Source organism: Chrysemys picta, chromosome 2 (genome assembly GCF_011386835.1).
Source record: "Chrysemys picta bellii isolate R12L10 chromosome 2, ASM1138683v2, whole genome shotgun sequence".
Lineage (NCBI taxonomy): Eukaryota > Metazoa > Chordata > Testudines > Emydidae > Chrysemys > Chrysemys picta.
The window spans coordinates 80,671,772-80,960,129 of record NC_088792.1 but is presented as its reverse complement, the minus strand read 5'-3'; the positions used below and the strand labels follow the sequence as shown (position 1 = coordinate 80,960,129).

Below are 288,358 nucleotides of genomic sequence, written 5' to 3'. Positions count from 1 at the left end.
AGGGGACATGGGTTCCAAAGCCTCGTGAGTAGAGAGAGGATCGGGATATATACTTGTACCTGGTGGTTTGCCTTTCCCAAGGGCCCCACCCTGTCTCTCTCCACTGTGTAATAGAGCTAATTTGGACTCATTGAGAGTCTTCTTACATGCTGCAGAGCAGAAATCACTGATACCTATGTCTAAGTATCAGACCTGCTTTGGTACAATGTCTCTGTTGTAAGAGACTGCTCAGTGTGCACCAGTAGTGAGGCTCCCCCACTAACAGCTGAAATCACTGAGAGCTATGTTAAGTGGGGAGCCCTGAAGACATCTTGGTGCAGCCATCAGGGCAGCTGGTGGAAAGACCTGGCTGGTGGAGAGGCGTGACCAGCAGCCAGCAGGGCAGCTGGCAGAGAAGCGCAGCCAACAGGGCAGCTGGTAGAGAGGTGCGGCAAGCAGCCAATAGGGCGGCTGGTAGAGAGGTATGGTGAGTGGCCAGCAGGGAAGCTGGCCAAGAGTGCAGGAGCAAAGCCCCACAGAGAGCGGTGGCAAATAAATAACACAGCAGGATGAGTAAGGTGTCTCCTTACTCCCCCTCCACCCAGGGTGGGAGGTGAACTCTGCAGATGCACCTCTGAACTCTGGGTCTGCACTGTGCAAAGACAGCAACTGTGAGTGGGGTGCAGAACAGGGCCGGCTCTAACTTTTTTGCTGCCCCAAGCAGCAAAAAAAAGCACCGCCCCACCGTAACACCCCCCCACCGAGTGCCACCAAGCTGAAACACCCCCCCCACCGAGCGCCGAGCTGTTGAACCCCCCCTCACGGAGCGCCACCGAACACCTCCCCACCGAGCGCCGCGCTGCCGAAAACCGCCCCCCGCTCCGCCGAACACCCTACACCGAGCGCTGTGCTGCTGAAAATCCCCCCCCCGCGCGGAGCGCCGCCGAACACCCCCCACACAGACGCGCGGAGCGCCACACCGCCAAAACCCCTGCCTCCCTGCCACGCTACCAAACACCCCCCACCGAGTGCTGCGCTGCCGAACACCCCCGCCCCCCGCCGAGCGCCGCACTGCTGAAACCCCCGCTGAGCACAGCGCCGCCGAACACCTCTGCCCCTCGCGGAGCGCCACACTGCTGAAGCCCCCCCCCCCAAGTGGAGCACCGCCAAACACCCCCCGCCGAGCACCACGCCGCCGAATATCCCCCGTCCCCCGCCGAGTGCCGCACCACCAAACACCCCCCGCGGAGTGCCGCACCACCAAAACTCCCCCCACATACGGAGCACCATCAAACACCCCCCGCCAAGCGCCGCGCTGCTGAACACCCTCCCCGCGGAGCGCCGCGCCGCGCCGCCGAACACCCTCCACTGAGCGCTGTGCCGCCGGACCCTCCCCCCGGCCAAGCGCCAAAATAAGGGACTTAGTCAGATAGGCATGTCAGGTCCCTCCTTCCCTAAGGAGTTGCAACTCCAACACAGAAAAACCCGATCAGGAGATGCAGAGCATATCAATGAGAGAATTCAAGGCTGAGGAGGACACCATCTGTCCAGTTCTGGTGATCAAGTCCCTGGGGAGACCTGGACCAAAAAGAAAAAACCCTTAAGGGGCACCATGTCCTCTCTGTCCCCCAAGAAACTGAAGTGGGTCCTCAATTCCCTTCAGAAAGAAACAAAGCTCCTACACAGCTTCCCCTTCTTCTCAGCACAAATTCAGGGACTCTGGCAATAAGACCACATTCCCCCAGGCTGGACGTAGGGAACCATGATGGGGAGGACATGTAGGGAGATATATCCAGAGGAACTCAAGGTATGAGATAGAGCCTCAAGAGCAACCATCCAGGCACAGCCTGCAAAAATAGATGAAAAGATTCCCTCCTACCCAATTGAAAAAGAATAATAAAGGGGAAATATAAGCAATCTGAGGAGTATTCCTCTTCATGCAGAGTCTGTGGATTCCTTGGCAGAGCATCCTCACGTATCTAGATTTCTCAGAGCACTCAGACTGGCTAGACCTGTGGTCAGACCAATCTTTTCTCAATGGGACCTACTCCTACCACTGGGGCTGAAAGCCTGAACCATCCTCCCCCATTGAATCACTGATATTGGTCATCCCATTCTACATATCATCAATACCTGTTTCTTGACAGCTATCACGTCTGCTAGATGAGTCTGAGGGTTGGCAGCTTTATCCATGCAAGAACTTCATTGTGTGTTTCATGATGACAAAACAGTGTTACCAACTCCAGAATCTTTCTTGTCAAAGGCCAACTCATGTCTCCATTCCTCACAGGAGGTCATCATCCTGTCATTATGTCCAAAGCCACAACATCCTACAGAAAAGAGGTGTCATCATCTGGATGTTCATAGAGCACTAAATATAATGTATATCTAACTCTATATACATCGCTACTCTGATTTAACGCGACCCGATATAACACGAATTTGGATACAACGCGGTAAAGCAGTGCTCTGGGGGGGCAGGGCTGCGCACTCCGGCAGATCAAAGCAAGTTGCCTAGGGAGGTTGTGGAATCTCCATCTCTGGAGATATTTAAGAGTAGGTTAGATAAATGTCTATCAGGGATGGTCTAGATAGTATTTGGTCTTGCCATGCGGGCAGGGGACTGGACTCAATGACCTCTCGAGGTCCCTTCCAGTCCTAGAATCTATGAATCTATGAATCTATAACGCAGTTTCACCTATAACGCGGTAAGATTTTTTGGCTCCCGAGGACAGCGTTGTATCGAGGTGGGGTGTATATATGAAGCACAACGAATCAACAAGAAGATAGAGCTCCTTGTTTGTCTCTTTTCCACTTAAGAGATCTGTAGGGTAGCAACAGGGTCCTCTATTAACACTTTTATTAAATACTGTCTGGGGGATTACAGAGGCCTCTGTTGGGAGGAAGGTGCAGTATGTAGCAAACCAGAAATAGCTTGCCATTTTGGCAGTTAGTTTCAGGATGGGAAATTTTCCTTAACTCATTCTGCTTCTTTAGCCCTCCCTACTTCTGTTGATGGCTCGCTACTTCATATACACATCAGCGTTGTGGGAGACACTGGGCTACAAATTGAGAAATTTCTTACCCAATAACTTCTTTTCTGCTAGCAGCAACTCCCACACTTCTACTGTCCCTGGGCGGCTTCCTAGCTAAGGGACAAGATTTAATTTTTATATCTACTGTTTGTGGGCCTATTGAGCTACTGTACATCTGAACATCTCTGAACTTTGAAGGGGAGGTCAGGGGGCAGGTTCAGAACTGAACCCCAGATAGCGATCCACATTTTACAGCTGGTCTCTATCTCTGCTCTCGACTAACCCCAGCTTCTGGTCTGAATTTTGTAGCTCAAATCCTCCATTCATTTATTTGAATGTTGACCCAGCATTGTAATTACTTTTAGAGCTAGTTGGACATTTTCCATCAAAATGATTTTTTTTATTTGCATTGCTAAAAAATTGAAAAAGTCAGCAAAGAATTCTCCTGGCTAGATTTTGGCATTTACATGCCAGAAAAATCTATGAATTACAGAATACTGAGTGGAATGTTGTATTACACTAATTCTGGCAAAACTGCTGTTGTATGACAAACATCTGTTTACTTGATTAAGACACCCAGATTTAGACTGGAATTTGATTCACCCACTTGAATGTAAAGTGGCAACAGAATCAAATACAGAAAATAAAGTGGCAACAGAATCAAATACAGAAAATCAAATACAGAAAAAAAAAACTTGTGATATTTTTTATTATAATTACCAATCACAGTTTTTCTATTGATTGATTCTGGTTTTAAATATTTTCCTGCTAAAACTTGATGTTAACAGACTATTGTGGTTGCAGAGTTAAGCACTCGGTCAGATTTCTGTTTCCTGACTTCCAAAAATCTGAATATTTTGGACTTTTTATATGATAAATTCTCTAAATTCTCTCTAAAGGTCTATATTATAACAATACAAGGCTAGATTATGCCCCTGGTTTAACATGGCCACACCATGTTAATGCTGCCTGGACTGTGGCTCAAGGTACTGGGCTGTGAGGGGGAGCAGAGGCTACACACCCCATGCTCCCTCCTGTAAGCAAATTGGTTAGAAGACTGGTAAGTGGGAGAAGCCATCGCTCCGCCCACCTATGCGCCAGCCATCAGGATATAGGGGAAAGAGTAAAACAAACTGCCTGGTGTTGATGATGATGATAATAGTGTTTACATGGCCAATGTGGACTTTGAAGTTCAAAACTCCCTTACGTTACTGGATAAGGGGCAAGGTCATTAAGGTGAGTATGTTGGTGGAGATGTTGGGTTTAACAATTAATGGATAGTCCCCCACAGATAATTTCAATATGGTATCCCATGGCTTGTCCCCCATTCTATGTCCTCCTCTTCCCCCAGCAGCCATCACCACACGATTCCCTCTGGCAAACCATGTACCACTTCTAGTCCTTCTGTCCCTAGTGTTGGAGGGCAGGATGGGGGAAGGCAAGGATGCCAGCTCCCTTTAGAATGACAGGCAATAAGTGCATCATGCTCAAAAGCTTCCCCTTTTGCTCTGCTAACATGGATGAACAAAGAAGGATGATTCCTATTTTTACAATATCTCTTTGTATTCTTCTCATACAATATAAGGAAGTGGTCTGTCATCCAAAATCTGCCCTTGAAATTTGTTTCCATCTTTAAAGAGCTATTGAACCAGATTTACACTAGGGGTAAACTAGTATAATTTTGTTAACTGCAGTTACATGAGCATGTAACAGAGTAGGATACATAAGACAATTCATTTGAAAGTAACAACACTAATGTGAAGTCAGATCTCCCTCCTCTTCTTGTCCCTGTAATTTACAGAAGAACAGACACAGTTGTCAAATGTCTTTCTGGTGTTTCTCTTCAGGTTATTGACCCTATTTATCTTTGGTTTTTCTGAATCACAGAACCCAATAAAAACAGTGCATCTGCCAATGTGCTGGGAGCAACAGGGGACTGACTCTAGCACATGGAAATATTAAAAGCATGTTCTGAATAAGTGTAACTATTCTATCAGCTTCAATGAGACAGAAAAGTATTTTCCTCTTTCCAATGGGGATTTGTAAACACTGACGGGCAGTCAGGCATAGCAGGCCTTTTTTTACTTAATATCAAAGTGTATATAAAAATTGTTGTAGCAATTTCCTCCACCCTTCACACATAGTTTGGCTTCTTAGAGTGGATGCTTTTAAGGACAGGGACAGTCCGTTCTTGAGTGTGTGCTCACAGTGCCTAGCACATGGTGGATGCTAGTGAAATAAACAGCAATACTTACCAATGTCTTACATCTTACTCTTAGCAAAAGGGTTTATTTGTATTATTTATACAATGCCATATGTATGCCTGGTGCTTCACAAACAAGTAAAATGACAGGCCCCTGCTCCAGGAGCGTACAGTCTAAGGCCCCAGTCCTGCAGTGAGAACTACATGGACAGACCCTGAACCAATGCCAAACCCCACTGACTTCATGTGGGGTCAGGGTCTGCACACAGAGCAGATTTCAGGATTGGGGCCTGAATTAGGTTGAGTGAGGGAAGATGATAAAAGACAGGAGGATGTGGGGGTTCTTTAGAATTAAGGCTAAATATCTAGGACACCTTGTTTACTATTTTTTCAGCTTTCACTTTTTCTGTAAAAAAAAATCTAAAATAGGTAAAGAAGTTAGTTTTCACTGATGGTTCCTTTTTCCTGTTTACCTCTGCTCCTTTATTTCCTGGTCCACCATATCCAGCAGCGCCAGCTTCTCCCTATGAATAGATCGTTTTAGTTAAATCACCTGCCTTTTCTGAGTGTGTTGTCCTTTATTATTGTTTCTATTTTATGTTAGTTGCCAGTGCAGCAACCCAAGAGCACAGGAGGGCAGAAATTACAGACAACCTAATGTAGGGGTGCAAGGAACTCTCCTCAACATACACACCTGGTGCTCCTCAGCAGGACCTGTCCAAAGTTCTGATGGGGAATATAATGCCGGCCATCTGTGGGAACTGGGACCTTGAAAGAGGTCACAGAGGGGTAGGGTGAGTGCTAGACCCTGGCTTTGACACCACCTCTGCATCAACCAGCAGAGCTGTCTAGGTGTGGAAAGAGGAATATATCCTGCACCGTCTCCAAGGCTTACAGTCCAGCATAGCAGAGCATACTACCTGGGCATTCCAAGAAGGAAATCTGAGTTAGCCAAAATCCCTCCTGGGGATTCTGACTGCCCTGCAGGGCTCTGCACCATCACGCCTCACAGCACACACAGGAAAAATCTAGCCCTAAATAATAACTACTATTCAAGATAGGACAAAACCTCTATCTAATCCCACCCCTCAAATGGGATAAATGAGACCTTGATCCAAGGCACTTGGGCTTTGGTTTTATCAAAATCAAAACCTGATCTACCTGACCATCCTCCATTGACTATCTTGGATTGCGTTCAGCCCAAGGACTAGTATCAGCAAGGGTATTCTTACAACAGGTCTCACCAGAGGACCTAGGCCCCTCTTTGTTCTCATTCACACCTGTGTGTATTCAGAAAAATTCCACGCATATGTTAATGAGCTATTCCAAATTTACCCTAAGTGTAAATGAGAGCAGAATTTGTCTGTGTGTTGGTAAGGAATACCCCAGAAACAAGTTGGTTTAAAGTCTTCCTTCTCTGGGAATCAAGTGCAACAAATGTATTTTATATCTGGTCTCAACTGACCCAGATGTCCAAACTTGTCTGGAGTCACACTTATTCCTCCCTAGATGAGTTTCCCTACATTAAAAAGCATTATCTTCTGTAACCAAAATATGAAACATAAAAAAGGAAAATAAAAACCCAAACCTGCACTCCTCGTTGCCCAGGTAGCCTTCTCTGCCCTCTCCAGGATCACCAGGTTCTCCCTGTAAAAGGAAATTAAACAGTCTCTGATTTGTGAAAAATAACGTCAAACACACTTGGCCTGATTCTTATATCACTTACTCAGGTGTAAATCCAGAATTCCAACAAGGAATACACCAGTATAAAATTGCTGCAAGTGAGAACTGGGCCCAGTAGTAGGAATCTGAAACACGGGCACAATATCCATGCACAGGCAAATATATTATCCAAACACAGACTGAAACTAGGATTTGTAGCAATCAATAAATACATCAATAACTCAGTGCTCTGCAGGTTGAAATTATGGCCAATAAAAGTTGTTGTTGTTTTTCAAACCAAGGAGCAAAACTTTTCCACTGTCAGGTCAAATGCGTAAAACTTTTCCACTATCAGGTAAACATTTGATATATTCAAGGGATACTCTTCAGTTAAAAATCATGGGGCAGATCCTGGGCCAAATAAATCCAACTTGAAGGGGTACTTGAAGATTTCCCTTTTATAGGGGAATCTCCAGGCAGCTGTAGCAATTCCCATATTACCCACCTCCTGCCCAGAAACAACAAACATGGCCAAAGGAAAGAACACATAGCTGAAGTATAACTTTCAGGGTACCTGGCATGATCTTATGGGACCAGCCAGGTGCCCCAGAACTTTAGGAGAGCAAAAGTGGCTTAAAGCCACCCATCCTGAGCTGCATCAGGTGCACAAAGGCTGAACTCAAGGATCTGACCCATATAATTTTGTTGTATCTACAAAAAGACATGCACATCTATGCCTCTGTATAAATATTAATAATAATTACATTATTCATTTTAAAAATGTCCTTACCATCCTATAATATTAAAAGGCAAGAATTTAAACACCTTATTTACTTTCATCACAGATGCTATTTCTCTTAGCTTTGACTACTCAGTTCATCTTTTGTTTATAGTTGGGTTTATAGACAATTTCACTTCCTAGGTCTGATGCCCCAGCACTAATATAACGCTTCAACATTTAGGTTACAAAAATTGCAACAGGGTGTTTAAATCTTCATTTAAAATATTTTCACTGTTTCTTCTGGACTCGGATTTTGTAAACACTTTTTTAAAATGTCTACATTTTGACCCAAATTTGATGCAGCAGTGTGCTTGCAACTCTTTTAGGAATGGTAATTTAGCTTTATTTGAACCATGAGTTCCCCTTTAAAGAAGCCTGGGTCACATACCAAGGCTCAGCATGGAAATGAGGCTCAACTCCACAAGACTCAAATCAGCATCCTATTGTAAGAAACAAAATATTCACAGCGTAAGAGTAATGTCTCTTGATTAGGGTAGGTCATTGTTAGTGCAAGGTTTATTTTCAACTCTGCCCATGACTTGCTGTGAACCCTAGGTAAGTCATTTAACTCCTCTGTGCCTTCCAATATATAAAGTGAGATAACAGTATTTTCCTCAATTTTGTAAAGTGTATTATAAACCTTGGATGAAATCTGCTGCAAAGGTGCAAACCGCTAGCCCCATTCTTATCTGCAAAGAAAATAAAATTATTTTAACTGTTCTAGAGTAAAGCTAAATAGAAAGATGACATCAGAGAGTTAATAGTTTTCAGACTAACAACTACAGGTCCTGTCATGCTGCCTGGTATGTGGCTGTAACTGAGAGAGCGAAACTCAGGGCAGACTGTCAGAAAATAGGGCAGACATCCAAAACAGGTGGTATATTCTATAATTAGATTTCACCCAGTCATTAACAAAAGTGCACTCTTGGATTACTATACTAGCCTCACCATAGAGTCACAGTACCCTTAGCTCTCCAGCCTCTTTTTACCATCCAAACTGGACTTTATGATGAAAGGTTATTAAAACCAAAAACCATCACATTAGGTTACTTTTAGTCCCAAAGGGCCAGGTCAGATACCCCAAGTAAAAATATACTCCAGATCTCACCAAAGACAACACTGATGGCCAATTTAGTAAACTAACTAAAGACTTATCATAGGCCCGTCAATTAACCGCAGTTAATGCATGCAATTAACACAAAACAAATTAACTCAATTACAAATATAGTCACGATTAATCAGTTTCAATCGCACTGTTAAACAATAATAGAATACCAATTTAAATGTATTATAAATATATTTGGATGTTTTTCTATATTTTCAAATATATTAATTTCAATTACAACACAGAATACAAAGTGTACAGTGTTCACTTTATATTATTTTTGATTACACTGATGTGCACTGTAAAAAACAAAAGAAATCGTGTTTTTCAATTCATTTCATACAAGTACTGTAATTCAATCTCTTTATCATGAAAGTGCAATTTACAAATGCAGATTTTTTTTTTTACAAAACAATGTAAAACTTTAGAGCTTATAAGTCCACTCAGTCCTACTTCTTGTTGAGTCAATCACTAAGACAAACAAGTTTGCTTACCTTTGCAGGAGATAATGTTGCCCACTTCTTATTTACAATGTCACCTGAAAGTGGGAACAGGCATTCGCATGGCAATTTTGTAGCTGGCGTTGCATGGTGTACACATGCTAGATATGCGAAATATTCATATGCCCCTTCATGCTTCAACAGCCTTAAAAAAATAATCAAAACTTTTCATTCCCAAAATGCTGAAGTGGGATGTATTGACATTTTTGAAAGTTTTTTCCATTTTTTTTTTTCAAAAGAAAATTGCATCAAAATAAAATTTTTGAGAAAAAATTCAGTTTGTTAAAACAGCATTTTTCACCAGAAAACTGTTTCAATGGAAATTTCCCAACCTGCTCTAAAAATAAACTTCTTCCCACAGGGATGGCGGGGGGGAAGTAAAATGGAGGTTCTAGTGAGTCAATGGATTGCACATCAAAACCAGAGCTGCTACAGCAAAAGGTCCAGAAAGAAAACAGAAAGAGAGTGGGAATCCACAGGAGCAGTGAGAAAAAAAGCTGCCTCAAAAGTATTGGAGCAAAAGGAAAGAGTTTGTAAAGGATCAGAAGTTTCCTTAAGGGCAATGGAGTTTCATATCATGTCCCTATAAAGTTTTCATTTTGTGATATATCAGTGTGGGGGGCAAGTCAGAAAGATCATTTAAAGAAGTTTTGTGTTGCATAAGGATTCGTCAATGAGAGTGGAGAATACCAAATAATGTCCTTATATGTGCTATGAGAGATGATTCCGCTGCATAATGGGTCAGAAGAATGCGTACAAAATAGTGAAGTAACTGTTAGAGACACATTTGAGAAACCTAAGCAACTCCATAGTATGTTGGAGAGGACCTGAGGATGTAATGAGATTCAATAAAAAAGCTAAATGAGAAAACAGTTGCGGAGAGATGACAAAGAATGGGAAAGAAGTGGTAAAACCTCTTGACAGTCCTGGGAAATATTTATAATCCACCTGAGATGCTGAATGCCATAAAGGAACAATATACAGCATTATACAGATCAGAAAAAAGGGGAGAGAAGAAACTTGGAAGACAAGAACAGGAGAGAGCAGATAACGTTCCTTGACAAAGTGCCTACAAAAGACAGAAAAGCTATCGATGTCTGATTGTTGCAGTGCTGAGAAGTTTTATTTCCTCTATAGCTTCGTGTGGGACTCTATATAGTGGATTTAGCAACCAACATCACACATCAGCACAAACTTTGGATCTTTAACATCATCCTGGCTCAGTTAATCTGAAAGGGCTAAACTTCTCAGATAATTTATTTGCAACAAATAATTCAAACACCTGTACAGACAACCAGGACAGAAAGTGCACCTAAAAGTACAGGTTTTCTGTGTGAAGCAGGAATGTGCTTTAAGGAATGTAAGGAATATGATTCTGATTCTCCACTATCTTGTGCTTTACATAGTCATTTACACCTATGTAGTGCGTGCCAAGTGGGTGTAACAGAATATTTTTACACACTTACACAAGTGGAAGCATTTTATAATCACTTTGCACAGGTACCAATGACTACCCAAGGTGCAAGGCAACAGAGACACAGGTCTATAAACTTTCCAGTGGTCTGTGGCACATGAGACAGACAGGACCATGGACAAGGAACTGGAGATGCTGCTGGCTAACTAGTTAATCAACCATGTCAAGAGAAAATGTGTGTGTTTATGCAAGCACAGGACTGGAAGTATGGGCCCCTATGCAGATCATGTTGCTGCTCTACATTTCCTCAGAACTCTGCCACTGCATCTCAGTCACCACTTGCAACACCCCTGACATGTCTGTGCTTAGCTAGTTCCTGAGCAGCAATCATCCATTAGGCCAAATCATGTGGTGCTTATTTATGTGACTGAATTGGACGACCCCAACGTGCACTTTTTCTGTGCCAGTATCGGATTTGTTCAACAGTTCTCTCATGACATTTTTCATTTTCACAAAGTTATCTGGTCCTATGCTCCCAGAACTGGCCACTAGAAACATTAAGTCAACTTTGATTTCTCTGCAGGCTACAGAAGGAAGAAATTGGTATAAAACAACGCAGGCTGCACATTTTAAAAGTAAAAATAAATGGACATAACTGAGGCAGAAATATGTCTCTCAGTTCATCAGAAAGGAGACAAACAACAAATGTAAATTTTAAGGTGTGAGCTAAATTCCCCAAACCAAATAAATACTGATTTTTTTACCACTTCTACTTACTCACTCCATCAATCCGTATGCTAAAAAGTTATAATGAAATTTTCTTCATGAAAATTTTCTGTGAATGTTCAATAAAGCTTCATTACTGACCAAGCACTGGAGTTCTCCAAATCTATTACTTCCACAGATCCAAACTCTAGGATTTATGGGACACTATTAATGTCTTCAGTGGGAATTTGATCGGGAAATGTTATGAAGGGAAACTCTACTATACAGATATTTTACCTGCAGTTTAAAAACAAACAACAACAATGACAACAGTAAAGAACTGTTTGAAAAGTAATGTGGTACTTTGAAAAAAGAAATTAAAAACCCACACAGCTGATCAGAATTTGGCTGTTTTCTACCTTGACAGTTTCCCTTTAATTGTAGAGAGATATTGAAGGACACTTTTGCACAGCCTGTATGGACACATGCACAGGAAGGATGTGTCCTGTTTGTTTCCCCAGTTTACCAAAAAGATTCAGGAGTTTACAGGGCAAACAAGCAATATGACTATAGTACTCTTAATATGTGCCTGTTGATCACAAACTCCTGCTTCACGCTGCATATTGCTGCAGGGGTTAGCTTGATCTTCACTGCATTCATTTTCTTCCCACCTTATGGGGTTGTTGGCAACTTGCAATCTTACACAAATAATAATGTTAATAGCCAGATCACCAGATTGCCACCTGAGACTAGAGCTAGTGCACTGTGGGCATTTGTACAATCCTTAATTAAGGAACATGGCAGTACAAAATGATTAGTTGGGAGAAAACTTACTCCGTTCTGGACAGTTGCCTTTAGATGTAAAGTCATATTCTTTGGTACATGACTGAGAAGAAAGAAGGTAGCAAAACTAATACTTTTATGCCTAGTTTTAATCTATGTCAAAAAGAGCTTTTTAAAAAACGATATACTGTGGCTATACATGGCAAAATTGCTTTGTTTTCTTGCAATAAAGAAAACTTCATTCTTTATAACTGGCTTTCAGAATTTTACCTCATTCAAGATACGTCAAAAAAATATATCCACTGGCCCAGATTTTCAAAAGCAACTAGTGATCTGGGGAGTCTCAGTTTTTGGATGACCAATTTGAGACACCACAGAGAAGCCTGATTTTCAGAGGATGGGTGCTGAATGCTGTCTGAAAATCATCCCTTTTTATGGTGTCTGGCAACAGGCAAGACACCAAAAATCACTAGTCACCTTTGAAATTCAGACTGTTGTTCACTTTAATTATTCAAACTAGAATATTAGCCTCATCATATTATATACTTGTCATAATTGGTTTGCTAAATCAACAGGAGACAAAGTTTTCTGAGTTCCAAAGGTAAAATCAAAATTTCTCTCACCTTCTTCAGATCTTTCAAACAACCTCATTTTTTATGTCTTTCGGGAAGTCAAAGTTGTCTAAAAAGCATCCCTGTTTGAACCCCCTGAAATTTCAAGTAGCTGTGTTTTATTAGCATATCTTACTCCAATAGCATAAATATTGGCCTTCTCATTACTCAGTCTCTCCGCAGGTTCCTTCACATTGTCCTATGACTCCCCATCTGTTAGGACAATGAGGTGACAAGGTGCCCTGCCAGCTCGCTGCTTCCTTGCCTTTTTTAATACTGTCTGCATGAAAATTAGAGCTGCCCCATTACAGGTATTTTCACCTATTTGCCTGATATTTTCAATGGCCTTCACTAAATCATTGGTCTTATTGTATTTATCAAGTTCAAACCCCAATTCACTGAAGTGCGAGTACTGCACAGCTCCAAATTGAACTTTACTCAGTCCTATGTTAAACATCTTAATCGCGTCCTTCAAAAAATTCTTATCAACAAAGTCGAAATAGTCAAGACTTGATGAGCCATCAATGAGCAAATAAATATCAGTTTCCTCTGTCTCCACTCATCCTGGATGGAAAGAGAAATTGTCTGTGGCATAAGGGCTGGTATGCACAAGACACCTCTTCCACCTTATCTAGGCTGAGCTCTTTCTAAGCTGTATGCTGGATTTAGACACAAACTTTCCATTAGTTTTAAATAGATTTAAATGCTCTAGAATGTTCTGAAAATTTCAGCCATAGATGGGGGAGCAGATTCAACCAGGGATTACCATGGCATAAGCCATGGTGAAGTTCCACAGTGGCAGAAAGTCTGCCACAGAATGTGCTATTGCAAATCCCTCATACTCTGGGGGTTTGGGAGAAATTAGGATGAGTTGACTGAAATGTTAGCACAACTAGGGCAGCCATGGAGTGAGCTGATTCAAGTAGCTTTCCACGAGCAGCATTCCAATGGCGCCCAGTGGGATATAAAAGTTGTCCCCCAACAGGAATCCTGAGGAAGAGTGGCAGTGGAGACCCCAGCTGCCTTCAGTGGGGGTTATCCCCCATAAAGTACAATTGGTTTTGCTGACACAGGGAGGTGTGCATAATCTCTCTTTGCTCTGAGTTTTTTGCCTGTGACATACTGACAGTATTTAAGGCCCCAATCTTGTAAGGATCTCAGTGCAGGTGGACCCCAATGCTCACATGGACCCCAGCAGAAATCAACTGGGCTTTGTGCAGGCACAGGGGTCTGCCTGCATGGAGCTCATTGCAGGATTGAGACAAATTACAAATTTTTGGAGTAGCAGCCGTGTTAGTCTGTATCCGCAAAAAGAACAGGAGTACTTGTGGCACCTTAGAGACTAACAGATTTATTAGCGCATAAGCTTTCGTGGACTACAGCCCACTTGCATCCGAAGAAGTGGGCTGTAGTCCACGAAAGCTTATGCTCTAATAAATCTGTTAGTCTCTAAGGTGCCACAAGTACTCCTGTTCTTTTTACAAATTTTTGATTCTCCCACTCAAATTCCACATCTCAAGATGAGGATTGAACCAGAAAAAAAACATAATTTTTAAAAAAATCCTTCTTATGCTATCCCTCATCTTACCCAAGCCATCTGCCGATCTTTCCTGCTCATCAATCAGATGATGGCCAATGGCTCAGATTTTCAGTGCTGACTTGCAAACAAAAGGCCTTCAACTCCACATTGAGGATCTGATGCCACTGCCGCCACAGTAATCAAGGAGATGCTTTGACACTCATCAGCATTGAGTTAACAATGGACCCACTCACATTGGTTTTTAAAGAAAGTGTACATTCTAAATGAAACAAGATTTAAAGCCTAACTCCTCTCACATCCCAAAACTGCTGTTGTATTGTTTCACCCAGTTTTATAATCCAGATTCCCATCTCACTATACATTTAGTCAGTGGAACTGCCCAGGTGTTTGAAGTTAAGCACGTCCATAGTTGTTTGCAGGATTGGGGCTTGTCCCAGTAAAATGGATGATTTGGTTTTGGAAGTTGGCACTGTAGAATGTTTCAGTAATGTAAAAACAAATTGAAGTGCTCCCAGATAGATTCTGTACATCCACTGCCCATTTATGGGGATATACAAATAATTATACATAAGAAAAGGTAAAAAACAACAACAACAACTCAAAACCACCTACTAAGCCAACTAAATCAAATAATGTAGGCACTCATCCTGTATTGGTATCTCCTAGCTTGGACTCTTACATCCACATAGGGTCCCACTGAAGTCAGCGAGATGCCACCAAGGACCTGCGCTAACAGATCCCAGTGCAGAGTGGGGATATACATTTTTGTGTCATCTCAGTTAAATAATATGAAATGGGCAATATGTTAAAAATAAAGTCTGGGTCCAGGTCTCATGCCAAAGCTGAACTGCCCCAATGTCCATTGTAGAGAAAATGGCCAAGTGTGAAGTGTGGATCTGGGTACGGATTCAAAGTTCACCAGATCTGGGATAGCGAGTTCTGATTCAGACTATTGCTAATTAAAACCCTTCCCCTAAAGGAGAATAGAAGTGCAGTTACCGTGGAAAGTTTGCCTGTTTTGAGAAGTTCTCTACTTCCAATGCGGACAAAGAGTTTGCTCTGTATTTGATTCAAGAGTTTCTTTTGAAAAATCTTGCTTTGATTTAGCAGGTCAGAAAATGCCTGTAGATTAGTAACATACTGTTAAAAGCAACAGAGAGTCCTGTGGCACCTTTAAGACTAACAGATGTATTGGAGCATAAGCATTCGTGGGTGAATACCCACTTCGTCAGACGCATGTCGTACTTAACATACTGTTGTTGAGGATAGGATGCTACCTATGTTAACTGATTGTTATCACCTTCAATCCTTATGGTGAACACAGTCACACCGGGTCTCCTAAGGAGACTAGCTATGCCATGCAGGTTGTCTTCAAAGGGCCTGTGGGTGATCAGAATGACTATTTGTTCTACCCTTTGGGTCTTTCTATTTCCAGTGCATTCAGAGAAGACTCTTTTCCTTGTAGCATTAGTGGTAGCACGGTGTTGGCCTTTCTGGCCCCGGGAGAAAGGCTCTCTATTTTCTCTAGAATATCAGTTTTATTTGTTTCTGTGTTCAGGAAAGATATCACTTTTGGCTGACTGCTATACATCACCAGGCCAGTCCTTATGCAGTTACCTTCACAGCAAGAGAGGAGACTGTATCTTGCAGGAATGTTTAAATGTTGTCAAAGTTTGCTTTTGAAACACTCTCATCCACTTCAAACACAATTTCAGCAACTAAATCACGCTCACACACTGCAGTAGGAATGAAGGGAAGATGAATGCGATATTAATTGTCTTCTCTTTGGCCATATCTGTGATGAATTAGCAAATCAGTTTTAAGAACAGATTTTTTGTTTTTAAACTAAAAGATGTGTCACAACTGGCTTTCAATCAATGTTGGCAACTTATAAAGGACAAGCTGAATAATACACATTAAAATACATAACTAAACTGTCAGAGAATGTGTACAAGATACTTAAAATAATGGTGGTGGAAACTCTATATTTAGATATTTTTTTTTTGTGATACCATATTGGTTATTTTAGCAGGCCAGATAATGTGATAAAATTGATCTAAGAAATGAATAAATATTGGTGAAGGAGGATTATGTGCATGTGTGAGAGAGAGTTTCCTTGGAGTGTATTTCTTTTCTTAACAACTGTATCTAGAGATAATAAATACAATAACATTTTTTATATAATGAGCCCGATCCTCAGCTTGTGCAAGCTAGATTGTTAGCCACCACTAAATATGAGTAACTTTCATTGAAGCCAATAGTGGTTTATTGTTTCCTCAAAATAGAGGCCCTCATTTATTCCCACTTACACCAGTGTAACCTCATTGATTGATATGACTGTTTGGGGAAATCTGTCTATGTACAACTTAGAGACAAGGCGACTGAGGTAATATCTTTTACTGGACCAACTTCTGTTGGTGAAAGAGACAAGCTTTTGAGCTTACAGAAGAGCTCAAAAGTTGTCTCTTTCGTCAACAGAAGTTGGTCCAATAAAAGATACTACCTCACCCACCTTGTTCTCAAATATCCGGGGACAAACATGTCTACAACAATTTATGAATTCATGAATTCTGATTGATTTTATGAACTTTGTTTATAGCTCTAACCTTCAGTGTGTATTAAATCAGCCATTGTTTGGAAGCAGCTACAGTAGAGGTTCTCAAACTGTGGTCTGTGGACCACCAGTGGTCTGCGAGCTCCATTCAGGTGGTCCACAGATAGTTCCCTCTAAGGTGCGCACCTGGGCAACCGCACACGAGAGAATGAAGGGCCACCCACCTAATTAATGGAGTCGCGCAGAGGTGGTTTCACTAATTAGGTGCCTGGACCCTGGAGAAGACACACATGTAAGGTGAGGTGGCGGCCTTGTGGGGAATAGGGGATAGGTGGGAGGAGGCAGTGGGGTGAGAAGAGGGGGTGCGGGCAATTTGGAATGTGCAGGTGGCCTGTGGTGGCCTGAGAAAGAGGCAACTTTCCCCAGCTTGGGGGCTGGAGTGGCGGGGGAGAGACACCCCTCCTTCCCAAACCCAGCTCGGCGGCTGGCACAGTGGGGGGGAGAGGACACATCCATCACATTAGAAAGGTAAGTCTACTGATATTAAAATATGAGCTGTGTGCTTTTATTTGTAGAACAAAAACCATTAATGATTATTAAGGGTTTTTTTATATAGCGCTTTTATCCAAAGTGCTTTACAATAGTTAGCTAACAATACAAACAACATTTGGAAAGATCATTAAGTGGTCCGCCGAGACCCTCAGCAATTTTCAAGTGACCCACAAAAAAAAAGCTCGAGGACCACTGAGCTACAAGACAATCAAGAAGGTGTTAACATGGAATAACTTTGCCCTAGAAATACAATACATGCTAAAGAGACTGGCCAAATGAGAGTGGCTGTCGAAGGGCTGTGAGGGAGCTGAGGAAAACTAGGCTGGAGCTGGATTGGAGCTGTGGGGGAGCTGGTGAGAGGGTGGTCTGAGGCCACTCTAGATACAAGGAAGCTAGGCAGATGCCTATGGAAGCAGATTTCTGGCCAGCAGATTTGACCTGGCCATCCACCAGTCCTGAGAGAGGAGCAGCCAGGCCATATTTGAGTGGTGTGGGTATGGCACACTAAAGCGTTGCCTAGGGCCACAGATTGCTTTCAGTGTCCTCTGGGAGTGTGAGGGGGGCTGGATTTAAGAATCAGGAAGTGTCCCCTATCCTGTTCTTTCACTAGGACCGGGGCAGCTCTATGTTTTTTGCTGCCCTAAGCATGGCAGTCAGGCCGCCTTTGGCGGCATGCTTGCAGACAGTCCACTGGTCACGCGGATTTGGTGGCATTTCTGTGGGTGATCTCCTGGTCCCGCGCCCTTGGCGTACCCGCCGCCGAATTGCCACTGAAGCCACCCTCACAGCGACCAGCAGGCTACCCCCCGCCTTGCCTCCCCAGGGACACGCTTGCTGCGCTGGTGCCTGGAGCTGCCCCCGACTATGACCCTCTGGCACTTTGTTATGTCACTGGGCTGGAAATAAAATTCAGATCGCCTAATTCCCTGTGATTTAGCCACTCCAGGATTATCCTTTATCCCCACAAACAGAAATCACAGGGAGATTTCAGTTGTGGTTTGGGAGCCAGCACAAAATAGTTGCCTGAGAGAGCACTTATGGAATGTCCAACCTACAGAAAGCACTTGGAAGTCTATAGACCTACACAAAGAACTATAAATGATCATATTGATTGTGCGTATGAATTAGTGTGCTCATCCAATAAGAAATAGGGTGTGCATGTAACAACTGTACTCCACCAGAACCTCCATCAGTATAGACAAAATACACAGGCAAAATAATTGAGGGATTTCAGTTTATATTCTGGAAACCAGTCAACTAGTCCTTGGATTGTGTGCACATGTACGCACAGATTGAAGAGCAGAAGCTTTCTCTGTCCTGTCACAAACACCATCCAGCTTTAACATAAATGGAGTCCATCAAAGCCTCCTATGCTTATTCATCGATATATGTTATCCGGCTGTGGAGGTGCGTATATATATTTACACAAACACACACTTCTCAATCTTGCCAAGGTCAGGGAGGATTTTGGCTTCTAAAAGCCTACGTCAGTTTTGAAACTGAGACTTAGGAGCCTAAATCAATTAGGTGTTGCAACTCTGAGCAGAACAGTGCCTAAAAACCTTTGAAAATCTGGGTCTCAGATGCTGTGGTGTCTCAGATGCTGTGTAGGCAATATAAAACCCTACAACAGATATACAACTGAATTCCCCTGGGCCCATGTGTGTGACCGTTTTTAGGGTCCCTTTGCATGGTATTAATTTTGATTTGGTGGCTTTTTTGCACTCACCTTTCCTAGGTGTATGTGATTAGGCTGTGAGCCAAGCAGTGGAGTTCCAGATCCCTCCCAGTCTTCACTGGGACTACACATGAGAGGAAGGGCTGCAGGGCTGTTACTTTTTTCACCACTAAATCCCAGTTTGGAACTGCACCCTTGACAATGACTAACTTGCATCTCCACTTCTGAACTTGGCCCCACATCTTAGGGTTTGCTATAGAGCCCACTACTGTAGTATCTAGTGTCTATAGCCATTGTCCAAACTCAACTTCAGCCTACAGCACATAGAGGCATGAATGCATACGAGTTCCAAGTCTAGATTCTCAAGCGTCTGATGAATTTTTAAAGGGGAAAATTGGTGATAACAAAATCTCTGTTCATAATATAACAGTGTGTAAAAAAGATACTGAATTACCTGGGTTCTGAGTCACCGAAGTGTGGATCCCAGTAATGATGACAGACAACGTCAGCAGCAAAGTTCCAAGCTTCAGTTCTGGGGGAGGGAAAAATTCCACATATCAAGTATAAGAAGGACATTGGAACATGCTTTAGAATAAATGCAGGAAATCTACAAAGGGTACTTTGCCTTCTTCAGCCATGATTCAGGCATTAATTTACCGAGTCATTACTTATCAAGCTTTCTTCAGTGGGCAAGGACAATTTAATACCTCCAGCATTCCTTCTGACTGCATATTGCTCATACCCGCTTTAACATAATGAGGTCAAATCCTCATTTGGTGTAAACTGGCAACACTGATTTATACCATTTGAGGATCTGGCCTACAGGTGCTGGCTCCTTAAAGATTTTATTCTGTGGGCATTTGTGTGTGTGTGTGTGTGTGTGTGTCCATTCTGTAAGGACATTATTGAAGTTTAAACATTAAAACATAATGTAAACATTACTTTCACAGGCATGGATTGTGGTGCCCCGTTAGGTGATTCGTTCTGTGTAATTCACAGGTGCCAATTAATTTCTCTTCTATGAGAATACTCTTGTCTGCACAGAGGCCCAAATCCTAGACATAGTGCAAAGTCTAGTAAGTGGAGTATATGCTGTGGAAGGCCCGTCAGGGTAGATGGAGAAGGACTGGACTACACAAACTGGAACCCATTTCCAGCCACAGATTGAAAGCTACACTGGCCCCTGCACCTGCTGCATCCATGCTTATCCACTATGTCAAGTGTACCCACTTCATTTAGGGCCAGCCCTTCTCTACCCCCTCCTAGCCCCTAAAATCTCTCCATGCTACGATGCAGGAAGCTTCTGTGTGCATCATATGGTATGCAGTTGGTCCAGATCCCATTTACGGGGTATCTGCATCTTCCCTCCCCTCTCCACACACACTAGAATCACACTGGTTCCACTGCCTTCAAAACCTTCCACACCAGAAGAGGAGGCAGGATGTGCTCTGAATGGCCAATCAGAGTGATACATAAACTTGCATCACCTTTAAGAGCAGGACTGAGTCTGCTGGAGAGAGTGTACTTCTATTTGCAGCTAAATTGATATACAGAGGGCATAAACACTATTAATTTAATGTTAACTTCAATTTAGATATATTTAGCTATATATATTACAATTTTAATAGCAGTTACTGAATGTTACTTAAATACCAGTGATTACTAAGACAATCATTTATCATGGTATCTTTTGCACTGTTATTAAACCTCAATAAATGGAGGCTGCTATGATATCAGAAAGGTCAGACATGCTATAGTGAAATCTTATTAGCTCCTAGGAAGGTATTTTAAATTAATTAATTCATGGGAATTCATGTGAGTGGGAGCGGGGAGTAGTTATTGATGTGAATGGCAAAAGTCTCATTCCCTTCCGTAGACATAAGTCTGGGCTCTTAGTTTATTTAAGCACACATTTGATATGCTATTCATACCAAAAGGGAAAACGAGTCTCTTTTGAACAATAGACTATGCAACTGAAAGCATCACTGCCAAAGGAAATGCTGGGCCCTATACCTGCCGGAAAGTGGGAATGTTTAGGGTCTGGAAAACAACCTCATTTTCAGGACATTCTAATAGGGATGGCTCATGGAAATGAACTAGTGCTCTCCAGGTCATTGCTAATGCCCTTGGTGAACAGGATTGTTTCAACTGTATGACGTGAAAGGGTGGAAAAAGGGAATGGAGCACTGTTCCTCTGATTTTCACATAAGTAGATGTAGCTATATATACAATTTTTTAATTTTTAACCCTAGTAGAATTTGTATGTGTGTGCACACAGTAGGTGGTGGGAAGTGGTGGGACATGGAATGCAGCATGTCCCCTTCTCTGCTCACTAGGAGGTAAAGTGGGATGGGGTTTAGGCCCAGTTGGTTCAGTTTTCTCACATTCTGGGGCTGCCAGCAACCCTCCCTGTGAACCACATTGGAGTCTTGCCAGCTATCTTTCTATTAACCTGTGTACCCCTCCACTGCAAATCTTTTTAGGACTACCATTTCTCCTACTGGAAGCAGTATCTTCAGGCAACCTCTACTGCTCTCTCCTGCTGTTGCAGCTGGTCTCATTCCTGCCCATGACACAGCTTTGTAAGTTGCTGAGTGTCTCTTGCACAGTGCTGAGCACACACAGCTCTCAACGAGATCAGTAGAAATTGAGGGATTAAGCAACTCAGCAAGGAGTGTGTCTTCTCCATAGAAAAGTGGAGGGGATTAGAGTATCCTCTGTGACAGAGTGGGAATTTTTTATAATATTTTGGATGAAAATTGTGTGTGTGTGTCAGTTTCCCTGATGTGGTGCATAGTTAAGTAAGTGGGGGGAAAAGGTTGTTTACTCTTTGCAGAGACCCAGAGATCCAGGGGTGACTGATGCCTAGCTGTCTAGGGCCTGGGGCCCATGTCCATGGAGATTCCCAGAAGATAAAGTTCATGCCAATTACCCAGACATTTCGTACCTAGCAACTAACAACCATGGATGGCCCACCCTCTACAGGAAGCAAGCCAGGTGCGACCAGCTGGAGTACAAAGAGCTAAAGAGAATGGCCAGGTGACCAGGTTTCCCGGGAACAAAAACAAAGGACTAAGGAGGGGCCCCTGAGGGTTGTGAAGTGTGGGCTGTTGGAGGGAGGAGAAGTTTCTGGACGGGGCCTACAGAGGGTCAGAGAGAGCTCTGGACCGACCCAGATGGATTTTGCTGTAACTTTTCATTCTCTATGTTAACTAAGGACTTTCTACGCTATGTTCCAGACATCTAATAAACCCTCCTGCTTTTACAACGCTGGCTGAGAGTCACTCCAGACTCAGGGGTGCATTGTTCCCTTTGGGTGTGTAAGTCTCTCTCAGGTGTCCAGTTCAAGCGGATGTGCTGAAGGGAACTCATGGCATGAAGCACGGATGCTGAAGGCTCCAAAGTTTGGTCCCAGGAGGTGGTGAAGCCAAGGGGCTTAACCCAGTGAGATAGTGTGACCCTAAGGGGGTTGACACACTGAAAGGGTCCTCCCAGGGGACAATTCCAGAGCTGTGCAAGAGCACCGGACCTGTGGATCTGTTACACCCCCAAAGCACATCAGTTTAATTTTTCCTTTTTTAAATAGACCACAATTGGTCTGTTCCTAAACCTGACTTCCTCTTTTCTAAAATATGGGCGGTTAGTAGTGCCAACTGGCCTTCAAAGGGACCGAATTTATTCAAGCCGAAAACATATTTTCAAAACAATTTTTCTAGCCCCATTATCAAATGCATCCGCCATACAGCACAAGAATGTTGGTAAAATGTGGAAGTGAAAATCATCCTTCAAAAGCAAAAGAGATCATATCTATTTCTACAAGCAGTCAGCCAGCTGTTAAGCACACCCCTTGTACAAAATCATGGCAACTTCATCCAGCCCCTTAGAGACAGTCATTTCCAGCCTTGTAATGATCAGTATCAAATTCCTTTGCCTTTTATCTTCTCTTGAAGGAAGAGCCCATTTTTTCCAGACTCATACATTTCAGTGCTGCTGCTGAGTTATGATTAATTAGCCTCACTGTAATGTCTGGCACTTGTCAGATCCTCAGCCCTGGTACAATCCCTTTTAACTATTCTGGTGGTAGAAAGGGATAATAAAGTGGTAAAGACTAACCCAATTTGGCAGCTGTGAATTTCCCCTGACATGGGGAAATCATCATGTTGCTTAGGGGCAGCTTGGCTTCCCTTTCCTGGCCACTGTTTAACACACCCCACCAACCATCAGGGGATAGGCTAGGGATGTCGTCAGAGGAGGCAGTGTTTCCAGAGCACTACTGCAGCCTTACAGTCCTCAATTGGTGCAGCAGACCTCAAGGCTACCCTTGCTAGCAAGGGAACAAATTGGCCCCAGGCAGGCCAGAGGATTGGGTTGGGATGAAAAGTGGCATTGATCCACTTTTGCCCCCTCCCTGCATCACTGAGTGCAACTCATCCAAATCAGGGCCACTGCTATTCTACCAGCTGTGCTATGCCTATTCATGTGATCTTCCAAAGCTCTGTTTGTTAATGCAATACAAGCCACATCAGGAGGCTCTGATAACACCTCAACTACAGAAATAGCATTGTGTTTAAATGTATTAGGTCTTTAATCTTGAAGTCCTTCTCCAATAGTGGGTGTTTAAATGTCTTTGAACCATTTCTATTTGTGCATTATTCAGATATATTATGCTAGCAGCATCTGATCCATGGGAAGGATAACAACGAAGACCCTAATGATGGCTCTCTTTCAAAAGACTCTATGTTGTTGTTTTTTTGCACCAGATAGAGATTCACAAGTGTTAGTGAATAACAATATTTCTAGTCACATTACTTTGAATTCCAAGACCCGTTACTATGTCAGGTAGAGGACATTACAGTTTCCATAATCTGTGAAGTATGAGTCAAGCTGGTACTATGGGCTTTTTTGTTTTAATTGTTTTCTTTTTTCAGGGGTGGGGAAATCGGGTGGGTAAGAGGACGTGGGGATCCTTTTTACCTCCAAGGATCTGTTTTGAATCCAGCCAAGATGAGTGACATTCAAATGATGACTTTTTAGTAGCTTATATGAAATAAATTGGCAGTCTCAATCCCCTTCCTACTAGACAAATGTCTGTGATGGAATACATGCCTATATTCACACCCTGCGCTCTACTGTAATAATCTTTGTACATGGTATGACGTGTAAGGTATCGTTTGAAAACTCATTTTCTGGTCAGTATTGTCCTGATAAAATATGTGTAGCAACATTGTATGTGAAGTTATCATACAGGGGAATCTTATGATATCCACTTGTTCCAAACCCCACAGACCTGCCCAGGTAGAAGTCAGCAAACAGGTCTGTCCTAAACAAAGGAATGTGCGCTTGCTTTAATTTGCATTTAAGCCCAAAGTGGACTCATCGTGCAGGAAGGGAAAACAAGAGAAGATAAAACAGGTGGAAAAAACCAGCAGGGAATATCCTTTCACATAGACTCTTTGTCTTCTGGTTCTCAGCTGGAAAAGGTTTTTCAAGATGGGGACTGTAACTATTAAAAGGATGGGCAAACACAGCAAGGGACCTTTCTCTCTCCCTGCCCATTGCATTCTCTGCACCTGAGATGACAAAGGAAACAGCTGGGGGAGGGGTTCTGACCTCAAGAGTTTTGTCAGCAATCTTGCTGGAAGCATGTGGTGAGAACTTTTGCTTGAATCTTATATAGTTTGTTGTTGGGCACTAGAAAGGCTTTTATCTTTATAGTTCTTGTAACCGTTTCTGACTTTTATGCCTCATTACTTGTACTCACTTAAAATCTCTCTCTTTGTAGTTAATTGTTTTATCTAATCCAGTGTATTTAAAGTGGCTGCATAACTCCAATTAATGTAATAAGTTGGTATATTATTCCATTAAAGGAATAACAGACTTAGTATATTCGGACAGTTCAGGAGAGGGATGGGCAGTATAAAACATACATTTCTGGTGGAAAGTCCAGGACTGGGAGTACATTGGGGTCACCCTGTAATATACCTAAGGCTGGTGAGAGCCAGGGAGTAACTGGCAGGTTAGAGCTCCAGGGTGACACAGTCCCCCACTGGTCTGGACTGTACCCCAGTATGTTACAGTTCCCAAAAAATCACCAGCACAAGTGGCACTAACAGGACAATCCTTCTATCAGAGAGGCATGGAGACTGAACGATCCTTCTCAACCCTTCCGACAAGCTTTCCAGAACAAGGAGGAGGTATCTCAGGGAGATAGTATAGGGAAATCATCTTTTCTGTACCTGTTCTATGGAAAAGAAGTTTTCTATCTTCAGAAAACCTTGTACAAGCACTACATTCATGCTAAATAATGTGACAGACGTTTTTCCTATTCTAATATTTGGTTCTTCTGTTGGAATGCGTGTGTGCATCTTTTTTGTTTTTATGGCATGGCTCGTACGTATCTACAGAACAAATTGAAATAGCATAACACGAATGCACATATCATTGCCCAAGTAGACGTGAGAACTATAATCCCTTTTGCAATATGGAGAAGTCTGTTTCACCTAAGAAAATCTGGAAAGTGTTTCACAGTTAAGGAGGTAATGAAAATGGATTGGTACACAAATCCGCTGATCTGATTAACATTAGCAGATGTTGGATAAGGTCGACACAAACAGTAGAAAAATGTGAATCTAGGAGGCCAGTTCTATTCAGAAAGGTATTGTGTAGCTGCCAAAAGTCCCGTATGTTGGGATACTCGACACTTCTTGGTTTCCACTTACAATTATTAACCAACAGCAAATAATGAGTACATGCTTCCAGTATGAATTTTCAGACTAATTGTCTTTTGTGCTAAAATTCATTAAACTTTTGAAAATGTTTGTGAATCAGGAGTTTGAGTTTCATGAATTTAAGCACAAATAGCTATTTGCCTGAAAATTCTGATGGGACAATGTTAATCAGTCACTGTTTGTTAATGGTTATTCTCCTACTCCAAGTGTTAAATGTAAACTGCCTAGCCATGACAATAAATCCATCCCACAATGCTTACAATCACTACAACAGAGGAATTTTTTTAAATTTGGATCCTTCTAAACTGTGTCATCCCAGAAAGCTAAATGTATTTAGTTGATAATATTTTCAACTGCAAACTTACTGGAAGCCAGGATCATTAGCACTAGAGAAGACAGAGGCATAGACAGCAATTTGAGATTGCACACACATACTGGACAGTCCGTTGCCTCTTGCCCACAATAAATCTCCAGGTTAGGCATGTCATTACTGGCAATGTGATCACTACAGATGGGTCCAAACCAAAACTCTGGATTCACTGATCTTTAGACAGTGGAAAAGTTTAGATCTTAATTTGATCAAATGCACATTGCAGCTGATAAAATTTGTGGGTGACACAAACATTGGTGGGATGGTAAATAATGATGAGGAGAGGGCAGTCATACAGAGCAATCTGGATCACTTGGTAAACTGGACCCAGTCAAATAAAATGTATTTATACAGTCAAATGCAAAGTTACATATCAAGGAATAAAGAATACAGACCATACAGAATGCGGGGGGACGGACTGTATCCTGGAAAGCAGTGATGCTGAAAGGGAGTTGGGGGTCAGAGTGGACAAACAAGTGAACACAAGCGGCCAGTGTAATGCGGTGGCAAAAAGAGCTAATGTGATCCTTGAACATATAAACAGCAGAGTAGTGAGTAAGACTTCTATAGATGGCATTGGTGAGACAGATACTAAAATACTGAATACAGTTCTGGTGTCCACATTTTAAAAAGCATGTTGAAAAATTGGAGAGGGTGCAAAAAAGCCATTAAAAGATTTTTGCGGCACTTCACTTGAAATAATAATCTTGACTAATTTATTTTAAAATACTAACTTTATAGGAAGCTTCAATGTCAGAGATCAATTTACTTTCTATTTAGAGCCAGACACATTTCACTGTTTCCTAATCAGTGTGAATGTCAGGTTTCTGTCTGAATTATAGACTACAGGTAACACAGGAGGATTGGACTATCAATCATTTTTTTACTCAAATAACATCAACAGGTCTTCAGTGAAATAGAATAAGGAGAAAATTAATGCAAAGAATGGATGAATTAGGTAATCAAAACTGAAAAGCAAGACCTTTTTGTTGCAATGGCCCATAGTCTGGCGAGGTCAAAGGCTACTCTGTGATTTAAGTGGTCTGTATTTTGGTTCTGATCCTACAAACACATAAGCACCTATGTAATTTCATTCACATAAATAAAACTCCATGCATACTGAAGTGTGTGCAGGATCAGGGCTTGTATGTGCAGCTAGCCAAGGGACCCAGATTAAATATACAGTATCACTGCTTAAACAAATGCCAAACAAGTAAACAAATACTGAGAACATGTTTGAAAAGCTCATGTAATAGACCCATTTATAATAGTGCTCTATAAAACAGCTAAAATAACCTGGACTGAAGTGATGCACACAGTCTTATTCTGTATTACTTTGTCTGTGTGATGCACTTTTTAATATTTGTCAAAACAATACAAATATAAATGTTAAAACCAAGAATGTAGACAGCAAAGTAAACTATCCTTAAATCAAATAATTTTACTGCCAAAAGAAAGGAAGAACTTCACAATACCTAGATCATCCTTTCAGATGAAAGAAAACATTGTGGTCATTTAAATGTTCACCAGGGTAATTGCAGACATATGGCTTCATGCACTATATTTCATAGCTATTCAATCATTTACAGTGTTTATACAAAAGTCTTTGAAGAAAGTTCAGTCATACAGTCATGATCCACTTTCACCATCTGTTCACTGAATATCATTTACAGCAGGAATATAATTAATAAGGTTTTAAGCCATGGATGTGATCATTACATAGGCAAATTATACTTTATACAATTTCTAACAGAGAGAGATTAGTTTTCTGTTCCCCAAATGACTACCTAGGATAAAACTTACTGGAAGTTACTGAAATGTCAAATTATTACATGGTTATTAAACATACCACCATTCATCACTGAAGAAGCAAGGTCAAATTTGAAACCGTTCACAAAGAAAACAAGTATGATGTTCTCAACCTATCCCTTTGGCCATATAATTATTTAGATGTCGTGATGATATGGATAAGATGCCCATAGGAATGAGGTGTGTTCATAGCGTCATCATGTATCATCTGATATGTTCAAAGCTCTCCACTTTTATATAAAATTATTTAAAACAATGCTGCTGTATCAATATAGTCCATTTACTCTCATAACCCTCTCTACCTCTTTGCCTTGAATTTGTATCGACTGCTACCTCAGCAGTTGATGGAAAGTGAGCTGAAACTGAGATTGTTCACAGAGTAGTTGGCATCCATGAGATTTGTTTTGTTGGCTTTGTTTTCCCATCTCTGCTATTTTTCTTCTTGCCAAAAGCTAAGAAAATTAGAAAGATCCATCAATTTGTTGAACACCAGGATAACTCTACTAAAACAAGTCAAGCAGCAAGTTGAACGATCAGACAAACCACCATGCAGAATCTACATTTTAAAAAGTGTATCAATATTCAGAGTGCTCTAATAAGACCTGGGGCTTTGAAAAAACAACATATATATATAAACTTCTGTGTCATGCTCAGCTGCCAGAGATGGGTACCATCTTTCTTTATTCTTGAGAGACTTCCTGAGACTAGCTTAGGAGCAGCATCAGTGGCTCTGGAGGGAGTACAGTTCATCCTTCCTTAGCTGGAAGGTTTGTTTGTTCCACCTGATCAGGAATTTTCATTTTGGAAGAGATGAGGCATAGGAGACAAATAATTGAAGGCCAGATACCCTCTGCTCTCTAAAAAGCTATACAAGTTTGTTTGTTTTTCTTTTTCATAAGGATTCTCTGTTTTTCAAAAGTGCTTGGATATCACTAAAGAAATCTTGTGACAACAGTGTATAAAAATAGCAAAAGCTTAGAAAACTGAGCAAAAGACTATTTTTATTCAGGTCAATCAAATGACACTATCCTGTCTATTTTAAAACCTTGCCTTTGTTTTCTGATTATGTTTTCTCCCCCTTTAAATAATCACCATTTGAAAATAAATGTAGCCCAATTAGACACTGTCAACAACCTGCAAGCTATGTTCAGCTGTAGAAAAATTATTATGTGAAATGATTATGAAGCTTTTGGAAGGCAGGCTGAGTCCATTGCTCACATGCTTTTATATTACTTTTTCTTGGCTTGCTGAGTGGGTTCTGCTAGGTGCATGTATTTCATTATTAACTTCCCCATTGTTCTATGAATGTAGCTGTGATATAGAGTGGGAAAAGTACAATTCACTGCACACAGACACAAAAAACAAGTTTTTAGTAGCTAAATGTAGCTACCCCTTAAAAGTAATTTTAAATTCCCGAACCCAAATGACCAAGTAATCCAAAACCCAATCATTACATCTCCCTTTTTTTTTTTAGCAGTTGAGGTGCTGTCTCCCCCTTTTATTATGCAGCTCTGCTTTCCTTCTGGCTCCAACAGTCACCACTGAAATCAACTTTTCTGTAAGCCACCCATTGTGTTAAGCAGAGGGGCAAGGTGATTAAATAGCTAAATATCTACTCAGTAATACATACAGGCACCAAGCCCCAAATTATGGCTTTGAGAGCAAGTGGAATGCATGGAAGGAAATTCCTTCAATGCCCGTGCAGTGTGGAGAAAAGCATTGTACCTGTGCAAGGCATAGTGTCTCCTGGGACCAGGGAGAAGCATGCACAGCATCAGGAATTTTATACACTTACACACTTGTATACAAGGTATATGGTGCAATCTCCACAGCCCCACACAGGGCTGTGGCTCAGGAAGGAAGCACACTGCAGCAGCTTTATGGCCATCTTCTCTGAGAATACACTGTTGGGGGAAAGGCGCACCCTCTCCCACACCCAACACACTCACTTAAATCAAGCTGTCTTGTAGCTTCGCTTCTAGTGCAATATTGCCACAACTGCTGTCAGCAGAGGTGCTCAGGCTGGAGGCCTGTCAGTAGAAAGGATAGGGGGCTGCCTTAGGGTGTTCTGCACGATAGCCCTTTGGCTTTGCCTTTTCCTACCTCCTTTGGTTTGCACTACCTAAATCTTATTTAGTCTCCTAACTTCCACTGAAAACAAGGCAGTTTATAGTTTGAAATTAGTTAAATCAAGGTAAATGCTAGGTTCTCCCATAGGCTTCACCTCAGCCTGCTAACTTAAGTGAAAGGTAGGCACTATCTCAGCTTCACTAAGTTTTCACCACCTGTTAGTTACCATGTCTTAGATAACACATAATAAGAACATATACTTTGTTCTCATGAGGACAAGGCCCAAGTGACACAAAGGCACATGTAAGAGATGTCATATAACAGTGACATTCACACCCCAGCACAGAGGCCTGGGGCAAGGCCTATGCATCCCTTAAGTCCCACTTAGGCCCACTGTCTGTATGAAACTGGGTCCATCCTAGACTAGTGCCGCACACTAATAGCCAATGTCCTCACAGGGGAGGCCTGAAACACTTCAGCGTTTCAAACAGCAGTACATCAAAGCACACTTGGGGACTTTTAGCGCTTAGCAACAGGGTCCACACAGACAGCAAGCATGCAGCAGGTGGGAGCACTATAGTCCCCCTTCTGACAGCAGCAATGCCTCCCACCTACAGGGAGCCCTCTCCCCCTGCCAATGGGTTCTGCCAACAGGCCCAAGCAGTGACATTGGGGGCAGGGGGACAGGGACCTCAAAATGTCCTGAGCTTGGCGGGTGCATGAAGTGTCCCTCCTTCCCTGAGGTTTACACATGGTCTCCCCCAGCATTGTCAGCGAGGGCATCTCTATCAGTCACTGTCTCCTCTGGGAGGTCTTCCAGTGTCCCCTCAGGGGATGGCAGAGGTATGCTGTGGCTGGGGAGGGGGAGGAGGAGCAGCAGAGCCTGGCTAAACTGTTTTTTATTGTATACCTCTTTCCAATCAGAAAAGTTAGTTCACCCCCAAAAAATCAAAATTGGTGCAACTGGATACGGCACTGAGGCACAATTATTGTTTTGTTGGTGTAGGTATAACCCTCTCATTTTCTATGTGACATACTATGTCTCATGCCCATGACAGGACAATAGGTATATTTATGGCCTTTCCTGACAAACATCTCTTAAACCGGTACTAAAAAAACGCTTCATAAAAATTTGCCCCGTTACAAATTCACTGAATGGGTGCAGGTCATATGTAATAGAAAGAGCTTGGCTCAGAGGGTCTATTCTGATGTTGCTAGCACTGCTTTCCTGCTAGTGAACCAACACTGACTTCAGTGGAGCTGTTTCTGATTTACACTTGGCTCAAAGATTTTGCTGTGAGGGCAGCACATTTGACTGGATGCCCTGTAGATTTGTAAACCACGGCTGTCCCAAGTATGCATTCCACTTTGAGGGTAATATTTACATCATCAAATAAACTAAGCAGGGTGCAATCAACACCAATGAACTGGAAAGAAAAAGGTTATTATTTTTAACAAGTGCTGAAGAAAAAGTCTGAATAGAACTGGTAGTGTGAATCTTTTTCCTCTAACTTATTTCCGCTGTTCTCCTGTCAATCTTCTTCAACTGATTCTTAATCCCAAACAAATAGTGCTGGTTTTCTTGTCATATTTACAGGATAAAACATAGTACACTGGATAACAGTTTTACTGTGAGCAGCTCTCTCCCTAACACCCCCCCCCCCCCAAATTCAGTGGGGCTGAAATCCAGTAAGAAAAATATTTTTGTTTTGGAGCCCTTGTTTATTGCCCCCCCCCCTTTTTGGTACTATTTTAACCCTGAACAATGATGATGCTAATACTACTCTTGTACAAGGGATCATCTCCGGCTTTAGATAGATCGCTTTCCGAATCACTTTCTTCATAAATTCAGTGGGGTTGATGCCTTCACTCTCAGCTGGGATTCCGCATACTCTTATTGCTTTTTAGACTTTTTGAGATTTTAAATATCTGTTCCTCTTGTCCCTGTTTAATTTCTTTTGCTACACTGAGCCCACACTTTGTCTATTATATGTTCTTCTGATGTTCGTCTCTCATTTAGAGTTAGCTGATTCTACCTGATTGATCAATACTCACGCCAAACTGGCTCACCCAGGGACTCTCCTCCCCAGAGACTGAAAAACTAGAACTCGCTGCATAGCCTGGACCATAGAAAGGTACAGATTAAAGAAGCTGGTTTTATTTTGATTCTTTTGGGGGTACAGGACTGTACCTCAGTACCAGGGTTCCAGCTTTCTGTAGAATGCTGCTAATTAGTTTACAGCAAATGCCCTGGATTGAAATATGCATTCCACCCTCACAGAGTGTTTTCAAGGTTTCATAAAACACTTTGGAAGTTCAATAACGTATTGCAAATATAATAGCCTGAAAAAAAATTCAAATTGTATCTCATCTGAGAGGATAAGTGATTGCTCTCACATTTTTGTTTAAAATTCAACAGTTCTCCCACGATGTTACCTGTGAGAGTAAGAACAGGAAATAAGTTTGGTATCTCATACATTACTGTGTGGTAACTGTGGATTTTTTAAATGAAAATCCTCTTTTCATTTTTCTTGTCATCTGTAGTACTTTAGCATTCTTCTTCTCCCTTATAACCAATCAAATGCTGCTGTGTTTCACTGGGGTAAATTCATTCACACCGCTAGCTTCAAGAATAGGATTTGGATCACAGAGGTTATATCAACAGCCCATGCAAATACTTCCCCATTGGATGTAAAAGAAGAGAAAAGCTTTAAGAGACAAAGCAAGTCATAGAAGGTTTTCTCAGTCTTATTATTTGTGAACTGTTTTTTAATTTCAGAATGGTTTTCACTGAACTAAATTCTATTTTCCTGAATGTGCTGTGAAGTGCTCACTTCATAGCTTATCATTTTCTTGTTTTAGAAATCATGAAGTAACAGCTGGATCACTCTCAGACCCAGTTTTTATGTGTTACAAAACTTCTACAATATCTTGATTTCTTATACAGCTGGTCTTAATTCCAGATGTCACTGTAATATGATCAGTATAACACAGTGGCAGATGGAGAGAATGATTGAATTCAAGTTCGCGTGCCAAGCAGATTTATTTGAAAAGAAAATAAATTACTAAAGCCAATTTCCAGAAAACAAATTTTGAATACTTTTCTTTTAAATGTCCTTTCCCACCACCACCACCACCCCAAACCTCAAAACCCTAAGATTCATGCTGTATGTTCCTGGAAATGCACTGTACATCCTCTCATCCTGTTAATAATTTAACAAGGCTGAAGTCTTCCAACCAGATGTGAAATGTGGGCTTCTGCAGATATTCTATGCCCAACAGAACTGTCAAAGGACCATGTTTACTGCTCAAGAAAGAAATATTTTAATTCCTTGCATCTCCACTTACAGTTAAAAAGAAATGTCAGGAAATTAAGGCCAGGTTGAAGGGATATTCTACCCCTTCAGGTGAGTAACTGATGTACAACAGTAACCTTATAAATAGACCACCGAACTCTGCTCATTGGGGCAAATCCTCTCCACAGCATATCTCAGCTGGGTGCTGGGGACTCCACAGTGACCGAGGGAGGAAATGAGATCCACAGGCAATATGGAGACTCTGATTTTGCCACAAGAACAGTACTTTGCTTGTACATGTAATATCAGAATAGCCACATTCAGAAGGTCAAGCTGTACCCTTCCCCCAAAACACCCCTGTGAAACTGCAATAGAGCAGTCAATCACAGACAGCATGGAGTCTAAGGGGGCTGGTTAAATGAAAATGAAAAACTTAAACGGGTAGCTAGTTATTTGCTTTAAAATTCTCTGCTGAGTCCAAAGAAGTGGCAAAGTAGAAACCAACAGCAGGATGTGTACTTGCAAGAAAGGTTTCTTCTTTCCTCTTCCCATCTATCGTTCTTTTGAAACCACAAATATTTAAATATTTTTATCTTGGGGAAATATGTCGGTAGGGTGTTCTTAGAGCTGGGACAGGCTGTTGGCTACAAAACTCCATTTTGAGTCACTGGAGGGGGCTGATTGGCCACTAACTATTAAGGGGTGGGGATAAGGAACTATAAAGCCTCTGGGTAGGGGGACCCTCTTCTTTTGCTGGGGGGGGGGGAGATTTTAGCGAGGAATCACTAACACAGAGATCTCTCACAGCACCTTTAGTGCCATGTGCAGAACGCCAGCATCATGGCAAAGTATAGTCAATGGGAGTTTGACATAAATTCCAAATGCCTAAAAGAAACTCTACCCCCATTGGTCACAAACAGCGTTTTGGGAAGTGACTGGTTCTTACATGTGTTGCAGGGTCATTGGGATTGTACACTCTGGCTGCTCCCTGGGCCTAACCCACAGACCTGAACTTAAGTTCCATTTGGGCTGGCTGGAGAGTAGGCAGCAGGATCAGGTTTTCCTCCTCTGGCCAACCAAGTCTCAGGGGAAAGAGGAGGCAGGAGAAACCAGCTTCTCCTGCCTGCCCATCCCCAGCCAATCAGGGCTCTGGGCGCAGGGCCAGCCTTCACTGCTGCTGATTTGAGGAGTGAGGTCTTCACAGCTGACTCAGTCTAGGCAGAGGTCTGGCTCAGCTTAGGGGGGTTTCCTCCATTTTGGGAGCTCAGGCTTGCTTCAGCCCTGATGAACTTGTTCCATGTCGGGAGTTTAACATCGCTCAGGAGGCCAATGTAACCTGGGAGCATGGTGTAGCTCAGATGCCCACTCCAGCCTGGAAGCCTTGTTCTAGGAAAAGCGCTTACTCCGGTCTTGAGTGGGTAAATAATCAGGATAGCAGTCAGAAGCCTTCCTGCCATTAATGGGGGGATTATAATTCTGCAGTTTAAACTACCATGCTTCCTATGGGACCTTAAAGTTTTTCTATCTATGAATGGACTTCTTACTTTCTGCTCTTTCCTTCACTGGACTTATGCGTCTGTGATCCACAGCTACTCTTGAATTCTGACAAACAGGATAGAGGAGCAGTAAACTTTACACACTTCTCCTCTGGGGTTTATGTTCAAATTGTCCCCTACTACTTCCTCCTGGGGGGGGGGATTAGAAAGGCTCTGGTGGAGGCAGGGGTGCTACCTACCTATTTACAGATCCTGGTGACTCACATGGAAAGGGGAACCCATCATCTTACAAATGCTAATCCTGCCATGCTGTTTCTCTGCTTCCCACCCAGGCAGGAGTCAGGCAGCAATTGGTCAGGCACCATGCCTATAAAATGACCAGGGAGCATAAATAGCTGCAATAAATTAGTTATTTAATATTTTTATCAGTGATCTAGATAATATGCATTCTTTGCTGGCACAGTCTGCAGATGACACCAAGATTAGTGGGGCAGTAAGTACAAAGGAGGACAGGTTACTGTTATAGAATTATTTGAATCACCTGTTTAAATGGTCACACTGCAATAAAATACAATTTAATACAGCCACATGCAAGGTAGTACATGTGGGCACAATGCAGGCTAGACTCTACAGGATGGGAACCTCTGTCTTGGAAAATAATGACTCAGGAAAGGACTTAGGAGTCGTCATGGAGAACCACCTCAACATGAGCTCTCAGTGCAATGCAGTGGCAAGAAGGGCTAATGCGCTCCCTGGATATATAAAAGGGGAGTATCAACCAAATGTAAGGAAATGATCTTATCTTTGGTAAGATTGCTACTAGAATACTGTGTCCAGCTCTGTGCACACCTACCAAATCAAGCCCTACAGGCAAGAGAGGCAGGCAAACACCTATCTTCACCTGGTTCATGGATCTCAAGCACAGATACATGCCTAGCTCTGCAAAGGGAGCAGGACTTATAACACAGCCCTTTTATCAGCATCTTCCATTGACTACTTTATGCAGGAAGTCACCTAGCATGCTGGCTTTTGTGGATTGTATTCTGTGGACTGACTAGAGACACTGGATTTATGGCTTATTTCAACAATCTATATCCCACTAACTACCCTACCCCCCAGCTATCCTTTCCTCCCTGTGACTGGAGGGGTGTTAACAGGCCACTTCAGCTCGAATGGTCCCTTGAAATATACGTGTTAACTACTTATGCTAAACAATCGATTCCACCTTATATTTAGCTGTGACACTCTTAGTACCTTTCCCAGACCTGAAGCAGAGCTCTGTGTAGCTCAAAAGCGTGTCTCTCTCACCAACAGAAGTTGGTCCAATAAAAGATCTCACCCAACTTGGCACAGTAAACACATTCTTTTGCCTGCATCTTACAGTAAATGCATTTCACTGCATTGGTTGATCTAAATTAATTCTTTCCAGCAACATTTTTTATTTTTAGGCTCACAATATGTATTTACTTAGGGCTACTCCAAGCATCTTGAAAACTGAAGCACTTGTCACTGCCTATCAGGTCCTACTGCAGTTGAGAAGCCAAGTAATCCCTGGTTTTCACAGTCACAGAGCTAAAACATATCTGTTTGTCACAGGAGGTTGAAATAACCTTCTATTACATATCGCATGATCAGCCCTTTGGATTTGATAGGAAGTTGGGGGCAACTTTCAGTGAGAATTCAGCTTTTGTATTTTTTCAAAGAATAAAATGAAGAAAAAAAATCAGTCTACGTGGGGAGCATTTGTTGTAATTATTTCTTACAGTTTCTCATATAGGTTTACTACAACAAAATCACCAATCTGTGACAGGAAACTTTTAAAACTAAACAATCTGCATCTGTGCAGACACAGTACCAAATAAAACATAATTTTCAAACTCATAAAAGAACAAAGTTCAGACCACACAGGAAACAGAATAAAATATTACTGATCCCACATGTCCTGGGGCGTTCCACTCACAGCTGGGCTGGCACCTCCTCCTGGTCACTCTCTCTCTCTCTCTCTGGTCTACAGCTCCTCTTGCTCCAGGACCCGCAGCATTCTCTTCATAACTTAGCACACTGGCTAAGTCACTCACTGTTCCCCCTTCTGGGGTTCAGTCCATCAGCAGCCATAGGCAGTTTGCCATTCACTGCCCCAGTGCCACTCCCCCATTGGCCAGCCGGGAAACCCAGGCCTGTCCTCTACTCCAGGTTCCAGTCCAGGTAGGGTGACCAGATGTCCTGATTTTACAGGGACAGTCCCAATTTTTGGGACTTTTTCTTATAGAGGCTCCTATTACCCCCCACCCCCGTTCCAATTTTTCACATTTGCTGTCTGGTCACCCTAAGTCCAGGGACCTTGATCTCAGCAGTTCTGGGTTTCCTCTTTCTTACTTCACTGCTCCTTACCTGGACTGCTTCCTAATCTTTGCTTCCCCTTCTTTCTCTGGTTATACCAGCTCCTAACCAACTCCTTTCTCCCAGGGAGTAACTATCTCCCTGCAGCCCCAAACACTCCTCCCTCTTCCCAAAGAGTGACTACTGCTACTTCCTGCAGCCTTTCCTAGTAGCCCCAGTCTATAGCCAGCTTGCCCCACCTGTTCCTGCACAGCTGAGCCTTTCTGTAAGTAGCTGCCTCCAACCAAAAGCTCCTCTAATTGCAGCCTAATTAACTGAGTGGGCCCACCTGGCCCAATTCCCCTCTTGCAAGGCTAGTCGTGTTGGGATCTTACCTCCTCACACCACAGTGTTGATGTATCGGTGTTTTAGCCTTTCCATAAGTAGCAGTGCAGTCTTACAGGATGATACATAGCTACTATTTTTTGTAGAGAAAAATCAAATAATTTACTTTAAAAAAATAAAATCTACTTACCACCGTATATGTAATTCCCAATTATCAGGCCTGAAGGACATTCACTGCAGTCTGTGGTGTGATCCCTAAAAAAAATTCCAGATGATTTCATGGCTTTCCTCATTCCAATTTAAAACATTAATTATGTACAGCACAGTATCAACCTACAGTATCTTCTAATGTGGTCCCATTACATTGTTTATAAATGAAAGTTTTAGTAGCTAATTAATCATGTTGCAAATTGTTGAGAGGAGAATGAAACAACTCATTTATCTCTGGCATAAGATTAAGGTGGAAGTGCTGGGAAGCAGAGGTATATTTTATATGTTGGAGCTGGAGCATTTTTCCATAGGAGACAAGTAAGTTGCAATACTGGAGTTACGTAGGGATAAATCAGGCCCAACATTTAGAAAGCATTCCAGTACGTAGGTGGTACTGTAATGTATTCCCCACAATAGAACCCTCTTTCAAATGGCCATTTCCTGAGTGCTTTGGTGGGAAACTCGTTTCTTTTCTCTGACAATTGGTAGCAAATGCAGTAAGCTTGGCCGTTGGTTTGCAAGAAATTAGATTTGCGTAAGGGAAAGGAATGAAAGAGCGGTCCAAGAATGATGGGCATAGGGCTAGAAAAAAATCACATAGTTAATAATGCAATCTGAGCCCCTGCATCTCTGCACCATCAAACAAGCAGCCCATTTACGTCCCCAAATCACCTTCACAGAGTCCTTGCCATTGGGCCAGCTAATCGATCTGTCACTCAGAACAGCACTGAAAAAACTGCTGACTAGAAGCATGCGAAGGAATTAATACAGAGAAGAGAGAAAAACATCAGCACCCTTCCTAAAAGCCACTGAGAGCAAAACCTTGCCAGGGGTTGCTACCCGGCTATAAGCTGCAGAGTTTGTGTGATACTAATTTTTCTCTAAAGTCTATTGGACTGATTTGGTTTTTATCCTTCTCTCTCTGTATTATGCAATGCATACATGTACACAAGTGTAATTGAGAACACCCACACACAAATACATGTATACACAGACATATACACTATCCATTCAGAATATCAAGAGGTGATGGTCTGCAAATGAAGGTAATATATAGACACATACACAAAGACTTGATCTGCATATTTCACAAGCTCCGGCATTTAGAATTTATTTTTTTTAACAAATTCACTTAACATAGGAGATGAAAAATATCCATTAAGTTTATTTTTTATATTCTATGCTTTTTAATATTTATGCTTACTACTTGAGACCTGGTGGTAATGAAAACCTGGGCAATTATTTCACTAAAAAATAGAAATATGTAAAACAAATGTAATGGAAGGTTATTTCAACCTCTTGTGATAAACAGATATGTTTTAGCTTTGTGACTGTGAAAAACAGGGATTACTTGGCTTCGCAACTGCAGTAGGACCTGATAGGCAGTGACAAGTGCTTCAGTTTTCAAGATGCTTGGAGTAGCCCTAAGTAAATAAATATTGTGAGCCTAAAAATAAAAAATGTTGCTGGAAAGCAATTAATTTAGATCAACCACATGCAGTGGAATATAGGTGAAGATAGGAGGGCACCTCTTTCATTACAAATTAAGCACTAGTCACCTGCAACTGAACTGCGCTCCCTAAGCAGGAGGTTTGGATGCCATATCCTAGTGAAAAGAGAGAAAGAGGGTGGGGCACAGGTATTTTGCTTGGTGGTGTGGGCTCTGCCTATGAGACCTGCCCCTCTCTCTTGTTTAGAGATAGAGCTGATTAGGCTCCATAGAGAGCCTTTTTTTTTTTTAAATGACCACTAGAGCTGAAATCACTGATAATCAGACCTAAGTGCTTAGACCTGCTGTGGGACAGTGTTTCTGTGGAAGAGACAGCCCAGTCTGCACTAGCACTGAGGTTCCCCCATTGAGAACTGAAATCACTGAGAGCTGGGTGGAACCTCGAGAGACCAACTCGCAGGTCACAGTGGCAGGTGGCAGCAGAAGGTGACAGTGCAGGGCCATTGGGGACGGAGCGGTAGAGTGAACGGTGGCATGACAAACAAGAGCGGTCAGAGCATTGGACTATGTTTTAGTGACTTCGCTACAGAATGCTAGATTTGTGACTGGGAAATTATATAAATATATGTTTCCTAGTAGGCCAAGATTTTTAAAATGCATTATTTGCCAAGGTCATTATCTCACATTATCACTATCTCAAGAGGTCATTAACTTGGGGAGTTTCTTTACTAAATTTTTTTTATTATAATTATTTTAATGTAAGAACGGCCATATTGGATCAGACCAATGGTACATCTATCCCAGTTACCTGTCTTCCGACAGTGACTATTCCAAGTGCTCCAGAGGGAATGAGCAGAACAGGGAATCATTGAGTGATCCATCCCCTGTCGTTCATTCCCAGCTACTGTTGAAACCACTTGGGTCATTAAACAATGTCATCCAGGCATCTGCTGCAACAGTAGTAGATCTTTGTCCAGCAATAGAAGCTACCCTTGAATCAATCAGAGATATCCATTGAAAATGTACTGGAAGAAGCAAAGACTTCAGTCCAGAAGTTGACTACTGAAAGCACTTATATTGACTCTTTAAGTGAGGAGGACAAGAAGTGTTTGTTAATCCAGCTAAAAAAATAGAGACTTGATTCTTACAAATCTACAATAGCTATTTCTGGATTCTGCTCAACCTCCATGTAGCTTTCACAGATGCCTGTCTTATAAAACACCTATAGTTGAGTGGAGTGAGGCATTATCAGCAACAGGGCTGCTATGTGATCAGGACAGAGTAGAGAATTTTGAACACAGAGTGGAATATCAGACGACGAACGAATGAAGATTTAACTTCAACTTCTTAATCATCACTAGTGGTTCAACCCAATCTTTTTGCTATGTTTCCCAGGATGAAAGAAGTAGGAATTCATCTCTTGCTACTCCCAGTCACAACAGATACAGTTGAGCGTTCTTTTTCCTCATTGCATAGAATTTTGTGATCTGAAAGAAGTTGCCTTCTGCCTGATCATGAGCATATCATGAAGGACTGGAAGTAATGGACACACAAGAAAACACCAAAGAGTGTAAAATTACAAGAAACCAAGAAGGATGTAGATGTGGTGCTTCATAGTAGGCTTGAGTAGCCAACTTTAATTTTTGTGATGATTTTAAAACATGAGTTAAATCTAATAAAATGGTCATGAAACATTTTTCAATTTTTACTATGGTGCCATACAGCCCACCTTTGCCCTCACAGTCTCAATTCTCATCGGCCCTCACCATCCCCTGGATATTCCAACAATTCCTCCCCCCCACCCCACCCCACTCCTCAATTTCAATTCCTGGGGAAAACACTGATCCCACTTCTAATAGTGGAATTATATTGGTCTAACCAAGAGCATAATTTGCCCTGGGAAGGATAAACTTTAAGGAACAGGCAAAACCTGTTGAAAAGTGAGGTTTGAGACTTTGTTGTGCTAAATAAGGCAAATAGCAGGAAGTTTATAGTCATTCTGAAAAAACAACTCCACCCAAGTGCTCAATGTGCTTTAGGAGTCTAAACAGTATGTTCTATTCTGGATGACACTTCTTCATTCAACTTGTTCAAGCACATTTCATATAGCTTTATGTCTTTCATCTTGGACTCTCATACGAATGCAGCCCTATTTAAAGGGCTTAGATAGTAGGCCTTATATTGGCCCCCTGTACAGGAGATAAAGGATCACATTCTAAAATCAATGCAAATTGGATAGGGAGAATTTACCCTGTAAGTCTATGATGTTCCTTCTCTCTCTCAAACTTTGGATTGTAGATTATAAACTAATTTTGACTACCTCTAAGTTTCTAGTGACTTGATACACAAACAAGGCAAAATATTAGAGAAAAGGTTCTGAAGGGAATGAACTCTCTGCACCCTGACAAGTTATAAAAACAAAAATTAAACAGCATCTTACCCCAATGGAACTGAATCTCCTTCAAAACCCAAACCAAGATATTCTCCTCCCCCATACAGATTGAACCCACTTAAATAGATACACCTGGCCTTGCAGCAAGCCCGGAAGGCCAACAGCTCAGGGCTATTTGGAGCCAAGTGGTGAAGCTTGTTTCAGGGCACAGGGCTCTGAAAGGTGATTGCTCTATCACCAGCCATCTTGCCTTTAAAGTGCTTGGGATACAGCTGAAGTGTCGCCTCTGTGTGCAACTGTGACCGTGTGGCATAACGAGAGGCTGTCTTCTAAATAGGAAGGTCTCAAGCCCTTGAGTGCTTTATAGGCCAACATTAACACCTTAAATTCAATCCTGAAAACAGATAACCAGTGCCAGTCTTGAAGTACAGTTTTGGTTCATTTCTTGATCTGAGGCTCTCCTCTGATTTATTGATTAAGTGTAACACCCTTTAAGGCTATCAAAGTGGCAGCAGGAAAAGAATCAACAGGGGACAGAGAAGGGATGTGTGACAAGGGAAATAATCACGAGCCATCAGGTTGAAGGAAAATGTGTTTCCTGAATGTCAGGCACAGGCTCTCTGTTCATTAAACTAAGGCTATGTCTACATTGCCCTGCAGTTTGAAGAGGACTAAGTTAACATGAACTAGGAACCCTTTAGTTCATGCCCTCAGGTTTCCTCACGGGGGAGTTCCAGTGCAGCACTCTGGTGTGCATTGCTACTCACACGTCCATATTCCAAACTGCAGACAGTATAGACAAGCCATGACCGCTGCCAGTCCACTTGTTTCTGACCACAGCATCTGTTTGATCTCCATAGCAAAATATTTAGTAATGATGATATTTTTTCTAGTAAGACCTAACCTCCCCTATTCAAATGTGAACTCTCCTTGGCTATTTTTCATCTTCAGCCAGCCCAATATATCGGCAATTCACTCCAGTGCAGAGAAAGAGCATGAGATCTATGCGCCACTCAAAACAGGGTTTAAATGATGCCTAGGCCTTGTGCATGGGTTGAATTTCACCCTCGGAGTAACATTTTGATGAGCAGGGTTCCTTTGTCATTAAAACTTTTGTCAAACTTGGGTTATGGAGCCATATACTGAAACAAAGTCCGGAAAACACACATGGGTCAGTCAGCCTGACATGTTCTACCCCGCAACTGTGCAATGCTATTCCCTCCATTCTGGCCTCATTAAAATTAATGGGATACGTATAATTTACTTTAATGACCCCATTATTTAGGGCTTGTCTACACTTACATTTTATAGCGCTCTAACTTGCTGGCTCAGGGGTGTGAAAAATCACCCCCTTTAGCGCAGCAAGTCTGAGCACTTTAAAGTGCTAGTGTAAACAGGCTCCGAGTGCTGGGAGCTAATCCCCTCATGGAGGTGGATTACTGGGAGCACTGGGAGAGCTCTCTCCCAGCGCTCGCGCATGACCACACTTGCACTTCAAAGTGCTGCCGCGGAGCGTTCCCGCGGGAGAACTTTGAAGTTTCCAGTGTGCCATGCCCTTAGTGACATGCCTCTTAATCCAGGAATATGTGACTTGTTTATGTTTCCACGTTTCTTTTTAATCCAGAACATTTAACTTGTTCTCTTTTGGTCAGCAGCGCCTGGTTACAGTGCTTTGATTCTAGCTGTAATTGTTCACTTCCAGAGAAAGATGCTTCACAAGTTCACTGGTCCTAATCATAGATGAATATCGAAATTTGGGTTTACATGACCACATTGGCATAGGCCTGCTCTACACACACTTTTGCATGGATTAAATTAAAGGTAAACTTTTGTGGGGCTAAACCTCAGAGTATTTACACAGGGGTGGGATTGGGTTACCTAAAGTGGCTTTTAAATCGTTTTTTTTTTAAACTGGCGTAACTTCTGCATTTAGACAGGCCCACATATATGTCCCCAAACGTAATTAACCAAGGTTTCATATTTCAAATATGCTTCTTATTCCAGCATGAATTTTTAAGTTTACTTTATAAATCTTCCTCAGATGAGGCTAATATGCTTTTGCCCACAATACCACTAGGGTCCTTGCAGAAGGAGCATTGCCTCCTTCATAAATATTTTCCAGATGCCTAACATGCCAACTGGTACAGGATTTTAATATCTTGCCTACAACAACTTTAAAGACATAAGGCCCTGGCATTTCTCATAGCAAGAGATGAACAGGGTACAACTGATGTGTGTACACCATCAGCGTGAGATATATCTTTAGAGCAGTGGTTCTTAACCTGTTTAAGATTTCCAAAAGGATCCATACCTCCGTTTCAAATTTTAAGGGTCCACAAATGAAAAAGGGTTGAGAACCACTGCTTTAGAGTATTAGGAATGCCTGTTTATGCCACAACCATCCAAAGGAGTGCTAAGGATTTCTGGACCTAAAAGGATAACTTTTTCCTCCCAAGCAGAGCAGTATGGTTCATATATATGAAGTACCGCTGTGTGTGTGCATATATATATATATATATTAGCGGTACTAATTACAAAACCTGTCTTTCAGAGATAATGGTAGTTAGAAAAGTCAGTCATAGGAATGTCTAATATGGCCCTTCTTATGAATTGACACCTGATAATACTCAGATGGGGAGACCAGGGTGCCTGCGTAGGGAACAATGGTAAGGCTGGTTGTAGAACCCCAAACAATCATCCAGGAGAAATTCTAGCACAGCTGAGGTTGCCAGAACTCTGCATTATGGCAGCATCTAGAGGCCAAGCCCCCATTGTGCTAGGCTTTATACAAACATAAAGGCAGTGCCTGCTCAGAAGAGCTTGCTGTTTCCCCTCATACCAGAAATTAACCTTTTGACCGGATCGAAGAATGAAGTTTTCCAGCTGAGTTCTCGGTACCAAAATGCCTCACATAGGCCAGCAGAGGACTCCTGCCGAACTACACTTCTTTTTTGGATATCCAGGCTGTTAACTATAGGCGGTTCAGAATCTGCTTTGGGTCAGGATTCAAACTTGGGTCTCCCCCCAGGAGAGGTGTGTGTGTGTGCCTTAACCACTGGGCTAAGGGTGATAATCAGAATGGTGGTGCTAGAGGGGGAAGTGGTGGTGATGCTCCTGCTCACCGTTTTGTAAATATCCAAAACTACTAGTGTTCAATTTGTATAGTTGAGTCAACTGAAACTGCTCTTCAACAAACTATTCAAAAAAATTCACCTGCCTCTACTCAAACAAGTGTTGTTGTTGCTTTTTAACACCACCTGCTCCTGAATGGTATGAATTACTCCCTTGAGACGGGACTGCCTGCTTTTAGCTGTTTGGGACCCAGAGCCTCTGGAGTTCACAAGTCTTATCCCTGAACAGGCAGGCTGTGAAGCGTTCTCATCTCCTTGGGAATCCTCATGCTCTTGATTGTGTGTGTGTGTTCCCCGCCCCCGCCCCCCAGTGGAATTGCAGCTTCAAGGAGGCAGAAGAGTGTAACGCTATGTGCCTGTCCAACTCAAAGCCCAAGGCCCCGGCACAGCAAGGGTTAGTGGCTTATGGCAGCATATTACAGCTTGCCTTTGAGGCTCCTGAAAAGCTGCTTGCAGGACATTGCTGCTGCTGTGGTGGAAGGCAGAGGGAGCGCCTTGAGAGGCCATGGACCAGAAGGTTAGTGTCTCAACGCTCCCTCAGATGAGGAAAGGGAGAGTGGAGCTAGAAGTTGATATGAAGTTGCAACTGCACAAAAAACATGGGTATACAAAATTGGAGAGGTGGGGGGGTGCCCTTAGGGCCTCACCCCCAAAAATATTAAGGGTTGCCTTAATCAAGGAAACACTGATTTTGGAACAGAAGCTTGTTTCTCACTTTATTAAAGGTGTACACATTCAGTCATGGTACAAAACTACTCATTAGAGCATCACTTTTTAAACCTGAGTAAACAGAATGACTTACAAATCTTGAAAAGGTTCCGTACAACGATCTTCACCCTGGTTTTCTTGAACTGAATTCTCCTGCTACATCTGTAAGTGATCAGTTTTGTCCTTGTGTACATGTGAAATCATACACCAGTTGAGCTGTGACCATCCCATTATGGATCAAAGCCATGTTCTAATACCATGTAGAGCACTTAAACTGCACTCAGTTACAGCATTAGTTTCTGGTACTACCAAAATCATCTGTTTCACCACTTTGGCAAACAGCTGATGTTTTGTTTGGCTGTGCAAACTGTGACACATTTCTGAACTGACTTCAACATACGCTTCAGGTGCATGGTTCCAATTTCAGTCATGATTGACTGATTATTCAGCTTCATCTGTTACAAGTCAATGTTCAATGGTCTTTCAGTAAACTGACCTCACACTTGTTTCATAACTCCAAATGTAAGTTTCAAGATTTTGAATTGTGTAACTGCTCTGGTCAAATCTTAGTTGAATATTGACACTGTAAAAATCAATTACTTCCAAGAAGATGTACTTAAAAAAATTACCTTGCTAAATTTTGGTAGCTAGGTACATGTCACTATTTGCATTTTCTTGGGAACCTCGCTTGCTTGGACGCTAAGGCATTCAGACTATCTTCAGTTTGAAATTTAATTCAGTGTACAAATCAAACAAGAAAATTGTAGCTTTTATCTGACCAGATGGGCTGAAGTGAACTCAACCAAAACTAGGTGTTTGCTCATTTGTGTCAAGTTTGCGGAATAGCTTTGACTGAACTGAAAAAATCAAAATGTTTCAAAAATGTTGAAATGAACCAGTGCAGCTGCTATGCTTATAAAGCTTCTGGCCCGATGGCGAGGGCACTCAACTGGGATGTGGGAGACCCAGATTCATTTCCTCCTAATGTGGAGAGAGGATTTCAACTTGAGGTTCCCACATTGCAAAATGAGTACACTGGACTATGCTGATCTGGGACTCCCCTCTTGAAGCTTTTCTACTTTGCTATTTAACGTGCTAAGGAAATAACAGAATAACAAAAGAACCTGAGTATAATAGTAAGCCATGTTGTAAATCAGTTTAAAACCAGGCAGAACCAAGGTCAGCTGCTACCAGCTGCAAGGGTTGATTCTCACAGACTAAGGTAACATATATTCCTTCCTGTTATGCACTGATTAACAGATGTTAATTAATAATTGTTTAATAAATCCACTCAAGCTGACTTATCTGAGGTCTGTGTTTAATAAATTTGAACCAATCAAACATCACTAATTAGATAAGACCGACATATAAATATCCGTCATTAAATCCATTGTGTGCAGTGTAGTTGTAGCCATGTCAGTCCCAAGATATTAGAGAGACAAAGCGGGTGATATATCTTTTATTGGACCAACTTCTGTTGGTGAGAGAGACTTCTGAAGGCCTTTCTCTTTCACCAACAAAAGTTGGTCCAATAAAAGATATTCTCTCCCCCATCTTGTCTTTATCATTAAATCATTGATTACTGATGTTAAGTTATTGACTGTTACTGCAGACCCTGGTGAACAATGCCTTAATCACCAGGATATAGTCCCTCTCTTCCCTCTGCCCCCCCTATTCATGGTGACAATTCGTAATGACGGTGAACAGTTGTTAGGACCCAGAAAATGCCTTATGATTTCAGTCTACCTGCTAAAACAGCCCCAGGTGGCGGGATGATTGCTGTGGTGTTCCTGAGCCAGGCATAACCCATAAGTCAGTATTGTCAGAGATACATATAGCCAGATCTGAAAGAATGACACTTTAATAAAACCTGCTCGGAGGTCCCAAATGTGTAGTTAGAGTCTCAAGCCTGTGTGGATCACGCTGAAGGATCGGGACCCAAATGATATCAGCACTAAAATTGAACAGAGAAAATGACCTCCCTGCCGCCCCCCCCCGACTCTTTTGCTCAAACATGTTTTGATTACTAACAGACCTTAAAATGTCTTTATTATTTTTAAAATAGCTTTGTAGAGAAATCTGTCCAATTTGTATAATTGCCCCTAATGTTAACTAAGATGAGAGAAAATATAAGGGGAAAAAAATAAGGACCCTCTTCCCCCGCCAAGCACAGTCTCTCTTTCTCATACTCTCTACCGGGAATATATTTCGTTTCCTATTTTACTGTATGTATCTAGAAAATGAGCATATTTTAGTGAGAAATCTGGCTCAAATTCCAATCCATTGTACAAATCTCAAGCTACTTACTTAATCCTAAGAGAAAAATTCTTATGGAAATATCCTGTAGAATTTTGGGGATAGAAAAGGGTGCAAAGTAATTTTATTCCAAACATTACTAAGGGTATGTCTACACTACAAAATTAGGTCGATTTAATAGAAGTCGGGTTTTTTAGAAATCAATTTGATACGGTCGATTGTGTGTGTCCCCACTAAGCGCATTAAGTCAGCGGTGTGCGTCCACAGTACCGAGGTTAGCGTCGACTTTCGGAGCGTTGCACTGTGGTAGCTATCCCACAGTTCCCACAGTCTCCGCCGCCCATTGGAATTCTGGGTTGAGCTCCCAATGCCTGATGGTGAAAAAACATTGTAGCAAATAGTGCTGGGTACATGTCGTCGGACCCCCTTCCCTCCGTGAGAGCAATGGCAAAAAATCATTTCTCGCCTTTTTTCCTGGGTTACCCATGCAGACAACATACCACGGCAAGTATGGAGCCTGCTCAGCTCACTGTCACTGTATGTCTCCTGGGCGCTGCTGGCAGACGTGGTACTGCAGTGCTACACTGCAGCATCCCCTTGCCTTGCCTTGCGGACGGCAGACAGTACAATACGACTGCTAGCCATTGTCGTCGTCCCATAAGTGCTCCTGGCCGGCCTCGGTGAGGTCGGTCGGGGGTGCCTGGGCAAAAATGGGCATGACTCCAGGTCATTCTCTTCTTTAAGTTTCGTCTAATGGAGATTCAGTCCTGCCTGGAATATCATGCCAGCTGGAGGCTTCTGCCTCAGGCTGCTCTCCCAGTCGACAGCACCGCACGGTCGCACCTACCCCAGCCTACCCCTTGTCCCATGGCTCGTGAAGCCGGGACAGTAGTAAGGAGCAGTTCAACTATAGGCTGAGTAAGTACATAATGGTGGTAAAATGTGCCTTTGGACGTTTAAAAGCTCGCTGGCACAGTTTACTGACTCGGTTAGACCTCAGCTAAACCAATATTCCCATTGTTATTACTACTTACTGTGTGCTCCACAATATCTGTGAGAGTAAGGGGGAGACATTTATGGTGGGGTGGGAGATTGAAGCAAATCGCCTGGCTGCTGATTACGCGCAGCCAGACACCAGGGCAGTTAGAAGAGCACAGCAGGGCACGCTGTGCATCAGAGAAGCTTTGAAAACCAGTTTCAGACTGGCCAGGCTACGGTGTGATAGTTGTGTTTGTTTCTCCTTGATGAAAACCCGCCCCCTTGGTTCACTCTACTTCCCTGTAAGCCAACCACCCTCCCCTCCCCCCTTTGAGCTCTGCTTGCAGAGGCAATAAAGTCATTGTTGTTTCAAATTAATGCATTCTTTATTAATTCATCACACAAATTGGGGGATAACTGCCAAGGTAGCCCAGGAGGGGTGGGGGAGGAGGGAAGCACAGGAGTGGGGTAGTTGTAGGGGTACCCCCTAGAATGACATGCAGCTCATCATAGAAGCAACATGTCTGGGGCTCTGACCTGGAGCGGCCGTTTGCCTCTCTGGTTCTTTGGTAGGCTTCATGCGGCACTGCTGCAGGTCCCTGTTATAACCTCAACATTTTCAAATATTCCGACATTTCGTCTTTTGGAACGAAGTTCGGATAGCACAGATTCGTCTCCCCATACAGCGATCAGATGCAGTACCTCCCATTTGGTCCATGCTGGAGCTCTTTTGCGATTCTGGGACTCCCTGGTCACCTGTGCTGATCAGCTCGCTACACTGGCCAAACAGGAAATGAAATTCAAAAGTTCACGGGGCTTTTTCTGTCTACCTGGCCAGTGCATCTGAGTTGAGAGTGGTGGCCAGAGTGGTCACAATGGAGCACTCTGGGATAGCTCCCGGAGGCCAATACCATCGAATTGCATCTTCACTACCCCAAATTCGACCCAGTAGGGTCGATTTCAGTGCTAATCCCCTCATCAAGGAGGAGTACAGAAATCAATTTAAGTTGACAAAAATGGCTTCGTTGTGTGGACGGGGGCAGAGTTAAATCGATTTAACGCTGCTAAATTCGACCTAAACTCGTAGTGTAGACCAGAGCTAAAACTTGTAGTCTAGAGAAATAAGTAATAGCCAATTCTTAATAATTGTTGTTCTTAATGCTAATTTTGAGATGGGATGCCCACTTTTTATCCCTTATAGGACACCAAAATTAAGACAAACAAAATTATTAACAAAAACAATTAAAAACAAAACAAAAACAATGAATGACAGCTATGTCTGTTGCATTTTTTCTGCATGCCTCACTGTAGAGATCTTTTAACTGAGATTATACTTGGTGGGGGTACCATTTTTTCCTTTTAGATATATTAAAGCCAAATTACATAATTTCTGAAACTAACTGAATCTTTTTTAATGTATCACCACTAAAACAGTTTGCATAAGGATAGGTGAATCCTATTTGGTACATCATGGATAACCTAAACACTCCATAAACAGGCAAAAGTGTGTGATTTTAACTAAGTCTTATGAAACCAAGGAATATTTTATGTTCAGTTACTTATAAGAAGGCATTCAAGGAGCTGTCTGAGACAGGCAAACTAATGAATATTCAGAATCTTAAATTCAAATTCAATGGGCTTTTTTGTTTCTTGGTTTACCAATGTTAGATTGTTTACGTTATTCCTGGAAAGAAAACAATCTGGTGTTTAACAAGAGATGCTATTACTATCTTAAATTATAATAGCAGGTCAATATCCCATTAAAATCATTACAGGAATAATTTAAATCGAATTCTTTGGCAGATTTCCTCTCCCCATGGGGCTGAACAGTGCTGAACAGGAAAATTGCTTCTTGATGCTGTTTCAAGGCTTCTTTCTTCTTAGCTGTGCTGTTGTTGGATGCTTGCACAGGTGTCTTAAAAGGCTGAGCTGAGAGTGCTGCATGGATTAAGCTACTGATAAGTGTTGCCTGCCAAAGCGGAGATGTGAGCAGGGGGTTTGCTTATTGCTCTCTTAATTCAGAGAGTTTTATACCCCTTCCTTCCTACAGCTCGGGGTGGCCAAACTTACTGACCCTCTGAGCCACATTGGACAATCTTAAAAGTTCAAGAGTGGGGGTGCACCTGCTGGGGTTTGGGGCTTCAGCCCTGAGCTCTAGCAGGCACACCCCCTGGGGCTGAAGCCCTGAGACCCACACACACACTGCCAGAGGCGATGCCTGAGGGAGGCACATGGGGTCACATGTCCCCCCAGATTTTTGCCAGGGTTTGCTGGCCCCACTCAGTCACATGGTGCTGCTGGGCCCAGCCAGCTGGGAGCTGTGGCGGTGAGGCGAGGCAGCAGCAAACAGCTGGGAGCTGCAGGGAGGAGCCACTGAAGGTAAGGTGGGGCTGAACCTTTAAATTGTGCCCCCCTGCTCTCAGGCACCAGTTGTCTCTGGCAGAAGCCCCTTTCCCCACCACCCCGCTGCAGGGCAGAAGCCCCAAGCTCCCCCCACCCCTCCCACCTCCAAGTCTGGTAGGTAGAGAATGGGGAGATGTGGGTGGCTCTGTAAGCCACACTTCAACTGTAAAAGTTTGGCCTGCAGTTTGGCCACCCCTGCTTTTGAAGGCGGAAGGCACACCTATTTCAGGACCTGGCTAGATTAAAAATTGACTGCTGTCATTGTTTTATTGGCTCAGTGCCTTCAAAGGTTGACCCAAGGGCATGTCTACATAGGAAATAGTCTGGAATAGCAAATTCCACAGTAGCTCCCCATGGACACTTTTAATCTGCACTGAGAATGCCTTTTTGTGGTTTACCTTAATCCACATCCCAACCTGTGCTTTAAATTCACAATTTCTTCCCCATGTAGACAAGACCTTAGTAACACCTTCGTTCATGAATATGTAATTTACTACTTGACAGACAGTAATGTTCTAATTCTTTGTTCACGTGGTTTGAATTTCTCAGAGCATCTTTAAAGTTAGTTTTAACTTTTTTCTGAAATAGCCTTTTGGTTCCATTAGGCTTTAAGAGGAGCTGAAATTCTGTTTTTAAACACTCTTACCTTCTTTACAGGTCTTTTAGCTTTAAAATGGTCTTTTAAAAAAGAATCTCTTTAAATCATGTAAATTTTTTAACTTAATTAGTCCTCAGTAAGGAGACAATGCCTTCTTTAACAACTCTTGGAGAGCTGGTTCTTGTCTGTTTTTTGAATTTATCAATGAAATTGCGTAAGCACTGCCAGAACCCTAGTCAATTCCCCAGTTCATATAAACATTCTGTATTTACAATGGCTTTTTATACTAGTAACCAGTTACAATAGCAAATGACCTTGCTATAGGCGAACATTACATTGTCGTGGCTAGTAAAATGTGTATCAGGAAGTTTATATGAAGACTTGTATTTAGATATAAAACATTTGCACATAAACATTTCAAAAGAAGCTTTAAGACATTTTAAGCATCTAAGGGATAAAAGGTTTTCTACAAAACTTTTCCCAATTATACATGTTTTCCTTAAAGTTAAATCAAGGCTTTAGAATGTTTTTATAAAGAAACAAACTTCATTGGTGATAATTGTGGAATTCCTTATGTGGTTTTAAATGAATGTTTTACATTCTTGTGGTGGATTGAGGGGTGATAGGAGGCGCCTGGCCTAGCTTTTGTGGCCTTGATAACCCAAGTGCTACACATTGCTTCTTTTTGTAATCCTAGAAAAATATTTTTGTATTTCTTATCAGGGGACAAGTGTCTTGTTCTTTAAGAAGCCACTCCTGTTGGGTGTTTGCCTTGTAACCAGTTCCCAAGCTTACAACCTACAGTAGCTTCACCCCAAATTCGCAATTAAAAACTTCAGTCAAATACTCGATTAAAAAAATCACAATAACTATTCAATAACTCTTAACATCACATAAAATAACCTATATAGAATATAACAAAATAGAAGTTATAAAAGTCTATTCCAGATTCTGCAATTAGAGCTGGACGTAATTGGTAAAGATTTATGGATAGATAGAAATCTCTGTCACTTATTGGGAGAAAGCAGAAATCTCTTGGAAGTTTTTTATTGGCTTGAATATTTCATTTAATAAAATAAATAACCAAAAAATTAGCAAAGGAGCTATTATTCTCCAAGTCCCACATGTATGACAGTAATTCTTATAAAATTCAGTGAAAGCAAAGGTTTTTATAATCTAAAATTACCACAATATATCATTTATTAATCATTTTTGCATCAATATTGTGACTTAGCCCCCCCCCCCCCCGCCCCCCACACACACACTTAATAGAGAATACTAACCTTTCTATTGCAGATACTTAACAATTAAATTCAATAAGATAATGCCAGGGTCGGCAACCTTTCAGAAGTGGTGTGCCAAGTCATTATTTATTCACTCTAATTTAAGGTTTCGTGTGCCAATAATACATGTTTTATGTTTTTAGAAGGTCTCTCTCTATGTTTTATATTAAAGAACTAAACTATTGTTGTATGTAAAGTAAACAAGGTTTTAAAAATGTTTAAGAAGCTTCATTTAAAATTAAATTAAAATGCAGATCTTATCAGTTTAGTGCAAGTGGTTCTTAACCTGGGGTGCATGAACTCCCTGGGGGTGAGAGGTGCCCTTTCTGGGAGTGTAAGACATGCCACATTTTTTTAGAAGGTAAATCATCGAAGACACAAATTAAGCAACATAAATACAACTATTTTGTTTCATCAAACCTATGTATTTATTAACATTATACATGTTTTAACGATTACTCTAATATACGAAGTTTTAAAGTTTTAAAGATAATTGTAGTGTAATTTTTATAAGGGCTGCAGAGCACTGGGACCAGGCCAGGAGCAGACCCTGGGCTGGCTGCCAATACCCCAGGCTGGCAGGAGGGCTGAGCAGGGCCAGAGGCCCAGACCCCAGATGGCAGGGGGCCGGGTGGCTGGAACCCCAGACCAGCAGCGAGTTGAGTGGGGCCGGAGGCTGGTATCCCAGACCAGCAGCAGGCTGAGTGGGGCCGATGGCCAGGAGCCCAGCTGGCAAGGGGCCGGCGGCCGGAACCCCAGACCAGCAGCAGGCTAAGTGGCTCAGCCCACTGCCGGTCTGGGGTTCCGTCCGCCGGCTCCTGCCAGCCAGGGTGCTGGCCGCCGGCCCCGCTCAGTCCACTGCCGGTCTGGGGTTCCGGCTGCCGGCTTCTGCCAGCCAGGGTCCCGGCTCCCTGCCCGGCTCAGCCTGCTGCCGGCCAGGGGTTCCATTCACCCAAGTCGGCAGCGGGCTGAGCAGGACCGGCAGCCGGGATCCCAGCTGGCAGCAGCATGCCAGTAAAAATCGGTTTGCGTGCCACCTTTGGCACGCGTGCCGCAGGTTGCCGACCCCTAGGATAGTGTGAGGTCCCTAGAATAGATGTTTTAGAAGTAGCTTCATATTCTTTCTATTTAGTAATAATTTTGAAGAGTGGTTTGTTATTGTATATATTTGTTAATGGTGATATACATTATAATAGAAATGGACCTGCCCCTTTAAGAATAAGGTGGGGGCACACTGAGTGAGGTACTGCAGGGGCTAGAGCAGTGGTTCCCAACCTTTTCTCTGCCACAGCACACCTTGATACCTTGAATTATTTTGAGGCATGCCACAATATTGTCTCCAAATGTACTCATGAATATTCATGAGCCAATCCAGAATGAGGCTAGTAGGGTTAAAATCAAAACAACCGTGGAGGCTAACATTAGGTTGTGATCTGTCTTGTGCCAGAATTAACATTTTCAACAGTGGAAACTAACATTAAAGCTAAATATAAGAATTCTGGACAAAAGCATGCTCAGTGGAGAAAGTGACGCACCTGAGAAGAAGAAGAAAAAGAAATAATTTCTTCTCATTGACAAAATAGTCTTCCCAAATGTGGGTAACTTTTTTTTAAAATGCAATATAATTGTCCCACTCAGAGTCTTGCCAACCTCAAAAGATCAACAAATGAGTCCGACCCAAGGGATCAGGAGCTTAGGTCCCAAAATATGTGGTTATTTACACAGATGGTTGGTGAAGTGCCTCTGCCCAGAGAGAGAGTGTTAGTGCTGCCCAAGTGCCCAAAGTACTGGGTATGAGGATTTTGACCCTCTGCTGCAGGAGTTCTCAGCCTCACATCTGCCCATCCCCTGCACAGCAATGAATTCTGCCCCAAGCTCCAAATCATAGAATCATAGAATATCAGGGTTGGAAGGGACCTCAGGAGGTCACCTAGTCCAACCCCCTGCTCAAAGCAGGACCAATTCCCAACTAAATCATCCCAGCCAGGGCTTTGTCAAGCCGGGCCTTAAAAACTTCTAGGGAAGGAGATTCCACCACATCCCTAGGTAACCCATTCCAGTGCTTCACCACCCTCCTAGTGAAAAAGTTTTTCCTAATATCCAACCTAAACCTCCCCCACTGCAACTTGAGACCATTACTCCTTGTTCTGTTGTTGAGTCTGAACTTTTGATGAGCTTAAACTTAACCCAGACTTGATGTCTCTGTCTGAACTTTTAATCAAAGCTCTGACCTGCGAACTACTCATGACACCCCCCCTTCCCTTAAGTAGCCATCTCCCCTTATCTCTTTCTGAATGTACATTTTAACCTGTTTTATCCTGTAGAATCTTGTTTGATTATGCATGACCATTATGATCTGTTAATCACTTTGTTTACTTCTGTGTATAAATATTGATGCTCACCCCTAATAAACTTGCCACACTTACTCTGAAGCCTTTCAAGCTAAGGATAGTGTGAGCCCGTTGATCAACGAATTGGTGTCTGGTCTCTGACAGATTGTGAGCCCATACCAACTCCGCACGAACTCGGGTGCTGGAGAGGTGAGTGAGGACTTGCTTTTTTACCTAACAATTTGGGGGCTCGTCCGGGATATCCTTCTGGTGCGGTGCCTCTGTCCAGTGGTCAGACCACTCATATACGAATTGGCAGGCGCCACGGGAGATTTCTCCCAGCCAATTCAATATTGAGGGGTCGTGTACTGGACAGCAGGGTAAACGCCAGTTGGAGGGCTCCTGTCAGACACCATGGGTCAAGGGACTAGCGTGCCTCTTGAGAGTCCGTTGGGGATTGTAAATAAGTTATGGAACGAAGGGAAACTCCCAGTACAGACAGGAATGTCTAGGAGAAAGTTGTACACACTGTGTGTAAGGAATTGGACTGGGTATACCGCGGTATTGGCCAACCCGGAGATGAGGTGGCCTTCGTATGGCTCTTTCGAACAGGCTGCCTTAAGAGGAGTAAGGAGCCAGATCGAAAAAGACCATCCGGGATAGTTATGTTACTGGTTTTGTTGGGACACAGCAGCAGAGCTGTGGAAATCTTTAAAAATTATGGCAGTCAGGTATTCTCCCGAGAGTGAACCCCCTCCATGTTATTTCGATGAAGGGTGTAAACCACGGCGTGTTTTGACTCGTCAGTTGGTCCCCACTGCCCCTGCCCCTATTCCTCCGCAGGGGGACTCTCTCCAGGGCGCAGAGGGGAATCTGCAGGACTCCAGGTCGGAATCTCTGCAGAGGGATAAGGGGGAAATGGAAGGGCACACCTCGGGAGGAATAATTACTAGGCAAATGATCAAGCAGATGCAGCAGGTTGCATACCCTTCCCCTGGGGACGCCCAGAGGGTCTGGTTGCATCCGCAGATACTTACACCAGGGACGAATACACCCCTGCACCACCAGCTCAGCCCGTTCCCCAGGCCTGGATCAACTACGGGCAACAGCAGCAGCTGCAGCAAACTCAGCCTCCTCAATGACGGTACCCCGGGGGCGAAGGCAAACAATGTGATGGTCTTATTTCCTTAATGTCTTTAGCCGGCTCCTTCCTCACTTTCTCCCCTCCCAGCAAAGAGCCTCGTCTAACCCTTTCAGTCCAGGGACTGCCTGTCTCCTTCCTCATTGATACTGGAGCTACTTTCTCTCTTTTAAATCATGCCCCCTCTCCCTGGCTATCCTCTGAGGTTAAAACTGCAACTGGGGTGGAGGGCAACCCACAGTCTCTGGGACTCACTTTGCCTCTAAATGTTATTTATGCTGATAAATGTTTTTCTCACCGTTTTCTTTTTCCCCCAGCTTGTCCGATCCCTTTGATGGGCCGGGATTTACTCTGTAAGCTTGAGGCTACTTTAACCTGCACTCCTGAAGGGGTAGGATTATTGATGACAGTGTTAGGAGATTCGGCCCCAACTCAGGGTAATTGGGAAACCCCCCCCCCCCTCTCCCCTGACCTCACTGACTTGCCTTTAACCCTCTGGGGAATTTCTGACACTGATGTTGGCCTGCTCCTTTCAGCAGAGCCAGTAAGGATTCAAGTGAAGCCCTCCTTAACCCCCCCCGTCAGTCCCTCAATACCCCCTGTCGCTGGAAGCCCGGGAGGGCATCCGCCCCATTATCGAGGGATTCATTGCACAAAAGCTAGTCCGCCCTCAGCGCACTCCCTGTAACACCCCTATACTGCCTGTCAAAAAAGCCTCCTAAAAAGGACGGAGACCCTATTCGTTGGCGCTTTGTACAGGATCTACGGGTTGTTAATCAGTATGTGGTCCCTCTTCATGCAGTAGTTCCTGATCCAGCTACTATCATCAGTCAAATCCCCTGGGATGCTGAGTGGTTCACTGTTATTGACTTAAAATCAGCTTTTTTCAGCATTCCTGTGCACCCAGACTCTCAGTATCTCTTTGGTTTCACCTGGGAGGGACAAAGTTATGTCTGGCAACGACTTCCTCAAGGCTACAGAGACAGCCCCACGATTTTCAGCCAATGCCTCCGCCACGACTTGGAAGGCTTCACCAGTCCGCAGGGATCCACGTTAGTCCTATATGTAGATGACATCCTATTAGGTAATCGCGAAGAAGCTGCCCTCCGCATCGATGGTAAGGCACTTTTATTATACCTACACACCAGAGGCCACAAGGTAGACCCTAACAAGATTCAGTGGGTCTCACAGAAGGTCCAATATCTGGGCTTCCTATTAACCCCAGAGGGAAGACAAATGGACCCAGTCCGCATAAAGACTATCCAGAACTGCCCTCTGCCAAACACCAAGAAACAACTTCGAGGTTTCTTAGGATTAATTGGCTTCTGTCGCCCCTGGTTACCGTCCTGCGGGGAGTTAAGCAAGCCGCTCCACCGACTCACTGCTAACCTTGCTCCTGACCCTTTGCAGTGGTCCCCGGACACAATCCAAGCCTTTCAGTTACTCAAGGACAGTGTGGCCTCCTCCATGTCTCTCCGCCCCCCCAATTACAGCAAACCCTTTCACCTTTTTGTCCACGAGAGGGACGGAATTGCTAGTGGCGTCCTTACCCAGCTGAGCGGGCCCCACCATTTCCCGCTTGCTTTTTACTCTCAGCAGATCGACCCTGTCGCTCAGGGAACCCCATCCTGCACCCGGACTCTGGCAGCAGCTGCCCTGCTGATCACAAAGGCAAAGAGCCTGACCCTGGGTCATTTTACCACGGTTTGGACTTCTCATGACTTGTCAGCCCTTCTGCGTAGGGGCACAACCCAAGTCTTTTCGGCCCATCGTCAGCAACAGCTAGAGGCCGAACTCTTAGAAGACACTAACCTAATTTTTGAAAGGTGTGGGCCCCTTAATCCAGCTACCTTGCTTCCTGACCTGCCAGTCCTCCAGGATCAGCACGACTGTGTGGAAGTAGTTTATAGCATCTTACAGATAAGGGACAACCTGTTTGACATGCCACTGGACAACCCTGATTGCATCCTCTTCTCGGACGGAAGCTCCTTCTATGTTGATGGCAAGCGTTTCACCGGTTATGCAGTCACCTCTGAAAGGGACATTCAAGAGGCCGCCTCACTGCCAGGCAACTGAGGAGCCCAAGCCGCCGAACTCTATGCCCTGGCCCGAGCTTGCCAGTTGGCCGCTGGTAAGACCGTTACCATTTTTACTGATAGCAAGTATGCTTTTGGAGTTGTGCATTGTCACATCCACCTCTGGAAGTTTCGAGGTTTCCAGACAGCTGCCGGTAAACCCATTCAGCACCTCCCCCTCATCCACAAGCTTTTGGACGCCCTCCAAGAACCCTCGGTCCTGGCTGTAGTTCACTGCCGGGCCCATACTAAAGATGATAGCCCCGTCACCCGTGGGAATGCCCTGGCTGATGCCTCCGCCAAGACGGCTGCCGTCTTACCCTTAGCCATGCCCACGTTGGCTATTGCAGCCTCCTCCTTTACTCCACCGCACCCCGTACCAGTACCCGCTGCTGAACTACAGTCGTGGGAGAGCCTCGGAGCCACTCTGGTCAAAGGGACCTGGCTTATGCCGGATGGCCGAGCCTGCCTCCCTCGCTCCACATACCCTGTGGCAGTTCGCTGGCACCATGATAAGGGGGGTCACTACGGCACGCACGCCCTTGTGGACACCATCGCTCGCTTTTGGTATGCTCCAGGCATTCAACCCTACTGCCTGTCAATTGTGAAAGCATGCAGCACATGTCAGCGTAATGGACCTGCTCCGCCTCTTAAAAAAATTAAGGGTGGAAGACCTCCGCCTGCTGCTCCATTTCAACATCTTCAAATTGATTTTGCAGATATGCCAAAGGCTTTTGGGAAAAAGCACCTCCTTGTTTTGGTTTGCCCTCTGACTTCCTGGGTCGAAGCTTTTCCTACTGCTAATTGTACTGCTGCCACAGTGGCGAAGATTCTCCTTAGAGACATTGTATCCCGTTTTGGCATCCCTCTCGTGCTTGACTCAGATCGCGGACCTCACTTTACTGGTCATGTCCTTGGCCGTTTAGAACAAGGACTGGGCATTTCACACTCCTTTCATACACCCTACCACCCTCAGTCTAGCGGGAAAGTTGAGCGTATGAATAGGGAGCTTAAGTTTACATTGGCTAAATACTGTCAGGAAACAGGATTAAAGTGGCCTCAGGTACTTCCCTTGGTCCTGTTTCACCTTCCTACTCGCCCAACCCATGTATTGGGATTATCCCCCTTTGAACTGCTCTATGGACACCCCCCTTTCAAAGGCGGGGCGCTACCACGTGCTGATGTTTCACTATTGGGAGGGGATCATATGACCGTGTGCCAGTTTCTCTCCCTACAGGCTCGCCTCCGTACCCTTTGGAAAGCCTCGCAGTTTTCCCAGACCGTGCCGCTGGAAGAACAGATCCACCCGTTCCAACCAGGGGACTTCGTCTGGGCCAAAAAGTTCATTCGTGGCGACACCCTCCAGCCGAGGTTTACTGGACCCCACCAGGTTCTTTTAACAACCCAGACTGCAGTGTTCCTGGAAGGACGCAAATCCTGGATCCACCACTCCCACGTCAAGCCAGCCGTAGTGGACCACAGTGACGGACCAGCAGCTCTTGCCACCACTGAGGACACTGCCTCCGACCAGTGGACCAGCTTACCTCTTTCAGACATCAGACTTAAATTGACTCAGAAAAAATGAGAGGACCTTTTATTCTGACAACTGTATGTTTTTTATTATGCCTTTTTAGTTTATTTTCTGCTTATGAAGATAATGCTTTTATTAGATATTCCCACGAGGTTAAAACTCGTATTTTAGGAAATAGAAGTAATTGCTGGGTATGTACTCAATTTCCAGTAAATGCAGAACAGGGACTCCCCTTCACACCCATTCCCCTGACCACTGCTAATATGACTTGGATGCCACTGGCTAGAGTAAAAGATCCAGTCCAACACAATCTTACATGGGACAAAACAGGAGTGCCAATTAACAGATATCTCAGGGTAACCAATCAGACAGGATCACTGTGTTTTGTTAAAGAAAAGGGGTCAACTTTTGTGGGAACAAGTAAATGCAACATGTATTTTAATGGCACCGCCTTTAGTAAAAATCTTGGCTTCAAGCCTTGCACATCCCACTTATCCCATATGTGGATCCCTCACCCCGATCCAACTTTTTCATGGGTGGGCAGGCCTTCAGAGTCAGCTTTTAAGAAGCCCTGCTCAGATCAAAAGGGTGTCCAACTAATTGCTAAGGGACATATGATTGCCTTCTACAACTGCTCAAGCAGTACTCTACTACACTGCCCTTTGAAAACACCACTACCAAATTGTGCCTCTGCAGTTCGCACAACGACCCCTCTGCGTTACCAGGGGAACAGTGGTCCAACGGGTGGTGGGTTACCTACTACTTTGAGAAATGGAATACCCGAAACGCATTGTATGGAACATACTGCGTGTGCGGGCCCAAAGCTTATTACTTTCTCTCCCCTGATTGGGCAGGGTCATGTTATTTGGCATGGCTAACACCGCCTTCTCGCATCTCCCTCACTCCCCCTCATTTTCCCCACGTTCGTAACATCCGTGAAACCTTCAGAGATATTAATATCCGTGATGGTTTGTCGTGGCAGCGGTGGGCTGGTCTCATTAGCTTGAGGGGTGGTGTCATCCGTCTACAGGGACTACTAGAATCTTTAACCAATGAAACTGCGACCCTATTTGAGAATCAGGCCGGGGAAATGTCCCAGCTGCGCCAGTTAGCTTTGCAAAACCGAATGGCTTTAGACATAATGTTAGCAGCCCAGGGAGGAACTTGCGCCCTCATAAATGAAGAATGCTGTGTTTTTGTAAATGACACCTACTCTGACACTTTTCAACGTACCAAACATCTAAGGGAAATAGCTAAGAACTACTCCTCTGGCCAGCCACCTTATGATTGGTGGGGAGCCTTATGGAATTGGCTGCCTGGATCTGGGTGGGTTAAAAACCTCTTGGTGGGTATTGTTGGGGCCATAGTAATCCTTATAATACTGTGTTGCTGTATTCAGTGTGTCCCCTCCCTCATAGACTCATGTGGGTCAGTTTATTCTTTTCCTACTTCAGCCAAGGGTCTTACTCTCTTCGAGTTGGCCCAGGCTGAAATTGCCAAGCGGCCCTTGGCTCCTTAAAATGGGGTGTAGCTTTTGGTAAATAGTTATCCCAAAGCTACAAATGGAGGAATGTTGAGTCTGAACTTTTGATGAGCTTAAACTTAACCCAGACTTGATGTCTCTGTCTGAACTTTTAATCAAAGCTCTGACCTGCGAACTACTCATGACACCCCCCCTCCCCTTAAGTAGCCATCTCCCCTTATCTCTTTCTGAATGTACATTTTAACCTGTTTTATCCTGTAGAATCTTGTTTGATTATGCATGACCATTATGATCTGTTAATCACTTTGTTTACTTCTGTGTATAAATATTGATGCTCACCCCTAATAAACTTGCCACACTTACTCTGAAGCCTTTCAAGCTAAGGATAGTGTGAGCCCGTTGATCAACGAATTGGTGTCTGGTCTCTGACAGATTGTGAGCCCATACCAACTCCGCACGAACTCGGGTGCTGGAGAGGTGAGTGAGGACTTGCTTTTTTACCTAACACTGTCACCTGGTTTCACTGAGAACAGTCCAGATCCATCCTCTTTGGAACCGATCTGCTGGCAATGCCCCTACTTATACAGCCCAAAATGCCGTTAGCCTTTTTGGCAACAAGGGCACACTGTTGACTCATATCCAGCTTCTCGTCCACTGTAACCCCTAGGTCCTAGCAATTCGGTCCCTAGTCTGTAACAGTGAATGGGATTCTTTCACCCTAAGTGCAGGACTCTGCACTTGTCCTTGTTGAACCTCATCAGGTTTCTTTTGGCCCAATCCTCTAATTTGTCTAGGTCCCTCTGTATCCTATCCCTACCCTCCAGTGTATCTACCACTCCTCCCAGTTTCGTGTCATCCGCAAACTTGCTGAGAGTGCAGTCCACGCCATCCTCCAGATCATTAATGAAGATATTGAACAAAACCAGCCCCAGGACCGACCCTTGGGGCACTCCGCTTGATACCGGCTGCCAACTAGACATGGAGCCATTGATCACTACCCGTTGAGTCTGATGATCTAGCCAGCTTTATATCCACCTTATAGTCTATTCATCCAGCCCATACTTCTTTAACTTACTGGCAAGAATACTGTGGGAGACCGTATCAAAAGCTTTGCTAAAGTCAAGGAATAACACATCCACTGCTTTCCCCTCATCCACAGACCCAGTTATCTCCTCATAGAAGGCAATTAGGTTAGTCAGGCATGACTTGCCCTTTTTGAATCCATGCTGACTGTTCCTGATCACTTTCCTCTCCTCTAAGTGCTTCAGAATTGATTCCTTGAGGACCTTCTCCATGATTTTTCCAGGGACTGAGGTGAGGCTGACTGGCCTGTAGTTCTCCAGATCAATTCTGTGCTCCTAGTCTCCAAATCAGTTCTGCTCCCAGCTCCAATCAGTTCTGTCCTCACCATCCACCAGTCCAGTCTCTCACCAATTCTACTCCCCCAACTCCCCTCCCCCCACCTCACCTCTGCTTCTTCTAGGGTTTCCCCCCCCCCCAACTCTGGGAGTACTGCAGCAGGGTCCCTGTTCCCTTCCAGGCTGGTGGGGAACCTCCCCACATGCTCTTCCCCCTGCCTCTGGCCAGTGGCTACAGATGAGGTGTGTGGCACAGCAGCCAACTTGTTGCTCACAGAAGGGGAGGAGGAGAAGGAGATTGAGCTCTAATTGGTTGCTCTGCCCTGGAGTGTTGGACCATATCAGGGAATTTCTGTATTAGAACTATAAAGTATATAACTAAAGTGTATAACAAGTCCGAGGCCAACAGAGACAAGGGGTAAGATTGAATTCCCTACAGCTTAAACTTCAAGATATTGGTAACAGAACAGGCCTCTTTTTCATTTCTGTCTCTCTCCCTCTCTGTAAGAAACATGCAAATAGAAACTGCTAATTGTGTTAACACATCCTAAGACAGAAAGTCTTTACAAAGAGTGATAAGGCTTTGTAAAAACAACTCTGCTCTGGAATTGGTCTTGCAGAAATCCCTTACCCCCTTCGTTATTTATCCTGATTGTTTTCTACTATTGTATCAAAGAAGCTAAATAGATCGAAGAAAATCTGTCACATCTGGAGAACAGAATTGTAAAGTAAGGATGTCAGGAAGAGGAGGTAGTAAAACATAAGTGCAAGATGTGACTTAAAGATAAAGAATGAATGTGAATTAATGCGTGTGATGCAAATAAATAATTAGCAAATCAAAGGTGCCAGCCTCAGAGTCATAACTGTGATCGCCTATGGCCGAAGAATGTGGAGCACGGAGATAACCGGATAATCCCGCAGGGCAAGTCGGAATCCACCCAAGTGCCCCTCCCCCGCCAATGGAGGGCTGAAGACTCCGAAGAACAAGATAACACTCAGCCATCAGGGATGTGCCACCTGCTTGATTGATAATCACTTCAAACAAACATCAGCATGATGAAGTGATTCCCATAGACTTGTATAAGGATAAAATCCTATAAGAACAGAACCAAAAACTCAGGGACTTTGAGTCTGGTTCTGCAACCACCCTCCAGGAGCATCGGATGCGCATCTGACAAGGACTCGGCTCCACCCTCGTGTGCAGGCTACCTGGCCAGTACTCTGCCACGAGCAACCTCTAGGCTGGTAACTATAACAACTCTGCAGAACTTGTATGAATGAGTGTGTGAATGAATAAGGAGTGGTAGTGAAATAATATTGAACTGCATATCCTGATTTCTCTCTTTCTCTGTATTTACAATAAACCTGGCATTTTGCCTCATCCCTCTTATAAGATCCTTTGGTATTATTTTATTAGTGTAACAGGAGGAGGCGGAACAGTGAGCCAGATGACCAATCAGAATGCAGCTTCCTCCTCCCCTGTCCCCATTCTGCAGGACTCAAATTTGCTCTCTGAACCTCGCTTTAGGGAATGGAATGTGACACATGTATAATATTTGAAAGGGGCCTCGTCCAGGGGAGCAAAAAGTACAGACTGCAATCCGGCTCTGATACTAATTAAAAACAAAGGAAGGGTTTTTGTGCTCACATGGAGTTTTTCCAAAAAATTCTGCAGCAACCTGTTCGGGCCGATGGCACACGGGTTGGAAAACACTGGGCTAGAGCGTCCTCAGAACCCCTGCCATTGCTGCAAGAGAAGGCTAGCCTGTAGCGGGATGGTGAGGAAGTCTCTCCTTTAGGAGCCTCTTGCAGACATAAGGTTTGAATTTCCAGAACAATGTTCTCTCTGAAAGATGAGTCTTTTGATTAAGAATGTTAATATCATAAAAATATTGTGGAAAGGTTATTTCACTATAGGTCTAAGAGTAGCTTATATAGAATCCTAGTGGTTGCGTATAGAATCTTAGTGGTTGCATATAAAATAGGTAGAATAGCTACAGAACATTTCTTTAAGTGTTCCATTGATGTCAATGGGTGTTTAAACCAAGGACTTAGAATATGGTCTTGTGATTACAGGACAACAGCCACACAGCGTGGAACTTCTTGGGTTACTTTTTACAGAGTCAGAGTAGGTTATTATGCTGTTTTCTAATTGAATGATACTCTAGGGTTTGCAGTGGGATACCCTGCTGATGGTGCTGATGTCACTTGAATTTGGTATTATGCCTAGCTATGCAACTAGGGTGAGATCTTTCATGTGTCTTAAAGTTTGGTGCCCAACCGCCTTAGGCACTTTTGAAAACTTTGCCTCTTCTGGCTTGTATGTACCTCACAACAGTCACATATTGTATTGTGTGGTGTTCTATCCATATGTTGCATATGAGCACCTCTATCCCATCAGTCAGTATACATAGAATTGTTTCCAATGAATTTGGAAACTAGAACAAAGTGTCTTTAGCTATCAGAGGTAATAACATGGCAAACTGTGAGCGTGCATTTTGTAAACTCTGTTAGAACCTGTGTCAGGACCAAATCTGGAGAAATCAGTGGGGAAAACTTCCAGGATCAAACTCACAGTAAATATAGTAGACTGCTGTTCAGTAACAATAGAGGAGAATAATATAAGGGTTTTTTTTAATTCTTTATTTTTAGGAAGGTGTTGGTATATTTTCCTGGTTGTTACACTTCAAGACATTTTCTGCTATCAGTTATATCAATACAATTCTACTGTTTCTTTTATATTCAAGTTCCTATGCCATATCAGTTGCTGTATTATCTGAGCCCATCTGTTTCAGTGCAGTTGCACTTAAGTAACTGATATCAGAGTTTGGCTCGGTGTGTTAACCAGATTTAGTCAAATCTAAGCACAAAAGGATAATAGCCAACTTAAAGAGAATGCTGACACCCTGATATTAACTGAGGAACTGCACATAACACTGCCAGAATCTTCTAAGAGAACTTGCACCAAAGTTTTCCAGTTTAAATATATCTGTAGACATTGCATGTATATATATAACCTGGAGGAAACTGTCTGATTTGTCTCCTTCTCTCATCACCTACATTTCAAGCTTTCAAGTGGCAGTGTTTTTATACTGAAACTGAGGGTCCTGTGGCACCTTTAAGACGAACAGAAGTATTGGGAGCATAAGCTTTCGTGGGTAAGAATCTCACTTCTTCAGATGCAAGCCACCCATGAAAGCTTGTGCTCTCAATACTTCTGTTAGTCTTAAAGGTGCCACAGGACCCTCTGTTGCTTTTTACAGATTCAGACTAACACGGCTACCCCTCTGATACTATACTGAAACTGTTATTGCTGATTTTAAGATGGGGGAAAGAGCCAGCAAACCGAATACTTCTGAGGATTGTTAAGCAGAGAGACACACATGGCCAATTTATTTGCCAGCATAAGCAAACAACTATTTTGAGTTCAGTGGACATGACAGCAATCTCTGGAATTAAACTCTACTGAAACCAACCCATGAACCCAATTTGAATCAACTGAGTTGTGTTCTTTTATGCTAGTGTCTAATTTAGCTCCTAAACTAGATCATTGTTTCTGACACTGTTTGGTCCCGTCAGCCAATTTATGCTAAAAAAATGTATAAATCTATGTATGTGAGATGTTAGTCATAGGTTGATAATGCCTATGTAACCCCTACCACCACCAAACTGACAGTCTCAGAAAGGCCCAGGGGTGAGTTAACTGCCTTTTTACCTCACCAGGTAACTCCAGAAACTGATTCTTAGCATAACAGGGAGTACCACGTATGACTGTTTACACTGGCATTTCTTGTAATGGATAGAGAACTTAATTTCCCAATCTGTCAGTTTGGTACATATCACAAGTATTACATTAATTAAATAAAAAGGATTGTTAAAATATGTACTTCAGTTCTCACAGTCAAAGGAAACAGAAAGATTGTGTGGTTTCTTTGTGCTTGGACAGCTTGGTAACACATGCACATTTATTTTTATTCTACAAACTAAATTCCAGTTCTGCAAATGAACATTTGTAGTGGTTTCAGGCTCCCATCTGTACTATTAACGTTTAATAGTAAGTAACGTTTAATAGTAAAATCTTTCACTGAGGGTTTGATGCTGATCCCACTTTTATAAGGGTAGTCTTGGCAGAATTCAGTCTGTATTGTTCTGTAATATGATGGATCTGTCTAAGCATTTTTTCCCAATTTTTTATTTAAATGTTCATAATAAATGGGGTGGGGTCAGGCAATTATTTAATGAGACATTGAGATTCAAAAAGTCAAAACTGCACATCTGTTAAAACATGGTCAACACCACCTGTCAAGATATACAAAGTAAATATCCTTAAATCAAACTCTAGTTCTCAAGTAGCATTTTTCTTGCTTATCTGTAAACTTTGATTATTACCAGTGGAAATATTTTTTTCATCTGTTTGTGTGCATGTTGAAATTGACATTTACTAATTTAAAATCAAATCTTTCCAAGACTACATGGGGTAACTCCTTTGACATCAATGAACATACATCTGACTCACACCGTTTTCAGGGGGGAAATCAGGCTCTTTAGACCCCAATCCTTGCTTGGGGTTTGCTACCATGGATTTCTGGTTGCCTTACTGGAAGGTCTGCTTTAACCAAACAAGATAGGGATTCAGTTATACACAATTACTGGGCTTAATACAGGGTAGTCTGGGTGAAAGTGAATGGCCTGTGATATACAGACGGTCAGACTAGATGATCTACTGTTCCCTTCTCGCCTTGAACTCTATGAATATCCTGCTCCAACCCTGACCCATTTCAGTGGCCTTACTGACTTTCACCATAGGAGATCAGGAGGCCTTGAGGTTTAAGATAGGCCTGAATCTTTCAGCGGGGTAGGCTTTAGAACATGTTTGCATCAGGTTTTTAAATAGAGAAATAGTTTGTTGATTTCTTAATCAACACAGAGTATCAGGCCCCCTCCCCCCACACAGAGTATCAGGCCCCCTCCCCCCACACACAATCCAATCCCACAATCCAATACTCTCCAGCTGCAGACAAATGGATACCATTTGGTGGGTGATATCACTCTGCCACCTCCTCCAGGAGGGAGACTAGATTGCATAGTAAGTGCTATATGGCCACCACTGACGTGGGGCAAGCTGCATACTGTCTCAAATAGGATGCTATGGGCAAGAGCCACAAAAAGTGGATTTAGGCTTTGTGTTGCCTCACTTTCTTGCAGGTGCCTTGCTGCCTAATGAAAGTCAGCCTCAAGCTGAGCGCCCAGGCTCCCAATACACTGCAAGGGGAGAGTTAGGCACCGAAGAATAGGATGCATGCTGAGTGGGGAGTCACCTAAGCTAGCCAAGAGGAAATGCTGAGCAGAGGAGTGTGGCCTACGCCCAGCCCCTCAAAGTCCTGATTCCGCTCCTAGAGTTGGGCGCCTAAGCCCTTTCTTGCAAAAAATGGAGGTGGTATTGCCACTGCCTCTCCCCACCCCTTAACCTTTAGCCCGGTGGCTAGAGCACTCACTGAGGATATGGGAAATCAAGGTGCAGATCCCCTTCTGCCTGATATGGAGCAAGGATTGGAACCCACCTCTCCAGAGAGTGCCAATACCACTAGGATATAGGGTATTCTGGGTCAGGTCTCTCTCTGTCTGTCCCATTGAAGCTGTTCCACTTTGTGTAAGTAATTAAATATCCATTGGGCCAGAAAAAGAGTGCGAGTGACTCTATAGCCCAATGGCTAGGGTGCTCGCCTGGGATGTCAGAGACTCAAATCCCTGTTCCAATGACCATTTATTTAATTATTTACACAACATGGCACCACTTGAGCAGGAGGGATTGGAAGAGCCCCTCCTCAGAATTTTCCATAGCCCAGTGGGTAGGGCACACTCCTGCCAGGTGGGAGCTAGGGATTCCAATCCCTGCACCAAATCAGGCAAAGGGATGATTTGAACCTGGGGCTCCCACATTCTGGGGAGTGCTCTACCCCCTACATTAAAGGTCATAAGGGAACCATATCTTCCTCTGATATTTTGTGCATGGCCTGATCTGTTAAGTGTCCTCTGAGAACACCGACCTGATTAGGCCCCACAGGTGAGCCTGACGGGGAATACCCAGTCTGAGCATCCTGCTGGGCCTTAGGTATGAGCTGGGTGGCCAGGTGTCTGGACAGTGGCACTGTGTGCATGCTGAATGGCAACATTTAAGGTGCCTAAGGACTTTGTCATCTGTCCTTGAAGGTGTCTAATGAGTTAGGGTTTTGAGGACCTAAATTTTGGATTTAGGAGGCTAAAATGGCAGTTAGGCACATAAATCCCTTTGTGCATCTAGCACCTATAGCTACAAAGCCACATGGTTCCACTGGGCAATAAAACTCAGTGCCAGGTAACATCATGAACAGGCTCTAAAAGTCATAGCATGTGCACTTAAAAACCAAAAACAAACCCAACCTGAAATTCTTTGTACTTTAAAGAAAAATACATGGCTTTCACAGCAGTACCAAACACTAATGACCTAACTCTTCTGTACTTGTCCTACACAATCATTGGCATTTCATCTGTGTATTGATCCCTCAGTGAAAGGAATTTGAGCTATGCTGATTTATATGCACTGAGAAGCCAATCTACAAGGCTGTCAAAATCAATTTTAACAAACACAGTGGCACACACCTTAATATTTTAGGCAGAATGAATTTATTCATATTGGGTTCTTTAAAAAAAGGCTAAGAATGAGGCTACATTAGACACAGACCAGAGGGACCTGTCATAGTTCTACATCTTTTGAGAGCTAAACTGTTGTTTTGGTCCATTCTTTAAGCAAGATAAATTCATACCAATGAACCAAAACACTTTGACATCAACATCTCACCTCCAATATTATTTTATAAAAATGTCTGAAGTATTGATTTATTTTCTTCAGTACATTTAAAAAGTGCACATTTTGATGATATGGAGCAATATCAAGTGTTAGTATTAATTTTTACCTAACCCTTTTAAATAATGCACTGTTGGCTAAGAAAATAATATTTCCTAGATCAGTTCTTCCTAAATCAGGCCAACTGAAAAATTTTTGTCACTCCATTTTCATTATTCAGTTAGCAGGTAAGAAACAAGTAAAAATGCCCTCTTGCCACATGGATTTTAATAAGGATGTATTTGTTTTACCTGAAATTTAGAAGCAGTATTGTTAACTTAGAACTTTTTCTTTTAATGTCTTTTCCCCCATTGTCCTTACAGCATAGTTGAAGTGAAGTGGTTTGACTGTCTCCACTCTAGGAAGATGCTATACACAAGGCTTCACATTCCTCTTGAGTTTCAAATCTGTTTTTGTTGCCTCCACAGCCGCCATACCAGAATGGACTGCAGACTTTCTGCTCTTTGTCATAATACCACTTCAGATCGTAATCTTGACACTCTCCTCCATCATGATCCACTGCACAAGCATCTAAAAAAGGCAAATAAAGGTTATGGTTAAAGTTTGTGAGGGAGAGAACCAAAATCATCAGAGCTGGTATTTCAGAGGCAAAGAATATTCTATTCAAGCTGGCAGACAAAAGAATTAGTAAGCTTTCTCGGGTCTTACTAGAGAACACGTTGTCTCTCTCGAACATGGTTGGTTGGAGGGGACACGATTCTACTCTCACTTCAACTAATGAGGTTTTGAAATGAGCGGAGCTAGGAAAACAGAAGTGAAGGGAGAAAAGTAAGGCCATATGGTTTTAGTGTCTAGGTGATCAGGCAAATCATGTTAGCATGAACTGTCTTAACTATAAACAGGTGGGAGTTGTCTTACCAACTCTGAGAGGCCAATTAATAAAGAGAAAAAAAACTTTTGAAGTGATAATCAAGCTAGCCCAGTACAGACAGTTTGATAATAAGTGTGAGAGTACTTACAAGGGGAGATAGATACTCTGAAACCTGTCATTATGCAAGGCACTGCATTTAGCCGTATGGAATGGAAATCCATCAACCTCATGAAAAAACTCGTACAGATACAGACAGACATCATCTTCCTTTCCAAATGCAAGCAGATGGACATCATACCAAAAGGACTAAAGGTAAAAAATCCATTACAATCTACATATCACACAGACTATGCTGAGAGACTGTGTCACACACTCTCAAAGAAACTGCGAAACCACCTGATCAGCATCCTATACAGCAAACAGGGAAAGATTAAGAATGAGCTCTCAGAACTGGATACTCTCATAAGAAACCAACCTTCCACACAAACTTCCTCATGGATAGACTTTACAAAAACTAGACAAGCCATTTACAAGACAAACTTTGCCTCTCTACAAAGGAAAAAGGACACTAAACTATCTAAACTGCTACATGCCACAAGCAGCCACAACAGTAGTTCCCTTAACCCACCCAGCAATATTGTTAATCTTTCCAGCTATACTCTTAGCCCAGCAGAAGAGTCTGTCCTATCTCGGGGCCTCTCCTTTTGTCCCTCCAGACCCATGAATATGATACAGTTCTGCGGTGACCTAGAATCCTACTTTCGACGTCTCCGACTCAAAGAATATTTCCAACATACCTCTGAACAGCATACTAACCCACAGAATCCTCCCTACCAGCACTACAAAAAAAAGGATTCTGCATGGACTCCTCCGGACGGTCGAAACAACAGACTGGATTTCTACATAGATTGCTTCCGTCGACGTGCAAAGGCTGAAATTGTGGAAAAGCAACATCACTTGCCACATAACCTCAGCCATGCTGAACACAACGCCATCTACAGCCTCAGAAACAACCCTGACATCATAATCAAAAAGGCTGACAAAGGAGGTGCTGTCGTCATCATGAATAAATTGGAATATGACCAGGAGGCTGCTAGACAGCTCTCTAACACCACATTATACAGGCCATTATCCTCTGATCCCACTGAGGATTACCTAAAGAAACTACACCATCTGCTAAAAAAACTCCCTGACAAAGCACAGGAACAAATCCGTACAGACACATGCCTAGAACCCCGACCAGGGGTATTCTATTTGCTACCCAAGATCCATAAACCTGGATATCCTGGACGCCCCATCATCTCAGGCATTGGCACCCTAACATCAGGCTTGTCTGGTTATGTAGACTCTGTCCTCAGACCCTACGCTACCAGCACTCCCAGCTATCTTCGAGATACCACTGACTTCCTGAGGAAACTAGAATCCATCGGTGATCTTCCAGAAAACACCATCCTGGCCACTATGGACGTAGAAACCCTCTACACCAATATTCCACACAAAGATGGACTACAAGCTATCAGGAACAGTATCCCTGATAATGTCACAGCTAACCTGGTGGCTGAACTTTGTGATTTTGTCCTCACCCACAACTATTTCACATTTGGGGACAATATATACCTTCAAGTCAGCGGCACTGCTATGGGTACCCGCATGGCCCCACAATATGCCAACATTTTTATGGCTGACTTAGAACAATGCTTCCTTAGCTCTCGTCCCCTAATGCCCCTACTCTACTTGCGCTACATTGATGACATCTTCATCATCTGGACCCATGGAAAAGAAGCCCTTGAGGAATTTCACCATGATTTCAATAATTTCCATCCCACCATCAACCTCAGCCTAGATCAATCCACACAAGCGGTCCATTTCCTGGACACTACTGTGCTAATAAGCGATGGTCACATCAATACCACCCTATACCGGAAACCTACTGACCGCTACACTTACCTACATGCCTCCAGCTTCCATCCAGGACACACCACACGATCCATTGTCTACAGCCAAGCTCTAAGATATAACCGCATTTGCTCCAATCCCTCGGATAGAGACAAGCACCTACAAGATCTCTATCAAGCATTCTTAAAACTACAATACCCACCTGCTGAAGTGAAAAAACAGATTGACAGAGCCAGACGAGTACCCAGAAGTCACCTCCTACAAGACAGGCCCAATAAAGAAAATAACAGAACACCGCTAGCTGTCACCTTCAGCCCCCAACTAAAACCTCTCCAGCGCATCATCAGAGATCTACAACCTATCCTGAAAGATGATCCTTTACTCTCACAGATCTTGGGAGACAGACCTGTCCTCGCTTACAGACAACCCTGCAACCTAAAGCAAATACTCACCAGCAACCACACATCACTGAACAAAACCACTAACCCAGGAACCTATCCTTGTAACAAACACCGATGCCAACTCTGTCCACATATCTATTCAAGTGACATCATCATAGGACCTAATCACATCAGCCATACCATCAGGGGCTCGTTCACCTGCACATCTACCAATGTGATATATGCCATCATGTGCCAGCAATGCCCCTCTGCCATGTACATTGGCCAAACCGGACAGTCTCTACGCAAAAGAATTAATGGACACAAATCTGACATCAGGAATCAAAATACTCAAAAACCAGTGGCAGAACACTTTAACCTGTCTGGTCATTCAGTGACAGACCTGCGGGTGGCTATATTACAACAGAAAAACTTCAAAAACAGACTCCAAAGAGAGACTGCTGAGCTAGAATTGATATGCAAACTAGACACAATCAACTCCGGTTTGAATAAGGACTGGGAATGGCTGAGCCATTACAAACATTGACTCTATCTCCCCTTGTAAGTACTCTCACACTTATTATCAAACTGTCTGTACTGGGCTAGCTTGATTATCACTTCAAAAGTTTTTTTTCTCTTAAATAATTGGCCTCTCAGAGTTGGTAAGACAACTCCCACCTGTTTATGCTCTCTGTATGTGTGTATATATATCTCCTCAATATATGTTCCATTCTATATGCATCCGAAGAAGTGGGCTGTAGTCCACGAAAGCTTATGCTCTAATAAATTTGTTAGTCTCTAAGGTGCCACAAGTACTCCTGTTCTTCTTTTTGCGGATACAGACTAACACGGCTGTTACTCTGAAACCTGTCTTAACTATGTAAAAACTGTTCTTATTTTATCCTATTGTAGATGTGTTCATAAAGAGGTGTTACCAACACATCTTCCTTCCAGAAAATGACACTAAAGGCCATGCTTAACAGGAGAAATCCATGAAAGTCTCTGATCCAAGTTCAGTGGTGATAAGTTAGATTGGATATACGCTGTTCAGAAAATAGGTATAAGTAGTGTAACCTGCAGCAATTTGGTATGCAGCAGGCCAGATTTTGATCACATTTACACCAGTGTAAATTCAGACTCACTCAGCTGAAGTCAAAGGAGTGACTCCCAATTTTCACAAGTGTATGAAATCAGAATCTGGCACAGCAGGAAAGCCAGGTATGAGGAAAGCAAACAGGAGGATGTAAAATAGTGTGGGACAATAACTTTGGGTAGGTCCACACTACCCGCCCGATTCGGCAGGTAGAGATCGATCTTCTGGGATCAATTTATCGCGTCTCATCTGGATGCGATAAATCGATCCCAGAAGCACTCCCCCATCGACTGCAGAACTCCTGCTCTCCGAGAGGAGGAAGCGCTGTCGATGGGGGAGCTTGCCTGCGCCACGTGGACCCGCAATAAGTAAACTGAGTTAGATCTAGGAAACGTCGACTTCAGCTACGCTATTCTCATAGCTGAAGTTGTGTTTCCTAGATCGATCCCCCGCCCCAGAGTGGACCAGCCCTTTATCTCATACTCTCCATCTTACCTTTCTTCCTCATCAGCATGGACATGCTGAATTGCAAATCAGTGCCAGGTACAGCTCCTTACAGCAGGGAATCCCAAACTGTGGTAAGTGTATGCAGTGAATTGATGAAACATTTTTTTTTAAGTAGGTGGTAAGTGAACCAATGAAGTTTGGGAACTGCTAGATTATACAAGTCTTTTGAGAAGTTTATATCACTATCAATGAATTAACTGGAGAACCATAAGCTGCAGCATGTAAATTATATTCTATTTGCATTGCAGCACTCGAGCAACATACAAACACTCCCCACACCCATGCATCTGCCCTTTGTCAACAGGAATTCTATTGGGTTGTAGATTTTCAAATAGGTGAGGGAGAGCCACTAAATTAAATGTGGGTAACTCTTGTGGAATTTTTGTGACAACATATCTAGTAATCAGATCTTTAACTTCCAGCCTATTGCATAATATAAAGAAAATCTGCAATGAAATACACACAGCTAGATGGAAAGTGAAAGGTTATCATTGGCAGGGTATGATGAGCCTCTGTTTGGATGGGGACATACCTGATGGATGACTCAGTCCCTTGTGCAAGAATGGGTGATAGTGGAATCACAGATGTACTGTCCCCCGTGTTAAGGCCCGTCGTCCCAGGAAAGGTTAGTGTTCAGCAGAAGCGGCCCTGTTAGCTCACTAATAATAGAGCAATTTGCTGAGAGTGTCAATATCCTAGCAGGCTTTGAGGATTCAGTTTAATCTGGACTGACAACAATTAGCTGCCAGTTTATTTTGTTTAACTAGAACTGCAGCTTTATTTCTCTAATAAAACATTCTAGATCCAAGTTAAAGACTAAACAACAGCAGCAGTTTTGCCCTCTGTTACACACATGGAAATTGCACAAAGCAAATTAGGCTGTATTTCATTAGTTTGGCCAACAAAAAGCTTAAGAAGCCAGGGAACTGACTAAATACTATGAGTCTGAGCCAAAGCCCATTGCAAGCAACAGCAGTCTTTCCACTGACTTCAAAGGGCTTTGCCTCAGGACCTAGAAACCATACCATAGTTGGCATACGCAGCTCCAGTTTCTATTGTCTCCTCTAAGTTTTCTTCATTCTTTTCTGGGGCTTCTCCATATTCCTCTAGCTTGGCCTCTTCAGCATTGTCCTCTGTGAAATACTCCTCCTCAAAATCATATTTTTCTTCTTGTCTGACATCCACTGGTTCCTGAGTGGCTTCTGTAATTTCTTCTATCACTCTGCTTTTCATTAGCTCTTCCAAATTCCCACCACCGTCAATTCCACCAAATTCAGGGAAAGGCATCCTGCGGGGGAAATACCGCACTTTAGCAATAGTTTGTATGTGAAGAAGGTGCAAAAGGCTCATTCACTCAAGTTATTGCTAATGGAGAACTTTGGGCCTGAACCTGTTTCCATGAAAGCTAATGGGAATTTTGCCATTGCCTTCAAGGGGACAGGTCCTTTATTAGGAGAACAGGCTGTACATATGCAATTGTACTCCCCAAACCACTGCAACAATTCAGAAGGAGTTACCCTACCTCTCCAGAACAGCTACTTGCTGTTGTGCATCTCCTCGATTTAAGGTTTCACACTCTCCTTTCAGTTCTGGAGAAGGATAACTGTTCAGTCCCCCTGTAGGAAGAGCAGAGGTAGCAAAATCTAAGGAAACGCATGAAATTATTCTTGTGAATTCAAGTAAGCACCTTCCAATAAATAAGCATAGCACACCTAGAGAGACTGCAACCAAGAAACAGGACAAAGAGGAAAAAAGTCCACAGAAAATAGCACTGGAGATCACCCATATAGTCTGTCCAATAACAGAGGCTCAGGAGACTCCAGATTCACCTTGTGTAGATGCATCTGATTCTCTAATATACTGAATATCTTTTTATAGAAGCTGGAGCTTCTATTAAATGTATTCCTGGTGTGGCTTGAAATCAATGACAGGTTCAAAAATTATATTTGGTGCTTCTATATTGCTTATCTCAAAATGCTTATGAACATTAATAAATTATTCCTCATATCTGTGAAAATCGGGAAGTATTATCCCCACTTCACAGAGGTGGGGAGGAAATGAGATAGAGAGTAAGTGATTTGCCAATAGTCACAGAGGAAGTCTGTGGTAAAACCAGGAATAGAACTTAGTTCTTCCTTGACTGCACACCTGATCCTCTTCTTTAGGGAAGAGGGAAGTCAAGGGGATTGCATGTGTAAAAATGTACCTCAGAATTTGACCCAAGACATCATTAGAATGTAATGTTTTGTATTATAGGTATTTCTATGGTGCTCATCACTATAGTATCAGAATGGAGTTTACCTTCTTTTGTATACTAAGTGTAGTGCCCCTTCTCCATCCAGTTACCTTCTTTAATGCCAATCTGTTTACAGGTTTTGATGGACAGGTCTGGGTTCTTTTTGATCTCGCCACCCACTCAGCAGAGTGTATCTTCTTTATTTTTTCCTATGAATTTATTTGGCGGTACCTCCACACCTCTTGTTCCTTCCTGGCAGGTCACCAGGGCAGCTTTGGAGGAAAATTCTAACCACAGGGTAATTCCCACTTACTTGCCAGATAGCTGGAGACTTCCAAGAAATAACACAAAAAGAACAGGAGTACTTGTGGCACCTTAGAGACTAACAAATTTATTAGAGCATAAGTGGGCTGTAGTCCACGAAAGCTTATGCTCTAATAAATTTGTTAGTCTCTAAGGTGCCACAAGTACTCCTGTTCTTTTTGCGGATACAGACTAACACGGCTGCTACTCTGAAACAAGAAATAACACAAACACATAGAATATATTCAACACAATAATTAAACAGGAGACAAATATAACATAACAGGGTAAAACATTATTGTTAGGTTCACCGGTGCCCACTCTGCTAATACCTGGGACTTTCCGCAGTCACATGACTTGATGTAGCAAATATAAGCTCAGTGTCTTATTGGTACGCGTACTTTGTTGGGGACCTTGATGACCTATGACCACAAAATTCTTCTCTGCAGTGGTTTAGCGGTGTGGCTGACTGGGTTCAGTACAGCCCAAAAGACTCACAAAGGGGAGAAGGTGGTAAATCCATCCACAGGTTTAATATGCAGCAGGTTATAAAATCCCCAAACCCTCACTCCCTGGCTTGAGGACACAGTTCAGGGAGTAGGGAGTTCCCAAAACAAATTCCCTGACTGACTAACTCAAAGATGGTACACTCACAAACTCCATTAATAATCCTCAGGTTCAGAGATGACTCTGGACTCCTCAGTCACTGCAGAGAGGCTGATCTCTGCTGGCAGGATCCTCTTCAGGCAGGAATCAGGCTGCTTTGATCCCAGGATTTCCCCTCACCACAAAAAGGTGCAGGGCTCAAGGTGCAGATTACACAACCGTACTAAAATCCAAACTGTAGTCTCCTAGCCCAGTATCCAGACATACACAGAGCAAGCAACAGTCCTGAACTAGCAGACAGAGCAGAGCTGACCATGTGGTGACTGGTCTCACCTAGGGAGCTGGAGGGCTAAGTCAGCCTGGCTGGGGAAGTTTCCCAGTAAAACTCTACAAACTGGGAAACATCAGTGGAGAAGGAAAAGCCGGGATCTTGCTTTCAGGTCCCTAGAGGCCAGTTCTCAGGGGGAACCCTGCATGTAGGTCTTGGACTTACTTAGGGTGACCAGACGCCCCGATAAAATCGGGACTGTCCCAATTTTGAGGTGTTTGTCCCACGTCCCGACCGAAGTATGGTAGGGACGCCATTTGTCCCGATATTTTGTTTCGGGGTTGTTGTTGTTTTTTTTTTTACACTCACCCGTCCGGCGGCAATTCGGTGGAGGGTCCTTCAGTCACTGACGGTCTTCAGCAGCATTTCGGCGGCGGGGGCTTCTGTCTTTGGTGGCTTATTACTCGCCGCCGAAATGCCACCCAAGACCGTCAGCGACTGAAGGACCCTCTGCCGAATTACCGCCAAAGACCCGGACAGGTGAGTGTAACAATTAAAAAGGTGCCCCCCGGCCCCACAGAGGTCCCGATATTTTCCACTTAGCATCTGGTCACCCTAGACTTACTAGTTCCCCACACAGTCAGTCCTGCCCTTGCTTTGGCTGGCTGCAGACTGACTCAAAAATGGCTTCTTCCCTTTCCTGAACTCCCTGGGAGGGACATCTCACTCCCTATTGGTTGCTGGGCAGACTCTGAGTTTGCCTTGGCTTCCCCTCCCTACCAGGGACAGAGTGCCTTTCCCTGAGCTGCCAGCAGACAGAGCCCCAGGAATCTAGGTAATCTCCTTGGGGGTTACATAAGTGTAGTAAGATGAGGCATAAACCCTTGTATCAGAGGCCTGCGGCTTGAACTAAAGTAATGGTCAAGACTTTGCTAATGTAAAGCAAAGTTAAACTGTGAGCCAGAGGCAGGCCCTGCTCACATAAGTTGGCAATAGGAAGGCTGCTAATTGCACGTATACACATATCTAAAAGGTATCAAGTACTAGTAGGATGAACATGTGCCAGGATGGCACCAGAACATTCTGGTACGAACACATTCCACAGAGATAATGAGGAACAGGCTGACTCATCCTAAAGACAGGGTCCAAAGGATAATATGATGGACAGAGTTGTTTGTTCGAACCAACGTGTACCAGGAGAGAGGCAGCACCCCAACATGCAGAGGGGTTGTACCTCGATGCATCAGGAGTGATGTATAACTTGTTTGTACCTGTGTATAAGAATGCATCCCTGAGTGGATATCTTTGTCTGGCCTAGGGGGCAGTGGAGAGTCCCGCCACTGACTGAGCCGGTCCATTGTCAGGGGCACATATTCGTAGTGTGTCCTGTAGAGTCTGCGGGAAACTATTACTGTGCTTCATTTGACAATAAACCTGGCTGGGTGCCTTCGTACCTTATCAGAGTCTGTGGTCATTGGGGGTTCTCTCAGGTCTGCTGTGTCAGCTATCTGCGCAGAGCCAGGACAGCACACAGAGGGAACACACACACAAAGCCGACTGATATCAACATTGAACAGAGCAGAACACCACACCGGTGACATCTGACGACATTGGTGACCCCGACCGCTGATCTGGTGAGTAAGCGAGTTGTCCGCTGTGGGAATCGTGATCTAACCACAAGCTAGGGAGCCCCCTTAATCCCTCCCTGCAAATCCCCGCAGAGTTTAAAAAATATAATGGGGAAGAAACATGTCATGTAAGTTGTAAGGCTAGGGCAGAGACTGTAGCCTCAAAATATAAAATATTGCAAACTATAACCATGGCTGTTAAATGGTTAAAGCAGCACGCCACAAAATTGGTGGGGCAAGTAACAGTAACAAAGGAAGAGTTACAAGAATCAAAAGAAGCAACAAAGCCCTGGAATGCTCCCACCCCCCTTGCAGGGAGGCAAGCAGCCCAGAGACAACCAGCACAGAAACGGAATAAAACATTGGAAACAGCTGCAAGGAACCTACAAAAAATACATGGTAAACAGCAGGCTTCAGATAGCTACTCTGTGCCTGAAGAATGGGGAAAGAAGTGGAAAAAGGTGGCCCTAGTAAAATTAAAAGATGAAACAGGGTCCACTGCAGTACAACCACTACCTTATGATAAAAGCCAGGTTCTGGTAAAACATAAACCGGGACCTAGACTCGTGCACAAATGGAAAAAGTAGCACACAATACTTTCACTGAATTGGTAAATCAAATGAAGGAAAAAATGGAACAGTTCACAGAGCACATTACAAGACAGGAGCTGCGACTCACTCGCAGGGGAGTGAATAAAAAGGAATTTCAAAGTCAAAAACTAAAATTGAGCAGGTTAACACCTAAAATTATGCATTAACATATGGAGTTGCCCAACAACAGTTAACTGCAGGAAAAAAAGGGCATTCCTTCAATCTGTTTGGCATGCAGACAAAAGCAACAGCCACTGGGGGAACAAATTCAGGTTTTACAAGAGCAGATAATTACCCTCACTCTCATCTCAGAGCCAGGATAAAAAGCCAAAGTGCAGTTTCCCAACTGCTTTCACACACGGCACCACACTCTGCACTCAGCTAAAAATATAACCTCCTTTCTCAAATATTTTTACATATCAGTATGTTTTCTTTTATATCCTTTATCAGTTTGCTACACTTGCTGCTGCTGCCTGTACCTTAAGAGTTAATCTCTCTTGGCTCAAGTCTCACTACCTTCCTAGGTAGCTCTTCACCCTCCCACCCCCTCTTTTCCCTGCCTCTCCTTACTTTGACTCTTTGTGTTAAAAGTTATAGTTTTTACAGAAACCTTGAAAAGAAAAAGCAATTGAAAACAGAAGAAAACAGGAAATACAAAGAAAACAAGATAAAAACTTTACTTTAAATAAATCCAGTAAATTAATTATTTTAACCCTTCAGGAATGCAACAGCTGGAATTATTCCTAACTTTCTTGAAGATATGGTTGCCAAGCAACAGAAATGGACATTGCTTCTAATCCTAGCCACCCACTAATATTTGAAACATGGGCTTTTCTTATTTCCATATAGCAGAGTTTTAAAATAATGTTAAATATAAAGTAATGCAAAATTCCTTGTTACCAAATTAATACAATACATTTGGCAAATATTAATATATTTTATCAGTTTTTGTTAAAAGTTTTAAATTAAGTAATAACTTGTTTATTCAAATGTTTAACCATTTTTATTTTTGTTTGCCTTATTTTGTATAGTTATTAATAGAATTCTGGTGCCATTTGTTTTTAATTGTAAGTTTTTCCTGTATATCAGGTGTGTTCTCCTGTGTTGTATGTTGTGTGTGTCACGTGATTTTTTTTATTTTTATTTTGTTGCAACAAAAGTCAATTTTATTCCATTTTAAAAATATATGTATATGCAGTACTACACTATTTTAAGATCATGGTTGGGGTATAATCATAGTATTGTTAACACCAATTGTTTTTTGCAAATTTCAAAAAGGTTTCAGTTACAAATATATGTACATATATTTCTGCCTCAACAAATAATGCAATTACAAACAAAAATAATTATTTTATTAATCACATTTTTGTTTTGTTTTTAAAGTTTTTTTTATTTGTTATTCAAAGAAAAAATGAAGGGGAAACCTCAACATTAGGGTAAAGATAATATTAACAAAATGTCAATTTCTTGTTTGGGTTTTTATAAACTTGTTTGCACTTTTAAATATAGTTATAAGAATGTGATAGCAAAAATGTTTAAAAATAACAATTTATGCATAAAGCTAACCAAACAATTTCAACAGGTTTCCACATTTTCAAGAGGTTTCCACCTTTGGCTTCTACACACAACAAGCATCATGAAAGTTTAATATCCTCAAAGTATTTGCATGGTCCTGTTTGGGTTTTTATAAACTAGTTTATAAACTAGTCCCTATTACATAGTTTGTTTACAATGTAATATGGACAAAGTTAAACTTTGTTTTAAGTTTGGGTTACTGAAAACAAAAACAAAAAACTTTACTATGTTAACTAACAAAAGTTGTTGCATCCCATAGACCAAAGACACCAGAAAATATCACACCCTGAAGACACCAGAAGATATCTGTATACAGTGAAGAAACCCCCAAGCATCAAGAAAAGAAAAATGAAGTGCGGCATAAGTAAGAGACTGGTCAAATACACCTCTGTCTACCATATATGAACAATTAAGTTAACAATCAGCTAAAAACCACTTGCTGGACCAGGATAAACTGTCATTTAATTTCAACTTGCTTACTGGGTAAAAACAACTATAATATCGTTGTACTGTTGTATTATTGCTGTACAACATTTACAATGTGCATAACCTTGCTAAACTGTTGAACCAACCCACAGGTAAAACTCAACAAAGGAATGGCAGCAAACAACATGAAGGCCAGGAGAAACAAATTGGTTAAAAAAAATTGTTACACAGTAACTACAAATGAAGTATATAAAATTCCCTGTTAGTACTGGTCACAATTTGGGATCAGTAACACTGCATCCTAACTGAGGCACATGTTATTCAAAACAATTTTGTTCAGTGTCTGGGTACCAATACTACATCCTGACACAGCAATATTTGAGAAATTGGTTATTGCCCACTCAGTAGGTTTTCTGAAAAACAAAAATAACTGGATCTACGTCAACTACTGGTGTACCACAGGGCAATGCAATCCGTGGAACAGAGAAGCTAGCCATTCCTGTTTCCTGCCCAGCAAAGCTTACCAGAGGGTGACAACCAGCAGTAAGTTAAACCCATAATATGAATGCACAGTACTGGCTAGAAACTAATTACAGGACATCTATATATAAAGGCCTCATTTGTAGTGTCACTACTCCAAATTTCTGTTTTACTTCTCATATACATAATACTGTGGAAAACACTATAACAATGCCTATTTCAAAAACACTCAGCCTACTATAGGGTGACCAGATATCCTGATTTTATAGGGACAGTCCTGATTTTTGGGTCTTTTTCTTGTATAGGCTCCTATTACCACCCACCCCCATCCTGATTTTTCACATTTACTGTTTGGTTACCCTAGCCTACTACTAATGATGATACAGGTGATAACTGCAATTACCCTAATAGGAGTGTGTTTCTATCTGTGTCACCAAAGTAAAAGGGATAAAGTACTACACCAGACTGGAAAAATATGGTTATGCTTGGATATAAGGTGGTGTCATATGTACACATACATACTATACATATATACCCATATATGCTACAAATATATATGCCATATCCATATTATTCATATATATTAATTATTTGGAATTGCCTCTAAGGCTCAGTCATAATACTACATTCCTCAGTCATGGTCTCGGGCCTAACATTCCCATGCCCACTATAAGGGACTACAATCAATTGGAAAATAAAATCTGTCCATCAGTCGTATGAGGGAATGTGCAGTCTAAAGACAGGTGGGGCATGAGTGTATGGATGGTAAAATAAGGTAACCACATAACAGTGTTTAGCCCACTGGGTTATCCTGAGTCCATGCATTATGCTTTTCTGGGACGATGGGTAAACATCCTCCCCATAAAAAGACAAAAAGTGGGGGAATGTAGTAAGATGAGGCCCTGAAACATATACCCTTGTATCAGAGGCCTGGTATGAGGCCTGAGGCCTGAACTAAAGTAATGGTCAAGACTTTGCTAATGTAAAGCAAAGTTAAGCTGTGAGCCAGAGGCAGGCCCTGCTCACAGAAGTTGGCAAGAAGAAGGCTGCTAATTGCATATATACACATATCTAAAAGGTATCAAGTACTAGTAGGATGAACATGTGCCAGGATGACACCAGAACATTCTGGTACGAACACATTCCACAGAGATAATGAGGAACAGGCTGACCCATCCTAAAGACAGGGTCAAAAGGATAATATGATGGATAGAGTTGTTTGTTCGAACCAACATGTACCAGGAGAGAGGCAGCACCCCAACACGCAAAGGGGTTGTACCTCGATGCATCAGGAGTGATGTATAACTTGTTTGTACCTGTGTATAAGAATGCATCTCTGAGTGGATATCTTTGTCTGGCCTAGGGGGCAGTGGAGAGTCCCGCCACTGATTGAGCCGGTCCATTGTCGGGGGCACATATTCGTAGTATGTCCTGTAGAATCTGCGGGAAACTATTACTGTGCTTCATTTGACAATAAACCTGGCTGGGTGCCTTCGTACCTTATCAGAGTCTGTGGTCATTGGGGTTCTCTCATGTCTGCTGTGTCAGCTATCTGCGCAGAGCCAGGACAGCACACAGAGGGAACACACATACGCAGCCGACTGTTATCATCATTGAACAGAGCAGAGCACCACTGTGATGTCTGATGACACTAAGCATGACATTATAAAAGCTCAAAAACTTCTTTTACTAGAAATTCTTGCACTTCTCATGACTGATGGTGAATGTGCATGACTAATGGTGAAGCATTTCTCACTGCTTCAGTAACAGAAGTAAGTTGAATTGTGTGCTACTTACGTTTTAGGAGGTTTAGGAAGACACGACTAAACTTCTGAGCGTATGCCATTTCAAGTTTCAGAACCCTGCCCAGCTGCACTAGATGTTGTTCTGCTGGGAAGCTCGAAAGCTCTGTCAGCTCGCTGCTGGTAATATCGTTTCCAAGTGCTAGGGTGAACATGATGAATCCTTGGCACTTGGCTTGCAGTGAGACCTCTCTCAGTTTCTGTCTGTCCCACGAACTCGTCTTACTTCCAAGTATTGTAAATATGACCCTGTGTTGTCTCGGATTGGGGGCTTTGAAAAATATATTGTCAATTGTCCATTGCAGAGCATGACCAATGGCAGATGACCCTTCCAGCTGGTGAGCAGACTCTTGGATATGTCTCTTCATCAAATTTTTACCACTGTACGTGATCAGATCAAACTCTTTGTTCACTGGGCTTGTGTTTCTGTTGGAGATAAAGCTTCGAGGAGCCTGCTGCACCAGTGCCACCCTCGCCCCTTCATTCGATCCCCTCGGCTGTGAGGTGATAACAAAGTGATCGAGCATGGTACTCACAAAGTCTTTGGCTCTCTCAAACTCATCACTGTCAATGCTGTCAGAGCTGTCCATGACATAAGTGATGTCCATGTTCACCATGACTGGTGGGGGAATGGTCACTTCACAGTTTGTATCTGGTTTGCATTTATCTAGGCAGGAAGCATTGAACTGTAAGCTATTTTACAGTGAAACAAAAGCAATCACTTTAAAACTGAAGTGAGACTATTTTTTTTTCATTTAAAAAGTTTGTCTTAAAAATTACTTTGAAAGCTCTTATAAGTTGGTCTGATAAACTATATTGATGGACTCCCTCTAAATTATGTTCTGAGATCTCATGGGACATAACACAGCAGTGGTAAAAGAAAATAGCCAACATGTGTTGAAGAGCTCATCTGTTTTTTCTTTCCTTGAAGCCTAACAAAATAAACAATACTGGAACAAACTCTATTTTTTAATCTGACTGTTGGCTGTCATTCCTAAATATATCTGTCCATCAACTCCCTCTTCCTTCTCCCTGCTGGAAATGTGGAAGTTATAGTAAACGAGCCTCCTTTCCCAGAAGCATGACTCTATTTTGAGTAACTTCCACTAGAAGGAAAATGCCAAATTTAATCATTTCTTTCACCATGTAGAGGACAACTAAACAGCATTTTTCTTCTTATCTCTAATTTTTACTGTCTATCTTGGCTAGAAAATTATTGCACTAATATCCGGAGGATTTGTTGCTGTGAACATCAGCGCATGGATACAACAACAGGCACAATTAGCACTGATTTTGGTTAAGTGAAATGAGCAGCCTTACCATAGCAGAGTGTGCAATATGTGATGCTTTCCAAGCGCTCATCCTGCTGCCTTTCCCAAATAAGCAGTTGAAATCTTCTAGTGTCATCCATCTGTTTTAAAGCAAACATGTAAGTAGCTTAAACAAGAAGAACTGCACTCAAAGACTAGATCGCTTTTCTGAACTAAGGGTATTTCTTTGCTGCAACAAACACCATCCATAACTGAACGGGTTAATGGTTATAACACTGAACAGGCCCAAGCGAGAAATTGCATAACTTCTTGGGTGCTGTGCCAGTTGCCCATAAGCCCCTGCAGTTGCTGTCCATAATTAGGACAATTAACATCTGGAGGAGACAAAACACTCAGAATGGAAGGAAAAGTTAGCAAAAAATAACAAAAATCAACCCCCACTCTGATAAAGTACATCTGAAATAAAACTTTATATAAATACTGGATCCACATAGGAAGGTCTTGTAGGTAAAGTGTTGTACTAAGATTCAAGATAAGCTTTCAGTTCTGGCTCTGCCACAGTCATTCTATGTGACTTTAGGCAAGTTGCTAAACCTCTCTGTGCTAAGTTCCTGTCTGCAAAATGGAGATAATAATGCTTCATTTCTCCAACATTTTGTCTGCCTTGTCTAGATCTTTAGGGCAGGTACTGACTTCTCACTCTGCATTTGCAGAGCACTAGGCAAAACAGGCTTCAGATCCTGGTTGGGACTGTTAGGTGCTACTGCAAACAAATAACATAGTTAAACACCACAGAACTAAACACCATGCTAACTTGTGGAGAACTAAAAGAATTCTTCCACTGTCTCCACCTCAAAGAATTCTTTCACAAGAATGATGACACCACTCACAATTGCCATGTCCTCACCGACAATTTAAGAAAAAAGAATCTTCTGACTGGATAGCTCAGAGTGCAGAAACCCACACTCTTGATCATTACAGTGATTGCTTCAGGAAAAAAAATTAACTGCAAAATCCTTGACAAACATCACATCCACCATAATCTCTCCACCCACCAAAAGAACAGCCATATAGTACCCAAAATCTGAGCACCAGATAGTGATCAAACTGGCAAACAAAAAGTGTGCCATTGTAGTCCTCAAAGATGAGGTCAACTGACACCTCTCCTACACCACCTACTATAAAGACCCCACACCACAATTTACTCAGGAATTTAAGGATACCATCAAATTCTTCTCCATACAACTCCAAGAGAAACTCCACAATCTCACCCAACCACTCAAGCAACCTTCTACATGCTTCCAAGATACACAAACAAGGGAACCCAGGAAGACCCATCATATCTGGCCACAGCACCCTTAGTGAAGGAATATCGGGACTCATAAAACCCATCCTCAAATCATTCATCACACAAAGGGCCAGCTTCATCCAGGACACAACTGATTTCCTCCACAAAGTCCGCAACATTAACAGCCTCCCTCAGAACACCAGCCTCGCCACCATGGATGTCAATTCCTTATACACCAACATCCCTCACAATGATGGCATAGTTGCCTACCTGAAATATTTACAAGACAATGGACAATCCTCAGATATCCACTCCAAACACATCATCAAACTCATCCATTTCATCCTCACTCATAACAATTTTGCATTCAATAACAAACATTTTGTTCAAACCATGGGAACAGCCATGGGTACTATGATGGCTCCCCAATATGCCAATCTCTTCATGGGCCACCTTTGAAGAAGAATTGCTGGACCAATGCACTATGAAACCAATAATACATCAATGACATTTTTCATCCTCTGGACAGACAGCTTAAACTCCCTAATAGATTTTCACCAAAACTTCAACAGCCACCACCCATCCATTAAACTCTCTCTGGAACACTCCCGTGCTAGCATCAACTTCCTGGACACCACAATCCGTTTCAACAATGGAATCTTACAGACAACCATGTACAAGAAACTCCCAGATCACCACACCTACTCTTCATAGATCCAGTAACCACCCCAAACACCCAATAAATCTGTTATCTACAGCCAGGCACTCAAATACCACAGAATACGCTCCAAGGAGAAAGTTCAGGATATATCGTTTAATACACTTAAAATTGCCTTCGCCAAACAAGGACACTGCACCAGAGAAGTAGATTGTGTCATGAAACCTGCCGCCCAAATGTCCCCAAGAGAACCTGCTTCAATACAGAAATAAACCCTCCTCTGACTGCATGCCCATAGCTGTCACCTACCACCCCACACTGGAACTCATACAGGATATCAAATTACCACCCAACTCAATTGGGACACCATCCTTAAAACAATCTTTCCTGAGCCTCCCAATCCTGACCTTCCAACAAGTCCCCCCCAACATCACAAGCTCATCATCAGGAGCAAGCTCCCCACAGACCAGGACACACCAACTCAAAGTGGCACCAGACCCAGCCAGAACAACAGATGCAAAACCTGCAGACATATCTCCACTGCTACAATGAGCAACACCCCCCCACAACACACCTTTCAAGATCCATGGATCATACGCAGGCCTATCACAACATGTGGTATGTCTGATCCAGTGCACTAAATGCCCCAATAACAAATATGTGGGTGAAACCAGACCCTCGCTATGCTCTCAAATGAACTCACACAGGAAAATGATAGATTAAAAACAACCTATTACCTATGGGTGAACACTTTTCAGAAAGCAATCACTCTATATCTGACCTATCTGTCCTCATCCTCAAAGGAACCTGCACAACACTTTCAAAAGATGAGCCGGAGTGCTTAAATTCATAACTTTCCTAGACACTAAAAATCTGGACATAAGAACGGCCATACTGGGTCAGACCAATGGTCCATCTAGCCCAGTATCCTGTCTTCCAACGCTGGCCAATGCCAGGTGCTTCCTAGGGACAGGCAATCATCGAGTGATCCATCCCCTGTTGTCCACTCCCAGCTTCTGGCAATCAGAGGCTATGGATACTCAGAACATAGGGTTGCATCCCTGATCATCCTTCATCTTGGCCAATGACCATTGATGGACCTAACCTCCATTAGTTCTTTTTTTAACCCTGTTACAGTTTTGGCCTTCACAACATCCCGACAATGAGTTCCATTGTATTGTGTGTTTTTACACCTGCTGCGTATTAATTTTATTGGGTGACCCCTGGTTCTTGTGTTTATCTGAAGGAGTAAATAACACTTTCCATATTCACTTTCTCTACACCAGTCACGATTTTATGTACTTCTATGATATCTCTCTGAGTCGTCTTGTTTCCAAGCTGAAAAGTTCCAGTCTTTTTCATGTCTCCTCATACAAAGGCTGTTCCATGCCCCAATATTCCTCCCCCACCACCACCCGCCTTCTCAGTAGCTGTTCCAGTTCTAATAGATCTTTTTTTGTGATGGGGCGATTTTGTTCTCCAGTCACCCAGTTCTGTGAGCTCCCGTTGTAACTCTTTGCAGTCAGCTTTGGAGGAGGCAGCATGGACCGGGGAGCTGAAGGTTGTGGGGAGATGGGTGGAATACAAGAGCAGTTCCCCTGAAACTGTGACAATAATATTTTATTTCATTTTTTCCAGCGGCCCTACTCTAGCATAGTACTTAAACATGCTTAAATTCAAGCACTTGAGCAGTTGCACTGATTTCAGTGGGACTACTCAGATGCTTATAAGTGAGCATATGATTAAGAGTTTGCTGGATTGGGGCCTCAATGACAGAATATATTTAATCAGAACTGGAAAGTCACACTATTAAACTTTATAATGTTAATAGCAAAAGTGGGACAGTTGTGAGGCTTCCATCCAAATTCAAGTTTCTAAACTTCAGATCCAAACCCAAGCCACATCACAAGAGTATTGGGATTTGGAATTCTGAACTGGCCATTCATAAAAATAAACTTGAGCTGTGAAGGTGAAATCTGGACCTAGATCTGATCTTCCTCATGTTTCTGAGTTGTTTGGATTCTGTGTCCTAGTTTTGGGTCCATCTCTAGTTAAAAGTGAACTGTAAAGAGAAAAGGGAATGGCAGGCAAGCTGAGAAATGTGACTTGACCATCCCTGCTAACTGGGCTGGGCACAGGAGATTGAGCACAGAAATCCGTTTTAATTTACTTTCCAAAAATTCTTTCAAATCACTACCCTCCTGCCATGAAATCTGTTTTTACAGGTTTGCTAATGATGCCCCATATTCATCATTCTGTGATACTACAGATACCAGAAGAGTCAGATGTCAGATGAGACCTTATAGCCACCAGGAGGGTTAGCATGAGATTTCTGGTACTTGTGGTGCCCAAGAGAGCCAATGTGTCTCCTTGTAAACCCAGAAGAGAGAGCAGATTTAAATGGCGAGGAAAAATAATTGTATATGGTTACACTAGAACTGATTCCTGACTTAATTATTGGGTGCTGATATTATCACAAGAGCTTTAAAAGATCACATCAAAGGATTGGTTTACAAATATCTCTGTTCTTCATATCAGTGGTTCTCAACCTTTCCAGACTACTTTACCCCTTTCAGGAGTTTGATTTCAGCCCCAAGTGGCAGGGCCCAGTCTTTGACTTCAGCATGCATATCTTAGCTTCGCAAGGACCCTGCTTGCCACCCCCTAATGCTGGCCCTGCACTTGCAACTTTCCCACTCAAACCCATCCCACAATCCCATGGGGGTCACCAACACCCAGATTGAGAAATACCAATCTAGTATATAGAGCAGTATAAACACATCAATGTCTGTATGAAATTACAGTTTGTACTGATTTTGCTAGTGCTTTTTAAGTAGCCTGTTGTAAAACTAGGCAAATATCTAGATGGTCTATCCCATGGAAGACCTCTACGTACATCCAGGGGTACGTGTATCCCTGGTTGAGAACCACTGCTTCCAATTGATAAAATACATTGTAGTAAGAAGAGGCCCTGAGACATAAACCCTTGGTATCAGAGGCCCGGTATGAGGCCTGAACTGAAGTAATAGTCAAGGCGTTGCTAACATAAAGCAAAGTTAGGCTGTGAGCCAGAGGCAGGCCCTGCTCACAGAAGTTGGCAAGAGGAAGGCTGCTAAAAGCACATATACACATATAAGCAATAATAAGATGAACGTATGCCAGGATGGCATCAGAACAGCCTGGTACGAACACTTCCCACACAGATAACAAGGAATAGGCAGACCCAGCCTAAAGACAGTATGAAAGGATAATATGATGGATAGGCAATAAGAAAGGACAATATGATGGATAGACAATATGAAAGGACGATACAATGGATAGACAGCATGATGAATAGACTTATTTGGTCAAACCAACCTGTACCAGGAGAAAGACAACACTCTAATGCATAGAAGGGCTGAACCTCAGTGCCTTCAATGATGCATAACCTGTTTGTACCTGGATATAAGAATGCATCCCTGAGTGGACGTCTTTGTCTGGCCTAGGAGGCAGTGGCAAATCCTGCGACTGACTGAGCCAGTACATTGTCAGGGCGCACATATGTACTAGCAGAACTGTAGACATCTGATCTGGGGAGCTAGAGACTGCGTTTCGTTTGACAGTAAACCTGGCCGGGTGCCTTTGTACCTTATCAGAGTCTGTGGTCATTGGGGATTCTCTCGGGGTCTGCTGTGTCAGCAATCTGCAGAGCCAGGGCAGCACACAGAGGGAACACACGCACGCAGCCGACTGATATCAACATTGAACAGAGCAGAGCACCACACCGGTGACGTCTGACGACATTGGTGACCCCGACCGCTGATCTGGTGAGTAAGCGAGTTGTCCGCTGTGGGAATCGTGATCTAACATGACAGAAAACCACGAGCTAGGGAACACCCTTAACCCCTTCCTGCAAATCCCCACAGAGTTTAAAAAATATAATGGGGAAGAAACATGTAATGTAATTTGTAAGGCCAGGGCAGAGACTGTAGCCTTAAAATGTAAAATATTGCAAACTATAACCATGGCTGTTAAATGGTTCATACAGCATGCTACAAAATTGGCGGGGCCAGTAACAGTAACAAAGAAAGAGTTACAAGAATCAAAAGAAGCAACAAAGCCCTGGAATGCTCCCACCCCCCTTGCAGGGAGGCAAGCAGCCCAGAGACAACCAGCACAGGAACAGAATAAAACATTGGAAACAGCTGCAAGGAACCTACAAAAAATACATGTGCCGTCCCCTGTTATAAATATTTGTGGTCAACAACAGGCTTCAGGTAGCTACATGAAGAATGGGGACAGAAGAATGTGCCAGAAGAATGGGGACAGAAGTGGAAAAAGGTGGCCCTAGTAAAATTAAAAGATGAAACGGGGTCCACTGCAGTGCAACCACTACCTTATGATAAAAGCCAGGTTCTGGTACAACCTAGACTGGTGCCTGTCAGAATGGGACAAGTAAGTGCACAGATGGAAAAAGTAGCACACAATACTTTCACTGAATTGGTAAATCAAATGAAGGGAAATATGGAACAGTTCACAGAGCACATTAGGAGACAGGAGCTGTGACTCGATCACAGGGGTGTGAATAAAAAGGAATTTCAAAGAAAAAAAAACAAAATTAAGCAGGTTAACACCTAGAATTGATGTATTAACACATGGAGTTGCCCAAAAACAGTTAACTGCAGCAAAAAAAGGGCATTCCTTCAATCTGTTTGGCATGCAGACAAAAGCAACAGGCACTGGAGGAACAAATTCAGGTCTTACAAGAGCAGGTAACTACCCCCACTCTCCTCTCAAAGCCAGGATAAAAACTAGGAGCGCAGTAGTGCAGGTTCCCAACTGCTTTGACCCACGGAACCACACTCCGCACTCTTATCTAAAAATATAACCTGCTTTCTCAAATATTTTTCCATGCTGGTTAAGTTTTTTCCTTTATATGCTTTCTCGGTTTGCTAAACTCGCCGCCGCTGCTGCCCGTACTTTCAAATACTTTGATAGAGTTAATCTGTCTTGGCTCAGGTCTCACTACCTTCCTAGTTGTTCTTCACCCCCAACTTTTCCCCCCGCCTCTCCTCACTTTGGCTCTCTCTCTTTGTTTAAAAGTTAAACGTTATAGATTTTATAGAAACCTCCAAAAGATAAAGTAATTGAAAACAGAACAAAACAAACTAAAAGAAAACAAGATAAAAACTTTAAATAAATCCAGGAAATTAATTATTTTAACCTTTAGGAATGCAACAGCTGGGGTTATTCCTAACTTTCTTGAAGATATGGTTGCCAAGCAACAGAAATGCACACTCTGCTTCTAATTCTAACCACTAACTAATATTTGAAACATGGGCTTTTCTTTTTTCTATATAGCAGAGTTTTAAAATAATGTTAAATATAAAATAATGCAAAATTCCTTGTTACCAAATTAATACAATAAATTTGGCAAATATTAATATATTCTTATCAATTTTTGTTAAAAGTTTTAAATAAGGTAATAATTTGTTTAGTCAAATGTTTAACCCTTTTAATTTTTTGTTTTTGTTTGTCTTATTTTGTATAGTTATGAATAGAATTCTGGCGCCATTTGTTTTTAATTGTATGTCATGTGTGTTGTCCTGTGTTGTATGTTGTGTGTGTCACATGACTATTATTTTTATTTTGTTGCAACAAAAGTCAATTTTATACCCTTTTAAAATATATGTATATGTGGTACCACACTATTTTAATATTATGGTTAGTGTATAACCATCATATTATTATTAATACCATTTTTCCCCCAACGTTCAACAAGGTCTCAGTTATAAATATATGTACATATATTTCTGCCTCAACAAATAATGAAATTGCAAACAAAAATAATTCTCTTTTATTAATCACAGTTTTGTTTTGTTTTTTAAAGTTTTTTTTTATTTTTTATTCAAAGAAAAAATGTAAGGGAAAACCTCAACATTAAGGTAAAGATAATATTAACAAAATGTCAATTTCTTGTTTGGGTTTTTTTAAAAAACTTGTTTGCACTTTTAAATATAGTTATAAGAATGTGATAGCAAAAATGTTTAAAAATAACAATTTATGCATAAAGCTAACCAAACAATTTCAACAGGTTTCCATGTTTTCAACCGGTTTTCACCTTCGGCTCCCAAACATAACAAAGCATCATGAAAGTTTAATACCCTCAAAGTATTTTCATGGACCTGTATTTAAAATTTATTTTGGTTTAATTTTATAGTTGGTTTAATTTTATACACTTTTCTTCTATTATGTTATGTTAATGGGAAACAGTGGTTGTTAAAGTTTGTGCTTCTAAACAGTTAACAAGAGTGAAGTTGGTATCACAAGCAAAGTAACTCTAAAAAGCTTGTTAAAATTATGTTACTAACTCTATTGCTGAAACAAAGTGTTCAGCAAGGGAAAGCAATACACTTTCTCATGGAAGATTGTGAGCATCTATTTTAGCCATTAAGCATTACATTTAGTATAAAATATTAGTAATGCACCTCAAGTGAAAATGAATGTCTGTACAACAATTGCAAAAGTATAGCTTGTGTATAAAAGACTTGGTGTGTATTACATTGTAAACACTAAATTAATCTGTGTATTACATTTGGGTTACTAAAAACAAGAAAAATGTAAAAACAAACAAAAACTTTATTATATTAACTAACTTAAGAACAAAGACACCAGAAGATATCTGTATACAGTGAAGAAATCCTGAAGCATCAAGAAAAGAAAAATGAAGTGTTGCATAAATAAGAGACTGGTCAAATACACTTCTATCTACCCTATATGGACAATTAATTTAACATTCAGCTAAAAACCACTAGACCAGCTGGACCAGGATAAACTGTCATTTAATTTCAACTTGGTTACTATGTAAAAACAACTGCATTATTGCTGCGCTACTATATTATCATTGTACTATTGCTGTATTGTATTATTGCTATACAACATTTACAATGTGCATAACTTTGCTAAACTGTTTAACCAACACACAGGTAAAAATCAACAAATGAATGGCGGCAAACAACATGAAGGCCAGGAAAAAAACAAATTGGTAAAGAAATTAAGTTGCACAGTAACTACAATTGGGTAAACAAAGGGAACACACGCAATCAGACTGTTATCAACATTGAACAGAGCAGAGAACCACACCGGTGGCATCTGACGACATACATCAGTGCAATCGAGAGCTTTTTCATGTGTAGCTCTCTTTTAGAACAATCTCTATGTGCTATTACATAGTATCATAAAATATGACATCAAAAGCAGCTCTAGAAATCATAATTCCTTTGTCTCTTGAGTACTTGCCCTAAATGCTGCTGCATACCATCAGCACCTTTAAATTGTGCCCTCCCCGCCCCCCGCTATCAGCAGTTACCAGTCACCTCTTGTTTGAACTTTCAAGAAATGTCAAGAACCCTCCAGGCAAGAAAATGAATTTGCAACCCGGGGAATAAACAACAAGACTGAAATGTAGACAATAAATTAAAGTAAATCTGAGGCTTAACAATAATCTTATTTTGTTTGGATTACAGTTCTGTATGGTCTTGCCCTTTGGAAAGCATTTGTTAGAGCAAGAATAAAATATATGGTCCTGAAATGTGTTGCTTTAGTTTGCCAGTGTGACCTTCCTCTGTGGTGGCCAGACATATGGCTTTTATTCATCCCGTTGATTTTAATATATTGCTACATAGCAGGCTGATTAGCTGTGTTTAACAATGGAAAACAGAATCTGACGCTTAATTTCCTAAAGGCAAAATTCCTTGTGGCTGGTGGTAATAAGGACTGCCTCTTAAAATGTACTGTGAATACATGTAACATGGTGTTCATTATGAGATTTTTGTTACTGCAGTTATCTGGTGTTGTTAACTTCACTTAGGGTATGTCTACACTACAAAATTAGGTCGAATTTATAGAAGCCGGTTTTATAGAAATCGGTTGTATACAGCCAATTGTGTGTGTCCCCACATAAAATGCCCTAAGTGCATTAAGTCGGCGGACTGCGTCCACAGTACTGAGGCTAGCGTCGACTTCCGGAGCGTTGCACTATGGGTAGCTATCCCACAGTTCCCGCAGTCTCCGCCGCCCATTGGAATTCTGGGTTGAGATCCCAATGCCTGAATGATGCAAAACAGTGTCGCGAGGGGTTCTGGGTACATGTCGTCAGGCACCTCCCCCTCCATCAGAGCAACGGCAGACAGTCAATTCGCGCCTTTTTACCTGGGTTATCTGTGCAGACAACATACCACGCCAAGCATGGAGCCGCTCTGCTCAGCTCAGCTCACCGTCACCATATGTCATCTGGGTGCCGGCAGACATGGTACTGCATTGCTACACAGCAGCAGCTAATTGCCTTTTGGCAGTAAACAGTGCAGTATGACTGGTAGTCTTCATCGGCGATCTGGGGGCTGGCAGACGTGGGGCTGGCAGACGTGGGGCTGCATTGCACACAGCAGCAGCCCCTTACCTTTTGGTAGAAGATGGTGTATTACGACTGGTATCCGTCGTCGTACTGCAGTGGCTGAAACTCCGTATGTCCCCCAGTCACTGCCTTCCCAATGACGATGATGGCTATCAGTTGTAGTATGCTATTTTCTGCCAAGCACCCAGAAGATGCCGAGGGCTATCAGTAATGCTGCACCTTCGTCTGCCAGCTTAAGATGTAAAAAATAGATTTGTTCTGTATTCATTTGCTTCCCCCTCTCTCCGTGAAATCAACGACCTGCTAAACCCAGGGTTTTGAGTTCAATCTTTGGGGGGGCCATTCTGTGTGACAGTTGTTTGTGTTTCTCCCTGATGCACAGCCACCTTTGTTGATTTTAATTCCCTGTACCTGTACGCCATGTCGTCACTCGCACCTCCCTCCCTCCCTCCGTCCGTCAGATACTAGTTTTGTGCCTTTTTTTAGACCAGACACCATAGCACTGGGATCATGGAGCCCGCTCAAATCACTGCGGCAATTATGAGCACTATGAACACCACTCGCATTGTCCTGGAGTATATGCAGAGCCAGGACATGCCAAAGCAAAACCAGGACCAGCCGAGGAGGCGATTGCAGCGCGCCGACGAGAGTGATGAGGAAATTGACATGGACATAGACCTCTCACAAGGCACAGGCCCCAGCAATGTGCAAATCATGGGGTTACTGAGGCAGGTTCATGCTGTGGAACGTCGATTCTGGGCCTGGGAAACAAGCACAGACTGGTGGAACCGCATCGTGTTGCAGGTGTGGGACGATTCCCAGTGGCTGCAAAACTTTCGCATGCGTAAGGGCACTTTCATGGAACTTTGTGACTTGCTTTCCCCTGCCCTGAAGCGCCAGAATACCAGAATGAGAGCAGCCCTCACAGTTGAGAAGTGAGTGGCGATAGCCCTGTGGAAGCTTGCAACGCCAGACAGCTACCGGTCAGTCGGGAATCAATTTGGAGTGGGCAAATCTACTGTGGGGGCTGCTGTGATCTAAGTTGCCAGGGCAATCAAAGACCTGCTGATATCAAGGGTAGTGACTCTGGGAAACATGCAGGCCATAGTGGATGGCTTTGCTGCAATGGGATTCCCAAACTGTGGCGGGGCGATAGACGGAACCCATATCCCTATCTTGTCACTGGAGCACCAAGCCACAGAGTACATAAACCGCCAGGGGTACTTTTCAATGCTGCTGCAAGCCCTGGTGGATCACAAGGGACGTTTCACCAACATCAACATGGGATGGCCGGGAAAGGTACATGATGCTCGCGTCTTCAGGCACTCTGGTCTGTTTCAAAAGCTGGAGGAAGGGACTTTCTTCCCGGACCAGAAAATAACTGTTGGGGATGTTGAAATGCCTATCGTGATCCTTGGGGACCCAGCCTACTCCATAATGCCATGGCTCATGAAGCCGTACACAGGCAGCCTGGACAGGAGTCAGGACCTGTTCAACTACAGGCTGAGCAAGTGCCGAATGGTGGTGGAATGTGCATTTGGACGTTTAAAAGCGCGCTGGCGCAGCTTACTGACTTGCTCAGACTTCAGCGAAAAGAATATCCCCATTGTTATTGTTGCTTGCTGTGCGCTCCACAATACCTGTGAGAGTAAGGGGGAGACATTTATGGCGGGGTGGGAGGTTGAGGCAAATCGCCTGGCCGCTGATTACGTGCAGCCAGACACCAAGGCGGTTAGAAGAGCACAGCAGGGCGCAGTGCACATCAGAGAAGCTTTGAAAACGAGTTTTGTGACTGGCCAGGCTACGGTGTGAAAGTTCTGTTTGTTTCTCCTTGATGAACCCTCCGCCCCCCCCCCCCCGGTTCACTCTACTTCCCTGTAAACCAACCACCCCACGCTCCCCTCCCCCGCTCGAGCACCACTTGCAGAGGCAATAAAGTCATTGTTACTTCACATTCATGCATTCTTTATTAATTCATCACACAACTAGGGGGATAATTGCCAAGGTAGCCTGGGATGGGTGGGGGAGGAGGGAAGGAAAAGGACACACTGCAGTTTAAAACTTTAACTCTTATTGAAGGCCAGCCTTCTGATGCTCGTGCAATCATCTGGGGTGGAGTGACTGGGTGGCCGGAGGCCCCCGCACCGTGTTCTTGGGCGTCTGGGTGAGGAGGCTATGGAACTTGGGGAGGAGGGCTGTTGGTTACACAGGGGCTGTAGCGGCAGTCTCTGCTCCTGCTGCCTTTCCTGCAGCTCAACCATACGCTGGAGTATATCAGTTTGATGCTCCAGCAGCCGGAGCATTGACTCTTGCCTTCTATCTGCAAGCTGACGCCACCTATCATCTTCAGCCCGCCACTTGCTCTGTTCATTCCACTATTCAGCCCGCCACCTCTCCTCTCATTCATATTGTGCTTTTCTGTAGTCTGACATTGACTGCATCCACGCATTCTGCTGTGCTCTGTCAGCATGGGAGGACATCTGGAGCTCCGTGAACATGTCATCCCGAGTCTGCCGTTTTCTCCTTCTAATCTTCACTAGCCTCTGTGAGGGAGAAACATTTGCAGCTGGTGGAGGAGAAGGGAGAGGTGGTTAAAAAAGACACATTTTAGAGATCAATGGGTACACTCTTTCACGTTAAATTTTGCTGATCACATTACACAGTACATGTGCTTTCGTTACAAGATCGCATTTTTCCTCTCATATTGAGGGCCTGCCGGTTTGGTGTGAGAGATCACTCACGCAGTGCCAGGCAACAGATTTTGGCTTGCAGGCAGCCATGGTAAGCCACAGTCTTTTGGCTTTTTTAACCTTCTTAACATGTGGGAATGGTTTCAAACAGTAGCGCCCTCATTTCCCATACCAAGCACCCGTTGGGTTGACCATTTAAAATGGGTTTGCAATGTAAAAGGAGGGGCTGCAGTTTCCGGGTTAACATGCAGCACAAACCCAACTAATCCCCCTCCCCCCACACACCCAATTCTCAGGGATGATCACTTCATCCCTCCCCCCCACCGCATGGCTAACAGCGGGGAACATTTCTGTTCAGCAGAGCATGAACAGGCACCTCTGAATGTCCCCTTAATAAAATCACCCCATTTCAACCAGGTGACCGTGAATGATATCACTCTCCTGAGGATAACAAAGAGCGATAAGGAATGGATGTTGTCTGCATGCCAGCAAACACCGGGACCATACGCTGCCAAGCTTTGTTATGCAATGATTCCAGACTACGTGCTACTGGCCTGGCATGGTAAAGTGTCCTACCATGCCAGACGGGATAAGGCAGCCCTCCCCAGAAACCTTTTAAAAAGGCTTTGGGAGTACATGAAGGAGAGCTTTCTGGCGATGTCCCTGGAGGATTTCCGTTCCATCCCCATACACATTAACAGACTTTTCCAGTAGCTGTACTGGCCGCGATTGCCAGGGCAAATTAATCATTAATCATTAAACATGCTTGCTTTTAAACCATGTGTAATATTTACAAAGGTACACTCACCAGAGGTCCCCTGTGTGCCCTCAGGGTCTGGGAGCACGCCTTGGGTGAGTTTGGGGGTTACTGGTTCCAGGTCCAGGGTGATAAACATATCCTGGCTGTTGGGGAAACCGGTTTCTCCGCTTCCTTGCTGCTGTAAGCTATCTACATTATCTTCATTCTCATCTTCCTCATACCCCGAACCCGCTTCCCTGTGTGTTTCTCCATTGAAGGAGTCAAAGCACATGGTTGGGATAGTGGTGGCTGCACCCCCTAGCATGGCATGCAGCTCCACGTAGAAGCGGCATGTTTGCGGCTCTGCCCCGGACCTTCCGTTTGCCTGTCTGGCTTTGTGGTAGGCTCGCCTTAGCTCCTTAATTTTCACACGGCACTGCTGTTCGTCCCTGTTATGGCCTCTGTCCTTCATGGCCTTGGAGACCTTTTCTAATATTTTGCCATTTCGTTTACTGCTACGGAGTTCAGCTAGCACTGATTCATCTCCTCATATGGCGAACAGATCCCGTACCTCCCGTTCGGTCCATGATGGAGCTCTTTTGCAATCCTGGGACTCCATCACGGTTACCTGTGCTGATGAGCTCTGCGTGGTCACCTGTGCTCTCCACACTGGGCAAACAGGAAATGAAATTCAAACATTCGTGGGGCTTTTCCTGTCTACCTGGTCAGTGCATCTGAGTTGAGAGTGTGTCCAGAGCGGTCACAATGAAGCACTGTGGGAAGCTCCCGGAGGCCAATAACATCAAATTCCGTTCACACTACCCCAATTCCGACCTGCTAAGGCCGATCTTATCGCTAATCCCCTCGTCGGAGGTGGAGTAAAGAAACCGGTTTAAAGGGCCCTTTAAGTCGAAAAAAGGAACTTAGCCGTGTGAACGTGTCCAGGCTTAATTCGATTTAACGCTGCTAATTTCGACCTAAACTCGTAGTGTAGACCAGGCCTTACAGTGCTAGGGTACACAAGCTGCTTATGCCAGAAGGTAGATATCTGTGCTTCTGGTTTTTTTTTTCCCCTTGCATAAATTGAGGCAACAGTGGGATAAACCCTACAGTCTTATTTTGAATCTATATTTTATTTATCAATTTTATTTTGAATCTGTGTTTATGACACCAGTAGGACTTTTGCTTGAGTAAAGAATGCAAGATTTGGCCCTATACATTCTAGTTGAGAGGAAAGAGGATGAGGAGCTCTGGTTAACATTATTTTCTAATTACTGCAAATAGATGATTTATTCTATTCAGGTTCTTATACTACATGTATTACTCTGGTACCTGAGCACTAATTGGTTGTTTCACTTTGCACCTCTCCCAGTTGGGGCCAGAGTGATTTCAGAGTCACAGTACTTGAGCCAGTTCTGGGAATTTATAGACTAGAAACAAATCTCAGGTTGTCCTGTTTATTTTTTTTTATATCCATGTAATATAAAAGAAAACTGATAAAGACACAAGACCTAATTCTCCTCTCAGGGGTTGCATAGGTGCAATTGGAGAATTTGGTCCATTTTCTTTTGCCATAAAAATAAGAAGAAAACAAGGAGAGAAGAAGTGGAACCACTAAGAATTGAGGTTGAGGTGGAGATTAAAGATAATCTAGGTATGGACTAACACCTCAATGAATACTTTGCCTCAGCTTTCAACGAGGAGGTTGGGGGCAGTAGCAGGGTGGCTAATGGGAACAAGGATATGGAAGTAGAAACTGCCACATCCAAGGTGGAAGCCAGACTCAAACATTTTGATGTGATAAATCAAGGGTCCTGGCTAATCTTTATCCAAGAATATTAAAGGAACTGGCACATGAAATTGCAAGCCCAATAGTGAGTGATTTTCATTAATCTGTGGACTCAGGGGTTGTAACCTAGGAAAGGAGAATTGCGCATATCGAGTACCTATATTTAAGAAAGAAATAAAAGAGATCTGGGAAACTGCAGACCCGTTAGTTTGACCACAAGTGAATCAAAGGTCTTAAAACAAATTTTGAAAGAGAGAGTAGTTAAGGATATCAAGATAAATGGTAATTGGGATAAAATACAACATGGTTTTACAAAAAGTTGATCATGCCAGACCAACCTGATCTTTCTTTGAGAAGATAACCAATTTTTTAAACAAAGGAAATGCATTAGATCTAACATACCTGGATTTCAGTAAAGCATTTGATACAGTTCCACATGGGAAATTATTAGTTAAATTGGAGAAGAGGGGGATGAATAAGAGAATTGAAAGGTTGGTATGGAACTGGTTAAAGGGGAGACTACAGAGGGTCATACTGAAAGGTGAACTGGCAAGCTGGAGGGAGGTTACTAATGCAGCTCCTCAAAGACCAGTCTTATTTAATGACCTTCGCACAAAAAGTGGGAGTGTGCTAATAAAATCTGCAGATGACACAAAGTTGGAAGATATTCCCAATATGGAGGAGGACCGGAATACCATACAAGAAGATTTGGACAACCTTGAAAACTGGAGTAATGGAAATGGGATGAAATTTAATAGTGCTAAGTGTAGTGTCATAGATTTAAGGACTAACAAGAAGAATTTTGCAATAAATTATGGATGTATCAGCTGGAAGCAACAGAGGAGGAGACAGATCTGGGCGTATAGGTCGATCACACGATAACTATGAACCGCCAACATGATGAGGCCATCAAAAAAACTAATGCAAATCTAGGATGCATGAGGCAAGAAATTTCCAGTAGAGATAGGGAAGTATTATTACCATTATACTAGGCACTGGTAAGATCTCATCTGGAACACTGTATGCAATTCTGGTCTCCCTTGTTTAAGAAAGATTAATCTAAATTGGAACAGGTGCAGAGAAGGGCTACTAGGATGATCAGATAAATGGCAAACCTACCTTACAAGACTTACAGAGCTTGGCTTGCTTAGCCTAACAAATACAAAGGCTGAAGGGAGATATGATTGCTCTTTATAAATACATCAGAAGGATAAACACCTGGAAGGAAGAGGAGTTATTTAAGTTAAGGGCCAATTTTGGCACAAGAACAAATGAATATAAATTGGCCATCAATAAGTTTAAGCTTGAAATTAGATGAAGGTTTCTAACCATCCGAGGTGTGAAGTTCTGGAACAGCCTTCCAAGGGGAGTAGTGGTGGCAAAAAGACCTAACTTGTTTAAAGACTGAGCTTGATGATTTATGGAGGAGGATGGCATGATGAGATTGCCTAGAATGGTATCTGGCCTATCCGCGACTGCTATTAGCAAATATCTCTAACAACTGGTGATGGGACATTAGATGGGGAGGACTCTGAGTTACTACAGAGAATTCTTTTCCAGGTGTCTGGCTGGTGGGTCTTCCTGAGCTGCTCCGGGTCTAACTGATTGCCATGTTTGGGATCGGGATGGAATTTTTCCCCAGGTCAGAAACTCTAGGTTGTTGTTTTGCCTTCCTCTGCAAGGTGGTGCACAGGGTCATTTACTGGTCTGAACAAGAATAAATAAATAGTGGAGTCTCTGTAACTTTAAATCAAGTCTTGAAAGCATGATTTGAGGACTTCAGTAACTCAGTTTAGAGGTTATGGGTCCTCTACTACCAGAGTGGGTGGATGGAGTTCTGTGGCCTGCAGTGTGCAGGAGGTCAGACTAGATGATCATGATGGTCCCCTTCTGGCCTTTGAGTTTGAGACTTTGGCCTACTAGAGCCCCATAATACTGGTGGGTGACTGCTGGTATGGTTAGTTGTGTTTAAATCTGTTTAATTTGTTTTTAATATGTTTTCGGAATGCTTTGAGCTTAAGAATAAATATGCCTGTCTAGAAATTGCTGTGTGGTAATTTGTAACTCCTGGCAATGCACTGTTCATAGCCCTCGAAGAGAAAGCAACACACAGGCAGGCACAGGCCACTAGGCAGATTGGCTTGCTGGGGATATCACAGTATGTGGCAGGGAGCTGTGCAGCTTTAAAAACCCCTGGTCAGAACTTCAAAAGGGTCAAGTGATGGCTGGAGAGCTGGGACCCAACTGGGCATTTCTGGAGTCGACCACAGAGGGGCGGATAGAGGTGCAGTTACCCTGAAACTGTGACAGTAGCTAAGGCAGCATTTAGCCTCAAAGCCTGCTATTGCTGATGATACAGAAGGAGGAGAGAACTCAGCTTGCATCTTAGGTTGAATTTGAAGGGCTGGCAACAAGAAAAAACTTTTTTGTTTAACTTAAAACTGAGCACAGTTGATATAGAAATTATTCACAGATAAGGAATATGGAACCCCTGGTCCCATTTGTGGAGGGTTTCTTTGCAGAGCAGAACCAAAAACTTTAAACAACCCCTGAAATGTTTCCTTTAAGGTTTGGTAACATATGGTATGCAATATTTATTTTTCTATTTACTGTCCTTCAGTCTAAAATCATCTTTTAAGATAAAAGCTTTCTTCTCTGTTGTAGCTAATGGCAATGCATTTATTAAAATGTTTCACTGAATTCAGTTTTCTTTGGGGAAAATAGAGTGTTTTTTCCGAAGTCTTCTACATTTGAATTCTCCGGAAAATATGGCCCCAGGTTTGTACATAAACCAAGCTGTATGTGTTCCCTGACAAATGCTTAGCAAATATCAGTGTTAGAATGGAACATTCTATGAAACAGCAAGTGGAAGGAGCATGGTGTAATCTGTATTTACACCATGACAGACAATAAAAGAAGTGAGTCAGTTGTTTGTTATTCATGGTCATGAAATAAATCAGGATTAATTTTAATTCAGCTGTCACTAAAATATTCCCTTTTTAAACGCTGTTATGATCTAAACCAGCGGTTCTCAAACTGTGGGTCGGGACCCCAAAGTGGGTCGGGACCTCATTTTAATGGGGTCGCCACGACTGGCTTAGACTTGCTGGGCCCAGGGACCAAAGCCCGAAGGCTTCAGCCCTGGGCAGTGGGACTCAGGTTATAGGCCTACTGCCTGGGGCTGAGGCCCTTGGGCTTCAACTTTGCCCCCTCCACATCCACTAGGAGCTCAGGCTGGCTCAGGATTTTGTCCACCCTCCTGGGGTCGCGTAGTAATTTTTATTGCCCAAAGGGAGTCACAGTGCAATGAAGTTTGAGAACCCCTGATCTAAACCTTCCTTTTATAAGTTATTAACTTGAGTGCATAAATATTCTCATGAATTAGCAAAGCAACTGTTAATCAAAAGGATGATCACTTCTCACTGAGATTTCCCATTTGCTGTAGGCAGCCAGCTTACCGAGAAGGCACGTCTGACATTAGGGACTTCACTGAAGGCAATCACCACAGGAGTGATATCCAAGGCACCGAACTCCAGCACTGCTGTGTTGATGGAGGTAGCATCTTGTGATGGGCCACTGGTGAAAAATATGGCAACTTTTCTTACGAGAACACCCTGACGAACCCGCTTGAACACATTCCTTGCAATGAATCTCATGGCCGCTCCAATATTGCGTCTGCCTGAGGACCTCTCCAGCGGTATTCTCTGGACTGCTTCCAGCAGCAAGTTGTGCCTCTGGAATTCCGAAAATCGGATGAGGTACCTTGTGTTGGTATTGTATGAAACTATGGAGATGCGGGCACCAGTCGGACAGTTGCTTTCGCTGAGCTTGATGACCCGCAGCAAAGATATCACAATATCCCTCATTCTTTCAAATGCTGCTAGGGTAACATCTTCAGACATATCGAGGGCAAACACCAATTCAGTGGGATATACTGGACATTTGGCTGTACCTTGAAATAAACGTACTGTGTGAAAGGGTATCCATAAACCAATGTTGTCATAGTTTCTACAGTCTAAGGAAGAAACTGAATATAAAGCTATTTACCTGATGAGCAAGCTAGAAGGGAGCGATGGGAGAGGGAAAAAAAAGAGAATTATTTTATTTTACAATTACCTTGATTCGATTGTATCCATTCATACAGTGGCATGAAATTACTATAAGGTGGGTGCACAACTGGTTGAAGAATAGTTATCAATGATTTGCTGTCACATTGGGAGGACATATCTAGGCATCCTGCAAGGGTCAGTCCAGAGCTATTTAATATTTTCATTAATGACTTGGATAATGGAGTAGAGTGTATGCTTATAAAATTTGTATATGATACCAGGCTGGGAGGGGTTGCAAGCACTTTGGAGGGCAGATTTAAAATTCAAAATGACCTTGACAAATTGGAGAATTGATATGAAATCAACAAGATGAAATTCAATAAAGACAAGTGCAAAGTACTACAGTTAGGGGGGAAAATCAAATGCACAACTACAAAATGGGGAATAATTATCTAGGTGGTAGTACTGCTGAAGAGGAACCTGGGGGTTATAGTGGACTACAGACTGAATGTGTCGTCAATGTGATACAGCTGCAAAAAAAGACTCATATGATTCTGGAGTGTATTAACAGGAGTGTTGTATGTAAGACACAGGAGGTAATTGTCCCGCTCTATTTGGCACTGCTGAGGCCCCAGCTGGAGTACTGTGTCCAATTCTGGGTGCCACAATTTATCTTAGAAAGATGTGGACAAATTGGAAAGAGTCCAGAGAAGAGCAACAAAAATGATAAAAAGCTTAGAAAACCTGCCCTATGAGGAAAAGTTTAAAAAACTGGGCATGTTTAGTCTTGAGAAAAGAAGACTGAGGGGGGACCTGAGAACAGTCTTCCAATATGGTAAGGGCTGTTATAAAGAGGACAGTGATCAATTGTTATCCATGGCCAGTGAATGTAGGACAAGTAACGGGCTCAATCTGCAGCAAGGGAGATTTAGGTTAGATATTAGGAAAAACTTTCAACCTATAAGAGTAGTTAAGCTCTGGAATAGCTTCCAAGTGAGGTCATAGAGTCCCCATCATTGGAAGCTTTTAAAAACAAACTGGACAAGCTGGTCAGGGATGCTCTAGGTTTACTTGGTCCTGCTGCAGCACAGCAGACTGGACTGGATGACTTCTTGAGGTCCCTTCCAGCCCTATATTTCTATGATTCTATGTGCTACTCTTGCTTTGAATAAAGCGCCTGATTCAAAGCTGCTTGAACCTTTGGATGAGCCCCAGAATCTATATTATTTGCTTCTGTCATCAAAGGGGAAATTCTCCTGTCCACTGGTGCAGAGGACCCTACAGCAGTCAAATGGGTGCAGTTCTGCTGAGTAGAATTTAAGGAGGCCATGCTTAGGGTATTTACCTCCTACGTGGCCCGGAGCCCAGAGGTGTGGAGGTTGTGTGTGTTCTATTGCACAGGAGGGTGGGGGCTCCGTGGCTGAGGGGCAGGTGATAGGAAGGTACTTTCCCCTCTCCAGCACAGAGTTCCTCAGTACCCAGTTGAGTTACTTGGGCAAGGTACTTTGGAGAGCAGGTTAGCCCAAATGATAGACACACAAAGAGGAAGGAAATATTAATGAGAGCCAGTTAAGGGACAGCTTGTGCTTTCAAGCCAGTACGGCTTGCAAAGTCAAAAGTTCAGCCACTGTAGAGGGGTGATCACCTGCCACTAGCACTAACATAAGCGTAGCGGTGACCGCTAGTGAGAGTGGGGGTTTGGGTTTTATACAAAGGAAATGAATGTTGGGCTTGCAGGTAAAATTGAACATAAGAACAGCCATACTGGGTCAGACCAAAGGTCTATCTAGCCCAGTATCCTGTCTTCCAACAGTGGCAAAGGCCAGGTGCCCCAGAGGGAATGAACAGAGAACTATCCCATGTTGCCAATTCCCAGTTTCAAAAGTATATATTTTTTCAAAGGCGTAATTGAAATGATACATTTCTATAGCTTTACTTTTTCCCTGATGATTTGACAGTGTTATCAAATGTAAAACGGATGGGCTGAAATCTATATTGACACTGTGTGTATCTCATTTATATTTTTAAAATGAGTATAGTACATGCAAGTGCAAGGTAGCCCTGGAGACTAACACATTGTATTTATCCATGGAATGGGTACAGCACAGGCAGTGGCAGTGCAAGATTCCCTGAACTGTCCATCAAGGCGACCCAGCCTGTACCTGGGAGGGTCAACTCTCTGGGGGAGATGGTAGCTCAGTTTCCACAGAGTATTCAGTCCATGGCCTCTGTGCTGAGGTTACCAACAAGGTTGCTCCTTAACGAGGACTGTGACCATGGTTAATGATTCAGACACAGAAAAAATAAACAGGGAGTACAAACTTGTTTCTCATACATCGCTGAATAGCCACCAGAGGTAACAACTTTGAGTCACTACCAGCTTGTGCCAGACTGATACCCAGCCACCTAGAGACGTCAAAGCCTTAGATCCATCCCGAGCCATTGAGTTGCCCAATATATTTCCATTTAAAAAATATGGCTACGCAAATTCCAACGGGGAAAAGAAATAAGCCCAGTACTTACGGCAGTTTTCTCGTGTGAAATTAACAAGTCTACAAGGCTGCGGAGGGAAAAAATGAAAAGATAGTTAAGGGCCATTAGCCAGAGCCAGCTCCCACTGGAAAATCCATGGGACTCTTTCCATTGACTCCCGTGGGAACTGGATCAGGCCCCAAGTCCTGAGCTAACTTAATCCTGCATAAATCCAAAGTAACAGTCTTATAGTCCGTCCAGTTACTCAGGGTGTACACCGGTGTACTTGACAGCAGGATCTTACCCTAACACTATAGTAGAAGTTGCCTATGTTTCATTGGACACTTAACCTTTCTCAAATGTCTGAAATAGATACATTCTGAACTGTTCATTTTGTATAATGTATCTGTGCAGTAAGATCTATAAGATCATGGGACAGTCATTGGCCTGGCCGGTGCTGCTGGAGGAATGGAGAGGGTGCCAAGGGGGAAACCTGATAGTCTCGGCAGGATTCTACAAGATGAGGAGAGCACTATTCTGTGAGGGGCATATTTCTGCACCTTGGAAAAGGAGCAGCAGATGCCTCTAGTTAGGTCATGCTATTGACTACTGAGTGACCTTGCCTGAGTTGGACATGTGAATGTGTCACAGACTTGTGACAGATCTACAATAATTCCATAAGCTTTGTCCAGGTTAAGATAAACATTATTGATTTAAGTTTAATAATTTGAGGGTCCATTGTATTAAAAAGGTAATTGTGTATGTGTTGTTGTGAAATTGTATGTAACTGCTCCAGGAGACTGACTAGTGCAATCTCTGGAAAGTATTAGGAATGTCAAAGGGCTTTGGGGGAATAATATGTGTGAGGTCAATTTTCTAGCCAGTACTTGGGAGGAAGGAAATGCAAAGGGAGGGGAGAATTTGCATTTCTCTCCTCCCAAGTTACTTTGCTGTTTACCCTGGAAAAGTGTGTGTTTGGGTCAAGGCCCCTTTTACCCTCTTTCCTCACTCTAGCACACCCATATAAGAGGGCAGGGTCTAGCCCTGAGTCCCTTTTGAGGTTCTGTAAATAGTCCAAATCACATAACTGAGAAAAGAGTTTTAATGTTTAAATTGTTTGCAAAACTTTTGCCTGGTTTTTAAAAAATGTTTCTAAGTCCTTTGTTATGTAATTGTTATACTGCAACAAATACATGAAGGAAGCGTTCCTTCTATGGCTATTAGAAAACTCTGTACAGTCAATGCTTCTTAAATGGAAAAAAATGAAACTGTTAATGACATGTAGCATGCACTTAGTTTTAGAAATGAGATGATTACATACCGCCATGGCTATGGTGCCCATTGGTCCTTTGGTGCCCTGGAACAAATTTAACAGCGAGTTAGAAAATCACTGTCATGTTAAGAGCAGGAACATATTTAATATATATTTAATGATGACAAAAGCCATAGGAAAAAAATCAGGCATTTCTGCGTTAGTGCACACGTGTTGTTTTCTTGACAACTATTGATGACTTTCCAATGTGATTGTCCAGACTATTTCCCGAAATGGATGTCTGTAGACTGTTGCATAGTTGAGATGAAGACTGACACTTTGACGTACTTTCTCCAAAGAGTTTTTCCTGCATGTTACCTAAATTCAGCATTTGCTGCTGCTGTGAAGTGGCATCACTCAGGATTATATTAATTTCCAAAGTTCTTGCTAAAAGAGGGTGTCACAGTTTAGATATATCTGCACATTCGACCCCTCTTGGTATCCGAGTGCAACCCCGCCAGATGACAGACCTCTTGCCTTCGCCTCTCTGGGGTGGAATCCCATGATTCTCCCCTTCTCAGACCGGGTGCTAGGGTACAGCACCTTGTGTACCAATCCTGATTGTTCAGCAGGCCCAACTGTATTTTGCTGCCCTGCAAGACTCCCCTTGGGGAACTCTGACTAGTGTGTGAAATAGGGACCCAAACAGCCTTTTCAAAACAAAGTATTGTTTAATCTTATCTGTAGGAACGCAGCATAATAAGAAAAAGGATTTAACAGAACAGTCTGCATGCTTCTGTCTTACCTAAAGTGTAGGCAGGCCTACATATCCAAACATTCCTATCTCTGGGACTGGGTGGACAGTCTGTACCCCTGCAGTCTCTGCCTCTCTTTCTCCTCATTTTCAGGGGCTCATGTTTTTCTCCATTCTGAAGTTCTTTGTTTCAACATCTGAATGGAATTCCCCCTCCTCTGTGTCAAGCCAAGAGTGTTGAACCCAGCATGTCAGAAATAATCTTTAAAGGGATCAACACCTGTATTGTCTCTAGGTATCAGCGAATGTGTAGCTATCAGCAATGTTTGCCCACTTTCCTGTCTACATGCAAACTAACCCATGCCTCAATTTACCCATAAGTAATTATATAGCAAACACCATAGGACAGTGTTTCTCAAACTGGGGTCGCCGCTTGTGTAGGAAAAGCCCCTGGTGGGCCGGGCCGGTTTGTTTACCTGCTGTGTCGGCAGGTCCGGCCGATGGCAGCTCCCACTGGCCGTGGTTCGCTGCTCTAGGCCAATGGGGGCTGCTGGAAGCGGCGCAGACCGAGGGACATATTGGCTGCTGCTTCCAGCAGCTCCCATTGGCCTACAGCGGCGAACCGCGGCCAGTGGGAGCTGAGATCGGCCGGACCTGCAGATGCAGCAGGTAAACAAACCGGCCAGGCCCACCAGGGACTTTCCCTACACGAGCGGTGACTGCAGTTTGAGAAACACTGCATAGGAACTATAAAACTAGCAGATGGAACATATAATATTCAGAAAATATTTCAGGCAGCTCCCTTCCTTCATAGAGGGACCCCCCTGTCCTGGGTCCCCACAAGGATCCTGCTCCAGTGTGAGGCAGCAGACTCCCTTAAGGACAAAGCAGGGAGGACTGATTGAAATGAAAGTGATTTAAGTCACCAATTTTAATCATTATCTGAAATCATATTGGAGGAAACCTTAACTTAAATAACTGATTTAAAGCAAACTGGATTTGCAACTGTATTTAAAGAAAGGTTCATTTAGTTGGTTGGTAACCATTACAACATGTTGCTTTGCAACTCAGGATAGCCTTTACACTACATTTGGTACCTCCCTTTGCTCACCAGGAGGATACACAATTGCTACACACATTTTTAAGCAATTATACTGATTAACATACATTTATTCAGATCTTTAATTTTTGCATTTCTCATTATTTTTTAAAATGGTGAATGATAGAATTCTTAGTTCCTAAAGTAAGTTAATTCTTTCTTTAGGGAGGCAGTGTGGGGTAGTGACGAGAGCACTAGACTAGGACTCAAGAAACCTTTTTCTATTCCTAGCTCAGAAACTCTTCTTGCTGGGTGACCTCCAGGTCTCAGTCCCCTCTGTGATGTTGCACTTCATATGTTTTATGGAAATATGCTTATGAGTATGAATAGGATGTAACTGGAATATGCTTTATGCAAAAGGCCTCTTGTAAGGTATCATTACAAAGCTTATAATCTACTGAATGTGTTCATCCTCTTTGTATGAATGTATCATTCTTGTATCTAAAACAAAAAATATGAAATATTACTCTGAGGTCCTATTGTAATTATGCAACGTGTGGGCCATTAATGGTGGCTTAGGATCTTGATGGCTCCCATTAACTAGAACAATTGGTTGTAAATGGCTCTGTTTACTTGTAAGCCTTCCTGTGTCCCTGTAAGCCAGGCTGGAAAGAATGGAGGCTTAAGGTCTCACAGGACATGTGACCATGTCACCTGGTACTGGAATCCATCTTAAACCTGGTGCTTTTCCATTTAGAAGGAGGGGTGGGGACCCAGAGAGACAAAAGATTCCTGCCGTGTGCCAAAGCTATAAAAGGGGGAGGAACAGAACAAAGGGGGCTGTCAGTCATGAGAAATCCACTAGGTACTACCTGAGCTGGAACTAATAAGAACTGTACCAGGGGAAAGGATTCGGCCCAGACTAAGAAGGAGTCTAGTCTGTGAAAGACGCTTATTGGAACATCTCTGAGGGTGAGATTTACCTGTATTCAGTTTCTTTAATGTATTAGACTTAAACTTGCATGTTTTCTTTTATTTTGCTTGGTAACTTACTTTGTTCTGTCTGTTATTACTTTAAACCACTCAAATCCTACTTTTTATACTTATTAAAATATTTTACATGTAAACTAATAGAGTTATTACACAAAGGTTGTATTAATTTAGTCAGTAAATTCACAGATTGTTTTGGGTTATCACAGACCAGATTTTCAAAGGTATTTAGGTGCTTAAAGATGCAGTCACTTTTGAAAATCCCACTAGACATCTAAGCAGATTATAATATTCATAAAATATTACAGACGGTAAAGTGCTAATTAAGTACCTAACTCCCATTGAAATAAATGATATTCCCCCCAATTGTGTAGATAATTTAAAAAGCAGCACTCTAATATTTGAGGTGGCCTCATTGATGCCACATTGTATGTATTTATTTAAACAATTTCAATAGACTATAGTAAATTTTGGCCTTAACACAAGTTGTCATAATTTCAAATTTAATTTTAAACAGGTTTGTTTTTAAAAAGAAAAATGTATTTAAATTAAATAAAAATCCAATTTTTTAATTTTTTAAATCAATTTTTATCTTCCCTGGGAGAGAAAAGAATGGGGAAGGTACAATTCTCTCCTCAGTTAAACCCATGCCATTCCAGGTTTTCTTTGGCATAGCTGAGGGCAGGATACATCTGTCTATGCATGCCTGATTAGTGAACTACATTTTATTGTAAGCAGCATTGTCAAATGCATGATTAATCCCAAATCCCAAGGTTAATATTCAGTTTTTAAATGTGGTACCTGTGGTCCTGGTGGCCCTCGGTCCCCTGGATTTCCCTTTGAACCTGGAAAGCCAGCATTGCCCTAAAAATAGAAACTCAAGAATGGTTACCAAGTTAAATTTTCAGTTTTTTGATTCAGTGTTTATAAGGACAGACATGGAAGCAGATCCATCACTGACGAAAATCTCCATAGCTTCATTGAACTCCAGTTGAGGAGCTGGCTACTGCAATTTAAATAAAGATAGAGTAATATACAATATAGAACAGCCCTCATAAGTCATAGAAATCATTGAAGAACATTAATGACTGAGATCATCATACCTCTGAGACCTTGAAGCAATAAAGTAATGAGACTGATTTTCATTCCCTTTCTGACTAGGGACTAAACTCTAGAAACTTTATTCAAGGCCCCCTTCACATGTACTTATCAGAAAGAGTAAGAGTGTTTATTATTCTTACCCTTTGTCCTCTAATTCCTTTGGACCCTCTATCTCCTTGACTACCTGGATCACCATCTTCTCCCTACAAGTTAATCAAAACCAGAATCTCTGTAGTGAAGGACACGCACACAAAAAATATAGACACACACAGTGCAAAGCAATATATACCAAAAGCAGAAAATATCCATTTTATTGTACCTGTGGACCAGGGTATCCTGGTAATCCAGATTCTCCCTGGTATTGGGGAAAAAGAGAAATAGACCTTAAAATTTTATTAATCTTTTCACTGCTCCTTATTCGAAAAAGATATTTTGTTTTTAATCAGAAAAAATGTAAGGATTTCTTAGTTACGGTCAATTTAAGTTACAGCAGCCATTTCTCAGCCTCAAATGGCACCATTCCATTCTGCCCATTTAAAGCTACAGCAATTTAAATATTTCCAACAGTTTTTATTTCTCTTCTAATTACTATTTTATTAAATTTGTTTCCTTTTTAGTGAAATAAAGTGGAATTCTATTTTAGTGATCATGTGACCATAGTATATGGTTCAAAGCTCACTTTCCAGGAGTTGTTTCCTAATGGTACCAATGTGTTGGCCCCTCCCTTATATCAATCAATGGGGCATTCAGGTTCAAGTGTTAGATCGGAAGTAGGGTTGTGTTGTTGTCGTGTTTATGTTTTTTCAAAGGAAGGAAATTATTTCACAATCTTTTGTGTGCTATTTGGCTGCAGGTAAGAAATGTTAAGAGCTTCCATGGGTACCAGTCAGAGCTAAAGTACATCCTTTCCCGACAAAGAAACTAGCAGAATTCGCTCTGTATCTTTGTAAGATTGTCCCATGCATGTATCTGATTTAGGAAGCTCACTCTTCTGAATCTGAACATAGTGATTGTTCTCACACAACCATCAAAATGAGATTGTGTGAGAACAAGAGATCTTTCAAACATGATTCTACCATAATGATTTATTCCCATGTGCATGGTAGGCTTGTTTTCCTAGGACATTGCATTTAATGAAGTGTAAGTTAGCTAGTGAACCTATACAATTTATAGTAACCTTTGTAGAGGACTATATTTAAGGTTGTTCCCTTTGTTGTTAGGAGGATCCCAACTGTTTTTTGGATTAGATTCTGCCTCAGCTTTGGCCAGGCACATTGTGAGGGAGAAGGGAAATAAGGAACCTTGTATGGCTCACATAAGGCTTAGAACTGGCCAAGCTCACCTTACAATTAGGCAGATTGCTATCCATTTACTCTCCCAAAGGGTGGGAAAGGGTAGGGAGTGGATGGAGCCCTGGCTCCCCCTTCTGCTGTGGAACTCATGGCCACAGGAAGTTGTTGAGGGCAAGAACTGTTCAAAAAGGGACTGGATATTTACACTGGATAACAAGAATATCCGGAGTTAACATATTTAATAACATTTTTGCAAGGGATATTAAACCTCATGCTTCAGAACTAATCTCTAGTGCTTAGAGAAAAGGATATGATGTATGGGCAGATTACCTCACTTCTGCCTACTGCAGGGCTTAAACCAGTGGTTCTCAAACTTTTTTACTGGTGACCCATTTCACATAGCAAACCTCTGAATGCGACCCCCCCCCTTATAAATTACATTTTTATATATTTAACACCATTATAAATGCTGGAGGCAAAGCGGGGTTTGGAGTAGATGCTGACAGGTTGCAACCCCCCCATTTAATACCCTCGTGACCCCCTGAGGGGTCCTTACCCCCAGTTTGAGAGCCCCTGGCTTAAACTTTCCTATGGAGCATTTGGTGCTGGTCACAGTCAGGGATAGGACATTGGACTAGATGGACCTTGGGTCTGATCCAGTCTGGCAATTCCTCTATTCCTTGTTTCATGTACAGCATGCTGGGTCATAACATGAAAGGATTCCATGCTTGTAAAAACTACACTGGCTCTTTATTAAGAGAACTGTTTACAGTGATATTGCAACTGCAGCTAGAATTCTAGCCATGAGCACAGCAACTGACTTCCAGTGCCTCCTCCAAACTTTCCCTCCCGCAAACTGTGCTCCTCCCTCCAAGCAGGTTGCTATATTACTGACTGAAGCTAAATTGCAATAAGCATGTCCACATAAGGTTTTGAACCAGTTTAAATCTTTTTAAAACAGATTTAAGTTCAATAAGAGAGATTCTCATATAGACAAGGCCCAAGGTAGCTATCAAGGGGTTAAGTGATTTAACCAATAGAAATGTATTCAGAACATCCAGGGAGCAATTTCTATTGAAGCTGCCATTATCACCCTTAAGAGAGCTCAGGCTAACTGCAGCAGTCTGGTAAAAACAGGTAAATATCAATATTAACAGCTAACGTGGGTATGCTTGCAGGTTCTTTCTATATTTTTGAAAAACTTCCTTCCATTTGTCCTTCCTTTTGTCTCTTTTTTGCTTATGACCTTTAAATAGAACAGTTGTTGGGGATTAACTAGAGAAAATTTTTACACAGAAGACAGCAGATGCAGTGGAGCAAGTTCTGAGATTGACACTCATCTATTCCCCTCAGGTTTATTTTTGGAAAAGATTTTTATAGTATTGTCTCTTGATAGACTCTCTTATTTCTTAAATCCAGTTTTCAGTGGATGGTGTCCAGAAATCTTTTATGATCATTTGTTGTATGCAGGGTTTTCTCTTTATTCCGAGTGATAAATATTCAAAATGATTGGGATGAATATTATGGGATTTTTGAATTATTATTGTTATAAAATGTTATGGTTGGTTTATTTTTCAAGTGGTTCCTTGCAATGTGTTACACATTTTTTGTTAGCAAATAAATGCTATCTCTCTGTTTACTCAGGAAAGGGAATTGAGCGAGAGCGTCACAAACTGTTTTTGCTCAAATTTCCCCCTTCCTGTGTCCACACCCAAAACAAAACAAAAAAACAACAACTAAATACAAATATCTGGGGAAAAGTTCACAGATTAGAGGGCCAGATCCTCAACTAGTGCAGAGGATTCAGAGTAGCAGCCGTGTTAGTCTGTATCCGCAAAAAGAACAGGAGTACTTGTGGCATATATGCATCCGAAGAAGTGGGCTGTAGCCCACGAAAGCTTATGCTCTAATAAATTTGTTAGTTTGTAAGGTGCCACAAGTACTCCTGTTCTTAGCGCAGATGAGTTATCCATTGATTCCAATGGAGCTGCACAGAATTATACCAACTTTGGACCTGGCCTTTACTTTGGATCTTTTATTGTAACTGGTTTCTATATTTTTAGAAGAGATTATTTAATTATTTTTGTAAATAAATATTAACTTAGGGCTAGATGGTCCCTACTCTTCCTTGCTGAGCATAAGCGCATGGGGATGCAAGTTCCTACTCCCTCTCTGCTCGGATACCCTTGCTCAACCAAGTAATGGCTCCTCAGATAGCTACTGCTCTCCAGCCACCACAGACAGGGAAGCAGCTTGACCAGTACTTCCCTCAATGAACAAATCGGTTGGATGGGGCAGGAAATGGGAAGACCCTTGGCTCTGCCCTTCACATATCAGCTAGAGTAGCTGGTTGGGTGCACTCGGGGGAGGGGAAATAAGCTGTATCCCCAAAGTCAGTACAATAAACTGAATCCCCCACTTTACCTCCACAACAAGGAAGGAATGGTACCTCTTTGAGCAACAGTTCCCTCCCAGGACTCCTCCTGCAGGGACACAGATACATGCCACCACTTACTTGGGGCTGAGAGACAGCTCTCCTTCCAACCCTTACTGACTGCTGGAGTCTGTGAATGGTGTCTGCACCCGGGCAATGTCCCAGGAGCCACTGAGCCAGAACTGGAGGTCACTACCACTACTGCAGCTCCAAATTCAGAAAGCCTGATACACAGGTACACACAACCAGGGATGGGATTAGCCTCTCACATTCTGGGGAGGGACTCGGACAGTGTCTGAAATTTCCTTGGTCACGACAAACAAATCTGACTGGTATCTTATTAGGCGTGACATTCCATGACTGAGACCTCTGCTTGATCTCACCTTTGCTCCTTTGCGTCCTGCAGGACCATAGCCATCATTGCCATCTGGGCCCTGCATGGGTTGGAAAAGATACTGTCAGTTAGTTTCAAATGTAGAATTAGCTGTACATTCAATACCCCACTGGCCTAAAGGAGCGCTCATGATTTTGGCCCCTTAGCAGCTATGGCTGATTATGTAGCAGAGGGTGTCACAGACACAGTCTAGCAGCTATGGCAAAAGCCATCAAGAGAGGATACAGCCTAAAGCCAATATCCTCTTCTACAGGGCACCTCACTTATATTTTCTCTCTTCCTCCAGGGGTCCGAGGGCAAAATTCTTCTCTCCAATCCATGACGAAAGAAATTTCCCCTGGAGCTCTTGAAAGGAGAAGAGGATGGGTCCTGTATGGAGACGGCATCCTGACTGGTATATTCATTTGCCTGGACTCCATAACAAATAAATATGATTGTAAGATAGTGACTTGAAGGTGAGAATAAGTTGTTCTGCTCTTCTGTCTGATGGGTGGCTGAAAAAGCACAAGTGTCTTCCTTGCAACAAACTAAAGATATATAGACACTAAGACCAGAACACACCACTGATGATCATCTAGTCCGACCTCCAGCATAACACAGCCAAGAGGGCGGTGATGTTAGTGTGAAGACTGAAAACTGAGCAAAAAGATTTTAAAATATCCCAAATGGACAAAAATAGAATGAAAAAGAAAATGAGATGAACTGCAAGGCCTCACAACTCCCAGCAGTTAACACAGAGAACCCGAATCGGAAGAGCAAAACTTACAGGCGTGCCTCTTGGGCCAGTGGGTCCCAGCAGACCCGTCTCACCAGGATCTCCAGGTTCACCCTATTATAATTTAAATACAAAAGATATTACACTTTTTATATTTGGCTTACCAGGGAGCATTTTGTTTTTAGTACAAGGGGTTCGGTCACTGAGGTAAGAGTTGTGCTTGCATTTTCTGCAGATTAAAAGATGCAAGTCATAAAAGTTCAATTGCAGACCAGACTCAAAGCTTTTACAGGGGCTTTGTCTCATAGTAACTGGAAGGCAATGCTGTGTGCACACGTGCAGCCAAATCCCACAGGCCTTACTCTGGCAAAATTCCCATTGTTACCAAACTGAGGAGACTGAGTGTGGCACAGCACTTCTTAGATGGTGACTTATTCCAGTAGGAAGCAGCATTATCTGGTGGCTACAGGCTGGAGACAGGGAGTTAAAATTTCTAGGTTTTATTCCCAGCTTTGGTCTTCTCACTTCCACTATCTTTACCTTAGTCTACCTCTGTACACATTGAGTTTAACAGTACCTACTTCAGAGAAGTTGAGAGGCTGAGTTAAGTAATACTGGTAAAGCACTTTGAAATCCTTGGATGAAACACCATGTATAAATGATACAGTTGCTTTTCTTTAATAGATTTAGACTACATATCAAAGATACTACCACAGGTAATTCAATGAAAGAAAAGGAGGGGCTAAAAAGTCTTACAAAGAAACAAATCATAAATCAAAACCTCCTAATGTGATATCAGATCAAAAATGTGGATTTCAACCCATTTGGTCTAATATCCGCTTGACCTAATCATCCCCACAGTACGCATGCTTGGTGGATTCCAATGTGATGGCCACTGTCTTGCTTGATTGGGCACAGAGGGGGAACTGTAACACACTCATCTATGGGTTACACCTGCACCCCAGCACGCAGGAGCTTTTTGTGAGTGACCCAGGCCAGGATGGGAACCAAGGTATCTAGTAATTAGAACAAGAAATGGGAAGTCAGGTTCCACATGTATCATCCTACTGTAGCTCTGCCACTGATTGGGGAACCTAGAATAAGTCACTTAGGCCCTGATCCTCAAAGACATTTAGGTACCTAACTCCCATTGAAATCAGAGAGTTAAGTGCCTAAATACACTAGGCCTAAGCTTCGCTGCCCATATTTATCCATATGTAAACTATAATAATACTTACCTTTATCAGAGGGGTTTTGTGTTTGTAAGTTCAATGAGATCACTGAATGAAAGGTGCTGCAGAAGTGCAATGTACTTCTTAAAATGCTTACCTTTGGTCCTCTAGGCCCTGGATTCCCAGGAGAGCCTGCTGCACCTGGTGCTCCTGGATTAACCTACAATCAGAAACACAAATTAAAGGGTGCATTAGAGAAAAGCTAATGTTCACCAGAGCTTCGAATGGCTCTAGAAGTATTCATTACATTTGGCCCATCTAGTGGCATTTTTCAAAGCTTTCAGGAACCACAGTAATAGTGATGTGCAAAAGACAACCATGCAAATTCTTTTCTCTTTTCCATGTAAACACTTTGAGATTTCCAATACTCCTAAGATGTTATTTGTTAAAGCATCATAGAGGCTATACATCCACAAAGTAACTGGAACTGAAAGCACGAGTCTCATCACACAATTGAAGTTTATGCCTAAATCTTGATATATTGCTCCAGATCCTGACTGAGTTTCACTGGTGTAACTCCACAGTAACACTGTTGAAGTCAACGGTGTTACACCAGTGTAAGCGAGAACAGAATTCAGCCCACGGCATCTAATATCCCCTAGTCTTTCATCAGATTTCAGGCTTGAATCTCATGGGCAAGTCCCTATAGCCACTCCCAAATGAAAACTCTTACTAACTAAGGGTCAGATTCTGCCTTTAGTTACACTGGTGTATGCCCAGAGCAAGCAATGGAGTTACTCCAGTATACACCAGTATAACGGAGAGCAGAATCTGGACGTAAGTGTTTTCACTGTAACCATGAAAGAGCTCAGTAACACAAAGTTTCTCTTCTTTCCTGATTTACAAACCAACATTTGCTTTTCAAGTCCATTATTTTGGCACCATGGTCTAAAATGACTAGTGTAACGCTCTCATTTGGATGTTCATTACTAGGTGTTATAGCAAAAAAATCCTCCACTTACATAGACCTTATTTACAAAGGTCCAAATATAATTTTGAAAAACCACACTGTCGAGAAGTTGACAAGCAAAAGGTGCAAAATAAGGATATATTCTTTAAAACTAACCTGAGGGCCTGGTATTCCTTGTGGTCCTGGAGGGCCTCTGACCCCTTGTGGTCCTCTTAGACCCTGGTAGATAAAGGACATTTTAAAAAAATGTATAATGTTGCTAATGTGCCAGGGCAGAATTTCACCCAGGATATTTGAAATTGGTGTGAACAAAATATTCCAAAAGGAAAATAGAAAATTGAACCTAACGGCATGCTTTCTCCATACATGTCATGTAAAATAACTCAGCCTTTCTTTCTGCTACCTGTGATCCTTGTAGGCCAGGATCTCCTGGATAACCGGGTTCACCACGATCTCCTTGCCCACCCTGCCAGAAAGTGAGAGGAAAAAAAATCACTTTACTTCATGACACGTTTACATCTACAAATAAACTGATCAAGCAATATTACTGACGTTTCCAGAAGGCTACAGTGATTTGCAAGCATCAACCACCACTGAAGAAACATCAGCTGTTTGGGGGTCTGAGATGGATGGAGGAAAGGGAGTGGGAAAGGCTAGTTGTATTTGCTTCACGTGGTGATGAATTCATTTCAACAGTGTCAATGTCAGCACTAATCTAGTGCAGCCCACTCAGTCAGTGCAAGAATTATAACTAGCCACAGTATAGAGGCGACAAGGGTGGTGGGAGTGGAGAGTTTCTTGAGCCTTCTTCCCTCTCCACATGCACACCTATATCAGACTGCTCATAATCTAGCCCAGCACTGAGAGTTTTCCCAGAGGTGGACACCGATATATGCCTCCCATTTTAATTCCAGCTGCTCAGAAAACTGCACCCCAAATCTTTGTGGAAAAATTAAGTTGTTAGTTTTTAAGATCAGCAGCGGAGTATCACTCACACAAAGCTGTCATCTGCACATGAGTCAGTTCAACTGACATCCGTGAGAAAGATCTCTTCATATTGTCTCTGTTGGACTGAGTCAAATGTATGAATTAGCTCTAAGCAGTTCTGGGGAACACTGGGGGTGTTCTTTCATTGGGGAAATTATAAACATATGTCCAAGGATTCTTTGGAACTCAGGCAATTCCAAAAAACAAAGCCATGGGGAAAATTGGATTTAAAACACTATATTCCGCAGTTCTGAAGAATTCTGCCCTCTTCGTACTATGATTGAACTGGGACAGAAATCAAATGAAATGAAAAGAAAAAGAAAAAACACACATGGATTTGAACAAACCTAGTGGTAGCCAAAGTTAAGATACTGCAACATTGGACATCTGTTACAATGCCAGCTGTAGAAAAATGTATGTCCCTCTATATTTTGCAGTATATGTGATTTTCTCATACAAGGCTGCCTTGTATGAGAAAAGGCACATTGGAGTTGGACCCAAAGCCCATTGAAATCAATGGGAGGCTTTCTCTGACTTCAATGGGCTTTGGATCAGGCCCAGAGATAATTCTCTCTTTCTCTTATGTGTTTCCCTTTTTTCTTTATTTCTCTTTTCTTCCTTACCACTTTCTCTTTTCCTTTGCAACCTTACCTAAAACTAGTAGTGTTGTTCATGTGTACAATACACACTTCTTCTCCTAGGCTCTAGCAGTCTTTCTGCCCAGTGGTTACCCCTGTCTCAGAATGGCTGCCTTTTGTACTTCTTGTAATCAAAAAGTCATTGTCACACAGTATTTAAAGTCTGCCTTTTTTGTTTTCTGCCTTCTGTGTTTTGTTTGAACACAGAAGCTGATTGGAGGTGAAACTCCAAAACATTTTCCTTTTCAGAAAATAGAAAAAAAAAGTGCCATGTAGCTGCTGGATGGCAAAGTACTTTATTTTTTTGTACCACTTTAACTCTAGTGTTGTCAGGTTAGCACCTTCTATAAGCCATTAAAAATAGTAAAACTGCATGGACATTAGTGAGTTTTGGCCCTCTCTGTGCAATTAAAAGACATCAGAAGTTCTTTGTCAGCCCTGATCACAAAACACTAATATCTGTCTTCATTTGAACGGCATTGGTTTTTTGTTTGTTTGTTTTAAACACAAAATCCTCCAGGCTGCCTGATCTAGTAGGAGCCAAATCCTGTGGTCTAAAGAAGGGCTGCTGAAGACACTAGATGCAGAGGAGGCCAGGCGGTTCTGCTTGCTGTGTAGGGGGGACAGCATGTGAGTCCCCCAGCACTAGTGTGCAGTGGAGCTGTGTGTTCTGCATCCCGGCACACAGATGGTGTCTGGGGTGAGACGAGGCCAGTGGATCTATGACTACATAGAACCAGCAGCCAAACCTGCTGCAGAGGAGAGCAGCAGTCAGAGGGCTGCTGCTACCCTACAGTTGCAATGACGAGCAAGGAGCATCTCCACTGTTGCTGGAAGCTGAGTCCGGGCAGAGGCCTTAGCCCTGAATGCCCATTAATTCACGCAGATGGCTATTCTATTTTGAAAAGCTGGGATGTAAATAATTAAGAGGAATTTATGCCATTGTAATTCGTGTGGAAAGTTCTCAGTTGTGAGCCCAGCTTTGCCCCCTGACTTTCTGAAGGGATGGCCGTGCATTAGGGACCACTGCCCTAAAAGGACTTGTCCGTTTCTGCACCCAATGATTTTATGAAGGAAGGTCAACATTTTCTCTGACAACCACCTCAGAACTCCATTGCTTACTAGCACCACATACCACATAGTACAGCTAGACAAATGACAACTCCCCTGACTCCCCGCCCCAACATTCTCCAGAGCTGTGATGTGTAATGGTCTTAAAACTGTCCTGTTAATCTCACAGATCATCAATTACTACTTTTTGGCTGAAGCCCTAGAGCAAGATGCAGTCCTAAATCGCTTCGATTTCCTGCAGTGACACCACCCCCACCCTACAAGTAGACATACCTGCCCTAGCTTGAACAATAGCAGTGAAGCCGCAGTGGCATGGGCTAGCCACTCAAGTACATCCCAGGATCCTGAGTGGGTTTGTACAGCCTGTACTGCTGCCCATCTTATTCAGATCAAAGCTAGCTCAGGTATATCTGCCCATGCGGCAATCAGTGTAGACGTAGCCTTAGCGGGTAGGCAGACAAGATGGATGGAAATAGAAAATGCAAATGAACGAACTCAGATGAGGGGTGGTGGCAGGAGCAGTAGCAAAGACCAGTGACAGCAATGAAAGGTAGAACTGATTAAGTGAGCAGCCTCAGGATGCATTGTAGGTAGGTAAGTGACCATATCAGTAGGTACGGTGGAAAGGTCATGAAAGACAGAGAGAGAGGAGCCTTAAACACAACAAGGGAAAAGGGCTTAGAAGCCGGAAAAGATAGGGGACCCCAGAATCCAGGAGGAAAAAAAAAGAGTAATGTAGAGCAAAAAATTGACCCTGAAAATGAAAAAAAGGGAATACTGTGGCACAAAGACCCCTTGGCAAAGAGTCCCCTGTTCTTAGCAAACAACTCTCACCTCAGAGCTGACAAACTCACTACACCAAGCACATCTTACAGGATATTTATCCATAAAGCATAACATATAAGGTATCTACAGAAGGGTTTCACTACATGCGTCTGACGAAGTGGGTATTCACCCATGAAAGCTTATGCTCCAATACGTCTGTTAAGTCTATAAGGTGCTTTTTACAGATCCAGACTAACACGGCTACCCCTCTGATACAGATGGTTTGTAACTTTTAAAGATTTATAATCATTGCAAGATGTGTGTACGGGTAATATTTAAGGAATACTGTATTTATATTGAAAATATGCTTTAGAGACTTGGAGTAAAAGTTGGTCACCAGGGGATAATGTGGCTGAGTGATGGCCCCATTGGGGCTGTCATCCCATCCTGTTTAGCTGGTGATGTAATGCAAAGCTCTATTGTTTAGCCTTTCGCAATACTAAGACTTGCAATGTGAAATCATCAGAGGCAAAGCATCAAAACCACTTAGTGGTAAAAAAAAAACCATTATAACAAGACATGGCTTTGCCCTGTCTGTGAATAGAATCAAAAGGCTGTTTTCAGTGTAACACGGGAGGGAGAAGCAGTCTTTATCCATTCACTGAGGACAACCCCATGTGGAGCTGGGATGTTTTCGTGAATGTTTGGGACCTGCTTTTTGTGGAACCAGCCAGCTCTGCAACAGATTGAACTTTGGGAGACGGGGCAGGGGATAGGAAAGGTAACAATTAATAAGGGAAGAGTCAGGTTTGCGTTTTATGATTTTGTTTTGTATTGTAGCCATTTCCGTCACTGTCTCTCATTTCTAGTTAAGTCTTTACCTTTCTTAAATAGACCTATTTTTGTTTCATTATAAGTGCTCAAAAGTGCTGTGTAGTTTACAGGAGCTGTAATTTAAGGTAACACTGGTAAACTGGGGACACTGCCTTTGGGAGCAGAAGATCTGGGATTTCTGTGAGTGTCAGAGGCTGGATATCCAGGGGAACGATTCAAAGGGACTTAAGGACTGGGGTGCACTAACTTTTAACCTACAAAGTGAAGACAGAGCTGGCATAGCCCAGAGGAAAGTTCTCAAGTAGCTGAAGGGCTGGTGGTGTTACAGAGCTGACATCCAGCCAGGCACAAGAAAGACTCCCTCATGCCGGAGGCGAGGGCTATCAAGGTGTCTCACCGTTCTGGGTGCCCCAAGAACTGTCAAACACATAGGATCAGATTCAGCCCTGGTAGTAAAAAAGGGCTGCACAGTGGCTGGATCTGGAATTGGATCCCTGGCATACATAGCTCCCATAATCCGCTCCTGTGCCACTCCCTCCAACCTACCCTGTAGGGGGTACAGGCTGAGGGTGAGCAGGGCCAGTGCAAGGATGTTTCGTGCCCTAGCCGTGTGGCAGCTCCCCACCCCAGCTCATCTCTGCTCCGCCCCCTCCCCGAGCACGCCATCTCTGCTCCACTTCTCCCGCCTCCCAGGCTTGTGGCGCCAATCAGCTGTTTGGCGCTGCAAGCCTGGGAGGGAGAGAAGCAGAGCGGGATGGCATGCTCGGCAAGGAGGCGGAGCAGAGGTGAGCTGGGGTGGGGAGCGGGTCCCCTGTGTGCTGCCCCCCCCCTTACTTGCTGCAGGCAGCCCTCCCCGCGCCCCTCTGCCCCAGCTCACCTCCACTCCACCGCCGCCCCGGAGCGCGCTTTTCTCCATCCCCAACCACTTGGCGCCCTAGGTAGCTGCCTAGTTTGCCTAGTGGTTGCACCGGCCCTGAGGGTGAGGGATGCTGCACTCTGGCTACCCTCAGTTGGCATACAGTCTCTTGGGGACCATTGCCACACAGCATAAAAGGTCAAAATGCTTATAACGGATTCCAGCTCTGAGGTCCCTGGCCAGGAAGCCAATGAGGCAGAGGTTTCGTATTTAGATATAAACTCACACTGCATGTTGTGAATGTGACAAAGGCACTATCTGAGGGCTTCACTGGAGACCAGACTGTAGCTGTCATTTTCCATTGGATACTGAATTTGAATCAGACAGCCCCGGATGTCACAAACTCGTGATGCCTCACAATAGCTCATAGCAAGCCAAAGATCAATGCAGAGCGCGAGATCCATCTCCACCAACAAAGAGACCCCATAAGCTACTGGGAAGTGCAGAAGGACAAAAACTCAATAGGACTGTATATCTATTCAAAGACTGGTTGGCTGAAGAAAGTGATATGCCATTGAAGAGACTCTTCTGTAGCCTACATTTTCTTTGCATAAATTAATGTTTTATTCAATTTTGGATGCTATTGTTATTTATTAAGTTTCTCTTTGTGCTTGGCAGTCAATTTACATTTATTCATAGCATTCTTTTCCTTGTGTTGGAGAAACCCTGCAGCCGTTAGTCCTTTATCATGCTCCCTAATGGAATTGCTGCCAGAATAAGAAGCAAGTAAGCATTTCAGTGCATATCATGTGCACATGGGGGAAAATGTGAAACTCATATACAACTCAGCAGCTATTTCCAGGTGAACTGCAATGGATTTTTGAGGGGCTAACTACACACACACACTCACACACAACCTGAAGAAAAGCTACAGTGCTGTGGAACAGCTGTACCACAATTGCTATTTGAGCCCAGCGGCTGGAAGTGTGCTAACTGCTAACTGCCCCCCCATACCAAACCCACCCCCAGGCAGTTCCCAATCACTGGAACCACAGCTGCATGAATTGGAATGAAGGGGATTGCCCAGAGAGTAAATCAGGAAAGAACCTGGCTCTTACCATTTTGTAAGAGATAGCAGCCATGTATAGCATCATGTATTCAATAAGGTGGTGGAGCTCTGCTCTCTCCCGCAGTGTAGGGCAGGGCCCTAAAGGCACAATCTTAGCCTGAAGATAGTACCATAGAGCCAGAGGCAAAAGCGCAAAGCTTCTCTACATTTAATTTTTGTTAAGACAAACAAGCGAACAGCTCTGGGAAATTGCTTGATGAGTTCTAGAGAAAGATGCAGACTAGTAAAAGGAGAAATGAAAAATCAGAAAAATTATTATCCAAAACATGAAGAATCAGAACACATCAAGACATGCTTATTGAGGCACTATATTTTTCCAAGTGGTCATACATCACCAACATCATTATTTGTACTGACGGAGCACCTAAAGGTCAACCAAGAACGGGACCTTATTGTGCTAGGTGCTCTACAGACTAATATGATGTCTGCCCTTAAGAGCATAAAACCTAAGCAGACAAGACAGAAGACGGGTAGGGTAAAGAAATATAACACGCAAGCAGAATAAGCAAAGTCCTGGTTTATAAACATCATCACAGGCCCGCCATATTTTCTTAAGGTACAAGGGAGAGGGTTTGTTTCCCTGCTTTTAAAAATCACAGAACCTTCTCTGCTCTGGTTAGGCCTCAGCTGGAGTATTGTGTCCAGTTCTGGGCGCCGCATTTTAAAAAAGATGTGGAGAAATTGGAAAGGGTCCAAAGAAGAGCAACAAGAATGATTAAAGGTCTTGAGAACATGACCTATGAAGGAAGGCTGAAAGAACTGGGTTTGTTTACTTTGGAGAAGAGAAGACTGAGAGGGGACATGATAGCAGTTTACAGGTATCTAAAAGGGTGTCATGAGGAGGAGGGAGAGAACTTGTTCACCTTAGCCTCTAAGGATAGAACCAGAAACAATGGGTTTAAACTGCAGCAAGGGAGGTCTAGGTTGGACATTAGGAAAAAGTTCCTAACTGTCAGGGTGGTTAAACACTGGAATAAATTGCCTAGGGAGGTTGTGGAATCTCCATCTCTGGAGATATTTAAGAGTAGGTTAGATAAATGTCTATCAGGGATGGTCTAGACAGTATTTGGTCCTGCCATGCGGGCAGGGGACTGGACTCGATGACCTCTCGAGGTCCCTTCCAGTCCTATAATCTATGATTCTATGATTCTTGAATTTCTTCAATGTTATTTTACTTTTGCCAGCTCATTATTGGATCCATCTGCTTTCAGATTTTCTTTGGTAACTGCATTGTTGAAGTGACTCCTGAGACAAACAATTATTTTTCCGGTACACTACCTAAAACTTAACCAGCGATAAAATGGAGACAGAAACATCTTCATCAGTTAAACCTCTCTACAGTGTTTCTCTTCTGTGTTGCATCGCAGGGGTTAAACAGTGCAGTTCTTTCCCGGCACCTCCAATCAGTAGTAATTACTGTGGTACAATTGTGTTCAATCTATTCCTGTAACATGTCTGGGCCAAATAGTTTGGAAGTTAATTTTTCCCATAAATCCCACTAGTTCTGGAATTCTCTGTCTGTTGTAATTCACAGAATTCTATATTTAATATCTTGGAGCTGATTTGCTAGTTCTGTTTGCAATCAGAACACAGCTGTTGATTTTGGGGGCAGGGGATATTTTTGTTTGTTTGTTAGTTTTAAACGAAGCTGCCTTAAAAACTAACAACCAGTTTGAAGAACAAATTATTATAAACTTGCCCTGAATCAATTTAGGCTGGAAATCAGAAAAAGGTTTCTAACCATCAGAGGAATGAGGTTCTGGAACAACCTTCCAATAGAAGTAGTGGGGTCAAACAACCTACCTAGCTTTAAGATGAAGCTTGATAAATTTACAAATGGGATTGTATGATGGGTCACCTGTGATAGCAGTGGACAGGACTCAGTGACCCAGGTGGTCCATTCCTATCCTATATTTCTGTGTCTCAGATGCATATCTACTAACCCTAATCAAGACCATCAGCGTTCCAGCACTTGGAATTTCTTTTCCTGGGCCGACTACAATCCTGTGTGTTTTTTTTGTGAGCACCAGAAGCAGTTCCTGTGTTGCTGGTGCTAGAGCTGGATGAAATTTGGAATTCTCAGTTCATGGGGATATTCTGCCATTCCTGCAAACTGGAGAGTCCAAACTTTTCCATTCTGGAAACCCAGTCTTTCCAAAATCAAATGTGCTCCCCAGATTCCACTGTCCCCCAGCTCCAGGGCAGACCACAGGGCCCAGCGGGCTTCCAAACTCCCAGGCCAGCTGTCTGCCCAACTTCCGCAGCTTGGGCAGCAAGCTGACCCGAGAGTCAGGCAGCCTGGGGAACCAGCTGGCCCAGGTGTCTTGCTCTGTGGCTGGGAGTCTGGAACCCTGAGATCCACAACTCGAGTCAGGCCTCTTACTGCTTCCAGGCTCCCTGATGTAATGCCAGGCACCTAGACCCTGAGAGCCAGGGCTTGAGCTGGGGCTCACAAGGCTCCCTGGGCTGCTACACTCCTGGTTCCAGTGGCAGGAACCTGGAACCCACACTAAGCTTGGAGCCAGGGCTCCCAGGGCTTTCAGGCTCCCAGCTCAGCAGGAGAGAGCCTGGATGTCCTGAGAGCTGAGACCTCTCTGGCTTTAAGATTAAGCTAGATAAGTTTATGGAGGGAATGGTTTGATGGGATAACGTGATTTTAGTCAATTAATCAACAGTGTGCCATCGCTGGTAAATAGTATCAATGGTCAATGAGGGTCTGGCTGGAGAATTTTGCCTGCATGCTCGCCATATTTGGGGTCGGGAAGGAATTTTCCTCCAGGGTAGATTGGCAGAGGCCCTGGAGGTTTTTTGCGGGAGGTCAGACTAGATGATCATAATGGTCCCTTCTGACCTTAAAGTCTATGAGTCTATTTTCAGGACTTCCAGGCCACAGAGCTAGAAGACAAGCCACAGTCAGAACCAAGGCTCCCAGGGTTTCCAGGCTCCACATTCTGATACTGGGAGCCGGGAAGCCTTGGGGTCCCTGGCCCGGGGCAGACTGTCCCCAACAGCCCACTAGGTGAGCTGGCAAGGAAATAACAGGGTTCTGTTGGAACTCTGCTTGTGACTCAATGAAACTTCATTTAACCTAAAGTGTTGTCACAAAACTTCTCAGGTTTGACTCATTGCCATTTTGCAACAAAACTCTGTTCTGTTGGAAAATTTCCAATCAGGTCTCATTGTTGGTATCCCTGTAGTGGAAGAAGAGGGAGCTCTGGTTGTGTGTGTGTGTGTCTTGCCTTGTCAACTGTAGTGCAGATATTTACAAATCTTCAGCCGAGTTTTGTGTTGGTTTTAAGGAGGTTTAATATAGTGGACCTGCACCAGCCTGCCTCCCTCCTTCTCAGTGGTCAGCTCTTGCCCTTCACTAACTTTTTAATTTTTAAATGGTTGAAAAATATGTGTAAGCCTTAGAGGCTAGACAATTCTCACATTCTTATCTAGCAGTGATTATAGCCCCATTATCTGATAGCAATGGCAGGAGTCCCTTGGCTTAGCACCAGAGGCAAAATTCTGACTTTGGCTATCCATATGCAAATTTCATCAGTTCAAATGGAAGTTCCACTTGCATATCCCAGTGGGAAATTTGGACATCTACTTTCTGGTTTGATTCTGAAACCTTTGTTAAGCAAGCCTGCAAGATGGCATTTTGTTGCTTTACACCAAACATGACCAATCCCAGTTCTCTGTTATCACATTGCTATACACAGGGCTGGCGTAAGGATTCTTTGGACATACCCCACATTTAATGAGGTCATTTTACGTAGAAGTCTGTGTTTTCAGGTGAGGACTGGAGAGAAAATCATCAGGTCCCTCAGCCTTGTGTTGCAGGAATGAGCCCAGCTGCTCATTCCTTATAACCTAAGTGATTGACTTACCTCAGCTGATGTCAGTTTGACAAGGCTACCGTCGCAAAAAAATGAGCTAGAAACAGACTTTTATTTCAGGGAAAGCTAAGATTCTCCTTTACATTTTTGGCCCCTCCAAATCAAAAAGACCTCTGGTCGGGTGTTTCCTGGGACTAAAGGCTGAGTAGGCTTGCAATGGACTTCCTGATTATTACATACTTGTGTTCAGTTTCTGTGATCACACTGAAAATATCCCCTCTAAGACAGGCAAAAGCTCAGACTTGAGAGATAGCTATGTACACACAGCATATACTAGTAATCATCACTGACCTTTAATCCCTGAGGGCCTTGCCGACCTCCTGAACCCTAAGAGGGAAAGACAAGTGCAGTTTATCCAGAACTATGATCAGTAAATGGAAAATAATGGCCCTGGAGCCAAACATGGTACATTAATGGGGAGGAAATGGCTATTCCCAGTCAAAAAACCTTGGTTAAGGTGAAATTGAGGTTGAGTGTTCGTATCAGTAAATTAAGGGTAGAAACTTTACAAGAGTATTACATTTATCAAAATACATTAGAATGGTAGGAAATTCAGAAGGAAGATATCTAAACTGCCTTCTCCAGGATGACTTTCCCATTCCCCGTCCCCACTGCTAAGGTCAGCAGAAGGAGAGTCCTGGTTCCATGCATGTTAGGCAGTGGGGACTGTGTTACTCCCCTAAGTACTCTGCTCTCCCTAGCGTCCTTCATGACCATAGTGACACTGTTAAACATCATGGAGGTCTTTTGGGAGCTAACCCAAGTCCAGGATAGGAGGGACCAGTAAGCAGTCCATTCCTGAGCATTAGCAGGGCCATTGCCTTCATTTCCTAGGAGACGAAGGAGGTTCAGCAAATGTCCCCTCAGCCTTAATAGGCTCCTCCAACTCCAATGAGTCAAAATAGGCTTGTCAGCACCCAGTGAGCTTATATAGGCTTGTGGGGGAGTAAGAAGCTTACTAGGGCTTATAGGTTGGCGGGGAGAGATTAGACTTGTCTTTGGTGACTTTCCCAAGTTTCTAAGGCTCATGGAGGGTCCAAGGTCCCCACTGAGCACAATGCTCAAGGGTGGTCATAAATCAGAAATTCCTTGTATGATATATTTAAAATTTGGTAGAAAACTGTTATCTCCATCACAGACCGACCCTTCCAAACTTGAGGCCAATATTCCTTTGATGTAGATTTTTTGTGGGGATAAAAAAGTGGGAAGCAAAATTGGACTTATAAATGGGAACATCATTGCATCCTCAGCTATGGATCAGCTACTTCCAGTCCATAAGGATAACTGCTCTTACATCAGTGCCCTCTGCACCCGACTCTCCTGGCACTCCATCTGTTCCCGGTTCTCCCTGCAAAACGAAAAGTCAGCCTTCTTTTAAAAGATATCAAGTACACGTGTTTCTTTTTATAGCCCTTCTTTGATATTTTTCCTGGAAAATGTTTTCTTCTAATTGCATTGTAATCATTCGAACCACAGCATGTGTTAGACCTAGTTCTGTGAGAAGTGTGTTTAATTAAAAGTATCTAGCCAGAAGGAACTGGTCTGCTTTTGGGTTCCAACCCTTCAACCATAACCATCTGAGATTAGATAAAGGCTTTTGTGGGATCTTTTTTCTGTCTCTGTCTTCCAAAGAAAGCAGATGGTGGGGATTCTGAGGAAAGATTAATCAGAAAGCAGTGACTTTTGTTGCCAGAAATTCATTAAAGTCCAGCTTTTCTCTGAAAAGCAATTATGCAAAAAGGGCAACTTCTTAAGGTCTGGGGCCTGATCCAAAACCCACTGAAGTTAACAGGGGGGTTTCCATTGACTTTAATGGTCTTTGGATTAGAACCTAGATATATTTTTACACAGTCAGTCAATCAGCTTCCTGTAGACAAAGGAGTTTTTGAAATGTGACCAGATTTCATATGGATATGCCTATACCCACTGTACTCTAACTTTGGTATTTGAGTAGAACGTAGATAAACCCTTCCTTACAGCTTGGAAATCAAGAAATGAGGAAATATGGGCAGAGCTTCTTTGGTTATTTTATTTGTACTGCATCACTGCCGATCAGGATCAGCTCCACTGGACACACATATACTAAGTTTCAAGTTCCTGCCCCATCCACTTACAGCAAATCTAATTTAACCAGAAAGGATTCAGAAGACATTTTGTAAGCATGTATCCAAATCTGAAGAGACAGGTCAGAAAGGAGTTCAGTCTACTCTTAAGGAATAAATCATTTTTAGCAAGCTGACAAGGATGTTTTTGGTATTCAGAATGCTGGATTTATTTTTTTTCTAAGCAATGTGGTATTTCACTGATTAGAGGCCTATGAGAAATGAAGTTGGTGGTCTCAATCCACCCTGAGAAGTCTTCTGTAGAAATATATTCATGCTAAATCCAGGTAACAAATGACAAATGATCTTCCTTCTGGTCAAACTGCATTCGACATCCATCAGCAAGCACAAAAATATTACCAGCTGTAGGCACAGCGTGGCATTTCTATGGATTGATACAATAAGAAAAAAGGGGCACACCTCTCCAAAGCCTTACGTGCTGCAGACGCAGGTTATAAAGCAAAATATAAAATTAAATAGCAGCTCACCCCCAAAAACTAATAGAACTCAACCCTCTAAGAAACACACCATTTTCCTCCCCACATAGCCCTGTTAGCCCTTAACAGTGCACAGCTGTGTTTACCTGCTGCCCTGGCTTTCCTTTTTCACCCTCTGGACCAGAGACATTATTGTTAATTCCAGGATCCCCCTGAAAAAGTCAAGACGACGTTAACCATTTTTGGTAATTTCTTCTTTGCTAGTGTAGCTGCAAAGGCAGGATATGGAAATAGGAGCATAATAATAATAATAATAATAAAAAGGATTAATTCAGAAGATGATGGTGGCAAGAGGCCTCTGCAGATGCAGTTCCACAATCAAAAACTAAGAGCTCTTTGCCCAAAGAGATGAAAAGAAAGTATCTGGATGGGCAATGAATTCAAGCTTGTAATTAAATGGTTGATCTGTCTGTTTAGGTATCATTACCCAGGGTCTATATAATAAGATTCCAGGATTGTCACTCTGTGTGTCACTCTGAAGCCTAAAATGCCTATTGAGTCAGTGGGAAGTGATGGAAACAGCTACATGCATGGCTGAGAGCTCTTTTTTGTTAAGAATATCACCATGTTCATTCATCACTGGGATTCACGGTCTGTTGCCACACAATTTGTAAGTTCTCAGTCATTTTGCCTTTACAAACAACACCTGTGCAGTGTACAGATACAGTAGCTCAGTGTCTATGACATGCCAAGAGTCCCAGACCATTGTGATATAAGAGGTAACTCAACCAATCTTACCATTACCCTACAGCTAATTTGGATGCAACAGTTTCATTGGTTACATATGGGAGACTGCTCAGATGGTGGATTAACTGGCCCAACAGCCAAACTCATGCAAAAGCAGGGGTTTACATGTGCTGGTAAGAACATAATCAGTGATCTTCAGCAAGATTTTATCCTGAAATGAATTGAATTATGCGTGGATATTGTTCTCTTTGAATACAATACAGTTGGACTCAGGGAATGAAATCCTGACCCACTGAACTCATGACAATGGCTAAATTCTTATTTGCTTCAATGGGGCCAGGACACCTGATTGTTACTAGGACACCTGACAGTGTTAACTGAGCATTAGAAACTAGCAGGAGCCACATGATACCCTTTGCTATTTGGAGAAAAGGGCTGCAAAATGCACCTGAAAAGGTCCTTAACCAATGGTGTGGAGAGAGCAGAGCCTCCTCTGCATTCTAACTTCTGGTCCTCAGACGCTGCTGAAGCCCCGCCATAAGATTAGGGCTCTGCAGTTCATCACAAGGAGGGGTGGAGTCAAAAAGCAGCTGCTCTCTCCATCGTTGTCCATTTCCAACCAGACATCAGCCCCCAAGTTTCTTCTAATGGAATCAGCAGTAACTCCTCCAGATGGCTGCAAATCTTTTTAGAGGATGGGGTTCAGTTCAGCCAGCAGTAGGGACTGCATGCCAGAATGGTTCCAGAAGGGGCTGTGTTACCATGGATAAGGAAGCAGTGAGGCCTGTGCTGCTGCCCCTCTCTGGTATTATTAAGATGGGTATGTATCTTGGGACATCCATAGATTTCAGGTGCCAAACCTCCAGCCATTAATGAGAGGGGAACTCTCAAAATTCCCTTTCAGAGACAGGCAGGAAATAGTTTTCCCATCCAGTAAAAATCCCATCGGAGAGAGAAAGAGAGAGACCCTCCCTCCCTGGAATAGCCAGAAGTCCCTGCTCTGTCTGAGTCATAGCAAGGAACTAAACCTGCGTCTTCTGCATCCCAACTGAGTTCCCTAACCACAGGTCTGTTGGAAATTCTGGCATGGGGATTTCTCTCTTTGACCAGAAATTCCACCCTAGACCTGAGAAACTGATACATTTCCACAAAATGGTTCAGTTTTATCAAACTGGCATTTTCCAACCAGAAGCCATTTAATCATAAAAATTCCTGACCAGTTCTATTCCCGATTTCCTCGGCAGGGTAGTGCATGGTCCAGGATTATTAGGATGCCCTCAAACATTACAACAAAATTGACATTTGAGGCAACTTCATCACAAAATCTGGACATTATATGACAAATCTGGACTCAAAGATGAAGATTAAAAGCTCTATTGCTATTCACTTCACTGAAAGTCAAAAGTTAAAAGATACCATAGACTTTACTTACATGGTTTCCTCTTAGACCAGGCTCTCCAGGCTCACCCACTTCTCCTCTAGGTCCTTTTCTACCCTTAAGTCATGAAGAAAGCACATACAATTAGAATACAGTATTAATGTCATCGTTAGAGCTTTAGGGCCAGACCCTCACTGCCATAAATTTGCATAACTCTATTAAGTCAATGGAGCTATGCTGATTTACACCAGCTGAGAATCTGGCTTTTACACTTTAAATATATCTACCCAGTTTATATCAAATAATTCGAGAATGTGCAGCTGTTAAGAGGTCACAGAGGTTGCAGTTTGGCAGTAAAGTCGGAAAGGTGACAGAAGCTTCCATCAGGGCTAAATACACTTTACCCGTCTTCCTGCGCTGCCTTTTTCTCCAGAAGATCCAGGAGATCCTTGTTTTCCCTAGAAAAATACAAATACAAATAAATAATATTCTTTCTTTCAGGTGAACCTCATTAATTTAATTCAGTACATGTGAATAAAGGTTACCTCTGCTCCATCAATCCCATCAATTCCATTTTCACCGTCTTCACCCTGTTGGTAAAAATAAAAATCCACATTAGCACACTAGTGAGCATTTTGGGGCAAGGAACCTGTCTTTCTATATGTACAGTAAAACACCTAACATGCTTTTGAATACTTTCAAAAGTAAGAATAATAGTTATTAAAAATATGAACTTCAAGAATAAGAACTCTCTTTACTTTGCCATCAGTCATTTTTTCACATCTCCTTTACCATCGGCAGCATCCTTAAAATCTCTCAGCTTCCAGGATATAATCAGTTCGCATTTGATCTAGCATTTAGATTCTCTTGTATTTTTGGTGCTCAATTATTTTACTTATTTACAGTGTACTGGGTTCTTTTAGGGCATTTTATATTGTGGTTGTTATACTTAACAGCTGGTAATAATTCATAGATTTATGGATTCAAAGGCCAGAAAGAACCTAGGCTGACCTCCTGTATAACACAGACTAGGAAACTTCCCAAAAATAATTCCTAGAGCATCTCTCTTAGAAAAACATCGCTTTACTGGAAGTAGAAGTAACTATGTAAGAGTTTTGTAGACTTTGGGATAAATAAAGGCACAGAACCATTATTTTAATGGATTGTTTTAATAGAATTGTGCTTATTGGCAGGGTGGATTTTGATACTTTGACTCTAAACCAGCTTCACTCAAAACTGTGAATACCTCCATGTTGTGTTAAAGATGTCATTTATCCAAACATTCTTAGAGCCAATCTGATGGGTGCGTAATTAGTGTTGAGACACCTGCTTTTGATTACTCCTTTCCCAGGTAGCAAGAGCTAAGAGCTCTGAGAGGGTGACCTAGTCAGCTCCAGGGGAAAGCCAATGATTTCTCTGGTTGATCTAGAAAAAGGGTTAATGGGATCTGAAAGTAGTCCATTCAGTCCTTCATAACTGAAATTCTTCAACCAGGTTTTTGGGTTTTGTTTTGGGGTTTTTTTTACAGAACTGGTAGGACTAATACATTACACCATCTACAGTCACCTTTTTTGTATTGCAGCTGAGATCTTATCACTAAAAAAATCAGAAAAAATATCAGCCATTTCTGGAAGATAATGTCTTATAAAATAGCAACCCAAATCTCAGAAGCTTGTAATGTGAATTTGCTGTTCAGATGAAGAATGTGACTTTTGAATGTAATTGTCCTGAAGATTTACAGCTACAAGAAATTTACTTCAGTGAGGGAACTCCTGAAATGTTTTAGAATTGCCCAAATAGTTTTCTTTTAATTGAAAACTAAATGGTACTTGGAGTGCTCGTCTTTTCCTTTTGTTTACCCTTTACAAAAAGAAGGAATTTACTCTGATGCTCAGTTGGAATAAAGAAAGAGATGAAAAGGGACCATACATTGTTTTGTTACCTTGAGAATTGAAATGGGTAATACACAAATACCTTGAAAGTGACTTTAAGGGCCTCTTCTAAAGACCACTGAAGTCAATGGGACTCATAATCTGATAGCTTTAATATCTTCGTAAATGGTTGTTAGCTTGGTCTTGGCAGTAATTAACACTATATATTACATGCTTATGAGGCAAATTGCATTAGTTAGTGAAGGAGAAAAAAGTAGACTGTTCCAAATCTATTAGTTCACAAATCAGTGTTTACTGTATAAATATTCCACAACCACATCCTAAGAGATCACCACTTTTGCTTTTGCATTTTTTTTATTTTTCTTTCCCGTGTTAACAGATCTGAGCCCAAGTTTATAGTATCATATACTAAGTACAGCTGTTTCTGAATAACTGTCTCTAAATGGTTTGCATGAGACCAAAGTTCTGATTCTCTTGAGCTTACTGAGTTACCAGTATTGAATCCTTTCTTTGAAGTGGAGAGTTTCATTTTTAAATAACTTAAGTGGACACAATGAGCAGAGTGACTGAAGCATGTGTTATGACTGAGTTGAAGATGCACATCCCAGAAGATAATGTTAGCAATAAAAGACATATGCTCTCCAAATGAAGTTTCGTAATGGTAGCCAAAAAAGGTGAAGTAGTCTTTGTATATCAACAGGGTGGGCTTTGATTCAAGGACTGCACTAGTTTTTAGACTGCACTTTGTCTACGGAGCACACATTAAGGCTGACATTTTCCTAAGGCAATTAGGCACTCTACTATCATTGAATTTCAGTGTGATTTGGATACGTAACTCCACTAGGCTCTTCTGAAAATCCCACCTTAGATTTCAATCTATATGAGCCAAAATGAGCAATGGTTTTTAAATCAATCATCAAGGCTGAATTGACTCTTCTTTTACTGTCATGGGTTTTAGATCTTTAGAAAAAGAGAGAGGTAAAGGAATTCAGGAAACAGACTTACCCACTCCTGGCACCTTTGCATTACCTCCTAGAACCAGCTAACCAGAGCTAGGGGAAGTTCTGGCAACCATCTCTTGTGCCCCCAATAGTGTTACATTGGTAACTAGTATCAGAGGGGTAGCCATGTTAGTCTGGATCTGTAAAAAGCAACAAAGAGTCCTGTGGCACCTTATGGACTAACAGACGTATTGGAGCATAAGCTTTCATGGGTGAATACCCACTTCATCACATGCGTCTGACGAAGTGGGTATTCACCCACGAAAGCTTATATTCCAATACCTCTGTTAGTCCATAAGGTGCCACAGGACTCTTTGTTGCTTTTTATTGGTAACTAGTGCTGACTTTTTCACTGTGAGCAATTTAGGTCAAATTTCTGCAGTCGTTCAGTTCAAATGAATCACAAGTCCATTGTCTCTTAATAGTCTAGGAGCAGTTCCCAACCCAGCATACATTATATATCCACACAATGTTTTTAAACTCAATTTTTGATACCTTTGCCTTGCTCTTTAGCTAGCTTTCATACTTTCATCCTACATCATGAAGTAAAGATGACAGGACTGTGTATAACCAAGAGCGGTTTTGCTGGAAGAAACTAGAGAAAGAACACATACCCGACTTCCTCGATAGCCTCTTGCTCCCTGAAATTAAAAATAAGTTGTGTTAAAATTTAAACTATACCAAAAAGCAGCGGAAGTGTTTTCTAGAGCTGGTGCAGGAGCAAGAAGCAGTTTGCTGAATCGATCACAGGCAGATGCCAATGAGGGATCGAGTTTCAGAATCTACACCATGAAAGCTCCTTGGTGCCCCAGGGCAGATTGACATTTCTGTTCCTGTCCTAGCAATCAGGTTGGTTCGACTTTAACTCCTCACTAGGGCTCTGTAGCAGCTCCGCGGGTGGGAAATTCATTGGAGAGCTGCTGAATCAGCAGACTCTCCAGCCACCATTGCAATGCTCTTGCCCTGGCCAGAGCCACTAAGACTAGATACAAGCCCAGCACACCCAGAAGCTAGAGGGTCATTCTGGTATTCTGAAAACAGGGCATTGCCGTCCACAAGTCCTTAAAGAATGCACAGAAGGGAATTCTTCTAGGTGCAAAATAGGTATATGGAAAGTAAAAATAAAACGGGGGGGGGGGGGATAAAGAATGCTTCTAACACTTGCCTTAGGACCTCTAATGCCTGGGCATCCTCCTTCTCCTTGAGTTCCATTGAAGCCCATTCGACCTCTCTCCCCCTACAAAGCAAGGCAGAGTGTTAAAATTCATGCATTAAAAATTGGTCACTGGTTATTTAAAAATCTACAGTTAAAGCAAGCCAGGGTTCTTTAGCTATCACCATCCACTGCACTAGGGACATGACTAGGGCCCACTGACGTCAATGGGAAGCCAAAGGGCTTTGAGTCAGTCACTGCGAAGTTTGGGCTGTATCACTGTTCTAAGCATTTACTGTCATGTTATGTTTTGTCCCCACACCACCACACAGAAAAAACTTCCTGACTCTGAAATCTTGATATTGGAAGATTGATTCTTTTTATAACTTGTCCTGAACTGAAAACCCTTTCCTCTCATATGGACATCTAGTCCTGGAAGGATTATTCTACGGGTCTCTTAGGGATGACATGTAGACTGAAAAGACACAGATATTTTGATTGCAGTGTTGTTGTAGCCGTGTTGGGCCCAGGATATTAGAGTGACTAGGTGAGTGAGATAATATCTTGTATTGGACCAACTTCTGTTGGTGAAAGAGACAAGCTTTTAAGCTTACACAGAGCTCTTCTTCAGGTCTGGGAAAGAAACTCAGAGTGTCACAACTAAATACAAGGTGGAAGAATCTTTAGCAACAATCTTGTCTGAGAGATCACATCTGCAATCTTTGAAAAAAATGGAGACAACTTTAGGAGCATCCAGGAGCAGCCGCCAAAGACAGTAGCAAAATCTTTCACCAAGACTCTTTAGAATATTGTATTAATAAAAAAATCAAATTCAGGGTGAGAGAGACAGAGAGATCATTTTGGGTCTGATTGTGAGAGACAGTTGCAAAGACATATAAGGGAGGAGGAAAGCACAAGGAGCCTTGTACCTCTTGTGCAATCCCTGGACCCTCTTCTCCACCAGTGTAATTACTCCAGATTTACACTAGTGCAAATGGGATCAGAATCTGGTTCCAAGTATAAAATAGTGATATAGTGGCACAACACTATACAAAAGTGTGTTGTAGAAAGATTTCTGGGCCTAAACTTAGATTGGATCAGGTAGGCCTATATTTTGGCTTGGGCCTGAACATTAGTCAAGTTAACAGAAAGAGAGAGGGTTTTTGAAGAAAAGGGGCTTTTTGAAGGCAGGGTGAATGAAAAGTACAGAAGAGGAACTACCTGTAATCACAAGGCTGGTGATTCATAACTGCCCACTGTTAGTTTTTAGGGAAGCATGTAACCACAAAGGGCAAACTAAGAATAACAGGAAAGCTTATTATGCTATATTCCCTTTTAAGGATATTGTATTTCAAATATGGCAATAATGTTGATAAGAAAGTATGTATTACTAATTGTGGTTTTATCCTATATAAGCTCTCCTATTTTATCTGTCAGGTGGGTGTTCGGCTGCCTTAGCTGACTCCCCCATGCATGCATGTTTGATTGATCAATAAAGGAGCCTCAGGCTGTCTGATCCAAAATCAACCGTGTGGTCTATTTTCCACAACAAGTGCAAGGGCAATAATGCAGCTGCATTCTGGGCCTTACGCATAGCCCCGTGTCCTATTTGACACATTAGACCTAAATTATGAGCTGGGTATCATGGAATAATAAAGCAGGGAGCCTGTAGTTATGTGGTACTGCCCTTCAAGTTCTCCCCTCCTCAGTGCACCACCCACCTCAGTCCAATACAGTATAATCAGCACAGTATACCTTGTGTTCGTTATTTTATTACATTCAATTGTTTTGGCTTCCTCAAATTCTCAGTGTGCTGCAGATTTTTATATTGAAGTCAGGAAAAGCTGGAGGGCTTAGCAGCTAATAGGGGAAAGTGGGGGCATGGGAGTTGCTTTTAGGTTATAGCATCCACAAGACAATGAGGAATCAATGCATCTCCTTTTCCTCTCCCCCTTCTGGGCAGGGATGGAGGTGGCCTGAAATTTGGGAAAGTTGATTTCTTCCATCTATCTGCTGCTTAACGTGAGTCATGGCCTCTGGGGTTGGAGGGCACAGCAACAGAGAGTGCTTTCTCCACAATCTCAGTTCGGAGGCATTCTCTTTCACTGCCGGCTCCACCCGGGCTGTCTTCTGGCCAGCCCCAGACAGCATCTCCAGTGGCAAGATCAAGCTAGCCAAGCACACGCCGAGAGCAGAAATTACTCCAATGGGGCTTGCATGCTTCTATATAGTTATCTCAGAATGGGTTTTTGGTGTGCAGCCTTCCTGCCATCAATAAAAATCTTTTAGGAGAGATGTCCAAGTGACAGGGCTGCAACACTATAAAACTAGTTCTGTGTTTATACTGGTAAAGAAATTATTTTTTGTTGGCCTTCTCTGGGTGATGTCTCGACAGAATTTATGATTTTAAAGGTGGGGGGGGGAACATTTCTAGCCTTGTGTGTGTTATGCTGAAGTCTACAGCAGTAATAAATAACTCATTGCAAAGCCATTGGTAAATGTACCAAAAATAATAATCTTATGCTGCTATACTTATGATTGGCTTTTCTTATGATATGCTGGCTTATGCTGAGAGGGAAAGGATGGGCTTGTGTGAGAGGCACATGACTGTAAATCAGGAGATCTGAGTTCTACTCCGAGTTCCGCAACAGCCACCCTGTGATGTTGGCAAATCATTTGGTGCTACATTCACCAAAAACTACGTGCAGTAGAAGTCGTAGGCAATCCCCTTTCTGTGTACAAGCAGTGGTGGTACATTTTCCAAGGTCTGTGAGGGGTTCCCAACATCCCCCTTAAAATGAAGGCAGGTAAAATGTTTACTTACAATTCCACCTTCCTCACCAGGATGGCCAGGAGATCCCCTGAAGCCTACACCTCCCTGAAAGAAACAAATGAATAAGATAAAACTGTCTCAGATTTCCTTTTCCTCAACAGCGTGCTCCTTCACATTTGATTACAGGAGGGTGGCTGCAGAACTCTGCATGTGCAGATAGAAAACATACCTTTCAAACCAGAGTCAATTATAAAGGGGAGAAAAAAAGCTGCATCTTGGACATTTCCACTACTAAAAGTCATTTAAACTTGAGAAATAATAATTAGAACAGTGTTCAGTATACAGTTTCAGGATAAGCCTTTGGTGTGCTCTCTGACTGTCACCAGAGAGATCAATGGTAGGTTTGATTTTATTCAATATCTTCATTGATGATCTGGAATAAGAAATAATAAGCATGCTAACAAAGTTCACAGAGGGTACTATATTGTAAGGAGTTAAATACTATTGAGAACAGAGAAATAATATATTACAAAGAGACCTAGAGATATTAAAGATATATGCAAAGACTCAATTTATATTTGATTTGGAATGATGAAAAACTCATCGTCTCTTGGGAAAAATAACCCAAAATGCAAACATTCAGTGTGCAGGAGAAGCCTGGAAAACCAAAATGCTGAAAAAGAACTAGGAATGGCAGTGGACAGGCAATTAGTCATGAATTCTCAATATAATACAGCACCAAAGTTTACTTGAATGATTGTCGGCTGCAGTTTCAAAGGCTACATGTCACAGGACAAGGAATGTCTACACAGGCCTGCTGCAACTGTGTCTTGCATATTGCTTTTATCATCTGGGCACCATATTGCTAGAAAGAAATTGACAAAATAGAGGGATTCATAGAAGAGCAGCAAAAATAAGCAAGGAGCTGACAGGAGTGATTTATGAGGAAAAATAAGAACTGCGTATATACATATTGCCTAAGTGAGGGCTAAGAGGGGATATGATAACAGTGAACAGATATCTGAAGAGGGTGTTTAAATTTTCTGTGACTATTAAAAATAACCTGAAAAACTGTCTTTCAGAAACCCTGGCTGTTTGCCATAAAAGAGTGGTTTTTACACCTGTCTTTCCTTTCCTTCCTACAAAGTCTACACTGTCAAGATGATGACTTCTTTATAGGAAATAGTTAATTGAGCCTCTTTGGATGGCAAATTATCCACAAACAGGCTAATTTTGTCTGCTACTGGAAATTGTTTGACCATTATACAGGAGCATGTTCCAACATATGGGTTATTTACAAATTATTTGCTTCAACTATTCATCATTTGTGATGTCAGACAATTCACTCTAATCACATGATAAAGTTTCACCTTCCTGAGTGGATGACAATTTTTTATAAACAGCAAAACGGAAAACAAATCCAGATCAAACTGATTGACCAGTGCACAGATTTGCACAAAAGTCTTTGGTTTCTAAGAATATACTTGTAACTAAAAGAATGATGCTATGAATGTTAGCCTAGAATGAAAGAAAAGGGTTGTGAATGTCAAAGATAATTCATGGCCCTTGTTTGAATCAATGTTTGCAAATACTTCCTCCTCCCTCCTCTCCAGTCCATATTCATTCAGCAATAGTGTATTATAATCTATTTTTTGTCTCTCTTCTAAGTGAGACATATTTTTCACTCTGCGTTTTATTAAAGAAGCAGATAGAATGGAGAGGGCCAGATCCTTCCATGCTCTGTGACCAGAAAAAGAAAGGAGGCCAGAGCTGAAATATCTGGAACTTAATCTCTGGGCCTCAGTTTACTCATATGTAAAATGGTTAGAACAACAATATAGGGGTGTTACAAAGCAAAGCTTAATTAAATTAATTAATTAATAACAAGTCTCTCAAATAAATGGCACTATAGCAACTCAAAGTATTATTATTAAATATTATACAAGAAAAATGGCTATGGTTTGTTTTATAAACCAGCACCTGTGTGGGGTGGCTGGCATGCTCCATGTTATAGCACCATTCCAAGTGGGAAAACTTCAACCAATAGAGCCCCCCATAACCCGATCTGATGGATTTCAGGAAAATATCCAAGAAAGCAACGTGAGTAACAAGATTTTTTTTAAACAGGAAGTTTTGGAAGGACAGTACGATGCCAGGTGTGGCAACTCCTGTACGTGGATGCAGAGGTGGGATGAGAAAGAAGAACGAGAAAGCACAAGAGAGGGGTGATGTTGGTAGCTGGTGGGAAAGCAGCTAGCATTCAAATTGCTAATACAGCAGCAGTATGCTACCAAAGGCAATTAGCCATAATTGTCATGGTCAAGTGAGGAAGGGACAGGGTTATTTCCGATTACTGAATTGGCCCAAGGAACGTGTCCAATGGCCATTAGTGTCAAAAGTCACCAAGGCCACCTGTTTTTCTGTGTGTTTTACTGGTCTATATTTTTATAAGAAAAACTTATACTAGGATAAAATTTACACTAGAGAAATGATCAAGCTTTTGTTTCCTGTTGTACTGGCAAGATTTGCAGGTGTTTTATGTGTGTAGCACTGAACTACTTTAAAAAAAGACTGGCAAAACAAAATAACTAACCAGTAGACACTTTTGTACACTTACCTTCCTCCCAGGAGGTCCAGTTACACCACGAAAACCATGTTCGCCAACACACTTAGCAAGAACATTGCAGCATTTTCTTTCAGCAACCATGTCCTGCAAAACAATTTGTGATATACTAGCTTATCTATCAGATTGTCAAAATGTGATGGGTTTTGTCTTTGTTCATATCGCAAAGGGACTTACAAGGTCTTTCCGTAAGATGTTTGGAAGTTCTGGAAATCCAATGCTCAGCGGTTGCTTGTATCCAAATCCTCTGCCAAACTCTATTTCCTGAAGTTCATTTAAATCCTGCATATTTTCCAGGCCAACCATTAAAAGCGCATCAAGGCCTTTAAAAAGAAATATGTTAAAACTGTTGTTTATCTGATCTGCTTTAATAATTAGAATAATGACCGTAAATGATTTGGTTTTTGAAGTGACCCATAGATAGAGCTGGTCAGGAATTTTTCAATTAATCTGTTTTGTCAAAAAAATTTGGATTCGTCAAAACCGAAACCATTTGCAGAACAGGGTTGGGTTCGACAAATTTACCGACTCAAAAAAATGTTGAGGAAAGGATTTTGAAAATGTCAGTTTCATTTTGATATTTTCAAAATGAAAAATGCTGCTTTTCCTGTTCATAATGACTTTTTGTTTCAAAATTTGAGCTAACTGGAGATTAAAAAAGAAAGAAGGTCGAAACCAAAATGAAACTTTTCAAAAGGTTTCATCTGACCTGCAATGAAAAATGTCGACTTTTCAGTTGGTGAATATTTTCGAGATCAGACAGCTACTTTCTGGAGTAAAATTCCTTCCAAAGTTATGTTGCCTCCTGAAATGCAGTGTCTTAGGCAGCCATCTATTTACTCTGTGCTTACATCTACTCCTTGCTATTACAGCAAGGTGGGAGATCATCATACAGTCCCTGCTCTTAGACTTAGAAAGGAAAATAGAGGAATCTGGACATTTAAATCACACTAAAAGTGGCAGAAACAAAAACAGTCAGCCCTCTTGGTTTAATAAAAAGATTATTGTTAGGATATAGATATTCAAGCCTGTCTGTAAAGGCCTATACTTTAAGAATTTAGGTATATGTTTATCATTTAGCTACTTATAGAGGTATGAAAGAAAGAATCTGTGTAAGGGCCTTCTCTCACTGTGACAGTCTTAGGCCAATACCTTTGGCTAAGAGGCAGCCATAAACTGGGAAGCGTGCGGTCACATCCTCACATTCCAAACTAGCCATATTGAAATAGGGAATCTGGGGCTGTTAGGAAGGTGATCTGATCTATCACCTCCAGAGAAAGGGAAAAGCCTAGAAGATGTAAAAGGAAATTTAGTTTCATAGTTTTCTGTCTGGTAAGAACTCACTTATCAATAGACACAGCTGGGAAATCCTTATGTCTGTATAGATGCAGTTGTAAAATCCTCACTTCTGTATTGTTTTGTCATTATAGTTCCCACTTTGCTATGTTTATTTGCACGGTCTCTGTCTGGTTCTGTGATTGTTTCTGTCTGCTGTATAATCAATTTTGCTGGGTGTAAACTAATTAAGGTGGTGGGATATAATTGGTTAGCTAATCATGTTACAATATGTTAGGATTGGTTAGGTAAATTTCAGTAGAATGATTCGTTAAGGTATAGCTGTGAATATTACTATATAAATTAGGGGCAAACAGGAAGTAAGTTGGGATTTGAAAATAAGGAAAAAGGGACTTGGATTTAAGCTTGCTGGAAGTTCATCCCAATAAACATTGAATTGTTTGCACCTTCAGACTTCGGGTATTGTTGCTCTCTGTTCATGCGAGAAGGACCAGAGAAGTGGGAGAGTGAAGGAATAAACTCTCTAACAATTATTATCCTAGAGTGAAAATGGAGCTGGTGGTGGAAACCCTCATGATCATACTGGGAGAGGTAAAGTCTATGAATCATTCAGGGAATTGAGAGCCCTGGCTCACCCAGAGAAGGGAGGGTGCTTACCAAGAATTCTCGGGCAGATCAGCATGAGTATGTGGAAGGTCTGCAGTGGGAGAAGAATGTAGCACTCTTTGGGTATGTCTACATTGCAAGATAAACCAAAAAACCCACGGCAGCAAATCTCAGAGTCCAGGTTGACTTACTCAAGCTTGCAGAGGTAAAAATAGCAATGTAAACATTTCCTTTTGGGCTGGAGCTCAGCCTCTGAAACCCAGCAAAAGGTGTGGGTCTCAGAGCCTAAGCGAGAACGTCTACACTGCTATTTTTGGCCCCATTATGTGGGCCTGAGTCAGTTGACCCAGGCTCTGAGACTCTTTTCGCATTGTAGTTTTATCTCCTGGTGCAATGCAATGCTGGACCATCATAACAGGCCATACCTTTAATGCGAAGGGAGTCTGCTGTTGTTCTGAGCATTTCTATAGTATCATCCAGCCCATCTGTAAACACTAAGAGAACCTATGAACAAAACACTGAATTACCAAGGTGGTCGGCAGAAAATATGAAAAAACAACCATAATAATACCACCCACCGCTTTCCCTGGTAGTTCTCAAAGTGCTGTGCAATCCTTGATGAGTTTATATTCCAGGTTAACTTAAAAATTACAATTTAGTATTGAAAATTGGTGACAATGTAGCTTAAAAGGGACAGAGTCGTGGTAATTAAGCCCCAAAATATCTCTAGTTTGACAGTGGCTCCATTTGGAAGGATTTACCTTGTAGACTGCAACTTTTATTAGTACAACCAGTTCAGCTAAGTACCCAGGTGTGCTGAGCAAGGGGCCAATTCTATTCTTGTTTACAATTTGAAGGACTTCCACTGAAGTCAGTGGAGTTCTCCAGGTTGACCCTGGTGTAACTGAGAGAATTTAGAGCAAGCAGTGTTTTTCCTTTGGGTGATGGCAGTCCAGGACTGGAACTGTCAGACTAACAACATAACAATGCTGGGCTGGGTTCCCTGGTCCATTCTGCCTACTTGATGCTTGATTCAGCCATAGGTGGACAGCAGAGAATTCCCCTAGCACACGGGAACTCTCCACTGGTGTAAGGCTGGCATATGCGGCTAAGTCAGCTCCTGCGCCAGCCACTCCACAGCCCCAGGGTAGGAGGAGAGAGGGGGCATGTTGACACCAAGACAGGGGGTATGGTGAAGCAAAGCTTCACTACCCCATCCTCCAGTGGTATAAAGTCTCCAGTGGCATAAGTTAGATTAGGTCCCCCCATCTGCCCTAGTGGAGCTCAGATGCAGTGGCAAATTGAGCCTCTGCTGTGCAAATAATTGATCACGAAGTGTTGGAAAGTACCTTTCTGTTCCCACTCTAAGCATGGTGGGATCAGTTTTTGATTGGAATAAATCCGAGTCTTGTTCAGTTAATGGCTTCAAGATTGGGTTCAGCATTCCATACTCAAACATAACAACCAACAACAGATGAACGGCAAACCACAAAGAACCAGAATCTTTGTGTCTCATCCAACTGATGAGCAAAAATGTGTTGCTGTTCAGTGACTAATGAAAAATGAATTCATGATCTCAGTCCTGTTCTAAGTAACTAGTCAGATGTTTACATCACGCACACAAGTGCCAGAACAAAGGGTAATAACGGGTGCCCTTTTGGCTGTCTCAGCAGTGTGGCCAAGAATTAAATGGGTATGAAGTTTGAGCTACCTTCCAAATCCTAGAATGGTGATGGCAGTGGAATTGTACAGATGTAGCTAAGAGCAGCATTAGATCTGCAGAATCTTTGTTACTAGTGATGATGCATTAGGAGGGAAGAACTCATCTCAACTCTCAGATTCCACATTGCATTAGTAGAGTTGGCAGTTAGAAAAATAACATTTTTATATGTAAACTGAGCAAATTTGTTCAGAAATCATTGAGATGCATTACAAGTGGGCCCTCATGATGCCATTTTATAGTCATCATTCAGAGAAGACCTGCACTTTACAGATTTTAACAGAAAAAGAAAAGAAAAAAAAACATTAGATATGCACCACTCCATGCACCTATGTTGAGAAGAAAGAAGTCTACAAATGCTGAATATGGAGTTTATATTCTTACCTGCCAGCAAGGGGATTTGTGTCTGCTCCTCAGAATGGAAGTGAGAATACACTTTTCAGTGAGCACTCTAAATTAAGACCATTCTAAACTACCAATACTTTGTAAGAATTAAAATAAGCTCTCTCTGGAAGATACAGTTTATATCTTAGAGGGATGTTTTTCTGAATCAGGGCCTTAGTATGTAAAAAGTCTTTCCAGAACTAGTTTTTTATCAGAAAAAAACATAAAAGGCACTGAATCTGAAATCCTAGGAGGTGCCTAATTTCTATTCAAGTCAATGGAAAGGTTCCCTTTGACTTCAATAGGGATTGGATCAGCCCTTTAGATCTTTGCTTTCTCTTGGTCTCATTTCAACCTGGATGAACTATTTGCAGTGGACATGTTAGTCTACAAATATAGCCACTTTTCTCTGTTCGTAAATTATCCACGGACAGACCTCGACTTTACTCATTTGTTATTTGAAATTATTTAATGAGTGATTTCTGTGAATATGTTTCTGCCATGAAACATTTGCGATGATGTTTGCTTTGAGTCATTACTACTCGGGTTGTGTGATTAGCCATCTATTACAGAATACTGTTCTGCTCCTTAACCTACTAACTGCTTCCAAGATGGACATGTGAAAACTTCCCATGTAAATACTTGTGAGCATATGGATTTGCCCAAGTATTTGAATTCCAGGAACAAAAATTCACTTACACAATTGTTTGCAGCAAGGGGTCATGAATGCTGTCAAAATGAATCCAAGGATTTATCTACAAGAACATTCATGAAGTCTTTATTTCCCATGCAATGTTCACCAGCACTAGACTTAATATACTTTGAAACAATATAATTTATTCCGTTTTATTTACCTTCACTTTAGCAGAGGCCAGTCTGAGGGATTTCTCCCAAAATGACTGTAAGAAGTCTGCATTCAGATAGGTGTCTACAATGGTCTGAACAACTAAGAATTTCTGGAGGATCTCTTCGTCATAGGCTTCAAAATCGGAGTCAAACAAGGACTGGCCGTTCTGTGTAAACACTTGGTACTTGAACCTGGTGTTGATTTGAGACTCAACAGTACAACTGATTTTAGTCAAGGACTCCATTCGGTGCAGAAGTTTGGGCAGGTACTTTTGCAGTTTCTGCTTCTCGTTCAGGGCAGATATAGACTTCATGCGCCTCGAAATATCAATTCCTACAGAAACATCTATGTTGCAATCTGAGAAGGGGGCAAGGAAGAAAATCAGTCATCAAATCCAAGCACTATTTTATGATCTTGTTTTCTATCTGCACCAGTGACAAAACATGCTCAATTTAAAATTAGAAGAATTAGAGAGCCAGATCTTCAACTGGTGTAAATTGGTGTCACTCCATTGACTTGCACGGGGCTACGTCAATTTATCCCAGCTGAGGAGCTGGCTTATATTACTGCACATAGAGAGAGAGAGAGAGAGAAACTATCTCACACACACACACACACACACACACACACACACACCTCTAACTGGATGTAACTTTTGCGTCACCAAAAGCATAGCTAAAAAAATGGATTGATCATCACTATTAAGTATTTAGTACCCTAAACATGAGGGGCACTTAACAGAACAAATGATAGAGATTGTCTCAGCTCCCAAAAGATTAGAATTTAAGGGCCTGATCCTGTAAACACTTACCACTGAGCGCTGGGCTTCCTGCTGTGAGTAGTGCAATTGGCTCCAATGCAATGTGGTTGGCAGTAATTATTCACAGAATCGAATTATACATTAGACATCAAACAATGAGTAAGAGAAACACTCAGAAGGTGGGAGAGGAAGAGGGAAGGGAGGACATGGGAAATACATCTCGAAGGTGAGTGATTAGTACTGTAAAGTATGGCATATACTGGTTATGGAAGAGTTCCTACAAAGTGTGATAAAAAATGGCCAATATTTTGTGATCTGGCTACTTTTTCCCAGCCATACCACCTGACGTATTGTTCTTTGTATCTTGTTAATCCCTTGATCCCTATATTGAAGTTTGTTCTGTCTCTCCTGACCACACTATCCACCTGTAGTTAAGTTTCCACTGTAGCCCACTTGTCAACAATTTCTAACTGATGCAATTATATCTTTAAAACAAAACACCCTATTTCTTTTGTTTCCTCTCCAATTGTGACTCTCTGAAATGTTTTTAGAGGACAATGCAGTTGCCTAGTTTGCTATGAATGCATCCTGATGGCTAAAGTCATTAACTATAATTGTTCCATTTAATCCTTTCTCTGCTCCTTCACGTTCCCTTTTCTCCTACACTTTCACTCATTTGTGAAAGAAACTGCGGAGATGGGATAATGAGGTGGTTGGGGATGTCAGAGTACAGAGAATAGAATAGAAATTAAGAATGTTTGGGTTGAGGCATTCAGCTAGTCTTTACTCATCACCGATACAGAAAGCCAGGCACCAGAAAATTGAGTTTGTGCTGTGTCACTTGTCACTTTAAAAAGTAAGTCAATTATACTGGCATAGATGCTCCAGCAAACTGTTGCCTCGTCATTGATACTAACTTCCTCACTCTCATAATACTGAGGTGCACATAGCCTATAGTTAACAAAATAGATTGCAGGCTTCTGGTGATTTCACGCCACTTGGCTATCATCCTTTTAACTGTTAAAGTTCAGTACTTCCTTTTACAGTACAAAATGCCCTCTGGAGGAAACTATTTGTTACTAAGCTGAATTACAATCTTTTGGCTACGCATGCTGAATCAGAGAGTTTTAAAAGCTAGGAAATAGCACCAGCACTCAAGCCTGTAAAACTCTTTCTCTGTGACATAATTTACTGCTGCATTTGTTTTTCTGGCAATGAAAAAACAACTTTCTCCAAAACAGCTAAATACACACACACTAACTCAGATTCTGAAATTACAGTCCCAATATCAATGAAGAACGCTAGATTTACAGTACACTTGTGTGCCAGAGATCAGCACAAGGCCATAGAACTGTGATTTTGTACTTCCATAAAATGTTTCTGATCAAATGTTTCCATGAACAGGTCACTTGTCTGATTCTAGTATGTGATCCTTCCTAGAATACAGGATGCATGTTTTCATCAGGAGCTTTTTTCTGAGGCCTGACCTGAACTTGGACCACACTACTTGAAAAGAATTCAGGGGGCAGATCCTCAGTTGGTGTAAACTAGCATAGCCCAATGTATTTCAATAACAATTTACACCATGCCCAGGCAGCGCTTGTTGATTTCAATGGGAAGTCCACGGAAACTGAGCACAAGTATCTGAGGGCATCTTTGTACTTGGGTCCAAGGATGGCAAGGCATGTTACAGACATCAGTTAATCTTCACCAGATTCATGTGAGGTTGACAAGTATTTTACTGGTAGGGAAACAGTACGGAGAGGTAAAGTGGCTTGACTGAGTTCATACAATGAAGACATGAAGACTGAATTTTCATGACTGAAGTGAAAAGTAGCTCCCAAAGTGCCCACTAACAGTAAGTGACAATGTGAAGCACAGTGGAGTATTTTAGCTACCCCTTCCTTCCTGATGAGGTTCCTAAGGCCTGGCCTACACACAATTTTTTATCAGCATAATGAAGAGGGTCAAGGGTTGGATTTTTTTACCGAACTATCTATGCCAGTCAAACTCCTAATGTGGGCACAAGTATACCAGTATAAAGGTGCCTTAAACAGCTATAGCTTATCCTCCTTATCCCCCTTCTCACGTGGGAATAAGCTATACCAGAATAAGCACCTTTATATGGCCTGGTCTACATTTAAAACTTATACCCGCATAGCTGTGTCCATCTATAGACACAGTTATACTGGCAAAAAAGGCCTTTTGCAGGAATAACTTATTTCATTCTAGGAACTGGTATAAATTATACTGGCAAAATAAGTCTTTTGTCAGTGTAAGCTGAATCTACATTAGGAGGGTTTATGGGTACAGCTATGCCAGTATAGCTAAATCAGCAAACTCTTTCTATTGTAGACAAGGCCAGCAGTATAATTGCATCCACACCAGGAGGGTTATACCACTTTAAACAATACCAGAATAGTTAAAGCAACATGACTGTTGTGTATAGACAAGGCTGCCTCCATGGTGCTCAGCTCCTCTTAACACTATTCTGCTGTCAGAGCAGTATAGAGAAACAGAACCATAGTATCGAGAAAGGAAATCTGGTAACCGGTGCCTTTCCTCTATTTGCTGTACCAATAATTGAGAACATAAGTATTACGTTGCATTGTTTTGTTTACATATATTTATGGTTAACTCAGACAGAGAATATATCCATTTTCTTTTCTTATTTTATTTTCTCATATATATTCAAATATACATGAGAAAAGAAGAAAAAGACACAAACACACATTCAGATATAGTATATATTACATCAGAAGAAACTTACAATAAGATTCACTCGAGTGCAAGTGAAGCACTCAAAAATTAGGAAATGCCAGAACAAAGGTTGCCTGTGCAACCTTAATTCAGCCCTCTTGTGCATATGCATTATGATGCATGATAATTACATGATCACATGCTATTTTTTCCACAGGATCCATGCCTCATTCAGTACACACAACGGGTGGTGCTCACTAGGTGGGAAGTTATTGAATATTTCTTTTTATCCTCATCATTTAATTGTGTGCCCCCCATGCCTTATTTACTGCACTCCATCCAGACCCTGCACAGCACGCAGCATTATTAATTTCCTCACGGGCATTTCTATAATGCACTTATGATAGTATCTTAGTGCTTTACAAACATTAATGAAATTATCTTTACAACACCCTTGAGGTGGGAGGTGATATTATTACCTCCATTTTACATATGGGGAATAGAGGCACAGAAAGATTAAGGCCAAAATTGTTAGAAGTGTTGCTATCTGTGTCACCTTTTCCCAGTTCACTTAAATATATACATAGATATTCGTGTGTCTGTAGAATAATTTTATACATGTGTGTCTATATCTCACATACACTCACAGAACACACACATTTTATAGCTGTAACTGTGGGCCAGATTCATCCCTGGTGTAACTGAATTCTCTATACCAAAGGTTAATTTAGCACTGCATTATGTACATTTTCAAAAATCATTATCCATATTGTGCTGCAAAATGCATATGTGAATCTGCAGCACATGTAGAGGTATTCATTTGCAGGTAAAAATGCTTACTTTGTGAAATGATTTTTTTTAATCTATCTGTCCATGCATCCAGATTTCTATCTTGACCCTCTATCACTGTAGTATGAGTGCCCTCAGTATGTTTATATACATAAAATTATTGCAAACAAATGGAAATGGTCAGTCAGAGTGGGGGGGAAATTTTTGATGTCAGCAAAAAAGGTTTAAAGGACAAAAAATCAGGGAAAATAGAAGATGACAGAGATCAAGCTAAAATTAGCTTAGCAAATGTGTTTGGGTTGGTTTTTTGTTGTGGCTGTTGTTACAAAACAGTGAGATCAAATATTTTCTTCTCTCTCGCCTCTAAGAGAGTTTGCATTTTTATAATGTATTTACTATGTGGCTCTCTGCTGGTGAAGCTCACTGCTCTCTGGTGAAGGAACACCAGGAGGTGCTGCTGCATTAGACATCATCTCCCTGATGTGAACATGCTCCATTTCCACAGCAGTAATATTGGACTCTGGTGGGGGCAGTTTTTATTTCAGCACTGATCTGTTAAGCATCTAGGTATTGTCCTTGTGCACCCCACATCATGCAAGGGTTTAGCCACTGTCTGCTTAGTTGTGGGTGCCCTGGTCATGCTCCACCGACCCAGCTTCCAAGCTGCCAGCCTCCCAAATCAGCTGTGGTGCTCAGAGCAAGGCGCATGATTCTGTGTCAGTCTTCTAGGCCTGACAGGGACCTGGGAGTCTAGAAGCCCTGAAAGCCATGGCTGAGCTGGGAGCGTGAGAGCATGGGCTCTATTTCATTTCAAAAGTTTTCTAAATGAAACGTTTCAATCATTCCTAAAGAATTTTTGTTTCAGATTTTCCCGTCCACAGGAAGTTTCTAAAACTGTTACCTTTCATTCCAAAATGGAATGATTATTATGATTTTTTTTTTTTTTTTTAGAATTTCCCATGGAACAGAATTTCCAACTTTCACCCAGCTCTGCTACCGACTCTTGCATGAAAATAGGAGCTTTGTGTTTTTTATGAGTTAGTCTGCACCTGCTGCTTATGTCCTGCTGAAGTTCTAGGGCCAGATTTAGTAGTTGTGGCTGCTTTATGTCACTCCAAAACATGCTACATTATCTGTGATCTACAGAAATGTGATTTCTTTCCTTTGACTAATCACAAAAGTGTGGGACACAGAGAATCTGTAGATAAATATACTCAATAAAAGATTTCTGTGACTTACCCTGGCTAGGACGATCTTCCAGTTCACAGATTTCAGTGACAATCTTTCTCTCTATGGTTTTCAGCACTTCAAAATTCTCCAGCACATACACCCTGCGTGCATCACCGGCGATTCGAAGAAGCTCAAATGAGTTTGGAATCCCTAGGCCAATTGCAAAGACGTGTATCCCATCATTCCTCAGAGCAATAGCTGCCTCGTCCACCATGTCATTAGACTGCCCACTAGTAATCACTACGAGGCTCTGCAAAACTCCTTGTTTTTTCCGGCCACCCTTGGCAGTCTCAAAAAAGCTCTTGACAAACCTCAGACCTTTGCCAGTAAAGGTGGAGGTCTTTAACTGGACAATGCTGTCAATCTGTTCCTTTATGGCTGTGTCAGAGTGGAATTCATTGAGATATATTTCCTTCTGGGGATCTTTGCTGTATTGGACCACGCCAACTTGGACTTTGTCCTGAGCAATAATAAAACTGTCCACGATTTCCTTCATGAATGTTTTCATGGCAGAAAAGTTACGTGCAGATATGCTTAATGACCCATCAATCAAGAATAGAAGATCTGCCTGTTGGTTGCCACAAGCTGCAGGGGGGGAAAAAATTTACTTAGCTATGCAAATCTGGGAATGCTCATCCATTTCACCTTTCCAATACCCTGCTCTCTTTGGGTAAAATTTCCCTCTGTGTAGAGATCCCAGCACAAGGTCAATCCACCACATAAGTTCCACTTAAACCCTTATGTCCTCTGTGCAGAAAGAAACTTCACCATGTATCAAGTAACAAATGCTGGGAGAAACTAGCTCCTGGACACTTTATATACCATAACTTTGACTTCTTGCAGAGAGGAGGTGAGACTAGGCTATGCAGAACTTGTGTCTGAAGTCAGGCTGTCAGTGGAATAAGGTTAATCTTTAATTCTCACTGAATGACAAGTGTTGGACAGTCAGCAGGTGTAATCAAGTAAAACACCATCCCTTTCTTGCCACAGTTTGAAGCGTCATAATAAGAAAAAATGCTTGCATTTTAGAAGAAAAATGCTGAGCTTCCTGACTGCCTTGAATGGCATGGGAACCAGAAGGTCTGTTGGGTTACTGGAAGGTTGGGCAGTTTCTTGTTTGTGCTGCAAGAGCTATCTCAGGTGCATGACATTTATTACAGGCAGCTTCTAGTCGGTGAGCTTGGTATTTCAAAATGAAAGTTTACATCAGAATTGTACAATGCTTGTATACTTCAGTGAACAGCCAATGGGAGCTGCAGGGGTGGCACCTGCGGACGGGGCAGCGCACAGAGCCGCCTGGCCATGCCTCCATGTAGGAGCCGGAGGGGGGGACATGCCGTTGCTTCTGGGAGCTGCTTGAGGTAAGCGCCGCCCAGAGCCTGCACCCCTGACTCCTTCCCGTGCCCCAACCCCCTGCCCCAGCCCTGATCCTCCTCCTGCCCTCCAAACTCCTCGGTCCCAGCCCAGAGCACCCTCCTGCACCCCCAACCCCTCATCCCCAGCCCCACCCCAAAGCCCGCACCCCCAGCCAAAGCCCTTACCCCCCGGCACCCCAACCCCCAATTTTGTGAACATTCACGGCCCACCATACAATTTCCATACCCAGATGTGGCCCTCAGGCCAAAAAGTTTGCCCACCCCTGTGCTAGGAGAAGAGTGTGTAGAACAGTGGTGGGCAACCTGCAGCCCATCAGGGTAATCCACTGGCAGGCTGCCAGACAGGTTGTTTACATTTGCATGGCCGCCCGCAGCTCCCAGTGGCCGCGATTTGCCGTTACCGGCCAATGGGAGCTGTGGGAAGCAGCAGCCAGCATGTCCCTGCGGCCCACGCCACTTCCTGCAGCTCCCATTGGCTGGGAACAGAGAACCGCAGCCACTGGGAACTGTGGGCAGCCGTGCAAATGTAAACAAACTATCTGGTGGCCCGCCAGCAGACTACCCTGACGGGCTGCGTGTGGCCCATGGGACGCAGGATGCCCACCACTGGTGTAGAGAGTCTTTTTTCAAGAAATGTTTAAGGTGAATTGAGAAGTAGGATATCCAAATAATGTGGGTATTTTCCCCATGTCCCAGAAGCACTTTGGAAAGGGAGGACATTCTAGTGCTGGGAAAATCACCCATTTTGCAAACCTAGGTCCGCACTCTCAGTGCATAAAAAGGCCCATTTAATTTTTCAGCAGACAGAACATTTGTGCATATATTTACCACAAATGTGCACACAAATGGGTCTTTAGACACTTAAATACCCGTTTGCAGTTGTCCTGCTAAATATAAGTGTGTTATTGTGGTAAATTTCTACAAGCACAAGCGAGCCTCTACATGCTGAAAATGTGCTTCTCCTAGCTTAATTCTCACATAGTCGGAGACGAAAGTAAGCCGGTCCAGTCCGGTATGGCACACCAGTAAGAGCCGGTACACAGCTGATCGTACCAGCAGGGCTGCTGATGAGGGGGGCCAAAAGAGCCAGCTTCCCCGGGGCCCAGCAATTTAAAAGGGCCTTGGCTCCCAGCAGTAACTGGAGCCCCCGGCCCTTTAAATCACCGCCAGAGCACCAGGGCTCCCAGCCGCCACCGCTGCTACCCCAGGGCTCCGGCGGTGATTTAAAGGGCCCAGGGCTCCCAGCCGCCCTTGCCACCGTGCCAGCAGGTGGAGCCCTGGGCCCTTTAAATCACCACCGGAGCCGTGGGGTAGCAGTAGCAGCGGCTGGGAGCCCCAAGCCCTTTAAATCACTGCCGGAGCCCTGGAGTAGTGGTAGCAGCCGGGAGCCCTGGGGCTCCAGCAGCAATTTAAAGGGCCCAGGGCTCTGGCTGCTGGCATGGTAGTGGTAGCCGGGAGCCTCAGGCCCTTTAAATCACTGCCAGAGCCCCAGGGTAGCACCACTGGTGGCCGGGAGCCCTGGGCCCTTTAAATCACAGCCAGAGCCCTGGGGTAGCGGTAGCAGCAGTCAGGAGTCCCGGGGCTCCAGCAGTGATTTAAAGGGCCTGGGGCTCTGGCCCTTTAAATTACTGCTGGAGCCCCAGGGTAGCACTAACGGGGGCAGCAGCCGGGAGTCCCGGACCCTTTAAATCGCCGCCAGAGCCACGGGCGGCGCAGGCCAGGCAGCGCTGAAGGACTGGCTGGGGGAGTATGGCTCCAGCCCCACCCCTTCTGGGGGCCCAAAGCCGCCCCCTCACCTTGCTCAGGACCCGGGCCGCTCTGCATACCGGTAAGTCCCTTAAGTTACTTTCACCCCTCCACATAGTGTAAATTTGTCCATTCATAGGAACATAGAAATTAACATACTGGTTTAGACCAAGGGACCAGATTCAAGGAAGCCTTATATAGGACAATTATGGAGTAAGGTGCCTGTAAGGTAAGTTTAAGCTAGCCCAAGCAATTGGTACATACCTTATCTCTGGAAGTAAAAGGGTTTTTATGCTTTATACATTTTTATTGGCTGAGTGAAGTGAGGCCCTTTACCTCACTTTCATGGCATATCTCTGCCTGTCTGTAACCAATAAATAAGAAATAATGCAGGGAGAGGGTATGGGGGTGCACATAGAGCCCCTGGCATGGGGAGGAAGAAAGGGAGACCCTGGCATAGGGTGAAGGGGGAACAGGCGGCACACAGAACCCTGGGGGTGGGAGGGAAATGGGGGAGGGAATGGAGTGAAAATGGAGGGAAAAGGGATATGGGGAAGGACATAGAGCCTCTGGCATGGGAAGGAGAAAGGGGGCCCTGGCATGGGGTGAAGGGAGAATGGAGGGACACACGGAATCCCTGGCATGGGGAGAAGGACATGGGGGGTCCTGGTATAGAAAGAAGGGGGATGGAGAGCACACAGAACTGCTGGCAGGAGGAGGAGGAGGAAAGGGGGGGATGCTGGTATGAGAGAAAAGGGAAACAAAAGCCCTGATCCAGCAAAAGCACTTGAAGCACACGAATGCCCCCATAAACGTCAATGGGATTAATCATGTGCTTAAAGTAAAGAACGTGCTTTGCTGGAAAAGTGCATAAGAAAATGATGGTGAAGGGATCTGATTTTGACATGTGTTGCTTTCCATACTGGAAATTGTCTCTACGCTATTTTCAACCACCCCTTAACCTTGTCTCAATAGAACATTTTAAAAATGGATATTGCCTGTGACTGACATTGCCTGTGACAACCTAGATAATCTGGATAAATGGCAGAAAACATATAAGAAAAAAACCAACAGCTCAATTTAAAGGTCTCACTTACCTGGCTTTGCCTCATCACATACTGTATGAGTGAGGTTTTTGTGTAAGCTTTCCAGTTCATTATAGCTCTGCACAAAGAACAATCTCTCTCGCTCTCCCACAATTTCTTCAAGCTCTGTTCTACTGGCTTCATCTACTCCAACAGCAAAGACATTGATACCATCTTGCTTCAAAGATTTTGCTGCTGCTGGAAGGTTGGGTCTATCCGAGGGTGAAGTTGGCTGATCAGTAATAAGCACAAGAATCCGGGTGACACTAAGAGATGATGTACGACCACCATAAGCCATACCAAATCTCTCCCTGGCAAAGTTCAAAGCCCTTGCTGTGAAGGTTAGCCCTGGCATAGTTGTCAAGTTAGAGATTGCTTCTCTGACCTGCGATTTAGCCGAGTACGTATTCAGTGAGAAATGATCCTGAGGATTAGTGCTATAGACCACAGCCCCAAACTGAACATTGTCTTTTCCAACCACTGAGTCATTCACCACAGCCTCCATGATCCTCTGAATGCCCTGGAACTGCAAGTCTGTGATGCTTCTTGATCCATGCACCACAAATATGATGTCTGCAACTTCAGTCCTTTTGCATGCTGTTGTTAACAAAACAAAGGAAACAAAGCTGTAATGTTATGATCAGGTCTCTCTCCTCCTTGCTCCCTCCCAAGTAGTTCTTTCGATCCAACTGCTAACTGAAACCAGAAAGTGCAGGGACATTCCGAAAAGCAAGATACAAAGAAAAACAAAAAAGGAGGGCTGTGGGCATTTCTTTTTGTCCAAAAGAAAAATATACACCTGCCTGAAAGGAAATAAAGTACGACTCCTGAGGAAAAGCATGAGACTCTGGTCTGTAAAGAGAGTGATCTTATTTTCTGCTATTGCATTTCACTTTACTATCGTTGCTTAATATCACAATGGAAGAAAAGCTGAAGATCTCTACTAGAAATATGTGGGTGGGGAGGAATCAAACCTTATAAAGGATTAATAGTAAACACAACAAAACAAAGAAGAATTAGAAAGACCCAACAGGTTATTACTATCACTTACAATCCTCCGGGTTGCAAATTTCAAAGAGAATCTCCTTTTCCAGAAAGGTAAGGGAATCAAAGTTATCCTCGAAGAACACTTTGTCTTGACTGCCGGCAATGTCCACAAGTTGGGAGTTGTTTGCGTGGAGAACACCAATGGCATAGATGGTGATACCTTTGCCCCTAATGGTCTCAGCAGGCTCTCTCACAATATCTTGGGCCTCCCCATCTGTGATCACTATGAGATACTGTTTTACTCTGGGTCGCCCTCCTTTGGGTTCATCAAAGTAAGAGGAGGCAAAAGTTAGGGCTTTCCCGGTCATCGTTCCGGATTTAATCTGCCTGATCCCCGAAATGGCTCTCCTTAGGTCAGCCTTGCTGCCGTATCGGTTGAGCTGGAACTCCTCTTGGGGCTCTGAACTGAACTGCAACAACCCAATCTGAACTTTATCAGCCCCAATATCAGACCTGTTCACAATCAGCTGCATGAAATCCTTCATCTTCTGAAAATCAATAGGGCGGATACTCTCAGAGCTGTCGACCAGCAAAATAATGTCGGCTTTCATATTCTTACAGGCTGGGAAAGAAAAGAAAAGAGAAAAGACAAAATTCTGAATCTCCTCCTGAATGTATTTGCCAACGACTCAGACTAAAAACTACACAGAAAATCGTGTCTTCCGGAGCAGACATCAAGGCAAATAAAAGGCTGCTGTTTACTAACAGCTAACAGTTACTGTTAAAGTCTAAATAGTAAGGATTTATGTTCTGGTGCTGAAGATACTGAGTTTGATCTCCACTGATGACCAGGGCATATATAAATATGCAACCACATCTTGTTACACAATCTTCTTCCCCCATCTTAGAATGCGGCACTGTACGGTTTATACATTGCCCTTGATCCATAGCCGCTCTGGATAAGGTCAGTAATGTGGCCCTAAAATGAGTACTTCATTTTTTTGACAAACTCATCTGCTCATGCTCAGATCCAAAATCAGAGCCTTAATCTATCTCCTTTAGAAGAGCAATGCACTACAGTCACACGTTGTTCTGGACTGTACCAACAGTGCTGAAAATGTGCGTATGTTTAGGATCTCAAATAGCCTAGCATTAGATTATAGGCAATTCAGAGCAGGGAGCTGCTCTTTGTTCTGTATTTGTGCAGTATCTTGGGGTAGGAACCTTCAGGTGCTACCATACTGTAAATAGTATATATATATATTTACATACATAAGGCCATCTTTAAGAATTTCAGCCTCTGGTGTCAGACTTCATTTTTTTTTTGGTGAGATATTCAGTCAACGAAATTATACCCTCCCTGTGTCAGGAGGAGAAGGATAGCCTGGATTTCATCTGGCAAAGCGTGTTGCTTCTTCTGTGACAATTTACACAAAAGAATGAAGTTGTTTATTCCTGTTTATTTAGCAAAGCTATCTTCAATGTGCACCACATTTGTGCTGGGCTAATACAAATAGTAAATATTACTACTAATTATAATGAGCACATCCAGGTGCTCTCTACTGTCTAAGCGATTGGAGTGATTTAGGAAAACCTCTTACCGTCTGGGGAGCAGATATCCTGCACAATATCATGTTTGATGAGCTTTAAGGAATCAAAGTCGTTCACAAAAAACATTCGATCTTCTGTTCCTGCGATGTCTTTCAGTTCCTTTTCAACGGCATTCTTGACGCCAATGGCATATATAACAATCCCTTCTTGTCTCAGCTCTTCTGCTGCCTTTGTCACCTGATCCTGGGATTCGCCATCTGTAATGACTATCAGCAACTTAGGAACACTGTCCCTGGCGGCCTTTGCAAAAAGACTTTTCATATACCTTAAAGCATCTCCAGTACTGGTGCCACCTCCTAACTGCTGAATATTACGGACTGCTTCCTTTAACTGCTTCACGCTGTTGTACTGGCTAATCGTGAATTCTGTTTGAGGAGTACTTTCGTACTGAACCACGCCAAAGCGAACTCCATTGGCACTGACCTGGAACGTGCTGATCATCTCATTCATGAATACTTTCATGTCCTGGAAATCATTTGGGTATATACTGCCAGACCCATCAATCAGGAAATAAATATCAGCTTCCTCTGTGTCCACACAACCTAATTGAGAGGAAACAAAGGGAAAGGTGAAATATCTTTCAATTACTGCAGTGCTACAGTGTGGTTTAATAGCAATCACACAAAAAATGCTGGCTATAATATTTAGTGTTGGAAAAATTACTACATTTTCTAAGCCCAAGGCAGACAAAAATCATAGGAATTAGGATAACATATGGGGCCAAATTTTGCCCCAATTTACATCCTGTGCACACACATATAACTTAATCCAAGCACTTGGCATGTGGCCATAAGATGTTTACAAGCATTGCAGGACTTGCAATGCCAAAGTTCTCCAACATGAGCAAGGCTATTGACAACCTATTGTCTGCATCAGTGTGCACACACAGCCATGTGTAATATATATGTGTGCATTTGTGTGTGTACAGGAGGAGGCACAACCAATTTTGTTTAGCTTAAAATGTGGCTGCTAACACTATCGCAGAGCACTCTTTCAATGGGATTGTGCCGGCTGTAAATCAACGCAGTACTTGTCCCGTACAGTTGAATTCTTTCTGAGCCACCACTAAGGCCCATTGCTGGGATCAAGGGGATACTGATTATACCTCCGAGGATGATGGTGATGGATTGTCACCCCAAAGGAGGCTTGGCCAAACCTGAGGGCTGACCTAAATTGTGCCCCCTCCTACCACAGCCCCTATGGGTGTTGCAGTGGCATGGAATAGGTAGGGGGGAGGGACAGCCTAGCCACACCTGCTCCTAACCCAATATGCCCCCAGTATCATGGTCTCCTGCAGAGCTGGCTCTGTGCCTGGCAGAGAGGTCCCTGCATTGGTGGTATTCACTGGTAGTGAGCCTTAAACCTGCCCTACAGCATCTTTGCATCAGCGGCATCACCATGCCTGTATATTTATCACTGCTGATGAATGGAGGGCAACAGTGCATGTCCCCTGGCTATGACTTCCAAGGCAGGGGACTCTGGAGATAAATAGGGTCTTCCAGGGGGTCAAAGGCAAAGGGGGATGATACCAGAGGGCAGATGAACTCAGCCCTCCTTCTGTGTGTAGGTAGGGAGAAGATCCATGGAAGGTTCCTGAGTGGGAGAGAGTCCCCTCCTCACCCCAAGCTGTACATTCTGATACCATCACAAGTCCCATTTTTCAGTGATAATGTAAAAAGAATATGACTGAATTCATGGCCCTGGATACTTTGTCTGGCAAAGATAGAGGGCCACAGTCTGCTCTCAGTTACACTGATGCAAATTCAGAGTATAGCCTTGAAAGCCAATAGACGTACTGAGTTTCCACAAATGAACCTGAGCAAGATTTTGGGCCAGATTTTCATATTTCTCTCTTACCTTCTTTCAGAGTCCGTGATCGCACTGGGACTACAAAGGTTTGTGACACAATCTCACTGCAAAGCCGTTTCTTTATTTTCCATTCAATATTTGACAGCTGCAGAAAAGATTCCAAGTTGGTGACGTGTTTCCTTGAAGGGTAAGATGCAATTTTATCCAGCTGGCTACTCTCTGAGATTTTCTTGGTGCCTACAGCATAGACAGCAACTCCATGATGTCTCAGTTTAGAAGCAGGCTCAACAAAGTCATCGAAAGACTGGCCATCAGTGATAACCACAGCTAACTGCTGCACTCCTTGATTTTTCCTGCTGCCTGCCTCTTGAGTAAAAACCTTCTTCCTGAGGAAATCTATGGCAGCACCCGTGTATGTTCTCCCACCTCGATATGGCAATTTTTTCAGGTAGTTCAAGATATCTGATTTGTCCTCAAATGTATCCAGGGTGAACTCTAGCCTCGGTTCATCACTGTACAACACCAAGCCAACTCTGATATTATTTGGGCCAATATCCAGAGCATTGACTATTTTGAGCAGAAAGGTCCTGGTCAGCTGGAAGTTTCTTAACCCAATTCTGCTGGATTCATCCACAAGAAATACAATGTCTGCTACAGATGCACTGGAACATACTAAAAGCAAACCAACCAAAGGAAAAGGAAGATAACAAGGTTACTGTAGGTTAGACTGCAGGATCATTGAAGGATACAATTGGGATAGTTTATTAAAAGAAACCAACAGCTCAAGTAATGAGCTAGATGGGAATGAAAGAGAAAACCCGCTCCAAAATCCTACAAACTTCAGAGAGTTCAGATTTAGATCTGAACTTCATGGCTCAGGCCCATTTTAAAATAAGTCTGAATCAGATATTAAACAGATATAAGGGGATATTAAACTCCCTTTTGTCCAAATTTTGGGGAAGTTTGCAGATTGAGTCTCTCTCTCTCACACACACACAGCCAAACCAAAACACCTAATCAAACTACCACAGGACTTTAGGGAAATTCTTCTTTGGATCTGAATCTGGAGCCTCTTGCTATGGACAATCTCTAGGAAAAAAGTGAACAGAAAAACACTGGGCAAAATCCTCCTCTTATTCACAATGGGCCACCCCTCTGAAATCAATAATAGGAACTCCTGGCTGTAACTGAGAGCAGAATTACACTGCATATAACCAATGCAGGTTAAGTATTAGCAACTTTATGTACACAGATGCCGCATCCTTACTGCCATGTGGCTACATAGGCGGTCCAACCTTTCACTAGCACTAAATTCAGTCATCTGCATTCTGCCCCCTTCTACCTAGTCCTTTGATATGTCTCTTGTTTATGGGTGAATTATAGAGTTTCTCTACCTACAAATATATTCAAGCGGCTGTTTTCACTCTGGTGACATACTATACCTGCTGGCACTTTTGCATCTAGGGCAGAGTCATACTGTTGTTGAACTGGTGCTTCCAAAACATTAGTAATGTCCTGGTGCAGCTGACTGACGCTCTGCCCTCCATTGACTTGGTAAACCAAGGGAGAGGTGGCTATCACCTCCATTTCTTCCCGATCAGAATTTTGGACACCGACCGAGATGACTTTCACTCCGATCTCTTTCAGCTCCTCTGCAGCTTCTGCGACGTCATCCTTTGATTTGGCAGAAGTGATGACCACTGCAAACTGGGGGATGCCTTGGCTAATTCGGCTTCCAGCCTCTTCTTTGAAAAAGACTTCGTGCAGAAACTCCAGGGCACTTCCTGTCTGCAAAGGGCCCCCCAGGAATGTGACACGCCCCTGGATGTGATTGAGCACATCTTCCTTGATCTTATAGGTATTCAGTAAAAACTCCACACGGCCTTCCCTGCTATACTGGGCTAGGCCGACTCTGTACTTGTCAATCCCAACATCGAGCTGGTCAACAATTTGGTAGATGAAATTTTTTATTTGCTCAAAGGTAGAAGACCCCATATTCACAGAAGAGTCAACGAGGAAAACAATGTCAGCATAGTGCTTTGTAAATGCTGAAGAGAAAGAAAAAGTGTGACAAATTAGTGAAAGGGGTGGCTGTCAACTTGGAATCACATCTGGATTTGAATTGTAAACTAAACTGAAATTGTAACTACTGCACTCATTGTTCTCTACTATTTTAAATTGAGAATTCTACAGCCTATTGCATGGATGGTGCTGAATTATGATGAAATAACATTATATGACCATTGTTCCTGCAGCTCTCTGGTATAGACAAGCATCCCACGAAGCCATCCCTGTGAAACTTCCATGGGGGGGAAAAAATCCCATTTTTGACCAAATCTACATCTGACTATATTTATACATGTGGGGTCCTAGTCTTGCTCCCACTGAATCTTCCATTTACTTCTACAGGAGGAGTGAGCCACTGATCTTTATGCTCTAGGGCTTCCCGTTCTGTTAAATCAAAGCTTGTATACCATATACCAAACTGCACTTCTACTTTTGTTATTGAGAGATCATTTCCATTGAAGGAGTTTATCTAGCTAAGGATATGTCTATCTAAGGCTACGCTTACAGCAACATGTAGCGTATAGGCACAACACGTGTAGCTGCACACTGAAGTGAAAGGCAGGCTGCATCCACACGTGTTACTGTGGTGTGTATATACACACTGCGGCGAAAGGCCTTTTCCCACTGCCTCCTCTTTGCCAGAGCTTTTCTCCGTTGCTGGAGCCTTTCATTGTGGCAGTGAAAGGCTCCAGCAGCAGGGAGGCAGTGGGACACTACACTGCTAAAAACAGCTGTGTAGACATGGGAGGCACTGCTTGGGCATGTGGAGTACATACACTGGGGGTTCAGGCATGCAGGCGTTCTCGTCTACACTGCTATTTATACCCATGCTAAAGAGTGCAGTGTCTTTACTCTACATTCTGCCATAAGCGTAGCTGTACCCGAAGGAGCTACTATCTGAGCTCCTTGTAATCTTTAATGCATTTATCCTCACAAGACTCCTGTGAGGTAGGGAAATGCTAATACCCCATTGTAAATACAGGGAACTGAGGCAGAGAGAGATTAAGTGACTTGCCCACGGTCACACAGGCAGTCTGTGGCTGAGCGGGGAATAAAACCACTGTCTGAGTCCCAGGGTAGTATCCTTGCAAGTGGATCACCTTTCCTCTCAGATATTTTTTGAGAGAAAAAAATCCCTATCGAAATGTGATTTTCCTTGGGAAACGTCAAATGGACACAAAAGTTTTCATTTAATATCACAATGCTATTTCAAACTAAAAATTGTTTCATTTTAAACTGAAAAAATGTTTTTTGTTTTTTTTAAATTTGGGGAGAAATCCCCTCATTTTTACTTTCCCTCCTTTTCCCCCATTGGAAAAAGGAAGGGGAATTGAGAAAGTAGAGAAAAAATGCTTTTCATACATTTGACTGTTTAATCAACACAATTCAATGCTGTGAAAATATAGTTACTCCCCCCCCCCCCCCCCCCCCCCACACACACTTTGTTTTCCAAATTCTTGAAAAGGGTTCAAAAGAGTTGGAAAGTGGAGAAAAGCCAATCTCGAAATGAAAAATGTTGGGAAAATAACAAGTGTTCATCGAAAACTACATTGATTTTATTTAAAGAAAAAACTTCATCAGAAAATTCTCGACCAGTTCTAGTCAGATGGAATTTTAGCTATTTCACCTAATCTGTGAGCCTGAGCCTGATTAGACTTAAGCCCTGACTTGGAAAAGCCCTTAAGCATGTGCTTAACTTTCAGGTATATACTTAAAACCCACTGACTTCAATGGAACTCACCTACATGCTTAAATTTAAGTACAGGCTAAAGCTCCCCTCCTCAATAGAGATGCTTTCCTGAATTGGGACCCAAATCAAGATTAACTCCATCAAAGCCAGTGGAGCTACACCAACTGGTGTAAATCAGATCAGAATCAGGATTGTTGCTTTGGTCAGGGCCGGCTCCAGGCACCAGCTTGTCAAGCAGGTGCTTGGGGCGGCCGCTCCAGAGAGGGGTGGCACGTCCAGGTATTCGGCGGCAATTCAGCGGATGGTCCCTCACTCTGCCTCAGAGCGAAGGACCTCCTGCCGAATTGGCGCCGCAGATCGCGATCGCGGCTTTTTTTTTTTTTTTTTTTCCGACTGCTTGGGGCGGCCAAAACCCTGGAGCCGGCCCTGGCTTTGGTGCACCAAAAGTGTCAGAAATGCCACCATTGTAAGGGCAAGTTATTTACCTTTAATCTGGCTCTCTACTGCAAAGCACATGGTTTGCAAAAGGCTTCTGGGGAGATCTTGAAGGACATCATAACTGTCAATATTAAACAGAAATTTATTTAAAGGCTTGTTGGCTATTTCCTGAAGCTCGGTTGTATTCTGGACATTGATCCCAACCACATAGACAGAGATGCCTGTGGCTTTCAATTTGTTGGCTGGTATTTTGACCTCATCGCTGGATTCCCCATCGGTGACCAGGATGACTACCTGGGGGACGTTTTCCGGAGCTCTGCTACCAGCAGATTCAGTGAAATATGTTGTCCTGACAAAATCCAGAGCTGTGCCTGTGTAACTCCCTCCACTCCTATATGGCAAATTCTGTATCTGTTCCAGAATGTCAGTTTTCAGTGAATATTGATTCAGCAAGAACACCTTGAAGGTCTCATCACTGTACTGGGCCAGTCCAACCCGGATCTGATCGCTGCTCACATTAAGGCTTGAAACCAGGGTGTAGAGGAAGTTCTTCACTTTCTGAAAGTTTTCTTGGCCAATACTTGTTGAAGAATCCACTAAAAATACGATGTCTGCGAAGGTGGCTTTTCTGCAAACTACATGGGAAAGGTGACACAAAAAATGAAAAGGCAAGTTGTTTCATTTCTTTCACAGTTGTGAGCTATCTTTATACTATAGGATAAGTTGACTTTCCCCCTACCAACCAAAACTAACTGGTTTTCAAACTGATTTTTTTATTTTTGACTCAGCAAAGTAGGTTTGTGTTTAGAGTCTACCAACCCATGGTGCTGTTTTGGATATTTTAAGCTAAACAGATACTTGTAGGAACTTGTCACAGTAAGTGTGTGTTAAAAGTTAGTTCCTCAGAGTGCCTGCATGAGATAGAGAAAGGGATAAGGAAGATGCATGAAGTTAAGAACCATGATTTGATTGCATGTCATAGTTTTAAACACTTCACCTATGAACATGGAAGAGAAAAGAGTGGGGGAGGGGAACAGGGGCTTGTGGGCATACCTTGGGAGACGTGGGCAATTTGGTTCACCTCTTCTACTGTGGTACAAAGCACCTGTAGCATATTATGAGAGATATCCTGCAGATCAGTGAAGTCTTCCACTTCATAGACGTGCTTGTCATCTGGATCACTAGCTATCTCTTGAAGCTCCACCAAACTAGCACCTTTGATTCCAATGGCATACAGTGTGACGCCTGCGTCCTTGATTTCCTTGGCCGGTTCTTGGATGTTATCCTGAGCCTGCCCATCTGTTATCACCACTGCAATCTGGGGAACGCCTTCCTCCCTTCGACTTCCAGCAGTTTCCTTGAAGTGATTCTCCAGCAGGAACTGTAAGCTCTCCCCAGTTTTTGTGCCCCCTCCTTTGTAGGATAATTTCTGTATCTTCTCCAAGATGTCTTCCTTGCGGTGGTAAGTGTTCAAGAGGAACTCAGTGTGTGGAGCATCACTGTACTGAACCAGACCTATCCGGATTTTATCTTCCCCAACATCAAAGCTGCTGACCATGATGTACAAGAAGTCTTGAATGTTTTTGAAGTTCTCTTTTCCTATACTCCAGGATCCATCCACGAGAAATACAATGTCTGCAACAGAAGCTTCCCTGCAGACTGAAGAAACATAACTTTTTTCAATTATTACTGGATGCTTTATCTAATATTACAATCTCAGTTCCTGTTTGCTTCCAGGGGAAAAAATGGCTACTTAAAATAAAAATTCAGTAAAAATCCACCACTCCTGCCTGTTGAAATTCCAGCTATCAGTTCACCTGCAAACCCTACATACTGAAGCCAGTGGTCATGGATGTGCAAGTTCCTGGGATCACAAGAATGCAAAGGGATGATGCAATGTGCGTTTGCAGGTCCATTCTTATGAACAGACAGGATATTGAAATTCACACATACCTGACTTACTTATCTGGCCTGGTCACAAGAAAAGATGGTAAAGTATACACATGCATGCCTATTGATATATGCACTTAAGCATCTTCCACCACAATACCCAGTATTTGTGGTTTGGTGATGGTGTGTTGTCTTGCTGCAGTTTTAGATCACAGGGAAAGTTACTCACATGTGTTTTATGGGCCCAATACTACAATCATTTACTACGAGGCATAGTGTTTATTAGCATGGGATTATGGGCTTGTCTACACAGCAGGGTAATGCACACAGCATGGCAGTGTGACTTCTAAAGCATTTCAAACAGTACTACGATAAAATGAACTAGACAACCTTTAGTGCCCACTAGCTGGGACCACACAGACCAATTAATGTGCAACACACCAGTGCACTTCAGAAATCACATCCCAGAGTGTGCATTATCCCAACAGGTAGACTAGCCTTTAGTCATATTGATTTAAACAGGAGTATCCATTATGTAATGCAATAAATACTTGCAGTATTAGGGCCTTGGGTTTTTAGTCATTCCAAAATGGCAGGTCACCACCTGACAAACGGGTAAAATGGTTATGACCCCCTGAATTATTAGACATAAGGAAGATGACCTGCATACTGAGAGATTGCCTTCCTCAATTCTTCCATCTCCCAAAGAGCTAAAGAGTTGATTACAATAGTCAAAATGTTGGAGTGCTATAACCTATCCAGCATTGATAAGCTGGGCAGCCTTGCAGTTAGCAATCAGTACTAGATTTGAACTGCATGTATTGATGGAATAATAGGCAAAGCTGGCATGAGTCTACTCCCAAATATAAATGTGCTAATTGTCAGCTCTTGCATGCTCATTTGTATTTAGTAATAAGAGTTTTCCCCTAAATTTTGAAAGCACTGAATATCAGTACACTTGAACTGAAAAACAAACAAAAAAAACCCCCAAAAGAAAAAGAAAAACCACTGAACTATTTGCCTTAAATTTAATTATGTGGAATTGTCTTTAATATTCTAATGCAAATGCACTCCTGGTGAAATTATGTTGCAAGAGCTGTCTGGAATTACACAAAGAATTAAATGGCACCAGGGTTTTGTTTTTTTACATATATTTGAATGGATAAGAAGCACAAGGCTCAATCCTGCTTCCATTAAGGGCAAAGGGAGCTTTGCCGATGACTTCAATGGGAACAGGAGCAGGCACATATTGTATTACCAGGTGTCTGGTCAGTGGAGCAGAAGGTGGCTGCAAAAAGAAGAAGAAGTGTTTTCTGGTTGTCCATTATGAAAGCCTCCCTAGAAAAAAAGAAAATAAAGCCATGAGAAACATACAGAACATCTGCCTGATAAAGAGCTTGTTAGTCTTTAATAAGAAAGTTTTTATAGCATCTTAATGAATTTAAGGACAATAGCTTGTATGATGTTTCCTAGCTGCATATAGGACTGCACTATACTTCACCATGCCTTGATCTTTCAAAACGCTCCATCCACCATATGGACATTTGCATTCAGATGCAGACAGACTGATATTGGAATGAATATAGATAATCTGATAACCTAACTGGATCAGGAACAGTCAAATCCAATACATATAATTTGATGGGACTCATACAAATCAGTGCTGACTCAGCAAATATTCCTATTCCCAATCCTGTGGTCAGGTTTACATTTTAAATACTATGAACAGTATTTTATCATCATATTTTTCTCACTCACTATAGGGAATAAAGTATTTGATCCTGGAGTGGATGAGAGTTAGTCTACTGACTTGAATGGGAACATGATCAGAGCCAAAATGAACTGGTGCTGATGTATGCGTACACAATGAGCTTTTGTTTCTTCATGAATCAAAATCTATCTTGAGCTAGGGTTAAGATGTTCAAAGATGAATAGGGGCTTAAAATTAAGAAAAATGGGAGCTGTGTCCCTAAATCCCTCATTTGGCTTTGAAAATCTCAACCATACGGATGTAAAATATTCAGATGTTACTTTGGTTAAAACGGACATCAATGAATAAAACAATAATGAATTTAGAAATGGAGCATGCCAATAGAGATAAGACCAATAATAACACAAACTGACATTACTGAATCTATGAGCAAATGCCACAAGTATGCTTCTCCCAATTCAATGTTCAATTCCCACCTCCTCTCCACCTAGAGGCAGGGCAGCGGCGGGGGAAGGGTGTTCAGTTTTGTGTGATTAGAACATTGACAACCCTATTTCCACCCCCTTTCCTGACCCATGAAATACACAAGTTTGAGCCATGTATTCAGCACAGACAATGGAAATTGTTGAAATGGGCAGAGAGACGTCTTTTTTTAAAATGTTTTAGCTTGTGTAAACTATGTGACAACAACCTATTGACCAGAAAAAAAAGAAATGTTGACCCACAGCAACAGAGCCCAGGTCCATCTATTTTTGCAAGCTCAGATGGGAAGATTTCATATGTTGTTTTTGTGACATGGCTGAAGCGCCGCTTCTGCTCTTTCTGCCCAGTTCCCAGCTGCCCTCGAAACGCTGCCTGATCTCTAATACTACCCTCAAGGTCTGGCCAGGATTGGAACTGAACTCCAGAGTACAAAGCACAGAATGTTAGCAGATGGAAGAAAATATATTTGGTAAACATTAGGACTTAAAGGGCTGGATGGCCCCCTGTACTGACAGGAGCAGAGGGGAGCCAGGTGGGTTGGTCCTGTGCAGAGGAGGGAATGAGAAAATGAGGGTCAGCGACTATTAATTCTATGGCCTGTGTTATGCAGGAGACCCGACTAGATGGATCCAAATGTCCCTTTTCGCGTTTAAATTCCACGAATATATGAGCTCTGCTTCATGATTGCCTGCTGCATCAGAGACTGTCAAAGTCCCTCCAACCCCTATGGCGTTGAGGCTCTGCTTGTCAGGAGAGAGGGGTGGGAGCCAATCGTTTCCATGGTTTGCTCCCCTCCAGATGTTGTAGGTGGCTTAACATATATTGTTCACACACAAGTTAATGCTGCTCATTACCTCAGACTTCCCCATGGCTTCTCAAGCACAACTCCTGGGCAAAGCAGTCGATAGCAGCACAGACTCTCCAAGAACCATGTTCAGGGAGGGGCAGAGGAATAGCTCATTACAGAGGTTAAGCCTTCCCTGCAAAATCCCACAGATCTGCAAAGATGGGAGAGGAGTTTCCCACAGACACCTGGACACCTCAGGCTTGGATCCTTTGGCTTGAGCACTTCCACTGCTCCCAAGCCCTTCCACTTTTAGGGGAGCAGTAGAAAGAAACTCCATAAGCTGAGCAGTATGAAGCTTTCTGGACCCTCTGTCCCCCTCCCTCAGTTTTTCTTCAGAAGAATATAACATGGCCCAAATCAGTGCCTGAGATAAAAACGTATCTCTGTGCTTTACTGTCATTTTCAAATTGCTCTTTCTGAACGCTACCTCCCCTACCACTGAAACGTCTTTGCTAAGACCAATTTTAAAACTTAAATACATTATCCTATGAGTTGGGGAGAAACTATATAAAGTACATAAAATGCATTGCAGAATGATCTTAATAAGACAACCAGTTCTATTGATGCTGGGGTGCCAGGGAAGCCAGCTGAGGTCACTCTATTAGGGTGAACTGCAAAGAATGGGGTAGACAATCCCCAAAGCTGGTGGATATTCCAATACTTCGGTTTACCAAGCCAGCACAAAACAGCTTCTTCACTGGTTACTCAGAAGTCAACACCACAGTTCCCTTAAAGTAACCCAGCCTTGGGCTTCCACCTAGGCACCCAAGTCAGATATGATGAGGATCAGGGCTGCCTGTGGAGGGTGAGTGGGGGGGAAGTGGGGCAATTTGCCCCAGGCCCCACAGGGGCCCCCACGAGAGTTTTCAGGGGCCCCCACGAGAGTTTTCGACAGGTCTTCAGCGGCAGGTCCTTCAGTGAGTGAAGGACTCGCTGCCAAAGACCCGGAGCTTCTTCCACTCTGGGTCTTCGGCGGCAATTCAGCAGCGGGTCCTTCACTTGCTCTGGGACCCGCCACCGAAGTGCCCCGAAGTCCCAGAGCAGAAGGACCCCTGTTGTCAAAGACCCCAGGCCCCCTGAATCCTCTGGGCAGCCCTGATGAGGATTAATGAAAATCTTATTTCATCATATAAAAAAAGGTTCTACCAATCCCAAAGGATCTGACACATTACACTTTGTATAAAATTTGTTTCAATTATATAACAGTGGTAGAAATAATGATTTGCATGGTTATATTTTCATTAGACAATGTCACACCCCCAATGCGAGATTGGTGTAGAAGAGAGCAATTAGAGCTCCTGGATACAACTTAAAGATCTTCCAACATTGTTATGAGCTGTGTTTATACTGAATTCCTTGCAAGGCTTTGGCCCAAGTTAAAAACCTTAGTCAATACTTTGTGAAACACTTTAGTGATTCCAGGGTTTGATCTATGTGTTGACTTAACATAGCCATTAATGTTCTTCAGAGAGCATTTACTCTGGCATTCAGCCACGAAGGCTGTGAGGTGTTGTACTTCAGTTTCCCTTTGTGCACAGCAGTTCAGGCTTGTAGTGGTTTTTCTGCTGTGGCATTAGCTGTGAAACCTTAACATTATTAGGCCTTTTAATACAAAGTGTGATCTTGTTACACCAAAAACAGCATAATCATAAGGGTTTCTATTATGTACCACTCTTAACATGTTCAAAGGTTTTTCCAAAAGACCATACACATTGTACATTTTTACAGTTTTTGGTATCAGCAACAAGTTAGTTACAATCATTAGCAATAACATCAGTTCTATCATAAGTGTACATTTACAATTATTTGTGTCATGCCAAGCCTTTTGTTTAAATAAATTATTCTTTAGGTCAGCTTGTTTAATATACCTTTTGAACCTTTGTAGCTTTTCTTTACCTTAGGGTTTTCCTTAATGTAGGCTTCCAGTTTAACCACTTTTGGTTTTTTTTTGGGGGGGGGGGGTATTTTAGAGATGAGTGAGGCAAGTCTGTAAGGGCACATTGCCTTTCAAGGGTTAACTCGCCTTTCTTTTTTGCCTTGTTAGTTAGGTAACTTGCCTGGACACCATCCTTAAAGTGGCACAACCATTTTCTATCATTATGTTTGAACTACAGTTCTCCTGCTTTTCAACTACCAATTTCTGCATCCACAAGGCATCAGATACATTATAGCTTACTAAGAAATCACATGACAAATCCAAAGTATCTATGGGTCTATTCACAAGGCTCCTGTGCTGTGTAAAGCCAGGAATCCAGCCTTTTCCTTGAACCTGATACAGATTGTTCACTTCCAATATTAGTTAACAAAGCCTCCTTTAAGCTATCCACACTAGATTTTTCCAAAGCAAATTCAATGGATTCATTTTTACTTGAAAGACTTTGGCCATTAAGCACCAACACACTTTCCTCAGAAGAGAGACTGTTTACTATCAACAATGGCCCATTAAGAGTTAATGGAAGTAATAATACCTTTTCACCCCCATTAGGCACAGCTATTGACTTTTTACAGACTTCAAAGACTCCACTAAGAAATTTCTTCCCTCCTGCAATATTATGAAATGCAACAGATTCTTTCTGAGCTTTATTTATATCCAGAACTGACTTTGGCACAACAGACAAATTACCAAACTCCTTCTGAGTTTCACTTACATCCAGAATCACCTCTGGCCCATCAGAAGGATTTTTACACAACTCCATTTCAGGCAAGCTACTAGACTCCATGTTCAAAAGGTTAAAAGCAGCCTCTTCCTTGTTACAGGTTTCCACACTGTCAGTGAGTAACATAGTTAAATCACCTTCATGCTTTCCTCGTGCCCTGGCTATGATATCAACCTGATCAGACAAGGTTGTCATATCTTTACTCAGCAACACAGTAGCAACAGGCAAAATAGAAGCATCAGAATTGCTTAGTCCCTGAGAGCTATTTATGACATTAACTGGATGCAACCTAGTTACAGTGTAATTCCCCCTAGTAGGCACAAATTTAGGAATATTCTGTCCTGGGCTTCAGTTAAATCCAGAATCAGCTCTGAGACAACTGACAAACTTTCAACCATCATAGGCTGACAGGCTTCTTCTGTCTCCTTTACAGACAGAGAAGAGCTGGAGAAACATTCCCATTTAACAGACAAACCGCTTTTGATATTGTTTCCCTTGTCCCGGCACACATGGCTGTTCACAGAAAATTGCTTGGAGAGTGGGGAAAGCTTCTTTAACAGGCAAGTTGTAACTTCCAACAAACACATTGCTGCTTTTCACAGACAGCAGCTCATCATACTGAGCTACCTTAAGCGGATTACTTTTACATTGGTTAGGCTCGCTTTCACAAGCTTTACTAGCCAACACTGACCAAGAATGTACCCCTTTCTTCCTCAGCTAGGGGTTTTAACCTGATCACCAACTTTAATTTGCTCTAGAAAAACATTTCTCTGATCAATGAATACTTTCTGTGCTTTATCTAATTCCAAGAGTACTTGTGGCACCTTAGAGACTAACAAATTTATTTGAGCATAAACTTTTGTGGGCTACAGCCCACTTCATCGGATGCATAGAATGGAACATATAGTGAGGAGATATATATACACATACAGAGAACATATCTCCTCACCATATGTTCCAGTCCATGGATCTGATGAAGTGGGCTGTAGCCCACAAAAGCTTATGCTCAAATAAATTTGTTAGTCTCTACGGTGCCACAAGTACTCCTGTTCATTTTGCGGATACAGACTAACACGGCTGCTACTCTGAAACCTAATTCCAGTTTCACTTCTGAGATATTAGACAGACATTCAGAAACTTTATTCACAGACAAACAGCTATCTTCCTCAGACACGTATTTGGAGAAAACCCTCCATAGGTAAATCATTGCCCCTATTAGACACAGGTTTAGGATAATTTCTTTTCTGTCACTGATTTATGATATTAACCTGACTGAACAAAGCTTTAATATCATCCCCAATCAAAAGATCGTTAGGCAATAACTTTCTTACACCCACTATAATTTCATGTTTAATAGCATTTCATTCAAGGTGAATTCTGGCTAAAGGCACACTTACAGTAAACTCAGAGGATTACAATATTCACACTCTGATCTGGTAAGTAATCTTCCTCTTTGACAAGATCTGCTTTAACAAGAGTGATATTAGAAGCTGTATAGTCCATAGGTTATAGTCCAATGTTTATATTTCATGGCGGTCCAGTCAGAACTGGGATCTCAATTTTGTGACTCAAACTTCCCCTGATGAAGCTTAAGCAGATCTGAGATAAAAAGGATTGGGAACCAAGGGTCTTTTATACAGTTTTCTAGCATTCACTTGGCCATACAGTCCTGGGTAAACAATAGGCTTTTGATGTAACCTTCTGTTTCCTAAATCCCTCCAGTAATTAGTTACACAAATTAACGTAGGGCAATTTATCCATTAGGCAATCTATCACAAACTTCAAAGAGACATATAAACAATGATATTATTTCACCCAAGATTCATCTAAATGTTAATATTCCCTTTTGATCTCTGAATTAATAGTTATAGTGACAGACAGAAACTGTCTGTTTACATGGCTAGCATCTAAGATACATGCACTTAGTATCACCTCTAATTCTCTAGCAATAGAGGTTTACATTTCAAAGTTCTAGCCAATCTAACATCGAATGGCCATAATTAACATCCACATACTTTCTAACATGCCTCTAAAGGTTGGCTTTGGGTTAGCTGGCCTGCAAGCTGTTCAACCCTTTCTGGCCATGTGGTACATTTTGTATAAGATTCATTGCAATTATATAACAGTGGTAGAAATAATGATTTGCATGGGTATATTTTAATTAGACGATGTCACAGATGCTATAGTACATTAGATGGAATATGCTCTGTAAGCATCCTGTAGGTATCATGTTGCTCTATACTAATACATGGTTAATCCTCTGAGCATGCACACACTGTGCACTCACTGTTTCATATGCCTGAGCAGACTCAGGGCTAGTCTACACTAGAAGCATCTGGTGAAGACACTCTATGCCGATGGGAGAGAGCTTTCCCATCAGCATAATAAGACCATCTCTGCAAGAGGCAGTAGCTATGTCAGCGGGAGAAGCTCGCTTGCCTACATAGCACTGTCCACACCGGTGCTTAAATTGGTGTAACGTATATCGCTCAGGGGGGTGGCTTATTCACACCCCTGAGAGACATATGTTGTACCAACATAACTGTAATGTAGACGAGCCCTCAGTCTGAGCTCAGTGCTCATGCAGCCAATCAAAGTGCTGGGCCTTCCCACTTGACACTCTTGTCTCCTGACATGAATGGGGTGAAACTTTTCTATCAGAACTTTTTTTTGCGGGGGAGGAGAGGAAATGCAGATTTAGTTTGACTCAAACATTTTGCGAATTCATGTCAAATTTAAATTGTTTCGGACAAAAAACAAACCAAAACAAAAAAATCCCCCTAAAATGAAACATTTTGTTTCAACATTTTTAAATGAAATGTTTTGATTTGAAACAACTTTTTGTTTAAAAATTTCCTTTGACTTTATTTATAAAAAATTCAATTAAAAATCTTAAAAACAGTTTTAAGTCAAAACAAAACTTCTAATTTCAGATCAAACAAAACATTTTGTTTAACCCAAAATTAATTTTTTTCAATTTTTTGGAACTGCCAGCTAGCCAAAAAAATCATTTATTCACACCACTCTACTCCTGAGTTCTTGCTAAATATAATATGCACCTTCTGCTTCATTTAGAAGAGAGGCTCTCAGCTTTTTCCCCACCTAGGACTCCAAAACTACCTGCAGCTTCTTGCCAAATCCCATAATCCTTTGCAGCTATAAATACTAGGCAAGTGTTTGTGGGATTGAGGTCTTGGCAAGAAACAATGGGTGACTTTTGGATGCCCGTGCTGCTTCCAGCAGCTCCCATTGGCCTGGAGCAGTGAACCGCAGCCAGTGGGAGCCACGATTGGCTGGACCTGCGGACGCGGCAGGTAAACAAACCAACCCAGCCCACCAGGGGCTTTCCCTACACAAGCGGCATCCCAAGTTTGGGAAACACTGCTCTACAGCTAACGGAAACAAGGGAGGTTGTTAAAAGGAAAGCCTTAATATTTTACATTTCAAATCTTTTAACTGTTCTTCCTTCTTTTCTGTGCCTTTAATAAAAGGTTGTTTAATGATGTGTTTGTCAGGGTACAAAGGAGGCCAAAGTCTCTGTATACCAAACCCCAAACCTTGTTTAACACTTTTTAATGTTGGACAGTTGCAGGGTTACATTAACATCTTTGATTCTTCATGGCCCATATATTGCATCTAAATTTATGTAACAGGAGCCAGTGTGGTGCTCTTTCCCTAGCCTACCCTGGCTCCCCTGGGACTTAGCAAATGAAGAATTCTGCTTCTCTTTCCCCCTTAGCCAGGGAGATGTGACCAGTGGATGCCTCCTCACAAGCCACTTGAAGATCACATCCCACTAAATAATGCAAAAACTTAACCACAGAAAACACACTAGGAACATCAGGAACAAACCAAATCTCAAATCAGCTATTTAAGGAGGTTTGATCTCACACAGTAAGAAGCTCTTTTTATACGGTACATGTCAGGATAAGGTGTCAATGAAACATGGTTTAAATAGAATTGAGTCTTAGTAAATTGCGACTCCCAGTTACGCATGAAGGTGTAGTGTGTAGAACGACAATGAAGAGGAGGAGAGACTGAAAGCTAGCTAACGCTTTCAAACAAAGGATTTATGGACTGAGGGCTGGTCTGCAAAAAAACAAGATGCTTTGAAAATATTTGCATTGTACATGATGGCCTAGTCTTATACAAAGCTGAAAAAAAAGGACATCCATCTGGAGATCAACTGAGGTCAACAAAGTACAGCGTGATTCACATGCAGAGAAAGACAGGAAGCAGACAATCTTTTCACTACCAGTGGACGTACTGTCATCAGTATCCAATTTTCCTTTTCAATAATGGCAGGCCAGCTGGTGAATAAAATATTTGTGGCAAGTATCTGTGATGATTAAGATCATGGACAGTGCAACCTCAGATTTAGTAGTGACAGTCAGGCACAAATAAAGCCCAGCACATTAAGACAACATTGTTTATGGTAAACATATTAATCTTAATCTCTTTAGAAAGATAAATAATTTACTCTGACCATACAACTATAGCAGCTGTCCGGATCTGATATCAGTGGAATGAACATGCAAGAAAGTTGGGTTTATCACAACTGCTCCCAGCCTGCGACCTTATGAAGCTGTTTTATACCCATCTGTAAAGCATTTTTTACAGGACCTGGAAAAACTGTTTCTAGCACTTAACAGGAAAAATGAAGCCAGACCAGAAAACAAAATTAGAACTGAAAAAGAAAATATGGAAACCTTAGGAGTGAGTCCCGATTTTGAGACAGGTCACAAGGCCATGCAGTGGTAATTATCTTACCTATGTGTTTGAGCTCACCCTGTGAAATAATTAACAAGTACCAGAACTGAAGAGCTCTATAAAGCACTCCCCTCCCCTGTGCCTGGTAGACTTTTATATTTCAAAAGGCTTGCTGCATTCTGACAACACCACTCAAGCAAGACACCACTTCTCCCTCCCTAGTGAAGCTCAGGGTCATATTGGGAAGAACTGGTCCCTATTATTTTCATAAATAATTACCCAACAAACTATTTCTTAACTGTCAACTAACTAATACTTGTGCATTTAAAGAACTGTTTGTTTCCACAATAGACTAGACTGGTTTCCCTGCAGCAGGGGCAGCTCTAGCTTTTTTGCCGCCCCAAGCACGGCAGGCAGGCTGCCTTCGGTGGCATGCCTGCGGGAGGTCCGCTGGTCCCGCAGCTTCGGCGTACCTGCCGCCACATTGCCGCCGAATCCGCGGGACCGGTGGACCTCCCGCAAGCTTGCTGCCAAAGGCTGCCTGACTGCCGCCCTCGCAGGGACCGGCAGGGTGCCCCCCGCAACTTGCTGCCCCAGGCATGCGCTTGGAGTGCTGGTGCCTGGAGCTGCCGCTGCCCTGCAGCAGTTTGGTCTGCCATGATCATATGCTAAGCAAAACCAGAAAGGTCTGGAGTTTAGCCTAAATATAGAGGGGAATAAGCAATATGCACTTTACGGTGTTTTAAATTTGACCCATGATTGAGGAAAGCCTGTGTTTCTTCACAGAGGAGTTCTCCTTCCCTTACTTGAGCCCTGTTTAGGATAATTGCAAGTTGGCCCTGCTCCAGTGATTGGCTGGAAGGAGCTCTTAGGAAGCCCATTTTAGAATTCTAGCAGCTGGAAAGAAGGTTGGGACTATTTCCCTGCCTCTGGTGAAATTCCACCATGATCTACTGGATAAGGTACTGCACTCGGACCCAGAAGATCTGGTTCTGTTCCTGGCTCTGGCACTGACCTGCCATGTCACCTTCAGTTTGACAAGAAGTGACTTTATTTCTCTCTCATCCTTTGTCTATATAAATTGTAAACTCCTCAGGGCACAGGTTGTGTCTCTTACCTTATGTTTCTACTGTGCCTAGCACAACAGGGCTCCAATCTCAATTGGTACCGCTAGATGTTATGGTAATATTACTACCACTAATAATAATAATAATGGTGACCATGTGTGCAATATTCCTTGAAGTGCGGCAAATTTTGATATTCTTCAAGGCACCACAAAGAATTCTTCAAATGCTAGAATGTGGTTTGATTTGGTGCTAGTAGGAGATTATTTGTTTTGCCTTTGTTGAAGGTGGCAATGTAAGCAGAGTATATTAGATTTAGTCCCCTCTGTAATTTAAGCTAAGGGTCCCCCAAAGGATTAGAGCTGCAAAGCACAGGAAGCCTCTGAGTTTATCAGATCAAATGAGCCCATCGTGTGAAAAAAAATCCATGTGTACAGGTTTTTTAAAGTTCCAAGAAGAAATATATTCATGGCCATGATCTGTGCTAGGAGCTGGCAGGATTTCTACAGGAGGTTTTTGTTTTGTTTTTCCCAAGGAGTTTATTTATGCTTCTGCAGTGAGTGCTGAAATATTAATGCAGATCTGAGGGTAATGAAACAGGATTAACAATGAATCATCACAAACATTTATCTTGGCTTGCTTTTCTGAGTGGAATGTGGTTGAGGATTGAAATCTCATAAACACAGATTAGAGATTTGTGACTAGATATCTCTAGTTGGAAACACATAAAAGTGTCTCCAAATATGGTAGAAGAAATAGGGGAAGCCTAATTTATAAGACTGGGATTGTGTGTATATTTCTGCATCATTTCTCAGTGGATCTGTGTAGAAACCCTGCCTGCCTAAATTCTAATATAATCTTCTTACACATTCTGCTCAGGTTCCTTCTCCAGAGCGATGACCCAAATCTGCCTGGTCTGATTGCTTTTGAGAAGGACATGGGTAGATTTCACTAAGCATGCCTAGGAAATACTCCAGATGCTGTGAAGAAGAGGCTGTCCAATCTCCCCAGTGTATCTTTCTCTCTGAGTTCTTCATAACTCTGGGCAATATTCCTGCCAAAGTTATTATACTCGGTTAAATTGAAATGGCGATGTCAGAGAGGCATATGCTAGGGAAATTTGGATTTAAGTCTTAAATATGAAATGCAACTCCAGATGTACTGGTCTCAGCATGATACCAGAAATATAGATCCCTAAGAGATGTACGGCCTAAGAGAGGTGGGCTCTGGCTGAGCTAAGCTTGGTACAACACACAAGTTTGGAGAAAAAGGGGGCTCTAAGACACCCTTTTTGTTCCCCCAATCTCGGGGTTAGCAAGGGGCTGACTCAGCCCCAGAAGCAATTGCTCTATGCTACTATCCAGGTAATGGCCCCCCTAGAGATCATTCTACTGTCTGGGGATTGTCAGAGCATGAGGTTCTAAGGCCACGCCTGCTCTGGTCTCCAGCCCAATGCACCACCCCCACTGGCTGTGCACCACTGAGGGATTTCGCTGCACAAGGGGAATCACCAGCTGCCCATTTAGGTAGCTTTTCAGGCACTGAGCAGCACAAAACAGGCCAAAGGGAGCTCAGGATCTGGCCTGTATAGGACTGTCTCTAATATCTGATTTAGGGTGGAATGTTGATGTGACACTTAAAACCTGTTAGATGGGCTCTTCCTGTCCAGAGCCAAAAGGGAATCTTAGTTTAGAGTCAGTTTCAAAGGCTGTGGTACATGATTAGCGATGTGCTTGCACACCCATGAGCTGACTATTTTAGTTTTCAAGTTTGCAAAATTCCTCTCAGTTTTGGAAGATGGCCTCAAATTAGAAACTAGACTTCAGCTGTGGAAATTGCTCCTGACTTTAAGGTCCATTTAAAGGCAGTGCTCAGTTTTAGCACATCTCCAAAAGACACCACAGACCAACCTATGATGCTAAACCACAGAAATGTGGATTGATGCCTATCCCAGGAAAACCCTCGCTATCCATTTTAATAGTTGTCGCCAATGTTCCCCCACCACAGCCATTCTGGTGAGCAGGAATTGCAGGGTCATGTCTGCTACCCACCTCATGCTACAGCAACCAAATTATGGCCCCAACACAAATGCTGTCTGGTGCTTTCTCCTGCCCTCCCTAGCACTCTCACGCTGGCATAGACATTTTGTGGCCCACAAGATTTACTTAGTTGATAGACAAAACAAGTTCTCTTAAAGTCCTTGTAATTCAAATCAAGTGTGGCATAGACCATGCCATCATGGTTCTGTAGAGAGTTATGGAAGTGGACTTTTCCCCCTAAGCTAGGTGGAATCACATTAAATGTTTCTCCAGTTGTGAAATAGAATCTATTTTATATGATGATTTGTGGAAAAATTGATGTACGACCGTATTTCATTCTCAGCAATCCCTTACAAACTAAGCAGAAATGGAAGCCAAGTACCATATTGAGTTCCCAAAGTCCCAGAGTTACAGTTCAGGCTCATCTCTACTAGAGATAAATGTTTGCATTAGAAAGTGTGTGAAAACAATGTTTTTAGAAACCAAGATTATAAGATTATCTCTTATAAACTCATTTTACCTTTTAACTGTCTTTAAGCTGACCCCCCGTGCAGATGCATTTTATATTCATGGTTAACGTGGCATTTGTGTTCTTCTCACAGAACAACACTGCTAGAGTATAAACATCTGGACAGCATTATTAAATCAAATACGGTAGAAAAAACTGGGATAACTTCCTGATGTTCATGAAAAGCTATGGACCACACAAGAGTTTTTGTGACACATTTACAAAATTTACAACCAGACTTATTCCCACAGAGTTTTTAAAAGATAATTTGCAAGCAGCATGAAAACAATATACATATTGCTAAGTTTAGTGTTCCTTTCTAAGGACAAGCCATACAAATGCACACACAACTGGAAAGTCTGTCAAGAAAAACAAGGACAGTCCTATAAGTTATATGTGTTCATGGTGCAAGGGAAAGGACTTGCTTAGTATGACTAGCTAAGGAAGACAAGTCTAAAGTGTCAGTATGCCAACATTTTTATGGCTGACTTAGAACAACGCTTCCTTAGCTCTCGTCCTCTAATGCCCCTACTCTACTTGCGCTACATTGATGACATCTTCATCATCTGGACCCATGGAAAGGAAGCCCTTGAGGAATTCTACCATGATTTCAATAATTTCCATCCCACCATTAACCTCAGCCTAGATCAATCCAGACAAGTGGTCCATTTCCTGGACACTACTGTGCTAATAAGCGATGGTCGCATAAATACCACCCTATACCAGAAACCTACTGACCGCTATACTTACCTACATGCCTCTAGCTTCCATCCAGGACACACCACAAGATCCATTGTCTACAGCCAAGCTCTAAGATACAACCGCATTTGCTCCAATCGCTCAGACAGAGACAAGCACCTACAAGATCTCTATCAAGCATTCTTAAAACTACAATACCCACCTGTTGAAGTGAAAAAACAGATTGACAGAGCCAGATGAGTACTCAGAAGTCACCTCCTACAAGACAGGCCCAACAAAGAAAATAACAGAATACCACTAGCTGTCACTTTCAGCCCCCAACTAAAACCTCTCCAGCGCATCATCAAAGATCTACAACCTATCCTGAAAGATGATCCCTCACTCTCACAGATCTTGGGAGACAGACCTGTCCTCACTTACAGACAACCCCCAACCTGAAGCAAATACTCACCAGCAACCACACATCACTGAACAAAAACACTAACCCAGGAACCTATCCTTGCAACAAAGCCCGATACCAACTCTGTCCACATCTATTCAAGTGACTTCATCATAGGACCTAATCACATCAGGGGCTCGTTCACCTGCACATCTACCAATGTGATATATGCCATCATGTGCCAGCAATGCCCCTCTGCCATGTACATTGGCCAAACCGGACAGTCTCTCCGCAAAAGAATTAATGGACACAAATCTGACATCAGGAATCATAATACTCAAAAACCAGTGGGAGAACACTTTAACCTGTCTGATCATTCAATGACAGACCTGCGGGTGGCTATTTTACAACAGAAAAGTTTCAAAAACAGACTCCAACGAGAAACTGCTGAACTTGAATTGATATGCAAATTAGACACAATCAGTTTAGGTTTGAATAAAGACTGGGAATGGCTGAGCTATTACAAACATTGAATCTATCTCCCCATGTAAGTACTCTCTCACTTATCAACCTGTCTGTACTTGATTATCACTTCAAAAGTTTTTTTTTCTCTTACTTAATTGGCCTCTCAGAGTTGGTAAGACAACTCCCACCTGTTCATGCTCTCTGTATGTTTGTGTGTGTGTATATATATATATATCTCCTCAATATATGTTCCATTCTATGCATCCGAAGAAGTGGGATGTAGCCCACGAAAGCTTATGCTCAAATAAATTTGTTAGTCTCTAAGGTGCCACAAGTACTTCTGTTCTTTTTAAGTCTAAAGTGAGAACATGATATTGATACAAACAGTGGAACCCCTAAAGCAACATTTTCTAAAATGTGGGGACATGCCCCTTCCTCTTCACCCCTCCCCAGAGGATCATGAAGAACTAGTCAGGGGAGCAAGGAAAATCCTTACATCAGGATGGGAGAGACTTTAATAACATATGGAAGGGTTGAAAATGAAACAAACTTTCTAAAGTTTGGGAAACATAGCCCTAATGGATGGCAACAATGCAAAATTATCACAGCTGCTGTAACATAAAAAGGATTTCCCAGGGGATATGGAAACACCACAAGATTTTGAAGACAAACTGGAAATGCAAGAGAATGCAATACTCAAGTTTTCAAAGCCCCAGCAAAGGTCAAAAGACAAGCCAGTTTGTTGGAGACCAGAGTTAACAGAAGGGAATGGGCTACACCATTTGGCTGAGCTTTGGGGGATTTAGTCACAAAGCTCCGATTCATTTTCAAGAAACCAGTGAGGCTGTATCCTTTAGTTGGCTTTGAAAATCTCAGATCTTGTTCCTGTAGTGAAACAATCTGGGGCAATATAAATGTATGGAGATTTCAAAGTGACCATCAGTCCTGTATTCCAAGTGGATTAATAGCAACAACCATGCACCACTATGTTAAAGCCTACACTTATCATAAACTATTAAAATTGAAATTAAATACAAATAATTATACTAATCAGTACAAAAAGGTCAGACCACTGAACTCATGGAAGTCAATGGCCTAGCACCTGGAACCAGCTGAAGTGCTAACTAGTTTTTGACAGCAGTAGCCTCTTCTGCAGGTACAGAGAGACTATTTTCTTCATTTTCAGTTTATTCACCTAGTTCAGTTCAATGACTAGTTCATTCATAGTTAAGAAACCAATTCAGAGTTTAAAAAAAAAAGCAGGAAAGCTTCTTTTTCTCTTCCAATCTATAAATAGAAATTAGATCTGAGAGAATGAAAGCTACCACTTTTAAAATATTGAAGAACATAATGGCCAGAAACAATTAGTTCAATTCACTGACTACATACTGCCTTTGTTTAATAAGTCAGTTAGTTTTAAATGCAAAACATGTTTAAATAAACTTACTTTTTGTTTCTTATATATCCAGCACATTTAAGGTAGTTTTATTCAGCTAATTTTTAAAAATTGGAAAATACTGGTTTTGTGCATTTTTAACTGAATTCTAATTTCAATCCAAATGTAGCTTGACACAAGTCACAATTAGAAAATTCATCATTATCTGGTAAATAAGAATTGCATCATTCACCATTTTCTAACTTAATACAAAATATAAAAATTAAAAATCTAAATACATGTAAATTAAGATCTATAATTGCTTAAATAAATGTGTATAGATATAGTGCATCCAGCTTGTTAGCAAAAAGAACCAAATTTAGTATAAAGACTATATTTAGTTGGAAAGCAACATGTTTTAATAGTTACCAACCAATGAGAATCAATCTTTCTTTAGGCAAATAAGTACAAATGAAAACCATAATTAAAATTGGTTATTTAAATCAAGGTTTCCTGCTTGCTGATTTAAATGATTATTAAAACTGGTGATTTAAATCTCTTTGATTTAAATCAATCCCTGCTGGCTGTCTCCAACCTCCTCCTGGCAGCTACTTTAAATAAATAAGATTATGGATTTAAAGCAAGTGGTGATCAAGCTCTCCATTTGCTGCTGTCTATTTTGCCTTATTTCCCCAGAATTACAGGGACTCACTACTTCTTACAGACTACATAGATAGCAGGCATAGAACAACTTCATGCTAGCTCCAAGAGATAACTTCATGGCCCTACTTTAGGAAACTCATATTGCAAATAATTTAAGAGTACAGTATCATGGAATCACACCCTGACTAAACAATTGAGAAACAAATACATGATGCCCCACAGTATTACTAATGCTGCCAATTAGGTTAACAGTCCTTTAACTCCACATGTATCATGATCTCTCTGCACACTCTGCTTATTGCTGTACACACATTCTTCATTTTCTCTCTCTTTTTTTTTGCCTCAATTAAGCAGAAAGAATTATCTTGCTCATAACAAGTTCTAGCCCCACCTCTGTCTGCTTGAATGAATGTGATCAAATAGATTTCTCCTACCTGGTGAAGCACTTCAGTTTGGTCTCTAATTTTTCTGTTCTGCCTTCATTCCTTAGAAAGTGGTTTGGAAAAGCGTAAGCCCTGGAGTACAAAGAGAAAGATACACACAGCTTCAGTCCATATATCTAGTTTTTTTGCATCAGTTTCTCTCATCCTCTCTTTCCTCAACCCAAAAGCAAATTAGAAGTCTACATTCATCCAGCACAACATTCTTGTCCTACAAAAACAGTGAAACAAATAAATCTCCCCACCCCCACCTAGTTTCACTGAAACATTTTAATGCCAAGAGAATGACAATGCACTTATGAAAGTAATGAAAATATTTTCCATGTGTTAACTCTCTATGCAGATAAGGAAAACTTTGATCATTGGAAGTTACCTTATCTACGTGGAGGACTGATGCCTGGAAAATACTTTCATTATTTTTATAAGTGCATTATCAATCTTTTAGCATTAAAATGTCTCTGTGAAAAAAGTTCCATCCATCTAAGAAGCTCTAAGGGGAAAGCATATTTTTCTGATGGAGCCATATACAGATATATGGCAAAACACTAAATCACTTGAGAGGATTGGAGAAGCAAACATAATGCAGTTGGTGGCTTACCTAATTGATTGGAGATTAGGGTGACCAGACGTCCCGATTTTATCGGGACTGTCCTGATATTTCCTTGTATGTCCCACGTTCCGACCAATGTTAAGTTGGGACACTGGACAAACAAGCAAATACTCCGGAGCCCAGAGGTGCAGCCCCACCCCCCCACACCCCGCCCTGACTCCACCCCCTCCTTCCCCCATTGGCTCTCTCCCCAAATCCGCGCCTCTTCCCCACCTCGCCATTCCTCCTCCCTCCAGCGCTTGTGGAGGGGGGCCCGGGAGACGCAGGGGAAGCGCGGGGCCAGGGTGAGTGAGAGTCTGGCCTGGCCCCAATTGCAGGCAGGATTCAGTCGGGCAGTGGGGAGAGTAGGGGGTGGCCCGCGGGACCAGGCGGCGGCTGTTCTCCCCCTCTGGGCAGCGGGACTCGGGAGCAGCCGCTGCTGCAGCTTCCACTGCCGCGGGGGGAGGAAGCGGCCGATGACCAAGCTCTGCGGCTGCGACTCTGGCGCCCGGGCCCGAACTCCCCGAGCCCGGGCCTGCTGCGGGGACCCAGCAGCGCGCACCCTGCGTCCAGCCCCTGGCCAGTCGCATCTGGGCTGCTGCCCAGCTGGTACTATCCTGCGGCGGCCCTGGGGCTGAGGCATCGGCAGCCCAGCCCCGTTCGTTCCCCTGCGGGACCCGAGCAGGACGGGGGGGCTGGGGCCTGCTGCCCCCACTCCGGGGCCGCCCGCAGAATTGCACCAGCTGGGTCCCCGCAGCAGGCCAGGGCTCTGGGGGTTCGGGCCCGGGCGCCAGAGCCGCAGCCGCAGAGCTTGGCCATCGGCCGCTTCCTCCCCCCACGGCAGTGGGAGCTGCAGCAACAGCTGCTCCCGAGTCCTGCTGCCCAGGAGGGGAGAACAGCCGCCGCCTGGCCCAGTGGGCCGCCCCCCTACTCAGTCCTGCCTGCACTCGGGGCCAGGCCGGACTCTCACTCACCCTGGCCCCGCGCTTCCCCTGCGTTTTCCGGGCCTCCCTCCAGCGCTTGTGGAGAAAGGTGGGGGGGTTTGCCCTGCCCCCTCCCGCCATGCCCCCCGCGTCCCTATATTTGACTTGGGTGATCTGGTCACCCTACTGGAGATCAGTGTGACTAATGTGTCATGGGTCAGCTGTTCCAGAGGTTGCTCTCCCTCCTGCTTCCCAGCAGGGTGAGTGGCTGCAACTGACTGGGGGTAGGGCCAGCAGTGGGGGTTAGGTTGGGAGCGCCCTCCCACCCAGGCAGACCCTGCTCAGTATACTCCTGGGATAACCTGCCCCCTGCCTCAGCCTGCATTCATCCCTTATATTAAGGCATAGGCTGCTGCAAACAGTCAAGGGTCTGCCAGACACCAGGAGGAATAGGTCTGTGCTAGGAAGTTGCATCTAGACTTACTGAAAAAGCTGGTCACATGGAAGTTCATTCATTTACTGCTAGCTTTTTTATAAAGACTTTCCATCTTTCTTTCCCAAGTGGTGGTTTAAAAGTTTACTTGCTTAACCGTTTAGATGAATGCTTAACTATTTATACGATAGAAAAACTGCCTTCATCTTGTGATGTGATTATGAGTTTCCCTTTGGTTGTTTGTCTGTAGCTTTTAAATCGGCATTTACATTTTTAAAAATGTCTAAAGATTCATTATTACTAGTGCATTTACTTTGCTGCTGGTGTGAAATGAAAAAAAATACAATGGGCTCCAGATATAAAAATTCAGATCCTGATCCAAACTTGCTTAAAGTTTCAGTCATCCAATGCGAGCCCCATCTGAAGAACAAAGGGTTTACTAACTAGTCCAAAGAAAATTGCAATATTCCTCTCAATTCAGGTCCATATCACTGGACCTAGTAGCAGCACATCTAAGTATAAGCTGTCAATTCAACCCTAACGATGGGGCCACTAATGAAACCAATGGGATTACTCGTGTTTACAATTAAGCACATGCACAAGACCAGAGTGTTCAGCACCTTACAGAATCAAGCCCTAAATGCCTATTTTCCCACTCAGGAGATGTATTTCCCCATTTTCTGTACAAAGTATGTTTCTGTTATTTTCATCAACACCTGCCAAATATAGTTTCATCCAATTCGGTCTGTGGCCTTAAGACCAGAGCAGTTTGAAAAAATGGATTTTTTTTTTATGGGGAAACTTCCATGAAAATGAGAAGAAATCATTTTCATCAACATTTTTCATGGTCATTTTTGATTTTTGGTGGAAATTTGAAAAAAAAATTGGTTGAAAACCAAAATATTTCAAGTTGGAAATGCTGCTGCAATGTCTCGTGGGAGTTGTAGTTCAGATGCTTCAAGAGCCCATTCCCCTCTATAGGCCAGGATCTCTGGTTGGACTACATCTCCTATGATTCACCACAGTCCACTTTCTTAGAGAGAGGAAGAAGCACATCATGGGTCATGTAGTCTGGCTGGGGAACCTAACCCATAGAGAAGGGGAACATGAGACAATTTAACTATAACTCCCACAAAGCACAGTCTGCAGCATTTGGAAATCAAAATTTTTCAGTTTTTGGATGAAATATTTCAGGTTTGGGCCTTTTGTTTCCTTAATACAAAAATCTAATTTTCTGCAGAAAGCAGATGCTTTTTATAAAAAAATTCATTTTTTTTAAAACCTATTTATCTGTCAAAAACAGTTTTGAAGGAAAAATTTTAACCATGTCTACTTTATACCTTTATCTAGCTCCTTTGAGAATTTCACAAATTATGAGTGCTTACAGCAACTCCATATAAGTATTGTTATTTGTAATTTTATTATTATTTTAGTTACAAAAGGTTGACATGAGCTTAACTTTAAGCACAAGTCACTTCATTGAAGTCAGTGGGACTATCACATGCTTTAAATTAAAACATGAGAATAAGTGTGTGCAGGATCATAGTAAAGAAGTTGATTAAGCTAATTTCCCAAAAAAGAAACCAGTCCCCTTGAAATTTCACATGGCACTTCTCATCTCAGGCTAGAATGGGAAATTTGAAAATAAAAATTAAAAATAGAGTTTTAAAGTTATAATGTTTTAACTTGGTGTCCCCCGTAGTTGGCACTGACAAGAGTCAGCCTTATAGTGTTTACTGGTAGAAAAGAAAGAACCAATGATCAATAAAAAAATATTGCAATAATAAACTAAAGCTATTCGAAAAGTATTGTAAACTGTGGTCTCTGAACCCCTAGCATGATACAGACATCTATAAGTATCTTTGTTACATTCATTTACTGGACAAGTAGAAAAATGTCAGCAGCCTAAAGGTTAATAATATCAGACCTACTAACAAGATTCACATCCCTTCACTGACCCATTTAGTAGAAGATAAGTAGAATAAGCACAAACATTTCATTCATGAAAGCATCTTCTAGTCAGAGCCAAAATTGCTTAAGATGTAGACAGATGTGAAACTCTAGCTCCCAAGAACATTCAGAAAAGCAACTCATTCACAGGAGTAAGTATTAAAATCCAGTCTCATCTGGAATAAGTTATTTATTAAAATCCCATGTAAGAATAGAAGCAGTCTTAGGCATTTAACTCTCATTTGGCACTAACTAGGAAATTCAGAATCCTGGCCAACACAATCCACCATTAACATCAGAACATAAGAACAGCCATATTGGGTCAAACCAAAGGTCCATCTAGCCCAGTATCCTGTCTTCCAACAGTGGCCAATGCCAGGTGCCCCAGAGGGAATGAACAGAACAGGTAATCATCAAGTGATCCTTTCCTTGTCGCTCATTCCCAGCTTCTGGCAAACAGAGGGAGGGACACCATCCCTGCCCATCCTGGCTAATTGCCATTGGTGGACCTATCCTCCGTGAATTTATCTGGTTCTTTTTTGAATCCTGTTATAGTCTTGGCTTTCACAACATCTTCTGGCAAAGAGTTCCACGGGCTGTGTGAAGACATACTTCCTTTTGTTTGTTTGTTTTAAACCTGCTCCCTATGAATTTCATTTGGTGACCCCTTAGTTCTTGTGTTATGAGAAGGAGTAAATAACACTTCCTTATTTACTTCCTCCACACCAGTCGTTATTTTATAGACCGCAATTATATCCCCCCTTAGTCATCTCTTTTCCAAGATGAAAAGTCCCAGTCTTATTAATCTCTCCTCATACGGAGGCCGTTCCATACCCCTAATCATTTTTGTTATCTCATTGTCTATTGATCTTACCAGAATCTCAGAGCAATGGAGCCATCAGTATGTATCCTGCTAATAACAAAGAGTCTGGTGGCACCTTAAAGACTAACAGATTTATTTGGGCATAAGCTTTCATGAGTAAAAACCTCACTTCTTCTATGCATCCGAAGAAGTGAGGTTTTTACTCACGAAAGCTTATGCCCAAATAAATCTGTTAGTCTTTAAGGTGCCACCAGACTCTTTGTTGTTTTTGTAGATACAGACTAACACGGCTACCCCCTGATACTATCCTGCTAATGTAAGGGGTACAGACATTTAGAATGGGGCTGTATAGCATGTGTGTGACCATAATAGGCACAGCTGGACAAACCAAAGGTGGAATGATGGCCTGAACTCTGATTTTCTGTCTGTCTATACAGTGTTTCCATTTGCAGACCTGCTGTGACTACACAGCCATTTAGGAGTCCTCTGCAGCCATTTTGAAGTTTTAAAGCTTTCGTTGGGATTGTCAAAGGAGTCTAAGAGTCCCATTGAAATTCAATGGGATTTGGACCCCTCAACTCCCTTAGGCTTCTTTAAAAATTTCAGCCTTTGTTTTTACTTTAAAATGCCAAATTTGATCATGAAACAAAGTTTTTAAAGCTTCAGAAACAGGCATGGGGGAATGCTCATTATTACTGTAGTGATTAAAAGAGATGGTAGACAACAGCACCAATCTGTACTAGGAACACATAGTTAAATTAGTGTGTGTGATGGGTTGGACCCCTTGGGAAGCCACCCGATGTGCTGAGATACCACTGAGTCTACCTGTTCCACCAGCATGGGCCCCCTTTAACCTGTCTTGGTGAGCCAGGCTCTTAAACCCTCCTTTAACACACACACAGGCAGGGCCACACCCAGCTGCAGATCAGCTCTGGGAAGACTCAGCTTAAGGGACTTGCTCCAGCACTCAGATGTCCACCTCCCTTGGAGTGCAGACCCAAAGATATATTATGAAATTTGCCCCCTCCCTCAATGTGGAGGACGGTATGCACAACTTCTCGCCCCTCCCCTCCATTAGAAATGACAGAAACCGAGTTTATTATTAAACAAAACAAATTTTATTAACTATAAAAGGCAGATTTTAAGTGGTAAAAGGGGGTAACAAACAGAACAAAGTATATTACTAAGCAAATGAAATCAAACACGCAAACTAAGCTAGTTTCACTAAATAAATTGGTTACAAATAGTATTTCTCAACCTAGATATTGTTGCAGGCAGTCTGCAAATTTCTGTGGTTCAGAGTTCCAGTTAAATCCCTTTTCAGATTGGACCCCTGTCTCAGTCTGGACTCTCCCCCACCTTCCCTTTTGCAGTCTTTCTTCTTGGGCAGACACGCCATGGAGAGGAGTCCTGTTTGCCTTCCTCCTCACTGTTAAATAGGATTTACAAGTTTCCCAAACTTGACACCACCCCCTTTCCCTTACAGTGGAAAGTTACAAGTCATCCCAGGTAATGTTTTAGTATCATGTGTCAAAACCACCTGACCCTGTAGTATCACAGCATCCATGAGTCAGTGGCAGCATGGAATGTCCACAGGAAGGTCAAGCTTTTCACAGTCCATTGTCCTCGCTGATGGGCCATCCTCCCTGACTGGCTTTCCATTGTTGTACCTGAAGTGTTAGCAGCGGGCGTCAAAGTAGCAGAGTTGAAATACAGATACATAGTCAATATCCCTAACTTCAGATACAGAAATGATACAGGGATACAAATTAGATAATCGCATTCAGTAAATCATAACCTTTCCAATGATATCTCACATAAGCCATCTTGCATGAAGTATATCTCAGTTACGTCATTCATATCATAAGCATATTTTCATAAAGAATATGGAATGACTTGTCACAGTGTGTGTTTTACTACCCCTTGGGCTAGGCATAGCATAGCATAAAGTAAATACAGGGATAAGCTTTGACAATACGGGGTTCTCTTTACTGAGACATGGCCAAAGACAGGTAGGTCTTCTAGAGTTTAGTGGTTTCAATCTGAAAGTTTCACAGCACTGTTCTCATATCTGCTCACTGCTTTTTTATTTCAAGGGTAGCACACATCAGCTATTCATATGACTACTCTACAAAATGTGACTTTGCATTTTGGGAGACATTTTAGTTTGCACTTGACCTGCATATTTGTCTTTCAAAGGGTTCTCGTGCTTTATTCCTTCATGTTCATAAGGTGTTCATAAGGGAATCCCAATAGAAATGAAGGAGGAGAAAAACCCTCTGCTTGCTCTGAAACTAGGTAAAAGAGTAACAGAAGAACAAGAGGAGAGAGATGAAGGTGCATGATGAATCCTATGTGTCTCTGGACAAGAACAGAGAGGACTCTCTGCAGACTACTCAGTAATTTAAATTGTATAGTATGTTCTGATACCACAGTGATGGGCATAGTATAAGAACATAAATAGGTAGATTTTGCGCATGGGAGACTCTTTGGACTCATGATGGAACGTCTCATGAGATATGAGAACAGTGCTGTGAAACTTTCGGATTGAAATCACTAAACTCTAGAAAACCTACCTGTCTTTGGCCAGAAACAGGAACTCTTCAAGGTTCTCACAAACTTTGAAGAAGACTCAAGCCAGGCCTTTCCTTCCCACAATTGTCCTTCCCCTAACAGACCCTAGCTTCCACTTCACATGCTAGGAGCTATATGAACACATAAGAGAAATCCCTACCCTAAAGAGTTTACAATCTAATTTAAGACTATTTTTATTCTGATTCGTATTACTATAGCACCTAGGAGTCCCAGTCCCTGACCAGGACCCCATTGTGCTAGGCACTGTACAAACACAGAACAAAAAAAAACAGTCACTGCCCCAAAGAGCTTACAATCCAAGTATCAGACAAGAGACAATACATAGATACAGACAGACTGACTGACTGGGGAGTACAAGGAAACAATGAGACAGTATTATCTCAATAGATAGCACAGATACTGGGTGGAGAAAGAGACAGAACACACAAGCAGAATGAACAATGTGATGGTGGTTAGTTCCCTGGCGAGTGGGTGATTTTACTTAGGATGGGATCAGCCAAATGGAAAGAAAAGGGAACGGAAGGGAAGGTGGCAGAGAGGGACAGGGCAGACAGAGGAGAGGGTGAGGGGGCAGGTGTGGAGTGAAGCTAGGGTAGAGACTGTGAGGGAGAGGTAAGATTGGAGCAAACAGCCAATCAGTGCAGGCAAAGGAAGTGAGAGCACTTTCTACGGATTTGAGTGGAGTATCCAAAGGTGGAAAGGGTCCCTGCTTTGTCTAAAAGACAAGGTGAAACAGCTGAGTTTAACAAACAGTTACCCTCATCCTCTTTCCCCCATTCCCTGTAAGAGTGAAAGGAAATACATGGTTACACAGACTCGCCTTCAGTTGTGATATTTCATACATAAGGAGTGACAATGGAATTCTTAAACAAATTAGATTGGAAGTGCCTTGATTCTGCTTGCATTTGACTTTACTTTTTAAAAAAAAATGTTGTTGTATTCATTCATTTACGTTAAAATGATTACTTATTGCAGAGTATTGAAATATTCATTTCTCTTGCCAAATGTATGATAACTACATTCCGATAGATTCTCACTGACATTCAGATTCATCATTTTTAATACTTTACCTGGCAAATCTGCTTTATTATAGTATGTTTCTTTCAGATCTTATATGCTAAGCATTGAGATTTTTGATGCAGGACGGTTTTTACTTCAAGCAAATTCTACTTTTTCATATCTAATATCAGTTGTTCAGTTTAAATATTTTCCTGCAGATAAAAGAGTTTGAAGATGAACACAAACCAGCTGATAGTTGCTCCTATTTGCCTTACCGTATCTGCACGCAAGAGGTTGAAAATGTATGTTCCTATGCTCCTGCTAGTGTAAACAGAACAGCCCACAGAAGGACCACACATTAAAGCTTTGACGATGTTTATCTTTTCTTTTAAAAGAGCAGCCTAATGACTGAATTACAGGCGCAGGAGGACAGTATCTTTCAAAATTAAGACTGAAGGGCCTCAGGATATTGAGCTAAAGCCCCAGATTGAAAAACTGCTAAATTTTTGGGACAGATCTTCCCTGTCACATGCCAACTGATCTCCCCTGGGGGACACGTGGGAGTTTCAGACTCTGAACCCACATCCAAGTTAAAGTTTAGCAGCTAGATCTTCTCACCATAATGAGCCAAACCAAAGAAATATAGGGATAATCATCATAATCTGGATCTGACTTTTGCAGCTCAGACCCATCTCTAACAAGGAACAGATGTAAAAAGGAGTTGTCATTTGAGATCATAGACTCATAGATTTTAAGGTCAAAAGGAATCATCATGATCATCTAGGCCAGTGGCTCTCAACCTTTCCAGACTACTGTTCCCCATTCAGGAGTCTGATTTGTCTTGCGTACTCCAAGTTTCACCTTACTTAAAAACTACTTGCTTACAAAATCAGACATAAAAATACAGAAGTGTCACAACCACTATTACTGAAAAATTGCTTCCTTTCTCATTTTTACCATATAATTATAAAATAAATAGCTTATATTATGTATATTTCACTTACATTTCAATGTATAGTATATAGAGCAGTATAAACAAGTCATTGTCTTTATGAAATTTTAATTTGTACGGACTTTGCTAGTGCTTTTTATGTAGCCTAAGCAAATACCTAGATGATTTGACATACCCCCAGAAGACCTCTGCATATCCCCAAGGGTACATGTACCCATGGTTGAGACTCACCGATCTAGTCTGACCTATGTGAGTTGAAAGGTTTTTTGTGCCATAGGGACCCTTGGTATGAGTATTTGTGCTTTTGAGTTTGTGCTTATGATAAAACTTTAAAACTGCCCAAAGTCTGTTAGTCAGCCCATATTCCGTTTTGAGCCCCATGAGGGATGGGACATTGATGCCTCTGCATAGCTTATTGATGCCTCGTGCAGAGTCAAGGCCATAGTTTGCAAGTTCTTCAGTGCAGGAACAATCTTACTACGTGATTGTACCGTGTCCAGCCAGATGGGGCTGTGATCCTGATTATTGTCTTTGGGTGTGTAGCAGTGCGGGACTCACCCCCGCAGCACCTCCTGCTGGTCATCTTGGGAATTAGCTCTTCTCCAGCCTCCAAAGCGCTCTCTGCAGGCCAGTGTCCTGCTGCTGCTTGGCCCCTGTGTCCCTCCTGGACTCGATGCCCTGTTATCTAGGATGCTGTCCCCTGGCAGTACACCCCTCAGTCTCAGGATCTCCCCTCCCCAGGGAACCCCCACCCATTATCCCCACCTCACCTCAGTATATGGCTACTGCCAGTCATTGTCTAGTCCCTGCACCCTGGGGCAGACTACAGTATCAGCCTACTCATCACCGGCAAGGTTGGGTTTGGACCTGCTGCCTTTGCCTACCCCTGGGCTGCCCTCTGCAACCCCCAGTACCTGTTGGCCTTTTGCTAGGCCACAGCCTGGGGCTTTCCAGGCTGGAGCCTCCCCAGCTCCTCTGCCTTTCCCCAGCCCTGCTCCACTCAGGTACACTGGTCAGATCCCTCCCTCTCAGAAGCTAGAGGGAGTCTGTTTGCTTGAGCTCCTGGCTCAAGCCTTTATAGGGCCAGCTGGGTCTGTTTGGGGCGTGGCCACAGCTGAGGCTGTTTCCCCAATCAGTCCAGCTTTCCCTGCCACAGCCTTCTCCCAGGGCTATTTCAGGCCCTTCCAGGCAGGAGCGGGTGACTACCCCGCTACAGGGTGCATCTGTAATATTAACAAAATGAAGGCCAAAATTTTTCTAAATAACTTGTGACTGTGGGTGTCCAAATGGAGATGCCTTAAAGGGGCCACTCTAAATGGGATTTTTAGAGGGTGGCTGCTCACCAAAATTACAGGCCTTAAAGCTACTGCTAAAGAGTTCTAATTTATTAACTTTTACAGGAATCAGCATGGAAACACTCTTCCTTTATTTCTTTACTTTAAGCATTTCAAATAAAAATGATGCTTTGTTGCTTATTTATAGTAGAAATGAAAAACAAGGGTTACATAATAATAAAATGGGGAAATCTTGTGTGAGCTGCGTAAAAATGATTGAAGAGGACAAGGTCTCCCATGATTTCTGGATCTGAAAGTAACATTTGGAATATAGCTCAGATCTGGCAGCAATGGAGACAGGACAAGTAAGCAAGGTCAAAGGGCTTGTTTAGAATGGAGTATGATATAAACCAGTTTATAGTATTATTGTCTCAAAGTTCATCTTCTCTAGAGGTTCTCCAGTATGCACGAAGTAACTTGGCAAAGAGGAATACTCTACTTCTAGTTCCATCGCATACAGCAAATTTGGGGCAAAGTAATCAATCATTTATAAAAGTCTTCACTTAAGAATTTGAGATCAAAAGAAGAACTATCAGGAGCCCATGGAAAATGTGTAATTGCTGTAGATAGAAAGAAGCTAAAGAGAAAGTGGAAGTAATGGGAATTGTGATCTCAAGAATAAGACAGTGTTTTGGAAAAATTGCAAAGAGAGCTGCCATTCTTCTTTTGTTAACAATTTTGATCATATATTTGTTTTTAATACAAAAGCCCTGCTCCTACAATCCTCACAATACAAAACTTCTACTGACCCAAGTGAGTCCACGGGGCCTGATTTTCCTCTCATTTACAACTGAACATTTCAAAAACTTTCTGCAAAGGAAAATTCATAAAAGAAATTGTTTGGGGTCATTCAAAATGTTTTATTTCAATAGTGAGTTTTTAAAAATTGTATTATATAGTCTAATATATAATAAAGTAAATCAAAAGAAAAAATCACCACTGCTAGTTCTGAACATGTCAAAACGAAACATTCAGACATTGTTAGAACGGTTTGCAATTTTTTTCCTAAGCAAATCCCTAAGGAAATCGATCTGATTTTACAAAGCATTTGGATGGAGCTGCATATTGCAATGGAATATGGGTCTGTCAAAGTTTCTCAGACCAGCTCCAATCACTATATTGATACATACTATCAAGGGTTGCTTTTAGGTGCAAAGGTGTCCTCATACAAGGGGCATAACAATTGTAATATCAGCCTGGATCGCCCACTCCCACAGAAAATCCCACAAGAAAGATCTGGAATGAGGAAAACTGAGTTTGCACCAAATTGTTCTCCCTGGAGAAGGGTGAGGTTTCCCCTCTTACCTCTGGAAGGAGCAGTAGTTCTGCTCCTAACGCAGAAGATTCTGCAATGCCCATTGGAGACACGGCCTGCATGCATATGGCCCTCGGTGGCTTTGTTAGTGCAGCACTGGGGGGGCTCTGATGAGCTTTGTAACCCTCCCCTTGCCCCTGAGTTGTGCACTGTGGACTTTGGCCATAGCTGAGGGTCTGACACCAAATATCTGCTTAGTAATGAAGAAAAATATGTAATTTTATTAGCTTGTAGATGGTAAACTTCTATTTCTGTCTGTTACTATATGATATTGATTCAGAGATCAAAAGAGCATATTAACATTTAGATGAAACTTGGGTGTAATAATAATATTGTCTTTATATTTCTCTTTGAAGTTTGTAGTAAGCTACCAATCAATCTTTGGATGGTTAATGGCCTTATACTAATCAATGCAACTAATTATCTGTGTATACATAGGAAATAGGAATTGACTGTTAACAAAGCAACAATATACATTTCCTAGTCTTTGTGTTACCTGCTATCACGAGGCTATCACGGCCTGCCAGAGACCCATAAAAGAACTCGGAAACCTGATCCTTTTTTCATCTCAAGTCTGCTTGAGTTTTACCAGGGGAAGTTTGAGTCACAAGACTGAGATCTTCGGTTCCGGTCTGGATTATTTCTCATGGAAGAATTTAAACAGACTCTGCATCTTCTTTTGCTCTCAGACTCCAGTGATGGACTGCCTATGGAACTATAACCTCTGGAATTGATTCTGGAAGAACTTTCTACAAATCAGCAGCTCACTATCTCTACTGTGTAACTGACCTAAGAACTTTATACATAGCTGCACGTATAATGATCTTTTAACCACAATACTCTCTTTTTTAAGAGATCTTAATTTAGTTAATAAGAATTGGCTAGAAGCATGTATTTGGTAAGATCTGAAATATTCATTGACCTGGTAGAAAAATTTTCCGATCCATTGGGATTGGTAGCACTGTATATATAGTGAATAAGATTTTAAATAATCCTCACCATATTTGACTTGGCTGTCTGGGTGGAAACTGTGGTCTTGGTTTTGGGGTAACCAGTAAGGTATCGTAGAAGCTGTGTTGTTGCTGGCTTGGTGAATCTAATTATTAGACTAGGCCAGCAGTTTTAGGGATTGACTGCCCCATTCATTGAGGTTTGCTCTGATTGAATAATCTCAGGGCTCATCTACACTGGCATTTTACAGCGCTGCAACTTTCTCCCTCAGGGGTGTGAAAAACCACCCCCCTGAGCACTGCAAGTTTCAGCGCTGTAACATGCTAGTATAGACAGTGCACTAGCGCTGGTAGCTATTCCCCTTGTGGACGTGGTTTTTTTAAAGTTCTCTCCCAGCACTGTGCCTTGACTATATAAGTGAGATCCCTCCACCAACCCCAGTCACAGCTGCATTTCAGTCATGGTAAACAGGATGTCTTCTTATGTAATTTAATATACCATGATATATTTGTGTTAATTCAGAAAAGTTCATCTGTAGTCTTGATTTGCACAGAGCTGAATATTTTGTTCTATATCTTTAATTTCCTTTCCCTCTTAATTTCCAGTCACCCTCCCTTTTCACAAATATCACTGAGTCAGTGTCACAGTACAGGCACTGCTCTTGTAGCCTGTCTAGCAGGTTGTTATAAGCAGTGATGAAACAGGCTATGAAGATGTTGGTATTGCCAGAGACCAAGTAGCAGTCTTTTGCGTGCTTTCAAGACACGCACACTGTTTCATCATCGATAAACTCGCCGGATGAAACCTCATAATTGGGTAAAAACAGGTACTAAAAGAGTTCATCAGAGTCTCTCACGGTGCTGGTATTGGGTATGTTTGTTCTTTGGCCAAATTTACCCCACAGAGAATTTAAAAACAGTTTAGTGATTTGGCACTTAGCGGGGTTCAACATGATCTCGTGTTGGTGTAAACGCACGCCTTCTTTCCGGTAGAAATCGTTAACTTATTTTGTTTTTCTTTGTCTGTGCACCAGCAGGGATACCCTGAAGCCTCTTGTTTTTGGTGGAGGTGTAATTTTATGTACTCTGAAAAGAGTTTGTCAGATTTTTCTTCAAAATGCCAGATTTCAAAGATTTTATTCCTCACTACATAACCAAGTCTTTTCAGAGAGCCGGTCTTGAGCTGCATCTTGTAATAAAGAGACCCAAAAGTTGTCCCCGTCATAGGGTTCTGTGCTTTTTCACAATAACAGGTGGCACAGCCCTGGAAAAAAAACCTGTTAAACTCAAAGGCTGTGCATACCCTGTCAGTGATGGCATAACCAGCTAGAAAGTAGGGACTTACCTGTAATTCCCTACCCCGGAAAGTATGCCGTATTTGTATATTTTCTTAGTGAGCAGTATACAACAGCCACTGAATAGAGGGGGTCGAATATCTCTTCTTCTGCCTGTGATAGTTCTCTGGAGGGAGAAGAGCTACTGTGTTAGGCTGCAAAAAACAAACCTGTACATAGCCATGCAGACAGGTGCCAGCGTTATGTACTGGAAAGGATCTATACACAATTTTACCTCTGTGAATTTACCAGGACCTCTCTATACAATATCTCCCATCTCTGTCATTTTCATGATCTCTTCTCTGTACAGCATACAGGCCCATCTCAAAATGTTGACATCCTGCTGACAATAATACGCGAGCTCATTCTGCATGTCAAATGTCTCATATCAGTTGTCCCGATACCAGTCAAGGCAGCATGCTGTCTACGCCATAGTACTCCACCCCAAGCATAGGCCCTATGTAAATTTGGTTTTCTAAAGTGTTAAAAAAATGTGGGAAATACCCTTTGCAACCTTCAAACCCCATCGCCTGTGGGAGCTTACTAAGCTTCATGGGCAAGAAGTTTAAAGAGTCTATAAAATGAATGCCTAGGGCCTTAACTTCCACACACTTTAGTTTACTACCCTGAGTTATCAGTTCTATGCACATCTTTTCCTTCAGTAACTAATAACTAAGTACGCATAATAATCTTTGGAATTGTGCACTAGGAACGTGTAGTCCTGGAACTTTTTGCCAATAAAGGTCTTAACAAAGGTAGAAAGACACTCACCACACTTAAATTCCCAGGATTTTTCTGGCTTTAGGAACATAGCAAAAATTTAATTTGGCACATGCAACCCAGTCTCCTGCATGCATTCAAAATCATAAATATATATATATATATATATATATATATATATATATATATATATATATATATATATATATATATACTTTTCTGGTGATTCAGGCTTTCTAATGCTATCCATAAAACACAGGTGGCTGTCTACATCACTGGTGATCAAACCCTGACACTGCTTACAACGTCTCCCTTTACACCTGTGCCCCTTGTCCACGTAAGACTGACACTGATCACAAACTTTTAGACAGGCATTTGACTTGTTTTTTCGATGCGCAGTTGATGTGTCTGTCTAAACACTCTTTGGAGCAACAATACAGTCTACAGCTAGGACATCTCAGCTGCACGCCCACACTGTCTGAGCACGTCACACTCAAGCAGAGGCTGCAATGATACCTGCAATTGGTGAATCTTATTATTAGAATAGCCCAGCAGTTTTAGGGATTGTCTGCCCCATTCTTTGCGGTTTGCTCTGATTGAGCAATTTCAGTGAGACCCCTCCAGCGACCCCAGTCACAGCTGCATTTCAGTAATGGTAAACAGGATGTTTTATGTAATTTAATATACCATGATACATTTGAGAAAAGTTCCTCTGTAGTCTTGACATGCACGGAGCTGAATATCTTGTTCTATATCTTTAATTTCCTTTCCCTTGTATTTTCTTCCAAAACTTTCCACTGCCAAGAAATCTATTTATAAAAGAAAGACTACAGATCACTGCACACAGTCACATCAAACCTTTGGTACAGACCAACTGTACCAATTCAAAGATATAAGTGGCAACACATACTCTAAGCAACATTGAAAATCAAGCCTCATGAATGGAATGTAGTATTACCATATTATTTTTTGATTCTTTGGAAATCTGTGCCCTGAGGTATTTCCCTTTCAGTGTGATTAGACTCATGTCATGAAAGCCTGTTTGTGTATACGGGATGCCAGTCCCTTTCAGAGTGGGATCTCTCTTTGAGCTGCCTCTATATATCCCCCCTCTAGCACGGTAGGGGCAGGCAGCTCCAGCTGGGAAATTAACCTATTCCTGCCATTACCTAAACCTGGATCTGATTTGGGTCCATTTCCCTGTTAAACAATTGTTCAGCTTCCATAGTTTACAACACGCATTTATTAGAACTTAAATTCCCTCTTCCCAAGACTGGCCACTTCTCAATTTCTTAACAATCAGCTCTTTGGGCTTGATTCGGCACAGTGTTAAGCCCCAATCCAGCAAAGCATTTAATAATATGCTTAAATTTAAGCACAAGCACAGACACTGACTTCAACTTAACTGCATCAGGGCTAGCATGCTCAGCATCTTGCAGGATCACGCCCTCGATGAGCAACTAAAACCCCCTTTCATTTTCATCATTCCTAAGGCCTTTTTGACCCTTCTCACTGCAGTCACCCTCTTTTAGTCCCCTCCAACATTGTAAAGTCCATGTCATTTCTCCTCCACACATGCCATGGAAAAAAACATGTGGGAAGGAGCTCTGTGAGAGGATGTCTTGCGAGTTGCCAACTCTTGCAATATTATTGCAAGTTGTCATAGTTGGTGGTTTTCTTAAAGACCCAGCTCCTGGAAGCATGCGATTAGGTGAGAATCTTGGCTCTCATTTTTTTAAAAAGGTAAGTTGGTAGCCTCACAGTTGTGAAGAAAAGCTTGAAAACATGATGAAGTGCAGCCTAAGGGCTCACACACCAGAAGGCAAAAAGAACTCAAGATTTATTATTGGTTGAATGTCACAATTTTTAAGCAAATCTCCTGATTTCTGAGCACTCGGGGCCATTAAAGCAGGTAAGGTATAGTGGAAGGTGGAAAGCATCCCTTAGGATGGTGCAGCCTATGCAGTCCTCTTAAGCATTGCATCAGTCTAAGGCCCAGTTCCACCTAGCGACCCCCAGCTTTGTGTGTCTCAATAGTGCCCGCTAATGAAGGGTAGGTCTAAAAGGCAGAATCTAAACTGACGTATTCCCCCTCACCTGCAGTCTAGAATCTACAGATTATAAAACACAACCTAGCTCCTACCTTTTGTTTGTTATAACCACTATCTACCTACCTCCAGGAAGAATAAAAAGACAGAAGACAATAGTGGATGTGTGTAAGCAATCGTGTAGCACAAATGAAAGTCTACTGTGAAGCATATGTGTGTATAATAAAATGTCTAAGAACATGATGTTCTGCATCCTCAAGCGGATGTGCATTTGGGTCAAGAGATGAGAGATGATTAAAGGGAGTTGTGTATAAGTGGTTTGTGGAGGCTGCCAGAAAAAGAGAATATTGAATGGTTCTCAGAAAAAAATAATTTTCACCTTTAGACCATGTGTTTAACTGGAGAAAGTTTATACAACTTGTGCAGAACTGACCCACAGGAAACGTGAATCTCTACAGCTCTGCTTATTTCTGTGTCTGCCAAGTCTTCCCTTTCTCCAGTACTAATAATGCTTGTAAAAGCCTGTCTTTACAAACAACTTTGGCCCATTATAGACAAATTCATCCCAGTGTAACTCCACTGATTTTATTACAGTTAGCTGTAAGGGAGAGATATTCATGTATGTGCAGAAGGCCAGCACAAGATCTATGCACCACTGAATTCCTCAAAAATAGGTTTAAGTGGAACCTTAAGTGGTGCATTGGTCTCATGCTCGCCTTCTGCACAGGGTGAATTGGATTGGGGACAAATAAGTCCCACTGAATGTTATATGTTAGAGTTTGGAAGTCTATGAGTGTGTCTATGAGTGTGTTTGGAGGTGGGGATTCTCATTATTTAGTGGTCAGACTATCCAACAAATTCTTGGACTGCATTGCAGACAACTTTTTATTTCAGAAGGTTGAAAAAGCTACTAGGGGGGAAGCTGTTCTAGACTTGATTTTAACAAATAGGGAGGAACTCGTTGAGAATTTGAAAGTAGAAGGCAGCCTGGGTGAAAGTGATCATGAAATCATAGAGTTTGCAATTCTAAGGAAGGGTAGAAGGGAGAACAGCAAAATAGAGACAATAGATTTCAGGAAGGCAGATTTTGGTAAGCTCAGAGAGCTGATAGGTAAGGTCCCATGGGAATCAAGACTGAGGGGAAAAACAACTGAGGAGAGTTGGCAGTTTTTCAAAGGGACATTATTAAGGGCCTAAAAGCAAGCTATTCCGCTGGTTAGGAAAGATGGAAAATGTGGCAAAAGACCACCTTGGCTTAACCACAAGATTTTGCATGATTAAAAAAATAAAAAGGAGTCATATAAAAAATGGAAACTAGGACAGATTACAAAGGATGAATATAGGCAAACAACACAGGAATGCAGGGGCAAGATTAGAAAGGCAAAGGCACAAAATGAGCTCAAACTAGCTATAGGAATAAAGGGAAACAAGAAGACTTTTTATCAATACATTAGAAGCAAGAGGAAGACCAAAGACAGGGTAGGCCCACTGCTTAGTGAAGAGGGAGAACAGTATCAGGAAACTTGGAAATGGCAGAGATGCTTAATGACTTCTTTGTTTCGGTCTTCACCGAGAAGTCTGAAGGAATGCCTAACATAATGAATGCTAATGGGAAGGGGGTAGGTTTAGCAGATAAAATAAAAAAAGAACAAGTTAAAAATCACTTAGAAAAGTTAGATGCCTGCAAGTCACCAGGGCCTGATGAAATGCATCCTAGAATACTCAAGGAGCTAATAGAGGAGGTATCTGAGCCTCTAGCTATTATCTTTGGAAAATCATGGGAGACGGGAGAGATTCCAGAAGACTGGAAGGGGACAAATATAGTGCCCATCTATAAAAAGGGAAATAAAAACAACCCAGGAAACTACAGACGAGTTAGTTTAACTTCTGTGCTAGGGAAGATAATGGAGCAAGTAATTAAGGAAATCATCTGCAAACAATTGGAAGGTGGTGAGGTGATAGGGAACAGCCAGCATGGATTTGTGAAGAACAAATCATGTCAAACCAATCTGATAGCTTTCTTTGATAGGATAACGAGCCTTGTGGATAAGGGTGAAGCTGTGGATGTGGTATACCTAGACTTTAGTAAGGCATTTGATACGGTCTCGCATGATATTCTTATCGATAAACTAGGCAAATACAATTTAGATGGGGCTACTATAAGGTGGGTGCATAACTGGCTGGATAACCATACTCAGAGAGTTGTTATTAATGGTTCCCAATCCTGCTGGAAAGGCATAACAAGTGGGGTACCGCAGGGGTCTGTTTTGGGACCGGCGCTGTTCAATATCTTCATCAACGACTTAGATATTGGCATAGAAAGTACGCTTATTAAGTTTGCGGCTGATACCAAACTGGGAGGGATTGCAACTGCTTTGGAGGACGGGGTCATAATTCAAAATGATCTGGACAAATTGGAGAAATGGTCTGAGTTAAACAGGATGAAGTTTAACAAAGACAAATGCAAAGTGCTCCACTTAGGAAGAAAAAATCAGTTTCACACATATAGAATGGGAAGAGACTGTCTAGGAAGGAGTACGGCAGAAAGGGATCTAGGGGTTATAGTGGACCACAAGCTAAATATGAGTCAACAGTCTGATGCTATTGCAAAAAAAGCAAACATGATTCTGGGATGTATTAACAGGTGTGTTGTGAGCAAGACTCGAGAAGTCATTCTTCCGCTCTACTCTGCTCTGGTTAGGCCTCAGCTGGAGTATTGTGTCCAGTTCTGGGCACCGCATTTTAAAAAAGATGTGGAGAAATTGGAAAGGGTCCAGAGAAGAGCAACAAGAATGATTAAAGGTCTTGAGAACATGACTTATGAAGGAAGGCTGAAAGAATTGGGTTTGTCTAGTCTGGAAAAGAGAAGACTGAGAGGGGACATGATAGCAGTTTTCAGGTATTTAAAAGGGTGTCATAAGGAGGAGGGAGAAAACTTGTGCACCTTAGCCTCTAAGGATAGAACAAGAAGCAATGGGTTTAAACTGCAGCAAGGGAGGTCTAGGTTGGACATTAGGAAAAAGTTCCTAACTGTCAGGGTGGTTAAACACTGGAATAAATTGCCTAGGGAGGTTGTGGAATCTCCATCTCTGGAGATATTTAAGAGTAGGTTAGATAAATGTCTATCAGGGATGGTCTAGACAGTATTTGGTCCTGCCATGTGGGCAGGGGCCTGGACTTGATGACCTCTCGAGGTCCCTTCCAGTCCTAGAATCTATGAATCTATTAATCCAGTGCAGTATCGTGCTGTCCACTATCAGGAATAGTACTAAATGCTTTAGAGGAAGGGGTAAGAATTCCACTGTAGGCATACAGGAGATAGTCTGCCCTGCCCCTCCCCACATTAGGTTTCATCCCAAACTGCCAGATTTGTTTAAAACCTGTCACATGAGGTTTAATATCCCTTTCACAAAATGTGTCATTGTTAACAAGAACACCAGAGTTATAATTATCAGTGTAAGCATCTGTTCCCTTTTGACTCTTATTGAATTATTGGCCGCAATGACTTCTACACTTTAAATTAGCACCTTTCCATGTCGTTGAATGCCACCTTGTTCTTCCTGATCTACCTTCTCTAGACCATTCAATGTTTTATATGCTTTGGCATGTCCCCTTTCATTTACTTCCTTTCTGAGGTAAGCAATCCCAATCTTTCAATTTTTCTACATGTGAATTTTTCCCCATGCTCTGCTTGAAGATTGAGTATTACAAAGGGTTCAAGCTCAAATAGCTATCTCCTGCAAACAACCTACAAAACATTATTTCACCAGATTGAGATTTCTGTCTAAGGAGAGTTAAAGAAAGCATAAACCCACTAATTCTCTCTCACTCTTCTGGACAGTCATATAGTAATTAGTAAAACCAAAAAACAAGAGAAAGATTAGTGGTTTTCAGTTATGAACAAGGCAAATCTCCAGGACAGGAGCCATTCCTGCATATTGACAGACTATTAGAAGGTTGAAGCCAAAGATTAACAAAATCTAGTACTGTTAATTGGGTCACATGCTCAGATGGTGAAAATCAGCATTGCTCCATTGACATCAAAGGAGCAACACATGTTCACGCCAGCTAAGGATCTGGCCAGAGTCTCTACGTTGGCTCATTTCTCCAGCCTTTACAGTCCTGCTGGATAACAGAATAATTTCACCATGAGAGACTTCCCTTATCACACTTGAAGTTAGTTGGATTCCATCTGCATTCCACTTCCAAAAACGGATTTTCAGCAAACTTTTGCCAACTACTGGTTGAGCTTCTGGGTTTGCATTCACTTTGTGGACATCCATCACCTCAAAATAAGCCAAGCAAGAACAAGAAAGTCGCAAAACTGGTCCTGTCTCTCCTATAGTATATATGCTTTATAGGAGCTACACAGTCTTTTGGGGCACACCTTCCACCTAGGATATTCTAGGCAACCTCTCAGACCACATCCTTCTGGAAGAGGAGATAACTCCAAGACTCTTACAGCCAAATTCTTTCCACATTTAACTGGTGCTATCCCATTAACTTCAGTTCACTTGTCCGCTATAGGCCAAGTTAATTTAGAATGAGAGTTTTCTGTTTTCCTGAAGACTACAGAAGAATAGCATCATTACTTCGCCTCCATGCCCCCACCCCCTCAGCAACAGCTGCAGATATTTCCTGGCCAAAATTTCTCTTGATTTTCCACATGCCTGTGTTTATTAACTAAGATTCCTAAAAGCAACTATATAAAGGTAAAAAGCAACAGAGAGTGGGTGAATACCCACTTTGTCAAACGCATGCGTGTTCACCCACGAAAGCTTATGCTCCAATACATCTGTTAGTCTTAAAGGTGCCACAGGACACTGTTGCTTTTTACAGATCCACACTAACACGACTGCCCCTCTGATACTATATAAAGGTAAATGTGGAGACACATTGGAATGCATTTACATAAAAATTAAACAAAGCTAACAAGGGAAGGAACCAGCCTGACATCTTCACTAAAGTGCATGGCATCTCTTCCCAACATGAGAAAAAGGAACTTCATAGACCAGTAACCCTTTGAAATGTATTCTCAGATAAAGATTGGGGGGTGGGAGCTGGCTGAACCTCAGATGATAAACAATTGAATCAACTGATATTATACAATATTACTGTATTATAGATGTCTATTAGATAAGGTGTTTCATGAAATTCTGACATACTGGTGATTAATACTGTTATGAAATGTGTGCATTAACACTATATGAGGAATTATAGGTACTCACTGAGATTATGCTTTAAAGTCAGTGACCAAGCACTGGGAGAAACAGGTTCTCTCCCTGACAGGAGGGAAGGCAGCTATTTACCTGTCTCCACTGTAAATTAAACAGTGTGGAATCAAATCAATGGAAGTTCCATTTACATATGAGTCAGCAGGGAGATCAAGTCCACAGGAAGGGAAGAACAGCAGGAAGCCTTCTTGGCTCTTGAAACAGAGACGAGGAACTTTGGGGTGATATAAGTGAGTTGTCCTTCATTTGGAGGACTCAAGGGGTCAGAGCTTTTGAAATCACAGACTGCTAGGCCCTTCAACCAAGGGCGCTGAAATCTCTGTGAACTAAGTTTAAGGTGTATAACCTGCATAGGTAAAGACTGCAACTTGCTGAAGTTCAATTTTAGTCTTAGCAGCATACTTTTATTTTTGTTTGCTTGGAACCCTTTGTCTTTATTGCTTATAGATTCATAGATTCTAGGACTGGAAGGGACCTCAAGAGGTCATCGAGTCCAGTCCCCTGCCCGCATGGCAGGACCAAATACCGTCTAGACCATCCCTGATAGACATTTATCTAACCTACTCTTAAATATCTCCAGAGATGGAGATTCCACAACCTCCCTAGGCAATTTATTCCAGTGTTTAACCACCCTGACAGTTAGGAACTTTTTCCTAATGTCCAACCTAGACCTCCCTTGCTGCAGTTTAAACCCATTGCTTCTGGTTCTATCCTTAGAGGCTAAGGTGAACAAGTTTTCTCCCTCCTCCTTATGACACCCTTTTAAATACCTGAAAACTGCTATCATGTCCCCTCTCAGTCTCCTCTTTTCCAAACTAAACAAACCCAATTCTTTCAGCCTTCCTTCATAGGTCATGTTCTCAAGACCTTTAATCATTCTTGTTGCTCTTCTCTGGACCCTTTCCAATTTCTCCACATCTTTTTTAAAATGCGGTGCCCAGAACTGGACACAATACTCCAGCTGAGGCCTAACCAGAGCAGAGTAGAGCGGAAGAATGACTTCTCGAGTCTTGCTCACAACACACCTGTTAATACATCCCAGAATCATGTTTGCTTTTTTTGCAACAGCATCACACCGTTGACTCATATTTAGCTTGTGGTCCACTGTAACCCCTAGATCCCTTTCTGCCGTACTCTTTCCTAGACAGTCTCTTCCCATTCTGTATGTGTGAAACTGATTTTTCCTTCCTAAGTGGAGCACTTTGCATTTGTCTTTGTTAAACTTCATCCTATTTACCTCAGCCCATTTCTCCAATTTGTCCAGATCATTTTGAATTATGACCCCGTCCTCCAAAGCAGTTGCAATCCCTCCCAGTTTGGTATCAGCCGCAAACTTAATAAGCGTACTTTCTATCCCAATATCTAAGTCGTTGATGAAGATATTGAACAGCGCCGGTCCCAAAACAGACCCCTGCGGTACCCCACTCGTTATGCCTTTCCAGCAGGATTGGGAACCATTAATAACAACTCTCTGAGTATGGTTATCCAGCCAGTTATGCACCCACCTTATAGTAGCCCCATCTAAATTGTATTTGCCTAGTTTATCGATAAGAATATCATGCGAGACTGTATCAAATGCCTTACTAAAGTCTAGGTATACCACATCCACAGCTTCACCCTTATCCACAAGGCTCGTTATCCTATCAAAGAAAGCTATCAGATTGGTTTGACATGATTTGTTCTTCACAAATCCATGCTAGCTGTTCCCTATCACCTTACCACCTTCCAAGTGTTTGCAGATGATTTCCTTAATTACTTGCTCCATTATCTTCCCTGGCACAGAAGTTAAACTATCTCGTCTGTAGTTTCCTGGATTGTTTTTATTTCCCTTTTTATAGATGGGCACTATATTTGCCCTTTTCCAGTCTTCTGGAATCTCTCCCGTCTCCCATGATTTTCCAAAGATAATAGCTAGAGGCTCAGATACCTCCTCTATTAGCTCCTTGAGTATTCTAGGATGCATTTCATCAGGCCCTGGTGACTTGCAGGCATCTAACTTTTCTAAGTGATTTTTAACTTGTTCTTTTTATTTTATCTGCTAAACCTACCCCCTTCCCATTAGCATTCACTATGTTGGCATTCCTTCAGACTTCTCGGTGAAGACCGAAACAAAGAAGTCATTAAGCATCTCTGCCATTTCCAAGTTTCCTGATACTGTTCTCCCTCTTCACTAAGCAGTGGGCCTACCCTGTCTTTGGTCTTCCTCTTGCTTCTAATGTATTGATAAAAAGTCTTCTTGTTTCCCTTTATTCCCGTAGCTAGTTTGAGCTCATTTTGTGCCTTTGCCTTTCTAATCTTGCCCCTGCATTCCTGTGTTGTTTGCCTATATTCATCCTTTGTAATCTGTCCCAGTTTCCATTTTTTATATGACTCCTTTTTATTTTTTAGATCATGCAAGATCTCATGGTTAAGCCAAGGTGGTCTTTTGCCACATTTTCTATCTTTCCTAACCAGCGGAATAGCTTGCTTTTGGGCTCTTAATAGTGTCCCTTTGAAAAACTGCCAACTCTCCTCAGTTGTTTTCCTTGGTATCTATACTTGATCTCTCTCCAATTTAGGACTTTATTTAATAAACTGGTTTTACTTTTCCTATAAAACCAACTCAGTGCTGTGATTGAAATAAGGGTGTTTATCAAACACCAGTTAAATTAATGAACTGCAGAGTGTTAGAGGAAAGGACAGAAAGGCAAAGAAATATATGTGGACCTGTGCTTCCTGTGTCCTTAGATTCGACCCTCCCTGTCCAGCATCTGTCAACTGGTAGGTTTAATTTTCCCATAGAGGGTCCCTCCCACCTCAAATAATGAGGAGTCAGTTGGGATAAGGGGGAAACCAATAAAGTGTATTGAAGAAGTGGTGTACAATGGATAGGGCAAAGGAAAGGAGGGAGTAAACAGTAAAAATTATGCAATACAGTGATTCTCCAAAATAATCCCCATAAACAGGCAAGTAAACCCCTTATTAGAAACATCATTCAATTGATGCCTGGGACTTCAATCCTCCGACTAGTTGAAAGCCATCGGAGAAGAGCTCCAGGGAGTCCCTTGATGTTCCTCTGGGTCTGAAGAAGAGTAGATGATACGTCAGGGGACAGCAGCTGGAGATCGATGATGGTAAATCGGATTTGGATCCCTGCCTTCTCTTCTCCTTGCAGATGATGGTAAATGCACATCCAATTGGAAGCAGAGCTCTGAAAAGAAAACCCTAGCCCCCCACCACTAGGATGGGTAGGTAAGTGCAAGTCAGACCTGCGACAGTCCCTTACTGTCACTTGGATGGACAGCCCCTGAGCATTGCCGGGCAAGGTTAGATAAGTCTGCCCTTGCCCGGGAAACCCCATAGAAGGAGCAGAAAATCCCATCTGAGAAACCCTGCGGGAAAGGTGGTAAAAATCAATTCTATCCAGAAGTTGTTTGCCACTTCTGAGGAGAAATAAAAGGTGATCAGCTGGGTCACATGGGCACAAACTCCATTTGGGGAACCAATATGGGTTCCTGAAATTATACAAAATGGACATAACCCAACAAGGGTTGTGACTCTTAAAAGGAGCAATTAACTTCTGAGAGTGTTCCAGGAGAAAGAACTAGACACTACAGAGGCTGATGGATTGGGGGAAATTCAAGCCTAAGGAGGGCATTAAGGCCACACTGCAAAACATAAATGGGCCGTGAAAGCCAGACTCTGACTTACATGCTTGTAGTCGGGCTGTTGGTGTCAGGACTGTGAGCCACAGCATCTAGGGCACCCAGAGTTGCAGGGCAGGCAGTGACACCCCTACTGGTCTGGATTGAACCACCTATTTCTTTTTAATGAAAATCCCAATATTCAGCGGTATGGTTGAAAAAGGCTGCACTTCAATGTAGGTTTTCCACTTAACTTGGAAACTGGGAGCCCTAGAAGGGGAATTAATGTGAGTGTTCTCCATTTCTAGCCAGTTTGCACATAGAGGTGAATGCTACTCTAGCAAGCTTCAACACCATTATTCAGTAATACAATGTAAAATTTTAGTAACTCTATTCTCACTCTCAAGAGGCAGTGTTTTCCTCCATAGCCTAGATTTCTTACCCACCAAATAAATAATGTTGCTCAATTCCTCTTCCCCCCCTGCTTCTAATGCAAGGCTCCTGCATTTCACTACTACCCTCCCATATAGTTTATCCCCAGTTTCCCCATGAAGGCTCTGTGTTTTCCTTCTGGCTCAAAATCATTGTGAAAACCTAACTGCCATTCATTCCTCTGGAGACAGTTGAGATATGTAAAGCACTGCCTCTCTCCAGAGTGGAATGTGATGTGTCTTCAGTATTTACAGTGTATACTGACCACAGAAATTAAGCATGACTAAGAATGCCAATATCCCTTATACCAGACAGAGACTGACCACTAAGCCACAGGTACCAGCCCCTATATCCAACTGTGAAAGGAGGTGTTTCCTGTATGCCCAGATAGAAGATGTACCATACTGTGAGAGAGAGGTGAGCCTGATGCACAGTTTCAAGGAACCATCCCAAGGAACTGAAAGACAAGACAATACTCACTGAGACCTAGAGGCAAGTTAAATAGATTTATTTTTGTGGACCTCTGTAACAGAGCCTTATATCTTGCATCAGATCCTGTGGATGCCTTAATTTTCCTAGTCTTGAGGTCTCAAAACTGTCCTAGATGCGTGTGCAAGTCAAACATCCCATCCCAGGCTCTAGGATATTAGAACTCAGTTCAACAAAACCTGAGCAGATATCCAGCAACGTCATGCTCAGTCTTTCACTGATCAATCAGAGGCACCTTTGCACAGCAATATCCTGTCTTCACCCTCACTGGGATCAGCAGTACATTGCACTTCTCCTGGGCTGAGGGCAACAGAATAGGGACTCCGTCACTGAAAGTCCCAGCCTGGACCCTTAAACCAGTGCATGTATCAATTCCCTATAGCACCCATCCACACTACCTGGTATCATGCTCCTCATAGCAGGTAACACCTGCCGGACCTTTCCCTCTTGCTGGTATGAAGAGCCCTGAAGCTGGGTCTCACACTGGTCAGGACGGCTGGCGGAGCTGAACGGAACAGCGGCTGGCAGAGATGAACGGAATAGCGGCTGGCGGCCGGCATGGTAAGTGTTTGGATGGCGAAGCAAGAAAGGTGCCTTCTTCACCCTACCACCCCTAGGTGGGAGGTGAACTCACACAGATGTCCCACAGAACTCCGGGTCTTCACTGACCAAAGCCAACCACAGTTAGTGGGGTGTGGTGAGGGAGCAGAGAGGGGCTTGTTAAAGGAACTTTTAGTTGTAGATCTCAAGAACTTGAGGCAAAAAAACACTGCCCAATATACTGTCGGATGGGTATTTTGCTCACAGTTGAATCCTGCGTTTTCCCTAATTAATGTCAGGTGACTTCCCTCTTTTCATTAAGAGTTTCTTTTCTATACACATACTCTGCTTGTGAGGGGAAGTATTGCCTCTTAGAGGCGCCCAGGGGGTGGTGTGTAATTTTCCCAAGTTACTGGGTGGGGGCTCGAGCCAATTCTGTGTTGTATTGTTGAAAAGGAATGCCTAGATATTGAACCCTGCCCTGGTTGCTACTAACTCCACCTGGCAGAAGGGTTACATAAAGACTTTGGAGAACTGCCAGTAATGGTCTGCCAAGACCTCGGTATGACCAGGTCCTGGGTTATAGAAAAGGGTTGCTGCTGAGTCATAGCACTTTGAACAGTAAACTTCTGAAACACTGCCATCTTGTGATAGTTTTGTTACCTAGCACTGCTTAATGCAATTCCTTAATACCATGGTCCAGAATAGAAGATTCCTCCCTCAGTAGAAGATCATTCTTGTCACTGTGGTGAAAATCCTCCATAAAAATCAAAATTTAAGAAGTTTGGTTACAAGTACCATTCACAGAGACATTTTCAGCACTGATGAAAGAATATACATGTTCTTCTGCTTGACCATGAGCGGTGGATGCATATATGCACATGCACTGGCATCTAAAGTTTGGGGTTTAACAATACTGCCTCAAAGGAACTGACAAGTAATAAGAACTATTGAGTTATGTACATACAGTACATTGGCAGCTTCGCCAGCAGCTTTAAAGACAGCATACCAGTGTTGAGAGATGACATGATCGGCCCACAATGGGGGCCCAGTGAATTACACATGCACACACTCGCACCCCCTCTTGAAAGGATAGAAAAGGAGAAGTGAGACCAAGGAAACCAATGCCGCCTTATAGTCAGAAAATCCCACACAAAAGAGTCCTTGTTAAAATGAAGCTATAAGACACAAATCAGTGATTTGAGCACCTGTTACAAAAAAAAATCTAACATTCTTGAAAAGTGAGTGAGAATTCAGGGTGACATTTTCAAGAGTGGTGAGATTGACCTCATTCTGCTCCCATTTAAGACAACATGAACAAGGGACCCAGAAAACACAGGTAAGGAAGAGAGTTAGGGACTTTTTTTTTTTTTAGCCTTTTTTTTAAATAAAATATAATGAAAGCTTAGATCTCCAGCACTCATGTGCTGTATTAACACTGATAGGGGCCGCATCCACCATCAGCTTGCCAATTTTAAAAGTGATAAATTTTCAAAATTAGACTTCAAACAACAAAATTAAGGTGCTGGGCAGTTAGTCTTTTAAATCCCCCTGGCTGAGATTAAGATTTACTTCTCTGGAGCAACTAAAAAAACAAACACAGAAGAGTCAATAAAGTTGGAAGACTTCTTGAACTACACTAAACACCTATTTTTAGGTTGTTAGAATACATGAAGCTTTGTCTGATTCACTTCAAGTTTTACAGAAAAAATTAACTTCAACCCCAGATCTGGCCTACCACTTGAGGCAAATATAGTGTTTTGTGCACGTCACCCATGTCTGGTTGGTGTGGCCCATTGTCCCACTTTAGTGGCAGTTAGAGACTGATGAGTCTGCTACAGACTTGGCTAAGAGACACACACCTTTTAGCTTGTGCAGTAGAGGCTCACGCATTAAGCTCCAGAAGTCCCAGGTTTGATCCCAGCGGACGATGACCAGAGTCTGTTGGTATTACACACATTAATAGAAGGGCAAAAGTTAAGCCAATAAAAACTCTTTGGCATATCAGCCATCACTCCAAAGTTGTATATCCATGCATTTTTCAACCTACAAGACTACACCATAACAATGTGTATCCATCCTTCAACTCTGGGGCAGAAACTGTATTCATGAGAGCTAGAAGTGTGTATATTGACTTAAGAAATTGTGCTTCTATTTTATTTTAAATATACCACATTCATTCAGTGCCCTGCTGTAGAAGGTCAGTTAAAAAGTCTAAATCTTTTCATCAGGAAATGCTTGAGTAAAATTTCTGCAGCTAGAACTGGGGGGGGGGGGGGGGGGGGGAGTTAAAACAGAAAATTTTAACACCATCCTTTAGCTTTTGGAAGGATACTTATTAAAGCAACCCACTAATGTGATACTCAACAGAATTCACTGAGGAGTGATGCAGATGGGGCACCATCACTTCCTGAGCAGCCTGTTATGGAGGAGTGTCGCTCTGCTATGGTCTGCCTCCGTTTCCCCTCCTTCCTGCAGGGACAATGAGGTCACTTAAACAGCCCAGTCAAGGAGAAGCCAAACACACACTACAGCAGAGTTGCACCCTTTAAGAAAGCCTCCTGAAAGGAGCACTTCTGCAAGTGTTGAGAGGCTCTTATTCATAGATTCTAGGACTGGAAGGGACCTCGAGAGGTCATAGAGTCCAGTCCCCTGCCCTCATGGCAGGATCAAATACTGTCTAGACCATCCCTGATAGACATTTATCTAACCTACTCTTAAATATCTCCAGAGACGGAGATTCCACAACCTCCCTAGGCAATTTATTTCAGTGTTTAACCACCCTGACAGTTAGGAACTTTTTCCTAATGTCCAACCTAGACCTCCCTTGCTGCAGTTTAAGCCCATTGCTTCTTGTTCTATCCTTAGAGGCTAAGGTGAACAAGTTTTCTCCCTCCTCCTTATGACACCCTTTTAGATACCTGAAAACTGCTATCATGTCCCCTCTCAGTCTTCTCTTTTCCAAACTAAACAAACCCAATTCTTTCAGCCTTCCTTCATAGGTCATGTTCTCAAGACCTTTAATCATTCTTGTTGCTCTTCTCTGGACCCTTTCCAATTTCTCCACATCTTTCTTGAAATGCGGTGCCCTGAACTGGACACAATACTCCAGCTGAGGCCTAACCAGAGCAGAGTTACCCAGATGAAACATCAAAGTCCCAAACCAAAAGCCTCTGGGTTTCAGCAGCTCCTTCTGCTGTAAAGTCTCAGGCTTCTTCACTGTTTGGAGAGTTCTGCTGTCCTTCCCCAGCTTGGTCAGGGTCTCTCCCAGGATTCCCTGCCTGGACAGTTTTTGGCCTAGCTCAAAACTAGGAGCATCTTCCCCCACCCCCATCCAGGGCATCCTTCCTCTTCCAAAGGTTCCCCTCAACTGAGCTCTCCTAGCCCTTTTATTAGGCCCAGGTGCTTCTTTCTTTATTAACTGCTTTCCAGGTGTGTAGGCAGTTAACTATCTCCAGGTGGACCTGGGTTGGCTCATTCCCTTCAGTAGAGCCTGTCACAGGTAGACTGGGCAGCTGAGTCCCTTAAAGGGCCAGCCCAGTGACAGGCAGCTACTGGTGAAAATTCCAGTTACTGCTTTCAGTAGAGAGATTCTACAAAAGCACCACACCCTCTGCTACAAACCTTGTGTTTTCTCCTCCAGCAATCACTGTTTTGGTACAAAACGAGGAAAGGAAATTGGAACAAAATAATTTTTGCCCAGTTTCTGAAGATGGAGGATTTGCTCTGCTTGTTTATGTAAAATGTAATGTTTCCATTTGATTACTTCATAAAAATGAGACCAAAGCAAGAGCTTTGTGCGTATTTTTAAATCTCAGAATCATTGTACGCCCTTACTCGGCTTTTACTGATTGGTTTCCTTTTCATATCCCTTGCACTTGCCACATCATACCAGCCCTTGTTCTCTTTTTCCATGCCATCGAGCACCAAAGCTCCCAGTGATATTTAAGGGCTTGACTACACTGAAAACACCACAGCAGCACAGCTGTAGGATTTCTGTGAAGACACTACCTACACCAATGAGAGTGGTTCTCCCATCAGTGTAAGTACTCCACCTCCATGAGAGGCAGTAGCTAGGTCAATGGGAGAATTCTCCTGGCAACCTAGCGCTGTCTACACCAGGGGTTAGGTCGGTTTAACTGTGTCGCTCAGGGATGTGGATTTTTCACACCCCTGAGCAACATTGTTATACTGACCCAATTTCCTAGTGTAGACCAGGCCTAAGATACAAAACAGTGTACACCCAGCAGCTTCTGTTCTCGCTAGTCCCCAATTCCGCATTCACTTGTGCCCAGGAGTAATTTACCCATCTGAGAACATTTCACTGAACTAGTCATAGGGACAGAAAGAACAGGAGTACTTGTGGCACCTTAGAGACTAACAAATTTATTAGAGCATAAGCTTTCGTGGGCTACTGCCCACTTCTTCGGATGCATATCCATGCTGCACGAAAGCTTATGCTCAAATAAATTTGTTAGTCTCTAAGGTGCCACAAGTACTCCTGTTCTTTTTGCGGATACAGACTAACACGGCTGCTACTCTGAAACCTGTCATATGGACAGAGTTCAGCACATGCATAAATGTTTGCAGGATCACAGACTAAGGCTATGTCTACCCTACAGCCTACGTTGGCATAATTTATGTTGCTTGGGGGTGTGAACAAACCACCCTCTGAACGTTGTAAGCAGGGCTTTGGAGTGGAGCCCGGAGCTGGAGCACGGAACAGCTCCGAAGCAGTGGAGCTGCAGCTTTTTCCCTGGTGCTGGAGCGGAGCCAGAGCACAGTTCCAAAGCCTTGGTTGTAAGTTACACCAACATAAGCACTCACATACACAGTGCTATGTTTGTGGGAGAGCTTCTCCTGCTGACACAGCTTCTGCTGCTCGCGGAGGTGGGTTTTTTGATGACGACCGAAGAGCTCTCTCCCATTGGCATAAAGCTTCTTCACCTCACACGCTGCAAAGTTTAACTCTTTTCTGTCGTGTTCCTTTGTAGTGCAGTATGGCAGCATTGCTGCAAGTTGGAATGTTAGCACAGAAGCTGAAGCATAAATACCAGTCTGGCAGTATCACCATCTGAAGTCAGTATTAGTGATCCCATATCTGCCTATCTACATTGGTGTTTACATACCATCCTTAACTTTCACCCGTAAATATACACACACATAGATATAGGACTTCCCAAATATTTAAACATTGAACTAATAATCTCTCTTCCTATCCAGACTATAGGAGAAACAGCTCAATTAGTTAACACATGTGTTGTATATAAGCAAGTGGGTAGAACTGATTGAGTGAAGATGAAAAGACAGGCTTTGCATTTAGTTGGAATGCAGTGAAGCCAGTGGCCTGCCTTAATTAAGAAGATACTAACTTTTTGTGTAGGAGAAAGAGCTGGTATAGTGTATCAAAAGGGTCATGGAGTAATTTCTATGGTATTTTTCCAATAAATTTTATCTTGGCAATTTTAGCCTGATTTTAGTGTAAGGACATTATGATACTTTTATCAAAAAGTGGTCTTCAAAACTGCTTGATTAGTCAGTGACACTTTCCTTGCTTTGGTCATTGTTGATCTCCATAGTTTTATTAGTAGAACAATGAAGGTGCTCTTGGATGAGTGGACAAATTGGTATTGGTAAGAGGAGCAAGTGTTTTAGATACACGATGTCTTGCTGGTCCTGGAGGACAACAGTTAAGAGTGGGGCAATACAATGAGATCCTGTGACAGTTTACTCGTTGCTTGAAAGATGTTCTCTTTTAAATAAAATATACTTCGCTTCTCCCTGGCAGTCAATACATCAGATAAGAGAAGCAGGCTGGATACAAGGGAAAGAGCTCATTTATATACCAACTTCTTTGTTATCTGCTATGATGGGAGGGTCAATACAAGAACATTACATGACAATACAAGTAATGGCATTTTGATTGAAATACCTTATTTCGTAGGGCTTGCCTAAGCATCATGTTGGAACTTGAAGGCAGTTCTCTAATCCAGTAGGCTAATGTTATCCACGACCCGCAACACACTGAAGAAAGCACCTACAAAACAGGGCAGTTTACTATTATTTCAAGTCTTATATTCAAGTGCAATATTATGGTCCCCATTATCTACATCACCACCCTTCTGTGGACAGGCTGTGGGCTTCAACAGTACATAATGTGACAAAGCTCCAAACTTGTCTCAGTGGGTCCCGCACTTCCAGGCAGATTACGCTAGTCTCAGAGGCTCACTGTGACCCTCCACATAGCCCTTCTCTCTCTAGAGGCAAGGGTCACAGCCTACTGAGCTATTTTCATCATAAGCCAGCAAGGGAGGTGGGAAGAAGCAACCCTCCCTCACAGTTTCTGTTATCTCACAATCTACTTTACCCTTACCTCAGAGCCTCCTTCCTTGTTCCTGATAGGGTTTGTATTGCCTAGTTTCTCCAGCAGCGCAGCTTCCTCCTATAGCTTCTGACATGCACCTCTAATTGATTAACTGGGAGATTTTTAACTGGTTCCAGCTGCCCTTGATTGGCTTCAGATGTCCCAATCAACCTAGCTGTCTCCACTGCTTTCTAGAAGGATCTTAATTGCCATCAGGTGTCTTGATTAACCTGAAGCAACTGCCATTTGGTTACAATGTAACAGGGATTTGTTTAGGCTGGTGCTTACCTATCTGTTTCTTACTACTTTCCTATAGCCATCCGGCCTTGCCCCATCACAACAGGCTAACAAAGAAGCTCTTACCACTTTTCACCCCTGTGCAGTGTGTCAGGCATGCTGGATCTTTGTAGTCACATATTCCATGGCCCATCCCCACCCAGACCTACATGCACATTTCCCATATGTCCAAGCCTATTCAGGCCCTGCAGGACACATTATTGTGATGCCCAGGTAGTGAAGAGGCCCTCACAAAGCAGCCAGTCTGGGCTAAGCCTCTTTGCTGGGCTAAGGCTGTGCAGTTATCTTTGGAGGACCCTCCATATTACCACACTACTGGGCAAATTTTGCACTACAGTAAAAATGTTTGCACAAGTATCCATTTCTGTGTTTGAAAGGTATAGACTTTATCAAAATGGGTTCATCTAACAGAAGGGTTTAAAATGCTCTTAAGTCAAAGTTCACAGAAATGTTTTTCCTTAACAGTGTTAAATACTGCTGCTCTCACTGAGGGCTACATAAGTTGGCTCACTGACGTCTACCAAGTCCAGATCCAACTGGATGATCAGGGCCCAAGTTTTCCCAGACGATGGAGCCTCACTTACACCTGATTACACCTGCACTCAGCACCTGTAAAACAGGTAACTTTGCCCATAAAGGCACATTTACACATTGCATGTGCCAATATTGTGGATGCAACTTGGAAACCAATGGCAGAAAAACTGACCCTAGTCGTAAACGTAGAGCAAAATTTACTTGGCCATATCAGAGAATGAGGTTGAATTCACAATTAAACAGCATCTGTGTCATATGGTACATTCCCCAAACCATTATTTTTTCTCTTGCTTTGCTGTCTACCTGAGGCAAAATTTGCTTCTCTTTAGTCACAATAACTTAGAATACTTAATAAAATATCATTGAGTTACTATATTTCTTTTATATTGTAATTTATATCAGATGACCAGGGTTTAAATCATCATGCCACTGGAAAGCCATAGGTAGGGTGCATTAAAATGTTTTTTGCCCAAATACAAGTCTTACGGCAAAACTGCTGTTCCAGCAAGTCTAACGGATTTGCTTGCCAGGATTTAAATCTCTGGCAAGCAAGGTTGATACAACACAGATAATAAGGTCAGATTTTAAAAAAAGATAAAGTTGACATGAGAAGCTAAGCAGCACCATAAGAATTTAGTCTGTGTGGAAAGTGAAAGAAGGGGTACTTTGGCTGAACTTCTGCAAGTTAGATAGTAGATAAATGGGAGTCTCTGAACTACATTTTTTTTAATTAGAACAAAAACATTCTTTTTTGATACAAAGAGTTGTAGAAATATTCCTAAGGAATTTCAGATCAGATTAAGTTGATACAACAGTGAAACAAACTACTAGGAAAAACAAAGTTGCTGTACAGTACAGTAAATACCTGGAGAACTGAGTTCACAGAAAGCCACTAACATTCTCAAGTCTAAGGACAAATTCTGCAGATCTTACTCATGCAAGGCTCGGCCCTAAATCAGTTGCAATGTTCCCTATGATGAATGAGATGACTCATTTATTCAAAAGAATGAGTCAAGCAAATGACCTTTCTCACAGCAAAAGCAGCAGATAAATTCAATTGTTTTTATATAACAAGAGCATCTGTTTTTTGTGATGGAGTTCAGCAGCCTAGTGTGTCTGTGCTATTTCTCCATTTGCTCTAAATTCATGGCTTTTTTCACTTAATGAACATAAGAAATAGGGAACCAGAAATTAAAATGTAAATACTCTCAAGTCTATTCATTAAAATTAAGGTCAGTGAATATTTTAAAGAATGAGGTACAGATGCTAGCCCAATACACGGGGTCACAATTTCAAAGGGTCTTCAACTTGCTTCCTAACCTGTTGCTCCCTTCAGTTTTATCTGAAAGAATTGGAGACATTTATTTATACACAATCATTAGCATGAACAACTAGTAAAATTGCAGTTGCATGAATCTTGTAGTTCGATTGCAATATTTTGTTAGTTGCACCCACCAAGAAGAGAACATGCAAAATCGCAGGTGCATATTGGGAGGTCATTTTTTAAATTAAGCCCTTAACCAGCTTACTTGATAATATGCCCTGCCCACATGTCTAGCACTCATTCTTTATTGGGGTGATACACATCTTTTCCCTGTTTCTGGTAAAGCAGACTGCAAACCTTTTCTACTGTGAAGGAGACAATAAAGCTGTAGGTAAAATTTTCAAAAGCAGCTAACTTACTTAGGTCCCCATTTTCAAAAGAAACTGGGGCCTGGTCTACACTAGAAAATTAAGTCAGCTTAACTGCATCGCTGAGGGATGTGAAAAATCCACACCCCTGAGTGGCGTAGTTAAGCCAACTTAACCCCCAGTGTAGCCAGCACTAAGTCGATGAAAGAATTCTCCCATTGATCTAGCTATTTTCTGTCAGGGAGGTGAATTACCTATTCTGACAGGAGCACCCTTCCCATCGGTGTAGGTAGCGTCTACACTGAAGCACTACAATGGTGCAGCTGTGCCACTGTAGCGTTTCAAGTGCAGACAAGTCCTGAGGCACTTATGCCCAGATCCTCAGGAGTATTTAGGCCCCTAACTCCCACTGATTTTAACAGAAATTAGGGGCTTAAATACCTTTGAGGAGCTGGGCCTTAAGCCACTTTTGAAAATGTGACTTAGGCACTTCTTAGAGTTTAACCTACAGTAGCACTGTGAAGCCCACTCTCAGCACTGGTATTACAGTCCTGCCATGTTTACCTGAAACAGATAGCTTTGGAGAGGAACAAAACTAAAATGATTCCTAAACCCTGCCCCTTTGACACCTCTACACCCTCTTCTGACCACACCAGTAACAACAATCACACATTTAAGCTGTTTTCAACAGGTTATTCACAGCAACACTAGACCAAATGCTGCTCTCATTTATACCTGTGAAATCCTAATGAAATCAGCGTGGCTGCATGGACCTAATTGACACAATTTGGCTCACTGTCCATTAGTGATGAATGTCAATTAAACTTGCACACAAGTATGACAGAAACCGTGTTTCCTCAATGGATACCAGTTGAATTTATGTACAAATTCTCCAAATACACTTATTATTGCATAGAGTAATAGTAAAAGTTAGTATGTCTTAAACTACTGTAAGTCATGGTGACAGGCATATACCAATATTTGTCCTTAAATTTGAGGCATCTTATTCTATACACACACATACAAACCCTTTCAATACTAACCCCAAATAAATTAGCTTACAATAGTTCTACAGTAGTTTTTTGAAGCATTGCTATAGGATCCTGAAGGGATCTGTGGATATGTGTGAACCTCAAGCAATTGCAGGATTATATTATATGTAGCTGTATGTTTTTGTTTTCTTCACCAGCTAGCCGTTGGCAATTCAGGTTTATCAGGCTTTCTAATGGTAATAATATTAAGGCACCCTAAAACATTGGGGAATTATGTAAACACTACAGGTAAATTTTACAAAGCAATTTGAATAGCATACACCTTGTATTCACGAATTCATTGTCCATTTTGTTGTAGAACAACTACTTTCTGAACAGTTATCTGAAATGACTGAGAACAGAATTTATGTTCATTCTAGATTTTAAAAGAGCAATTCCAAAAATTAAGCACCCAAAAAAGATTTCTTGGGGGTTCAGCTTAAAGGTTACAATCAAACAAAAGCTTCTGGGGTTAGCATAGAGGAGTCCACATGCCAAAATAAAGAAATAAACCTGATCATATCTATCTAAACATTCCCAATTTACTGACATATTTGGGGGGTGTCAAATAAGTAATTCCAGGTATGATCCAATGATTTCTCAGACCTAGGTTAAAGCTTTACACAGCATTCCTACTGCATGTCTCCTCTCTCCAGAGAGCAACCACAGACACAAAGGGAAAGTTTCTTTCCCAATTTTAAAAAGTTCTAGCCTTCTGTAAGCATGCGGACTCACCCCTGCAGCACCTCCTACTGGTTATCCTGGGAATTAGCTCAACCCAGCCCAGAGCACCACCTGCAGGCTGGTGATCCACCTTACTGCTACTGGCTCCCTTGTGTCCCTCCCAGGACCCCAGTGCCCCTTTAACTGGGTCTCCCCCTCCCAGGGGAAGACCCACCCACTATCCCCACCTTGCCTCAGTATCAGGCTATTGCCAGTCTTCATCTAGCCCCACACCCAGGGGCAGACTGCAGTATCAGCCTGCTCATCACTGGCAAGGTTGGGTTTGGACCTGCTGCCTTGGCCTACCCCTGGGTTGCCCTCTGCAATCCCCAGTACCCCTTGGCCTTCTACTAGGCCACAGCCTAAGGCTTTCCAGGCTGGAGCTCCCCAGCCCTGCTCCACCCAGGTACCTTCTCTCAGCTCCCTCCAGCCAGGCCCTTCTCTCTCTAAGTGCAGAGAGAGACTGCTGAACTTCTGGCTGCCCTGGCCTTTATAGGGTCAGCTGAGTCTGTTTGGGGTGTGGCCACAGCTGAGGCTGTTTCCCCAATCAGTCCAGCTTTCCCTGCCCCAGCCTTCTCCCAGGGCTATTTCAGGCCCTTCCAGGCAGGAGCGGGTGTCTGCCCCGCTACACCTTCCCATTGGTTCTTTTGGTCAGGTGCCCTTCTCTTTACCTGGGGAACTTGGTTAACCCTTTACAGCTAAAGCAAGCAGAGAACAGCCACCAAAAGGGATTTTACAGCTAACTGGCTGGCTGGGTGTCCATAAAAGAGAGCTACCCCCTCTCCCTTCATTTATCACAGACATTATGATACTTTTATCAAAAAGTTGTCTTCAAGACTGCTTGGTTAGTCTTTGACACTTTCCTTGCTTTGGTCGTTGCTGATCTCCATAGTTTTATTAGTAGAGCAATGAAGGTGCTCTTGGATAAGTGGACAAATTGATATTGGTAAGAGGAGCAAGTGTCTTGGATACATGATGTCTTGCTGGTCCTGAAGGACAAAAGTTAAGAGTGGGGCTATACAATCAAATCCTGTGACAGTTTACTTGTTGCTTGAAAGATGTTCTCTTTTTTAAATAAAGTATACTTCGCTTCTCCCTGGCAGTCTATACATCAGATGGGAGAAGCAGGCTGGGTACAAGGGAAAGAGCTCATTTATATACCAACTTCTTTGTTATCTGCTATGATGGGAGGGTCAATACAAGAACATTACATGATAATACAACTAATGGCATTTTGATTGAAATACCGTGTTTTGTAGGGCTTGCCTAAGCATCATGTTGGAACTTGAAGGCAGTTCTCTAATCCAGTAGGCTAATGTTATCCACGACCCGCAACACACTGAAGAAAGCACCTACAAAACAGGGCAGTTTACTATTATTTCAAGTCTTATATTCAAGTGCAATATTATGGTCCCCATTATCTGTGTCACCACCCTTCTGTGGACAGGCTGTGGGGCTTCAACACAACTCCTCTGGGGGTGCTCCGACAGTACATAGCCTAACAGAGAAGCTCTTACCACTTTTCACCCCTATGCGGCGTGTCAGGAATGCTGGATCTTTGTAGTCAAACATTCCATGGCCCATCCCCACCCAGACCTACATGCACATTTCCCATATGTCCAAGCCTATTCAGGCCCTGCAGGACACATTATTTTGATGCACAGGTAGGGAAGAGGCCCTCACAAAGCAGCCAGTCTGCGCTAAGCCCCCTTGCTGGGCTAAGGCAGTGCAGTAATCGTTGGTGGACCCTCCATATTACCACACTACTGGGCAAATTTCACACTACAGTAAAAATGTTTGCATGAGTATCCATTTCTGTGTTTGAAAGGTATAGATGTTATCAAAATGGGTTCATCTACCGGAAGAGTTTAAAATGCTGTTAAGTCAAAGTACACAGAAATGTTTTTCTTAACAGTGCAAAATACTCTCACTGAGGGCTACATAGGTTGGCCCACTGACGTCTTCCAAGTCCAGATCCAATTATAGGATCAGGGCCTACATTTTCCCAGATGATGGAGCCTCACTTACCCCTGATTACACCTGCACTCACCACCTGTAAAACAGGTAACTTTGCCCATAAAGGCACATTTACACATTGCATGTGCCAATATTGTGGATGCAACTTGGAAACCAATGGCAGAAAAACTGACCCTAGTCGTAAACGTAGAGCAAAATTTACTTGGCCATATCAAAGAATGGGGTTGAATTCACAATTAAACAGCATCTGTGTCATATGGTATGTTCTCCAAACCATTTTTTTTCTCTTGCTTTGCTGTCTACCTGAGGCAAAATTTGCTTCTCCTTCGTTACGATAACTTAAAATACTTAATAAAATATCATTGAGTTACTATATTCCTTTTATATTGTAATTTATATCAGATGATCAGGGTTTAAATCACCATGCCACTGGAAAGCCATAGGTAGGGTTTTTCCCCAAGTACAAGTCTTATGGCAAAACTGAGGTTAAAATCTACAGGGGAAAAATAACTAGTGGATATTTGGCAGTGTGACTTGTACATCTGGAATTAGATTGACAGGTGAGGTTTATAATGCCTGCTATTTTATTTTTTCTCTTAAGACTCATGAAACTTCAGATGCAATCCTTCAATCAAAACTAAAACAGCTGGCTAGACAAGCACTGGATAGGTGAGTATTTACAAAATACTCATGCAAACCATTGGTGTCGGGTTACAATGCATACTTTGAGCTGGATTCTCTGGTCAACTCTGTCCATTTTGTGTTGCTCAGGTAGCATAAAGGGGATGGATTCTGGCTTGAAATGGCCCATGGAGAGTTCTCCTTTTGGAGGAGAGCTCCCCACTGGCATAAAGCTGACAGAAGCAGCTCCTGTGTCTACTGCTCCAGGGGTATGGTGTGTTGCGGAGTGTGGGGGAGTCAGGGCCCTGCACCCCTCTTCCCGAGATTCACTGCGACTCTCAACCAGCCAGTAAAGCAGAAGGTTTATTTAAGGACAGGAACACAGTCTCAAGCAGAGCGTGTAGGTACGACCAGACCCCCTCAGTTAGGTCCCTCTGGGAGGTTCAGGGAGCTTAGACCCCAGCTTGGGGTTCCCTGCGTTGCACCACCCAGCCCAAACCGAAACTAAACTCAAAACTCCTCCCGCTGCTCCTCTCCTTTGTTCAGTCTCCCGGGCAGAAGGTGTTAATTCTCCGCACCCCCGTTCCTGGCTCAGGTTACAGCTCAGGTAGCTTCCTTCAAGGGAAGTTCCCCCTCCTCACTGCAATCCCCCTGCAACATTCCCAGGTCAAATCTGCCCTGCTCCCTGCTCCGTCACATCTCTCCCCCCTTCGAGACTGAACTGAGCGGGGTCACTCTGACCAGTGACCTGGGGAAGTTCAGGGCTCCCTCTCCGGGACAATGCGTCCGCTATCAGGTTGTCACGTCCCTTCACATGGACCACGTCCATGTCATAATCCTGCAGGAGCAGGCTCCATCTCAGGAGCTTGGCGTTGGCTCCTTTCATCTGGTGCAACCAGGTCAGGGGAGAGTGGTCGGTGTGCACGGTGAAGTGACGCCCAAAGAGATATGGCTCTAGTTTCTTGAGGGCCCACACCATGGCCAGGCATTCCTTCTCGATGGCCGCGTAGTTCTGCTCCCGGGGTAGCAACTTCTTGCTCAGGTACACGATGGGGTGTCTCTCCCCCTTTTCATCCTCCTGCATTAACACCGCCCCCAGTCCTGTGTCTGAGGCATCGGTGAACACCATAAAGGGCTTGTCAAAGTCTGGGTTTGCCAGAACTGGGCCACTGACCAGAGCCTCCTTCAGCGCCCGGAGAGCCTCCTGGCACTCCTCGGTCCAGACCACTTTGTCTGGCTTCCCCTTCTTGCACAGCTCAGTGATGGGGGCGGCTATGGTGCTAAAGTGGGGCACGAACCTCTGATAGTACCCTGCCATCCCAATAAAGGCTTGGACCTGCTTTTTGGTTTGAGGAGCGGGCCAGTCTCTGATCACCTCCACTTTGGCTGGTTCCGGCTTTAGGCAGCCGCTTCCCACCCGGTGGCCTAGGTAGGATACCTCAGCCATCCCCACCTTGCACTTCTCCGGTTTTACGGTCAGCCCAGCCTTCTGGAGTCGGTCCAGCACTTGTCTAACCTGGGATATGTGGTCCTCCCAGGTCTGGCTAAAGACACAGATGTCATCGATATACGCCACGGCAAAACTCTCCATCCCCCTCAGTAGCTGATCGACCAGGCGCTGGAAGGTGGCCGGCGCTCCCTTGAGGCCGAAGGGCAGGGTCAGGAACTCATAGAGCCCCAGAGGGGTGACAAAGGCCGATTTCAGCCTGGCATCTGCATCCAGCGGCACTTGCCAATAGCCCTTTGTAAGATCCATGGTGGTAAGGTACCGAGCACCTCCCAGCTTGTCTAGGAGCTCGTCCGGCCTGGGCATGGGGTAGGCATCGGCTACAGTGATGGCATTGAGCTTCCGATAGTCCACACAGAACCGGATCGACCCGTCCTTTTTGGGGACCAGCACCACCGGCGAGGCCCAAGGGCTGGAAGACGGCTGGATCACCCCCAAAGCCAGCATGTCATTGACCTCTCTTTCCAGGTCCTGAGCAGTTTTCCCTGTGGCTCGGAAGGGGGAGCATTTTATAGGCGGGTGCGATCCTGTCTGCACCCGGTGGACAGTCAGATTAGTGCGTCCAGGCTGGTTGGAAAACAGCTGTTGGTACAGATGCAGCACCCCTCCGATCTCAGCTCGCTGGGCAGGGGTTAGCCGATCAGAGAGGGGAATTGCTTCCAGGGGGAAGCCAACTCTTGTCCCAGGGAATAGATCTACTAAAGGGTCATCTCCCTGCCCCTCCCAATGTCCACACACGGCCAGCACCATATTCCCCCTGTCATAATATGGCTTCATCATATTCACATGGTACACCCGGTGGTGGTGTGCCCGGTTCGACAGCTCCACCACATAGTTTACCTCATTTAGTTGCTTGACAACCCTGAAGGGCCCTTCCCAGGTGGCCTGGAGTTTGTTTTTCCTCACGGGGATGAGGACCATCACCTGATCCCCAGTGGCGAAGGCGCGGGCCCGTGCTGTGCGGTCATACCAGACCTTCTGCTTCCTCTGGGCTCTGGCCAGATTCTCCCTGGCCAGGCCCATGAGCTCGGCAAGTCGTTCCCGGAAGGTCAGGACATACTCCACCACCAACTCTCCGTCAGGAGTGGCCTTCCCCTCCCATTCGTCTCTCATCAGGTCCAGGGGCCCCCTTACCCGCCTTCCATATAGTAGTTCGAAAGGCGAAAACCCGGTAGACTCCTGGGGTACCTCCCTGTACGCAAACAGCAGGTGAGGTAAGTACTTGTCCCAGTCCTGCGGGTGCTGATTCATAAATGTTTTCAGCATCATTTTTAGCGTCCCATTGAACCTCTCCACCAGCCCGTTGGATTGGGGGTGATATGCTGAGGCCCAGTTGTGCCGGACCCCACATCTCTCCCACAAGCACCGGAGTAGGGCCGACATGAAGTTGGACCCTTGGTCCGTCAAGACTTCCTTGGGGAACCCCACTCGGCTGAAAATGGTCAGCAGCGCATCCGCCACAGTGTCTGCTTCAATGGACGATAAGGGCACTGCCTCGGGGTAGCGGGTGGCGAAATCTACCACCACCAGGATGTATTTCTTCCCAGACCGGGTCGTCTTGCTGAGAGGTCCCACTATGTCCATGGCCACCTTCTGGAAAGGCTCCTCTATGATGGGCAAAGGTCTCAATGCTGCCTTCCCCTTGTCCCGGGCCTTCCCCACCCTCTGGCAGTGGTCACAGGATCGGCAGTACTGCCTGACGTTGGTGAAGACCCCGGGCCAGTAAAAGTTCTGTAGCAGCCTCTGCCTGGTGCGCCGGATCCCCTGGTGTCCTGCGAGAGGGATGTCATGGGCCAGGTACAGTAGCTTGTGGCGAAACTTCTGGGGAACCACCAGCTGCCTCCTGATCCCCCACGACTCCACCTCCCCTGGGGGAGCCCACTCTCGGTACAGGAACCCCTTCTCCCACAGGAACCTCTCCTTGCATCCTCTCCTCATGGTCTGTACCACACTGAGGTCAGCCAGGCCCCTTAGCTTCCGCAGGGAGGGGTCCTTCTGCAACTCGGCCTGGAACTCGGCGGCTGGGGAAGGGATGGGGACCTGCTCCCTCTCGTCGGCTGGGTCGGAAGCCCCAGCCACCCCGAGGCCTGTCCTTGGGTGTTCCCTCCCCACCCGGGAAGGGTTCGGTGCCTCCGGTGGGACATCCTTCCCAAGGTCAGGGCGTAGTGCCCCTCGCCGGCTCTGGCTACGGGTCACGACTAAGGCAGTCTGGGGGCTGCTTGGCCAGTCCTCTAGGTCCCCCCCCCATCAACACCTCAGTGGGCAAATGGTGGTGCACTCCCACGTCCTTGGGGCCCTCCTTGGCCCCCCATTTCAGGTGTACCCTCGCTACGGGAACCTTGAATGGGGTCCCGCCCACCCCGGTCAGGGTCAGGAAGGTGTTGGGCACCACCCGATCTGGGGCCACCACCTCGGGCCGGGCCAGTGTCACCTCTGCGCCCGTGTCCCAGTATCCATAAACTTTCTTCCCATCCACCTCCAGGGGAACAAGGCACTCGCTCCGCAGGGACAGCCCCGCGCCAACCCTGTAAACGGAGAACTTTGAATCCGGAGCATCTGGCCCCCCAGAGAAGCTGGCCTGGGGCCCTTCTCTCTCTTGAGCAGTTGATAAGCTGCCAGCCCCTCTTGCGTGAGAAGCCTGCCCCTCGTCCGTCTGGGCCTCTACCAAGTTAACCTGGTGCGGGTTCGGTCTGCTCAGTCTGTCCTTGAGCTTGGGGCACTGGGCCCGAACGTGGCCTCTTCGGCCGCAGTAATAGCAGCTCATGTCCCGTGGGTCCCCTTGAGCCGGTCGGTTGTCCCTGATGCTGGGCATTCCCCGTGGGAGGGGATTCCCCATATTCCCCCTTTGGGAGGTCCCAGGGTGACTCTCTCTCTGCATCGCGGCGGGCCTGTTCCTTTGGGGCTCCTCCCTGCCACCCCCTGACCGGCTCTTTACAAACTCATCGGCCAGCTGCCCTGCGTGTCGCGGGTTCTCTGGCTTTCTGTCCACCAACCACAGCCTCAGGTCGGATGGGCACCGCTCATACAGTTGCTCCAGTACCAGCAGTTTAATCAGGTCCTCCTTCGTCTGGGCCCCACCAGCCCACTTGCTGGCGTATCTTTCCATGCGGACGGCTAGTTGCAGATATGAGATCTCAGGGGTTTTATCTTGACTCCGGAACCTTTCCCGGTACATTTCAGGAGTCAGCCCAAACTCACGTAGCAGGGCCTTTTTGAATAGTTCGTAGTCCCCTTTCTCTGCCTCTCCCAGTTGGCGGTACAATGCCACAGCTTTGGGGTCCAGTAAGGGGGTAAGGACCCGGAGTCTGTCCGCGGGATCAACCCGGTGCAGCTCGCAGGCCGTCTCAAAGGCCTCCAGGAAGTCATCCATGTCCTCCCCCTCCTTGCGTGGGGCCAGGATGCACTTATCAAAGCTCCGTGCAGTCCTGGGTCCCCCCTCACTCACCGCAGCCGGGGGTTCGCTGCCCTTCAATCTCGCCAGTTCCAGTTCATGCTGACGCTGTCTCTCATTCTCCTGTCTCTGTCTCTCATTCTCCTCCCGTTCACGCTGATGCTGTCTCTCTTTCTCCTCCCGTTCATGCTGACGCTGTCTCTCTTCATGCTGTCTCTGTTGTTCACGATCCTCCAGCTCTCTCAGTTTTAGCTCTTTCTCCCATTCCAGCCAATTCCGCTCCACGGATGCCGAACGTCGCCGGGAGGATCCCCTGCTGGCCGGGGGGGTCACGGCGCCCTCGGTGTTTGCTGGGCTCCTCCCCACCCTTCCCCTAGGCATAGGAAGGAGGGGTCTCGGGAAGCCCTCAGCAGCCGGCCGACCACTCCCAGCTGGGACAGACACTGGTGCCTGCGCTGCATTTGCCAGGCTGCTTCCCTGAGACACAGGGATCAGTTCATTCGCGCGATCTTCCGCCTCCAGCCGGGCAATGAGCTGTTCTTTGGTGAGCCTCCCAATGCACAGCCCCCTCTGCTTGCACAGCTCCACCAGGTCGCTCTTAAGCCGCTTGGCATACATCTTCCTGCTGGCCACTCACCGGCCTGTGTGCTCACAGCTCCCCACAGTTCCCAGGGAGACCCCTAGTGTGCCAGCCCTTCTCGAGGTCACCGCCTCTCTGCCAGGGTCGAGCTGCAGACTCCTCCGCCCCTGGGACCACTCGCTGCGATCCCCCCGGGGGACCCTGTTACTGCAAAAGTCCTTCTCGCTGGTCACACACTCCCAGGGGTAATAACCGTCTCTCTCTCACTCTTCAGCACGCCTGGTCCCCGTCAATCCCCCTTCGTTTTACTGCTCCCCAGTCACTTACTGCAGGAAGCGCCGTCCACGGGGTGCAGTAGATCCCGCCGCTGCCACCAGTTGTTGCGGAGTGTGGGGGAGTCAGGGCCCTGCACCCCTCTTCCCGAGATTCACTGCGACTCTCAACCAGCCAGTAAAGCAGAAGGTTTATTTAAGGACAGGAACACAGTCTCAAGCAGAGCATGTAGGTACGACCAGACCCCCTCAGTTAGGTCCCTCTGGGAGGTTCAGGGAGCTTAGACCCCAGCTTGGGGTTCCCTGCGTTGCACCACCCAGCCCAAACCGAAACTAAACTCAAAACGCCTCCCGCTGCTCCTCTCCTTTGTTCAGTCTCCCGGGCAGAAGGTGTTAATTCTCCCCACCCCCGTTCCTGGCTCAGGTTACAGCTCAGGTAGCTTCCTTCAAGGGAAGTTCCCCCTCCTCACTGCAATCCCCCTGCAACATTCCCAGGTCAAATCTGCCCTGCTCCCTGCTCCGTCACATGGTGATATGCTGGAGTAGGGAGAGGACAGGCTAAGAGTGGAATGGAGTTTCATAATGTCAGTTCCCTGCTGACACTGTGTCCCCAGCAGTATAAATTAGAGCAGCCCCTTGGCTACTCCAATTAATGCTGGGGTCGAGCCCGCCCTGAGCCAAGCCCTCCCCTGCACTGAGTCGAGCTTTGATGCAGGGGAAAATTGAACCCTTTAGTTTAATCTGTATGTGTATATATACTAGATTTAGTGGGCTAGATTCCAATCTCAGTTACACAGGTATAAATCCAGAGTAACTCCACATAAATCAACAATGTAGCTGAGATTAAAATATGGTCTGTAGTGTGTTGAGTTCTGGCAGATGTTATTTCAACACCCTTGTCCATCTCAACATGATAAATTAAATCTCTTCATATCCACATGAATAGTGAACATCCTAATGGATTTTGATTTTTCTGTTTGGGTTCCAAAACATACGTACATTCTCACATAAATCCTCCAACTAGCATAATTTTAAAAGCAACAGAAACTTGAAAATGAAGTGCGCCTAAATTGTTTTATATGCTAATTACTTCTGGTGTATTTTTGCCATTCTTACTACCGGAGAAAGTAGAGAGATGCTGGCATCAGGAACTTCCTGAGTACACATTTCACATCTACATGAAGTGACTTCCTTAGCAAGAGCAAAATAGATGTTTTGTTTACATCTCTCCATCTGATGTTAATTATATGGTGGCATGAACAAGCAAATAAATAATTAAACCAAACATTTGTCGTTGCTGTAAACAACACAGAATATTTGTTTTAGAGCGGAGGCACTGAAAGAATCTATGTCAAAGTCATCTCAGAAAGACAGACAAACTGCAGCTAAATGAAATCAGCCAGTCAGAATGTTCTTTCCACTGGGACCAGATTTTTTATTGAATGATAAGCCACAGACAATCAGAGCAGTGCAAGCTAGTGAATCTCAAGGTCAGAGATACACCACAGAGAAGATTGAAGTGCAGGAACGTAGCTATGGGGGGAGCAGGGGGAGCGGCCGCTCTCCCACTGAGCATATTCACAAAGGTGGTGCCTTGCCACTGCTCCGGGGCTGGAGGGAGCGCCCACGGGGAAAGCCCAGCCCAGCTCCCCGGTCCCCGCCCCGAGACCCCGTCCAGCTCACCTCCAGTCTGCCTCCACCTCCTCCCCTGAGCATCGCGTTTTGCTTCTCCCCTGCCCTAGCTCCCAGCGCTTACCCTGCAAAACTGATTCATGGCAAGCCTGGGAGGGGTGGGAGGAGGGGGAACGGCGCGCTGGGGAAGAGGCAGGGCAAGGGCGGGGATTTGGGGAGGGGTCCAATAGGGGCAGGGAGGGGGCGGAGTCGGGCGGGGCAGAGATTTGGGAAGGGGATCAATAGGGGCAGGGAGGGGGCAGAATTGGGACAGGGAAGGGATTTGGGAAGGGGTCCAATAGGGGCAGGGAGAGGGCGGAGTCGGGGCAGGGCAGGGTTGTTCTTCGGTGGCAGGCCCTTGACTCGCTCTAGGTCTTTGGCAGCACATTGGTGGCGGGCCCTGCAGAGCCATCGGAGACCCGGTAGGGAACTGCCCAATGAGCCCCCTGTCCCCCCTCAAAACCCTCAACCCTCCCCCCCCCCTTGTCCCCTGACCACTCCCTCCCGAGACCCCCCTAGGACTGCACCCAACCCCCCCATTCCCCATCCCCTGACCATCCCCCCTAGAACCTCCACCCCCTCCAACTGCTCCCTGTCCCTTATCCAACCTCTCCTCCCAGCCCCGGCCCAGCCCGGCCCGGCCCCCTTACCATGCTGCTCAGGGCAGCGTGTATGGCTGCCACACGGCCCACTGGAGCTTGCAGCCCCACCCCTTACCATGCCACTCAAAGCTGCAGGAGCTGCAGAGCTGCCCAGGAGCAGCCCAGAGCGCTGGCGGTGTGGCATGCTGAGGCTCTGCGAGAGGTCCCACATATGTATTGGGTTTGATCCCTTCTTGTTCCACTCATTCAGGTCACCTTTATGGAAGGGGGCCTATACAGTCTGAAAAAAACCTTCTGATATTAGGAAGGTAGCTCCTGGAGGCTCCAGCTAGATGAGGGCCCATTGTGCTAGTAAGAGACAGTCCCCTCACTCCAAACAGACAGAGGATGGAGTATTATCCCCATTTTACAGACAGGAAACTGAGGCCCAGAGAGATTAAGTGACTCATCCAAGGTCCCCCAAGGGAGTCTGTGGCAGAAGCAGGAACTGAACCTACATCTCCCAAGACCCAGTCTGTTGCCTTATCTAGAAGCCCATCCCCTAAGCTGCAGATGCCCCCTAAAGAATGGGAAATGCTCCAGAGCTCATGTCTGCACCCCACGCTTTCCAAGATGGCAGCTGAGCTTTCTCTAGCAGCAGCAGGATTGGCTGCTTTAAATGCTATATTTACAATACCCCCCACCCCAGAGACTGTACCCTGGACCTGTAGCCCCACAAATACCAACTCCCTTGAGCCGAGGGAGCAACCTCATTGGTTGTGAGTAAGTGGAACCAGGCACTAGGGGGCACCGCACTCCCACGGCCTACCCAATGGTTACACCCATAGATGAGTGAATCTGATCCCCCCCCTCACTAAAAATACATCCAGGGTCAGCCTCCTCCCCCACGCCAGCACAGAAGATGGCCTGGTCCCCACTGAATCCCTCTCACATATCATGCAGTCCCCCTGCATATCTGGGTTGGTGGGGTGCTCCCCAGCACCCCTCACCACAGGTTCTTTTATGCACAATGTAGGCTCCAGCAATAAAACCCAGAGACCTAATCAGAACTCTCAGGCATCTCTCTTGCCTCTCTGCACTAAGCCTTCAGCCACTTGGAATTGCTCACTGCCTTCCCGAATGGGTTTGTAGTTGATATTCTGCACATGTCACTGGTAATATCTTTGTCTGATCTTTTGAAGACATTTTGCTGCAGTAAATGGAACTTGGGAGGGTTTTTTTTAAGTTTTTTTTTTTTAATTATTTTTATTTATTTGGACTGAATGGCGCACTGGAGAGAGGTGATGGTACCTAGAGTCACCTCCGTTCCTGTAGAACAGGAGAGCAGCAGGGCCAGCCAGCCCCCATCTCCTGCCACCCCCACCCCCCCCCCATGATGGGCTTCTGTAGATAAATCTCTGACAATTGTCATATGACTTTACACTGTGCCTCTTCATATAACCTTGTAGTGGGTCTAACCACATATGACCTCTGTTTTCATGACACTTTGTATCAAAGCCTCATATAGAAACCTTGTATTGATTTATATCAAAGCCTCATGTAGAAACTTTGCATTGAACCTTGGTGTAATGTTACAGCCCCTAAGGATAGAATAAGATAGAAGAAAAATGTCTCTTCGCTAAGAATAGACTAAGATTTCCCCTCATCCCTTAATCAATTGCCGTGTTGAATGAATGAGGTGTGAATGAGGAAGGTATGGAAGGCAGGCACCTCCAGACAGCTGCAACAGTCGGAGAGGGGATGGAAGCCAGACCCAAGGACAATAAAACTTGTCAAGTGGGCTCACGTACTTGTAAAACAATATCATTCTTGTGTTTTTATTTTAAGTACAAAATAAATATATATAATGAATTTAAAAGTATGTAATTAGTAATTTGATATGTTGGGTGGCACCTTTTTTTATGTGTTCGCTCCCCCTGATGTTAGAACCTGGCTACGCCTCTGTTAAAGTGCTCAGATAAGATAGAGTCCATGTAAATCTAGTGTAAAACACTAGATTGAGACATAATTGGGTTTTGCAAGGAGAAGGATGGGGTGGTGTTTTTGTTTTGATTTTGTTGGTTGCTTTTTAAAGAAGTGGGAGAAATATTTCTGTAGCACTCATTAACAGTACAGTAGAACCTCAGAATTATGAACACCTCGGGAATGGAGGTTTTTCATAATTCTGAAATGTTCGTAACTGAACAAAACGTTATGGTTGGTCTTTCAAAAGTTTACAACTGAACATGGACTTAATACAGCTTTGAAACTTTACTATGCAGAAGAAAAATGCTGCTTTCCCTTTATATTTTAGTAATTGAGAGTCCTGTGGCACCTTTAAGACTAACAGATGTATTGGAGCATAAGCTTTCGTGGGTGAATACCCACTTTGTCAGACGCATGGCACACATGTGTCTGATGAAGTGGGTATTCACCCACAAAAGCTTATGCTCCAATACATCTGTTAGTCTTAAAGGTGCCACAGGACTCTCTGTTGCTTTTTACAGATCCGGACTAACATGGCTACCCCTCTGATATTTTAATTATTGACGTTTTACATAGTACTGTACTGTTTGGGGTTTTTTTTGTTGTTTGTTTGTTTTCTGTCTCTCCTGCTGCCTGATTGCATACTTCCAGTTCGAAATGAGGTGTGTGGTTGACTGGTCAGCTCATAAGACTGAGGTTCTACTGTATTGAAAGCTAACATGTTCCAAAAAAAATCTCTTTGTAAGTGAACGCAGATGGCTCCTTGTCAGACAGCATTCTTTGTAAGGTGTATTTGATAGAGAATTTAATTCTTCTAACGGATTAAGTATTTTTTCTGTTATCTCTATGTATTCATTATTTCATTAGTGCAGTACAGAACATAGACGCCACACAGTTCCTACCTGAATGAGTGTATAATTTAGGGGCCTGATCCTGTGAGCTGCTGAGATCCTTGTAAGATTTACAGAGTTCTCTCAAGTAAAATTGACTTCAGTGGGAATTAAGGGTGTTTATCCCCTTGCAGGATTGGTCTTTACTTAGGCCCACTCCTTCTTGTGTTGACTTTGATGGGAGTAGGATCAGGCACACAAATTGTAGGTGCTTTGGTGTTCCACAATTAATAGAGAATATCCTGAGTTCAAATTACAAGTATTGAAAACTCCATCAAATGCATCTTAGGTTATGTCTACTACAGTGACGACCCACAGTTTGGACTGCAGGGGTGTGACTACAGTGCTGCACTGTAATTCTCCTCTGTGGGTGCTGCACATGCAAACTAAAAGGTTCTTAATTTGTGTTAATGTCGTCCCATTAACGTGAACCAGGAACTTTTTAGTTCACACTCACAGCGTCCTCAAAGGGGAATTACATTGCAGCACTTTGGGGCATACTGCTATTCACGTCCCTGTAGTCCAAACTGTGGGGCGGGGCGGTGTAGAAAAACCCTTCCAAAGGGTGCTGTCTGGACAGATGCGCTCTGCTTTCATTTTCAAACAGATACTGGAATGTAAGATTTCAGTGGAGGTTAGTAGTGCCCAGCTCTGTGCAGGATTGGGTCCTAAAAACTTAAGGCCTGATCCAAAGCCCACTGAAATCAGTGAGAGTCTTTCCACTGGCTTCAATGGGCTTGGATCAGGCCCTAACAATATAAATATGTTTGTGCAGGAAAAGTTGGACAGTTGTATGAACCAGTTTCGTTTTAAAAACAAGTTTCCTTTTTTCATCTCAACTGATATTTGTGAAATGTAAACCTTTCTAAAGCTTCAAAGAGAACTTCACAGTGCTTTAAATCCTATATATCTTTCGTTTAGAAAATATTGTTGTTGTTTTTTTGACTACCTATTGTTCAGTAGTGGTCACTGAAACTTGTTACGGTCACATCTGACTTGTACATATTTCTTGATTCTTTCTGATCTAAAATAGCCCCCATCTATAGCTCTGTGTTCACCTTACTATCTCTTTGCAAATACTCTGAAACCTTTGCAAATACACTAATAAATACATCCAGTGTTATCATTCATACCTTTACTATTTGACTAAATGATTAAAAGTGAATGAATATGAAAAAAATAATCTCTTAAAAAAAGTGCCATATCAATTGTTAGTATGTGTGTGTGTGTATATATATACATATATAGTTATAACTTTTTGAAAATCAGAAATTTAAAGTCATAGTTGAAAGTATATTTAAACAAACATATTTTAAGGCCTTGGACCTCAATGCTACAGATTGGCGTGCAGGCAGCAGACCGTTGTACCTCTACAGAGGAACATTGGGCTGCTTTTGTGTGTGTCTTTCCAGGATTGATGCCCAACCCAGCAAGTACTCCAGCTTTAGAAATGTTGAACTTGTAGTTATTCCCTATTTGAGGCAGAATGCCACCGGTTCTCAAGTGCACCATTTCTTGGCTTCTGTTTTTTCATTACCTTCATTGTTATTTCCTGGGTGTTGTGCTCTAGAAGGTGATAAAACCAAATAGCTTTGAACATTATGGTTCCCACTTTGACACTTACGATCGTGTTCTCCTTTTATAATATGCAGAAAGACATCAAAGATAAATGGTATTGAGTATGTCCCGTTCATGAGTGTTGACCTGAGGGAGCGTTGTGCCTTTCCGGTGCAGTTTTCATAAGTGAGCATCAGTTACTCCAGTTATTTTTGCTCTCGTTTTCTCTCAGAGTATTCCTGTTGTGACGGTGCCCCCATATGAAAATATGCTTATGAAAGTATATATGACATAACTAGAATATGTTTTATGCTACATATGCCATGTAACATATCTCTGTAAAGGTTATGATCTACTGAATCTATTAATCCTATTTGTATGCATGTATCATTTTTGTATTCGAAGTTATGAATATTGGCTGTGTACTGGCTTGATTTTTAAGTAGCCTTTATAAAGCATTTGGTCAGCTTCTAGAGAAAGGAAAGTGCAAATTAAGTGCCCAATCAAGAAGCACTTAAGGGACAATGGATCTTGGGAGGCTCCAATCCACATAAGAAGTCTACCTGAAGACGTTCAGGGTATCAGGTAAGCAATGGCTGCTGCCTGTATAGTCATGCATGGACATGTGACTTGCCTATGTGACTCCAAATCTCCATCTTGGAATTGGACTTTGCATAGGAGAGAGGAGGGGGTATCCACCCAGAAGAGAAAGTCTATTTAAGCCTGTGGGAGACCCCTTCATTTGTTCTTCAGCTGGCTAAAGAGATAACCTCTCCATCCCCAAGGATACCTGAAAGAACCTGGAACAAAGGACAGTAACTACAGGAGGTCTGAGTGATAGCTGGACCCAGACTAGGAGACTAGTCTGTAAAAGGAAGCTTACTGGAATTCCTCTAAGGGTGAGGTTTTTATCTGTAACTCAGTTTTCTTATTGTATTAGATTCAGACGTGCGGGTTTTAATTTATTTTACTTACCACTTAAATCCTACTTTCTGTATTTAATAAAATCACTTTTTATTTATTAACCCAGAATATGTATTAATACCTATATTAAGGGGAGGGGAGGGGGGCAAACAGCTGTGCAAATCTCTCTATCAGTGTTATAGAGGGCGAACAATTTATGAGTTTACCCTGTATACGCTTTATACAGGGTAAAACGGATTTATTTGGGGTTTAGACCCCACTGGGAGTTGGGCATGTGAGTGTTAAAGACAGGAACACTTCTTAAGAACAGGAACACTTTCAATTAAGGCTGCAGCTTTGGGGGATGTGGTTCAGACCCTGGGTCTGTGTTGGAGCAGACTGGCATGTCTGGCTGAACAAGACAGGGTGCTGGAGTCCTAAGCTGGCAGGGAAAGCAGGGGCAGAAGTAGTCTTGGCACATCAGTTAGCAGTTCCCAAGGAGGTTTCTGTGATCCAACCTATCACATCTGTGTCTTCAGTATATTTCCTTTCTCAGAACTCCAAATTGTTCCAGTAGTAATTAAAGGCTGTAGCTCAACTTTTAACTGTTGCCAGCCAGTAGAGAGTGTGCCATTTGCACCAAGTTAGTCTGACAGTAGACGAGAGTGGTAACTGCGAAAACTGAGGAGTTGCATGCAAAGTCAGCTTAAAACTCAGCCAAATCCATAGTCACACTTGACCCCTTAATGGAGCCTGATTTCCAGAAAGTGCTGAACTCCCAGCCTCTGAAAATAAGGCCCCATTAAAATGTGTCAAGTTGAAAACCCCAAATCATATGTTAATTGAAAATCCTGGCCCTCCTTCGTGCTGTGCTCAATGCATGCTGATCCTACTGGGCTGTGTTTTTTCACCTTGTCTTATTCAGTTGCACTTCCAGCTTGTTAGAAATGTTTGGACTTGCAGGGTGGATGGGTGGGGGGAGGGGAGGAGGGGGGTTGCGTAAGCCTGACATGTTCACCACATAGTGTCAGAGGGCAGCTTTAGTTTCTCTTCGGAGTGGAAATGGAAGTATAGTTTAGTGCACTGGTTCTCAACCAGGGGCCACGAGTAGGTTTCAGGGGGTCCACCAAGCAGGGCCAGCATTAGACCACATGGGGCTGTGGCATGGGGCCCCAGGCAATTGCCCTGCTTGCTATCCCCCAATGCCAGCCCTGGCTTTTATATGCAGAAAACCAGTTATTGTGGGACAGGTGGGCCGTGGAGATTTTATAGTATGTTGGGTGAGCTCAGAAAGAAAAAGGTTGAGAACACCTGGTTTAGTGGATAGAGCACTGAACTGGGACTTGGGAGGCCTGGCTTCTATTCTTGGTTGTGCAGCTAGCTTTCTGGATGACATTGGGCAAATCACTTCACCTCTCTATGCCTCTGTTTCTCCACCTGTAAAATGGGAATACTGATACTGACCTATTTGTAAAGCACTTTGGGATCTACTGATGAAGTGTGTTGTATAAGAGCTAGGTATTATTATGAGAGTAGCAACCTGGGACTCAGGTGACTTCCTTGGAAGAGGGGACCACAGCAGGGACAGACACTGTTTTTAGTTCAGTTATATGAAACTGTTGGGAAGATTTATAAGTGTAAAGTTCAGTGATAATATGGGGGAGATGGGAAATTATGAATTACAGTCCAGTATCTTCAGACCTGCCAGGCCCTGAGTGGACTAGTTCAGCACTTTCCAGCATTGAGTAAATTTCTCTAACACCAGTGACCAAAAAAAAAAAATCATCTTTGTTGTTAAAGATGGCTTTTGGAATTCCTCTCTCATATTTGGTTTAATATGGGGGGGAAATGTCAACACTTAGTATTTTATTTTACACTTATGATATGTCCCAAATAATTATTAGCTTTGCAAGGCTATTAACTTAAACTATTTTATAGCTGTATTTACATATGTCATAGAATCGTAGAAGTGTAGGACTGGAAGGGACCTCAATAGGTCATCTAGTCCAGACTCCTACACTCAAGTCAGGACTACGTAATACTAGACCATTCCTAGGTTTTTGTCTAACCTTTTTTTAAAAACCCTCAACGATGGAGTTTCCAGAACCTCCCTAGGTAATTTGTTCCAGTGCTTAACTACCCTTACAGGTAGGAAGTTTTTCCTAATGTCCAACCTAAATCTCCCATGCTGTAATTTAAGCCCATCGCTTCTTCTCCTATCCTCGCGTTAAGGAGAACCATTTTTCACCCTCCTCCTTGTAACAACCTTGTATGTATTTGAAAACTGTTATCATGTCTCAACTCAGTCTTCTCTTCTCCAGGCTAAACAAACCCAGTTATTTCAGTCTTTCCTAATAGGTCATGTTTTCTAGAATTTTAATAATATTTTGCTGCTCTCCTCTGGACTTTCTCCAGTTTATCCACATCTTTCCTTGAAATGTGATGTCCAGAACAAAACACAGTATTCCAGTTGGGGCCTTATCAGCTCGGAGTAAAGTGGAAGAATTCCTTCTCATGTCTTGCTAACAACACTCTTGCTGACAGATTCCCAGAATGATATTTCTCCCCTCCCCCCCCCCGCTTTTTTTTAACAGTACTACACTGTTGACTCATATTGAGCTTGTGTTCCACTATAATCCCATATCTCTTTCCATAGCATTCCTTCCTAGGCAGTCATTTCCCATTTTTATATGTGCAACTGATTGTTTCTTCCTAAGTGAAGTACTTTGCATTTGTTCTTGAATTTCATACTGTTTTACTTCAGACTATTTCTCCAGTTTGTCCAGATCATTTTGAATTTTAATCCTATTCTCCAAAGCACTTGCAACCCCTCCCAGTTTTGTATTGTCCACAAACTTTATAAGTGTACTCTCTATGCCACTATCTAAATAATTTGTGAAGATATTGAAAAAACCAGACCCAGAACTGATCCCTGTGGGGCCCCACTTGATATGTCCTTCCAGCTTCACTGTGAACCACTGATAACTACGCTCTGGGAACGGTTTTCCAACCAGTTTTGCACCCACCATATCGTAGCTCCATCTAGGTTGTATTTCCCTAGTTTGTTTATGAGAAGGTCATGCAAGACGGTATGAAAAGCCTTAGTAAAGTCAAGCTATACCACATCTGCCACTTCCCCTATCCACAAGGCTTGTTACCCTATCAAAGAAAGCTATTAGGTTGATTTGACAGAATTTGTTCTTGACAAATCCATGCTGACTGTTACTTATCACCTTATTATCTGCTTGGTGTTTGCAAATTAATTGCTTGATTATTTGCTCCATTATCTTTCTGGCTACTGAAGTTAGGCTGACTGGTCTATAATTCCCTGGGTTGGCCTTTTTCCCCTTTTTTATAGATTGGCATTCTATTTGCCCTTCTTCAGTCCTCTGGAATCTCTCCCATCTTTCATGCGTTTTCAGAGATAATCACTAATGGCTCAGATATCTCCTCAGTCAGCTCCTTGAGTATTCTAAGGCCTTGTCTACGCTATACAGTTGTCAGCAAAAGTTATGCTGCTTTAGTTAAAGCACTTTAATTAAAACCACTGTTGCATGTCCACACTAGCTCCTTGTGTCGGCAGAGTGCTTCCACACTAGCAGCTCTTGCATCGATACAGAGGGCAGTGCACTCTGCTATCCCACTGTGCAACTGGCTGCAGGGTTCTTTGAGAAGGGTTTGCAGTGCCTCATGGGGCAGGCACAGCATCACATGATGCAGGTTTCTCAATCCCATCATTCCATGGGCATCCTAGTAGATTGTCAGCCGTTTTTCAACTGAACTGGGGGGGAGAGAGAGGAGAGTAGTTTGTGTGGGGGAGACAGCAGGCTGATCCTAAGGCAAGGGGAGGGGGGACACCACCCACACATCAACCCCCCGTCTCTGATCAGCACAGCAGTCTCTCCCACCTCTCACTCCCCAGCAGAAGTAGCTCGCTCTGCCTGCCTGCCTATGGTTCTGTGATTCCCTCAGAGTTCTCCCACGGCATCCTGAGCAGCTCTGTGAGTTCTCAGTGCTGAGGAATGTCAAAGCAGCAAGGCAGTAGTTCCCCTCACTCCCCACTGCCTGCAGCTGTGTTCTAGTACAGGGCAGAACAGGAGCATTCCACATTAATTATTTGCTCTTTGTTGCAGGAACATAGCAGCACGCTCAGCTGTTAGATACTTCCCAGAGCTTTGAAAGGGGAGGGGCGCATGCCTGCAGGGCAGCAGAGATCAAAACAGTGAGCAGAGCGGTCATGGCGGGCATTGTGGGATGCTGGTGGAAGCCAGGTATGTTGACAAAACAAACAGCAGCGTCTACACTGACACTTTGATGCTTTAACTTTGCCGCAAAAAGCTTTATGCCTCTCGCTGAGGTGGTTTTATTTTGAAGGCAAAACAGAAGAGTTTTGCCGCCAAAAGTAGCTTTGCAGCGTGTACACCTCCCCTGTTTTGTCAGCGAAAGGCAGCTTTTGCCGAAAAAAACTTTGTAGTGTGGACAAGGCCTTAGAGAGATGTCATCAGGCCAGGGGCGGATTAACAAATTTGCCGCCCCTAGGCCGTCAAAAAATTGCTCCCCCCCCCCCCCCTCCGCTCCCCCGCGGCAAGCCGGGGAGGGAGGGGGAAGAAGGGAAGTTGTGGCGCGCTCGGGGGATGGCGGCAGTGGAGCAGGGGTGAGCTGGGGTGAGCTGGGGCAGGGAGTGGTTCCCTGCCCCCCCCCAAGAGTTACTCCCCAGCATGGAGAAGGGGCCGGAGAGGAGTCCACACCGCAGCCAATGAGGATGGTGCCCCAAATTTTTGGGTGCCCTACGCAACCACATATGCTGCGAATGCCTAAGGACGGCCCTGCTATGGGTGGAGAGTAGAGCCAGGAAGTTGATAACAGTGTTGGCGGTGTGTGTGTGGGGGGGGGGGAGGGGGCGCATGGGAAACAGTTTTCCAACAGCGGCTGCAGGGGAGGGCGGGCGCACAGCTGCTCGATTTGAAGAGTTAGTATCGCCTGGATCCAGAGCCGCCCTTAGGATTTATGGGGCCCTACACACTATTGTTAAACTGCTGCCCCTATGCCTGACAGCAGTCCAGGCTTGCAGCCTGGGAAGGCGGGAGGGGAATGAGGTAGCAAAGGATACCGAGTCACAGTTTCCTGCAGAGACACACCACCCCTGTACCCTCTCCCTCATGCAGAATGTGCGTCACTGGCGCCTTCAGCTCCATGAATATGGCCCCTACCTAAGCAGACTGCAGCGCATGTTGGGTGTGCGGGAGCCGACTGGCTCTTGCCTGCTGTCATGGGTGAAGCTGCCCCTTGGGGAGGCTAACTCCCCTGCTCCGCCCCAGGCCACGCCCCCACTCTGCCCAGGCCCCACTCTCTCCCTCCTCTCTTCCCTCTCCCTCCCCAGGGCCAGCTCCAGGCACCAGCCCAGCAAGCAGGTGCTTGGGGCAGCCCCTGGAAAGGGGCGGTACGTCCAGCTCTTCCGCGGGTCCCTCAGTCCGTGTCGGAGGGAAGGACCTACAGCAGAAGAATGAAGCGGTGGCGTTAGAGTTCCCGATTACAGCTTTTTTTTTTTTGCGCGCTTGGGGCGACAAAAACTATGAAGCCGGCCCTGCCCCTCCCTTCTCGCCTCCTTCCAGCCAAATCCCTGAACCCAAATGAAGCAAATGACATTTGAAAGAAAAAACAAAAAAAAACCCACACTCTTCTGCAATTTCTTTCTAAAGAAAATGGAGCATGTTTTCCACTGCATGCCAGATGGTGAAGATTGGACATGCAGAAATGACCTAATTAAAAGCACTAAATTGGGAAATAAATGTCAGTCACACGTTTTTTGATAAACTTCAGGATATGTCAGATTTATTTGCAAAAACTTTGTAGTAAGGTCAAATCAGCTGTCTTGCTGAATATAATATTAAATATTACTGAATACATGATGCAGCTCTTCTCTGTTTTACATTTTCTTAATCAGTATTTCTAAGCTGATTTTATATTTTAAATGTATGCTTAAGCTTGTACTCATTCCAGATTACTACATATTTATCTCATTGAAACAAAGACATTTTAAATTAATCAGTCACAGAGGTTTAGTGTGTTCATAACAATGTTCATTGCTTTTAGAAAAAGGGAACACTAATTTACTTTGTGTAATCTCCATAACAATAGACATATTTATGAAATTTCACCAACTTTAAAAAATGTTTCCAAAGATTTTAGGCATAACAAAGGAGTTTATAGCTTACTAAGGTATGGATTTTGCTAGAGGGTTCTCTTAAAACTCATTCATCAAATAGTCAGAAATAAAGAAAGGGAAACTCCTTTGTCCAGCTATCTGGAAGGAAAAGGGTGTTGTCCCTTTAAGGGCTCTCTTCAACAGGGGGTGAAGGGAGAAAGGATGGTCAGAAAGGACAGGAAGACTTTGGAAGCAAGTTTTTTGTACTATAGTAATTAAAATAAAAATATGTATTTTAGATAAGGGTGGTCTTTTCAAGGATTTATTTAAAAAAACCTATGTCAGAAGTTGCAAGCATTTAAGGCTAAAGATGAATACTCAGATTGTGCATCTAAAAATCTATGCAAGGATATTTTAGAGATGTGATTTTATAAACTTCACCAACTCCTATAGACTAACATGTTCTGAGTAAATATAACAGTAATACACAACTGTTTTTGTCAGTAAATTCAGAAACTGACAGTATATACCTGGGGGGTGGCAAATGCCTGTTAAATGGCTTCATTACCACTTTAATGGCTCTTTAACAGTTTCAATGTTGTGCTAATAGGTCTGGCAGGCTGGAAGACTCTCACTTTTAAATTACTAGATCCCCTCAGGAGGAAGACTCATCAAGCTGGAGCAGCCAGCTGTGGGAGCCTGCAAGAAGGGTCAGAACAGGGATAGGAAGAGACAGAGGGATGGACACAAAGACCCAAGGTGTCCCAAATTTTCAGGTGTCCTGACTCAGTCCACTCTCGACTGTCACGCGAGCCAACAAAGTATCCACAGGGGTCTCCGGAGTAGAGGTGGGGTCGCCACCGAATATCGTGTCCAGCTCTTTGTAGAACTGGTAGCTCGTGGGCTCAGCACCGGAGCAGCAGTTTGCCTTCCGTGCTTTGTGGTAGGCGTTCCGCAGCTCCTTCATGTTTACCCTACTCTGCAATGTATCCCAGTCATGGCCCCTATCTGTCATGCATCATGAAATCTGTACGTAGGTATCATAATTCCTATGGCTGGAACGCAGCTGGGACTGGACAACCTCCTCTCCCCAAATGCCGATGAGGTCCAGCAGCTCGGCATTGCTCCAAGTGAGGGGATCACCTGGTACGTGGAGCAGGCATGTCCACCTGGAAAGATGCGCTGAGAACACTGCACACGTCACCGAGCAAACAGGAAGGGGACTTTCAAATTTGCAAAGGAATGTCGGGGGTGGGGCTGACGGTTGGTCACCTGAGGGCAGGGCAGTAGAGTTCAAACTGATAACCAGAGAGATGAGAACAGGCATTGTGGGACAGAGGCCAATCGCAGCACTGTAATCACCACGGTGTCTACAGGAGTGCCATGAATTTTAATTCGAATGCTCATCTGAAAATTTATACCAGAAATACATTGTTACTTGTTATTCTTTATTTACATGTACACAAGCATGAAGTGGGCATAAAACACTACTAAACTGGATTTCCTCACTAGTAGGAGTAGCATTTTACAGTCTCTTTGCAAAGATGTAAGTGACTACTCTGGGGTGCAAAGATCTCTGCGATCCTTCCTATGGCCTGTGGGCAAATAGACAGGAGCATGGACAGGCAAATGAGGATGAATCTGACTAGTTGATCATTCAAATGTGTGTTTTTATACAGCACAGGGGTTTGGAAGGGTAGACCTATGTGTAATTGTATGGGACTAGAGCAGTGGTGGGCAACCTGCAGCCCATCAGGGAAATCCGCTGGTGGGCCACGAGACAGTTTGTTTACATTGACCGTCCGCAGCTCCCAGTGACCACAGTTCACTATTCCCGGCCAATGGGAGCTGCAGGAAGCCACGGGCTGTAGGGATGTCAAGGGTCAGTCCAATGGTCCTAGGACTGACCCATCCTATTCAACTTTTTCATAAATGATCTGCAGAAAGGGGTAAAAAGTGAGCTGGAAAAGTTTGCAGATGATACTAAACTGCTCAAGATAGTTAAGACCAAAGCAGACTCTGAAGAACTTCAAAAAGATCTCGCAAAACTAAATGATTGGGCAACAAAATGGCAAATGAAATTTAATGTGGATAAAGGTAAAGTAATGCACATTGGGAAAAATGACCCTAACTTATACATACAAGATGATGGGGGCTAATTTAGCTACAACTAATGAGGAAAAAGATCTTGGAGTCATCATGGATAGTTCTCTGAAGACATCCACATAGTGTGCAGCAGCAGTCAAAAAAGCAAACAGAATACTGGGAATTGTTAGAAAGGGGATAGAGAATAAGACAGAGAATATCTTATTGCCCTTACATAAATCCATGGTACGCCCACATCTTGAATACTGTGTACAGATGTGGTCTCCTCATCTCAAAAAAGATATACTGGCATTAAACACGGTTCAGAGAAGGGCAAATAAAATTATTATGGGTTTGGAACAGGTCCCATATGAGGAGAGATTAAAGAGGCTAGGACTTTTCAGCTTGGAAAAGAGGAGACTAAGGGGGGATATGATAGAGGTATACAAAATCATGAGTGATGTGCAGAAAGTGAATAAGGAAAAGTTATTTACTTGTTCCCATAATATAAGAACGAGGGGCGACAAATGAAATTAGTGGGCAGCAGGTTTAAAACAAATAAAAGGAAGTTGTTCTTCATACAGCACACAGTCAACTTGTGGAACTCCTTGCCTGAGGAGGTTATGAAGGCTAGGACTATAACCGTGTTTAAAAGAGAACTGGATAAATTCATGAAGGTTAAGTCCATTAATGGCTATTAGCCAGGATGGGTAAGGAATGGTGTCCCTAGCCTCTGTTTGTCAGAGGGTGGAGATGGATGGCAGGAGAGAGATCACTTGATTATTACCTGTTAGATTCACTCCCTCTGGGGCACCTGGCATTGGCCACTGTCGGTAGACCGGATACTGGGCTGGATGGACCTTTGGTCTGAGCCATTATGGCCATTCTTATGTTTTAATGTTCTTATGACGTGCTGGCCTCCATTTCCTGCGGCTCCCATTGGCCGGGAACAGTGAACCGCGGCCACTGGGAGCTGCAGGCGGCCATGCCTGCGGATGTCCAATGTAAACAAACTGTCTCGCAGCCCACCAGCAGATTACCATAAGAGGCTGCAGGTTGCCCACCACTGGACTAGAGGATGCCAGTGTGCAGTTTGCATGGTGTAAGTTTCCTCATAGTTGCCACTGCATTTTGATTGCCACTTGCAATAGTCCCCTGCTGCCTGTTCTTGCCTATTTCCTCAGCAGAGCTCAACCAGGCCAAATCATGTGGTGCTTTTGTGATGTAGAGAAATGCCTATCCCCACAACAACTAATCTAAGCAAAGTGAAATCTGAACTCAGGACTTTTAAAGTGAAAGGTTAGTGCCCTAATATTACCTTAATGAAAGTTTTGAACCTGCACAGACTAACAATCATATCAACCATTTAAGCAATGAAAATCCTCAGTTGTAGGATCAAGTAAAGATAAGCTTTAAGAAACTTCCCTGTTTGCCTATCGCTGGGCTTGCTAAAGAGAAAAGAATACCACAGGAAGCTAGATATACAAATGAAGCCATACACGTTGCTTTGAAATTTTAGAGATGTGTCTCCATCTTTGCCAATTTTTAAATAAAATGATGAGGAAAGTTTAAACTGTATAGAATAATAAAACAAACACACACTTACCTGGTTTTGAATCACCACATTTTTTCTGATATTGCTACAGATGTGTTTTTGAGTCCTTCAAATGTATCCACATAGTAATATTTGTCTTCTGATCCAGCCATGGCCAAAAGCTCATCCGGTTTTGCTCCTTTTATCCCAACAGCATAGATAATAATTCCATTGTCTCTTAATCTCTTGGCTGTGTCATTGAGTTCTGCTGCATCACGGGACTCACCGTCTGTTATCACTATAAGAATCTGTGGAACTCCCTTGCTTTTGCGGCCGCCATGCTCCTGAGCAAACAGAGCTTCCGAATAGCCAACTGCCTTGGCTGTGAACGTTGAACCTCCTATAGTTCTATCATTCTGGATAGCCTCAACAATCTCGGATTTTGTTGTGAACGTATTAAGGTAGAAAAACGTTTCCGGTTCATCAGAATATTTTACAGCTCCAAACTGAACTCTATCTGGAGCAACATCAGATTTTTTCACCAAATCAATCATGAAGTCTTGCATGGCCTGGTACTGTAAGGGACTTAGGCTCCCAGATCCATCTATCACAAACACAACATCTAATCTTTCTATCCTTTTGCATTCTGTAAAAGAACAAATGACAAAACAAAAAACCCAAACAGGTAAGTAAGTACAGACTCTTACTGAATCTTTCTTACTAGCCCCCTTGTATTGAAGCCAAGCTTGTGAATTTGGATCACTTTTTGGAGGCAGTAACACAACTGAACAGCCTATGTTACGCATGTTTTGGGAAAATCCATCAGTTCACAACAGACAAGCCTAACCACTAATCCTACAATAACAGAGTTTCAACTTAATCTAAAACCCGGGGGGGGGGGGGGGAGGAAGAAATGAATAGTAACACATCAGATGGCATCAGGCTAGGTGATGATAATGGCCTCTTTCGGCCTTAAAAAAAAAAAAAAAAAAAAAAACACACTATGAATCTGTGTTCTATTAGAATACAGGCACCAATTAAAAGCTTTTGTTTTCCCCCCCCAAACATATTTTAAGATTTTCATTTTTGGAGTTAAGTCAAATTTCTGTGACCCTTGTTCTACAGAGTCACCATACACACAGTTTTATGTACTGTTTACTAAGGGAAATGAGCCAAATTCTGCTGCCACTTGCATCTATGCAACCACACTGAAATGCATGGAGACCCACCAGGCATCAATGATAGCAGAATTTATTTTGTGCTTTGGATCTATCGCAATTTTTTCTTCTTTGTTTAAGAAAGATGTTCAATTTGGAGACTGAAGCCCTGCCATCCCTGCACAGCCCCCAAGGCCCTATGTTGCAGTGACCAAAAAGGGCTGAATGGGACTTTTGTGAAACCCATTAAAACTCCTCCTAAACTAAAGGTCAGCATTTATGACGAGGAGATGGAAAGTCAATACCCGATTAACAGTTTAGTAAGGAGGACATTGTAGCTCCTAAACAAGGAACAAAATACTTACATTTCAGGGCGTAACACAGTGGGAGGTTTGATTGGTTCTCACTTTCCAACAGCAAAAATGTGTTTTCTGCAATTGGATAAGTGAGTGCAAAAAGAGACCCAGAACTCAGTCCCGTAAGCCTCTGAAATGGAACATGCAATGTGCAAAGAGGAGAGAGATTCCTTGTGCTCTCCCCAGCCCCATTGCACAACCATGTATGGGGCCAGGTATGACCTGGCCCTGGGCTATTCCATTTTTCAGGTTCTTATGCATCAGCAAGCTGTGCCATGTTTGGATAGCAGCCTCTGCAGGGAAGTGTTAGAATGATAACCATCTGTGCAATTTTATTCTATATAGGTTCTTATACTGCAATCATCACCTTCATATACCTGTGTGCCTTCCAGCCATGTATTAAGCAGTGTGTTTTTTCTCTCATCTTCTCCCCAGGGGCAAAAAAGTGTGTTTAGTGAGTTGTTTTGAATGTCACCTCCACTCCCCATATATTGATGTTAGAGAAGGCAAGGTCAAAGGAAAACACCTTGCATTTGGAATGGAAGGTGGAGAGGTTTGGGACAGTCCTTAGTTCCTATGAGAGTTTATTTCACACAGTCCTGGACTGGGCCCCCCAAAAATGAGTAGTCTGTGGTACTCACTACCATTTTCATCTGTCTGTACACAGTTTTATGCCTCTTTTGCACCTATTTAAATGCTTCTGTCAACACATTTTCTTAAAAGCCTTGGCTACATTGGGCTTGAACCACATCTGGAACCCAAACTGAAACTTAGAGAGAGAGAGAGAGAGAGAGAGTGTGTGTGTCCACACACCTATCTTCTAGGCTATTCAGGGTTCCTGTGTAAATGAGTACTACTAAAGTCTATCGGTAAATACAACATATAGGGCCCATTTTTGCCCGCATTTACATGTGTACAATTTCTATGACTTCAATAGAAGTTGCACCCTTGTAAATGAGGGCAGAACTAGGCCATTAGTGTAAACAAGAATCAGTCCCCAAGGATGTTTTACGCTGCCAGAGCACCACAAAGGAGCCTTAGTAGAAGTGAGAATCAGATTTAGTCTTTTCTTACACACATTAGCATACATATTGTACTTTTAAAATATTATGAAATTTATATTATTTATTTGAGAGAATATAGCATCTTTGAAAGCTAGTAGGACAGGCCTGCTGGTACCGTGAGCCAAATTCTACCTTCATTTTCTCACACACTTTTCATCCCTGTAGGCATTTCCTGGAGAAGATGGCATTGCAAGGAGAAAGCACGCCTGTTTATTTACTTTATTACAATACTCAACTATCTGGACAGAGCAAAATTCCTACACAGTCACAGATTGACATGAGTTATTGAAAACTGCAGTACTTACTTTCCTCATGAGGCCTGCATATTCCAAAGATGATCTCATCTTCTATGTGCTTCAGAATATCAAACTCCTCGACGTAAAAAACCAGCTCAGGCTTCCCACTAATCTCTTCCAGCTGAGGTTTATTTGCATTAAACACCCCAACAGAGTAGATAATAACACCTTGATCACGTAAGGCTGTTGCTGGACTTTTTACTTCATCCTGCGCTTCCCCATCTGTAATCAGGATAAGAAACTTTTTGACAGCCGGACGTGCACCTTTGGGAGGCTTGAAATAATCAGACACAAATGTCAATGCGCTTCCTGTTAGTGCATTGTCCCCCATAAGGCGCATCTTATCAATAGCACTGAAAATGTCAGTTTTTGAAGAGTATCGGTCAAGCTGGAACTCTTCCCGTGGTTGGCCACTGAACTGGATGACCCCAACCTGCACTCGGTCTGTGCTGATGTCAGATTTGTTCACCAGTTCTCTCATAAAGTTTTTCATTTTCAAAAAGTTCTCTGGTCCTATGCTTCCAGAACTGTCCACTAGAAACATGATGTCAGCTGTCATTTCTTTGCAGGCTATTGAAGAAAACATATTTATATTAGTATAACCCAGGCTGTACATTAAAAATGAATTAATAGACTTAACTGGGGCAGGGTGGTCTGGGATAGATGGTGGGTGTGACGTTGTGCAGTCTATATGGTTTTATAAAAACATGATAATAAGTGAATATAACGTAACTGGGATGTGCTTCATGCAAAAGGTCTCTTGTAAGGTATCACTACAAAGCTTATAATCTACTGAGTGTGATCATCCAATTTGTATAAATGTACCACTCTTGTATCTAAAACTAGAAATATAAAATATAACTCTGAGGGCCTATTGTAATTATGTAAAGTGTGGGCCATTAATGATGGTTTGGAATCTTGATGACTCCCATTGTCTGCAGATGGCTGTGTTTACCTGTGAGTCTTCCTGTATGTGTGTGTGCTGGCAAGTGAGTAATGAAGTCTTGCAGTGACATGTGATCATGTCACCTGAACTGGAATCCATCTTTAACCTGGTGCTTTTCCAGTGGGGGGGGGGGGGGGGTGTGGAAACCCAGAGGGACAAAGGGTTCCCGCCTTATGCAAAAGATATATAAAGGGGTGGAAGAGAACAAAGGGGAGAGGAGCCATCATGAAGAATCCCCTAGCTATCACCTGAGCTGCAACAAGAGCTGTACCAGGGGAAAGAATTGTGCCCAGGCCTGGAAGGTGTCCGGTCTGAGAAAAAACTTACTGAAGCATCTCGGAGGGTGAGATTATCTGTATTCAGTTTGATTAGGCATAGATTTGCGCATTTTATTTTATTTTACTTGGTGACTTACTTTGTTCTGTCTGTTACTACTTGGAACCACTTAAATCCTATTTTCTGTATTTAATAAAATCACTTTTTATTTAGTAATTTACTCAGAGTATGTATTAATACCTGGGGGAGCAAACAACTGTGCATATCTCTCTATCAGTGTTATAGAGGGCGAACAATTTATGAGTTTGCCCTGCATAACCTTTATGCAGGGTAAAACGGATTTATCTGGGTTTAGACCCCATTGGGAGTTGGGCATCTGTATGCTAAAGACAAGCACACTTCTGTGAGCTGTTTTCAGGTAAACTTGCAGCTTTGGGGCAAGTGATTCAGACCCTGGGTCTGTGTTGGAGCAGACGGGAGTGTCTGGCTCAGCAAGACAGGGTGCTGGAGTCCTGAGCTGGCAGGGAAAACAGGAGCAGGGGTAGTCTTTGCACATCGGGTGGCAGCTCCCAAGGGGGTTTCTGTGATCCAACCCATCACAGTGGGTGCTAAGATTTCTGGCTGTGCTGGTTAAGTGTGGGAATAGTGAGGTAGGTGGATGGATCGGGGGTGCTGTCTGGAGAATAGCTGGGTTAGGGAGCCTGGGGCCAGTATTGGGCCCTCTCTCACATGCTGCTACTGCCCCCTCCTCCAGTTGCTGCTATGCATTAGAATCTACTAGGGAGAAGCTAGAAGTGAGGCAGAGAGGTCACCCGAGTGTCACAGCAGCTTCCAGGAGAATCAACTGCAGAGCTGTCCCTGCAGCCTAACCGGGTGCATGAGGATCCGGATGGGCTGAGCGCAGGTATGACAGGGCTGCTACTTATGTGAGTGTCACACGAGTTGCATAACACTGGACAGCACTGCTATAAGTTTAGTAGGGTTGCTAAGGAGAGGTTTGCTAGGCACATGCATTTACACACACAGGAGAGATATAGCTTGTGCTTGGTTGTCTGAGCCACTTCCATTTCCGAACAGAAAAAGATTCTGTGGTTCACAAATCAATACAGGCACAAAAGATTCAGGGATTTACAGCTGTATATAAGCATATGACACTAGCATTCTAATAATGTACCTGTTAATCACAAACACCAACTTGACATAGCTAATGCTAGAGAATTTAGCTTGCATTTGTTTTCCTCTTACGCAGGGCCGGCTCTAGGTGTTTTGCTGCCCCAAGCAAAAACATTTTTGGCTGCCCCCCCCCCCCCCCCCCAGCCCTGGGCTCTCTCTCCCCTCCCCCACCCACCAACTGCACCCTCCTGCCGCCCCAGCCCTGGGTCACTGGTAACTTGCTCCCAGGGTGGGTCATTCAGCAGGAATTTTGGATGTGCACAGAACACAGACAGGATTGGTTCTCATATGGTTACAGAACTGCAGTAAAGTGGAACAATTTTCAGCTTGTGTGTTTGGAGGATATCTGGATGCATATTATAAGACTGTCCTACATAAATGAGGAAAAGTTGAGGTGCCTTTATTATTCTTTTGTTCCATTCTTTGTTTCTATGGGGAATTTGCCAATGCACTATCACTGTCTTCCTTTTAAACAAATAAAACTTAAACTAAAAAAAAAAAAAAGCAATGGCTGTTGAAAATAGCAATTCCAGTCCTAATAACCACTGGGAAGCATTTCTTGCTCAAATTTATTCTACTTTTTCTACAGCAAGTTACAGTGGATCAGTATATTTGATTTGGGAGAAATGAAGTAACAGGTGCCCAAACTGAGCTTGAGCACTCCTGAATTTTGAGGATGTTCAAATCTGGAAGGCAGGTGCTAGATTCCCTTTCTGAATATTAGCTAAATCTGGAAAAGAAAATCAATTTCTGCTTCCATGGCTCAGAAGTGTAAATCCTCCTATGTGCCTGGTACTGTATCTAAAGCTGCCCATAGAGCCTCCCCTCCCTTACTTTTCATTTTAAATTCTAGTGGGATCACCCTTGCTCGGCTTCAGATAGAGAGGTGCACTGTCCATTTAGTCCACCCAATTCTTTCTTTGGGGGAAAGCCCAGGGCTGGGGCAGCAGGAGGTGCAGGTGGGGGCCAGAGCTGGGGTGGCAGGGGGTGTGGGTGGGGGAGAGTCCAGAGCTGGGGCAACACGGGAGTGCAGGGGGGGGAGCCCAGGGCTGGGGGGGGGGCAGCAAAAAACCTAGAGCTCGCTTTGTCCCTACCATTCACAGCAAGCTGCAGCATGAGGTTTCAGTTCCACACTCCTTCCCCCTCCCTTTCCTGTTAATTGCGGCCGAGGGAATGCTGGGAAATGTAGTTCTTTCCCTGCTCCAGGGCCGGCTCTATAGGCAGGGAGCTAACCAAGGAACTACAGCTCCCAGGGCTCCCTGTTGGTTCTCAGCTCGCATGCTGGATTCTTGCACCCCTGCAAATTTGCAGCCCCAAGCAACTGCTTGCTTTGCTGGTGTCTAGAGCCAGCCCTGCTCTTACGTGGGGGGGGGGGGGGGGGGAGGAAGTGGTTGAAGGCTACTGAGCATCGCAGTCTTACAAAGGCAGTGATCTTAAATGCCACCCTGCCTGACTGCAGCCTGATGGTAGGGTTAGTGCTCTGTGGGCACCCAAACAATTCATGACACAGGTATTTACACTGGGACAATAGCACAATGTGACAAGTTGGAAAACACACTATTTGATGTAGGACTATCCTCTTCAGTTGAAAAGCCATCTTGTTTGTTACAGAGCGGAGGGAAAAAAAAAAAAGAGGAGGAAGGAAAAGGAGTGCTTTGATGCTCTGATTGAAACCAAATAAAAATACCCTTGCTTTTTTAAAGCATATACTGAACATACCCATAATAGATTTAAGAAAGAAAGAAAACTGCATTATTTACATGGCTTGCAACCATCTCAGTTCAAAATGTGCCCAAAGTATATTTATACATTTCAGTTATTCAGGCTGGAGTAATATGCTTATCGTGTTTTGAACTTGAAATTGTTTGTTACATAAGAGGAGACTCCGCATTCATATAGTGCTCCAAGTTCAAAGGGCAAAATCAAAATTTTCCCTTACCTTCTCCAGAACGGATCACTTGAACAATTTCATTTTTTATGTTTTTCAAGGAGTCAAACTCTTGCACAAAGAAAGTCCTGCTCTTTGACCCTGCAATCTCATGGAGCTGTGCTTCATTTGCATCTTTTACACCAATGGCATAAATATTAACCTTCTCATTCCTCAGTCTCTCAGCAGGCTCCTTCACACTGTCATGTGACTCCCCATCTGTTAGGACAATGAGGTAACAAGGCACCCTGCCAGCTCTCTGCTCCCTTGCCCTTTTAAACAGTGGCTGCATGAAAGTCAATGCTTCTCCAATATGGGTATCCCCATATATTTGCCTAATGTTGTCAATGGCCGTCTCTAAATCATTTGTTTTGCTGTATTCATCAAGTTCAAACTCCAGTCTTTTGTCATGTGAGAACTGCACAGCTCCAAAGCGAACTTTATTTGGCCCTATGTTAAACATCTTAATCACTTCCTTCAAAAAATTTTTGATGTCTCCGAAGGCAACAGGATAAATGCTTGTTGAGCCATCAATGAGGACATAAATATCAGCTTCCTCTGTGTCCACAGATCCTACATGGAAAAATAAATTGTATACAGCATTAGTGTGAGAACAAAATGTAAAGCGAGAAACACTGAGACAAGCACCAAAAGCATATAGACTTGTAATTAGGGCCCAGAGTCAACCACTATCTATACAATGACACAAACCCAGGTGGAGTTCCACAGTGGCTGAAAATCTGCCAGAGTGAGGTTATCACAGTGCAAAGTGACTGTAACCTTAAGGTAAAGTAACCATGTTTGAGAAATGCTGGTTACTTAACCTGAACTCCAATTATCATAAGGTATGTGATCCCTATCTGTATGCCACTTGAGGTGCGCATGCACTCCATGTGCCTAAGACCAGAAGATTTTTCAACAGCAGTGTCTCTTGGTCTGAATCTCTGCCCATTACCTTCTTGTGTTCCAAGTCGAGGGCATAAGGGACCACATGGACTGACCACCTCTTCTGTTCCTTTTCTACCATGAATACCCCAGGGAAGGGATCAGAAGGAGAGTGGAAGGAGGGTGGGAAGTGGAATACAGATCGGGACCACACATCTTGAAGAACACCAGTTACTGTAAGGTAAGTAACCAGAATTTCTTCAAATGACGGTCCCTAGGTGTATTCCATTCAAAATGGCTCACAAGCAGTACTCAATGAGGAGGGCGCAAGGAACCCTGATGTGTTTGGCAGCATGATCCTGCAATCTGAAAGGATACATCTGCTGAAGAAACTCATTCTAGGGCATAATGCCTAGTAAAAATGTGCATAGAGCTCCATGTTGCCACTCTACAGATCTCCAGAAGGGGAACTCCATGAAGCAAAGCCACTGATGTAACCTGTACACCTTGTGTGGGAGGGGTCATCGTCAGCTCACAGCTTGATGCAACTTCAAATCCATTTAGAAAATCTCAAATGTGTGAAAGGGGAAGCAAAGGAGACAACTAGATTAGGAGTTTCCCTGAAGGGTTCTGTCGTCTGCAGGTAGAATGCTCAGGCTCAATAAACATCCAGAGAATGGTGCTCCCTGTCTTTTCTGGTGGCATAATATGTTGGGTGGAAGATAGCTAGGTATATGACCTGATTTAAATGGTATTCAGAGGGAACATTTGGAATGAATATAGGGTGTAACCTCAAAGAAACCTTATCCTTATTGAAGACTGTGTAGGAGGGTCCACCTTAAGGGCCCCAAGCTCACCTACTCTTCTGGCAAACAACTGCAGAGACCGACTGCTTCTGTGCAAAGAAGGGTGGACCTCCCTATTCCTGTTTTTTGATATAGTGTACTGTAGTCATGTTAGATGTGACTTGACAATGCAGGGTATGGATGAGTGGCAGGAATCTTTTTCAGGCCTCATGCACTGCCCACAGTGTCAGGGGTTGATGTTTAGCTTGGATTCTTCCTGGGTACAAGAGCCTGGAGCCGCATGTTTATCCAAGTGAGCTCTCTAACCCCATTCAGAGGCATCTGTAGTTTTCTTCATGGGTGGGGAGGGGATGAAGGGAACCCCCCAGGTACACAGCCTCTATTTTTCAACCAGTATAATGACAAAACTCTGTGGGGTTGGAGTTGTAAAAACTTGCTTGTCCAAGCTGTGTTTGCTTGGACTAAGAAAGAAAGAGAAAAAAAAAAAAGCCTGCCATTGCTAACCCAATGAAAATAACTTAGGCACCAATCCTATACTGGGCTTTGTTATCATGGACCCTCCCTTACACCTATGCAGAGTCCCAATGACACCAAGAGGACTCCATAAAGACATAAATTGCTCCACTAGGAGACCGTGATGCAGGATCTTTGCACTAATTCAATAAAATAACATGAACCAGTCAATATGTTAAAAAGATGGGTCCGAGCTACAGTTTGGATCCAGATTCAGCTTCGGAACTGCACTTCCTCAAAGGCTAAAGTTTGGAACTAGATCAAAAGTTCAGGGGGCTTGGATCCAGGTTTTGGTTTAGGACCATCTCTACTTAAAAATCTTCCACCTAGAGAAAAGATAGAAATATAATTACTGGGAAGGTTTACCTGCTTTAAGTAGTTCTCTTCTTTCAGACTGGACATACAGCTTGTCCTGAATTTGATTCAAGAGTTTCTTTTGTAAAGTTTTGGCTTCTTTTGGCAGGTCAGAAAATGCCGTCAGCTTAGTAACATATTGCTGTTGAGGATATGATGCTATCTGGGTTAACTGGGTGTAATCAGCATTTTCAATGCCTATGGTGAATACAGTCACACCAGCTCTCCGAAGATCATGAGCTGCCTCACTTACGTTGTCTTCAGAGGGTCTGTGGGTGATCAGAATGGCTATTTGCTCTATCCCTTGGGCCTTTCTGCTTCCAGAGAAGACTCTTTGCCTTGTAGCCTTAATGGCAGCACCGGTGTTGGCCTTCCCTTCCCTTGGAGAAAAGCCCTGTACTTTCTGCAGAATAGCAGTTTTGTTTGTTTCTTCGCTCAATAAAGATAACACATGTGACTCACTGCTGTATGTCACTAGGCCAATCTTTGTACAATCCTTCCTCACATCAAGAAAGGAAACTGTATCTTGCAGGAACTTTTTAATATCTTCAGCATTTGGTTTTGAAACACCCTCATCTACTATGAACACAACATCAGCAACGGAATCACTCTTACAAACTGCAGTGGGAAGAGAGAGGAAAAGAACACAATATTAATTGTCTATTTCTTGGCCAATCCATGGAACACTCTTCTAAAATAGTTTCCCTCATTCAGATTTATCTAGAAACACAGGAATTGCCATACTGAATCAAATTAGCAGCCTACCTAACTCCAGCATCCTGTCTCCAGCAGTGGTCAATACCAGCCACGTCAGAGGAAGCCCAAAGGAAAATGCCCATTAATTAGTTGTTTCAGGGCATAAACCAACAACAAGAGCTCTTTTCTCTTGAAAATTACAAACTCTGCAAGAATAGTTACAGCTTCACTCCACCCACTCTCCATTCACTTTTGTGGAGTCCGGAGTTAGTCATGCATAAAGTCATGAACAGATAGGCACTGGTTTTCAAAATGTCAGGATTACATGCCTCTCTGTGTACACAGGTACCTGGTCATGGACATGTCTGTTCTCTTCCTTACTTTAAAATATGCATGTCATTTAATATTTTGAAAATTTAGCCCAAAATGTTCAAGGTGTCTTTCTTTCTAACACTGAATTACTTCTTCCAACCAATAAGATCACAATTTTTTCCTAGCCTTGCATTCCTTACCTTCTCTCTCAGGAGCACTTGCAATTATATCTGTTTGAATAATGTCCTCAATGATCTTGGTCAGGTTTTGAGAAGACATACTGAGATCCCTCACTGTGCGAAACTTATAAGAAAATTGAGATGTAGCCATTGACTGCAATTCTTGAGGAGAAACATCCTGAATCCCCATGGCTATGATTTTTACCCCGTCACTTTTCAAGATCTTGGCAGGCTCTTCTACAGCATCCTCTGATGCCCCTGAAGTCAAGACTACCAGAATTCGTTCTTTGTCTCTTCCACTAGCTGGTCCTTTGAAAAAGGTCTTGTGAACTTCTCGAAGGGCATTGCCAGTTTTTACTGAACCACCCTTGAATACAACATTTTTTTTTACATAATTCAGCATTGAGTTCTTTGCTTTATAGGTGTCCAGCAGAAATTCAACGTGCAAATCATCACTGTACTGGGCAAGCGCGATACGGTATTGGTTAGGAGTCGCTGTTAAATGACTGATCATTTTGCTAATAAAAGACTTCATAGAGGGGAACGCCTTGTTTCCCAGGCTATTAGAGCTGTCAACCAAAAGGACAATATCTGCAGATGTAGGGGCTGCAAAAATCAGAAAGTTAAATGTTATTACATATTTCTTACCCTTTATCTCTACAATACTCTGATGATACAAGCAATGCTTCACAGAAGAATTTATCCAGAGATATCCAGAAATAAAATGTCCAAAAGCTGAAAAATATCCTTCTAAGCCCAAGAATTCTCTCTTATATTTTAAGCTTATTTTATTATCATGAAAGATTACAAAGATAGGAAGTTACACGTGCTCAGCATCTGTTTGGTCCCTAGGACTTCCCAGGAGATGTAGCTATTCAGTGCTTCTCAGGATTGGATGCCTGCTTCCTTTTTGAGCTTTAAATATATTTTTTTAATTTCTACTGAATAGGACACACATTATCTAGCAACAGAGGGTCCTGTGGCACCTTTAAGACTAACAGAAGTATTGGGAAAAAGTGAGGTTCTTACCCACGAAAGCTTATGCTCCCAATACTTCTGTTAGCCTTAAAGGTGCCACAGGACCCTCTGTTGCTTTTTACAGATTCAGACTAACATGGCTACCCCTCTGATACTTGACACATTATCTAGAGTTTCCAGTTAGAGAAATATCTCTAAGTGCTAACTTCTTTCACATGTTTGTGACTATGGGGTGGCGACTACAGGCACAATGCACTCTGGTTTATTTTTGCTAACATTCAGTTCAGCACATGGCACAGTGTAGTTCACCCTTAGTGTGGAGGAACCATGCAAAGTCCCCTGAACCACTTAGGCTCAGGAATTACAAGGAATTGTGCACTGCAAAAAGAATCTCCATACTAACTCTACTGCAGAGGGCTGGGATGGAGGTGGAGCCCGAAATCCACATTTAGGCAGATCCTTATCCTTTGGCCCCAACTCCCAGTGCTCGTAGCTAAGAAGAGCTGAGACAACTACTTATGACTACCTCTTATGGAGGAGTCAAGGTACTGGGGTGAGAGAAGAGGAGCCGCAGTTTTACATGCTTACTCCAGTTTGGATGGGGGGAAATGTCACCTTCTCCTCTTATCCCTTTACTCTTCACTGGCACGGTCATATTTTACTTAACACAGTAGATCTCAAGGGTATGTCAGTGATCCAGACGGCCTTAAGTGATTAACAGAAGGGTTAAAATAAAGCACCCTTCCTCCTACTTTAATTTACACCTACACCACAGTAGAGGACATCTGTCACATTCCTGAGAATGAATATTCTCTCCCATATGGAATCCTATGGCAACTGTGGACTAAGTGTGCAACCCTCTTCAGAGTCTCATTGTGTTGTATGTCACAAAGTGGCAAAAGTTGCTTTTTCTTTCTGCCTTGATTCCTCTGTGCTTAGTTACCTGCCTGTCACAAGTGCTGGTTGCCTCCAGCAAGTTGCTAATCATCCTTAACCTCCACTGAAGTCAATAGGAGTTGAAAGCCCTCAGTTTTTCTCAGAAGAACTTGCAGCGTTGGGCCTCACTTTCCTCCTGAGCAACTTTCCTATTGACAACTTTTCTAAATTGTGCAACACACCTACCCTATCAGTCACATTGATCTGGCCCCTTCCGCGGCCAAATTCTGCCCTAACTTACACCACATACAATGCCACAATTTAGCTCTTCCTGTGCCTGGGATTTATACCAAGGACCCAGTTCTGCAGAATTTACATATAGAATCCCAGTGACCCCCACAGAACTCATGTGAGTAGGGAGCAGGACTGGATCCCCCTTTTGCACACGCTGAGTAATTAAATCCCAGGTACCCATTTGAAAATAACTAAATTCCATGAGTGGCCTTCATTTATACACTATCTGCATTTTCACCTCTGAATTTGGCCCTAATCTATATAAATCTGTCAAGGTTTACGATAACACTGATCAACCTAATATGTAAATCTAATGTCCATCTCCATTATCCAAACACAGTTTCAGTCTATTATACAAAGTCTCATAAGGTATAGAGATCCTGACTCAAGAGTCTCAGGCATCACCTCAATTTTTATTGGGAAAACTGGGGACTAAATATTGCATTTAAAAAAAAAAAATCAAATCACATAATACAACAGAATACAAAGGATACTGAAGTACCAGATGTCTGAGTTACTGAAGTTTGACTCCCAATAAGGAAGAAGAACAAAGTCAGCAGCATCTTCATATTATGAATGAACGTTCCAAGCTTTAATTCTGGAAAAAATAAAATAAAAATCCCATATATCAAGTATCACAAGGACCCTGGAACATGACTGCATAATGCACTAGTATAAGGAAACTTATGGGGTTGGGAAAGATGTAGTCCAAACCCAATATGCTGTTATAAGAACCTAAAGCGCTATAGATAACAGGAAAACGTAAAGGATACATTGTCTTCTTCTTTATCTATGTGTAACACAGCATGTACTCACCGCCGCGGCGCCTCCTGCTGGTTACCTCGGGAATTAGCTCATCCCAGCGTCGGAGCACCTCCTGCTGTCGCTTTTTGTCTTTTCATTATCAATCTCCACCACTGTAATTCAGGCGCTGCGTCCCTCCCAGCCCGTAGTGTCCCTTCTCCTGGGTACTGCCCCTCAGCAGTGCCCACACACTCGGGGTCCTCCCCTCCCCGCAGAACCCCAATCCCCTAAGCCCATCTCGCCTCAATGACCCACTGCCAGTCTTCATCTAGCCCTTTCCCTCAGGGGCAAACTGCAGTCTGAAGTGGCCACTCATCATCAGCCAGGGGGTTGGACCTGCTGTCTCTTCCTTCCCTGGCTGCCTCCCCACAGCCCTAATACCTCCTCCGGCCCTGACAGCAAGGCCTCTGCCTGGGGGTTTGCCAGGCTGGAGCTCCCCCAGCTCCTCTTCCTGCCTTTCCCCAGCACTGCACTGTCCAAGATACCCTTTTCGCTATCCAGCCACCAAATCCATCTCTCTCCAAGGCTGGAGCCTTTTTATAGGGCTCAGGGTGGCCCTGATTGGCTGCCTCCCAGCCTTTTCCTGATTGGCTCCCAGTCCCAGCCCTCCCCAAGGGCTTGCATTTAATCCTTTCTGAATCAGAGCAGGGTGACTGCCCCACTACACCATAAAAGCAGACATTAATTATTGTAATCTCACCTGTGTGGCACTGATGCCTCCAACCTTCCCACTTCATAGCTATTTAAAATGTTTCCAAGGTGATTTTGATGACATCATTTCCCCTTTGTACCCCTCCACTGGATTCCCCTTCTCCACTGAATCAGCGGCCCCTTACCTTTCAAATCTAGTTTCTTATTATGGCCCTGACCCTCACCTTCGCTCTGCCAGTGACACCCTTGAGCATTCATTTATCTGCTTGTCAGAGAAGTGCCTTCCTGCTTTTTCCCATGCCACCCCATGTGCTGGGGAAGAACCTTCTGACAACATTCACAAGCCATCACCTTATTCTCACTGAGATTCCTCCTTGAAACCTATTTTTAAAAGATACAAGCCTACAAACCATTGCCATCTGGGACTGATTAGGCTGGGAGCCAGCTGTTACTGAGACCACGCTGAGTTATGCAAATGTGCCTGGCTTAGGGTTGCCAGGCATCTGGTTTTCGACTGGATCACCTGGTTGAAAGGGGACCCCGGCTGCTCCGGTCAGCGTAATAGTCCAGTGGGCGGTGCAGCAGGACTAAGGCAGGCTCCCTGACTGCCCTGGCTCTGCGCAGCTCCTGGAAGTGGCCAGCATGTCCCGGCGGCCGCTCGGCGCAGGGTTGGATCAGGGAAGCTGCGCTTGCTGCCCCCACCTCAAGCACTGACTCAGCAGCTCCCATTCTTCCTGGCTCTACTGTTAGTTTTTCCTTCTCTCACTGCCCCTCCCATTTGTCAGTTTATTCGCCTGTCCGTACTTTCTAACTGCTACATTGCAACCTCTCTGGGGTAGGAACAGTGCCTAGTACAATGGGGCCCTAACCCTTGATGAGGGTCATTAGGAAATACTGCTGTGTTCTTCAATCAGTGGCCTGCCTGGGGCCAGATCTGGGTCATGAGGGCCTTCCCGCTGGCCCACTGGGCATCAGCTGTTACAGTAGAGCTCCCAGCAGGGAGCAGGATGGAAGGACGCCCCCACTACCTGGCTCCAGCTCTGCCCTGGGCAGCGGGCTCCCAGCAGCTCCAACCGCTGCCCAGTCCAGCTGCAGCCTCCCCATGCTGACCTGCCTCCCAGTGCCCTGCCCGAGCCCAGCACCTGCTGGTTTGGAGGACACTCTGCAGCATGAAAGGGGCCCCTTGGCTGGGGAATGCAAGGGCCAGAGCTGCTGGAAGCCTGGGGCGTGCTTGAGCCAGGTTGTGGAGCTTCCTTTGCAGAGCCACCAGTGGGGAGCAGGAAGGAACAGCTGGTGCCCAGTGGGCCAAACAGAAGACCCTCATTCATGGCTTTGGCCCCTTTCCCTCCCCTGCTCCAGAGCATCCTCTGAGCCGGCAAGTGCCAGGCCCTGGTGGAGGAGACCGGGGGCGCTCAGAGATGGCTCAGCACAGGCAGCCAGGGCCAAGCAAGGGAGCATGGGGGTTGGAGCTCCCAGGAGCACAGGGTAGACTCAGAGTCAGAGTCAGAGATGAGTCACGGGGCCAACCTTGCAGCAGAGCCCCCAGCTGGGAGCAGGAGCTGGGCACAGGCAGGAGGAGGCAGGGACAAGACAGGCTCTGGGGGGTGTCATATCCTGCTTCCCTGGGCATCTACTGCCCCCATCTTCCTCCCAGCTCCCCTCACTCAAGGAGTACTAAGTAGGCTCCTGTCTCCTGCAACTACTCCCTGTCTCTCTCCCCACCCATCCTAGGGAACTGAAAATCCTAATGACCTGAATGAGCATGGGAGGCACACCGCTGATTCAGATCATCAGGATTTTGGTTTATTTGCGTGAGTATCAAACATTTCCACTTCGACTGTGTACAGAACTTCGACTCCAAATGCAGTCCGTCATCATGGTCAGTGACTGAATGAAATTTCACTGTGAAACTACAGCTAAAAATAGCATTTCCCTTAATCCCAATGCCCAAAGGTATCAGACATTCCCCAAGACATTTGGATAAATGGACTTCACCTGTATTTCATTTAGAATCTTTTTCATTTACATTTTAACACACTGGAGCTATGCTGTGTTGATACATTTCAATTTAAGGGGGTACACTTTCAATCAGGCGCTTAATCAGGTGCCTGTGCAACATAAAGCATAAGAACATAAGAATGGCCCCATTGGGTCAGACCAAAGGTCCATCTAGCCCAGTATCCTGTCTTCCGACAGTGGCCAGTGTCAGGTGCCCCAGAAGGAATGAACAGAACAGGTAATCATCAAGTGATCCATCCCCACTCGCTCATTCCCAGCTTCTAGCAAACAGAGCCTAGGGACACCATTCCTGCCCATCCTGGTTAATAGCCATTGCTGGACCTATCCTCCATGAATATCTAGTTCTTTTTTGAACCCTGTTATGGTCTTGGCCTTCACAACATCCTCTGGCAAGGAGTTCCACATGTTGATTGCGTGCTGTATGAAGAAATACTTCCTTTTATTTGTTTTCAACCTGCTGCCTATTAACTTTATTTGGTGACCCCTAGTTCTTCTGTTATGAGAAGTAGTAAACAAAACCTCCTTATCTACTTTCTCTACACCAGTCATAATTTTATAGACCTCAATCATATCTCCCCTTAGCTGTCTCTTTTGCAACCTGAAAAGTCCCAGTCTTGTTAATCTCTCCTCCTACGGAATTGGTAATTGCTGTGCTTTTACTAGAGAGCAAACCCTGAAGAGCCCTTTGGCCATAGAGAGAACCTGTTGGCCTGCCAAGATTGGGACATTGCCTTATAATGTAATGGAATACCACTGTAATACTAAAGATCACTACAAATAATAATGACTATTATTGCATATCAGGCGCTCTGCAATGAATGCTACCACTGTCCCTTCCAACTACATATTTCTCTGCATTTCAGGTTTAATATAAAGAAATTTCTAAGCGTTCATGTTTTACGGGTGTTTTTATGTGCCCCTTGTGTATAGCTATTAGAACATAATATTTAAACAAATAAAAAACAGCTAAACGAGAATAAGGATTTAGAGTGGTAGCTGTACAATGAAATGGCTCTCTGCATGCCATTGTGACACAAGACCTAGCTGTACTTTGCTGAGGGATGTTAGGCCTGAGAGCCCTCAGAGCCTCTTACGCTTTTTACAGACACTCAATAAACCCTTCTGTTTTACGCTGGCTGAGAGTCTCTGCAGACTAGAGATCAGGGTTGCATTATTCCCTCTGGATGTGGAGGCCCCGGGGTCCAGAGCGAGTGGACTCCCTGACGGGGCCAACGGCGAGAGAGAGGTGTGCTGAAGGCTCAGAGAGGTGCAGTCCCAGGAGGTGGTGGAGCCTACAGCTTAATCTAGGGTGACCAGACAGCAAGTGTGAAACATCAGAACAGGGAGAGGGGGGTGGGAAATAGGCACCTATAGAAGAAAAAGCCCCAAATATCAGGATTGTCCCTATAAAATAGGGACATATGGTCACCCTAGCTTAACCCCCGAGAGAGAGTGGACTCCTGAGAAGGACTGTAACACTGAAGATGGTTCCTCCCAGGGACTGTTCGGAGCCAAGAGAGCACGGGTCCTGTGAGTCCGTAACAACTTGTTGCTGAGTGACTTGTCTATGGAAGTACTAACTTCTGTGTCATGATATTTACTTGTAGGTATGTTATTTGGCCACTAGATGTCTCTGTGCTATACTGAAATTCCCAGCAAGGGTGCAGTCTCTGGTCCCACAACAGATGGAAGCCAACTTGTTTTGTTTGTAGCTTATTCCTATATTAATCAATGTTTCCTTTGTAAGGGCTGTGGCTACACTTACTATGACAATCTCCACATACGTCCAAATCCTGGACCCACTGCACAGTTGGGAGTAAATGGACTACCCTCTAGAGGAAGCATATGGGAGATGGAATCCTCTGCCCAGATCATAGATTGGTTATGAACCACTTTGCAGCAACTACCACAGACTAAAAGCTACATCACCTGTACACAGAGGTGAAAGTAAGCCGGTACGGTCCAGTACGGCATACCGGCAAGAGCCAGTACGCTGTGCCGGACCGCACCGGCTTCCGCGGCGGGGATTTAAAGGGCTCTGGGCTCCCCGCACCAGCGGGGAGCCCAGAGCCCTTTAAATCCCATCCGCAGCTCAGCAACCGGGCTGGGGCCCGGATTTAAAGGGCCCGGAGCTCCGCGGCAGCTGGAGCCCCAGGCCCTTTAATTTGCCCCTGAGCCCCAGGGGCTCCCAGCCACCTCTGCAGCTGGGAGCCCCCCATTGCTTTAAAGGCCCTAGGGCTCCCAGCTACGGCCGGTGCCCCAGAGCCTTTAAATCTTGAGAGGCCCCGCCTCTTCCGGTTGAGGCCACACACCCTCAGGACTCCGGCAGTACCGGTAAGTCCTGTAAGTTACTTTCACCCCAGCCTGTACACCAGTTGCAGCCACTCTCACAGGGAATCTGCTTTCTTTTGGAACCACCATCCCTAGCAGAAAAGCTCTCTGCCTTGTGATGCAGGGAGCTCCTGGAGTGCTGGGAAATGCAATTGGTGCAGATTCCTTGCATGGATGATCTTCATCCCCCACCTCCTTTCCACAAGCACTGGAATCGAACATCAGTCTGCACCCTTCAAGTTCCTCCACTCCAGTGGAGGGTAGTGGAGGGAACGGGACAAGCCACATAAGGCTGGCCCTACTGTCATTGATGTGTGACCTGCATCTTTAAAATCAGAACTGAGTGCATAGAATAAAGTGATCTGTAAAGGGAAGTTGCATTATGGGTGTATGAACACCCAAAAAACTCCACTCTGATCTATACCTGCAACTGCCGCACACTTAACAGCCCTAACACAAATCCTCGTCCTTCCTGCCCATTGGAGAATGGGGCCCAGCAGGCAGCCTCAAGATGAGGAGCAGGGCAGTACAAGCAGAAGGAGCCTTGACAAATGGCCAACAGGCTGAGGCAATGACAGAATGAACAGTTGCTCCTGTGGCCACACCTCTAAGCAAAACATCTGTAACGACCCTCAAAGAATATGCTCGGTTCACGGAGCCTCTCTGACAGTCGGAGAGTTGGTTCAGCAAGCTCTGCATGCCCCCATCCCTGTTATGTAAGTACCCAGCATAGGGAGTGTATCAGGGCATTTTGGGGGTGGGGTAGGTATGGCACAGGCAGTCCTATTGCCAGCTATTTCCTAGCTGCCAGAAGACCCATACAGACCATGGTCAGCTGGGTTCAAGTTAAGCCAATGCTAAGGGCTTCCCTAAACTGTATTGGGGGACTAACCAGCTCTTTGAACCCCCAGGGAAGAGGAATCACATTGCCTCCCTTCTTAGTCCCATTGCAGGGCTCTGCATCAGTATCCTAGAGATGAATTCAGGCTTGGAATCTGTATGACAAAGCCAATTTCTATGAAGGTCAATCAAAACGACACTATCCAGTATAGTTTAGATTCCACGCTTTGTTTTCTGACTTTATCTTTCTTTAAATAATCAGAACAGTCTCTTTGTCGTGAAAGTGCAATTTACAAATGTAGATTTTTTTTGGTTACATAACTGCACTCAAAAACAAAACAAAGTAAAACTTCAGAGCCTACAAGTTCACTCAGTCCTACTTCTTGTTCAGCCAATCGCTCAGACAAACAAGTTTGTTTACATTTACGGGAGATAATGCTGCCCTCTTCTTATTTACAATGTCACCAGGAAGTGAGAATAGGCATTTGCATGGCACTTTTGTAGCTGGCATTGCAAGGTATTTATGTGTTAAACATTCATATGCCCCTTCGTGCTTCGGCCACCATTCCAGAGGACATGCTTCCATGCTGATGATGCTCATTTAAAAAAAAAAAAATGCGTTAATTAAATTTATGACTGAACTCCTTGGGGGAGAATTGTACGTCTCTTGTTCTGTTTTACCCGCATTTTACCATATATTTCATGTTATAGCAGTCTTGGATGATGACACAGCACATGTTGTTCGATTTAAGAACATTTTCGCTGCAGATTTGACAAAATGCAAAGACGGTACCAATGTGAGATTTCTAAAGATAGCTACAGCACTCAACCCAACCAAGATTTAAGAATCTGAAGTGCCTTCCAAAATCTGAGAGGGATGAGGTGTGGAGCATGCTTTCAGAAGTCTAAAAAGCAGCACTGCGATGCGGAAAATACAGAACCCGAACCACCAAAAAAGAAAATCAACCTTCTGCTGTTGGCATCTGACTCAGAAAATGAAAATGAACATGTATCACCCCACACTGCTTTGGATCGTTATTGAGCAGAACCCATCATCAGCATGGATGCATGTCCCCTGGAATGGTCTGAAGCATGAAGGGATATATGAATCTTTAGCGCATCTGGCACGTAAATATCTTGCGATGCCAGCTACAGCAGTGCCATGAGAACACCTGTTCCCATTTTCAGGTGACATTGTAAACAAGAATTGGGGAGTATTATCTCCTGCAAATGTAAACAAACTTGTTTGTCTGTGCGATTGGCTGAAGAAGAAGTAGGACTGAGTAGACTTGCAGGCTCTAACATTTTACATTGTTTTATTTCTGAATGCAGGGTTTTTTTTTTTACATCATTCTACATTTATAAGTTCAACTTTCATGATAAAGAGATTGCACTACAGTACTTGTATTAGGTGAATTGAAAAATACTATTTCTTGGGGGTTTTTTACAGTGCAAATACTTGTAATCAAAAGTAAATATAAAGGGAGCACTGTACACTTTGTGTTCTGTGTTCTCATTGAAATCAATATATTTTAAAATGTACAAAACATCCTAAAATATTTAAATAAATGGTATTCTATTATTGTTTAACAGTGCAATTAATTGCGTGATTAATCGTGACTAGTTTTTTTAATTGCTTGATAGCCCTAATTAAATTCTATTTACCTGAACTTGCTGCTGACTGTGATGCTCACTTCAGAGTATTGTTCTTCTTGTTTATATATTTTATACATAAATACACACACACACACACACACACACACACCTGGATCAAGCGTGGACCAATTTTTCCCATATTTTCAAACTATACATAACATCTTGCTGTAGAGTAAACTGATCATGAATTTCAAAGTGTGATACTATGACAGATGTGAAGGCTTGTTTAATTAAAATTTTGTTGCCAAACTTTACTCAGATTTCTTTGAAAATGGAAGTGACTAGTCAAAGCCTGTTTCATATTTTTTACAGGAAAATTCCAAGAAAAAAAAACTCCATGTGCTGCCTTTTCCTGTTAAAAAATATTGTACTGAATTCACGAAAATAGCATCCTGGGTGGATACGTTCCCGTCACTTCTGCTTTGTGGTTCTGGGACAGTTATGATTTAACATTGTTGCAGTATAAAAATAGTACTGCAAATGCTTCATAAAACAGTTAATGGAGCTCCTAAAAAAAAAAAAAAAAGGAGTGTGTGACCTGCTTAAGTATGGATTCTGCTGTTGAAAATATTTTAATTGAAGGTCACATCAGGCAAAAGAGATATTCTACCCCATAATGGGAGTAGTCAATGTGCTGCAGCAATCGCCATTACAGAGTGCTAAACTCTGCTCCCCACAACATAACTCTGCTGATTATTGATGGTTTCCATAAGGAGAAGCAGGAGAAATTAAGTAAAATTCACGGGTAAAAGGGAGAGCCAACCGACAGAATGATAATTCCATAAGGACAAGGGTTTTACTTGTATCTGTCACATCAGGAAATCTACACTCAAAGAGCCAAAGTGTACACTCCCCAGAAATGCTCATGTGAAGGGAGAGAGGGGGGCCAATAAATTTCAACTTCAACTCAGGGATTACCTTTGAATTGTCCGCTCACTTGGAGGGATCGGGAGAGCCATCAAGAAGGGAAGGGTGCTGCCTCTCAGCCCCATAGAGTCTCCTGAACTACAGGGAAAAGTAAGCTTCCCATCCCACAGAGGGGTGGCTTCTTGGTGCTGCTTCTCTGGCAGCCCTCCACCCCGTGGCAACGTTCCTTCTGCAGGAACCAGGCTGCCATTGGCCACGCATGCACATCTCTACAAGAAACAAACCATTCACCACAGGGGTTCAAGCAGGAAGTGGAAGTAAACGCTGTTTCAAGAAACTGTTACTATAATCATAGATACCTATTGGGAAAGCAGTTGCACAGGAGGAGAGCAGAACTGCTCCTCCTAGGAATGTGCAAACAATGCAGTCTCACATAGTGCACGTTGTCTGGGGCCTGCCTTTGGTGACCTAGGTTTTGGGGGCAGACGTAATGGCAGACTTTTTCAACAAGACGACAATGGAAGGGTAGGGGTAGAAAAAAAGTTTCCAGGAAGGGGAGTTGGAGCAGTAAAAGCCTCCGGGTGGAGAAGGCAAGGAAGGTGATGGAAGAAAATTGCCCCTCTGCGAAACTTCTGCATTTTCTCTAGAAGTATGCAATGCCTCCACTAATATGGGTCCCTCCTTCTCCTGAATGGGACCTCCCTCCCCGTGAGCCCCTGCGGTGCCCATTCTTTGCAGTACACCCAAGGGGAGATTCTGGCAGGTAGTGGGAAGGGGGGATAATGCAATGGAGGAAAGGGGGCTGATCATTAATTTCTAATACTACATTTTATACTGAATGATGATGGCAATGTAATGTTATAGCAAATGTTCAATACTATTTCAAAATGCTTGAACAATACTATTGGGGATTCTGCTTTTTACCACTCAGCTACAATCACCGGTAAATTATACTCCTGGCCTGGCACACCAACGTGCCTGTTTTTCTGCTCTCTACACACATCTCACTCTGGGAGAACAAGCCAGGCACATTTCCACTTTCCCCTTCCATGCCCAGATCCAGACAGAGGCATAAGGGAGATCTGTTCTCCTAGGGTGACCAGATGTCCTGATTTTATAGGGACAGCCCCAATTTTTGGGTCATTTTCTTATATAGGCTCCTATTACCCCCCCCCCCCCCCCCCCACACACACACACACACACACCCTGTCCCGATTTTTCACACTTGCTGTCTGGTCACCTTATGTTCCCCTGAGTGGTTATGCAATCCTGGACAAAGTCTAGCTCTTTGTAAACACGGCAATTTTGGGATCACCTAGTGCAGTGGTTTTCAACCCCTGGGGATACACAGAGGTCTTCCAGGAGGTACATCAACTCATCTAGATATTTGCCTAGTTTTACAACAGGCTACATAAACACTAGCAAACTCAGTACAAACTAAAATTTCAGTAAGTGTGCTGAGACACTTTTGTATTTTTATGTCTGATTTTGTAAGCAAGTAGTTTTAAAGTGAGGTGAAACGCAGAATACGCAAAACAAATCAGACTCCTGAAAGGGATACGGTAGTCTGGAAAGGTTGAGAACCACTGACCTAGCAAGACCTGAAAAGCAAAACACACTTGTCACTTTTTAATATCAAGTCTTATTGCATTTTTGAGGAACCTAGTAATCCCTGCCTTTAAAGTCATCAGGTTAATATATCCATTTACTGGAGGAGGTTAAAAAATCCTTCTTTTAGATGCATATATTTCTAGTGCTGTGGTGAGCAACCTGCGGCCCGTCAGGGTAATTCGCTGGCGGGCTGCAAGACAGTTTGTTTACATTGACTGCCCGCAGGCACGGCTGCCCGCAGTTTCCACTGGCGGGGAACGGCGAACTGCAGCCACTGGAAGCTGCAGGCAGCCGTGCCTGCAGGTCAATGTAAACAAACTGTCTCATTGCCCACCAGCAGATTACCCTGACGGGCCGCAGGTTGCCCACCACTGCTCTAGTGCAATAATTTCTCAAATATAAATTACTACCATGCCTCAATATCTTCAAGTCAGAGCATAAACAGAAAAAAAATATGTGATTATAAATATGACAAACCTAGGGAATTCTTCGTATTCTGTATGTTAGGTTGATTTGTAAAAGTAAAATATTAAAAAATAATAAATGCTGGAGTTTTGTGTAATATTCAGGTCAGAATAAGAATGAAATTATCTTGGGGATATTAGATTTTTCAAGGATGGAACACCTTCATTTGCAAACCAGCATCTTTTAATATACAAAAAGTACAGTGTGTATATGTATAGATTTATATACAATACATTAACACAAGCAGAAACTCATCATAGTTAAGATTGCAGCAGGACACGTCAGACTCACCCAAAATTTTAGAAACATTGAAATAAGATATGAAGGGAAAAGCCTCTGGTATTCATTGCCACTTTCTCATACCCTTCAACATCATCAGTAACTCTTTCACTTCCAGCTCTAGCAGATACTGAAAAGCCATTTGTACCCCAATTTTAGCAAACTTGTGCTCTGCCACAAAGCCTTAGTTTGAACCTCATATACTTTTGTATCAAGAAACTGGCACATCTGACTTTCATACAATCTGTATACAAGTAACATCATTCCACCTTACCATCACAGAGGTTGATTTTTGTGTTAAGAGTACAAGTATGACTAAGGGGGTACATATGGCTTATCAGTATCCAACGGAGAAAGAAGTGGATGCCTTATGGAGTGTTAATAATAATAATGCCTATTTCTTATATAGCACTTCTTATCTGTAAAGCTCAAAGCATGTCACCATTTTGAATGTATTTATCCCCACAACACCCTTATGAGGAAGTGTTATCATTCCAGTTTTACAGATGGGGACATCAGACACAGAGGGGCTAAGTGACTTGCCCAAGGTCACAAAGGAGGTCCACGGCAGAGAAGGGAATTGAAGCAGGGTCTCCTACATCCTAAGGTAGTGCCCTACCCACTGGACCATCCTTCCCCTTTACTATAGTTGTGGACAAAAAAAAAGTAAAACATTAATCAGCATTAGGGTTGTGCAAATGTATCAGTAATTTAAGAGTTTAAAACATTACAAGAACATTGTAATTACCTTAAAAACAAGCATTGCATACCCAGGAAATTCAGAGTTAAAAAGTTAAACTGAAATATGTATACACACATTGGCTATATATGATGATATAAATAAGCGGAGAGAAGGGAAAAGATTATACTGATAGATCTTTATACAAATAAAAGTTCAAAAGATTTTAGAGAAAAATCTATATATTACCAAAACTTCAGAGTAAAAATTTCAGACTAACAGTATATTTAAATGCAAAACCTGCCATAGAGTGAAATGTAATTTTGTAGCTTTCCTTGGTAATGCAGAAAACAGCTTGTGATACTTACCACATAAAGGGAAGATGTTTATCAGCTCAAAACTTTAGACCCTCCAAAGTGGCTCAGGAAAGACTGAACCCCTTTTAAAAGCAACTCTATCAGTAGTTTGCCAAAAAAGCCCTCCCATGATGACAATTAAAATATGTATCTTTCAAAGGCTTCCAAACCACCAGAAATAATCCCCTCCCCTCTCCTCACACAGTGAAGAAGGTTGGTCTTCAGTGCCAAGTTCACTGCCAGCAGCAGCAGCAGCTGTGAGGGTGAAGCTCAGGGCTTCACCACTCTCCTGGGTTTCTGACTAACCTGATTTCACTTTGAACATCAGTCATTCCTGTAAATTCTGCAGCTGAGGGCTGGGTAGCAGCCTTGGGCAAGGTATTTTTTCTCAGCACCTTTTAGAAAGGATGCTGATGTTTTCTTAAATTAACTATATTAATCCCTTCCCATGCTTCTTATCACAAGTTTTTTTACTGCTGGGATAATGAGGTGACCCTCATTCCCTTTAGGGTGTAATGCTGCAAAGATGCAGAAACACAGGCTTAATGACGTACCAAGTGAATTTTCTGCCCCAGCTGACTCACTCATTTTTTGGACTGCTCACAAAGGGATAATTAGCTGGAAAGCACTTATATAATCAACAGTACATTCTGCTGGACTACAGAAATTCCTCAGAAACTGATAGCCATGATCTATTGTGTATTCTAGTAATAATCATTTTAAAGAGAAAGTTTCCCACATAAAGAGTGAGGAAATGGCCATTTAAAAAGTGGGTAGCTAGATAGATAATGCAGTATACTTTACAGTTGCATCCCATACATGGCATTTTTAAATTGAATGCTATTGAAAGGTATGGAATTGGCAGCCCTGGGAGACTGAAGTCATTTATTCACAAAACAGGTTCACTTAAGGGCAGCAGCAGTGTAAGCTACACCGCCCTGCTACAACATACTTCTGGTGCCCCAAACCTAAGCTGGAATTTAGGAGAAGGAGGAGGAGGAGGAGGAGGAGATCTATGATGAAGAGTGTGACACACTAGTTGACAACAGTGGATAACAAAAGTCAAAACTAGACATTTATTTGAAAGTGAAAGTGCCCTAAACTGATAAGTAGGCTTGGAAAGAGGAGATTTTTTAATCAGTAACTATTGTTCAACACTGATTTTATCACACACACACACAATATTTCCACTGATAATAATCAAAATACACAGATAGGCAAAGTAAGAAAAATGCTGCTTGAGAACTTCTTAGAGTTTGATTTAAGGTTATTTACTTGTATATTTTGACATATGGTGTTGAAAAATTGCATTTTAACAGTTATAAAGCTTTAATTTTTTCAACATGTACTGTCATTAAATAATTGTCTGACCCTCCCCCCTAATTTTCTGCAGCTGAACATTTAAATCAATACACATTAAAAAAAAATGCTTAAAAACCATATACCAGTAAAAGCTATATTAACTGGCACTTTATCAACCAGAAAGCTCTATTAACCGGCATTTCTGAGATCTACTAATACAAATCTTCAGTCTAGTAACAGGGACTAGTATACTACCCAGGAGGTTATGCAATTGCCCATTCTGCACTCTGCTTTTATGCAAAAGAGACAGGAGACAAGTAAGCAAGCTGACATCAGGGATTTATTCAAAAAAGCAGCTTCCAGGGTGTGTCATAGGGTCATTACAGATTCAATCCAACCTCCTACACCTTCTACATCTACAATGATAATTGATGTTGTTGATGATGATCCTGAGGCACCTGAAAGATCCTGAAGTGCCTTCTGAATCACCAAAGAAAGATTAAATTATGTTCTGTAGAGTTTTAGTGTTAAGTGTATTTTTAGTGATATGGGTGTACGCCATGCGCTGCCCATAATGATATGTAGTGTCATACGATAACCTACTGTATAGAAAACTTTACTGGTATGCACCTAAGTGCTTCAAGAAACCAACCACTCTGCAGTGTAGTACTACTACCGGATTGGTGAGTACCTGTATACTATTTTATACTTTATTCATTTTATTGTATTCTAATTCTTTGAAAATTGGTATTCCATTGGTAACTATAACTCTTAGTTAACCGGAATTTTTGACTAATTGGCACCCCCCCATTCCCCCAACATGCTGGATAACACAGCTTTTACTGTATTTGTGCAACTGTGAACATTTAAATAAACAAAATAAAAAATACTTAAAAATAAACACTATCAGTCAAAATTATAAAAAAAAAATGAAAATGAAAATCAAGTTCTGCCAAGCCTACTGCTAAGGCAGTCTGTCATGGGATTGTAGGACTTTCTGGATATTTTTCCTTTTATATTTTAAACAATAAGTCATGCTGCCATAACTCAAAATTGTCACTTTGCAGGGGCATGATGCTGGTGAAGAGTTAACCAGCACTTGGATGGAAGGGGACTGAGCTAGAACTGGTAGAAACCCCTTTTCTTCCTGTGAAAAAAAAAATTCAAGCCAACTTTTTATTTCAAATCTTTCGTGAGAAATTTTCAAAATGGTTCAGATCAAAATTTTTGTTTTGTTTAGATTCACTTCAGAAATTTTGTTTTGATTTCGTTTTTTATATGGAATTTTAAATGTTTATTTCTCCCCCTCCCGCCATTTCTCCAGCCCTTTTTCTTTTTTGCCACTGAATGAATGAATGTTGTCTACAGGTTTGTTTTGCTTTATTAATTTTTTCCTTTCTTTTTTTCTTTCCCTTTTCCACTAAAACTTAAGGACATTTGGAGATGTTACAGAGGGGCAGATTTACAGTGTTTTATTTTTCCTTTTGCCACTCTTAACTTTTTCAAAGCTAGGAGAAATTTTGAAAAATTACAGAGGGGGGGGGGGGGAGAAGAAAAGTGGGGAATACACATAACACAAATAACCACCAACTTATTTGAATACAACAAAAAATTCAATTCAAAGTTACATGGAAAGTGTTCTTTTGTTTAGAAACTTCCCATACAGTCATTTAAATTACATTTTCCCCACAAAAAATTTTTTTGATGAAACTATTTTGTGTCAGGAAATTCTTTTGGTCCTTCAGTGTTCACTGAGGTTGGTGTGGGAAAGGTTCTCATTGCTAATCTCCCAACAGAGAGGTAAATCCAGTGCATCTCTCTCAAGGGCTGCTTGGAGGCCTCAGGGAGCAGTGCAGCCTGGAGCAGCCCTGTGTCAACCACTCTTGGGAGCTGCCTCAGAGCGCAGGTTGTTCCCTGCTATCACCTCTGAGCTCCTCCTGCAGGAGCTTTCCCCCTGTCATACAAGAAAGGGAGGGCCAGGGCTGCAAGCAAACCTCTCAACCTGCCAATATGTGGCACAAGCCATCAAAATACATGACAAATGACCAACATATGGAAGCACCTAGGATTTTTTGTCCACTGAGACGCAAGTGACAGATTATAATGGCTTTTAGCCATAAAACCTGATTTTAGGGATCTTTTCTCATTAGCTGAATTAAATTGCAAAACTGGCCTATTTGGACTCAAACAGTGAAAGAACAGCCCCCAAAACAGGTTTTATATTTAAGAACCATTGTAATCCATCAGTTATGGCACAATTCACAACCAAAGAGCCCCTTTGCTCTATCCATGTCCTTCTCACAAACAGCATCCTTTGCCCCCCACTCCTCTCCCCAGCCCTATTTTCCCCTTTGTTCCCCTTGCTGCCTGTTGTTGCCTCCTGTTCTCCCCCACACTCCCTTACTTTTGCTCTCCATTCCCAACCCCTAAAAGAGCCAGGAAACCACCTGTAAATGCTCCAGGGAGCAGCAGCAACAGGAAAGGCAGTGGTAGCTCAGTTCCTCTTCAGGCTTCCTCGCTCCTCCTCTCAGCCTGTGGACTTGCCTCAGGCAGTGACAGCGGTTGTGGAGGGCAGCTCCACAGAGTGCTCCCAGCTCTGCTGTTCCTCTTGCCTCCGGCTATGGGTTGGTAACAGATAGTGGCTCGCAGCGGCTCCTCTCACACGCCCAAGGAGAAGAGGTGCTGCCAGCATGTGCCTGAGTCCTCTTCGTGGTGATTTCACCACACATGCATATCCAAGGACGTGTGCTGCTTGGTGGTGGCTCCTCTTGTTCTCTCACTGGCTTCTGCTGACTGTTGTACCAGCCCCAGAACACCACTAGCCTGGGTGTAGCAGCACAACCATGAGCCTTAAATGCCCCATGGCAAAAACCACAATGAAATATGGTACAGTTGGGAGATCAGTCTCCCTCCTTAACTAGACAGGATAGCCAGCCACTTTGCTCACACTCACCTTCCATGCATCCCCCAGTCTCCTGTCCACCACCTGCACCTACTAATTCCTTCTCTTTCCCCCTCAGTCTCCTACCCATCATATTCTCCTTCTCTGCCATGCCACTTTCTCCTGCCCCCTCTTCAGGCTCCTCCTGCCCCCACATACCTTTGCACCTCTTAGTCTGAACCCCATGCTCTGCTGGGTCCCCCTCAATCTGCCTCCTGCCTCCCCACTGCCTTGAACCCACTTTCAATCTGCTGCCTGCTCTCTACACTCCTCTGCATCCCCTCAGACATATTCCTGCATCTCCTTAGCCTTACTCTTGCTCCATCAGACTCCTCAGTTTCCTGTAGTTTCCTAACACTCACCTATGGCCACCACCACAATCTCATTTCCAGCTCCTTCATGTTCTCTTGTCCCCTGCCTGGTCCCCACATGGTGACTAAGGAGTCACCATGACTTCCCTGAGGGAAACCTGGATTCAGTCCCCTGGGAAACAATCAGAGATGGTGGCCATCTTTAATGGGGACAGCATCGCTTTGATGTGTAAAGGCTGTAGGAAAACAGCAGCTACCATGCTGAGGACAGTCAATCCCACTGATAGCAATTGGAGTTGGTGGCCATTTTGGATTAGGACAAAATGTCACTGGTCTGAAGGCAGAAATCCACTGTTAACTTGAGTGATGTTATCAGTATTTCTGTTAGTCTCAAAGGTGCTACAGGACCCTCTGTTGCTTGTTATCAGTATTGTCAACCCCAAAAGTTCAAAAAGTCAAGAGTTAGACTCCAAAATATCATTAGCTGGGCCTGTAGGAATATAGACCCATGTTAGGCCTGCGTGAATGATGGTTTTAAAATGAGTTTGGATATTAGCATGAGCAATAGGCCCAAAGTATGTGAGCAAAAAGAAATCATGAGAAAGGAGGGTTATTTGTGTTAAATGTATAGTTGGAATAGCAGCATTATCTTATTAAAGGTTTGAGCTGAAGTAATAGAAATAAAGAAAATATGGTTAATTGGACACCAGGTGCAGTAAATAATTGGTTATATGTTTGTTTGTTTAATTTATTATAGAGAAATGCTTAACCTAGTAGTTAGGGGGAAATATGGCAAAGTGAGATAAGGAAAAAAACAAACCTTGAAGAGAACACAGTGCAGCCCTAAAGTGATTCAGCTGGCTTTAAATAAGGTCCAATAACCAGCTGTGACATCACTTGTTTGTTATAGTGTGTAAAATGGAAGATATCCTAGCCATTCTTTGTCAGGCCTTTTCTTACCTGCTCTAGAGTTATGCCATGATGGAAAGTCACCTCCTGATCCTGTTGTAAGTACGTTGGCCAATGCTTATAACTGTATTGTTGCGATGGATTGTGACAGACCCAGACCAGTGGGGTACAGGAGTCTGGTAGAGGACAAATATACTGGTCACTGGATGAGTAGTTTTCTGTTCCCTGAGTGACCAGAGCAGGCGCTGCACTAGAGTAATCAGGAACCTGCTAGAACCAGTTAAGACAGGCCGGCTAATTAGGACACCTGGAGCCAATTAAGAAGCTGCTAGAATCAATTAAGGCAGGCTAATCAGGGAACCTGGATTTTAAAAGGCCTGCACTTCAGTTTGTGGTGGGAGTGTGAGTTGCTGGGAGCAAGAAGCTGAGGGTGAACTGCTGGAGGACTGAGGAGCACAAGCATTATCAGACACCAGGAGGAAGGTCCTGTAGTGAGAATAAGGAAGGTGTTTGGAGGAGGCCATGGGGAAGTAGCCCAGGGAGTTGTAGCTGTCATGCAGCTGTTACAGGAGGTACTATAGATAGCTGCAGTACACAGGGCCCTGGGCTGGAACCAAGAGTAGAGGGTGGGCCTGGGTTCCCTGCAAACCTCCCAATTGACCTGGACTGTGGGTTCTTCCAGAGGGGAAGGTCTCTGGGCTGTTCCCCAAACCACATAGTGAATGTCTGAGGCAAGAAAATCTGCTGATAAGTGCAAGACCCACCAAGATAGAGGAGGAACTTTGTCACAGGATATAGAATATAAGGGTGAAAATACTTAAGCTGATTATTTTGGATGTAACCAAAACCATGTGGTCTTTGACTAAGAAATGAATGCTTGTGTGGAATCTGAGTCATGGTAAACTTTAATACAATTAGGAAAATTATTTCCAATAAGGCTAGGGTTGCCAATTTTGGCTGAATGTATTCCTGGAGGCCTCATCACAATTAATCTTCCCTTCTGGGAGACTCCAGGAGGGTTAGCAACTCTAAACAAGGCCCAAAATCATGACATTCTTTTAAAGATAAGATTGTGTTGTTTAGTCTGTCTTTTGACTTGCAAATCACTGTGTGTGACAGTTAATGATCCCAACTCTCCCAAACGTAGCACATAAGGTGATTTTGGCCTCTGATGCAAAGCTTTAGCTGCTGCCGGAGGGTGTGGAGCTCCTAGTTTCTTCCCCAAAAACCAGCATTCTCATTGATTTTTCTTCTCTGTTCCTGGCTCTACATCTTGTCCATCCCTCAACTAATTATATTCCCTGCAACCCCTACATCAACTTTAGGTCCCCAACTCCACATCTACCCCTTGCCCCTCCCAATGTACCTCTGGTAGTTCATTGTGTCCCTCTCCAAGGCAGGGGGGTGGTGCAGCTCCTGCAGGGTCTCCTTCTCTGCTTCCCAATCCTGGGGGGAGGGTGGGCACCTCCAGTAGCTCCCCCCCCTCCTCCTCCTCCTCCTCCCAGGCCACCACAATGAGAATATCATCAGCTGCTCCCTCTTCTACTTCCCTCCCCAAAAATCTCCTATCTATTCTCCAGGGTAGGGAAGAGCTGTGTAATTTTCAAAATTAATGCTCGCTGATGCCATTAATACAACAGAATTTGAAATCTCTCTTAGCAACAGGTTTTACATCAGTCTTACAGCTTTACTCTCCAAGGCCAAATTCTGTCCTCATTTACATCCATGCAATTGCACTGATTGGAATGGGAATGCGTGAGTTTAATGGTGACCACCATTGGTCCAATAGCTCAGACCACTCACAATTACTTGAACTAGAGAAAATCTCAAAGTTTATATTAATTCTAAGAATTGCACAACTCAACACAAATGCTCAATTTGCTTTATAGATAAGGCTAAACAGACTTGAACAAGATGTCATCCAAAAAACCCTCATCTACTTGTTTGTGCATGTTTTTATGTACTTTCATGTGTTTTTATGCACAAAGTTATACCAATGTGAACTACACATAAAAACAGGACAAAATTTAACTTCCATTCTGCAAAACTACCTCTCTCACACTTTAGATAACTAAAGTGGATTGTGGGTAAAGCTCATCTGTGCAGAAGACAGAACTTTTTCAGTGGCTGATCTGAGACAGTGGAATGAACTCTCACAGGAACTAAGGACCTCACAGATCTCACCACTTCTGCTCCAAGGGCAAGACCCTTATCTTTGCCCTTGCCTTCTTTAACAAACACATAACATGTATGTTCAAACAAACCAAACCCTACCAAAACAAGACAATCCCTGCACACACTTCTACCGCTGAGGAGTGAATGAGAAAACAAACAACATGGCACAGGTGTTAGTCAAGTTGTGCTATACACTACTGGAAGGCACTTAGATACTATAGCGATGAGCACGACAGAAGAACCGATATAAAATAGCCTTTGAAGCCTCGAGCTATGGACTTACAGTGACAAGTGACCCATTGCACCAGTAGTTCCGCTTTTTGTGACCCGATACTGAGCTTTCTTTTCCTTCTATGAAAGTGCCCTCTGACACATTGCTCATTTATATGCAACAGCTTCTGCTAGGGCAACCAATGAAGTATCAACTTCAGGAATAGGAACTGGGAGATGAGGGGGAGAGCAGAACTTCCCATAAGCTATGATGTTGAAGGAAACAGTGTTCCCTTACTCCCCTGCACAGGCAGAAGTTCTCAATTTAACGTTTAGAGTACAATCACTTCCAGGCTTTTAAGTTTCTGACCACAGCAGCTGATTTCTCTCAACAAACTATTTGCTAGTGTGTTTATTTTGTACTCCTCCAGTAATTTTCTATGGCTCCTAGATAAAGCAATGAGGCCACTTCTGCTGGCACTAGCTCTTGTAAGAAGGGTCCATGAAGAGGGATGGGAAAGGAGAGCCTGGATAAGGGGAAAGGAGTAGCCTTGGGGGATGTGCAGTGACCATTTGTTGGCTGTGATTGTAGACCAAGCCCAATGAAAGAGTGCAAGGCAGCTTCCAAAAGATGTTGGGAAGGCCTAGATTTGCTCTGGTGTGGCCCCCAACATTCCCATCAAACCTGCTGCCTCTGAGAGGGTGCCGTTTTTGCAACAGAGGAGGACGATTGTCGCTTCCTGGAGTACTGGGTCGTCTTCTGAGAGAGTGCTCCAGTTGTTGAATCTGGTGCTAGAAGGGAGCTCTCTTCCTCTGTTGGGGCTGGTATTTCTATGGGTAGGGTCCTCGTGTGTAAATCCTCAGTGATTGCTGTGTGAGCTTAGAATCTTAGAGAGGAGTGCTTCATTTGTTTGCCTGCTTCATCTGTGTTGCTCTTTTCTAAGGATTCCAGCGCTTGAAGCCAGAAGGCCTGTCTCATGATGATGGCTGTGGCCAGCAACATGGCAACCACATTCAGTGCATCCATGGCCACTTGTAAAAGGAGTTTTGACCATCTGGCCCACCTTTATGACATCTCTTAGTTCCCCTCTACTATCCTGTGGGAGTTTTGACAGAAAGGCAGCCACTCCCTCCCATATGAAAAAATATATATTTTTGCAAACAGGGCCTTTTTTCAAACCGCGTGGATGAAAGCTGAGGAAGAGTGTCTGTGGTTTGCCAAAGTGCCTTCACTGGCTTCAGTATATCCTTTTTGATGCTGTTTGGGCAGCCCTATCTAGGGTTGATGAGCTCAGGATATTGACGATCTCATGGGACTTCCACTTGTTCACCGATGTCCATGGTCTCAGTGATCTGGGTCAAAAGGTCGTGGAACACCAGTGCTTCATCTGATGAAGGTTAAGACTAACAGCTGCAGCAGAGACCATAGCAGGGGACAGCATGAGTAGGATGGAAAGAATTCATTGCTAGTAGGGAAACACACCCTTGAGCGTTTTCACAGGAAAACACTCTACGCCTGATATAATTTCATGCTCAGTCTCAATTTGGTTTGATAACAAAATGTGTTTGGGACAGAGATTATCTAATCACTTTACAAGCTTGTATTACAAATACAAACCAGAACCAAAATATAGCAGGCCAAATTCATCTGGACATACCTCTATGTACTTCAGTTATGTCCTGGATAAATATGGCCCAATACATTTAGAGATGACACTTTTAGCCCAAGACCCTTTCCAACTGTTGGACAACAAACAATATAACTCCTTTTTTGCAGAAACAGTAAAAAAGAAAGACAAAGGTTTACGTTATGGATAAACAAAAGGCTTATGATGCAGAGTAAGAGTAAAGCAGGTCTGAATTTGTTCTGGGAGCATCACCAGAGTCAGTAACAATTTAAGAGGATAATTAGGGTTTGATGAGGGCAGTTTGGTGCTGAGAGAGAAGGGTGGTATATGATGGTCATACACGTTTACATAAAGATGGGAAGGTAGTGGACAAAGATATTGCTGGCCAAAAAAATCTGGAGACATTGCTTCCAAAAATTCAGACTAACACAAACTAGTTTTTAATTGTAATAGGGGTGGGAAGGAAAAAAAGCAGTCATAATTTAGAACTTCAAGCACACTTCCTTAAGTGCTACATAAAAACTTGGTGGTACTATTATTATTCCTACAGTCTATTTTTATTTTAGGCCAACACTGATATAGCAGAAACCTGGATTTGGATATATTTAAGGCAGAACCCTTCCACGTATCACTCAACTACCTATCTCCTGATTTACTCTAAAACCAAATGCTGCAGTTATTGTTCGTTTTTTTCTGCATGCCTTCATTAAAACTACTGTTTCCTAAGAGATTCTTCATTACCTTTGTGTAATTCGATTCCAGCCCTTCTCTTCACAAGCTTACATAATTTCCTAAGAAATTCATAACTGGATACAGAAATCATATGTTATTGTAGATCTATTTTTATAGAAATATAAAAAGTCAGAATGCAAAAGCATTGAAATCCCCACTGATATTTCCTTTCCAGCAACTGAGGCCAAAAAACTATTTCTTCAGAAACTGTACCACAGAATAACTAATATGAAATTTAATTTTTAGAACACTATGTAATATAAGGTGTCACAGCCTGCTTACTTAACTCTGACAAGTAGCCCCATATCTGTCATTATGACCAGGGGTGGCAGGTTTGCATAATTTTTGGTGGTGCCAGAATGGGTCCAAATCCCACCCCTCTCCCATACCTGCCTTGTAAGCTGATGTAAGTTGTTGGACCCCTGCATCACTCAGTGCAGAAATTGTAAGATGTGTGCAAGGGAGTGAGACGTTTACAAGAAAAAGAACAGTAGTGTTAAGGCACTGAACTGGTACTCAGGCAAACCTCTCTGGCTCTGCTACAGACTTCATGTGCAATGTTGGGCAAGTCACTTACACTCGGAAATTTTAGTGTAACACTGGGAGGGACAGATGCTTAGCACCTCTGGAAAAAAATCAGGCTTTATGTGTCACTAGCTGAGTGTCCAGAAAGCAAGGAACACTCCATTAATATCCACCCGTGAGAATTCGGGTTTAAGTGCTTCACCCACCACCACATTGGATGTATTAGAGCCTTGGATAGAATCCAGTTTTTCCCTAATTCTAACTGATGTGCAAAGAATTTCGTGGAAAAGTGTTTGCGGGGTTATAAAATCATAGAATATCAGGGTTGGAAGGGACCTGAGGAGGTCATCTAGTCCAACCCCCTGCTCAAAGCAGGGCCAATCCCCAAGTGGCTCCCTCAAGGACTGAACTCACAACCCTGGGTTTAGCAGGCCAATGCTCAAACCACTGAGCTTTCTCTTTCCCATCATGTGGCACTCAGTGGTTTCAGTGTCAGAGAGGATGTTCCCAGATGTTGTTTCAAAATTTGGCATCAATGAGTTGATGCAGAGAAAAATACATAGATGCATTGAATTTCATTAAAAATTTCAGCAGCCTCACTAGAAGCTGATGCAGAATTACTGACCACCAAGCTCAATGAATGAGAACTGCATGGGACAAAGAAAGCTCAAGGGTTTAACTCTCGGATCCGTGTCTGCACTCCTCTGTTCTTTCCTCTCATGTTGGCACCATTATCGTAGCCCTGACCTCTCATGTCAGCTATCACAATTCCCGTATCTTCCAGCTTTTTAAGAAGCACATTTGTCATACCAGCTCCTGTAGTATCATCAATGTCAATAAATTCCAGAAAATGCTCTCTGACAGTCACCATTGCAGGGACATTTTCACTAGGTTCTGTTGTTGTTACAAAATGCACCATTAAAGTCATTTGTTCAGTATGGCTGATGTCAGGTGTGCAGTCCAGAATAACAGTAATATCTAGCTGACTTCAGATCTGCCACTATCTTCTGTTTGACTTTTGTTGCCAGTAACTGTGTGAACTCATTTTGAATTGTTTTTCCAAGGTAGTGGTGTGTGTACATTTCTTGGGTGGTGACTCTTCTTAGATGCTCCTGGAGTACAGCATCAAACTCAGCCATCAGCTCCACAATTTTAAGGAAGTTTCTATTATTTGGCACATACAGCTGATCTGAAGTGCCATACAGTGCTAGGTTTTGGGTAGCAAGCATTCTCACAATGGCAA

The 288,358-nt window shown here is 43.1% G+C and overlaps 2 protein-coding genes, 1 long non-coding RNA gene and 1 pseudogene across 4 annotated transcripts; 1 reads left to right on the top strand and 3 right to left on the bottom strand.

Moving 5' to 3' along the window:
* Positions 1–12,848: 12,848 nt before the first annotated feature.
* Positions 12,849–19,740, bottom strand: LOC135981195 (collagen alpha-6(VI) chain-like; annotated as a pseudogene).
* A 44,808-nt stretch (positions 19,741–64,548) lies between these two features.
* On the top strand, positions 64,549–84,063 carry LOC112059944 (uncharacterized). Of its 2 annotated transcripts, XR_010598371.1 has the most exons (3): positions 64,549–64,681; positions 79,357–79,500; positions 81,919–84,063. It is a non-coding gene; the product is annotated as an uncharacterized LOC112059944 (long non-coding RNA). The 2 variants fall into 2 exon arrangements; XR_002889222.3 differs by lacking the exon at positions 64,549–64,681 and having other exon boundaries at positions 78,360–79,500.
* LOC101940483 (collagen alpha-6(VI) chain-like) lies at positions 69,509–187,422 on the bottom strand. The gene is made up of 39 exons (XM_065583606.1): positions 187,167–187,422; positions 170,391–170,470; positions 168,296–168,901; positions 167,290–167,877; positions 164,490–165,095; positions 163,096–163,719; positions 161,229–161,780; positions 159,692–160,249; positions 158,653–159,237; positions 154,443–155,018; positions 148,962–149,311; positions 146,429–146,507; positions 144,279–144,424; positions 144,096–144,188; positions 141,530–141,583; positions 138,718–138,789; positions 138,167–138,193; positions 135,205–135,249; positions 135,064–135,117; positions 134,714–134,776; positions 132,681–132,746; positions 131,290–131,343; positions 130,287–130,322; positions 120,232–120,294; positions 119,985–120,047; positions 119,016–119,078; positions 117,738–117,800; positions 116,961–117,011; positions 113,171–113,206; positions 112,992–113,054; positions 112,552–112,614; positions 109,037–109,072; positions 107,767–107,803; positions 104,653–105,146; positions 85,688–85,778; positions 84,363–85,034; positions 75,976–76,069; positions 75,479–75,741; positions 69,509–70,276 (listed from the first exon to the last, which is right to left on the bottom strand). Exons 2-39 carry the CDS (start codon positions 170,455–170,457, stop codon positions 70,104–70,106), a joined length of 8,226 nt encoding a protein of 2,741 aa, XP_065439678.1. The 5' UTR covers positions 170,458–170,470; positions 187,167–187,422; the 3' UTR covers positions 69,509–70,103.
* A 59,352-nt stretch (positions 187,423–246,774) lies between these two features.
* LOC101947957 (collagen alpha-6(VI) chain-like) lies at positions 246,775–276,650 on the bottom strand. Its single transcript, XM_065583601.1, has 8 exons — positions 276,395–276,650; positions 264,327–264,422; positions 261,698–262,282; positions 260,502–261,107; positions 257,944–258,504; positions 253,619–254,179; positions 250,809–251,382; positions 246,775–248,524 (listed from the first exon to the last, which is right to left on the bottom strand). The coding sequence occupies exons 2-7, from the start codon at positions 264,391–264,393 to the stop codon at positions 250,820–250,822; spliced, it is 2,943 nt and encodes a 980-aa protein (XP_065439673.1). The 5' UTR covers positions 264,394–264,422; positions 276,395–276,650; the 3' UTR covers positions 246,775–248,524; positions 250,809–250,819.
* Positions 276,651–288,358: the final 11,708 nt, after the last annotated feature.

Coding starts and splice junctions, on each gene's coding strand:
- LOC101940483 (XM_065583606.1), bottom strand. CDS start 170,457: ATGGACAACCAGAAAACACTTCTTCTTCTTTTTGCAGCCACCTTCTGC. Junction 138,194..138,717: donor CAGGCATTAGAGGTCCTAAG/GCAAGTGTTAGA, acceptor TTTTAATTTCAG/GGAGCAAGAGGCTATCGAGG. Junction 132,747..134,713: donor CTGGTCTAAGAGGAAACCAT/GTAAGTAAAGTC, acceptor TGACTTTTTCAG/GGGGATCCTGGAATTAACAA.
- LOC101947957 (XM_065583601.1), bottom strand. CDS start 264,393: ATGAAGATGCTGCTGACTTTGTTCTTCTTCCTTATTGGGAGTCAAACT. Junction 262,283..264,326: donor TTCAGTAACTCAGACATCTG/GTACTTCAGTAT, acceptor TGATTTTTGCAG/CCCCTACATCTGCAGATATT. Junction 258,505..260,501: donor AAGAGAACTACTTAAAGCAG/GTAAACCTTCCC, acceptor TTTTCCATGTAG/GATCTGTGGACACAGAGGAA.